The sequence below is a fragment of the Diabrotica undecimpunctata genome, chromosome 10 (assembly GCF_040954645.1).
Source record: "Diabrotica undecimpunctata isolate CICGRU chromosome 10, icDiaUnde3, whole genome shotgun sequence".
NCBI lineage: Eukaryota > Metazoa > Arthropoda > Insecta > Coleoptera > Chrysomelidae > Diabrotica > Diabrotica undecimpunctata.
In genome coordinates this window covers 52,101,003-52,344,795 of record NC_092812.1, presented here as the reverse complement: position 1 = coordinate 52,344,795, position 243,793 = coordinate 52,101,003, and the positions used below count along the sequence as shown (strand labels likewise).

The 243,793-nt window shown below is 32.0% G+C and overlaps 2 protein-coding genes and 1 long non-coding RNA gene across 8 annotated transcripts; 1 reads left to right on the top strand and 2 right to left on the bottom strand.

Moving 5' to 3' along the window:
* Window positions 1-18,607: 18,607 nt before the first annotated feature.
* bbg (PDZ domain-containing protein big bang) lies at window positions 18,608-126,089 on the top strand. Of its 2 annotated transcripts, XM_072545798.1 has the most exons (10): window positions 18,608-18,745; window positions 19,328-19,429; window positions 28,735-30,284; window positions 42,384-42,478; window positions 106,654-108,000; window positions 116,451-116,935; window positions 118,631-118,759; window positions 121,793-121,919; window positions 122,423-122,569; window positions 125,241-126,089. In XM_072545798.1, the coding sequence occupies exons 3-10, from the start codon at window positions 28,774-28,776 to the stop codon at window positions 125,390-125,392; spliced, it is 3,993 nt and encodes a 1,330-aa protein (XP_072401899.1). In that variant the 5' UTR covers window positions 18,608-18,745; window positions 19,328-19,429; window positions 28,735-28,773; the 3' UTR covers window positions 125,393-126,089. The 2 variants fall into 2 exon arrangements, with proteins under 2 accessions (XP_072401899.1, XP_072401900.1); XM_072545799.1 differs by lacking the exon at window positions 19,328-19,429 and having other exon boundaries at window positions 18,621-18,745.
* LOC140451876 (uncharacterized) lies at window positions 100,507-135,991 on the bottom strand. 2 transcript variants are annotated; one of them, XR_011952102.1, is made up of 4 exons: window positions 135,660-135,991; window positions 134,737-134,857; window positions 132,052-133,309; window positions 100,507-100,560 (listed from the first exon to the last, which is right to left on the bottom strand). It is a non-coding gene; the product is annotated as an uncharacterized lncRNA (long non-coding RNA). The 2 variants fall into 2 exon arrangements; XR_011952101.1 differs by lacking the exon at window positions 100,507-100,560 and having other exon boundaries at window positions 129,725-133,309.
* Window positions 135,992-139,110: 3,119 nt separating this feature from the next.
* On the bottom strand, window positions 139,111-176,612 carry LOC140451864 (mid1-interacting protein 1-like). Of its 4 annotated transcripts, none has more exons than XM_072545778.1 (2): window positions 176,371-176,612; window positions 139,111-142,434 (listed from the first exon to the last, which is right to left on the bottom strand). In XM_072545778.1, the coding sequence occupies exons 1-2, from the start codon at window positions 176,442-176,444 to the stop codon at window positions 141,816-141,818; spliced, it is 693 nt and encodes a 230-aa protein (XP_072401879.1). In that variant the 5' UTR covers window positions 176,445-176,612; the 3' UTR covers window positions 139,111-141,815. The 4 variants fall into 4 exon arrangements, with proteins under 4 accessions (XP_072401879.1, XP_072401880.1, XP_072401881.1 ...); XM_072545779.1 differs by lacking the exon at window positions 176,371-176,612 and adding an exon at window positions 164,509-164,642; XM_072545780.1 differs by lacking the exon at window positions 176,371-176,612 and adding an exon at window positions 153,994-154,126.
* Between the last annotated feature and the right edge of the window lie 67,181 nt (window positions 176,613-243,793).

Here is a 243,793-nt window from a genome sequence, read left to right as displayed (position 1 = left end):
ACGCTGTAAGGTCATATGTTTTCATTTTCTCATTAAGATATATCTCATTTGAGTGTTATTGTCCCTTTTTTGTCAGTAAATACTTGCGACTACAATTTAGAAACAATAGGATTTACAATTTTCTTCTATTTTTGTACTAATAATTGTATATTTCTCAAAATGAATGTAAAATCTATTATCGGCTAAAACCGTATTTTTGCTTGTCTTCAACAGTGCTTCAAATATTGGGATAATTTGTTATTAACTTTCTTTATACAACGGACTGTATAAGTTAAAAGCTTTCATTCTTAATCCAAAATAGTCGCAAATTCGTGAAGTATACTGAAAGTGCAAGATATAAACTTTAATGAATTAGGACCAGATACCAATGAGTTCACTTCACAAATTAGCACATAACCAATACTGCAAATACAGTAGCACCAGCAGAAACTCTTGACTGCTTTATACAGCCTGCTAAATCTACACTTTCAAAAAAGAAGAAAATTATCCCTTAATTTTATCTATATTCTATCATAAAAAAAAAGAAAAGAGATCCTATTGATATAGAGAAATGGATGCAGCAAAGAGTATTGAAAAATTAAGCTATTTTAAACACGTTTTAGAACGAGACAACTTTGAAAAACATCCACCTGAAGATGAAGTTTATAAATAATTAGTTCACTTTCAACAACAATACTAGTAAAATAAACAGGTTTTCTGTTTTTTCCCTGTTTTCCTGTTTATCGACACGATATGAATAAATATAAATAGTCACAAAAACGAATAGAAATATGGACTAGTTTTTTTTAACCTTTTTCTATGAATTTCTTTCAGATATTCGAAGTAATTTATCATGCAGCAGCCTATTTCTTTTAATTGCTGGAAACTTTTTGTTTTTATCTTGATTTTATGTAATTTTAGAAGGCTACAGGACGTGTCCCTACTTTTTCAAGGCAAGTAATGTCTTTTTTATGCAATTTTTATATATGTGCTTTTCTGTGGAACGTATCTACAGCATAAAACGAGACCTTACTGTACTCAAATTAACAAGAGTGTTATGATTTACAAGTGTGTTTGATGACATCAAAAATAAATGAGCACATTGCTCTGCAAGAAGAAAGATGATTCCAGACCGGTCTATGGATGCAAGAATAGAAATAACAGGCATTTATAACAATAGTCACTCAGATGTATCTAAAGAATATTGGTGAGAGGATCAAAGTAGAGTTGCTGGTTAAAACTAGTGATCCGTTGGGAGAAATATTAAAACCTCGTGAATGGTACAATTTGATATGGTGATAGAAAAGAAAGAGGGATTGGAGAAGGAGCAGAAGACTGTAACGAAAATATTAAATAGAATAGTTTGATTCAGAATAAAGTAAATTACAGTAGTAGAGTCGATGAAACGATGCAGGAGGTATGGTGGAGTACTAACAGAGAAGTTTTCAACCATACCTTCGTGAAAGGGTGGAAACTTTTAGTGGATGGAAATCTTACAGTACGACCCGTGCCGAAATAATTGCCACAAATAACTGGCTTTCTTTCAAAATGCAAAATTATTTGTAAGATTAGAGTAGGCAAGATTTTGTATCTATATTTATATTTATATATGCATACTTGTGACCTAGAGTCATAACGTCGAAAGAAAACGGATTCAATTATACAAAGGTATTTTTAGTTTAGAACAGCTAAAATTAAGTTATTGTAATAAAATTTTAATAAAATTTGCGAGTTGAATCAGTACTGTGAATGCCACTAGAATAAATTTAAAAAAAGATAGGAATGGGAGATCTTGTGTGGATGAAATTTTCATAATAAGACAAATTAATGAAAAGTCTTTGGAGTACAATAAACTTTGGTTATGTCCAGGCGGAATTTGTTCTTCTCGAACGATATTATTAGAAATGATAATTTCACAATGCGGACACTTCAAAATGTGGGTTAAATTATTTATTAAACAATTTGTGAAAATCACTGAAAAAATTCAATTTTTTTCTATTTTTCGTTGCAATATCCCGGCAGTTATGCAAAAAAAAATTGTAAAGACAAAACAGTTTTGTCATTGTACAAATGAGCGCCCGCCCAACCATACACGCTTTATTATCAATTGAAAAACAATGGTTTAATAGTTATTTATACACGAAGGGTGTTAATAAGATGATTACGCCCGAAGAGCAACATAATCCAGCCAGAGGGCCTCTGGCTCGAGGGATGGATATTGCTTGATGAGCATAATCATCCTGTAACACCAGTGGTGCATACAAGATTTTATTTTTCACTTCACGTAATACAAAAACTGAAATTGAGAGTTATTTGAATGTCCCTACAAAATAGAGGGATCAAACCTATTTTTTTAATTGAAGAGTAGTTTGGCTTTCTTATTAAGCTAGCCCTGTGGTATACACATACATCAATGCTTTAAAATTAACTGACTTATTAAAGAAAAATCCATGATATTTTTGGGATATAATTTTGGAGCATCTAAAGTACGCATAATAGTTTTGTAAATGAATATCTCGGCACCAACAAATACTATTGAGTGCTTTGTACTGTTATTAGCATAGGGGGTAGTTTCTAAGGGTTAAAAAAGTTGCGCAACCAAAGAAATATTGTTTTATAAGTAAGTAACAAACTTTTATTAATACATACATAAGTTTAGAATTTTAATGTGTTCAAAACTACGTTATTTTTAATGTTGCAATCGTCTTTAGGCATGATTTTTAGGGGTTGAAAAGTTTAAACTAAAGAAATATTGTTTAATAAGCGAAGAATGAATATTCGGTTATCTCAATGGGAAATTAAAACATGTTAAACACAGGTTTTTTAAGTATTTTTTTGCATAAAGGGATGCTTTCTAGGGGTTAAAAACTTGAAACCAATAAAACATCATTTTATAAGCGATGAATGAATTGTTATTAAGCTTAATTCATAAGTTAAGCATTTGATATCGTAAAAAATTATTTTTTAACGTTATTTACGTTATAAGCGGTGGGTTTTAAGGGCTAAACATTTGTAATAAAGTACAGAATATGATTGAATATGTTTATTTTACTTAATTCAATTAGATTTTAATGCATAAAACGTTTAAATACGTGTTGTCCTATTTTTTCTACTTAGGGGTAGTTTTAACCGTTTAAAAACAAAAAGCGCACTTCGCCCATATATAACTTTTGCAAACGAGGTTAAGACAAGCTATCCAAATTTTAAGCTAAATCCATGCAATCCGACAGAATTGGGAGGTAAGGTCCTATTATCTCCGTCGACTTACTGGACTATATTTCTCATGTCTTCATCGATGTTATTAGGTAACCTTGTTTTGGGTCTTCCTCTTCTTATCTAACCAATGGATCTATCAAGGAACGTTTTTCTAGCTGGGTCACTTTGTTCCATTCGCATTACATGCCTTATCTACTTTACACTAATATATTCTATATATTCTATAAGTTGTATCGTCGGATCCACACTCCATTGACATTCTCGCTCCACAGATTAGCCTTAGTACTTTTCTTTTGAAACATCCTAATATATTTACATTACTTTTTGTAGAGTCCAGGTCTCTCAACCAGAAGAAGATTGAGTCCAAAATAGCACCTGTTGGCCATGCAAATTCTACGGTTTATCTCTGCGAGGGGTCCCAGGTATACAAATTCGTTAGCTGCTTCGATAATATCCTTGTATATAACAAGTGGCTGTAGGATTTGTGATTGCGTGCTTATTTACATGTAGTTAGTTCTGTTGGTGTTTATTATTTAACCCATTTTTGTAGCCGATTCTGTTAGTGCTACATACCCCTCTTGTACAGAGTTTTCTTTTCTTCCAACAATATAGATATAATCAGCATAGGCAAAGATTTACACTGATTTGTTATATATTAAATCGGTGGTAGTGATTTGTGACATACGTATTACTTTTTCCAGATTCAGATTGAACAGTATACAGGAGAGAGGGTTGCCCTACATTCAACTTTTTCAAGAGTTAGTTTTGTTAAATTTACCAACTGAATTGGTACTTCTAGCTCTTTCATTGCTTTGAACATTTCTCTCCCATATACAGAGTCGTAGGCTACCTTGTAGTCTATAAATATGTGATGACATATTCCAGTGTTTTTTTTTTTTTTTAATTTGTGTCATGATTACAATCAGATTAATTGTAGATTTCCTACCTCTGAAACCAGCCTGGTATTTTCCAATTTTTTGTTCTGTATATGATGCCATAAGCGTAATTACTCTGTGGTTAGAGCATTCAAAGATATCTCCTGTTTTGTCTATGGTGCAAAGTATGGTGTAAATATTCCAATCACTGGAGAGGGATTTCTGTGTCCATATTTCTTTTATGAGCTGATGTACCATTATGGTAATCGTGGCCACCTTCTTTATATAGTTCAGCTGGGAGATTATCTATTGCGGGTGATTTGTTTCTAGCTAGTATTTCAACTGCGTCTTTAACTTTAAGAATCGTTAGTGGTTCCTCTAAGTGTGTTTTGTTGAATTTTTTTCGAACATTATTGACAAAAATGAATTTTTTTGGCGTATTATTGACAAAAGTCGTGCATATTTATAGGCATATACTTTACGTTTGAATATACATTTTTGTCTGATGATCAGTTAATATTCCAAAATTCGGAAAGTGAGCTACAAAGGGCCATCCACAATCTATATCTAGTGTGTAAGAATTTCAATAAGAAAATATCAACAAAAAAGACGAATGTTGGAGTTTTTTGAAAAAGTATCACACTTAATATGTGTAAACTTAATGACACATAACACCATCGCCCAAAATTGAATACGGCACCGCCATACAATTTTCCAATCTATCATAATTTTTTAAGACTGCATTCCTTCTTTAATAGTTTCTATTTCTATTACAAAAACAATAAAGCACACCACAATATTAATAAAATCATGCAAACAAACACAGCAATTCGAACATATCGATATTTTGCTATAAATATCACTACAAATATGTACCGCAGTGCATTTGTGACGACACGGGGGACTTTTGATTGAACCATTTCAAAGATATTTATAGTTCACCTCTAAAGTTTTTCAAATTTCCAGAATTTGATAAAGAATTTCATGACTTATTTTGTTTGATCTAATTATAAATTGATATTTGTCTTATTCTTATTATACATTAACTATAATGAAGCTGTCGTTAAGATGATGACGAAATCTACATTCTTCTAATCTATGCTAATCGGAATGTGGATCTAAAGTTTACATGCCTGTATTAGAGAAAAGAATAATTATATATGTCAATTTATTGAATGAAGTAGATCTTTAAGAGAATATAATATGTACTAAAAAATTTCTTCCCACTTTTTTAAATAGTTTCTATTTTTGGTACCTAATGAACCACCATAATAATTGTAATTAAAATGACTACTCCAGTAAATGACCGTTTTGAAGTGTGAGTTTCCTCGTTACGACGGATTTGTTTAAAAATTTGGATTTAGGTTCCTCTGACCCTTTACTTGGGGGGTGAAAGCCCTTTCTCAGAGGCGAAAAAAATTACGTTTAAAATAAATCCGGAAATGATAAATTGACTAATTTTAAGTTATTTGCGAATGAAAATGTTCATTTTTAAAATAAAAACCACGTTTTCAGACAGTTTTTTACAAATACCCCAAAAAATAAGTATTTTTGGAAAAAAATGTTCTTAAAAACATAAATAAGTATACATAAAAAGCTTTATTTTCGTTTTTTTTTAATTTCTAGCATCAAAACTAAGCGGAATACGCTCAAAATAAAGTTGGTCCCTTTTCTTTTGGTAAAATCATCGTGAAAATCACCTCCTAATTGGCACTACAAATAAAATTAATCGTTACTACTTTACGATTTACTTTATTTATGTATTGTTTAAATGATCTGTAAGTTTGACCGGGTCAAAGTGCTTATTTTTGAAAAAAGTTGGTTTTAAAGTAAAAGAAAGTCTTTTGAAATTTTGAAAAAATGCCTTTTTTTTAAATAACTTTCAAAAAAATTATTAGTGATACGCAAAATCTTGACTACTCAGACTAATCAGACTACTCTCCATAAACCCAGAAACCACTGTGTGACTATATTTCAAGTCGTTAAAAAGTGAATAAAGGTGCTTTTGGAAAAATTAATTGTGATATCCTAATTGTATTATCCATAAACAGGGTATAGTTACACAGGGCATAGGGACAAAAATAAATTGATTGAATCCAACTTACCTTAGTACAAAAGTGTACACAAAAAAAAGTTACAGACCTTTGAAGTTACAAAATAAAAATTGTTTTTTTGCATTATCTCCTAAACAACTTGACATTTTGTAATAAAAATGGACAAGTTACTTTCTTGTTCTGAAAGCATTTTTCATAAAAAAGAAATAACAAAATCGAAGCGCACAGAAAAATTTTAAGGGGACTGTGCAGCCCTAAATCCCCCTTAACTTTTGAGTACGTTCAAATCAAATGAATTTTGTGGCATCATTAGTTTAACACATTATTTTTAAAACTTCTTTGTCTCTTCTCACTTTTTCGAAAAACTAGTTTTTTCCTAGTTGGCCATAAAATTACAATTAGTTTCTACGGATACAATAATTACAAACAGTTCCATCAATAATAGTCAATAATTTGAAGCTATCATTTATTGTGTGAATAAGATTAATATTAAAAATTTTGATAAGTAATGACCTACACATTTCAGGAAATGGCAGATATGCATTTAACTTTGGGTAAGTTGGATCAGATTAAATTATGATTTCAATAAACTATCGGGAATATCGTAGGTGAATGTCAAGGAAATAGTGCAGCAGCCGCAAGGCGTTATGCAGTAAAATACCCCAATCGAAATACACCCGATAGACGATTATTTCTGACCATTGATCGTCGTTTACGGGAAACGGGTACATTCCAACCGCAAGTTGCTGGCAATAGTGTCGTCCAATAATGGATGCAACTGATGAAGACATTTTAGAAATCATTGAAGAAGTCCCTGGAACAAGTATAAGGGTAATAGCTGCTCAACTAAATGTTCCTCACGTAAGGGTTTGGAGGCGTTTGAAGGATCAGCTGCTTAAACCCTATCACTTAACAACGGTTCAAGAGTTATTGGTTGAAGATTGTCCTAAAAGGATTGGATTTTGCGATTGGTTGTTAATGGAAAACACTCGAAATATAATTTTATTAGAAATATTTTGTTTACCGACAAGGCTACCTTCAGTAGAAATGGAATAATAAACCATCATAACGAGCACATTTGGGCCGACGAAAATCCGCACGGCAAAAAAGCGACTCATCACCAGAGGACTTTCAAAGTTAATGTTTGGGCAGGAATTGTGAATAGCAATATAATAGGCCCAGTATTTTTTCCCAACAATTTAAATAGTGATAATTATTATCAGTTCTTGGCAAACGATTTACAAGTATTTGGAAGAAGTGAATATTGCAATAAGGCAAAATATGTGGTTTCTACAAGATGGCGCTCCACCGCATTACAGTAATGAAGTCCGGGAATACCTTTGCAGGCCACAAAATTCATTTGATTTGAACGTACTCAAAAGTTTGGGGGGATTTAGGGCTGCACACCCCCCTTAAAATTTTTCTGTGCCCTTGGATTTTGTTGTTCTTTTTTATGAAAAATGCTTTTAGAACAAGAAAGTAACGTGTCCATTTTTATTACAAAATGTCAAGTAGTTTAGGAGATAATGCAAAAAAACAATTTTTATTTTGTAACTTCAAAGGGCTGTAACTTTTTTTGTGAACACTTTTGTACTAAGGTAAGTTGGATTCAATCAATTTATTTTTGTCCCCGGAATGCGTGATTTAATTTATGACATACCTTTTTGAAACACCCTGTATATATATATATATATATATATATATATATATATATATATATATATATATATATTCCAATTAAATTATATTAGTCCGTGATGATAAATAATCAGTACATTAAAGGTATACAAAGAAACAGTATACAAAGGTATAGTAAAGAAACAGAAATAGATACACCCATTTTTACTGAATATAAGTACTTTATAAATAATGAATACTGTCGATTGCAATAGGCTAAGAATTGAGAATTTTTGAAATTCTCGTAACTAATTGGAGGCCCTCCGAGATATACTAAAACGAATAAAATGAATATAAGTATAAAACTGGTAACATTATTTATAATTGGCGGAGATTAAATGCCAAAAATACAATTTGGGTTTCAAGGTTGACAACTAAAGACAAAGAATTGCATACCGCTGCTATAGAACTTGGATGCACTTACGTTTTTACAGGAAGGTCGACATACTAACCTCAGCAACATTTCTGATTTGATATAGATTTCAAAAATTCATGGAAAAGTAAAAACAATTTAAAAATGGATCGAAGTGAAAGCGTTATTACAACGAAGAAAATTTGTTAAGAATAATTGAAGAATGAACTGAGAAACTTCTCAAGTAGACCTAATCAACAACATTGAATCTTCTACGTTGTAAAGCAAAAAAAGGCTGAAAAAATTTTTCACAGGTCTCTGAAGGTTCTAAAAGATATATGAGGGATTATAGCGGATGATAAATCCTTGAAGACGTAGAGCAGATTTTGCTTTGTTTTTTTAAACCATTATTAAATGTGAAAAAATTATTTTTGTGTATAAAACGTTTCTTATGCCTTTTAGAGAAAAATGGTTTAAATTAAAGTTGTAGATCTTAAAATGTTCTTTAATCTGCGAGTTTCTTAATTAGAATACATAACCAATTAAGCGAGATAATTGCAAAAATCCTTATTTTTGCAGTTATTTATGAATGTTAACAACTTTGTGTTTTGAATGTAATAAACCTACTTGAAATTGTGGTAATTGTTGAGTTATTTTTGAGTTATTGAATTGTGCTAAATCGCAGCTAGGTCGACATTGTTTGTAAGTTATTTAATTTGTTTATTCCAGAGAACGATTATTTAAACAACTGTACTTATCCAAACAGTGATTCCAGAGGTATTTAGCAAATCGCAATCGATTCTTTGAAGATTAGATTTTAAGATATATTACCAACATTTTATCAAAATTGTTATTAAAAAAATCGTTTGAAAAGGCCCGATTTCTTAGCTTATAAACATTTATAATAACTTTGATACTTTTTATGTCACAAAACGTTGATACTTTTTATGTAAGTAGGGTCAGTGAAAATATGGTGAAAAAACACAATCTAAAAAAACCCTTCTATGACCAATAAGAAACAAGATGGTAATTTTTTTTCTTAAAATCATATTTCTATTGTATATTAATATGTATTAAGAGCTGAAAATAGAACGATTTAAAAAAGAAAATCAAAATTTTATGATCCGCTTTATAAATGGCACATACCGAGATGGAGTAAAAAGGTACAACCCGTTAACATAATAGTACTCGTAAAATATCGTCTTTCCGAGCTCCGTTTTTTTTAGAATGGAACTTCAAATAGGAGAGCACTGAAAAAAATGTGCAATATCTCGGTACGCAGAAGCTTGATTGTTTTAAAATTGCGGTAGCTAGATAAAATAAGAAGAACTGCGCTATTTTCACCTCCAGGAAAAATCAATAAGTTAAATATTTCCGTATGAAAGTTGAATTTTACTATTATTTCGTCAGAAATATTTCAATTTTATTTAGTAGTGTACTTGTCTGTGCATTTTGTCAGTAGAATGTAAAAACTTCTTTGCTTCTTAAAAAGTCGTTTAATATTTTAATTTAAATAAACACATTTGGATTATTAATTTATAGTTATTATTACATATTTATATAAATAATATACATTAATTATTAAAATTTAAATAATTCTTACGAAATTTTAGTAAAATTATTGAATAACATTTTATGAAAGAAATTAATAAATTTATTTTTCCTGGATGTTAACCAGTTCTGATTATTTTGTCGAGCTATCCCAGTTAAAAAAATGAATGTTCTGTGTGCTATACATTTTTATATCTGATCTGTTAATAACATTCATTAATTACAAACCAATTCATGTTTTTTACTTTTTGCTTGTTAGCAAAATTCTGTATCCCTTCACCTCAACTTTATGAAATGGATGTACCATAAAAAAACAAAAAAAGAATATGTAAGAGCTGATTGTGAGTTCATCAAACATTTATTATTGTATGTAAAATAATAATCTATTAATAATATAAAAATGTAGTGAACAAACTTGATTTTTTTCGAACATCCAACCAAATGTGACTGAATAATAATAAAATTCATGTCCTCAGTTATAGTGCATGCCAATATTTGCTAAAAATGTTGATGGGCCTGACAGTCACGATATTCTACAAAAATCTTAAAAATTATACCATTAGGTTTAATTTGCGTTTAGGAGCGGTAGTGAGCAGTTAACTGTGGCTGGAAGGAAAGAACAGCCGGAAAAACTTTAAAATGTCTATTTGTGTTTTAGTGTGAACAGTTACAATATATATATATATATATATATATATATATATATATATATATATATATATATATATATATATATATATATATATATATATATATATATTGAATTTGAAATTTCCGCGGGAGCTATATGTGGTTTCAGTTGTTTTCCGGGTTTGACTCCGCGTTAAATATTTTTGGTTTTTAGAAAAACCATTGTTTTGACGACGTTTCGGCAAGGTCACACTTGCCATTGTCAAGTCAGATTCTGCTTCGTCTTGATGTTACAGGCGAACTGATTTCTCGGTCGCTGCACGCTGAGTTTAAATATCTTGTTGCGCTTCTTGTCATTGGTCCTGTGCGCAGAGTGGGCGTGGTCTTCTTCGCTATTTTAATTTTTACGTTTTTCTGCAGAATTGTTTTCCACGTATTTGGGAGTCTTTGGGCATCATCTCTGGTGTTTAAATTTTTCGGATGTTTTTCGATCTCTATGGCTTCTCTGATTACACGTTTGGCCTTATTTTCGATGTTGGCTAGCATTGTTGTTCCATTTAAGTCTATTTTATGTCCTGTGTTTATGACATGTTGTGCTAGGGATGAAGTTTTTTCTTTTCTTTCGATGGCGTTTCGATGTTCTTCGCGTCTAACCTGTATCCTTCGATTTGTTTGTCCGATGTACGATTTATCGCAGTCTTCACACGGGATCCTGTATACGCCTTGATTTTCTAATGCAACTTTTGTTTTTGCTGATGGTAATATGGTTGCTATTTTTCTGTCGGTGTTAAAAATAGTTTCTATTTTGTTTTTTCTTAGAGCTCTGCTGATTTTGTCTGTCGTACCCTTTATATAGGGCAGGATAGTTTTACCGACTGGTTTTTCTTCTTTTTCTGGATCTTTGCTGTTGTTTCGGGATTTATGTGCTTTTTCAATCATGAACATGGAGAAACCATTTTTTCTTAGACTTGTTTTGACTTTGTGCATTTCTTCATTCTTATGGTCCTCATCTGCCAGTTTCTCAGATCTTGTTATTAAGGTTTTTATTACCGAATTTAATTGTGCAGGATGATGGTGTGAGTCTGCGTGTAAGTATCTGTCAGTATGGGTTGGTTTTCGGTATACTGTATGTCCTATGCTTCCATCTTCTTTCTTAATAACTAACACATCTAGGAATGGAAGTTGTTGGTTATTCTCCCGTTCCATGGTAAACTGTATTTTTGGATGGATATTGTTAATGTGTTGTAGAAATTTATTAAGTTTCTCTTCTCCGTGCGTCCAGATAATAAATGTGTCGTCAACATACCTAAGCCACAGTTTGGGTTTATGCTCTGCTGTTTCTATTGCTTTTGATTCCATATCTTGCATAAAAAGGTTGGCTATTACGGGGGACAGTGGTGAACCCATCGGTGCTCCTTCGACTTGTTTGTACCTCTGGTCCTTGTAGATGAAGTAGGTGTTGTTTAAGCAATGCCTCGTTAAGTTTAGTGTATCCTGTGGTATTGGATATTTTCTATGTATAATTTCTAATGTTTCTTCTACTGGGACATTGGTGAATAATGAGATTACATCAAAGCTCACTAATAAGTGTTCAGGTTCCAGAATAACGTCCTTGATACGGTCGATAAAGTGGCTTGCGTTCTTGACGTAAGAATCCGCTTCCTCCGCATATGGTTGTAGCTGGTCAGCCAGAAATTTTGCCAGTGATTGTAACGGTGATCCAATAGAGCTGACTATAGGTCGTAATGGTAGCTCTGCCTTATGTACTTTAGGTAAACCGTACAGTTTTGGACATCTTGACGACTTTTCTCGTGGAATAAGCTGGAACTGTTGTTCTTTCTTGATGTTTGACGCTTGTATTTTGGCTTTCGTTGTTTTCTCCAGATACGTTGTTGGGTCTGTTGCGATTTTTTGATATGCACTATCGTTTAGAATGTTTTTTATTTTTGTGTCGTAGTCTTCAATGTTCATTATGACAGTAGCGTTACCCTTGTCAGCTGGAAGAACGATAATGTCTTTGTTTTGTTGTATATTCTTCAAGGCTTTCTTTTCTTCGTAAGTTAGATTCTTTTTCGGAGGCTTGGCTGTTCTTAATATTTGTGATACGTCTTGTCTAATAATCTCGGCTGTTTCTGATGGTAATTTAGTGATAGTCGTTTCCACTTCGCTAATGATGTTTTCGATGGGAATACGTGTCGGTGCAATAGCAAAATTAAACCCTTTGGAAAGGACACTATTTGTAGCTTCATCCAAAGTAAGATTTGAGAAATTGTAGACTAAATTACTGGATTCTGTTGTTGGTAGTTCCTTATTCTTTGGTCGTTGTTGTAGTATCAATTTCTCAAACTTTTTGATTTGTTTTTTCTTGGTGAGATCAGCATCTGTCTCCGATCGAAAGTTTGTGAGTTTGTCGAAGATTATGTGGAACATCTTCGACAAACTCACAAACTTTCGATCGGAGACAGATGCTGATCTCACCAAGAAAAAACAAATCAAAAAGTTTGAGAAATTGATACTACAACAACGACCAAAGAATAAGGAACTACCAACAACAGAATCCAGTAATTTAGTCTACAATTTCTCAAATCTTACTTTGGATGAAGCTACAAATAGTGTCCTTTCCAAAGGGTTTAATTTTGCTATTGCACCGACACGTATTCCCATCGAAAACATCATTAGCGAAGTGGAAACGACTATCACTAAATTACCATCAGAAACAGCCGAGATTATTAGACAAGACGTATCACAAATATTAAGAACAGCCAAGCCTCCGAAAAAGAATCTAACTTACGAAGAAAAGAAAGCCTTGAAGAATATACAACAAAACAAAGACATTATCGTTCTTCCAGCTGACAAGGGTAACGCTACTGTCATAATGAACATTGAAGACTACGACACAAAAATAAAAAACATTCTAAACGATAGTGCATATCAAAAAATCGCAACAGACCCAACAACGTATCTGGAGAAAACAACGAAAGCCAAAATACAAGCGTCAAACATCAAGAAAGAACAACAGTTCCAGCTTATTCCACGAGAAAAGTCGTCAAGATGTCCAAAACTGTACGGTTTACCTAAAGTACATAAGGCAGAGCTACCATTACGACCTATAGTCAGCTCTATTGGATCACCGTTACAATCACTGGCAAAATTTCTGGCTGACCAGCTACAACCATATGCGGAGGAAGCGGATTCTTACGTCAAGAACGCAAGCCACTTTATCGACCGTATCAAGGACGTTATTCTGGAACCTGAACACTTATTAGTGAGCTTTGATGTAATCTCATTATTCACCAATGTCCCAGTAGAAGAAACATTAGAAATTATACATAGAAAATATCCAATACCACAGGATACACTAAACTTAACGAGGCATTGCTTAAACAACACCTACTTCATCTACAAGGACCAGAGGTACAAACAAGTCGAAGGAGCACCGATGGGTTCACCACTGTCCCCCGTAATAGCCAACCTTTTTATGCAAGATATGGAATCAAAAGCAATAGAAACAGCAGAGCATAAACCCAAACTGTGGCTTAGGTATGTTGACGACACATTTATTATCTGGACGCACGGAGAAGAGAAACTTAATAAATTTCTACAACACATTAACAATATCCATCCAAAAATACAGTTTACCATGGAACGGGAGAATAACCAACAACTTCCATTCCTAGATGTGTTAGTTATTAAGAAAGAAGATGGAAGCATAGGACATACAGTATACCGAAAACCAACCCATACTGACAGATACTTACACGCAGACTCACACCATCATCCTGCACAATTAAATTCGGTAATAAAAACCTTAATAACAAGATCTGAGAAACTGGCAGATGAGGACCATAAGAATGAAGAAATGCACAAAGTCAAAACAAGTCTAAGAAAAAATGGTTTCTCCATGTTCATGATTGAAAAAGCACATAAATCCCGAAACAACAGCAAAGATCCAGAAAAAGAAGAAAAACCAGTCGGTAAAACTATCCTGCCCTATATAAAGGGTACGACAGACAAAATCAGCAGAGTTCTAAGAAAAAACAAAATAGAAACTATTTTTAACACCGACAGAAAAATAGCAACCATATTACCATCAGCAAAAACAAAAGTTGCATTAGAAAATCAAGGCGTATACAGGATCCCGTGTGAAGACTGCGATAAATCGTACATCGGACAAACAAATCGAAGGATACAGGTTAGACGCGAAGAACATCGAAACGCCATCGAAAGAAAAGAAAAAACTTCATCCCTAGCACAACATGTCATAAACACAGGACATAAAATAGACTTAAATGGAACAACAATGCTAGCCAACATCGAAAATAAGGCCAAACGTGTAATCAGAGAAGCCATAGAGATCGAAAAACATCCGAAAAATTTAAACACCAGAGATGATGCCCAAAGACTCCCAAATACGTGGAAAACAATTCTGCAGAAAAACGTAAAAATTAAAATAGCGAAGAAGACCACGCCCACTCTGCGCACAGGACCAATGACAAGAAGCGCAACAAGATATTTAAACTCAGCGTGCAGCGACCGAGAAATCAGTTCGCCTGTAACATCAAGACGAAGCAGAATCTGACTTAACAATGGCAAGTGTGACCTTGCCGAAACGTCGTCAAAACAATGGTTTTTCTAAAAACCAAAAATATTTAACGCGGAGTCAAACCCGGAAAACAACTGAAACCATATATATATATATATATATATATATATATATATATATATATATATATATATATATATATATATATATATATATATATATATATATATATATATATATATATATATATATATATATATATATATATATATATATATATATATATATATATATATATATATATATATATATATATATATATATATATATATATATATATATATATATATATATATATATATATATATATATATATATATGCATTCATTTTAATAAAAATAAGAATTACAAATAGAAATTAGAATTAGGAGACGTAACTGATGATGTATTGATCATAAATTAAGAAAACATGATAAATTATTGTGAGACAGGCAGTATTACAAGGCTCTGCAGGAAAAAAAGACATGGTAGACCAAAATACACAAGGAAAAGAATATACGTTAACATGGAACGAAGAAAACGGAAGAACAAGATACAGAAGAGGATGATCTGGTACCAAAATAAGACGGGACTCAACAGGTGTGAGATTAGAAATCTCGCCATAGAATTGAAAACGGTAAGGTGAGCAACGCTCCACTATGAGCTATATACGACATATTGTGCTCATAAAGTTAGTTTATGACCTAGTATTGCAATATTCACAGTTCACTTCTAATTCGCTCTTCTTTGTTACAACTAGATTTAGCAATTGTTGTTAGCCTTCTAGCCTATGTGAAATATCACAGTATCGTCATCGCTACTTAAGTTCTTTATTTTTACACCGTTTATTCAAGATACTCCAAGAACTTCGTAATTGATTATTAAAATATGTACCTGGAATGTGAAGAATCAGGCTTGAAAACTTCATAATACCATTCAAGAAATGACCAAACTTGGAATAGGTATAATGGGCATAAGCGACACGAGGAGGCCCAATAGTAATGCTTGTATTGTTGACAACCATATGGTATACCATTAAGGTTAGAAGGCTAGAATAATCGTGTCTCCTTAATTACACATGTTATACTTGTTTCTAAAAGATTAATAATAATCCAACTAAATACTACTCCGATTAAATTAAATGTTTTACAAGTGTATGCCCCAACCAACGATAAACCAGAAGATGTTGTGCAATTCTATGAGTTGTTGATAAATTCATTTAAACGAGTTAAAAAAGAAGATATACATAACTATTATTATAGGTCACTTGAATGCGAATATTGACAAAGTGAAAAGCGGCGAATCCATTGGTGATTTTCGTCTCGGAAAGACAAATGGAAGGGGAGAAAGATTAAAACTGTTTGTAGAGGAAAAATAATTTTCAATAATAAATACATTCTCCAAACTACCACCAAATTGCTTATATGCATGGATCTCTCCACAAGATCAACTAGAAAACGTAATACGGAATCAAATTGATTACATAATGGCGAACAAGAGATTCTGTAATGGATAATTCCGTAAAGTTGAAAGGGAGTTGTTTAAAATATGATATAGACAAGAACATCTAACTGCACTTGCACCGACTGCTTTAGAACTAATTCCGCTACAACTGTCAGTACCGATTCCTACACATTTCTTCGGATCCAAGTGCAGTTCTTTCAACATGTTTAATACTATTTTTCCCAAGGCTTCTCCTATTAGGCGTTGTTCCTTCCTTCTTTCTTGATTTTCACTAATTATTTTTATGTTCTCAAAGGCGTCAATAAAATTAACAAAGTCTTCACGTATGTTGATGTGTGTATGTATCTCAAATTTAGAGAAAGTCTTTTCTTCAAATATGACAAAGTAATAATTTGCACTTTGAACCTGATTCATTATTTGTTCAATTATTTCTTCACCACAACATGTTATCAATTGATTTTGACTGGTGCTACTAATGTATGTTGATCGGGAAAATACTGTGGATAGGTATTGTTTAAGAGTCTCATTTTCTGATGAGATTTTCAACCTTAATAATTCCCTGAAATTACCCTCATTGCTATCTCCCGTATCTTCGTCCAGAAGCAGAAAGCCATCATCACAGATGGAAGGATAGAAGGGGGAAGCAGACGCTCAGTCTGTCAGTTTCGCCAACACAGCGCGGTTGTGTTATACACGCATAACTTAGGTTACCTCACACTTAAATCTCGTTCAGCACAAGCTCTACTACCCTCAAAACTAAAAATATTTTTCTCGCGGCAAGCAGGATATGTGTTTAAGACTAAACATTTGAACCAAAAATATTGAAAACATATGAATTTTTTTAAATTCTCGAGGAGGGGGGGCAGAGCCCCCATGGCCGCCTCTCTGGATCCGCCCTTGCTCATTACCTAAAATGTCAACGTGTGAAGGAATCCAGATTAATGTTATATTTCTTCCAGAAGAAGTGAGACCGTTTGTTGCTTTATGTTTGGCATGAACTAATAGATGTTCGGAATATATATTTTTAATCGAGTCGATAAAGGACATCAAATGGTTAGATAAGCTTTTTAATGCTTGAAAGATGGCATACAGCTCTTCTGTATGGATGTAGGTGGACGATGGAAGACAAAACTTCTAAATAATAAAATTTGCTGTTGATACAGAATATCCGACTCCTCTTTCAGTTTTAGATGCATATGTCTAGAGAATCTCGTCATATGAGTGTCTTCCTGTTCTAGGAAAGATTGCCTCAGAATTTGGCTGCTGGTTTTATTTTTGTGATAATTATTAAGCAAAAGGTTAATTTTTGGAATGTTATTAATCCAAGGAGGAGTTGATGACAGTATATGAGTATCTGTTACTAAAAAATCATCAGATCGTGAAAGGGGAAGTCAAATTTGAGGTAACGTCTGGTATTTATTGTTAGGCTTACAATTATAGGATTTGTAAAAAGGATTTTTTTCGATTCGAAGACACCCTAGCAAAGTATGTCAGAAGAAGTTGTTGCATGATAAGCGAAAGAGGAAGTTCACCTGTCTCATAGCGTCTGTCTCCAAGAAATATTCGTAATGCTGTATTCTGAAAAATGTCAAGAGTCCTTAAATAAGATTTTGACGCTGATCAGCAATAAATTAAAACTTTTAATCGCTTTAAAGAGGTATATTTTTTTAATCATCGTTAAGATTTCGGAAGTGTATGAATAAATCAGGATTTTTGATTATAAAATAATGTCCGAAAATGCGTGCAAAATAAAAGAGTCCTATTATGGTCCACATCATGAAACGAAAAAATACCAATTAATGATAGTAACTATAAAGACTAAATAAAGGGTAAACGTAATATACGTAGATCCAAGCTTAAAAATTTATTCAGATGTAAAGGTTGCAATCCTAGTATCATCATCATTTTAATGATCATCATGCTTCGCGACGGTCTTGATTCGTGAAAAAGAAGATACATTTGTTGGAATTTTAACCTTTCAGCCTAGAAGGTGGTATAGAGTATGAAAGTTTCATATACATAGTTTAAAAAATATTTTTATTGTAAACCTCTTAATCGATCCAGTGTTAAGTCGTTAAATATATTCGCGGTTTACCACAAATATTTTTTTCTGCGTACTGAACCCCAGTAAGGGTGTGCACATAATTTAGATAATTCAGATTTTTTTCAAAGATTACCCACTTTGATGGCTAAAACGACTGGGCTACTGACTATCCGCGAGGACAGGCGAGAGCGTACGAGGTCATATACTTCAAGTGGGTCTGCGAGAGGTGAAAACTGAAAACAGTTGTTTACTATCTCTGTTAGAGTGCCTCATGTTTAAAATCATTGGATGCCTTGAAAAATGTGCCCGGGAATTTTAAAGGTAAGACTGGTTTCATTTCTTTGACCTGTTTTTTTTTGGTTGCGGTGATTAATTGGTAACGAGGGCTTTAATTTTATTTTACAGAGACATGTACCGTTATCGTTTATCGTGTCCTCTTATTTATGCGATGCTGATGGACTACATCAACTTTAAAAAAGTTTAAATTTTTAGATTTTTCTTCCTTCTTAGTGGCATTTTTGTGCTCGATACTTATTAAAACACTTATATTCTTAAACATATACTGCTACAAGAAAAATCTCTAAAAGTCAAGCTATAACTAACATTCCAATTAATTCATATTAATAAACGTATCAAAATATAATCAAGAAATGTTTATTTGTTTCACTACTATTTTGTTCAATATAATTACCATTGTTTTCAAGAAATTCCATCTAACAGATTGTTAATGAAACGATATGTTAGAGAATCTCGTTTGTAGGTTACAATCACCTCATCATTATAGATTGGAATGTCAGTTAATTTTTAATAAAAAAATTAATAGAAATTTTTAGTAAACTGGTAACAAATATTTTTGTAATTTGCGTATAAATAATATGTAGTTCATCTGTCTTTACTGTACAGGTAGCTGTGTATAGTGTGGAGTAGAATGAGTTGAAATGAGGACACGATATTTCAATTAATGCAGGTGCATATGTACATGGAGGCCCACACAAAACAATCACGGTAAATAATTTTAAACCTTTTATAATAAATACCTTAATTTTTGACTAATAACATATCTGACCATAAATAACGGTAATTTTAACTATGTTAACTTATGTTAATGTTAGATTTATACTGTTAATTTTAAGGATTGGCAAAAATGTTTGCTGCATACTAGCAATTTTCTGTGACGCCTTTTTAATTTAAAATAATTTGTTTCATATTTTTCTTTTTATCCGTGATATTTATTTACTTTTCAGATTAAAGATTTAATCATATTTGTTTTGTACTAAGGTAAATAATTTCCCTTTCTTAATTTTTCATTATTTCATTTTCATCTTTATATTCTTGAATGCTGAATTTTCTTAGTCAAATTGAAGTTACTTTAGTTACCTCGATACCTAGCTTTCCATGGGTATTTCTACATATTTACCTTAACTTGTACATATATATTCTTATGTATTTCTTATTTATTTGTTCATATTATTGGTCACTACGCTATTTTTCTATTGAACAGTTTGAATCCAACCGTTAGCAGTCAAGATTAATACATTTCCTATTATTTTTCATTAAGTGATCTGATAGATGTCCGTATTTCTGTTGAAAAAAATTAATTGTTCTACATAAATTTTTTCTTGTCCTTTTTAAATAAATTCTTAATAATCTTTCACCCCCCTAAATATTCATTATTTTATTTTATATTTATGGCATTTACTATGTGTCTTGAGTGGATAGGCTCATCTAATTTCAATTTTTTTTTCTTTAAATGCCATTTCCCAATTAATTTATCATAATACTGTATCCACCGCTACTCTGAACAGTTCTATTAAACTGTATTTAACCCAGTCTCTTACATTTTTCAACCATGATACTCTTCTTTTCCCACACTCCTTCATACTCTAATCTTGTTGAGCCTAATTTTGGTCACTATTGGGTTGTGATTCAATAATATATAATTTCGAACCTGTATTTTTGTCTAACTATACATAGTCCATTAGGTTTCTTATAATTCTCTCTTCTTGATCTACTTTTTCTTCCTCAACCTTCGCGTTAAAATCTCCCATTATAATTCTAACAACCTGCGTTTTAATGGATATTGTCTATGTCTAAAAAGTTTCAATAAAGCTCTCTCGTTTGTCTTAGTTGGAGCATAAACTTGTATAATATTTATTTTGGGTTTGTTCTGGTTTAATCGTATGAGCATAAATAATTATGTTTGAGTATGGAGTGACATTTACTACCGCTTTATCAATTTTTTTTGTTTAGTATTGTCTCGACACCATATCCGTATAAAACGTCTTGACTTCTTGAATAATATATTGTTTTATTGTTAATTTTTACTTTCCTGAATCGGGAAATAATATATCTATAATCAGTCTGTCCATTTCTCTAACTGCAATATCCACCTCTCCAGCTTGATGTAGACTTAACATTCCAATTCGTTACTTTGCAAGGTTTTCGCATGTTGACGACCAGGGAGGCCTTGCTGTCTGGTGATTTTCCTTCTCTGCCGGATCTTGTTTTCCGAGTTTCATGATCAGTAGAGTGTTTCTTCGAACTTTCTTTGATCGTTTGCTATTCAAGTATTACAGTTTACTTGTATATTTTTTTACACACTTTTTTTTACATTGTACTTTTTATATTAACACGTCCATGGACCAAAATTGAGCTTTTTATATATTACTTTCATCAATTGTTAGGAACACATTCTTATTGAACAGATGAAATAGCAAGATCCTTTGTTTTCTTCTTTACTTTTGTGACAGATAACCCCCGAAGAAGTACCCTTGTGAACTAAAATATTTGACGGTAGTACTTCTTTTTTCAATATATAGGTATATATATATATATATATATATATATATATATATATATATATATATATATATATATATATATATATGCTTCCGAAGAAACTGAAGCTCTTTTCACTTGAAGATCCTGTTTTGGTGCGGGGGATCAGCCCACTCTGGGTTTGGTTTTATAGTTTGTGGTGTGACTTCGCTGTTTCCACTACTTTTATCCATTCTTCTTTCTCTTTGATTGCCCTTTCTATATTTCTAATTTCCATACCTTAAGTCTTCTTCCACTTGTTGTCTCTATCTCAGTTTAGGTCTGCCTCTGGTTCTTTTACTGGGTGGTGTCCATTCCGTTATAACTCTTAACGGATTGCCTTTCTCTATTCTCATTATGTGTCCATACCATAATTCTTTGTACTTTTACTGCTCTAACTATGTTCTCTTGACCCATCCATTTTTGTATTTCATGATTCATCCATTGTCTTGCATTTTTTTCCCTCTTTAGTCCCAGTATTTTTCTGATAATCTTCCTCTTAAAAACCATCAGTTGCTCTTCTTCTCTTGCTGTTAATGTAAATGTTTCTGCAACATATACTAGGATTGGTCTTATGGTCGTTTTGAAGATTTTCATTTTGTATTTCGGCTTATCTTCTTATCTCTAAACATTTTTTATTTCTATAAAACGCTGTATTTCCTGCTTGAATTCTTCTTTTTATATCTACACTTTCATTTCTTCTGTTGACTAGTGCTCCCAAATATTTGAATGTTTCAACCTCGTCGAAACTGTGTGCATCTATTTTCAGTTCTGTCATTTGTGTCTTCTTTTTCTTGCTTACTTTCATGTATTTTGTTTTATTTTCATTTATTTTCAGTCCTCTTAGTTTGGCTTCGTTGTCTATTTCTTGGAAGGTTTTCTTTAATGCCTTTTTATCTGTTGCTAGTATGGTTATATCGTCCGCATATCCTTTTATTTATACTGCATTCTTGTTTATAGTTCCTACGTTTGACAGCTTTTTTATTATTTTGTCTAGTGATAGAATAAATAGTACCGTTGAGAGCGCATCTCCTTGTCTTACTCCATTTTTAATTTTTATTATTTCTGTTCTTTCTCGTCCGGTGTCTATTATTGCTTGGGAATCTTGCGTTGTCATTTCTATCATTCTTATAATTTCATTTGGTGTATTACTCTCTTGTAAGTCTTGGATAATTTTTCTTCTGTTTACTTTGTCAAACGCTTGTTTAAAGTCTAGGAAAAGTATATGTGTTTCTCCGTCGTACTCGTATGTTTTCTCTATCACTTGTTTTAGCGTATGTATAGTGTCTATCGTGAATCTTCCTTTTCTAAAACCGTACTGGTAATCCCCTATGATTTGTTCTGTATATATTATTAGTCTGTCTCTCATTATACCAGGCATTACTTTATATGTTACATTTAGTAAATTAATTGCTCGGTAGTTTTTGCATATTCTATGGTCTCTTTGTGTTGGGATTGTCACTATAATTCCCTTCTTCCATTCTTCGGGCGTTATTTCTTTGCTCCATATATTCTGTATTAGTTCATAAATCTGTCTATATAGTGCCTCCCCATGGTATTTTATAAGTTCTGCACATATTTTGTCTTTTCCCGCTGTTTTCTCGTTTTAAGTTTGCATATTTTCTCGGTATATATATATATATATATATATATATATATATATATATATATATATATATATATATATACATATACATATACATATACATATATATTAGTGTTTTCTGTTTAGGACCAGTCGTCTCCACGTTTCTATCCACAATACTTGTAGAACATCAATTTTCGGACCGGGTTTTTTATGATATGCGTCACCTATCTCAATCTGTTGATATAAATTGTTTTTATGATATTGGATTCTCTTCTTACATTATATTGTCCTTAGGACTTTTTTTTTCACTAGATTCTTATCTTTTCAGTGAGTGTCCATGTCTCTGAGCCATACGTTAAGACTGGTTTTATCAGATTTTAATACATTTTAGTTGTATTTTTTGAGATAATTCTTGATTTTAGTAGTTTTGGTAAACCAAAGCTTGTTTGTTTGTTTTTCCATTATAAATACCTTCATTATGACTAAATCTTTCTGAAAATGGAAATAATTAAAGTTTGTGATGTTGTAAATAAGTGTAACACAACAAATTTAGTTGAATAAAAAATTTTAATATAGAAAAAAATATTTTTTCAAAATGAAAAAAAATTGAAAATTACAAGTTGTGGTCTTTAAATGGGCTACCAGTTAAAATGTCATAAAAATCAAACTACTACTAAACATCAAACTTACAACAAATGAACGTCAGAGCGTAAGGAATAGAGTTAGAAAGAATCCAAAATATCACCTATTTGGGAGCAAATGTTAACGATAACTGGGATATAAGCAAAGAAATGAGAATACGCAATGAAAAAGCCAAAGCCCCCTTCTATATACTAAAGAAAATTCTCATTATTAGAGATATTACATTAAACCTTAAAATCAGATTAATACACTGCTACATATTCTCCACATTGCTGTATGGCATAAAGAGCTGGTCTCTTACAGCAACACTAATGAAAAAACTTTGGTCTTTGAGATGTGGATTTACTGACGAATATTGCGGATAAGTTGGGTTGATCGAATAACAAATGAAATAGTTTTGAAATGAAATGAATTTCGGCCATGTAATGAGACATCCAGATAGGTATAACCTTCTACACCTCATAATACAGGGCAACATCGATGGAAGAAGAGGTCCAGGCGGAAGAAGAAGTCCAGGCGGAAGAAAAATATCCTGGCTCCGAAATATCTGAGAGTGGTATTAAGAGACATTCGCTAATATGTTTCGAGTTGCAGTTAACAAAGGTATTATTTCCAATAAGATCGCCAACGTTCGAAATCGGACAGGGTACTAAAAGAAGAAGAATAGTACACATGCGGTTTTAATTACTTAGTTTGGAGTATGTATGATCAAATATTTTCATATTTGTGTTCGGTGTGTTTATTCTTAAATTTAACCGATTACCTAGATAGCATATGATTAGAATTTCAGAAATGTTGTCGCCTATAAAATGCTCTCTCGCCGATTTTAAGCAATGGCAAGTCCGAATTAAAATCTAATGTCAATGACATATGTATAACGGAGGAGAAATGCGAAAGATTCTTAGCTTGCCAGAAATAGATAATATATTTATTTATATAATAGGTAAAAGCTGGGATAGGAGGTTGTTTTCTGAGTATAAACTGAAAATACATTCGTGAAGACACATTCGTATGTTGGTTTTGTAGGTTTTGTTGTGATAACTAAAAATAATTTGTTCCTACGTAGATGTCAATTTGTTTGTTTATAGGAAGCATAAAAATAAATAAACAAAAAGGTAACTATATTATGTTACTAAGGTGGCACACAAAAATTTTTCGTTTATTTTTTTAAGTTCTTTAACTTTTTTCTGCATTTTTAATGATTGTTTGCTTTTCACTTTAGTCCAGGGGCCAGGACTGTTTCCTGGCCGATCAAACTCCACGAAGTTTTAGTGTATTCTTATCTATTTTGACCTGTTGAATTCGAATTTTAAAACTTGCGGAAGTGACAGGAAGTAATGGAAATAAGTTATAAAAAATTTAATTAAGTGTTCCTATTTGTGGCCGCGGAACATATGAACACATTTTTTTTATACATATGATTCAACTATCGTGACAATTTCTGCTATGATATATTCGTTTTAACAATCACAACGTTAAGCTGATTTTAAAAAACGTGAGCGCATTGAAGACAATTTGAAAAATCGAGCATCTAAGTTCATATTTTATACTCTATGAAATATTGTAGCATTGAATCAAAGCACAGATTTAACAGATATCGCCCACGTGGCGATTTTTATCAGGGGTGTTGATGTCCATTTCAACATAACAGAAGAATTGGCGGCACTGTATCGGCTATCGGCTTAAGGACACTACCTGCTCTCGAGATTTCTTAGAAGCTGTTACTTCGACATTGAATCGTTTTTCGTTACAACTCGACAATCTATCGGGCTTAACAACAGATGGTGCTCCAGCAATGGTTGGAAAAGATGAAGGTTTAGTAACATTAATTGAATATGAGGCCTGCAAAGTTGGTAATACTTTGATGCTAAATTTTCATTGTATTATCAGGAGAATACGCTTCTTTAATATCCGACTTGAACTTGGAATTTGAAAACCGATTTCAAGATTTTAAAAAGCTTTTTGCTGCATTTGCAACACCATCCTCCGTAGACGGTAATTTATTGCCAGAAATTTTACAAATAAAACATTGTGAAACGTGTTGTGATACCTAGTTAAAGTAGAAATTTAATCAGATTGGTTTGGAAGAGTTTTATAAACCATATTTGGCCAAGGAGAAATATTTAATAAAGGTTTGTCGATGATTTCGTTCTTTGGAAACACCTACAGGTATGAACAGCTTTTTAGAAAGAAGCATGTTAAATCTCAAATGAAAACACGAATCATTGATGCGTATTTGAAAAACGTTTGCGGGTAGCCACAAAATCAATCGATATCAACACTGATGCACTGAGTTCTGAGAAATAAAATCAAACGTTTCACTAAAATTTAGTGTATTTTGTTTATTCTTTATTATTATTTTTGTATGTAACTCTATTCTAATAAACATGTTTTATTTTCATTTTTCTTATAAATTCTTTAAAAATCAGTTATTTCTTGTTTGCTTTTAACAATAAAGAAAATTGTTATGCGACCCGCTAGCAAATCTTATCTCTAAAATTTCCCCCGCCTGCTGAAAACGTTGGTCACCCATTAAATAATTATAATTCATAAACTAACAAATATAAATCATTTTTACAAAATGCAGTTTGTTCCTTTAAAAAAACCGTCAAAATGATGTTTGATAAACCTTGATCCGATGATTAGAACCGGATATATTGAAAAATTAGTGCAAAAACATTGCAAAATTACGGCATTTAGGCGATTCTTCACTTGTAACTCGGTTGCATGTTGAGTAAAATAATTTTATAATAGCTCAAATTAAAGGAAAAACTAAGTTTAAAACTAATCCTTAATTATAATCGATATATTACTTATGACAAAGTTATAACAATGATAAATGGATACTTTTTATTAAAAAGGCATATAATCTCTTTAAGGTATTTTAGATAATAAAACTTTAGATTATAGCAAAGCAAATTACACATAGTACATTTGAAAATGATTGATAGCACACATTTTATAGCAAAGGTGGTGAGTTTTCTAGCAAATGGTATACAGGATTTGTGAATGCAGAAAAAACGTGATAATTAATACCTTCTTACCTGAATTTTCACTCGACTTAATATGACCACCCCGAGAAACCTCAAATATAATCAATACACCACAAAATGTAAATGAGCAAACCCTAAGGGATTAAGCAATAACTGAACGCTTCACTGACGGACAACATAAAATACTTTAATATAAATAAACTAAATTGTCTATATTACCTACCCACATTAATTTTTATAAAAATACTAAATAGTGGTTTAGAACATTTCCTTGCAATTTAATAATAAATATATTTCGGGTACTAGCGTTATATAAACTTATAATTAGTTATATAAATATATAATTACATACATAAATACATAAGTTGTCTTCTTCCCATAAGGATAAATAATTAATTATCATCAGTTTCCTCTATTAACATATCGAGTTTCCAGAATGTTTCTTTCTCTGCTATAACACATCTTATAGCTTTTTTCCAATTGTCAGATGAAATTTTTGATATGGAGTCAGATAATAGTTGACGAACATCTTGAAGTTTAAATGTATTATTTGTCGCGACATATCCCTTCATTTGAGCCCAGATAATTTCCTTGGGATTAAGTTCACAATGATAAGGTGGTAACCGCAACACTTTAACCTCATATTCTTTTACTATTTCATCTATACTATACTACTTAAATGTTGGTCACTATTGTTTGCATAGCTGCCATAACTCTTTTTTGAGTAAACCTTCTGCTGGCACTACTATTTCTTTGGTTATTAGCCAATCCAAGAGTACTTGCTTTCTCCATTTAGTGTTAGCTAACGGTTCCTTTAATCTGAAGTGGTAACTGGCATTGTCCATGATTGTTACAGAATTGGTCGGTAATAAATGTATCATTTGACCAAAAGATCAGCAGTAATTTTTTCATGGTAGTCGTTCGTAGAATTTGAAATAAAATCTAGCAAGCCTTTATCAATAAATCATTTATTTCCTCCAATATGAGTGATAATTAAACGGCAACCTTTACCATTTGGAAATTTTAAGCTCGTAGACAAACTTTCTATAAATGCCTGACGAGTATTTGTAACCAGTTTATCTTGTCAATTTTTTTACAAATTGCCCTTCATTTATCTATGTTTCATCTAAAGAAAAAATATTTTTGCCTTCTCTCCTTAATTTTAGAATTTTGCTCATTAATTTCTCCCTTAAATATTGCCTCATCCAACAAATAATTTCCTCTTTCTCTAAAAGCGCAGATTTTCTATTGTTATTCTTATAAACAAATCTTAATTCACTTAAAGTTGTCCACAATTTATCTCTTTTCTTGTTTGGCAAAGATTCGTCTTCATTAATGCCTACTAAAAGTTTATCCAAAGTAGAAATCTTTTTTTGTAAATAAAATGAATGCATTTTTTTTAGAATCGATTGTTTCACAGTATCGTCTATATGAATGGGTTTTCTTCTTATTAACGTTTTAGGTGCTTCTGTAATATTACAGCTCTTTCGTTGCTTTAAAAGTATATAAATAGTTGCTTTTCCAACTCCTGTCATATCTGAACACTTGAAAAATATACTCCTAACAGTACTTGTAAAATGTTTATATACAAGAGCATCATGTACATTTAACACTAAAGTTTTCATTGGCACGGTTAAATGCCCCTTTAATTTCACAGGAGTAATTTTACATTCCTTTTCTATCGTCGTTTGTATCCATCTTTGATCCTATTATTATCAGGTTTTTCTTCTTACTGTATTTCTCTATGTGTTCGAGTCTTTCCTGTGGTTCTGGTTCCAAGAGAACCAGAACTTGAAAACTTCTCTTTTCAAGTTCTGGTTCTCGTGACATTTCCGTTAATTGCTTATTGTTTTTGGCTTGTAAAAGTGGTCCTCGATAAGTTTTTTAATCATTCTAGTTAAAACTGCATTTTTATCTTTGTTTTTATCTTCTTCATTTTTCTGTGGTGTTCCCTTTGTTTGTTTGCTTCTTACAACTCAGTAATTTTGTTCTTCTCTCTTCTGTTTATTCTCTATTCGATTTAAAATTTATTAACTAAATTTTTTAGTTAAGAAATTTAAAAAAATGTATTTAAAAAAGTATAGATACAATCTGTATTTACATACATTATTTTAATCTCCATGCATAAATATAATCTAAATCGACTATTAAAGAATCGCAATAACCAATGAATTGTAAGTCAAATTTTAAAGTTTTTAAGAAACTCATTCGTGAGTCTACAAGTTTTGTCCTAATATCAATAAAATCAGCTTATTTTGTTTCTTTTTCAGATTTATGACACAGGAGGCCGATAAAAGTATTCAGTAACCATGTCACAGGCAACAGTGGATAATTTTGTTACAGTTGTATCGGTTGGACCGACAGACAAGCCAGAGAGCAATGAAAACATAAATTTCGATTCAGCTGGATCGGGATATGTAACAGTGTTAACCATTGGCGACGACGAAAATCAAAAGGATATCAAAGATGTGACTGAAGAAGTGATAGTGTACCGTTTACCTGGAGAAAGACTTGGATTTGGACTTAAATTCGAAGGAGGCACAAAAGCGACTGAATTTGTTAAGAGACTTTTTATTCAATCTTGTGCTGCTGATAGTCCTGCATCAAGAGTAAAAAGTTCCTGGGGTAAATTAACAGAAGGAGATGAAATTCTTGAAATCGACTCCGTTTCGGTTAATACTATGACCAGAATAGATTGCGTTAGATGTTTAAAGGACTCAAATGTAGCCATAAAACTTTTAGTTCGACACACATATGGTCAGGAAAATAAAAAACAAGAAACTTCACCCTTAATTATTAGTGCCGAAGAAAAAAGAGTTCCCCCTCCTCCACCACCTGTCCCTCCTCGGAAGATATCAAGGAAACTACTGAAGAACCTTAATAATAACGTTCCAAAAGAACAAGTGGACAGCTCCTTAGGAAATAACAACCTTGCAAATGTTAGACCTACTGAAACTAGTAAACAAAAGAAATTACAATCACCGCGAGGCAGTGTTCGCTCGTACAATTCCCCAGATCTATTGCGAAGAGATCGGAGATTTTCTGACGGTAGTCTTGGACCTCCAGATGCAGAAGTTTATGTCGATCTTTTTCTTCAAGAATCTACGCAAAGTTTAAGCGAATCTGATGATACTGGAAGTACTATTTCAACAGTGATTGACAGATTTGGATCATTTCCTGCAACCACCACCTCTAGCTTCTCTGGAAGTCTACCGTCAACTCCAACTTCAATACAAAGACAGCTAGATATCTCGAATATAAATATTTATGAGGATGATGATGTTATTCATGGAAAAAGTCTTAATAAACCAACACCGCTTCCAAGGGAAGAAAACAACAACATTATTATGGAAGAAGTTAATCCCTTGTGTTTTCAAGATGCGCCTCTGAGCTATGGAAATGAAAGTACAAAAGTAATTGTACCTGACGAAATCGACTTAATCAGAGAAGAACCAATCGTGTTACAGGAAAATAGACAAGTTTCCAAGAAGCCTCCTGTGCCTCCTCGATCAAGAGACACTCATCTCACAACATCGTCCGAAAAAATTGAAAAGTGCATAGAAAATCTTCCACGGCTAGTAGATTTTGTACCAAAAACGGCTAACGGTGTTAAGGAAGTTGAGAATTCCACAGAAATTATGAAAATGTTCCTCGAGAATGAACGTTACAAACCTGATTTTGAATTTTTCGATAAAGAACCTGATAAAGATAATTATATCAATGGCGTTGACTTGTACAGCTCCAAGTGGAGTTTATCGTCTCAGCTGGCAACCATTGGCGAAGTAGAAGAAGAAGGAAGCTCTGACTGCAATTTTAACAGGTATGAAAATATTATTAATAAATTAAATTTGATATTTTATTATTCATATTGATCATCTATACTTTTACAGCATTTCTCTTACTTTTTTACTGTTGGTTCTATAGTTACAATTATTGTGATGGATCCGACCGTTACTTGATGGAAATTCATTTTATATAACAATAAAACACTGAAAACTTCGTTTTCAAAACTTCCACAAAATTTATTATAACATTTTATCACTACAGCTGTTTCGGCAGAGTACCTTTCTCAAGTCAACTTTCTACACATTCTTGTAGTGACATATTTTCTAATCAAAAAGGGTACCTTTCGGAATGTGATTGTTATAATAAATATGATCATTTGTTTATTCCCGTTCTTATGCATTTGTTTTATGACCCTCGTATACAGTCACATTAGAATTTCCTATAAACTTATTTATGGCATCTAATTGACTGTGTTTTACATTTTTAGGTAAAGAATGTAGTCCAGAGAAATAAGATATTACCATTGACCCAACCAGATATCTGACAAGTTTTTGAGTTTTATGGACCTCTATAACCAAAACGTCTATGTTTCCTGCCAGGGGGGGGGGGGGGCTTTTAAAAATTTAAGGCGAAAAATTCAAAATTTTAAGAACTTTCGTCTACCAGTAAAAAATAAAGCATTTTGAACGGATTTAAAGGTATTAATATAGATTATTATTAGATAAAACACGTTTAAAGCTTTAAAATGGTGATTTTTGAATGTTAAATTACTAATTTGTTGCTTAGAAAACTGTAAAAAACCGAAATTTTTTTCAGTTTCAATAAAGGTTCATGCCAATTGTCAAAATAAACATACAACCTTGATATTGTGTGGAAAGTGGGTTCTTATAGTGTTAAAAATGTTAATATTTCAGATTAATTTATCAATTAGCTTAAAAGTTATTCAATTTGTTTATTCCAAACAACTTTTTTTTGTAATGATATAAGTCAGAAAAAAAAGTGAGAAAAATCTATTTCCAAAATTTTTTATGCTTTTATTATAATTAGAATAACTTTTTCGCTATTGGCCGGGGAAAAATTATTTTTTTATATTCAAAAAATTGGCATTTTTATACAAAGTAAAAATAAAAAAAGTTGTTCTACGACAATTAGGGATGCTTTACTTTTTTCTGGTAGAAAGTTCTTAAAATTGTACATTTTTAGCCTTAATTCTTAATAATTTAAAAAGTCCACCGAACCCGCCGCAGGAACATAGAGGTTTTGATTATCGAAGTCCATAAAACACAAAAAAGTTGTTAGATACTTGGCCGGGTCAGTGTCCCCAACAGGGTATTTTTTTTACCTTATTTCTCTGTACTAATGATCACATGCAGTATTTGACATTTTTTAAGTATTCAAATAAAATAAAATGATCCCCAAACTGGATCAGTGTAAATGCGGCAAGCAATCTACACTCACAAAAGAGCGTAGGCGCAAAATGTCGGACCAATGCTTTTTAAATGCATTAATTTTTTTCGAATCCTGAGTAAAATAATAAGTATTTTTGAAAAATTTCAACGCAAAATGAAAAAATACATTATTATTGAGGGCCGAAAGTCCCTGAAAACTTCTATATTGTTTATTTTAATAAGTTACAGGGGTGAAAAAGAAGAGAAAATTTAGTGTGATTTTTAATTGCAAATATCTCATTCAGAAAAACTTTTTGTTTATTCTAAGGGACTTTCGGTCATCGGTAATAATGTAATCTTTCATTCTGCGTTTAAATTTTTCAAAAATATTTGTTGGTTTTCTCAGGATTCGAAAAAAATGAATGCATTTAAAAAGCATTGGTCCGACATTTTGCGCCTACGCTCTTTTGTGAGTGTAGATTGCTTGCCGCATTTACACTGATCCAGTTTGGGGGATCAATTTATTTTATTTGAATACTTACTTAAAAAATGTCAAAATCAATGATACAGGATATCTTATTTGTGTTGGAATTTTATTAATATTAAAGCTACTCTTCCCTTTGCCAATGACATGATGTTTCCATGGTACCATATCTAATACTATTGATCGTAAATTTTATCTTATTTTCATCGTCGCAAGTATTATAACGATTAGATTACATATTTTGTATAAAAATAAATGACACTATACAGTTTCGGCGCAACCAATTTTCTCTTTTTTGACATAATTAGTATTTGCGTTTTAGGTTCTGATGCACTTAATAATTTTAGTAAATTTTAGATATTGTAGTTATATCATCTATATATTATATTATCTATATCTCAGAAAAATATGATAAGCTTCGGTAATTAGAGGTCACATTAATAATGACCTATACGAAATATAAGTAAATAAGTTATTTCTACAAATTCGTATTTTTGTAAATACATATAAAAAAAATAAACCTTATTATAAGAAATTATTCATTTATTATTAATGACTATAACGGCATAATATTTATCGGGATAAAACAAACTAATAATTCTTTGCTTGTGGCATGTCTAAATTCAATATTATGTTATATGGAATGAAGCCACAATTGATTGTAATAAAAATTACATTTTATATTTTATTGTTTGACGTTTATATTTGTTCTATTTGTCCTCACGGACCAGAAGCACAAGTAATTCATAACCGCTCACAAAAAGGCATTTAAAGATGACAACAATACCATATGTAAATGGCTTATCGGAAAAATTAAAAAAGGATAGGAAATAAGTACAACACCACAACAACATTTAAAACAACCAATACACTCAGATCTATTCTGCCAAAAATCCAAACACAACAATACACAAGAGAGATCAAAGAACTGCATTTATAAAATACTCTGTAAATACAACAATTTTTACATGGAAGAAATCTCAAGACCACTAAGTGTCAGGATAAAGTATAATGAAGCATACATCAAAAACAGAGACTTCGACAAATCATAGATATGCAAACATGTCTGGTACAATGAGCACAGAGTACTATGGAAAGAGGCATCAATAATCATGAAAAAAGAAGCAGCTTTCATCCTACTTAATGAAGAAAAATGTTGAGCAAGAAAGATACATCAAAAACAGCGACTTTGTAAAATCACAGATATGCAAAAATGCCTGGGACAATGAGTACAGGCTTCCTTAGGGTCGCTGTCTACTTGATCTGGTAAAAGTTTGTCTTAGAGATCTCTTCGAACGCCTTCTATTTCTGACGGTTTTAGGGTGCTGCTTCTTTGTGAGTGTTTCTCGTTTAGAACTTTATGTTGAAGCTTAATGTTTAATATCAGAAGTTGGTGGTCAATTCCACTGTCTGCAACAGGGTACGTTTTGAAACTGATGACTGATGATTTCCATCTTGACCTAATTAAAATAAAATCATTTGATTTCTTATTCGTATATATAGGGCATATGTATAATATTCGAGGGTGGTATTTAAAGACGGCATTGGTTAGATTGTACTGCATACACAAATCACGAAGATGGTCTATCTTTCGTTTCTTTCTCCCTGAACAAAATTTCCAATAACCTTTTAGAACTTTCCTCAGACTTTCCTACGTTGGCATTAAAATACCCCAGGATGATGACTAGATCTCGCTTTGATATATTGACTGTGATCTTCTAGATGTCCATAAAATGCGTAGGCCTCTTCATCTTGAGCAACTGAGGTCAGAGTGTATACCTGAATAGTATGGAAAACTGCCGTAGATTATTGAATGTTTAAAGATATTATTCTATCATCAACTGAGTTGTATTCAATTACAGATTCACTTAATTTTGGAGGGACAATATTTATAACATCATTTATATCTGGGTTATCTGTACTTGAAAAGTCTTCAGTTGTTTTAAAATAACTAAAACTGAGTAGATTAGCCAGTTTGTGATTGAGCATCTCTTTTTCAATTATTTGTAGTTTTCCAGGATTCTATATCAATCTCTTAATGTTCCACGTTTCTATTGTTTGATTTTGCCGCAGGCTTTGGATTGGTTTCAGTCGTAGATTTTTTGGTGCCTGACCGTTGACAAGCCGATAACATATTCCACACCATCCCAACCGGAACTGGGGAACTTAAAAACCCTATTAAAATTGGATCAGCAGGTCTTCCTCTCATATTTTTATTGTCTTCTTCTTGTTCTTCATAAATCGACTACACTTTGAACATTCGTGCTATCACTATGAGTCACTTATATAAACTAAATGTGATTTAAGACGATAATCGCAACACCTTATCCGTGGCCCAGTATTGTTTGTCTACTAAAAATGTCTTGATGGGCCACTATACAACAAGCAAGTGAGCCCGTATGTTCCTTATCGTATTTTCTTCCATTAATTATCTGTTAATTTTGTATTAGGGATAGGACTATGAATTTGTCTGATTGAAGAATCTAGTGCAACTGGATGGATGACTAATGTCTATGCCATTAAAAAATAATAATAATGCAGTTTACTATTTTTGTTTGGAATAAGCCACAATTTTACTTTAAAATATATTTATTTGACATTTCGATTTCCATTTGGGAAATTTTTTAAGGAAATAATATATTTGCCCTTTTTATTTTTCATGTATACTACTTAATTGGTTGACTTTCTTGTTTAGCTTGTCAATGTACCTAGAATAAAAATGTTACCAAAAATCATTGCCAGAAAGATATCTGTCGTAAAGCTTCACTAAGAGAAACGTGTAAGAAATTATAATTTTCGTTTAAATTGGACTTTTTGAAACCCAATTTGAGTTTAGATACACCTTCACCAACGCTTCCATAAGTTGTTTTAAGTTATGATACGCATTTTCCAGACATGTAGAAAAAAGATATGGACACGTAACCTGCATTTTTGTTTTTATTTTATGTTTATATAGTACTTCTTTTTCAATATAGTCTGTTTTGGCTATAATCATTATTGATACTATTATTCGCACCTCACGCCCTAATAAATTTGTTTCTTCATAACGATCTCTTTTATGTATATAATAATTATTATATATTTTTTACTTAATATTATGGAAACATGTCATCTTATCATAATCCTCTATTTTTATTCCAGTTACGCTCCTTCTGAAGCATTGGCTAACAAGGATTTACATTGGTATACATATACTCGTATTTGTATATCAATTATGAATGAAGAATTTTATCATAACCTTATTAAATGTTAAATTCTTAATATTAATATTAATATTTTCAATTATTGATAACTATGCTCTTGACAATCCATCCAAACAAGATTAATGATCTACATTAATTAAGTTCATTGATTAATTGTAAATTGGATTATTAATTTTATTATTAATTCAGACAAACAAATATATATTTAATGTTCAGCGTGCAGGAGTTTCCACCGAAAAATAATTTAATATTAAAAAGTTCTTACAACATAATAACCGTATATTGCTTCTATGCGATTTTCACGCATCCAAAATTTTAAGTTTCCGCACACATTTTTTTTCAAATTGAAGCAGTAGCAGTATTCAGTGCTTCTTACCATGTTTCCAAAACTGCTGCGTCAGTGTAATCGTAATATATTTGGGACAACCCGTTAAGATATGTGATATATTAATATGGCAGTTACATAAGTCACAAATGGGGCGATTTGATTTGGAGATTAGGTAGCTGTGAGTTAGTCTGCTATACGTAAACGGGTTAGATTAACAAAGAGCTGACGATTTAAATTTATCTCGTACCAAGATTCGGTTGAGGGAGAGTTTTACGATGTGTAGAGTTGATTGTGAAAGATTGCATTCGTTTTCCCATTCATTTGTCACTTTTTCTTTAAGGAACAATTTGTACTCGGAAACAGACACTAAGTTCACTAACACTGAAGAGGCACTGTGTATTGCTTCCCTGGCATGAAAATCTGCTTTTTCGTTTCCTTGAAGTCCAATTTGTGATGTAACTTATATAAAGCGTACTTGTTGTCTCGCGTTGTTTAGTAAATTTAATTGTGCTTTTATTAAAATACCTATAGGATTACCTGTTATAACTGTTCTATCGTATCTAATGCACTGAGAAAGTCGGTAATTATGACAGAATTTAGTATTTTTTGGGTACGTATACGAATGAGTGCTTGTAGCATTGACTATAGTTCTCCAAAGTAAATACTGCAACTGGAAGCTAATTTAAACTGTAGTAAAATGTTTGGAGCTATAATTGCTGATGACACACCATCAATAGTTTTGGATGAATCTTTATAGATATATCAATGATCTGGGAAAGAAGCAAACATGTTGTAAAAGGATTGAATAATTATTGCATGGGGGGTCTTAAGATTATTGTATTTAGAAAGAGTGACTGTATATGCCTGATCAAAAAATTTTGGAAATTGAATAGTATGGAGAGAGATATAAATATCTTCTATGATGTGCTGTATTTTGTATGATTTTTAGATGAGCAAGAAGAGTCTTCTTTGCAGATGAGTATACAAGTGATCCATAATCGAGTTTTGATCGTACTAGTGATTTGTAAACTTTTAAAATCTGACCAGACACTTACGATTGCACAGTGTTCGCATTAAATTGAAACCAGATTGACAAGATTGCCTAATTTGCGTAAAATGGTATTTCCAAGATCTTATCAAAGATTATTCTTAAAAAAAGTGTTCCACATAAGTGAAGTTGTTTTCATATAACTAAAGATCTGGATTTGTAGAGTGCCGCTTTTTTTGAAAATAAAATACATTTGATTTTGATTGTAGAAAATTGCAATCCCACAGCTTTCGACCAGTTTTCAAGGTGATTTAATGCACAGTTTTTCTGTATAGAAAGAATATTTTTCCTATTATAATAATATATAATCAAATCAGCGTATAATCTCACCTTAATAAGTTTTGGAAAGTTTTCTAAGATTTTGTTTATCGCTAATAAGAATAGTGTTTTTGTGATATCGAAAAAGACAGCAAGACATTTCTGTCCGATTGCAAATGATTCGTGCATTTCGGACTCCAGGTCTTTTAAATTATCTATGGTGGATCTGTTCCTGCGAAAGCAGGATTGATTATTAATTTATTATTTTTCAAAAAGCATCTTAGTCTATAATTCACTATTTTTTTAAGATTTTGCACACGGTACTGGTAAGAGAAATTTTCCTATAGAAATCAAGATCAGTTCGTGATTAATTTTGGCGTTAGTAATGGCATTATTATCGCTTACGTAAATTTTGTGGGAAACTCATTATTTGCCCAAATTCTGTTGCATAAGTTAAGAAGATATTTTTTTCCATTAACTGGTAGATTTTGTTTGGAAGAAACTAACAGGAACATCGTCTGGTCTTGACGCCGATTTTTTGCTGGTACTTAAAGAGTGATTAAGCTTTTCCATGGTAAATTTATATGTAGAGGATTATCTTCAATGTAATTAAAATCTATTAATTGATTTTCCGAAATCATCTTAGTATTGATAAACTCTTTAACAAAGTTGTTATTGCTGGAGTTCATTTCAAAATTTTTACCCAAATATTTTGGTGGCTCAGGCATGGTAACCCGTATTTTAACCTGATGATGGAACAGTTGTTCCGAAAACGTTCGTGCTTGTAATGTTGCCCTTTTAAGGGTTTTTATAAAATAAAATATACCCACATACAAAGACTAACCTCTTTTGTTATACGTGGTATACAGCCAGCTACAGGAATTATTTTCCTTGTGGATTTCAAAATGTTTTGCTAGTAATTTTGCTGTTGGTATTAGATGTTACTATCTGTTTATTTTTGCATAGAAATGGAAACCTTTTATGTATATTGCTTCTAGATATTTTTTCTACATTTTCCCATACGGTGCTTATAGGCATATTGGTATTAATAGGAGACATAAATTCTTGCCAAGATTTTTATCTGTTCTTTTTAGTTATATATCTAGTAGCTTGAGGCCGTAATTTCTTATATTCTATGGTATTTTCAGGTGTTTTGTGACGTTTTAATTTGTTAAAGGATTTTTTATATTCTTTTATATAAAATATGTCAGTACGCTCTGCGTTCCACCATGTTAATGAATTTCATCTATATGATGATTTCCGGTGACTTCTTTTAAGGTATGGCAATTCTGTTGGATATACTTTTTGAATAAGTACCAATCGGCTTTCTGTAGATTCCATTTTGTAATTGGAGTTGTCTTAACATCTTCATAATTATTATTGAAATACACTTTAATAGGATAATGATCACTTCCATATAAAAACGGGATTACATCCCATGAAAACTTTGGTGACAGTACAGGATCACATAATGACAAGTCGAGAGCTGATGAGGTACCTACCTGTCTGAATATTATATCGTGTTGATTCTCCATCATTCAGCAAGTTTAGGTTTTTTAAGGTGATTATGTTTTCTAAAATTTTACCTTTTGGAATTTATTCCGAGAGATCTCCATTTTGGGTTTGTGACTATTGAAATCACCAACAATTATTCTGGAAGTGGGAATCTGAGGTTCAAGGCTTTTACATTGTCTGGGAATCTGAGGTTAAAGGCTTTTTTGTCTTCCATTTTGAACCTAAACCCAATATGGGCAATATGTTTGAAAACTCTCCACAGACTTACCCTGAAAATTTCGAATGTATTTCTGACTTTTAATTTTTTTAACACTGTCTCTACAGAAACATGTTCTTTCTTTTCACGCATTTTATATATAATGACTAGAATCTGAAACTTACGACCCTCAGGAAGATCTTTAGTTTTAGGGTATCGTCTAGGTTCTAGTAAACTCTTTTCAATCACACGTACTACTATGAAAAACTTATTTGGGTACCACTAATTTGTAATCGGGTTGGGCGTATCGCTAAAGTAAAGTATAAGTTTCTCTGAATAGTCAAATATCTACGCTTATGTTAATTTCTCAGAGCTCACTTATTAGAATCACATTTAATTATAGATAATAACTAATCTGGTTGTAACAAATATTTTGCAGGTAAATATACAACAAAAATATGTTTCAAAAATCTTCATAATCTTGTTAATTAAAATGGAACTGTCTTTAATGCTGAGCAAAAAAGGTAAAACTGATAGGCAAACAAACATTTCCGCGTAAAATGTGCAGTGCATATGAATTATATCAATAGGATTTACTGTAAATAACTTGGATAATACTGCAAAAAGATTATAAAAACAGTTTTTTTAATTCAATTTAGAAATTACTTGTGAATATGAATATTTTCATTGCTAGGGCAATTTAGTTTCGCCCTTCTACTGCTGTGCAGTAGAATGGATCATTTGCTGTCGAGTGTCTAGCGATAATTCAAAATTCAAAACAGCCGTAAATTCGTGAAATATACTTTATATCAGAAATTACTAAAATATTATGCTGATTCAATATATATATATATATATATATATATATATATATATATATATATATATATATATATATATATATATATATATTTATTCCATATTACATGTATAAATTTCTAACTTTAAAGTTCCCTTCACTTTTTAATAGTATTGCACAAAGCGATAAGATAAAGGCACTGCAAAAATAAAAGTCCAACAATAATAACATTGTATTGTTTGTGGGTGAATGACTTGAACATTTAATGAATGTTTTAATATTTATATACAATAATATTTTTTATAACAGCTCCAACTTCGTTACGGTTTTTAATAATTAAATAACTATATATCTTGAGAAATAATTATTGATCAAGAATGAAAAACAAATTATTTATAAATAAAAAAAAACGTAACTGAAATCTGTGAAGATGAATGAATGAGGAGTATTATGTAAATTAGTGTTAAATAGAAGAGGCAGTTGAAAAGAAGATTTAAAATTATACCGGGAATTCTATAAATTTTAACAAAGTTAGCTTGAATGAAATTTAGAATGTGGTTCTGGTTAGGCCACCTAACTGTAGGAATAGCTAGAGCAGCTTTTTTCCTTGAAATTATGAATTTAATTTAATTTAACATGACTTTGGGACTTAATTCTCCTAAAAAGGTGGTGTTCCGAACAGAAAGCGACCAACGTAAGTTAATGTTTCTCTTTTCGAAATATGTGTCTGTTCGGTTACTCAGCCGCCGATTTGGCGAAATAAATTTTGTCTTCCTTACTGGCTGAGCACCCGAAAGGTCTGGCCATCGAGGCCATGCTTGTCGCACATGACCTCGATACTTAGCCTCCGCGTTTAAGGTCTTTTGACATGCCTTATGGGCATATGCCTAAATGGCTGTATAAAGGCCTGACGGGCCTTTTAACGGGGCGTACTTAGGTATTCCCAACGCTTCTCTGATTATGAAATTTTGGGCTGTTTGGATCTTTTTCCTATTGGTTTTGTAGGTATGTCCCCATCTTGCAGAGGTATATTCTAATGTTGGCAGGATTATACTATTGCAGGATCTTAATTTTAAACCTCAGATTACTTTTTCGACCTATTAGCGAAGAGAATTGATTTCTTAGTGCTTTGGATTTGTAGAGCGTTTGTTTCACATGTTCCGTGAACGATAGCTTTTTATCAAGAGTTATGCCCAAGTATTTAGCTTGGCTGGTCCATTCAATTGGTTTATTGAGTACCGTTAGTTCTCTGTTTGGTCTGCCTTTCCTTTACTGGTACATGGCGGCCTGTGTTTTTTCCGGGTTTATTGCACCAAGCTTGTATACAATTTAGAGCTCTTTGTAGATGATTTGTGGCTACATTCGGATCTTCACTGCAGGCTGCTATTGCAGTGTCGTCTGCGTATAAACTTATATATAATCTGCTATAATAACTATCTGGGATCAGTTGGTGTGTCAGGTGTGTAGATTGTGTACAGGTAAAGCGACAGTACCAATTCCTGTGGCACTCCTGGCTCTATGATCCGACTCCGGACAGGGTTGATCCTAATCGAACTTTAAACCTCCTGTTGGCTAGGTACGATGTAATGAGACATTTGACTGTATCCATATTCGTTCATTTTATACAGCAAGCCTTCATGCCATACTCTTTCAAAAGCCTTAATAACATCAAGAAAGACTGCTGATGTATACATTTTTTCATTGAACCCTTTCGTTATATATTCGGTTAATCGCAGTACCTGGAGTTCGCATGAATATTCAGTTCTGAATCCGAATTGTGCTTTAGATATAGTTCCTATTGCTTTAGATTCCTCTTTGAGCCTGGTTAGTATTACTCTTTCTGCAATTTTGTTTATTGACGACAATAAGCGTATTGGCCTGTAGTTTTGTGGAAAGTTCCCGTTTTTCGCTGGTTTTCCAATTATAAGCACATGAGCTTTCTGCCATCTATCACGGAAATATCTTAGTCTTAGCATATTATTAATAATGTAATAATTAATAATATTATAATGTTTGTAATATAGACTATTACTTTCGCTGGCAGGTTCTTAAGTGCTGTATTTGTGGTCTGGTCCTGGTGTTTTCTTTTCATTGGTCATTTTTATCAGCTATTTGATCTCTTCGGGGAGGTTTGTGTAATACCTATTCTGCCCCTTTTTCTTCTTAGATTCACCCCCTTCTTTCTACCTCTTCTGTGAAATCTAAGTCTTCTTTGGGATGGTAGTTGTTTCTGCATCCCATTTCCAGCGTGTCCTTTAGCACTTCGTTTTTCCTTCTTCTGCATGTACAATTCCATGTAGGAGTTGAATTGGCATTTTGTCTTTCCGATCTATTTTTTAAAGCTTCCAGAACGCTGATTTATTTGGATTTAGCTCTTGGTCCCGGATTTAATTTCTATGCTTTTCTAAGTATTTCTTAACTTTCCTATTTGATTCGTTAGCAATTATTTTGTCTTCTTGATTTCTTGTTCTGTTGGCTCTTCTTCTTTTGATGTTTTTCATTTTAATTAGATCTTTCAGTTTGTTACTGAAAGATCTCTGAATCTCCCTTTTAGTGTTGTGACTTCTTCTTCTTTGGAGCTGGCATCTGGCTGGAGAGAAATATTAATACAGTTTTGTATGGAAGAAGATCTATCTTTTCTGTTGATGTTAACTTTATTATAGATTACTCCGAATTATTTCTGTTTGCTATGGTTTTCTATATATTTAAGTTCCTTATTTAAGTGACTGCTACGTAGCACTCCATCGATAAAAAAACTGGGATAATATGTAATTTTTGACGGTAAAAATGATTTGTTCAATATATTATTTATTCGAAAAATGCAAAATTGATGAAGATCTGTCTGTTCCATTTGTAATTACCTGTAGTATTTAATAGCATGTTAAATCTATGTTCAGTACATATTATGTTACAGGTCTTCTCCTAAAACAACGCCGGTAGTAATAGTAGAAAATACTGAGAAGAGAGAGGACAAAAATATACCTCACAGTCCAGAAACTACAGAAAAAGGTAAGTTCACGCAAAATTAATATTGACAATTAGGATATAAAAGATGCAGTTGTTAGTTCCTTATCACTACGGATTATATATCATAAAATAATGGGATTAACTACCAGTCACGGGAATGTTATCACAGAGTTTAATCGCAATTTTATGATTTTTTAAATTTGAATCTTATTAAAACAAGTTACCGTTATATAAAATATAAGTTTAAACTATTATAGTTATACTATATCATTAATTTATGGAATAAGATAATGATATAAATAAAAAATTGAAATCTGTACCATAAACTTGGATGAACTCCACCCATCTCGTATTCTTACTTTATAAAATATAGCAACAATATTTTTTGCAGTAATATATCATCATCATCATCATCATTCTCAGCGTATTCTACCGATTATGGTGCAGCCTCCCTTACAAGTCGTTTTTATTTCTACCCACGATTGTCTAATATTCGCTTTTCTGTGCAATGTGGTTCGGCTTGTTTCCTTATGTCATAGTCCCATCTTAAATGTTTACGTCTTCTTGGTCTCTTCACGCCTCTTGGATACCACAGTGTAATTATAGTGGACCATCTATTGTCAGTTATTCCCGATAAATGTCGGGCTCACTGCCATTTTAAAGATTGAATCATGTAGATTACATCAGTGACCTAGGTTTTCTGTCTGATTCATTCTATTCTTTTTCAATTTCTCTTTGTTATGCCTAACATGCATCGCTCCACTGACCTTTGAGTTTCGCTATTTTCTCTTTCTTTATTTTTATAGTATACACTGATCGAATGCTTTTTTCTTCAGGTGGAGTGGCATCCTGAATTTGAATATAAATGCATTTTTAACAAAAGATGCCCAAGTCAGATTAATTCTTCTGATGATTTCTGGCGGTAAGGAGCTAGATTTATTAATCAATCGCCCCTTACTCTTCTACTGTCTCAACTACAGTGTTGTTTCTTATTATATCTTGGACATCCACTAGATCGTTGTACATAGTTTTTGTTTTTGTCAAGTTCATTTTTGGGCTAACTTCATTGCTAACTGCATTTAGGTCGCTTATAAGTTCTTGTAGTTCTGCAGGATTATTAGCAATCAGAATGATGTCTGTATATATACATTTATTATTATTTATTATATTAGTATTTTCTAGAGTTTCAGTGAAGAGCTTTGGTGACATTGCGTCTCCTTGCCGGACGCCTCTAGTAGTGGGAAATTCTGGAATGTTTTCATAAATTTTTACCTTAGCTTTTGCTTGTTTATCTTGGTTGGTCAAAGCTTCTATTACTGCCTTGGGATATATAGAATTGAAAGCCTTCTCTAGGATCTAAAAACTAAATCTTTGGAGGTTAATTCTAGCGGTATTTTATATTCTTTAGCTCTAATCATTAGTTCTCGAAGCGTATGGATATCATTCAGAGTACTGTATCCACTTCTGAAGCCAACTTGCACTCTTGGCTGTGCATGCATTTGTTAATTTGTTGTTGATGATCTTTGTGAATATCTTGTATATAATTGGTAGTAGATTTATAGGTCTGTAGTTTTTGATATCCTCTTTGCTACCTTTTTTATGAATAATAATTATGTTTGCTGTATTTCAGTGGTCTGGTATGCATCTTGATCTTAGGCAGTTCGTAAATATGCCCGCTAAGATTTTCCAGTTTTTTTTGTCAGCATATTTAAGCAGTTCCACTGTTATGCCATCTATTTCAGCTGCTTTACCGTTTTTTATTTTTGTAATTGTCGATTCTACTTCGTCCGGAAGGACTTCTGGTACATCTTCTTGGTTACTGATCGCTTTTTCAAGTATTTCAGGGGCTTTGTATAGGTCGTAAAATTTAGTCACGAGTTGTATTATTTGATTTCTTCCTACAGTTCTGGTGTTTTCGTTTGTTAGAGCAATGGTTTGCTTCTTCCCAATAATTAATGCTTTTCTTGTTTTCTTATAGTTATTTCTATTTTTGATTATTCTACTAGTGTTTCATTGCATTTTCTTATGTCTTCCTTAATACTTTTCCCTATTATCTTACAAAATTCTGTGTATTTTATTCTCTGTGTGGTGTTACTTAATTTCATTTTCTATTTTTCTTTTAGCGTTATTTTGGTTTTATTAGACAGTTTTTATGTTCATTTTGCTGTTGCGGGCCTCCAATTTCTTTGGCACTATCAAGGATGATTTCATCAAATAAACTGAATGCAATTATAACACTAGCAAAGGAATAACAAAGTTTTAGGTCGGGAAGATCATGCACTTACGCTATATTTATAATGGGGCAAGTGCTAGAGAAATCATTAGGATGCAACAAACCAGCAAATCTATGTTTCGTAGACCTTAAAATGGGTCAAATTAAAGGTCGTTATACATTTATTATATACAAGAGAGATGCCTTTAGGAATAATCAAAACGATCGAAAATACTTCTGTTACATGAATCTACGATTCGAAAGCATTATTGCTCATCCTCAATTGATAGCCTTTTGTTTATTAACTTGTTTGATAGATTGATTCAAATATGTTCTTTTCTATTTTGTGTACAAAGATCACCCTGTTTGACAACCTATGTTTATAATCTTCAAATTTCTAGACCTACATAGTACATGGTCCATAAAATATTAAATCATGAAATTACATAAATCTCACTAGTTACGTATCTAATTTATAATTATAGCTTTTTCCACTTTGTAAGCACCTACTTGAAAACAATGCATGCATACCAAATTATAATTACTCTACTTTCCTACAATTTTTGTACAGGTTTCACATGGCACAAAAATTTTTGAAAAAATTACAATTTAACGAAGGTTTAAGCAGTAAAAATTAAGTTTTCGGGTTTTCTCAATTCTCATATTGTATGATATAGAAAAATTCTTTTACTTTAAATTGATTTTATTTGCTAAATCGACTAAATGTATATCAAAAAACATTAGTTTTTCATTAAAACTTATGTTTTGTATTATCAATTAATTAATCAATTTTTTAATCGACGTCCTATATTTCACGGTAATTATGTATCTTCATTCATGTTTACTTAATTTTTTAATGTCGTCAACCCCAAAATTTGAATAATTAAATCTTTGCATTGAAGACTTGTTTGGTTAATACTTTGCATTGAATACAGAACTTATAATTCGATAATATTAGGTTTTATTTAACATGTCTCGCCTAATATTTTAAATGTTTAGCTTATGATGAGTGGAAGTAAACATTTGGCGCATTAATATCTCCAGGATGCGTAGGTTTCTTTTCATCCAAGTTCATAAAATTAGCACGTAATCCTTCACCAGCAGCTGGCTTGGAGGTAAAGATTGCCCAGCGTTGTACTAACCTGAGCCTTTTATTCTGTTTTATAAGATAGATGGTGACACCTCTTGGTCTCTGGAAGGTACGCAAGTACATGTTTGGATTTAGGGAATTTTTCAGCCTTAACAAATTTAGACTCCGTTTTTTGTTGAAGAAAGTAATTTGTTTAAAGAACTTTTCCTCAGCACATATCAACTGAAAGAGCCTATAAGTTTTATTAACTGGTCCTTTTTAACTCAGGACAATATTTTGTCAGAGTATTTATTGTATTATATTATTATATTATATTTATATATATATATATATATATATATATATATATATATATATATATATATTGTCTCGAATATTCGTTTTTCTGCGCCATGTTGTACCGGCGCTTGTTGTCTTGTCATAGTGCCATCTTAAGTTTGGACGTCTTCTTGATCTCTTGTTACTTCTTGGATACAACAGTGTTATTCTAGTGGATCTATTGTTAGTTCTTTTCACAATGTTAATGTTAGCAATCTTTTGGAAACTGATAACCTGGACACTTGTTCTTGAATTAGCTTTTTTAGTTTTTGGACCATTTTTAGAATCTCCCGTTTCTTTATTTTTATTTTATTTAGTCCATACTGGTTTTAAGAGTATGCGTGAAATAAGGAATCCTACCTACAAAGCTCTCAATATATGAATAACGCATAATACAAAAGAAGATTAGGCTTGATACATCCAGTAAACTGTTCGTGAGAGCTATTTTTAAACACGCAACTGGTACGCAGGTTAGAACACTGTAAGTACAATATGTATTTATCTTGAATATTAATATTCTATTGGTACACTTTCAGTAGTCTACCTGGCATAAGCCTTATCATCAAGTAAACGGGAACAGTATGTTGGGGAGATGAGTGATTGTCAAACCTGTTCGTCACCTGCCTTTTCTTCACAGCAGTTAGCAACGCCTATTTTTCTTTTTCTCATGCACCTGATTTTTTAATGTCCCTTCAAATTGGACTAGTTTTGAAGAACACTTCTTCTCTTCTTCTTCTTGTTCTTGGTACAGGCAAGATATTACCTGTCTTTGGCACTTGGTAATGCTCACTATATTCTTTACTGTAACTCCATCAAGAAGTTCTGTGCTCTTATTGAAAGCCAATAACTTTCTTATACGAAGTTTAAGGATTTTTCCTGGTTCAACACTTGTACCTTCTTATTAATGATTATTTTTTGTTAGTATTATCTGTTTAATCTATTTTAGATTAATTATCTGGTATTTCTTGTGGTAAAATTTTTCTGTACTAAAACTATGTTTACCTTTGATCATGTTGCTGGCGTATATTTTGATTTTTCTGTTCGTTTCTGTTTGCTAATGTAATTTTACATTTTTTTTAATTCTTAGTTACTTTCGTCCCTTAAAAGGACCTTTTGGGCTTTTTCTTGTAAAATACTTTTATAAATTCGTATGCATCTTTGAAAGAGTTTAGTAACACTTAAAATGTACGTAATAACTCTGTAAAATAATTATGAATCATAGTTTAATCAAGGAAAAATAGTGGTAGGCCAAGTTAGTAATATTTTACTGCAAAGATAAGCTTCTTCTTGTTTCTATTTCTCTCTTATCGTAGATTGGATACCATTAAGGTTATTCAAACTTTGTTTACAGCTGTTCTAAACAGTTCGTTTGTGGTGCAAAGTAATCAACCTCTTATATTTCTCATCCAAGATATTCTTCTGCGGGCTGGATTACTTCGTCCTTTAATAATCTTTCTCTAGTTTATATTTTGTAGGAATGTGTATTTTTGTCCCCGCATTAGATGGTCCAAGTATTCTAATTTTCTCTTTGTCGTAATAAGCAAATTAGAAGAGCTCAAAGAGATAACGGCAATCACTCCACCAGGAATGGGAAGCCTTATGATAACACTCTTACTTTTATTGATTGTTAACTCCATTATTTCTTAACATACTTAAAACACTTAAAACTATTTCGCCTATTCCCCATCTATGGTTTTCGTATTTATTGTTTCTATTCCACCTTTATAAATATGTCTTCTCCTTCTACTATTTTTAAATTTACTGCTTCTTATAGTGTGCCATTTTTGTCAGTATGTTTAGTTTTTTGATACTTTTATTTTCCTTTCAGCACCAAGCATATTTCTTCTCTCTACCTACTCAGACATTGCTGTGAAATCAATGATAAACTTTATGTTGGTATATCATATTGAGCATTTTCCTAACACTTTTTTCAGCAGAAAAATCTAATTTATCTAGATTTTACGAAGACTTCCTTGGTACTCACCGAACTGACTTTCTACTTTTTTTCTGTTTTTTTTTCTTATTTTTGCTGATACTTTAAATAAATATACATATATCTATATGGAAAGATTTACCACAATGTTTTCCTTCAGTTTTAAATCGAATTCGGCAATCGGTAATATGGCATTGGAATAAAACTGTGTATAATTAAAACGCGGTGTTGATTGCACAAAGTGACTTCTAGAATGAATCAAATCAACAAAAGAATCGCTTTTGTCCTCTCCACTATTTCTTTTCAATATGACAGATGGATCAGTTTGAGTAACTTTAACCTAACATTCCTCTACTAAAAATATTACTATTTTACTGATTGTGGTAAACTTGTTCAAATGTAAACCAGATGGAATATAGCGCGTATGAACAACAGCTACAAATGTGAATAAAATGGGAAATCTCCACAAACAATTATTTAAATATTGTCAGAGTGAATGAATATAAACAATTGCCTCAAATTCACTAGTTTTCATCTAATTCAATGTCGGTCAAGGCTGTACTCATAGATGTATTGTTCGGAATGGAATGTTTCCCTTGAATACTATACCATTGTTTAGAATAAATGCTGTGCATCTAAGTAAATTGCCCTTTCTTGTCGTCACTTAAAATAAACTAAACATTGGTATACCATTGACATTATTTTTAAATCTGCGTTTCGTAAATACACTTACACGCATAGAAATCGACACACTTCACAATTTTGAATTTTATTGTTATTTTTTTAGAAATTATACGTCAAATCAAAGTACAATTTGATAAATATACTTAATAATTTACTTTGCTTTAAGATGACTATAAGGTTACTGAAGTTGATTCAATCTTAAGGTAAACATTATTTAATGAAATGAATAGAAATGTGAGATATTTCAACGAAGGGCAACATGGACCTCATGTCCAGGAATAGAGGTGAAGATCACAAGGGCAGTAAAGGCGGCGATAACGATAATCGGTTCGGCAGAACCGCCAGAAGTGACTCCTTATCGATTTTGGATATGATGCAATTAACTCGATGGATGCAGCGGTCAACAGCCTCGAACGTCGAGCGAAATGAGCGGTAACATTTTAAACCTAGTTCTGTAATACAATCAATCTGGTGGAGGCAGATCAGAAAAAAAAAACAGCCTGGTCCTCTAGGTTGGTGCGAAGGGTTTGCGAATGCATACCGATGTAACCTAAAATGAATAAAAGAAGACAATAAAACAATAATTTTGAATATATAGCGGTTAAGCACAAAATATGCTGAAGCATTTGTTGAACTACAACGGATGAGATGGATGTAGTAGTTATCTATATAAAATGATGAAAAGAGTTAGTTAAAAATGGTGTCCATATTTACAGTAAAATTGTATGGATTTTCAAAAATTTCGACTCCGTACTGGGCTACGTCCTAGTCATCTCCTCGATGAGTGGGTAGTTTGGTCATGACCACATCGAGAAATCTGCTACGGGATTTTATTTTTTTGGGGTAGCTTTCGGCTCCGAACAGATGGTGGCGTTCATCAATTGTCTACCAAGTCCATTCCATGAACTTGTGTGTTTTTTGCGGCAGGTGGGGCTAGCAAAATCGGTGGATCTATAGAGTTTGTTTATTCAAGTTGGCTTCATACCACTTGATTAGTCAAAATGTTTCCGTTAGGATGACATCAAATTTTATTGCATGGATTGATCTCGACCAAAATAAAGAAAAAGGCTGCAGATCATTCTATAAGAAAATTAACATCAACAGAAAAGAATTCAAGGCAACTGCAAACCAATGCAAACGTCTGAATGGTGACTCATTAATAACAAGGAAATATGTATTGAATCGATGGGTGAAATACTATAAGCGGATACTTAATATAGAAAAAAAAAGAAACCTGAAAGACGAAAGAGATGAGGTACTCGGAAAAGACGAGAGGGAAAAGGAACCACCAACGATTCTTGAAGTTAAAGAGGCAGTTCAAAACTAGCCACAAACAAATCACCCTAAATAGATAATCTCCAAGCTAAACTTTATAAAGAAGGTGGCCACGATATCATAACTACAGCAGCTCAAAAAAGCGATATAGACACAGAAATTACTCCCCAGTGATTTCAATATTAGAATACTTTGCACCATATGCAAAAAAGGAGATGTTTGAATGATCTAACCACACAGGAATTACGCTTCTCTACTATAGTATACCACCCCATAGCACCATATGCAGGACGAATAATAGGTAAATACCAGGCTGGTTTCAAAAGTGGTAAATGTGTTATTTATTTTCTTTGTGACTCTATGAAATAGAACAACAGTTACAAAAAGGTTCGACACTGTTCGTACAAATTTTCTACAATTGAAGCAACAACAAAAGGATTGCGAACGATACTCTGATAGAAGTTGTGAACATTGAATCTGGAATAGCTGCAAGTTTAGTAGAAGAGGAAAGAACTGGATATTCTGCCTTGAAATTACTATTAAACATACAAATCGATGAAAAACCAGCTTGCAGCATCGCCAAAAATAGCGCAATGGCGACGATTTTACAGTTATGCAAATTGATCGTTTGAATGTATGATGGCCCACAAGAGGTCATTGGAGGCACTCAACAGAACTTTGAAATATATTGGTGACAACCAATACATTTTTGGTAGAGCAATGATTCTATTTTCAGATTATTTTCGTCAGACTCTTCCAAATTATTTCCCAATCAATTGCTGCGAACGAACGAACGAACTAAATAAATACCTAACATCATCCACTTTGTTGGGGCACGTAAAAACGCTCCAATTGACAACTTACATACGAGTGTTCTTGCAACAAGATCAAAGCAAAGATTGTGTTTTCGAAGCAGTTGTCAATTAATCCTACAGAGTTTTTAAATTCATTGGAATTGCCTGTACTTCCTTCTCACAACATACAATTAAAAGTAGGATTGGTTGTCATTATGATACGTAAGATTAATCAACCTCGACTGTGCAACGGAACGATACTGACTATGAAAACGCTAATGAATAATGTCATTGAGGCAACGATTATTAAAGGTGAGGATGTTTTGATCCCGCGTATACCAACGGTTCCAACAGACTTACTTTTTGATTTTAAGCGTCTATAATTTCACTTGCGTTTTGCTTTTGTAATGATGATAAACAAATCGCAAGGCAATCGTTGGAAGTTTTCGCGGAATTAACTTAGACTTTTCATGTCTCGCGCATAGACAATTATTCGCGCGGCGTAAAACCGCCATCGTTGTATATTTACGTACCGTAAAACCAAACAAAAATACTGTTTATCAGAAAGCATTAAATTTATTTGACATTTTTCTTACATAATATATTTAACTGTAAGGTGGTACGAAGTTCGCCGGGTTTAGTCATCATCATCATTGGTGCTACAGCCCTATCAAAAAGCCTCGACCTTCCCAAGTCTATTACGCTAGTCAGTTCTATCCATTGCCAACTGTTGCCAGTTTGCTGCGCCTATTGGTCTACCATCTTCATCTACACCATCCCTCCATCTGAGTTTTGGCCTACCCCTACTTCTACTTTCCAAAGGTTTGACATAAGGATTCTTCTAGGAGGGTTGTTCTACAGTGATCTTGCCAGATGTCCTGCCCATCTTAGTCTTCCAATTTTTATAAAGGATACTACGTCTTTACCACCAAATATATGTTTATTTATAACGCCGGGTTTAGTATATAACTATATAACATAAGGTGTAACAAAGATGCAAAATCTTGAAAATATTTGACCCAAATGAACTTTAGTTTGAGTGTATTCAAATTGTTCAAATGGTATTTTCAAATGGTATATAATAATAATATTTCAAATTGGTAAATTCAAGTAAATGTGAAAAGTAAACAAATTTTCTTTTACATAGTTTTGTTTATATTCTATTACACATATATGAATACAATTATATGGCTCGTGAGGTCTCATGTAATAATTGCACTGACGTAATTGATAAGATAATTTATCAAAAATTAACAAAAGTGCACAGTTGTTCAAAATGCAAGATAGTATTATCTAACGGACGGAAAATGTGTTATAAATAATCGAATGTATTTACCTGTATACTTATGATTTTTATCAGATCCTTTGGTTTTGTATAAAAACTTTAAAGGAACTCGTTACAAGGGCGTGCGGTAATTTTTTCTAATTGTGGTACAAGTTTTAAAAATTAAAAAAAATCTTAATGACTTTTTCATATGCGTGAATAATATTACGAATACCATTCCAACATTGTTAACAGGAAATTGCAAAAGCTTGTTTGAGATCCAATGAACCACTGCAAATCCATTGGAAGAATGTAGCAGGCTTCAGTTGCCAATGCCAAAAGACAATAATAAGAACATACTGAACTGGGTTTATTAGTCTAATTTATTAACTTTATTTATGATAAAATATATTCTAACACTTAGTTTATTAAAGTCTTTATTTAATTTATATATACAATATTCTTACACTTATCACAACTACTTTAATTTATATTATTTATTTACAATATTTATTTCCGCGTTACAATTCGAAACTCGACCCGATTATATTTTCCAGACTGTCTCCACAATGAAAGTTCCGCTATATATATCAAACAGCCGTTAGTTCTGGAATCCCTTCGAATCCTTATGAATGTTGACCTTTGAATTCTCTCGAATGAAAGGGAACGCCAGACCGGTTTCTAGCGGGTCGGAGAAAATACTAGAACAAAAGTGAGAATAAAAAAATGTTTGCAGGTTTTTAATACGACTCATATTTATCGTAACAATACCAACAGTAGCGGATGAATAGGAAGTCGTAGACACCATCTACAATACATTTGCAACATACAATATACAAACAAATAATCTACGTTAACATACAGACATATAATACAAAAAAGGCACAAAACAGGCAGAATTTGATATTCCTAGATTTTTCTCAACCATAAACATACTATTGCCTACAACTACAATATCCAGGACAAGTAAGTTAACCATCAATTTTGACATTAGTCAGTTAAAAATGTAATTTTCATTCAACATACACACAATCAATTGTGCCTGAATCCCATATAAACATAATATTTACATTAAGGTAATATAGAAATAATTACCTGAAATATTATAAGAGCTGTGGATCCAAATTTAGTAGTACAATATAAAATATCTTTAAAATTAAACACAAACTTCAATAGTGCATTGAAAACGACAAGTATACTGAATTGAGTGAATTTAAGTAGTGACAACTACAATGACGGACTCAACGTTTGAGTTGCATACTTTCTTAACACAAAAATTTCAGGTTTTTTTTTTCAAAATCACATCATAGAATTAAAGTAACCCCTTTCGACGGTACATATAACGATTCATAACTAGTGTAAACGCTAATATTGTAGCCAGTTTTTTACTATTTTATTGCCAGTTTCTTTTGGGTCCTGGTGTATTTCTTATATATCTATTCTGTTACATTTCCATATTAAACATCAATTTTGTTATTTTGAAATTCAAATACAAGCACATATTTCACCTAAACAAACTCAACTTTACCAATATAGAAAATCTGGCGTAAAAAGTTTTAATAATTGATTCGATGATTGATTGTTTTACCTTTATAATACCGCCTGGTTACGCCCTTTCCTATTTACATCAGTTTCATCATAGTTCAGCAAGTCCCGGCGTATTATATCAATAATTGATATTAAAATAATCATAATGTTATACAAAAGTATATTTGACATGATAGTTATTTACGTTGAAGTTGAATTTGCAAGTGCCACTTGAGAAAATGTGATTTTGAAAAGTATATATGACTTCTATAAACAACATTTTGGTCTAGCAATGAAAGATTTCTAAACAAATCTTATTTTTAAATAAAATTTAAAACCCACAGTATGGTGGAGATATTATGTAAATGATGAGGTCTCATGGATCAGAGTTGTTGGATACATTCCTGATTAATATAAACGATAAAGAAGAGATAATAAATAACATTTACCATCGAAAAGGATTATAATAAGAGATTACCTTTCCTCGATATTTTAATCTCAAAGAAGGATACTGGATATGAGACTCGGTGTATAGAAAACTAACACACACCAACAGATATCTGAATTACAAATTAAATCACAATATCAATGCTGAAAAGGGAATCATTAAATCGTCAAATAAACTTATTTTAAAGTAAAATTGTGACTTATTCACAACAAAAATAGTAAATTTCTTTACAAATGTTTTTACATGAAGATTTATGATCGTGTAGGTCATGTCTAAAATGTCTCAAACTTGTTTCCTTTTAATAAAAACTATTAACTGTTAGACTACCTAATAATTAATTTGGAACTGCGACTAATTAATACAATATTCGCCGGAAATATTAATTATGTAAGAATTGCCAAATTGATGGTATTCCAGTCTTGATTTTATCGTAATTGCCCGTGTTGGTAATAAAATGATACATATACAAATGAATCACTCAATGGATACAGTTATTTAACACAGATTACGTTTAGATTTTGTTCGACTAATACCAAATTCTCTTCACTAGGTGATTGAAACAAAGGCCATCAATAAAATAAGGTTAAAACCTTTTCGTCTTTAAAGGTTTTTAAAAAAATATGGACATAATATTGTTGTAAAAGCTATTAAATTTATTTTAATTTAGCGGAAATATTTCTACAAAATTTACTGTTTGTTAAAATTCGAGATATTGTTAGAAACTGTTTAAAAATTTATTTTGCGAACAATTTCAAATATAAATGGGAAACAATTGGTTATTTTGAACTAAATTAAAATCGGTAGATCTCTTTGTCAAACTCTTTGTATTTTCAAGATGAGGATGTAGGTAAATAACTGCTCAAGAGTTTAAGGGAGTGGTTCGTGTAAATCTAATAATTTCTGAAGTTTATTCCAACCAATGCAGTTAATGCAGACTTGCTTGCTTGGGAGTAATAGCAAATTAGGAAGAGTAATTTTTTTAACTTTAATTATGTGCAGCGACAGATCGATAAGTTTTATTATCATCAAAGAAAAGGAGTGGCGTTAACAATTTTGAGTTACATTGTTAATGAGATGAGTTTATCTCTATAAATAACAGTATATATCTTCGTCTTTTTCGGCTTTTTTCCATTATGAGTTCGTCCTCCCGATCACATTCTCTGAGGTCTCTATCATAACATTTCCTATGTATATTTTCCATCTTATAGCGGGCCTTCCTCTCCTTCCGCCTTGCATTTATTAGTGATCAGTGTAGTACTGTCTGGGGGCTCGGGAGACTGAGAATTCGGAAGACCTGAAGAAGACATCAAAGAGGATGTCGAAAGCTCGGCGCAGTGATATTCGATGCGGTTCAACCCGGAAGCCTGTTGAGTTTAATAATAATTCTTGTAATAGTATTAATCTTAGCTTTAGGTTTAATTCTACTATCCGCGGAAATCTTTCGGAACATATATATGAGCAATATTTTTACTTTCCGACCACTTTTGTAGGAGGAAGGCGTGGATTTTTACCAAAGTTTAGTATATCCCTGTATCTTAAAAAGTAGCTTCTAGCTATTTTTTCAGCCCTATAGGTACTCCTGGACCTGAGATATGCCCCTCGAAAGAGTCAAAATAGCCCTTTTCACCCTATCTTTGAAGAGCTATATCTCTGAAGCCAGTGGACCGATTTTAACTCACAAGGTCTCACTTTTTTGTTATAATGTCATCTTTTTGATGAAATAATTTACAAAACCGCAAACGATAAGTTTTATTTCAAAGGTAAAGAACAAAAAGAAAACTTAAAAAATTTTATGATTTTTAATTAATTGTCAAAATTTAGCCGAACGAAAAAAGTATTGTAGAAAGAGGTAAAATAAAGGATTTTTAAATACATTTCAAACAAAAATGGGTAAATTAAAATCCACTTAGTAGGTTCGAAGATACAGCTGTTTAAAAATAGTCAGTTTTTCAAAAAAGGCATTTTTTATCGTTTGTAAACTAATAGTAATTTTTCCTGACAATCTCAAATTGCATACAAATTTAGTTGAAGTAAGTTGAAGTAAGTTGAAGTATGTATATGCATGCAAGGGCTGAGATATGTCCCAAGTGTACGTAAACTGCATAATATTTCACATTACCAAACGAAAAGACTGGATTAGATTTATACACTAACGAACGAGGAAGTAACTTGAAAAAGGAGAATGAAAAAAAAATCGGTTGCCTGTAAAGTCGGTTTTACGGGCGAAGATTTTACGTGACAACGTCTTTTTCTCGGTAGAATATTTATTGATATGAATATTATTAAATTGCACAATAGGAACAAGGAATTGAATGAAAATAAGAATTGCACAAATTTTAACTATAGAAATATATTTTGTTTACTAAAACATTGTACATGTAAACTTAAACTTAACTAATTTCTATTTGAGTGATTTTGTTGAGGATAGAACGATGATAGGAGAAATATGAAATGAAAGGAAGTGTTTCTGCTGTAATGTGTCTTGCGAAAGTCAAGTCGATGGTTGTTCCTTTTAACGTAGTTGACTGAGTCGCAAGGCATTCGCCGGTCCGGCGGGCCTCTCTCTCGTTCGGTGACTCATCGTAACAGACGTGAGCGGGCGTTACACTTTTTCATGAGTGACTCCGAGCCACAACCTAATTTAAGACGTTGTCACGTCAAAAAAAGTTGGTTACAGAAAATGTTTCAAAGAACAGAGACATGTTGTAGGGGCTAGCATAATCCTGTTATTTTTTTTTAAATATACAAATATTATTTATTCGATGTTCAAGTGAAATTTGTATTTACATTTTTTAATACTTAAATTTTAGTGTTAGTTTCACTGACAGTAAATACTTTATCGGTGTATGATAAAATAAATGTTTATGTTTTTTTATCCAGTATTGATATTTAAAAATAGTTTGAAAAGATCCTGCATCATTGATTAAACGTAATCCGCGAAGCCATATTGTTATCCACTATTGCATTTAATAAGGTCAGAAGGCATTAACGCGATAAAGAAAACGACTATCAGATTATTGATATATTTTTAGTGAAATAGACCCTATACATAATCCAGTGTCACAGTATACGCGTATAAGGCAGTTCTTCATTATATCCCAACAAAAAACTATGCAACAAAAAGTATGTTATAAATGAATTTTCATGTTATTCGCTGGACAAAAAAATATGTACTGAATATTTATTACATATTAACATGTATTATCATACAAATATTCAAAATAACTTTTTTTTATTACACATTTTAAAAAGGAAAATTGAATATTTTGAAAAATTATTGGTTTCTGACGAAATTGATTTGTAGTTTCAATGATTCTATTTACCAGTTGTTCGTTTATAATTTTTACAAACGTATGTTATGACGCTTCGTCACACTTTTTCATAACACTTCAGAAGCAAAAGTCTGATAGGTAAGATTTGGATCTCGGTATGGCCAAAAAATACGCGCATCAGTTTCCCGTTCCATTCAACGTTCAAATATAGTTTAAAAAGATATTCCCAAACTTCATTATTGTAATGTTCCGGAACGTTACCCTGTAGAAACTACATATTTTGCCTGATGCCTCTTCCAAATACTCTGGTAATATGTTTTGTGAGAACTGGAAGAAGAGTTTCGAGAATCAAATCATTTATCATTTTCATCACATATTCATAATCATCACTTTTAAAAAAGAGGGCATTATCGGTTAATGAGAAAGTAGCTACAAGCAATATTAAAAATTTCTTAAAATTGGACCATTTTGAAAAAACAACTAATATTATAGTTGTAAGCCAATCAACGATATATAAAATACGAAGTTAATTAAAAAGTGGAGTTGTTAAACCTCCATACAACAATGCAGGAGGAAAAAAAAAGTTAAATTCACTAAACAAATTAAAACGAATAAGAACAAAAGTTCACGAATTTATAGTTTCTTCTTCTCAGTTAATTTTTAATTAAGGAAATAAATTAAAAAATAAAAACCCCAAAACCAACACATAACTACTGAGGTAGTGGAATGCGAATAAGGTTTAAAATCAGCGCAACTTTACAGTTAATATGTTTCGCGTACGTGAGGGATCAGAATAAATTACAGGATTGTATTCACTCGAAATGAGTGTAATTGAAACAGACATCGACCGTATCAATATTCAAAATTCATTCGGTGTTACATGTATTTACGACGTGTAAAAAATCGCAAGGCATGATTTGAAATTCACAAAATTATTTACAGCTATTAGTCCAGTGCATAGATAAAAAAGGTATACCTATAAATCAAATTGATATAATCAATTGACTTACTTAAAAATAAAAATCAAAGCTGCCTTAAAATGGAAAAATGAAGAAAACTAAACAAAATACAAATATGTTTCATTGGCAAACCTTACTATCTTAGCAGAAAATGCAAATATTTGATTTTGTGTCTATGTATTATTAAAATGGATAAACTGAATTATAGGACAAGAACCGTAATAATTTATAATCCTTTCGCAATCGAGATGGGGTAATAAATCAAAATTTTAAGGAAATTTACGGCACAGGCAGCTCAAACAAAATATGTATTTTATTAAAGACGACCGATAAAAATGTAATAAACCATTTCTTGTTGCTTTTGCAGTTTGGCATTTATAGTAAATACCAAATAATTTTAGAAAATTTTTTTTAGAAAGATACCTGTTCAAGCTATTATCCCATTCAAATAGATGTGTCTGTCTAAGAACGGTTGCATAAATTATCTACAATAATTTGGTATTTACATATAATAGATCGAATTACTATCTATTCATTTAAAGGATCATTGGTGGAAACAATACTAATCTTCTAATTTCCTATCCATTGTACCTATACATTTTCGAAGAAAGAAAGGTGGATTTATTTTTACTGGTACCTGAAATAATAATTTGAAATTACCCACTGATCCAATGATAAACCTAATTGTAACTAAAACGTATATAAATATATTTTATTTCCAAAGTTTTATTTGTGCCCATGGAAGCAGAGTGAAAGAGTGTGTAGGAATTCAGAAAGCATTTAAAGTGCATTTTGACAATGGTAGTCTTTTACTTCAAGATCATGAAAAATTTTGCAGTTGATAGAAGCTACTTATAATTCTGGTGAGTAAAATGAACAACTGGGAGACTGTTGACAGACCCTAATTATATTCGACTGTGATCGAATTTGGAATACCAAAAGGATCGGTAGAATTAATTAAAATAATAAAGAGGAAAGATGAATGTAAAATGCGGGTACAAGGGGATCTTTCAGAACAAGTTACAACTTACAGAGGACTGCGCCAGGGAGATACGCTCTCATGCATGCTGTTCAACCTAGTGTTAGAAAAAGTTATGAAAGATTCTGCAATAAACATAACGGGTATGATATATTATATCCGTAGTATACAAATAATGGCATATGTTGATGACATCGTGATCATTGAAAGAACCCGAAATGAAGCAGTTGAAGCTTTCACACGGTACACATTAAAAACGTCGCAGAAAACATCGGACTTCTGATTAACACCCAGAAAACTAAATATATGCCGACTATATCAAGAATGCAACAAAATAACTTGTTCACTGGTTGACTGCAAAAACAACACATCCAAAAAAATAAGAAAAAGAATATGCGTGGAAAACTGCTGTTATTTTGGCCTAGGCCCTCATCTACGGGCAAGAAATAATTAAATAAGAGCAACAAAGTGCAAAGTTTATAAAACAATAATACGCCCAGTGCTCACTTATGGATTGGAAAAATGGGCAATGACGAGCAGAGATAAAGAGTTACTACGAATCTTTGAAAGAAAAGTATTAAGGACCATATATGACGAAGTTAATGAACAGGGTCTGTGGAGAAGGTGATATAATTTCTGAAGATATTATACGAGATTTGGTGAGTTTTACAAATTAACAAGGCCGGTTGGAGGTAGAAAATCGCAATTAAATTAGAAGGACCATAGTTTACAAAGACGAACCAAGTTTTCACAAATAGCCAGTTGGATGAGTTATTCGAAACATGATTGAAATGTAAGTAATTGTCAAAAATACCATAATTAAGGTTCTCACCTTACCGTTGATGAAGAGTTAGTGCCATTTCGTGGTAGATTTCGTTGTAGAATCTGCGAAAAGTAAACCAGCAAAATATCGGATTAAGATCTGGTGTCTTGCAGATGTTGATACCGCTTATTGTAAAAATTTATAAGTCGCCGTCTTGGAAGTATAATGACACAATTGGAAAAATTTGAAAAATGACTTTATTGTATCGGATTAATCAAAACTGCATTTTCTATATATTTGTAAATCGTCATAATTGTAATTACGAAATCCTCTGTCTTGGCGAAATTCGTAAGTACAATTATGACGATTTGCAAATATGTAGAAAATGCATTTTTTATCCCTCCAATACAATGAAGTCATTTTTTAAAATTTTACAGTTGTGTCAACCGACTTTCGGAACAGCGAAGTGTATTTGGGTAAACAAGAAAATACTCCTGAATGTGACTAAGGAAGAAGGTTAGGTTTAGAGGTAAACAAGAAAATAGAGTAGTAGAGTAGAGTAAATTTTTATTTGCATACATTTTTAAACATAATTGAGCAAATAACGTCACATTATTCATTACAGATTAAAAAAAAAATATATATATATATATATATATATATATATATATATATATATATATATATATATATATATTGACATTACACATTTAAAATATATTAACATTACAAATTAAATATGCTGATCAAGGAGAAGGATAGGCCAGGTACTCCGCCACAGTGTAGGGCTCAATGTCAACTAGGTGTTGAAAAACCTTTCTTTTAAAAGCTCTATAGTGCGTTTCCTGTTGAATGTCAGATGGTAGACTATTATAAAATTTAACACACGCATACAAAGGACTTCTCTCTGTTATAGACAATCTGTGAAGTGGCAAATTCAAATTAAGGCTTCTTGTATTATATTCATGATTGGGAAGCAGGTGACAATACAAAGAAAAATTTTTAAAAAGGAACATAATACATTCAAATATATAGATGGCTGAGAAAGTGAGTATATTGAGTGATTTGAATCGGCCTCTACAGGATTCTCCTGCCTTCAATCCTAAGATCACACGGACTGCCTTTTTTTGGACTATAAAGACAGTTGAGCTATCTACTGCAGCACCCCAGAAGATTACCCCATATCGCATAATAGAATAAAAGTTTGCATAATATACTGATAATAAAATCCCCTGGTCTAGATAGCTCTTTAACACCCTTAATGAGTAGCAGGCTCTATTCAGTTTTTTTGTCGTATTTTGTATTTGTTCCCCCCAATTCAGATTCTGGTCAATATGAATACCAAGAAATTTAACTGATCTAGCAGGTTCTGTGTTTTGTGATAGGAAATTAATTGTATCTGGAAACTGCTCTCGTGACTGGCTGGTTCTAAAGTAGACAAAAACTGTCTTATCAGTATTAAGCAACAACCGATTTCCACTGAACCACTGTTAAGCCTTGCTTAGAATTTGCTCTGCCACTGTGAGGAGTGTTTCTAAAGTTTTTTCCCAGAAAAGCACATTTGAGTCATCAGCGAAATTTACAAGGTTTGAGGAACTACTAACCACCGCATTTGGAAGGTCGTTTATGTAGACCAAAAAGAGGAAAGGCCCCAGGACACTCCCCTGTGGTATGCCTAATTTTAAATTGATAGGATCAGAGTAAACCTTACATCCCCTTTTCTCCAGGCATACCTTTTGCGACCTATCTGTGAGAAATGATTTTATCCAGTTTAATGCCGGTCCCTGTATTCCATAAAGATGTAATTTTTGTAATAAAAGAACATGATCTAGGCTATCGAAAGCCTTAGATAGGTCCAAAAAAGCACCTAGTGTTTTCATCTTTGCCTCCAGTTTTTCTAAAATTTTTGATATAAAATCATAGGTAGCTGTCTCAATAAATCTCCCTGCGAGAAAACCATGCTGTGAACTACTAAATAAGTTGTTTGTAGTGAAAAAGTTTTGTAATCTGAAATATATTGCTTTTTCGAATATTTTTGAGAATGATGGAAGAAGGCTTATTGGTCTATAGTTCTCCATCTTAGTAATATCACCTTTTTTATGTAGTGGCTTTACAATTGCCAGTTTTAAACTTTGAGGAAATTTACCTTGCCTGAAAGAAGCATTAACTATAAAAGAAAGAGGAAGAGAAATCTCTGATGAAACATATTTAATTAAGTTGGTTGATATTTCATCATAACCAGAGCTATGCTTGTTTTTTAAGTTATTTATTATGTGACTTATTTCTTTCTCTGAAACAGGAGTTAAAAACATGCAATGATTAGTTTGGATCGATAATTATAATGTTGTATTCAATATGGGCTCCGAATATTTTTAACATTAACAAAGTTTAATGTAAGTTATAAATTGTGAATCTTAGTGATATATTGAAATAAACTGTAAGTGTACAAACTCCTTACATAATATCCAGTTAAATTAGTATTAAAGTCAGCAAATTGCAATTATTTGTTATTGTTGTCAATAAACAAATCCAGTTTTACCAGCAAAAAACCGCTTTTAGTAAAGACCGATATACCTGTTTTAGCAGTTGTACAGAGTCGGACTTACTTTTCACAAACGTTTATCGAAATGAATTCAAACATGGAATCACACAACAATTCTACAATACAAGACCATCAAAATCGAATAAACACGTCACAGTCATACTCTTCGGCAGCGTCGAGAGTGCAATTTCCATTAAAGTCCCAAGCAATTATATTTACTGCCTTAGAAAACACCAAACTTCAAGACTACCTTCTCCCACTTGGAAATATAATTCAACCGAAAAATATAATCTTCTCTTCTAGATTATCTAATAATCGCATATGTATGTATTTATCCAATAAACAAATAGTGGACGATTTTATGAATAATCACGGTCAAATAGAAATACAAGGTGAAATTGTCAGAGCAAGAAGGTTAGTTACACCAGCGGAACGACTTGTACTCTCCGGCGTATGTCCTTCAATACCGCACGACTTGCTAATCAGTGAGTTACAAAAAATCGGCATAGTTCCTGTCTCTCCCATGACCTTCCTTAAAATAAGTTCTTCTATGCCTGAGTACAATCACATCCTTAGTTTCCGAAGACAAATCTATATCAGTCCTCACAATCTAATACTACCAGAGTCATTTACTCTTGTTTTTAACAACACGACATATAGAATATTCATTTCTCAAGACAGTTTAGTTTGCTTTAGATGCAAGAAGCCAGGACACATCGCTTCACAGTGCTCCGAACCACTAGCTCAAATAAATCCCAACCAAAACAACGAAGCATCGATATCCAGCGCAAAAAATATATCCTTGCAAGCATCCAATGACACGAACCCTTCTCAGTGTGAACAAATGTCTATTTCCAATATCCCGGAGATACCGAACAAAGTAGACTCATCAAATAAGGACAGTCACATAATTAATCAACCAAAAAGAAACTTTGATGAAATTATTTCACCTGAAGCAGATCCATCTTCAAAAGAACGTAACATTTTTCCACCACCTAAAGTCCAAGCAAAATCTAAAAAAGCTAAAATTAGTTCAGCAAGCACTTCTGAATGCTCATTTTCTCTCTTACTTGACCCTGCTAAAAACTTCATAGAAAATCACCCTCTATCTTTCCCTCTAAACGTTGATCAACTTAACATGCTCCTAATGAATATCATGGGGTCAGCAGATCCTATAACCACAATTAAAAAATATACCACAGACCTATCAGCTTTGTCCCATATGCTCAGTCAAGTTTATCCTCATTTAAAAGAAAGATCCATAAAACGTAAATTCAGGTACATAATGAAAAAAATCCATAATTATATTAACAGTGAGGCATCGGAAGTTGAAAGTGACACATCTCAGTTAAGCCAACATTAATTAAAAACATCCCTTGTTGTCTAGTCCTTTCTGACTCTCTCAGCGCAGTCAAAGCTATGCAAAATGTATACCCTAAACACCCCATTGAGAAAATTATCAGGGCCAAATTAATGAAAGCTCAAGAAAATTTCAGAAGAGTCCACTTCCTATGAATACCATCTCATATAGGCATAGAAGGGAATGAAGAAGCAGATACTAGTGCGCGTAACGCTATCACCAGTGACACATCAGAAACACAGTGTCGGAGTATCGTAGGCGATCTAAAAGTTTATTTCAAAAATAAGGTGTTAAGTGCGTGGAATCGGGAGTGAAATGACTCTAGTTCGAAACTCAGAACCATCAAAAGTGATATTTTTTCATGGAAGTCCACAGCCAGAAGTAGAAGATGCCTAACTATTATTCCACATCTACGACTTGGACACTGTAGGTATACTCATGCCTGTCTCTTCACAAATAATGAACCTCCAAAATGCGAAACATGCAATACAGTAGACAGTATAAAGCACTTCTTGATATACTGTCCTAAATACATAAATCAAAGACAGTCTTAAAATTTGCCAAATAACCTAAAAGCACTCCTCAACAAAAGTTTAGTTCCGAACAATTTATTAGGTTACTTACAATGTATAAATATGTTACACAAAATTTAACTTAATTAATTGTTACAAATGTTTTATTGTTCACAAATTGTAATTAATTGTTACAATGATTGATTATTACAAATGTTAAATTTAATATTATTACAAATGTTACAGGAATGTCGCTAATAACCTTTGGGTGGATGCGACTTTATTTCTTTAAATAAAAAAATAAAAAAAATGATTAGTTTGTTCGATATTAATTTGAAAATTTTTTACATGCTTTATTTTCTTTACAGCTTCTGGTGCTGCATTTGCCATAAATTGATTTATTTCGTTAGAAAGCACCTGAGGGTCACCCTCTAAATAGAAATTACCTTGATTTTTGGAATTACCCTTAATCTCTTTTACCAATTGCCAAGCCATTTTAGTTTTATTTTCGCTATTTTCAATTCGTTCTTTATAACAATTTTTTCGAGATTGAGTGAGTAAAGAATTGTATTTGCGTTTATATCTTTATAATCAACATTATTGGTAGACAGTGTAAACAAAACATCAAGCCTAGATTTACAATGTTTTATATCATCATTTTTAAAGTACTTTTGTGATTTTTTTTTATTTGCTGAATTTATCTCTTTGAGTGGAAAACATTGTATAAAAATTTTCTGAACTATACTCATAAAAGCATCCCACTGATTATCTACATCTAATGTCTCAAAAACAGATACCCAGTCTACATTACCTAACATGAATTTAAAAAAATGTTTATTCTCCTTGCTAAATATTCGTTTTTTTATTATATTTGACTCAAATTCATTTAATTCAAATTTTACCTTTTCAGCAGTATGATCAGATGTATGAGGATTGAATACAAGAGAATCAAATATGTCAAGATTTGTAAAAATATTATCTATACAGGATTTTTTGTTACCTTGTATGCGTGTATAGTCTTTGATGGAAGGTTTAATATCAAAGGAACTCAAAAACATTTTTAATGTGTCTGGCCACCTTGCACCCTCAAGCAACATATCTAAGTTAAAATCACCAGCCAGAAAAATGATGGAGTCCTTGTCAACAAAATCACAAAGTATTTGGTCCAATTTGTTTATTAAAACTTGTGGGTCTTCTGTTCGGTAGATGGATAGGATTACAATCTTCTTCTTATTAATTCGCACCTCTGCAGCGGAACACTCAAACACCGTTCTTTCTGATAAACTAGAAATATCTTCCCGGGCTTTTGCAATAAATGTGTCTTTAATGTATACCGCACTGCCACCATGCTCATGTGAACTGCTTCTACAATATGAAGAGATCAGTTTAAAATTCCGCACATTGTAGTCCCGCAGTTGTTCTTCTGTTTTCCAGTGCTCAGTTAAACAAAGAGCAAAGCATTCATCATGATCTTCTAGGATAAAATTAATGGCATCAATACTTGTTTTAATTGATTGCGTATTTAAGTGAATTACTGATAATTTCTTTTGGTGTGTGCCGTAGACTGTCTTTTGACACTGGGGTGCCTCTGTACATTCTGAAAATGGTTAAAAATTACACCATTCGGCCATAAGTCTTGCTGCATTAAATGAGATATTTTTGGTTCTGGAACAGTAATTTTAAATGAACTTTTGTACTTATCTGTCCTGGTTTTCATTTTTTCACAGATAACGTTTTCATCCAGTTTTCTTTCTTTTAGATAGTTAAGTATTTCCTGAGCTTCCGTTTTTGGATCGAAACCTGAGAGGAAAATCGCCATATGTTTTGTGGCCACACGCAGGATACTTCCAGCATTCTCATTGGTTCCCTGGAGTGGATCTGGTCGTTCAATAAGTGTTGGACGAGTTGTTTTGTAAAAACCTCTTTTTTTTTGGGTTTCCCATTTATCATTTTCATCTTCAATCAGCGGACGGTTGATATTTTTAACAGGCGTCACGGGTGCAATTGAACTGCTTGATATTCTTGGTTTAGGTGGCAGCTCAGACAAATCAACAGAACAAAGTGGCTGTTCTGTGACTACGTCAACTGAGTTTGTAGTCTCTTTCAAATCATTTTGTTCTTTTAAAATTAATGGATTGTTATTGTTATTTTTAGTTTTTGCAGCATTTTTTACCTCCATGGAATTTTTTGTTAACTTTTTCTCTATGCTTTCTATTTTTTCCAATAGCAGCTTATTATTTTCCTCTAGGATTTGATTTTTATTTCTTAACTCACAAATTAGTTCATTTAGCAGATGAATGATCGTATTTTCCATGCCATCCCCACTATTTAAGGTTATGTTAGAATCACAACAAATCACACGCGTTTCATCTAAAATTTGAAGTTTTCCGGCCCAATCCCGTGCTGTGCATGATTTATGGAAGGCTTTTCCACACTTTACACATATTATTGTGCTTATTCTCTTAGTTCTGCAACAAGTAAACTTGGTTTTTTCACTCTCACTGTCACGATCATCCTTATCGGACGCCATCTTTTTCACTTCTCCTATATTCCTGAACGTGACCAAGGAAGAAGGTTAGGTTTAAATTTGGTTTCCATTCTGGGCCCTGTTCACAGAATTACCAAGAATAACTTCTTCACTTCTTTGGAATTAGCAGAAAATCTCATCGACATTAAACTAACAGTATACGCTGATTTTAAACCTTATTCGCACTCCACTACCTCAGTAGTTATGTGTTGATTTTGGAGTTTTTAGTTTTTAATTTATTTCCTTAATTAAAGAAAGCATTGAGAAAAAGAAACTATAAATATAGAGTTAAAATGTGGAATTCTCTGAGCAAAATATTGATGGGGGATAAAATACATGCTACATATACACGGTCTCCCACCGAAAATGTGAACACCCCTAGAACATATGTTTTGACCAAAGTCCAAAAACCGGTTGATTTTTAGATCGAAAGTGACCATTGTTTATGTAAAAATAATTAATAAAATTTGCTTTTCTATTATGTTTTGCTCGCTTGAACTTCAATTCTCTTAGAACTTCCCATAGTGTTGTCTGTCCGGTTTTAGGGAGATACGGATCGTCATTGATTTCATCCAAAACTTTGGCAGGTGTTGACATCTCTTTTTTAAAATAAAATTCGTGAATTTTTCTTTTTATTCCTTTGATTTGTTCAATGAATTTAACCTTTTTTTACCTTTTGCATTGTCGTTTGGAGGAACAACTCCACTTTTTAATTCACTTCGAATTTTTTTGTTGATTTGCTTACACCTGTCATATTACTTTTCCTTTTAACAGTACCGTCAACAGAAATCGAAGGATGCTCCATTCTTAAGAAATTATTTTGCACTGCACTTACAAACTAATAACTACGGTGAGCAAATCAAAATCCGATTCTCAAATAACACTTTATGGAATTTTAATATTTATATTTAGATGGACCTCCAACTGACTTAGGTAGGAGCCCTCATGAATAATCTTATTAACTTTAAGTAGAGAAAGCGTGTTTTGACAACACTATTAGTCTCCGTGTCAAATTGTAAGCGCCTTGTTTATTTTCGTTTATTACAAAAAACAAATTGAGTCTTAAACGAACCGAGATTAATGAATACAAAACAAAAACACACACTCTCATTGTCACTTTCTTACGAGCGAGAGATGTTATTAATATATCTACTCGGCAGTTTTATGTATAGAAAATGGACATAAAAGGTACATGATGAGTTATATATACATTAGCTCTCTCAATTTTGGAATACCTTCGAGGTACCTCGATTACACGATTAACATATTTCATGACGTAACGGAATTGACACTATGATATATTAAATGAATCATTTTTTATACACTGGCCATCACAAAAACTGAATCTGAAAATATTTCATTTCCTAGGGATTATTTCAAGCCGGAATTACTACAGCCCAAAAGATAAAAGTACCAAATATATTTATATAGCAAGACGAGATTATATATAGTTTTGGACATAATGTTTTCAGACTACCCCTTCTATTGTGAATTGAACATATTTGGGAAATATGCAAAACTTACTGCGATAACTGTATTGGACGTAACGATTACAGTGACGCGGCAGTTTTGGAAACATGGCAAGAGGCAGTGAATACTGCTACTCCTGCTTTACTTCTTCTTCTTCTGTTACCGACTCCACTAATAAAGGTTGGCTATAACCATTGCAAATTCGTCTCTCTTCTTCTCCTTTTCGTAAATGAGTCTTGGGTGTGTTTAACCCGGTCCAGTTGCAAATGTGTTTCAGGCAGGATATTTGTAGTCTACCAGGTCCCTTTTTTCCTTCGATTTTGCCCTTCATAATCAGCTGCAACAACTCGTACTATCATTTCTAAGTATGTGCCCCAAATATGCTGTCTTTTTCCTCTTACTGTTCGTCAAATATTCATTAACATTATTTCTGACACCTTCAAACAACTCTCGTATAATATACAGTTGCCATTTTCTTTTTATTTCATTTTCGTTTACAATAATTTTGTAACTCGTTTTATTAAATATGTTGCTTATTTCTTTTACTTTTTTGTGCACATAAAAGTCGTGTCTAGATCCGCTTCACATTTTCTGAATGTTCTTGTCATAATCTATAGTCATTGCACTGTTTAGGGTTCTTGGTTTTTGGTAGCGGAGCAAAGGTCGATAGTAGCCATTCTGTAGGTATCTCACCAGATTTGTATATGTTGTTAAAGTTACTTCGCTTAAATTGTCTTCATCTGTAAGTTTCATCAGCTCGATGTTTACATCGAGCTGGTGAAACTTACTTTATCTGGCTCAGGGGCTCTTCCAGATTTTGAGTTGTTTCTAGCATATTGGACTTCAGATTTTAATATTATTGGAGCTTACTATCTATTAATTTGTGTTGATTTCGTTCTTGTATCCATGAAAAGATCTTTAATACATATAGTCCATACTTGTTTTATTTTCTGGGTTTTTGTTTCTATATTTTCTATTTTGTTCCATGATTTCCAGTATTTCTTGAGTTATCCAAGGTTTTCAGCATTCTTCTTTCCTTTGTAAAGTTTCGTTCTGTATCTTTATAACTATAACAGAATCTTTGATTTTGCACCACATAATGTTCACATTCTGTGTTTTTCATTTCTAATGTTAATTTTTTCATTTCCTGATTTATACGGTTTGATTTATTTTTTTATAAAAAGTGTGCGGAAATGTGAAAAGTTAATAGAAGAATGTTGGATGCGTGAAAATCGCATTAAGGCAATTAGTCCAGTCATCATTTACAATCCAAATGAAGATACCGACGACGGTGATTATAATTAGAAGTACAGAAGTAAGTAATAAACCTTTAGATATAGGCAAAAATGAAGTTTATTATTTTTACTGGGAATAAAAATCAAAAATAGTTTTCTAACATATTATAGACAGACACTTTTATATCATTTTCTTGGATTACATAGGGTAACAATGAGAATGAGCGTTAAAATATATAGTAAGAGAAATGAATAAGCAATATATTAAAAAACAGCTATTTTTTTAGTTAAATTATAATATGTTATTGCTAATATGCTGGACAGTGTATTCATCATGTATTGTATCAGACCTTTTCTTTGAAGATAGCTTTTAACCGTGACAAAACGATTTGCAATTCTACCTACGACAATACGTCATTTTATTTTATAAGAAAAAATAAATATCATCACTAAATTAAACAACTTATGTGGTTTATTAATTGATGAAATTTGTCAATTAAATTAAATTAAAATCTCATAAAATATATTTATTTATGGTTTCTAGAGAAGTCCCAAAACATCATTTTGATTGTTGGAGGTATTTGATACAAAATATTTGTCACCAGTCCTCATATTATGAAGACATTTTTTTAAACTGGTGGGTCAAAAGGTCCTTTTTACAACCATCTTCCAGAAAAATGAGTATTAATATGATTATAAATTAATCTAGTGGTGCAACTAGATACCATTCCGTGGTATACAAAACTACATTCTTTGACAAATTTTGAGGGTAATATTTCTATCAAGGGGGGGGGGCTGTCAATAATGATAATCGATTTTTAAAAGTCTTATTAAAAAATGTATTCGAATTACGTGATCTTTAAATTATACCACCTCCAACATTCATAAACTACCAATTTTAACTATGACCTGCCATGAATTTCGGATACAATGTTGAATAATACCTTATGTCTACTCACAATTTCATTTTGTTCTTATTTGTTATTGTGTCCCTTGTCCAAACCATTGTCCGGTAAATCTTGATGCAACTGGATAAAGTATGGATGCATATTGATCGACCTATTGTAATAACCTGGTGCCGAGAAATTTCACGTGCCCTAACATGTGAAGTACGGGCAACTTACAGCATCACATTAAATTTCTTTTCTTCGGTAATAAAATGTTTTATTCTTTCATGTTTGGTTTAAACTACTGAATAAGAACGGATAAAACGATCCACTAACCTTTCCAATGTTTCTTTCTCGGCTTGTCTACGTGCAGTATTTCTTTCTGGACTAATGATTTGTGCTAACGAATATTACCAATTTTCAAATCATTTATTATTTCTCAACAAGAAACTTAATTTCTTAACACAGTATTTAATAACTGCACAAGTTAATAGTTAATACACTATATCAAAGCAATTTATTACCCGACAAGTTAATAGTTATTATTTACAATTCCCTTTTTGTCATTTGATTATGTTCACTTGTTATAATCGAAAATTTTAAATCATTTCTTTAATTATTAAATTGGAAATAACTTTGAAATGATTGATTGTATGTATAGGTAATTCCTTATAAAAAATAAGTCTTTACTGTACTTTGTTTTTTACTATACAGGCACTTCCATTTAAAACCATTGAGAAATGTGTTTTCTTTTTATTCGAACCGCACTAATTTTTTAACAAAAAAAAAAACCTTTTCACAAATATGGACCAATTAGACAAGGCGAAAAGCTCGGGTTCACTCGAAAAAATATTCCCATGACATATTTTTGCATAATCACTTTCACGAGACACCCCAATCCAGGATTTTCCGATTTTTCCGGAAGGTGAAAGTTGCCCAGTTCTTATCATTTTCTCGAGCTACCCCAGTTTAAAAAAAATAAATATTTTGCGAGCCATAGAAGGCAAGATATTAAAGTTCCATTCTAAAAAAACAGACTTCGAAAAATGGTATTTTACGGGTACGATTACTTTAACGGGTTAAAACTGTATATGCCATCTATAAATTGGACCATAAAATCTAGATGTTCACTTATAATCTGTTCAATTTTCAGCTCTTAAGGTTAATAAACAAGTTCCTATTGGTCATAAGAAGTTCTTTTTCTTTAAAGATTGTGTTTTTTCACCATCTTTCAGTGAGCCTACTTACAAGTGTGTGACATAAAACATGTCAAAGTTATTATAAATATTTACAAGCAAAAAGTCAACTCTTTTACAAACGGTTTTTTTAATAACAATTTTGATAAAATTTTGCAATTTTTTTATTAAATCTTCAAATTGAAGCCTCAAAGAATCGATTGCGATCTGCTAAACACCTATAGTGTCACTATTTGGGCAAGTAGAGTTGTTTAAAAAATCACTCTGCGGGATAAAAAATTAAATACCTTACTAACTATTTGGTGGACTAGATGAGATTTAGCACACTTTGTCATAATTTCGAGTAGTTGTGTTACATGAAATTATTCAAAAAACAAAGTTATTAATATTTATAAATTATTGCAAAAATGAGGGTTTTTGCAATTATCTCGGTCAATTTTTTATGTATTTTAATTTAGAAACTCGAAAACTGAAGAACTTTTTAAGATCTACAATTTTTATTTGAACCATTTTTCTCTAAAATGTGCAAGAAACGTTATATAGGCAAAAAATGATTTTTTCACTTTTTATGATTGTTTTAAAAAAAAACAAAGCAATATTAGCTGTACCTCTACAAGGGTTTGTCATCAGATCATATGCCCATATGCTTTTTAGAATCTTCACAAACCTTGCATAAGATTTTTACGTGAAATAGATGATTCACTCAACTGGAAAAGCGACATATTGACCTACTGATAAAAATAAAACACCCGACTTTTTCATTTCAAGGAAAGTTGCTACAAATTTTATAAAAATAGAAGAAGCTGAGGGACCCAGTTCTGATCACTCTCTAATACTACTATTAATCAGTGACCATATTATACTAAGAGAAAATAACCCTACCCTATCCAAGAACAGAATGGACTGGGATAGCTTTAGGCAGGAGTTAAGTGACAGAATTGAGCTAAATGTACCAATCAAAATTAATGAACAACTTTATGAAGTTGCAGAGAAACTAACCATAAATATGCAACAAGCAGCATGGAATAATAATAGTCGATCGGATAGCCAAGCGGGCTGGGCGGCTGGCTTCTCCTTCGCTTCAATGCGAGAGATGTCAGTTCAAAGCCCCGGCTCGGTGAACAGAAAACAAAAAGGCTAACGCAGTAGTTTAAAATTCTAAAATGAATCTGCGGCTTAGTCTAGAATATGCTGGTATCTGATCGGCCTATGGTGGAGCAGTACGGCAAGAGATAAGGGCTTGCGGCTAGGTGATACTCCTCCATAGATCCCTACCGGAAGGGCGTGGAACGCCTAAATACCGGGTATATATATATATATATATATATATATATATATATATATATATATATATATATATATATATATATATATAGCATGGAATAATATCAAACAAATTATAAGAAAAACCGAAGATCAGAATTATTCCAAAGAAATTCAAGAATTGGTGCAAAGAAAAAGGAAAACCAGGAAAAAATGGCAAAAAAGCAGAACTGCAGAAAATAAAAATGTATTAAATATCCTAACTCAACAGTAAAAAAGGGAAATATATTTAATCAAAATGAATCAATAAATCAATATCTAAACGATCTGACCGATGACCAAACCAATGACTACTCTTTATATACAAAAAGAATAAATAGACCAACGCAACAGATTCCGCCGATTAGAAAAGAAAATGAAACACGGGCATACTTAGAGAATGTATTCCAAAATGAAATAAAAAATAATGATCAAGCAGAAAACGATGATGATGAGACTACTGAAATGTTAACAATACTAATCAAGGAATAATAAAGTCTACTACCCCTAAAGAAGTAATGAAATTAATCAAAAACAATATCAATCCCAAATAGGCTCCGGAATTTGACTTAATAATAGGAGAAATACTACAACAACTACCGAGAAAGGTCATCGTTAAACTCACAAACGTTATAAATGCTTGCCTTCAAAGAGTCCAAAACCGAATACTAAGAAACATAGTCAACGCTCCGTGGTATATCCACAACAAAGACCTACATCGGAAACTTCGTATAGCAACAATTAAAGAAGAAATAAACAAGATTGCCAAGGGTCACGACAACCGATTCCACAACTATACAAACAGGGAAGTGTTAGAACTGTTAGATAATCAAGATCTGGTCCGCAGGCTAAAACGTTCCAAGCCTTTTAAACTTGTGTGATAGTGATAAATATGTAAATGTCAGTTTAAATTCGGGCAGTGAACCTAGCCACAACGGTGAAATGTGCAACAATAATTATTTGATTTTAAGGTGAACCATTGGGAATACCTAGGACAGTAAAGTAGCAAATTAGGTTAAATATAAAATGCTGGTTAGTCTTAGAATTAGGTGCATTGTTAATTTAATAAAAAAAAATCGATGATTTTTTCACAAAAAGGCTAGGGTATATCTAATTCTATTAAGTTTGGAATATAATCCCCCACTCGTCTGCTTTCAGTACTATTTTTATCCATCTTTTTAGCACGTCTTTTTATCCATCTTTTTAGCACGTTTAGGATTATCGCAAAGATTTAGAAATGTCATTTAAATGCTCAAAAGGGCTGTACAAAAACGTTTAAAATTAAAATTTGTGAGCCTAACTACTTTTTCTTTTGTAATAAGAACAACAGCCATAACAAAGAAGCTAAAGCCCGATCATATAAAAAAGAAAAAAAAAGTTAATTCAAAAAAAAATTAATGAAAAAGACACAACACAGATGACACGAAGAAAGAAATAGTGGAAATAATTAACTGTATGGAATCAATCTTAAAAACAATTAACTAGAAAGGATCTCTCGTATTTAGCACTATAAAATATTTCTAAAAATAATTGTCGCATGGTAAAATTAACAGTCAATTACCACGATCTTAATTAATATTCGAACCAAGCTTTGAAACTACGCACATACTAATCATTATGGAATATTTTACAGACTTTAATAAATAGGTACGTGCCGAGGCATTCGACTATTGTGAGTAGTATGATTAATAGGTAATACAAGATGGGCCTTAATATATTAAAACCGGTCCAGAAAGGATTCTACCAAAAGGTTAATCTTTAAAAACAAGCTATTTTTTAGACAATAAATAGTCGTCGCTCACGCGCCCGTTTTTATGTTCTTATAATAACGGAGAAGAGTAGCCAGACGAAAGATTCAGGCAATGAACACACATGGTGTTTAAAATCTCAAAACAGATAATTTTTTAATGCAAGACATATTTTATCTATAAAATCAATAAAATTGTTTTAATTTAAAAAATCACACTAATTGTCATGTGCATAAGAATAAAATTCTAACCACGATAAATTAAGTAAATATATATTACACAAAGCATTGGATGAAGTAAATAAACTTAAAAAAAATTACTAAAAACAGGGTGTAGAGATATTACATATAATACGTACTATATAGAATTATAACAAACGAAAAGTTAAGAACTACTTAAACCCATTCAGGAACTGCTACTATTACCTAAAACTACTACTAGTATGCTGTAATCTGTCAGATAGCATTAGTTTTCTTTTAGACTCAGGAAAGTACTACTTGAAAAGGTCTTTCAGGGTCTCTTCACGATTCTGAGTGTATTTAGCTGACTCCCTTTGAAGTAAGGCTAGAGATACCTGAGGATCCTTGGAGAGAATTTTATGAAACATTTATATTTCTGCGATTTGTTTAATCTCCTCATAATATCTTTCCAATGATTCCCTTTTTATCCTTCTCAGTTCCTTATTACATTCAGTCAAAGCTTTATGCATGGAATGACAGCATTTAACTTAGGATGAGATGAATAGAGCTGTAAGTCTTCTTCAAGGTCGCATGCGGTAAAATAATGTTTCTGAGCACATAGGAGTCTTCCAAAGTGTTATAAGTTGATTATGGAGGCGTTTTTGTGACACTAGAAGTCGAACTGGGCGTCATCCAGGACATGAGCGCGCTACAACTGCAGCTAATACCGATTTTTAGGGTTAACCGCTAGAAGACAACCAACAAATACAGCAACTGAATTGGTTAGCGACTTGCAGCGGGCACACCAGGTAACCATATGCCATGATACTGTAAGAAATCGTCTCCATGAAGCCAATCTCCACAGTCGAAGGCCATTGAAATGTCTACCTATATCCAGAGGCAATCACGCTGCAAGATTAGAGTGGTGTCAAGAATATCAAAACTGGGATGCAAATAATTCGGCTAGAGTTTTATTCTCTGACAAATCTAGATTTAGATTTCATTCAGATTCTCATCGAGTAAGAGTGTAAAGACGATCTAAAAATGTAGAACGCTTCAGACATGCCTATAAAGTTTACAATATAGAGGTGGTACAGTAATGGAATGGGGTAGAATAATAATTGGTGGCAGAATGGACCTCATTTTTCCAGACCACTTTCTTACAGCTCAGCAGTCTCTCGACACCATTCTTCAACCTATCGTTCGTCAGTTTTGAAGAAGGAAAAGTTACAGCTTCTTTCAATGACGTCTATGACTTTGATCTTAGCTCGTAGATCTTCGTTTCTAATCCTGTCTCGCAGAGTGGCCCCTATCATTGATCGCTCCATTCTTCTCTGCGCTACTCTTGGTTTTTGTGCGTTTTTCTTTGTGAGCGATAATGTTTCTGCACAATAGGTCATCACCGGTAGCACGCATTGGCCGAAAACTTTTTTCTTCATATTAGTTGGGATGTCACTCTTAAAAACGTCCCGTATGCTGCCCATCCTTGTATTATTCTTCTGGATACTTCGGTTGTTTGATTGTCCTTACTTATCTTAATTTCGTGACCCAGATAATATATATATATATATATATATATATATATATATATATATATATATATATTTGTCTACCAGTTCTATTTCTTCATATTTTGTATTACAAGGTGTTCACTTGGTACTAAGTTCGTCATATATTTTGTTTTTGTGATATTCATTTTTAAACCTATTTTATGACAGGCTGTACTAAGTTCTTCCAACATTTTCTTTATTTGTCCCAAATGGTCTGCAATCAGGACTATATCGTCTGCGTAGCTTAGGTGGTGTAGCATCTCTCATTCCACATTTATTCCTTTGTCACCTCATTCATGATATGATGATATATGGCCTCAAAAATTACTGAAATATGTAGTCTAAAGACGAAATAAGAAAGATAGGTAGATTGCTATACACCTGCAATAAAAGCATTATATATTCTAATTTGAATTTCTGATTATATACTATTACCGAAAAAAGGCAAGATTATAATCCAAAGTCTTAATAACTGTACGGGGTCTATATTATGCACGACTAAGGCACATAATTAAAATTATGTGATTTCCCGTGACTTCGATCTAGTTAAATGCACATTTTTTAATCGTACATCCAAGCCAATCGAAATATACTCTTTTAATTCCCACTGTAATAATATTCACATCAGAGAACTTATTCCAAACTGGATCGTCTCTAGCTAAGTGTATTTGAATCCCTGAATATGGATTTTTTGCATATAAACAATTATAATAACTTTTAACGTTTACCTACAGGAAAATTATTTTTTCAAAGAAAACTTGTATTTTTTCACAAATTTGACAAAAAAAAGTTGTCCTAGGATAATTTGCGATAAAGTTAGACCCATTTTTTAATAACCCACAGCAGCTTTGTTTATAACAATGAAGAGATCTAATAAGCGCCATTTGAAAGAACATATTCTAAAGTTTTAATGTGCCAAATCCGAAAAAGATTGCCTTTCAACAGAATCGTCCACAAAAGCTTCAAAATGTGATTCTCAAATTCGGCCGGCATTGAAACTCGCTCGAGCGATGGAGGGAGAAGGAGCTATTAACTGTATCTCTGGTTCTTGTTTATGGATTTCAAAGTTTCTTTTTTTAATTTGTATGGAACAAATTCCAAAACTCCATGTTGTATGAAGGGCCCAAGTTTATTTCAAAAAAACCTATTAACATTAATTTATAAAACACCGAAATGTCTGTCTTATTTTGCAACTTTTTAAGAAACAAATCAGAATAGAAACATAAAAAAACGCAATTTTTGAGGTTTTTATAAGACTTTTAAGTTTCTTACTCTCAAATTTGTTTCAATTGTTTTAACTTTTTGCTGATAGACGGAAAAAAGCTAAAATTGACCGTTTTTTGACCTTGATTTATTAATAACTATTTAAGTCCAGAAAATCGACTGCAGGGAACATATAGGTTCTTCTTAGAGAGGTCCATACTACTCAATACAATTGTCGTTTGTCTGGCGGGGTCAGTGTCACAGAAAAATCTTACACTATTAGTTTTATAACGTTAACTGAAGTTAAAGTTCTGAACCGCCTGAGCGTAGGTAGTAGCTTCACTACTAACAAACACAATGTAAATATTTAATCAATATGTTCCTTTTTTGTGTATTAAAAAGTGGAACAATGAATTTAGATAAGTGTTTTTTTCTTCCTTCTCGTGAACAGGAAAGTTGCAAGGTTAGAGATAAAAGTTAAATAAAACTTTAACAACTCTTGGCAAGACATAAAATATACATATATCTTAATGGTGCTAAAAATGATCGTAAAATATTGATAATTATCTAAGTTATAAAAATGTACTTATATCAATAAGCAGTTTAGAAATAAGTGGACGAATATTAAAATAAAATTAAAGAAATTTAAACATAAGTTGCTCTTTATTTGGTTTCCATTTAAAGTAAGGTTTCTTGGTGTACTACTTGTTAGACTGGTGTGGAAAATAGAAAACAACTTTACTTTGAATATAATAATCCACCTAGGATCCAGCAGCTAAATACCACGCGAAACAAGTTTTTTTTATATATAAATAGGAAGAAATTATAGGCCGGTTATTGAAATTCAATAATTTATATGAAATCATTTTATGTTAATCTACGTTATGAAAACAGATACTATAAAAAAGCTAGCGATTATGCAAAAGAAGAGAATGGAAAATGATGCTTAGACTATCAATGTCAGCCCTTTTTGTTAATGTATTGTAGTTCCTATAAAACTTGAAACATTTCGCGAATTGTTTTTCTGAGCCCTTTGTTTGAAGTCTTCACTATTTCATGCCTTGTATGCATAAAATGGTTGTTTATAGTTAGAGTTAAAAAATTAAACTGAAATTTTATTAAATTTATTTCACACTTCTCATAAACAGTTGATTTAATAAATTCTACTACAACTTTGTTGAAAACAAATGAGTCACCTTTGAATGCATAGGAACGTCACTAACCAGACGTACTTCCGAATAATTTAGTTTAATTTAACACAAACCATAAATAACTCATCATAAGACTTATAAGGCACTTATGGCAAACAATATAGGATGCATCTGAATCCATCCAAAATACATCAAGTCACATGGGGATTATTTTCTTCCACTTCTTCTTTTTAGAAGTATTAGAGTTCCTTTTTACAAACTCCCATTTACTCGGGTTTAATTTCAAGTTGACCTTCCTCAGTCTTTCTAGTAGCTTTACTAGGTTTTGGTTATGCTGTTGTAAATTGTTGCCAAATACTATCAAGTCGTCAAGATATATGAACATGTTTTCGAAGTTTAAGCCTGACATTGCCATTATCATTGCTCTTAAGAAACATCCCGGGCTTGTCTTCACTCCCATGGGAAGTCAGGTCATTTGATATTGAAAATGCTGTGTATGGTCTTGACCCTGAATCTAGGTCTATTTGGTGATATCCTTGATACAAATCTTAATGCGAAAACTATTTCGCTCCAGATAAAGCGTCTAGGATTTCTTACAGGTAGATCTCTTTCTACAGGTAGCATACCATTTATCGGTATAGCTATTAATCCTGCTGTAAGAACTCCTTCGCAAACTTCCTGTGGTATTACGACGTACTGTATCGTTTCGCATCTTGCCGGTAGAATTGAAAAGTTTTCCCCCATCGTTTCCACGCCTCGTACCGTCGTACCATCGTTCCATCGCTTGTAACTTCGTGTTTAAGATGTACTTCAAGTAAGCTTTTTTCTTTTTCTTACATTTTTCCTTCACCTTTAGTATGATTTTTTTGTAGTCTATATTATAATGTAAGCTTCCTAAATAAACATTATTATTATTATTATACAAGCATCGATCGTTAACTACGATCCGGCCAGAAAGTGCCATGAAAGGATCCAAAATTCCAATAGTCTACTAATTGTGATTTTAATATCAGCATCATTAAATCGTTTTCAAAATACTAGTATTTTTAACGTGCAATTTAAGTGAAAATCGAAAACGTAAAAGATAACGTATTTTTGAAGTATAAATAATGCAATTATTGTGACACTCAAAATACCGTTCAAACCCGATTAAATTACCGGTAAACCGTAAATATTTTTTTTTTATTTTCAACATTTTTATTTTTACATAAAAAAAACTCATTAATAATAATTCTTACTATTTATTACACGTTTATTAAATTACTAACTAATCGCAAATGAGACAAATCAATATTTATATAATTAAGCATCTCGTTGCGTTTACTGAGAGCTTTTCCCTAATGATTTGCTTCCGCTTATTATTCATTTTCAGTCTACAATAATTTGCATCTCTCGTCCACTAAATGTTTAACCGCCTGGTCTATAACACTTATTATAATGATATGTACCTTTTTCTAAATATGTTAATAAATGTACATAGTAGATATGCTACATTCCAAATAGTTTTCAATAAACTTAAACGTATAGAATTTTATAAAAGGGGAACAGTAATTTTATACTAAAATATAGTATTAAAAAATTACACACTTTGACACGCATATATATTTTTTTATTTCTTATTATATTACATTTTAAAATGAATGATAGCACAAATTGTATAGCAAAGGTCTAAATACAGGGTTGGTCAATGCAGAAAACATATGATACATTCTTACATTGATACATTCTTATCTGAATTTTCAATCGATTTAATATGACCTCACATACAATACATCATAAAATGCAAATGAGCAAACCTTAATGATTAAGCAATAACTGAACATTTCCTTAAAATTTAATAATACATAAATATATTTCGGGTACTAGCGTCATATAAACTTATAATTAATAATATAAATATATAATTACATACCTAAATACAAAAGTTGTCTTCTTCTGATCATCATCATCATCAGTTTCTTCATTTCCCACAGAAATAATAATTGGTTCTATTACTTCCTCTATTAACATATCAAGTTTCCAGAATGTTTCTTCCTCTGCTATGACACGTCTTATAGCTTTTTGCCAATGATCAGGTGAAATGTTTGATTTGGAGTCAGATAATAGTTGACGAACATCTTGAAGTTTAAATATTGTATTATTTCTTGCGACATATCCCTTCATTTGAGCCCAGATTAGTTCTATGGGGTTAGGTTCACCGTGATAAAGTGGTAATCGCAACATTTTAACTCCATGTTCTTTTGCTATTTCATCTACACCATACTTCTTAATTGGCGGATATTGTTTGAATCGCTGTTAAAACTCTTTATTAAGTAAACCTTCTGCTGACACTACTATTTCTTTGGTTATTAGCCAATCCAAAAGATCCTGCTTTCTCCATTTAGTGTTAGGTAACGGTTCCTTTAATCTTGAATGGTAACTGTTATTATCCATGAATATTAAAGAATTGGTCGGTAATAAATCTATCATTTGATTTAAATATTCCTCAAAAAATATCAGCAGTCATTTCTTCATGGTAGTCGTTCGTAGAATTTGAAATAAAATCTAGCAATCCTCCATCAACAAATCTTTTATCTCCTCCAATTTAAGTGATAATTAAATGGCGACCTTTACCATTGGGAAATTTTCCCGTAGCCCGTAGACACACATTCTATAAATGCCTGACGAGCATTTGTAACCATCTTGCCAAACTTTTTTTACAAAATGCCCTTTATTTATCCATCTTTTATTAAAAAAAATATTTTTGCCTTCTCTCCTCAATTTTCGAATTCCCCTTAAATATTGCCTCCTCCAACAAATAATTTCTTCTTTCTCTATGAGCGCAGATTTTCTATTGTTATTCTCATAAACTAATCCTAATTCACGAATAGTTTTCCACAATTTGTCTCTTTTAATTCTGGGCAAAGATTCGTCTTCATTAATATCTATTAAAAGTTTATCCAAAATAAGAATATTTATTTGTAAATAAAATAAATGAACTTTTCTTCGAATCGATTGTTTCACAGTATCGTCTATATGAATGGGTTTTCTCCCTGTTGACGTTTTAGGGGCTTCTGTAATACTTCCACTCTTTCGTTGATTTAAAAGTTTATAAATAGTTGCTTCTCCAACTCCCATCATATCTGAACACTTAGAAAATATACTCCGAACAGTACTGCAAAACACGTTCTGCCGCTTAGAAATTTTCTTTTCTAAGTAGAAGGCCCTCTCCTTTTTGGAAATTGCAAATATTTTGTAGCTGTAGCGATTACGTACTTATATCATCTGTTGATTAAAATGACTACAAACTTTAAGACAAGAATTAAAAATTTTAGGTAAAACCCAAAATTTTTAGAACAATGCTGAATATTTTAGTTTAGAAAATCTCCTTAACTATTTTTTGATGTTATATTGGGTTTTATCTCACGTGCAATAAAATTTGTGCTATCAATCATTTTCAAATGTTCTATAGCGTATTTCTTCAATGATTTGTTTTGTTTTATTCAGAATTGATTTATTGGAAAAATAACATCATATGTTCAACGGTGAAGAGGATTTAATAGGGGGTAGGGCACAGGAGGACAGAAATAACGCAAAGATTAGGGAGGGGTGGTAATAGTAAAATAAGAATAAAGTAGGGTATATAAAGGAGTAGTTAGTAGTGGAGTTTTAAGTATAATTCTAAAGCTTCAATTTACTTGTAATTACAGAAATCAGGGAATGCAAATCTGTAGTCGACAAAGAAGGTTGTAAGTTGGGAGCTGCAAAATCTGACTCATTTTGAGCAATATCCAGCGAATTCCATAAAAGTCTAACTGCACTAGTGAAATAGAGACTAAAAAGATATTATTGAAGAGTTATTGCTATTAATTATATCAAACAGACCGAAATAAAATATGGCAGACATGAGTGAAGATAATAGATCGGAAGATGGTAAAAGGAAAAACAGAACTAGAAAAAATATTTGGAACACCAGATTAGATAAAAATAAAAACACATGAAATAAATAAACAGAATGAAATGATGGAATTAATGAGGCAACTAGTAGATTACAACAAAAAGAAAAATAAGGAGCTTGAGCATATAAAAAATATGATGGGAAATATAATAGAGGAAATTGAGGACAGAAAGAAACTACATTTAATGGGCCACATAAATACAAACAAGGAGAAGGCTATTTTAAAAATGGCAATATGGAATTTAATTCGCTGCAAAAAGAAGTAGAACTGTTTTATAGATATGTTATAGATAGTAATATCCTATGTAACGATTTGAAGAGTTTATTAAAATTTTCGTTACTATTTTTATTACTGATTTTTTAATTGCGTATTATGCTATTCTGACGCTTATTTGGTATTCACTTGACACTCCTGCTCATTATTTATTCTTAACGAGTACGAAAAAATATTGTTTTGAAAACCATACTCATACTAATTAATAATAACCTATATTATCTTTACATATTTACTTTTTTTATTGCTGTTAGGCAAGAAGTGATACTTTTCACGTTAGTGTTTGTAATTGTTTATAACAATGGTTTAATGAAAATTCGTGACTTTAATAAAATTCCGGTGTTTATTGTTTATTACTGTCTGCTTGCTGTTTTCTGATTAACATCGACGGACTAGTTGGTGTTACATTGGGAAACCGTTTAGTTGTTACGAAAAACAAGACATTATAGCAATATATATATATATATATATATATATATATATATATATATATATATATATATATATATATATATATATATATATATATAGATATATAAATATAGCTAAACAGGCCCTAGAGGCCAATGGCTTGGAATTTTTCTACTGTTTTCCTCCACTTTCTTCTGTCCATAGCCGCATGTCTTCCAATTTGTTATCCCGTTTGTTTGTAAGTCTTCCTTGCACGCTTCTAGCCACTTTTTTGTGGTCGTCCTCTTCCCTTCTTTCCTTCTCCTCTCAGCAGTGAAGCCTTTGTCCATCTTCCGTCTGCCATTCTCGCAAGATGGCCTAACGATCTAAGTATCTTTGCCCCGACGATTTGGCTAATTTCTCGTTTTCCGTACAGTTCTCCGATCTCTGTATTTGTTCGGGTCCTTCAAACTTGTGTATAGTCTTTTACTCCCCCGAATATCTTTCTTAAAACACTCACTTTCTAAATGTTTAGCATATTTTCTTAATTTTTGTTCATAACCCATGACTGTGTCCAGACCCGTACAGGACTGTGGGTTGGATCACTGTTCGGTACAGTCTCAATTTTGCCTCTCTTGAGATGTGTTTTGCTCTTAGTAGTTTGTGTAGAGCTCCGACCGTCTTTCTTTCTTTCGAAATCCGCTTCTCAGTTTCTTTGCTTTCTTGCCTTTTATTTGTTAGGGTTACTCCTAGACAGTCACCTTTTTAGCGATAATCTTTACTCTCGTTGTTTGTGGTAGTCTTCAGTTGTGTGTCGTCATACGTGGTCTGCCCCACTTCCATATACTTTGTTTTTTGCTCATTAATAATCAGTCCATACCGATACGTCCCGACACGACAGGTCACCGCGACTATAAATAGAGCGGTAGCAGAGTAATCGTCGGATTCACTCCCCGCCTCTCGACGCGTTAGTGTTCTGAGCTGTTGGACGTGAATCCCTGTCCTGGCATTTGGTTTTCACCTCTGGCTGCGTTAAGTAGTTGAGTTACTGTGACCAAATGCCCATCTTGGTAGTTAGTATTCGCCTCTGGTTGCGTTGAGTAACTGAGTTACCGTTGCTAACTACCCATCTTCCTGTCTTTTGTTTTCTTTTTCTTTTTGTTCTCCTGAAGAAGCTACATACAATTGTAGCGAAACGTCGAGATGAACCCACTTTTGGGTCACTCACAAATGACACGGTCCAAACCCGGAAGACGAATAAACTATAAGGATTTTCTCTTTTGCAAACCGGGTCTTTTTTAATGAATTTTTTTCTTCAGCTGGTCTAAAACGTTACAATAATATTCAAAATGTATTGTTCTACCAGTTTGTAAGTAATCTATCATTTCACATCCCAAAGAACTGATGCTAACAATTTCTTGGCCGATTTCCGAACACGAACTCGTTTCGGAGCGGGTTTACTGAAGGTTTTTTCTTTTCTTTATATTTTTCCTTCACTTTTGTACAAAACCATGGAGTTCTTCGCCTTGGAAACGATTAATTTTTATTTACATTTCTTTCACCAACTTCTTTAGCCGAGGCTAAGATATTCGACTTAATTTTTACGCAGCTATCTTCGACTTCATCACTTTTTGTTACATATATGTTTCTGCTTCTTTCTGTTATTTTTTTTCTAGAGTCACCCTGTAAGCTTTCGAATTTCATCTTTGTGGTGTATTTTGATGTTTTATCATATATATATATATATATATATATATATATATATATATATATATATATATATGCTGTCACTATTTTTCCGGGTTTGACTCCGCGTTGTAAAATGCTGGTTTTCTTGAAAACCATTGTTTTGGCGACGTTTCGGCAAGATCTCACTTGCCATTCTCAAGCCTGGTGGATCTACTTCTCGTCGTTACTCGATTAGTACTGTACTGTTATCAGTACTAATCGAGTAACGACGAGAAGTAGATCCACCAGGCTTGAGAATGGCAAGTGAGACCTTGCCGAAACGTCGCCAAAACAATGGTTTTCAAGAAAACCAGCATTTTACAACGCGGAGTCAAACCCGGAAAAATAGTGACAGCACATATAGCTCCCGCGGAAACCTCAAAACATATATATATATATATATATATATATATATATATATATATATATATGTGTGTGTGTGTGTGTGTGTGTGTATTCATATTTTGCATTGCAAATTGAACATGTGGCAGATATATAGAAGAAATGAGATTATATAACGTGTCTGCGATAGCCAAAACAGTAAGATTAAGATAGTTGCGACATTTAAAAATGATGAATAAGGAACCTGTACCAAATGTATTGACAAAAACGTAAAAATAGACTGGGGGTCAAAGTAGATTGTGCTGACAAAGAAAAAGGTGATTAATTAAATGTAGAGAGAAAAACTTTGAAGAACAGGATGTTTAAAATTGGATATAATATTTTTATTTGTAGTTAATATTCTCATTTGTTTTGAAACTAAAACATACTTTATTCGTTATGATGAAGTACTTTCTTATTTTTTTTTCTTCATGCGTTTCAAATGTGATACTTAATTTTGTCTACATCTCTACTATTTGAAAATCTATACAGCTCTATACAACTATGACATCATTCAATAACTATTTCATGGCATGCAATGAACTATATACCTATGAACCTATGTATTATTCTTAGCTATCAGCAAATATACCCTAGTTTAATATTTCAAATAGTTTCCTCATTTTAGATATTATGACCATACCATAAAAATATAATTATCGAAATAAAGATTATCGAATGAAGAAATTATTTTTTTTAAATATTTTTCATCTTTAAAACCGGTTTTATCTTTCAATAAGCTTGTATTGAACAATCATCATTCGGCTGTTTGGGTGTGGCTTGGAAAAAAATTAATAAACACTTTATGCAATTACTTAATGCACCACGTTAATCTGACATTTAAAAATCATAAGTTGGAGATGCAATAAAGATAGTTAACAGTTACATCCATGTGAGCATCAATGAAGAACGCAACTTGTTTTCCGCTTTTGAAACTGTTAGATAACTTTACTATAACATAATTTCATTTGTAAGTTTTGGTAGACTAAATTTTATTCACAGTTTTTTTTCAACTAAATTTGAAATAAGTAGTTTTAATTACTGAAAATAAATTTTAGGGGTACAATGCTTTCTTTGCACTTTGTTTTCATAGCCCGCACTCCCGTTGTAAAAAAAAGAGTAGATTTTCCATATATAACCCATTTTGAAGATTTGCTTATGCTCTGGTAATTTGGAAACTAGTGTTCAGTCATGTTTTCTCGTGACTTTTATTAAAACAGTTCAAATTTCATTAAACAAATGATTTCAGTATCATATTTTAATCACGTAACGAATATACATAATGAATTTACCTAGATATAATAATATTAATTCGGTGTTGTAATATTTTTCCCATGCACCATTTAACGACGATCATGATATCAAATTGCGGGTAGGTCATATTTATATAATTCTCATATTACTGTCGACAGTTTTTAAATGAAGAATTTAACACCATTAAATTTTTGGGAAACTCGTTCTTAGATCTTTGTTAGATTTTGTAGCTGCCTTTTTTCTGAGTTATTTGTTGTGTTCGTTTATGATTCAATATAGTTGGCATCGAAAGCGAATGCCGAACTGATCCTTGCACATGATTTATATTAATGTTCGCCAAACAAGAGAATGGACAGGGTTCATTTTACCACATGGGACAGTCTCGTAACAATCAGTTATGGGTGTAATATTTCCATTTTTGCTAGACTTTTATTAAAACTGGAAATTTAACTAGTTGCTATAACAAAAACAAAATTGACTTACGATGCAATGCATTTCTAAAAAATTGAATGGTACTGGAGCACAAAATTTCTTTAATCAGACCTTAAAATATATCAGTCCTTAATATATAATCATCATTATATCGACCAAATAATAGAGATCGTTTAAGTAAATATCGAATAAAACTAGTTCAAAATTATATATTGGCACAATAACAAAATCTATTTGTGAAAAAATCATCAATTTCACGTAAAAATCTTACACAGGTTTTAGAAGGTTCTAATAGGTATATGAGGGATAGCTGATCCTACAGGTTCAGCAGATGATGAGTACAGTTGTTTCAATAATCGCTCAAATTCATTAAGTGCCATAATTTCAAGTAGTTCTATTACTATGCTATTATGTCATTATTCAAGACACATAGTTATTAACATTTATAAATTACTGCAAAAATAGGGGTTTTTTGCATTATCTGGGTCAATAGTTTATGTACGTACTTTAATTTAAAAGCTCGCAAATTAAAGAACTATTTAAGATCTATAACAAAAATTAATTTTTTCACTTTTTATGATTGTTTAAAAAAACAAACCAAAATCAGCTGTAAAATCGTAATCGTTTTCAAGGATTTGTCATCATCTATCCCTCATATATTTTAAAAACCTTCAAAGACCTGTATAAGATTTTCTCAGCTATTGTTTTTTGTTTCTTTACTAGCCTACAACGGATAGCATAAATTTTAGAGTATAGTTTTAGAAAAACACAGTTTCATTCCTAAAAACTAAAAATATTTCCTCATTTTATAAAAATAAGTTTTATTAATTCATTTGCCAGTACCCACATTTTATTGAAAAAATTAAACCTCGCAAAAAATATCCATAGATATCGATAAACACAGAGTGATATAGAATATCCGATGTTACAAATTAATCTCAGGTATAAAAATCAAAACGAATGGATCTGTATTGTTTTCAAAGAATTGGAAATAATGCACCTGGAAAATTTAAATATATAAAATTGGAAAATAATTTGATAAATGAGTCAAAATAATACTTAAATTTAGATTTAAATGAGCAAGCTCTTTCGATATAAAGGAATCTAGCTCAAGATCGTCACGAACCAAGAAACTAAGGGAAGATCCTATATCCAATACATCCTGGGTTAGGAGGATAGAATTTATCCATGCATTATTATGAATAAATTACCACACATAAAACAAATATTTGCATTTTGTTTCTTTGAAACGTATTTAAATATAAGTCAGGAATTTTAGTTAAAATACCAAAGCACAGGTATGAGATAAAATGAAAAAATAGTAACGAATTAAAATGAATTGTTTAAATATATTTTTAAGGTTGAGATTATTATTTTACACCTTACTTGAAAAATCAATTTAGTTGTCTACACAGTTATTAGATTTAAGTGTAATTTCTATAAATAATATTTATATATCACAATTTATCTAATAATTTGTTAATAATGTCTACGTGTTGTAATAAAGGTAAATACATTAGTGGTTCCAACTCATCCAAATCCCCATTTTTAGCTTGCTGTGAATTTATCGCAGTTTCTGCTAAAAGATAAAAGGATCTAAGTACAAGATTATGAAATTATTTTTCATATAATTTACATAGGAGAGTATATTATACGTAATCTTAATATTTCTAAATAAAAAAATGTATTTATGTAATGTACATAAGTACATTTTGTAAATGTAATAGAAAAATCGTTGATGTCGTACAATGAAAGAAAAGAAATATGTTATTAAATAGTTTATTATTCATGTTAATAATAAATAACTATAGATTATAACAACCAATTAAACAAACAGAAAAACATATATTTCTTTTATCAATAAAAATTTTATTTAAACAAAACAAAATGCTACAAAAATTGTTAAAACTGTTGTCTATTTAAGTCTAAACACACTGATTCTTCTCTATAATAAACAAAACAACATATATTCTGCAACATTTTCCAAGTTTTTCCAGGTTGTTAATTGGGGATGAATAAATGAAACTCTTTATAAAGTCCCATACAAAACATTAAATGCTAAATTTTAATTAAATCTCTAGTTAGAGATGGGCTTTAACTATTCTAGCTCATTATCATGTCATCAAAAATTCAAATATATTGAATCGTTTCTCTGGTTGTGTGTTAGTAAACCATAATTAGTAATACTCATTTTACTTTACCTCATCATTAAATTCATTTTTGAATAGATTAAATACTGATAGCATATACAACCGCAAGAATTCAAAATACTTGAGCAAGTGAAATGGTCTTGCAATTCTGGTGCTTTTGTTTTATTTGATCGTTGAACAAACTAACTGTATACGTTTTCAAGATATTAATTATATCGCGAGGGTCCATTATTAGTTCATCTTGGTTATTATGGATACCAGTGATTTGTTTTTTGTTGCAGATTCCAGCAATTTCCTTGTGAAGATTAAAATTGTCGCCAGTTTGTATAAGTTTTTAGCTTCGATGCAATATATAGTTATCCAGTTTTTTCTCGCCGCTATAATTTCTTTACCAATTTTGCCGTGTATATTTCGGTACCCCACTTGGTCCTACCTGATCTTACACTGCCTGAGTTGTTCTATCATCTCTTATATTTCTTCTGTCATCCACTCATTCTTTGTAGTTGTTTTATTTTGGAGAAGAAAAGTGTTGATCACATTGATATCAAATGATTCTTCTACGTGGTCCATGCCTTTTCAACATCATCTACAGTAGCCATATCAGAGAACCTATTGTTTACTTCTTCTGCATATGCTTCTCTTGTATAGTCGTTTTTGAGTTTTCTAATGTTTAATGATGCCTTCTGGTTTTTTCTGTTGGCTGTAGCGAGTTTCAGTTAATTATTTGCAACCAAGCGATTGTGGTCGGATCCTATATCTGCTTCAGTCAGGTGGAGCCACCTTGATAATACCATTTCTGGATAAAACAGCTCTAGTTATTGAATATAGAATATATATATATATATATATATATATATATATATATATATATATATCATCATCATCATCAATTAGCCTATATTTGTCCACTGCTGAACGTAGGCCCCCCGTAAAATTTTCCACCTATTTCTATCTTGTGCTTCTTGCATCTAGTTTGTGGTGATGCCCTTGATATCATCCGTCCATCTAGTCGGTCGATATATATATATATATATATATATATATATATATATATATATATATATATATATACATATATATATATATATATATATATACATATATATATATATATATATATATATATACATATATATATATATATATATATATATATATATATATATATATATATATATATAACCAAAAAACACAATTTATTAGGGTTGCAGTCAGAAAGTTTGGCCGGGATGTTACAGAAACACTCTTTTGACTTTTGGTCTAGCTTTCGGAATTGTTTTATTCCTTCTTCAAGACACTGTAATTAGATTAAATATTTACAGATTCTTCTAATTACAGTGTCTTGAAAAGAATAAAACAATTCCGAAAGCTAGACCAAAAGTCAAAAGAGTATTTCTGTAACATCCCGGCCAAACCTTCTGACTGCAACCCTATTAAACTTTGTTTGTTTATATCGACAGTCAATAATATCCAGTATTTCTTGTATATATATATATATATATATATATATATATATATATATACAATAGTTAGTTTTGAAAATTATTAAAAATTATTTTAACTAACAAATTTTTGTTCATTGTTTATTCATAATGTTGTTTCATATAACAGCATTTAAGCGATTACTTTTTTTAGTGTATGCAACTCGATTTAAGAAAAAAAAATATTGTCCCCGCCTTAACAATTCCTCCTGTATACTAGATAAACGTTCTATATCCTTTTAACCAAAGATTTGCTGCTGCCATTGAACAAGTTAAAATGCAGTTACAATGTGATCGACAATCCATACCATAGCAAGCCTGATGCCCTTGACTCAACGTCCACTGACCTGATGCTTGTGCTGTGTGTTTGCCATTTCCCCACCTCCAATCAACAATTCAGTTAGTCTCTTTTACTTGTGCAAACTTCGATCAGAAATCAACGACAAATTGCCAAAAAACTTACGAAAGTGACAAAGGAAGTTTATTTTAGTGTTAAAATTGTATGAATTTATTAATTAATGTCGGTTATGCGCTGGAGATTAACAATATACCGTGAAACGTCTATCATTGGTGCCGATATCAACAATAGCCGATCTCAAAGACAGAGATTTTTCTAGTGTCAGTGCATTTTGGAGTATTCTGCAATTCTGCTACGGTACATAATGGATCATTTTGTTTAAATATGAAGTGGGTTTAGTTTTTTGTGACGTTTGCTGGATATTTTATCACAGTTTTACGGTAAGATGTTATAATTATTACATCTTAAAACATTTATTGATATTGTATAACTTATAACAATGTTTCCACAGTAACATTTTTACCTTAAAAGTATGTTAAGAATTGAAAAAAACATTTATTAATGTGGCTTCTACCTTCCTTTGTTTTATCCCCATTGTGGCAAATTCTTTCGGCAAAGCGGGGGCAGATGTACCTCTCCGAGAAAGCTACGCGTTATATAAATAACTCTTATATTCTGAAAATGATTCTACAATATAGTTTGGAATATTCTTTTGTTATAAAAATATAAAAACGATTTAAAAATAAAAATATTATATTTAGAACATTTGTACTCATGTATAAAAATATTTTTTATTTTTGTAAGTCTATATCTAAGTCATATTTGTAATGAAGTCCTTTGTCTTCTTCATTTTGATCCCATTGAAATTTATTTAATATTTTATCAAAACTCTTGATTCGTTATATATGAGATAAAAATTTGCCACTTATTCCTTTTTTATTTATATTTTAAATAGTAATAATGTCTTTACAGTATGTAAGTACCTTTAATTAATTTAATTAGGGATAAACTAAATTTACTTATTTTTTGTTACCTATTTTACCTATTTGTGTAGAATGTACGCCAAATCCTTTTGTTTGCAATACGTAGGAAGGCTTCAGAAGACTCTTTATCCTTTGTTTTTGCTTCTTTGTGATTCGTGTCGTTGTCGGTGTTTAAGAAAGTCCAGTGGTTGAGTCGACCATGCTTGTTATAGATATTTAAAAAACTTTTTCGTTAAGCTGTTTTTGATCTTAAGCTATTTAAGTTTAAATTAGAGTTATGCTAGTACAGGAAGAATTTATTAAAACGTATAACCCTTAAAGCTATAAAACTAACATTACTTTTTTTTTTAATTTCTATGAAATTTAAACTTATAAATGATTGTTTTCTAGGTATAGCAGCACTTGTACCTAGCTAGTTGTATCTTCGCTTATTAATAAATAGATATATTCATTGAGGTGGCTTTTGGCCTATTCCACTACGACCTTTTCAGATCTATTGTGGTTGTCTAGCCCTAGATTACATTCTCTAGACTGACTCTTTTTAAAAGGTCTAATCGACTTAATAAACTTAATCGACACTGAACCTTCCATGAATTGTGAAGTTTGATTAGGTTTCCATATTTGAATTCTCACTACATGTTTTTCTCCGAAACATCTAAGAATTGGTATTTCTGTCGAATCCTTCAAGTTGTCCAGTTTTCCTGCTAGCTTTCATTAACTGAATTATAGAGCATATACGATCTCTAATATTATCTTCCTTGTAAAGACTGCTTAGCAGTGGCTGCTGGAGACAATTTTGTTCAGGGATTATAAAAAAAATATAAGTACTTCCCAAAACCCTAATTCTTAAAATGAAACTTAATCCTTCTTTTGTCAATGGTGAGCCTTTACATTACCTTTTTGTTAAAGTCAGAAATTTGTTCAACTTTTCTGGTATTATTTCTGGACACGAGTAAAATATTCAGTTCCAATTTCTGGACATATTTTTCAATCATTGGAAATGCATTGGAGAAGGTATCAATGTCTTCTAAAGCTAGTTATCTTTTATACTGTTCATAATTTTCTCTTTGAAACAACTTAGCACCAGATGATTTATAAAGGCGATCCTTATTTTGAGATATACTATTGTCACAAATTTCTCTCGAAGACAAATTTATTCTCCTTATTTCGTCTACGTCCTTCAGGCCCCTCAATTCTTGCATATTTTCCGTAACAGAGGGCAGTCTGTTTCTGATGTCAACAACTATTTTTCCAAACTATCAGTAGTACATTGCAATTTGACATAGTTCGTTTCAATTTTCTGCAGTTGGTTAAATATTGTGTCAACATTTGGCATTATTTTGTAAACTAGTACTACAATGTAGAATCATTAAACCATTTGACGAAACGGGCTGCTTCAATTGTGATCCTTTTAGTATATATTTTAGGATTTCCCGACTCGACACGATTTCATTGTGTTTGCGATGGTTTTTCAATTTGCTTGTTCAGCAGTTGCTTTAATGGTGTTATTCTGTCCCGAGAATTAGAAAAAAATGCGGATATGCTGCCTATTTTAACACAAAATATACGAACACTAGGAGTGCTTGACATCGCATTTTGCAATAATTTTTGAAATTGGTGCACGTAACAATATATTGTGTAAATTTTCCGGATTTTATCGTTAATTCCCTGCAACTATCCACGGATTACAGCAGAACCGTCGAACAACTCGAGAGTTGTAGAAGCAATACAATTGTATTGTATAACAGTTTGTACAATCAAAGAAACAAATAAAAATTAAGGCTATGGAAATTAACTATTGGAGACGATCTGGTCGGCATCGTTGTAGACGCTGTATCATTTCGACTTATAGAGTGGGGAACGAAGATATTCTGAGAGAAATGCCAAATAGATGGCAAAAAATATACAAACATGGACTCCGCCCACTAGAAGAAAATGGGGTAGACCAAGACGGTCCTGGAGAAGATGTCGAAGATGCAATGACCGCTAGAGATTTAAAAACTGAAGATCGCTTAGACAGAAAACACTGGAAATTAGGATGTTTGAAACGGTGCTGTAGAAATCTCGAAATTTTAATTTCCACTTGTATACTGTCATCAGTCATCTGTATATATTCACTATCAGTCATAATTTAATCATATACCACAAAATCTCAACAACTTAATGTATTTTGAATTGAAAATAACCTTTTAACTAGTAAGTCTTTAGTAATAAATTTAAAAATGCAAATTTGGAAACATTCTCGTTTTATTTTTAACCAAAAATGTGTGAACAGTTATTTAAATGAAGATTTACGGATTTGCTAAACAAAAAGATTTAAATAAATTAAAACTTGAGATTAGTGATTTTTATAATAATGATATACCTCCTAACAAAATACATTAAAAAATATCATTGCTAACAATAGAATAATATAAACGACTCACAGAAATATGTGGAATGTCTATTATATGCAGATGACGAGGTATTATTGCTAAATCTAAAGGAAGTTGCAGATTTTAGGAAATGTTAAGTAGAATTAGAATATTTAAAATTTTAATATATTCAAGTGATCGCCAAACGTTTAGTAATAAAAACTCAAGCATCCTAGGAATAAAATGTAGATGCGAGAAAGACTTCCACGCGTAAAAATGAAGTTATAACGCATTGATAACCTTGGCATTAAGACTAATAAAAATCAGAGATTGTTATTTTTCCCACCTTATGTAATAAGTGTTGGTTGGTGGACATGTGTCTAAATTATTATAGTAATGTTATACGAGGTTTAATCCAAAACATATTGCATAAAAATGTTAAACTCACTGTGGACAAATAAGATACGAATCCATGTATATACAAAGCAATCATTTACCATATCTGGTGTATAATGTTGAAATATGTCAAAGAGAGAAAAAGAGAAAATGGAGCCTCTCGAAATGAAATACCTTAGATGATGATATTGCTAAAAACATTTAATTAAATAGTAATTTAACTTTTTAAACGTGGATTTCGACCAAATGAATAATTAAGATATGGTGTTATCTACAGTAGATGTTGCTCGAATTATTGCATTGCTACAACACGGAAGAAGTCAAATTTATGTATCTGAAACTTTAGGTATTCCGAGAACTACAGTACGGAGAGCTTTCCATTGCTTTATAGAGACTGGTACATACTCACGTCCACCTGATTCCGGTCGTAGAAGAGTTACCTCGAGAAGAAATGATCGTTTTATTGTGATGGAACTTTTAAGAAATCGCCATCGCACTGCAATTGCTGCAAGAAACCGTCTGCAAGAGGTTCGAAATGTGAATGTAAGTGAGAGAACGGTTAGAAGACGCCTCAATAAAAGAGGACTAATGACAAGAAGGCCGGTTATTGTTCCCTAATTACAATCCAGCCACTGTATTAATCAATTAATTTTTGCTCGACAACATTAACACTGGAATATACATGATCGGAGCCGAATTCTCTTTACTGATGAAACGCGGTTCTGTTTTAAGTCTGGCGATGGCCGAGAGAGGGTTTGGCGGTGATGGTGTCATCTTTTGGGCTGGAATCTCATTTGAAGCTCGAACTGAACTTATTTTCATCAATGACCCCCTGAATTCTCACCGGTATACAGAGAATGTTTTGGCAGAAGCAGTAGTTGACAAATTACTTACAGTTCTTTGTCCTGAACCTTGTTTTTCTGCCTCTGGGACAGTGTCCATGATTTGCATCCATAAGTGATTTTTAAACTGTAGTTTGCTTTGTATACATTGATTTTCGTTATCGTTGAGATTTCTCTTTTACTTATAAAGTTACTGTTCATTGAGTAATATAGTTTTATCGTGTTTGCAATTCTCTCGTTTGTTTTGGCTTCCTAATCTTATTTTCTGTCTATCAAGATTCCTAGGAGTTTGCATTATTCTCAATTATTATGTCTATTTTTCGTCTTCTTCGGCCAATATTATCACTTTTGATTTTGTTTTATTTAGCTTCATTATATGCTTTCTTAGTTTTTCGTAGTATGTTTTTAGACTTTCCTGTAGTTCTTATATATTTTTATAAACAAACCACGTCTACGTGTTTTGGGAAATATTTTTAACAAAATCAACCAATATTCACCGTTAAACATTTTGCAGTTTTGGTAAACACCGATGACAAAGAGTTCTGCAAAATGGTTAACACATTGTGTAAACTTTTAAGTAATAGTTATAAATACAGGTACCTAGTAACGGTGACTTTTAGCTATTTAAGGTGATTCTATATTATACTTGTTTCTGTGTAAACATTCCTTTGTTTGATACACATTCAAACTTGTATTCTTGACAGTGTAGTGTTAATGACGCCAATTAGCTAAATAAATAGTTACATTTTTAATTAGTGAAAAGTTAATTCAACCGACAGTATTTTTTACAAAAGCAAATAAAGCTTTAGAAAACTCATTTACTAAAAATGATATTTTTCTAATTATAGAAATTTTTCTGTTATATTTCTTCTACAGGAACTTCTTTAATAATTGGTGAAGGTCTAAAACTGATAGGAAGGGCAAATTGACGAAGTTCGTTTTACCTTTTTGGCAACTTCTTTTAATATAAGTTATTAAACCGCTTCGAAAAAGGTAAATGAAAAAAAAAGTTTTCATGAGTTAATTCGTTTATCTTTTTTAATTCTTCTTGTTAGGTACATTTATCGATTCTTTCAAAACTGTAGGATCTTTCAATTGAATTGTTAATTTGTCTACATGTTTGCATGATGTCTATGAAATTATCTGTTTTATATAAGACATATTTATTTCATATTATGTATTCCAAAGAATGTGCCATTTGCAAAAAGCCCTTATTTTTGCAGTTATTTATCAATGTTAATAACAAATATCAGTTTTTTTTTTAATAATGACATGTATCATAACTACTTCAAATTATTGCAATTAATGAGTTAATTGAAGTGTGCTAAATCCCAGCTAGATCGACCAAATAGTTAGTAAGTTATTCAATTTGTATCCCAGAGGGCGACTATTTAAATAACTATACTTGCCCAAACCTAGTAAATGGTAGAGATGTAATATCCTTCATAAAAATAGGTAGGCTTAGATGGGCTGGACATGTGTCAAGAGCAAATGAAAATTACCCACCCAGACGAACTCTATTATCGGTCCCAGTGGGAAATAGGAGTAGAGGCAGACCACGACTGAGATGGAGGGACGGTGTGGACGAGGACGCAAGAAAAATCGGCGCGGCAAATTGGCAACGGTTGGCGATGAACAGAAACGACTGGCGAAATAGACTGGGGAAGGTCAAGGCTCAACTAGAGCTGTAGCACCACTGATGATGATGACTTGCCCAAACAGTGACTCTAGATCGATTTAGAAGATCGCAATCGATTCATTGAGGCTTCAGTTTTAAGATATATTACAAAAATTTCAACATTTTATCAAAATAATATCAAAAAACCTTTTTGAAAAGGGCTGACTTTTTAACTTATAAACATTTATAATAACTTTAATATTTTTAATGTCACGCGATTGTAAGTAGGCTTACTGAAAAGATGGTGAAAAAACCCAATATTAAAAAATGAACCTTCTATGACCAATGAGAACTAAGATAGTAATTTTTTTCTTAAAATCACATTTTTGTTGTATATTAATACTAAGAGCAGAACAGCTGAAGAATTGAACAGATTATGAACGAAGAGATAACATGTAAAAAGGTGTAACAGGTTAAGGTGATGGTACTCGTAAAATACCGCTTGTTCGAGCTTCGTTTTTTTAGATTGCAACTTGAAATTGGAGCGCGCTGAAAAACTTTGCAATATCTCGGTTTCTATGGCACGCAGAAGCTTGATTTTTTTTAATTAAGGTCGCTAAATGAAATAATAAGAACTGTGCTATTTTTACCTCCGTAAAAAATTAAAAAATCCCGGAAAAATCAATTATGTAGATTGTTCCATAAAACAGTTGAATTTTACTATTATTTTGTAAGACATATTTAAATGTTATTGATTAATGTATATTATTTATAGAAATATATAATAATAATTATGAATTCTTCTCGTAAAGTACAAAAAGATTCGTTTCAAAATTTATTTTAAAACCATTTATTTAGAGTGTACAAATTTCTTAAAAAACAAGTCGTTTCATATTTTAATTTAAATAAACACATTTGGAGTATTAATTTATATTTAATATTATATATGTATATAAATATTATATATTAATTATGAAAATTTAAATATTTCTTAGGAAATAATAGTAAAATTCGATAATCTTTTTATGGAAAAAAATACTTTATTTGTTTTTTCCAGGATTGTCATATTTTCCGGGGGGTGAAAGTAGACCAGATCTTTCGACCAGACCTCGAGCTACCCCAGTTAAAAAAAAAAGAATATTCTGCGTGCCATAGAAGGCAAGATATTACAAAATTTTCCAGTGAACTTCAATTTGAAGTTCCCTTTCTAAAAAAGCTGAGCTCGGAAATGTCTCGCCTCCACTTTAATGTGGCGGTATTTTACGAGTATGATCACTTTAACGGGTTATAACTTTTTATATCTTCTCTCTATATGCCATCTATAAATTGCATCATAAAATCTAGAACTCCACTTATAATTTGTTTTATTTTCATTAGTTAATAAACAATGGAAATACGATTTTAAGAAAAACATTCTTATCTCTATCTTAGTTCCTATTGGTCGTAGGTTCTTTTTTAAATATTATGATTTTTTCACCATCTTTTTAGTGCGCCTACTTAGAAGCGCATATCATAACAAATATCAAAGTTATTATAAATGTTTATAAGCTTAAAAGTCAGACCTTTTTCAAACGGTTTTTTAATAAGAATAAGATAAAACCTTTAAATTTTTGTAATATATCATAAAGCATAAGCATCAAAGAATCCATTGATAAATGCACTACACTACAACTTTTATTTGAACAATTTTTCTCTAAATTGTATGGGAAACATTTTATAGGAAAACTTTTTTCACTATTTATGATTGTTTAAAAAAAAACAAAGCAAAACCAGCTGTATGTTATAAAGAATTTGTTATCAGCTATCCCTCATATACCTTTTAGAACCTTCAAAAACCTGTGAGACTGTGTAGATTTTTACGTGAAATCGATTTTTTTCACAGATAGATGAGGTATAATGGCAACAGTACACTGAATAGTGTATTGGCAAGTTCATGCTGGATATTGTAACATGTCTTCTTCTTCTTCTTTTTATGTAGACATGACTGTCTGTTTTTCTATGTGCCTCCAGTAAATTGTCGTTTCATCGTTTTCGTGGTGTTCCTACTGATCGTCTTCCTATTGGGGAACCGTCTCTTGCCGTCTTTACTACTCTATTTGTAGTCATTCGGCTTATATCATCGTTCCATTCTACTCTTCTATTTCTTACCCAGTTCTTGATGTTCTCCACCTTGCATTTATGTCGTATATCTGTACATCTAGCTCTGTCCCATAGTGTCTTACTATAAATTTTTTAAAGTGTTCTCATCTCTGCTGTTTCTAACATCCTTTTTGTCCTCTCTGTGTCAGGTCTTGTTTCTGACGCGTAAGTCATTATTGGTCTGATGACTGTTTTGTACATTCTGCCTTTCGTTTCTTTCCCGATATTTTTATTTCTCCATATTGTTTCATTTAGGCAGCCTTCGGCTCTGTTTGCTTTATTCACTTGATCTTCCACTTCGGTTTCGAGCTTTCCGTAGCTAGATAATGTGATGCCTAGATATTTAAACTCCTTCACTTGTTCTATTATCTGACCTTCCAGCTCCAATTTACATCTTACATCTAAATTTGCTGTTGTAACCATGCATTTTGTCTTTTTTGAGGAAATTAACATGTTAAATTTTCTGGCGGTTATATTAAATTGTTGCAGCAGGCATTGTAAATGATCATCACTTTGAGAGAGTAGTATTGCCTCGTCTGCATAGTAGATTATTTTAAGTTGTTTTTCTTCCATTTGGTATCCTTCTTTAGTTCTTACTTTTTTTATTATTTCGTCCATAATCAGGTTGAACAGTAGAGTACTCAGGGAATTTCCCTGTCTTATCCCATTGCCAGCTTCACTAATGTCGGTTGGTTCTTCTTCTACTTTTACTTTTATTGTGTTGTTTTGGTAGATATTTTCGATCGTTTTGATTATTCCTAGAGGTATCTCTCTTGCATACAGTATGTGGATACATTGTAGCGGATACGTTGTAATATACGTTGTGGATACGTCGTAACATGTAAAAACATATATTTTCTGGTATTTAAGTCAAGTTGGAGATTCCATATTGTCTAAAATAATGAAGAATTTGAAAAGTTCGTTTCTTAATTACCAATTCGAAATTCCATCATACTTGAGAGCATTGCGCATACTTAATTCGTATAGTTCTTAGCTTGTATATATATCTTCAAAGCTACAAAACTCTATTTTCGTCTGATATCATCTCACCCTAACCATTATGGACCATTTCAGTTTATTTTGTACCCTGTAATAAAAAAACGGTGTAAAATATTTTTAAATATAAATTAGTTTCTTTCATTAGAGTAACACTATGAATAAAAAGCAAGTGCAGTAACCTTACACGTCAGATGATAACTATTTCTTATTAACAATAAACTAACAAAAGAAACAAGACTAATGACCATCCATTTCGTTTAACTGTAAATCAGACAGTCAAAAGGATTCTGTTTATCAATTATGAAGGTGAGAATTACGGATTTTTTAATACAGCATAAATAAAGTATTATATCTTCTTTGCTTTTAATTTGGAACAACGAAATTATTCTATATCGAATATAATGATTCTTAAGTAATCTTGTGGTTGTGAATATGAGGGTAAGAACAGTTTACTACCAAAAAGGTTTAGGAATGCAAACGTGTGTATCATCTTTTCTCGGATTAAAGTTAAGATAAAGGTTTATTGTAATTTGTCATTTTATTGATTACTGCAAGTATTTATTTAGCAGAGGGATACTGTTAAAGCATATACTGAAATTTATCATTTATATTGAATAGTTCCTCAGAAATTAATGATTTTTTTTGGATCAATATTTAGTTTGTTGTAATTATTAGGAAAAAAAAATTAGTCCAGCAATAACACCAAAATAATATTAAAGAATGTTTAGATGTAAGTAATGTATTTTGTATGGTCAATACACTGTACAATACAAGATGCCGTGTCCGTATTCAGACGTTGGCCGTCCTCATGTTTACAATTTCCTGAAACCGTTGTTTATAGGCTGCTGCGCGAAATAATTCTTCTACTGTGGCACTATCCAATATTACGCAGTCATGAAATCTCTTTCCTTCCTCTTTTCCTTGTATTATAAGGCAAAGTAAATGGTATTTGGGTCCTCTACTTATATGACCGAAGTATTCTATTTTTCTACTCTTTATGATGTTTATGAGCAGACGTTCTGAATTCCGGTTTTAAGTTTCCATGTCTCAGAACTATATAATAGAATAGACTACACATAACATTTCAGGACCTTTTTCAGAATATGCATCGACAGAATTCTGTTACATAAAACTGGTTTCCAGGTCATAAGAGCTGTACGTGATACTTCGATCCTGGTTATTATCTCTTCATCAGAGTCACCATTTACATTTAAGTAGCTGTCAAGGTATTTAAAATGATTTACACGTTCTATCTCCTCTCCATTAAGAAAAAGCAGACCTTCATTTATATTAATCTTTCTAACTGCCATCCACTTTGTCTTTGAAATGTTGTTGCTTCACTGACTTGATTTACTAATCTCTGGGAATCTTCTAATTTTCTGCAAGAACGGCTGCATCGTCAGCGTATCTGATATTGTTGATTACTTCTCCGCCTTACTCCCTCTTATCTGTCATTCAAAGCATCGCTCAACATTTCTTTAAAAAGACTGAGTGGCAAAATACAACTGTCGTACTCCACGTTTGATGGGTAGTTGTTCAGTAATATTTTTATAATAAGTATTTTAACAGTCTTATATCGTAGTGGTCAAGTGCTGTTGCCCGCAGGTACTCGAAAAGTGTATCATGTTATGCTCAGTCGAATGCCTTCTCAAGTAAATGAAACAAACATAAACGCTCTTTCGGAACCCACAACTTTACTGAGAGAACGCGCATAGAAAATAGTGCCTCTTTAGTTAGACCTTTTCTAAATCCAAATTGCTTATTACACATCTGCGTCTATATAACGGGCCACGCAATATAAAGGTAATTGTTAAATATCCTAGGGAATTAGTAAGGCACTTTCTACCAACTTTTTTTAGATCCGATCTTCTTATTTTTAATCACAAATTCTCCAGATATCTTATTTGCATAAACTACGTAATCACTCTGTACAGGGTGATTGATGAGTCTGATAAAGCTCAGTAGATTCTCTATAATGATAGATAAAAAACAAAAAATTTGTAGGCAACTTTTAGTTTCGTATTAAAGAATTAGTTAAAATGTTGCAGGATGTTCGATAACATAGTGACAGACCAAACTTATGTTTTTTTAATGTACCCTGTATTTTATTATATATTCGAAATCTTCGCCTTCCTATCACAACAATATAAAGTTTCAATATGTTATACGGGATATTTACAAAGTTATAACTAATTTTCTTTCTATGAAAATCGTAAGTTCTACTCCCCGTGTGATTAAAAAGAAGCACAATAACAATGATCTATTGCTGCCATATTTTTTATTGATTGTCAAAATTTTCAAAAATTACTGATATTGCTAATTTTCCTAATATCGTTTGATAAGTTTGGTTTGCCACTATGTTATCGAGTACCTTGTAACATTCTAACTAGTTCTGAACTATGAATCTCAAAGTTGCCTACAAATTTGTTTTTAACTTCTACTGCTATCTATTATTATTATTATAGCTAATCTACTGAGCTTTATCATACTAATAGATTGTATAATTTCACCCTGTATATAGATTTTATAATTTCTTTGTCTTAAATATCTTTACGTTAAAATAATGTAAAATCAGAACACAATGTATATTAATGATATACAACAAAATGACAAACCGAGGTCAGTCAGTTTTCAAAATATCGTCACCCTGCGCCTATACACCGGAATTTTTTGCAATTAATTAAATGTAAACTATGCAAAGTCGTCTTAATGTATCTGTATTTTAATCTCTTAATCCTAATAAGGGGTTATTCTTGAATTTTTTGACGTAACTAATATATTAAGGTTGATGGCGAATGCAAAAGGTAGGTATGGTTTGTTATTAATGACTCTTGTTTAAAAACAACACCTTGGAATTATTTTATAGACTGAAATAGAACACATAAAACGTGTAGTATATTTTTTATTATACTATACGTAACAAGTCAAGTGAGATGTTCCAAACCTAACTGATTTAATCTATCATTATATTACAGTTTTCCAGTTTTCTTCTTGGAGAACCTGATTCTTGTAGGGCGTTTCCGATTATTACAGCCCGCATAAGTTTCTAAGTGGCCCTGAACAGATACTTTTGATCTGTTCAGAATGATATTTTACCCGTCAACTTTCGTATGTTTTTCTCTATCTATCCACTCCTTAGCTTTATTTTATTCGTCATCAATTATCACCTTTGACTCGACAATCCTTTGTAGATCCTGGCCTGCTTCAAGATTTTTATATAGATCACGATATCCTGACATGCAGTTCTGCAGCTCACGTTGTAATTTAAAGGCTCGTTCAGAATTGGGGTCATTAATAAGAAAATGATTTTATAATTTACTACAAAGTTGAAGACCTTCTCGAATTAATTTGGCAGTGAAGGGGGTTGGTTTTTCTTCCACATCATTATCATCTTCTAGACCCACAACGGCATCTAAAGTTAGATCTAAAGTTTGATCAATTATATCATGGTCAGTTAGTGCATCATTCACAAGCAATTCATCTATATCATCGTGGCTGAAGGTATTAAAACCATCTCCGTCAATTTCATGTGCGAAATTAATTACTTCATCTGATAGTGTCGATGTTTGAATAGTTGCATTGCTTGTTACACATACTGGCCAAACCTTTTTCCAACAGGCATTTAAAGTTCTTGGTCTTCTTTAAGCGTAAGCAGATGCAACATGAATCAAACAATAAAAAATAGAAAATTGCTTTCACACGTCTTTTACAAGTAAGGGCTCATTTTCTCGTTTATAAGAATCGTTTCTCGATAGATTTGTAAGTTGCCTTTATGTAACATTTTTTAAACGTTGCAATTATGCCTTGACTTAATGGTTGAATAAGGCTTGATGTATTGGGCGGAAAAAATACTATTTGAATATTTGGATGTTCTAAGTGTGGATGACCTGCTGCATTGTCAATAATTAATAAAACTTTAAAATCCAGAGATTTTTCCTTTATATAGGCTTCTACTTCTGGCACGAAGCAGTTATTATTGAACCATTCTGTAAAAATACCTATTGTCGCCCAGGCTTTTTTGTTGGCCATCCAATGCACTGGCAGTTGTTTTAAATATTTGCCTTTTAAAGCACGCGGTCTAAGAGATTTATTTATTAAGAGCGGTTTCAACATCCGATCTTCTGATGTATTGCTACAAAGTAATAATGTTACTCGATCTTTACTTGCTTTATGTCCACTTGCAGTGTTTTCATCCTTTGCGATGTAAGTACGGTTAGGCATTTTTTCCAATACAGTCCCGTTTCATTAATACTTGATCGGCACAATAGTCCCCATCTTCAATAATTTTCGATAGCTCATTTGGAAATATTTTTGCTGCTGCTTCATCTGCTGTAGCACTCTCTCCTGTAATCTTGATATTATGAAGTGCATTTCTTTTTATAAACCCGGTTAGTTATCCTTTGCTATCTGAAAATTCATTATCAGCTTGGGAAGTGGAAGTGGGAGTTGGTGGCTCTGACTGTTTCATTAACTCATAAACCTGAAGAGCATTTTCCTGGATTAAATAACCACTTACAGGAATTCTTCTTTGAATTAGTTCCTCAATCCAAATTGCGATGGCTCTTTCTGTTGTTTCGATTAATACATCCCTTGAGTGAGATGAAAATTTGGCGCTTAATTTTTTACCAGAAATTATAGATTTTCTTCTTAATTGCTCTTACAGTTGATTCGCCCAAATTAAAATGTTTTCCAATTACCGTAGATCCTTCTCCTTTGCCTAAGTGATCTAAAATTGCAATTTTCGTTTTCAACGAAATTGATTGTCTGATGTTTTTTTCTCTATTGGGCCAAATAATATCAAAAAAAATAAATAAAAAAAATTAGATTGCGATATTGAGATGGCAAAAACCTCTTCTAATGAAAAATAAAACTTTAAGACACTCACTTAAAACGTTTCAATCCGAAAATCTTACTGCTTAATATATATACTGCAAAATTTTAAACAACTTATTATAAAACGAAGCACCGCTAAGAGAAAAATTACCCACTTTAAAACAATAACAGGTTATACCTTTCAATGCGAAATTCGCAATGAGTTAATAGGGGCATTATGTAACAAGGGAATCCCCGAAATGCAAAGGCTCCCTTTACTGACATCTGGATGTAAATAGTTATTATTTAATTATAATAGTTAATAATAGAAATTTTTGGATGAAATACCAACCGCACAACTTTAAAATCGCATAAAAATAATCCGCATAAAAAGAAACCTTACTGTATATATATACATATATATATATATATATATATATATATATATATATATATATATATATATATATATATATATATATATATATATATATATATATATGATGATATCCTGGACTAAAAGTATATTCTAAAACCCTCGAAAAGAACCTCTTTTCACCTACCGTTGAGATATCGCTATAAATAATAATTCCAAAGGTGCAACTGATATCGATTAGATATTATTACAAATAATCCATCAATGATAAAAAGAACGGATTAAATTATCTTGTCATCTATATTTGCAAAAATAAATAATAATGTGAAAAACATAAACAATGTGTCATCAATAGACGTAATGGTATACGTTGGTAAAAACTATATAAAATAATTGGTTCTGTCTAAAATTAGTATAAATAAATGGAATCAAAGTAAATAACTAAAAACAACTGATATAGTTGATGGATTTGAATGATAATGATGAAAGAAAATGATTTATTAACAAAACAGTGAAAATTATGGTTTTCTACGCATTTACAAAATGTATTGATCAATCACGATAGCTGTTCAATCACGATAGGTATTTAATGTAAACGCACCTTTCACAAGGGAAATATTTTAACATAATGCTAATATTTGTGGGAGAATTGTTTGTAGATTTACGATGAACAAAATATCTACCGAGCTTAGTTTGTTACGGCTAGTTTTCAGCTAATTTAAAAAGATAAAAAGCTGAAAAGGCGCGGTTCTTATTATTTGTATGTCATATCACCATGTTTATATTATTTGCTTTATTTATAAAATATTATATATAGCTGAAATACATGAAAAACTATGCACTATCTGTATTTTATCTTATCAATGGAATCGGCGAAATATATCAATTCATAACGAAGTGTTTCACATGCTGTACAGTAAAATTGTGTTGGGAATTCAGTAAGACGTTAACCGCTTGTATTTATTGCATATTTATCTATTAATTTTGTTTCAGAAATATATGGAACTATGGAAACTCTTCCAAGTGACTCCAGACAGCCACCAGATGGACACGAGTTTCCTGAACATGAAGAAAGTCAGTTTAAGAAGGTCTCTATTAACGTCAATCTAATAAATGATAAGTTTTTATCAGCTGGGAGGGAAGATTCTCCCAAAGTGAACAACCGATACTTCATTCAATCTACTTCAAGTACTGATCTTCGACCAAAAATGTACGAATCTACTGAAGACCTTAAGTATGGTGATTTTCTTCCCGAGCCCACACCACTGTATACAAGATCTCAGAGTTTAACAGACGTTTCCTCTCTATCGAAAAAGAATACAAAATGGAACCAAATGTACGAGCAGAGGAGGAAAGGCCTTTCCAAACTAAAAGGTCTTGTAATACCAGAAGCAGCAGAAAGTGATCTATCTCCAAGTGTGAATTTACCAGAAATTAAAAGTCAGACTCCAACAATGTATATTCCAGTGCCAAAACTAGACAACTTTAGTAGTTCCGAAACAATTTCTACCAGCGATGCGGATCTTCTGCGTACTTCAATTGTAATTCCATCCTGGTCTCCAAGTACACCTAGTAACCTTCCTAAATATTCACCAGCGTTTAAGAGAAAAAGTCTGCAAGTGTATCCTACAAGTAAAAGTGAAAGTGACTACTCGAATACCCTTGATTTTCCTATGAAATATTGTGATAAAGTTAGCCCCAAGGGAAATAAAGTAAGCGACGATGATTTAAATCCTCCTAAGTCACTGGAGAGTATTTCCTCTCCAACTCGTTCCGACTGCAGTTTCGATTATATAAGCTCTTCTAAAAAATATAGTAAGAATAACGGTGACAGTTTTCAAAAACAAAGCGGAAGAATGGAAGATGAAAGTGACAACGATTCAGCAGTAAGCTCCAGCCAATCTAGTTACAATTCAAGATATTCTCCTCCATCATCTCCAACTAGGTCTTGTGAGCTGAACCACTATTCTAAAAAATTGGAAGAAGATGACCGAAGTGCTCAGAATAGATTGTTAAAACCTTCTAGTGTCGAAGCCATCAACAGAAAAAACATTCTTGCATCTGCCAAGTGCAGAAGTGGAAAAGACTTAAAAATTGGTTCTCCCGTGATACGAAGAAAACAGGAGGAGGTCCAACAAGAAAGTGAAATTCATCGTCTCAACACTGATGAAAAAGAATTTACCTTGCCAGGACCTGTAGTGCTGCAAAAACCACCAATTGCCGGTACTACTATTGATAGTATTCGTGCACCAAAAGATATATCTCAAGAATTTGTAAAAATTAGTGAACAGAAAACAACGAACGACTCTGTGAGACTACAGAAAGAACAATTAGATAAACGTGAGTATAAATAAATATTTTTTATATTAATTTTAAATTTTAAATTTCAAAATTTTAGTTTTTAATTTGACTACTTGATTATAAAACAGTTTTTAGGGTACAGGTTTGTTGTTGAATTGTATGTATTTGTCAATTATTTTCACACTTTCATTGGTTTGTAATTACGACTGTAACTACTTACATATAGTTAGTTACATAATTTTTACTATATTTCTTCTGTTATATTTTATAACTAACAATATCCTTTAAAATCGTTTTTTTTTTTAATTTTTATTTGCCTTCTTTAATATCAAAGGTAGCCATACTATCTTGAAAGCATTTTTTTATTGTTTTTATGTATATATTTATTATATATATATATATATATATATATATATATATATATATATATATATATATATATATATATATATTACTTTATTGACTGGGTGATTGATAGTTCATTAGTTTTACTGGTATTACTATTAACTTCTTTTTTCTGTGAAAATTATCATACATATTGATGTGTTATTTAATTAATTAATGGAGGTTGCAATGACTTCTGCAAATTCATCTCTATTTTGAGCTTTTCTTATTAAGATTTAGAGGTTTTGGATTTTGGAGGTAGTCTTGTCCATTATCTGTATCACTATACAGTATCTCGATAAAATAATAACTGTGCTATTTTCACTTCCCTAAAAAAATTTATTAGTTAAATTCTTCCATAAAAATTGTTGAATTTCACTATTTTTTCGTGAGAAATATTTAAATTTTATTGATTAATTTATATTATGTATATATATATATATATATATATATATATATATATATAATAATTATTATTAATTCTTCTTAAAACGTGCAAAAAGATTCGTTTTAAAAATTTTAAAACCATTTATTCAAAGAGAGTAAAAACTCAATTTCAATTTTAATTTAAATAAACACATTGAAGTATTAATTTATAATTAATATTATGTATGTATATAAATAATGTACATTATTTATTAAAATTTAAATATCTATTACGAAATAATAGTAAAATTCAATAACTTTTGGAAAAAATTTATTTATTTATTTTTCCGCGATTTTGCGATTTTTCCGGGAGGTGAAAGTAGAGAAATTCCACGAGCTACCCTAGTATATAAAAAAAGGAATGTTCTGCGTGCCATAGAAGGAGAGATTGCAATTTTCCAGCGCGCTTCAATTTGACGTTCCATTATAAAAAAAAACGGATCACGGAAAGTTCTTTCCACCACATTAACGTAGCGGTATTACCGATATGCATCATTACAAGAAAGCCAAAACTATTTGAAAACTAAGAGAAGCAGTAGCAGGGAAAGGGTATCATAGATGCTTTCGACCAGGCGATAAATGATTTTTGGTGCTTCATGTATAAGAATGACTTACAAGTTATGGGTATGAGACATTTTTGTTTAAAGCATTTATTAAGATATTTATTTCTAGAATAATTTCCTTTGTCTACTGCACATTTTACCAATATAAGTCTTGTAAAAATTAAAATAATAATATAATTAAAATCTCTATATCTATTTAAAAAAATAATTTTATCGGAGTGCATCTTGTTATCTTAATCCATTATAAATCAGACAATATTGATCCTATTGAATATAATACCAAAAAATAATGAACATTCTATATCATTTTAATATTGTAGATAATTTTTATTGTGTTGTATCTGTTAGAAAGACTGACCACTAATATAAATGAAATTATAAAATTATTAGTGACGATAGCTTCAGCTGCAACACCTCATATAGGTATACTACAATCACCCTTGAACACTTCCAGCGGCATTTAACAGTGTCATTTACTGTTGTGAGAATTCAGCCCTGACACTCGGACACGTTTTACAACTTAAGAACTTTCTTGTGAGATTTCAGATCAGATCGCATTTGAACTTTGGTGAATGATGATGGTCTCATTTCCAGCCAACGGACCAAATATTTGCGATTAGTTTTGGAGTTAAATAAAGTGCTTGAGATCGCATCTTACAGTGAATGTTGATGGTTCTCGTTTTTCGGCCAAAGATCGCCTTTAACCTTGTGTGTGAACGTCTTGTTTGCGGCTAAAGGGTCAACCATTCGCGTTACTGAAGTTTTATAAAGCACTTAAGTGATAAAAAGCTTCTTGGCAAAGACCGGTTCTAGTAAATTGATACAATAATAAATTCATTTTTATAAAAATTAACGGATTTCCATTCAATCCGAGTGGCCATTTTGGGATACATTATTACCAGCACCTAATTCAACATAGATTGCTTACATTATACTCGCTTTACTAGCAATGACAAGGCTGAAATCACGGATCCAAGATTGAATTCGACCAGCCAAAAGGAAGAGACCAAGATACATCTACCTCTCAAATCAATGAGAAAATAGCAGCGATCTCTCCCCAACTATATATCGACTACAATACAATAACTCAGTAGTCTGCATATAGTCATTCTTTGTAGAAGATGACCATCTCTCTAGTTCCATCCCTCCTTGTGGAGTATTAGGTATTTATGCACAGTACTGTGCAAACTTGTCAATTTTTGTTTGCATATGATTTCGGTATTCAGTTAGCAGATACATGTCATCCGCAAATTCAAGATTTTCTAATTGTTTGAATCAGTTATATCTGATGTCTGTTCGATCGTCAGTTACTTTTCTCATTATCAAATCTATCATAATAAGAAATAGGGTAGGGGATAGTACACAACCCTGTTTAACTCGACTTTCTCGACGACTATTTCTTCTGTTACTTCACCTGGGTGTTCAAGTTTGGCTTTGTATCCTTTATAAAATAGTTTAATAAAGTTTATGGTTTTTAGTAGTATCCCATAGAGTCTAAAAATTTTCCACATCTGTACAATATCTATACGGTCGAAGGCCTTTTTAAAGGCGATAAAACTCACATCTATATCCTTATTCCATTTTTTTATTCCAAGATAATTCTAAGTGTACAAATATGGCCAATGAAGGAGCGTTTGCATGCTTGATTATTTCTTAGTTTCTTATCTAGTTCCGGCTTCAATTTTTCCAATATAATTTTGGTTAACACTTATCAATCCCTCCTTATACTCCTTTGGTAATTCTTCGCCAGTCCATATCTTGTTCAAAAGTTTATATGGCGTTTCTATTGATTGCTCAGTATCTATTTTTTTAGGTCAATGGGTATATTGTCAATTACTGCGGTTTTGCCATTTTTTAGTGTGTTTCCAATAAAACTGGTATACACATTTGGAAATGGATGTCGTAAAAAAAATATGGAAGGTGAACACAATGACTCAAAAGGCTGCAGTAAAAGAAAAAAAGACATCGTACATATAATGTACAGTACCGTAGGTCACGTACCCAAAAATTTATTAATTGAAATTTTATGGGAATTTATTAATAGGAGGAAATATTAATATATTATTAATATATATATATATATATATATATATATATATATATATATATATATATATATATATATATATATTTGTATTTTTTTATTGAATATATTAAAACATCTCGACATCGTATCTCTATTATTTGTTGCTAGTGCTATATAGCACTTCCCGCGTGTGCTTCTAATCATATTTGAGTTCAACAAAAATTTGCTAAGTTCTTGAAAAAGACGCATTAATAAAAAACGTTAGACTAAGACCTACTTTTTGTCACAAAACTGCTTCGCATTCGCTAAAATCGTTTAACAAAGACTTTTGGAATTTATTCAGTGAAAGCTAATTGTAGGTGTATTGTGCAGTCAACGTTTAAAATACAATTGTTACACTACATGCATATTAAAGAGAAAATTCTTAAGATAAACTGAATGAATATACATTTAAACTACATCATTATTCATAATTATTAACAAATTAGCGAATTGTCCTAATAGGTGTGTCCTATAAATAAAATAAAAAAAATAGTCTACTTAAATTTTAAAATTTGTCATTCTTCATGCTTCTTATATAAACGCTTCTAAAACTGTTTTGTCAACGGTACTACTATTTCAAACCTATCAGATCAAATCGAATATTTTATCATTGATTAAACATTGGCAATAACTCAAGAATTATAATGCAAGTCAAATCCAAGATTTAACAATTTTAAAAACAAATTTAAAACAAAAATTAAATATTAAACAACAATTAAAAATTTTCGATGCAATTTGAATTTCTGTATTGCAAGCATAGAAGAATTGAATATCACATTCTTTCTTCTTCTCTCGCCTTCTCCTTATGCCCTATAAAGGCCGTAAATAGATATTATTTTATACATTCCTTCCATTTTTTCCCATTGCTTCCATTTGATAAATGGTCCATTTCTTCTATAGATTTCTCTGGATTCCATTCGCCCATCCAGTGCTCCTCAGTAGTGAAATCAGCCAATCTTGTAGCAGTTTTAGTAGGTGGATGTCTGGATTTCAGTCTTAACTCTCTTTGGTCTAGCTCTTAATAATAAGCTTTTAATAATAATAGACAATGGAAATTTGATTTTAAGAAAAGTCATAAAAGGCCCTTTTTTAAGATTGTATTTTTCACCATCTTTTTAGTGAGCCTACTTAAAAACGCATGACATAAAAGATATCAAAGTTATTATAAATGTTTATAGGCTTAATAAAAGAATCTCAAAGAATCGATTGCGACCTTTCTTCTCAGTACCTCTAGAGTCACTGGGCAAGTACAGTTGTTTAAATAATCGCTCTCTGGGATAAATAAATTGAATAACTTACAAACAAACTATTTGGTCGATCTAGCAGAGATTTAGCAAGAGTCAACTGTTTATGCATTTTAATTTGTGATATTGTCACAACCATTGGAGTTCCGCTTGAGGAATTTGCGAGAATGTCGGGAGATTAAGAGAAATGGAGGACATGATACCTACAACAGTTTTACGACTAAGAAAAAGATGAAGAAATGAATTTGTTGATCCTACTGTAATTAATTTATTACGAGTAATGTTAATTTGGTAAAATAAAGTATTAGAAGCATTAGTAACTGCGCCTAATCTGATATGAAATTGTAGTAAAGTTAACGAATGCTGGAGAAAATCACAACACAAATAGACTTCTTATATAACACAATATAAATATTTTTCTTTTAAAATCACGTAATGTCATAGGAATGTCGGCTGTATATGCCGATTAATTTTAGATAAGTGCATTTCGCAGGCGAGTTTCTGAAAACAGAAACTGCAAACTTTAAATTGTTATTTCTTTGGTGTCTAAATTTACGTAAACATTTTACGTGCAGCAAAATATCACGGTGCCAGATATGTGGGTCACTGTACAAAAATAAATTCTGTGCATTTTGCACCTAGAAGGCGAAAAGAATTCATTTTATGGAATAAGTAATGTACTAGGAGATGTACAATAAGTTAACTTCCAGGAAAAAATTACTAGGATAAGTACGATTCAACGGATGCAGGACGAAACAAAATATATAGAATAAAAGTTTTTTAAAAATAGAAAGGAAGTGTAAAAACTTCTTTGTTTCTAGTAGGGTATATTGAAATGTAAAAAATGGTTTTTATGTCAGTTGGTGCACCAATACTTGTTATTGTTTGGGATCGTGTTCTCTAAGATCGATTTTTAGTATTGATGCTATGAGAAGGGATTTTTAATAAGAAAGCTTTTTTCTAATTATAAGATTTTATAACAGTATACAGGGTGTGGCGGGACAACTTTTGATTAACTGCTATAGCGGATACTCTCTTTTTCTCTCTTGTCGTTTCCCCATTACTTACGTGATTTCTTCCAATATTCCTAACAATTTTTCTCCATTCTCCATCTTCAGCTGATCTGAGGGTTTCGCAGAATGAGTTTACAGCTGAATTCTTAATTTGGTCGGACCATCTAGTTGGTGATCATCCTCTTGATCTTCTCCCCGGAAAGTTTCCAAAAAAAATTAATCTCTCCAAACTATCGTCACCTCTGCGAACCACGTGATCGAAAAATTGCAGAATACGTTGCAGACATATTGTGGACAGCCTTTTTTTAATCTCGAGTTGGTTTAGAATGGAAACGTTTTTTATATGAGAAGCCCAAGGTATGCGTAGCATTCTTCTTCAGAACCACATCTCGAACGCATCAATTTTTTGGCTCTCGCGTCCGCGAAGAGTCCAAGTCTCTGCCCCGTATAGAAATATTGAGAATACAATACATACATTGGAGATATCTCCAATAATAACGATATCTCCAAAATGCAACTGTTTGCCCGTTAACTCCATATATCCAACTCATTGATATTTCATACAAAGTGTTTTAAACTTGCACCGCCAACATGCACAATTTAAATTATGTATAAGTTGCTTACTTTAAAAAGAACACTAATATATTTTATTACATTTTTTTAAGCCAATTCGTTTTGTATTGCTATTTCCTACACCTAAATCGAACCACTTTTGAGATATTTCATTATCTAAGTCAAAACATAACATCACTTAATTATTTCAATATTAATCAAGGGTAGACCATGGCTGTCAAAAATTAGATAGTTAGAACGTTAATTGTTTATATGTATTGTTTTGACAGTTTTCTCAGTTTGACACATCATTTGTATTTCGTACTAAATAATGGCAACTGTACGATTTACTAATGATGATTTTTAAACCTAATTATTATTTACGGTGAGTTTAATAGAATTGTTGAATATATCCCGATGTAATAGAATTGTTGAATGGACTTGAACGTACCATGTTTTTCCAGAAAGATATCCAAATTTACCAAATGTAACTGGTGATATTGTAAGAAAATTGCTTAAAAACTGCCGTCAGTTTGGTCAATTTAAGACAAAAATTAATAAAAACATACCACTAGTGGGTTATTTTATGCCTCTTCAAATGCCTCCTGTAGAGATTGTGAGCGAGATCTTACTTTGTCGATGAGAACAACTCATCGCGTTTAAAAAAACACAAATGAAAACCATTTTCAAAGTTTAGCAAAAATGGATTATTTAATTGACAAAATTCCCATTTTTCGTCTAACGAAAATCCACATGTTACTAGAAAACGTTATTTCCAAGATAGTTGGAGTTTAAATGTTTTTTGTGCAATAAAAAAGGGTAAAATTTTAGCATTTAAATTTGATAAGATGAAAAGCTGGTGAAAAATCACACTTTAAAAAAAAACAGAACTTTCTATGATCAATAGGAAACCAGATAGGATTTTTTTTTCTAAAAATCATATTTCCATTATTTATTAATATTAAGAGCTGAAACTTAAACAAATTGTAAGAGAAAATCTAAATTTTATAATCCAACTGATAGATGCATACACAGTAAAGAATTAAAAAGTTATAAACCGTTAAAATGATGGCATTCGTAAAATACCGTCACTAAAAAGTGGAAGGGAGAACTGTTCACTGCAGTATCTCAGCTTGTTTCGTGTTATTGGTCATAGTCATACAAGGTTCTGTTTTTTTTGGAAAGTGTCCTTTTTAACCAGCTTTTTAGCGAGCCTACTTACAACCGTGTGACATAAAAAAATATCAAAGTTATTATAAACGTTTAGAAACTATTAAGTCAGCCCTTTTTTAAACTGTTTTTTAATAATAAAATTTAATAATATATTAAAGTTTATGTAATAAACCTTATAAATGAAGCTTCAAAGAATCGATTGCGATTTATAAGATACCCCTAGAGTGTTTGTTTGGGCAAGCACAGTTTAAATAATCGCTATCCGGGAAAAACAAATTGAATAACTTATAAACTATTTGGTCGATATGTTTCAAATTGGGATACTTTAATATTAACTGTCACAATTTTAAGTAGTTATATTACATGTGGTTGTTTAAAAAACAACGTTATTTATACTTATATCACCGCGCAATGATAATCGCTGATGGCTGTTGAGTTTAATATTAATTCCTGTAATAGTATTAATCTTAGCTCTAGGTTTAATATATGTATATATATATATATATATATATATATATATATATATATATATATGTATATATGTATATGTATTCTTCAATTAGATTATGCATTAGTTTCTTGGAGTAAATTTTTCGCGACTTATGAAATCCGAGCTTTAAAATCCAACAATTCCGGTATTAAGTTTCAATTAAAATTTCTCTATAGTAAATTCGCTATGATTATGTTATATAAAGCTATCGCCATTGGACTGTAAATTTTATTGTATATATCGGTTTTGTAACAACCAGAATGATATAAGGTCTATGCAGGATAAATAATTGCTGAACATCTATTACTATTATACCATTTTTACTCATAACACAAAACCACAAAACGCCTATTGTTAAATCATATTCTAATAAGAGGTTCTGAAACTGTTTTCTTGTGGCGTGTCTCAGTTAAATATTATGTTTATACGTGATTAAGCCACATGTAGTTTAATGCCATATAGTCAGGATATTTAATATTACCTAATAATTTAATAATTAAGGACATTTCGAACAACCTCAAACAAAAAAAAACATTTAATGTAAATCGAGTATTGTACAAACTTATTCTTTTATAGGAAATAACGAAACGCCAACTAAAGTAGCATCAACAAATATATTCCTAGCGCTGAATTCTTCAAGTCTTAATCACGTACAAATGAAATTACCAGAAGAAACGAAAAACAGCAAATCCAAAGACTACCTTAGTACTAACTCGAATTCTAGGAAACCAGCACCTATTAATGTAAAAGCACTAAAGAAAAACTTTGAAAATATGAATTCTTCTTCTCCTGTATCACCACAAAAAGTTCCTTTTTTTAAATCTGCAGAAGCTAGAAGCAATAGCAAAGTAAATGACATTATAGAAGGCAAGGCGACGTTGCCTGTTAGAAACGGTATAGGCAAAAGTGTTGAAAAATTAGAAATCTGCTCGTCCCCAAAGTCTCAAGAAAAGAAATCTTCAGAAATTGAAACAAAGACGATCACGCTCAAAACCGATCCATATGGAACTAGTCTAGGTATTACTTTGTCCGGCGGAGTTGACGAAAATAAAGATTTAACGGTAAGTTTAGCTTTTTAATCTACTAGATGTTAACTTTTATATGTTCACTTTAAGTAGGTAATAGACTATCATTTTAACGTTTTAAAAATTTGAACTTGACTTTGACACACCTGAAATATTAATAGGCCACTTTTACAAGAATTATGATAGTGAGTTATTCGGTTTCCTTAGGGATAGTCGCACTTTATTCTCCAGTCCATTGAATTTGTTCCTAATTACCGTTTAAAAGGACTTATCCTAAGATACAAAAAATACAGCCGTAAAATAAAGAAAGAGAGTATAATTCAGTTCCAATTTCTTGCCCTATAAAATATCGGAAGGCTAGCAAGTTTCTACCAGTAAGTTTTGTTGACCAAATTAGTGTGGGACTTCCAGCTTAGCTTTTTTTCCAGTATTTTTCAATTATTAATATTTTGAAGTGTACTCCACATCTTGATTTCCCATTTACAGTTTTTTTGTTTTGCAAACATAAGTTCACAAAAAGTGGTATCGTGATTAAGAGCATACTTTTCACGCAGTTGGGAAGTTGATTTGCTCCTTAATTTTATACCTGAAGCACGCAGGTGGTTTCGACTGGAAGCCATTAATTTAAAATCATCCATATACAGCAGATCATTAAGCTTTGCCACAACAGTATTGTTATTTTTAATGCTAAATCCTGAGTCAGTGGAGTTCAGTACCTGAGATAGTGGACAGATCGCTAGACAGAAACGAATTGGGCTCAACGAGTCCCCCTCTGTAAAAGGCCCCGGTTAATTGGGATATTTTCAGTTTCGATGTTGTTTTCCCTAGGTATTTGAAAGTTAATTTCAGACTTTCACTTCGTCATTATATGCTTTATTATATTCATATATTTATTATATTTATTATATTATCATCCAATCTGTTATGTATATATTTTCAATATGTCTATGCCATTCATGCGCCACTGAATCAAAGGCTTTCTTGTAGTCAATATAGACAGTAAAAAGGTTCTTTTTTTGGTGTATGTCTGGTTAGAAATGACCAAGTCGATAATAAGTTGTTCTTTGCAACCCATAGAACCCTTAGCGCATTCTTTCTGTTGAGGCTCTATGATATCGTTTAGAGCACAGTGTTGGTAGATACGCCGAACTACACAGGATGTGACCCATTTGTACCAAAGTTGGAAGGCAAGTAATTGGGCGGTACTTGGCTAAAGCTTGTGTGTTATTTAGATAAGGTGGTTCTGGGAGTAAGAAGTGACGGTATTTCCTGCGGGTTTGAAATAGCACGATTAATTAATGCTGATACGCACTCATGCGTGAATACTTCAAAACTTATTTAGTCAGAAGTTTTGAACTCTATCTGGTTCAGGAGATTTTGAGTTATGAAGCTCTTTGATAATGTTCGAGACTTCTTCGGTGGTGAAAGGTTCGTAAGGAATATTGCTGTAGTGTTGACCGTTGTGTTTTAAATCCATCCAGGATTGGTGTTAATAGTAGCTGGCGTTGAAAGTTGATTTCCCCAAAATTCATGAATTTCTTCTTGGCTTGGGTACGATTTATTTTTATTTTCTGCAAAAGAATTGAGAAAATGGATGGGATATATTATAATTGTATTGTTGTTATATTCAAAATTATAATTATTTGAAATAAAAAATGAGAAAAAAAATTATTCAAAATCTAGTTTCGATTAGATTTATAAAGTAGTATATTTAAAAACTTCAATTTTTAGGTACACCGCATAAAGTATTCTAGTATAGCATATGCTGATGGACAGCTTAAAAAAGGAGACAAGATCATTTCCATTAATGGACAGTCCACTAGAGATTTAACTCACCTAAAAGCTGTTGAACTACTTAAGGTAAATTTTATATACTATTTTTTCTGAAATGCACACTTGAACACTAGTCATCACTTCTTCTCGGATATTGATGGCTCCAAATGATTATACAACTTTTCTAGGATAGGTACTGTATTTGGAATCAGAGATTTATATTTACAAGATTGCATGAAGTGTGTTTGATTTTTTTAGTTTCCTTGTTTTTTAGATCTATGTTGCTGCGAAACCTTTTCATATCTACATAGGGATTATGATTTTTGATTTTATTGATATATTTTTGATTTTCTTCGATTATGTGGTTTTTGGAGAAGAGCCTATTTCACAAAAATAGAAAAGTTAATCGGCATAATTTTATTACTATGCATCAAGCAATCATTACTTTAACAGTCATAGTCAAACTAGGTGATATTGTTGGAGACGATGTGATTGGCCCACATTTTTTTGACGGCTGTGTGAATAGTGCAATATATCTGGATATTCTATATAATCATTTGCCATTACTACTGCAAAATGTTCCACTTAATATTCGACAAAGAATGTGGTTTTTACACGAAGATACTTAAGTTCATCACACTGCTCTTATTCACAATCATCTAAATAATAACTTTCCTGTGAGCTGGATAGGCAGAGGTGGACCAACTGTTTGGCCACTGCGATCACCGGAATTGTCAAAAATTGATTTTTTTTTATTTGGGGCTATATAATAAACCTTGGGTACCAGAAGCCTTCAACAGCGCCAGATGATATGAAAAATAGAATAAGACAAGCTTTTAATAATATTTACATACAAAAGAAAAGAAGAAAGCCTTTTTACAATACAGAACACAACAAACACAACAGACATACAACCGCTATAAACGAATCAGAAATGAAACGAATACTTTAGTTAGACAAATAAAAAGGGAACACTGGCAGACCTTCTCAAAACAGATAGACACGACTTCTACGGAACACAAAAAGAAATAGATGATGGAGAAATAGGAGAATGATCAGAGGACAAAGAAAAGAGATGAACAAACTAATAAAAACGAAACAGATTCAGAAGGAAACATGGGCAGACTACTTTCGATCCCTATTTACTAAAAACGACAATAATGAACCACCAACACCACAGGTGACGGCAAACGAAGAAATAAATATTGAGGAGGAAGAGGTAAAGGGAACATTAAGGAAATTAAAAAACAGAAAATCACCAGGAGAGGACAGAATACAGAACACTACACTACAATTAACAACCAAAATGATAACAAATAAACTAAATGAAATTATAACACTAGCAGAAGAACAACACGGTTCTAGGACAAGAAGATCCTGCACCGACGCTATATTTATAATAAGGCAATTGCAAGAGGAATCATTAGATTACAACAAACCGGCGTATCTATGTTTCGTAGACCTTAAGAAGACAGTTGACCAGGTCAAATTAAAAGGACGTACTGTACGCGAGATACCTTTAGGAATAATCAAAACTTTAAAAAATATCTACCAAAACAACACAATAAAAGTAAAAGTAGAAGAAGAACTAACTGACTCTATTGAAGCTGGCAATGGGATAAGACAGGGTGATTCCTTGAGTCTTCTATTGTTCACCCTGATTATGGATAAAATAATAAAAAAAGTAAAAACTAAAAAAGGAAACCAAATGGTTTACAACGTATGCTGCACCAATTTAATATAACCGCCAGAAAATTTAACACGTAAATTTAACCAAAAAAGACCAAATGCATGGTGGTAACAGCAAATTTATTAAGATGTAAATTGGAGGTGGAAGGCACATTATCTAGCTACGGAAAGCTCAAAACAGGAATAGAAAATTAAGTAAATAGAGCAAACAGAGACGCAGGTTGTCTGAATGAAACAATAGGGAGAAATAAAAATATCGGGAAAGAAATAAAAGGCAGAATTTACAAAAAAGTCATCAGACCAATAATGGCATACAGAGAAAACAAAAAGGATGTTAGAAACAGCAAAGATTGACTGGATTGATATTAAAACACTATGGAACAGAGCTAGAAGTACAGATATACGACGTAGATGCAAGGTGGAGAACATCAAGGAATAGGTAAGAAATAGACGAATAGAATGGAACTATCATATAAGCAGAATGACAACAAATAGAGTAATAAAGATGACAAGAAACGGTTCCCCAATAGGAAGAAGATCAGTAGGAAGACCACGAAAATAATGGAATGACAACTTGCTGGAGGTACATTGAAAACCAGACGAGTCATGTCTACATAAAAAGAAGGAGAGGAAATGTGGCTCGGTCATTTGAATATTGGTTACACACTTGCATAAACGTTGGAGGTGTACATTTTTAATATTTACTTTACACTTATATCCCTAATGTCACATTTATTGTTACATGCATTGCATATTGTTATGATTTATATTTTTTATTAGTTATTGAATACAAATAATTTTGTTGGATTATTACACAAGACAAGTTATTTCTTAGCTAGACAAAAAGACCAACGTTGAAACGCCACAATACAATATTGGAGACTTTATAAAGGTAAATGATCAAGAGGAAGACCACAGATGAGATGGGTGGACGACATTAAACAAATAGTCGGAACAAATTGGAAGTATGTTGCTCAGGATAGAAATCGAATGGAAGGAATTGGAAGAGGCCTATGTCCAAAAATGGACGATAGAAGGCTAAGAAGAAAAACTTATTTCTTAAAAGAAAACTAAAAATATTTAGGAAAATAATAAGTTAAGGTATAGGGAATGGTTCATAAAAATGAGAAAGTATCATAAATATATAAATATATTCTTTTGAAAAAATAAACTACGTGATTGTACGTTTAAAATTATACCCTCTAACTCTAGAGAGCACTGAATACTGTTTTCAAACATATCTACCTAGAGCACAAAAGACACAATTACCTATTCATAGAAAAAAATCTCCTGGCTAAGAAATTTGAGAGAGTGGTTCGGTTGCAGCTCATTAGAATTATTAAATATTATAGTAATAAATGAAATTTTTTATTTTCACAAGCGTGTGAGTTTTGTTCACAATATTTGACGTATTTTTTTTTTCTTTTTTAGGAACCCGTTACTGAATTTTATATTGTTATTGAGGAAGGAGAAAATCTAGTGCCATCCCCTGTTAGTAGTAGTAGTTTGTTACAAAGAAGATCGTCTTCAATGTCTTCTGTGATCTCAAGGACTAAATGTAAGTATATAATAATATAAATATTATCCCTAATATATAATTTCAATATATATATAACGAAAAATCGGAGAAATAACTAAAATTAAAACAACATTCTTACCAAAATACAGAAGAACTAGAAACGGTGCGAATTCCAGGATGGGAATTATGTATTATAAACTGGGCCGTAAATAAATTTATATCAAAATAGAACTACAATTTATACAGAATATCAGACAAATTCAATCAAATATTGCAATATAACATTTTAAATAGCCAAGATCGGTTGAAAAGATCACCCGATTGTTTACTACCAAATGTCCTCAAAAGTGTTAACTTTAACACAAATATGGCAATTTAAGTATGATATTTTAACTCTTAAAAAAGCTACACATCCGGAGCTTAGAAATTAATAGATAGATATTTAATAATAAGAGTATTTTATCAATGTTCATCAATGAAAGTTGAATATATGCACGTAGATCGCTACTTAATATTTTGTTTTTAATTATATACTTTTTTAGCACCTTCATTAGAAGTATTAGAAGAAAAAGAGGCAAACAATGTAATAAGTTTAACAAAGGATGGAGCCGGATTAGGATTTAGTATTGAAGGTGGAAGAGATTCGCCACAAGGAAATGTGCCATTATTGGTTAAGAAGATATTTACAGGTAAGCATTAAGTAATGTATGTAAAATAGTACTCATGATTTTTTGTTTCCTTCTTTTTCGTCGTTCATATATCCATAAATTATCGTTTTCTTTTGTCCTAGTTATCCTTCTATTGATGATCAACTTATTGAAATCTCTCTCTTTCACTCTCCTTTTTACCATGATTTCTTCATCGCACATTCTGTACAGTTCTACTACTCTTCTTTTTTTAACCTATTCGTTAATAATTGTGATGATTTTAACATTGCAAATAGTGAAGTAGTTTCTTTTTAGTATAAGTTAGTTTATAACTGAGGTATTTCTTAAGATATTGTTTTTATTTCTTAATATTGAGTCATGCTTAGGGGTCCATTCAATTTCCGAGGAAGTCTCAAGTTCTGTGAACCTGAACTCTATTCCCTATTCGTAGAACTAACCTAACCTAAAAAAATTAACAGTAATCTTTTCAACGAAATTTTAAAGTAAATGCTAGTCCTTGACGACTGATATAAAATATATCCTTATTTCCCACAATAATAAATGTATTAAGAAAACTGTTAAAGGTAAAATGAAAAGAACGAATTTAAAACGGAGATGACCACTCGGAGATGAAGGCTTTCCAAGAAATAGATCTATAACTGGAGCAATGGTTTTAATTAGACAACTTAGAAAAACCATCGAATAAAACAAAACGCTATTCGGCTATTTCATACACACGACAAAAGACATTATGTGTATTTTAACAGAAAAGCAAATACCTATATCAATTTCTAAAGTAAAATACCGCTTAAAAACCAACAACACTACAAATTAAAGAATAAATAACGAGACTATTAGAAGTATACCAAAACAAGGGAAATTTGACAAGGAGACAATCTCACCAATTGAGGCTATGTAGATAAACTAATAATAATGATTAAAATAGAAAATGATTTGTAAAGCGGTCAATCGGTTTTATTATATTGCTAAACAATAAGGGAAGTGTATACAGAATGACATACTTTTGTTCTTGTAGCATAACTTTTGATTGGTACTTCACAGCATATCCATAACTTACAGTCATCTTTGGACCTTAAATTATCGAAACTGATATATTTTTAGCAAAAAAACTATAAAAAAAAACAAAAAATATTTAACTGTGATCAATCATAAACCATTTTGTCCATATGCTTCGAACAAAATGACATATTTTATTGTAATAGACAAAATAACATACATATAATAGCTACAAAATTATTGGCATAATTCGCAAATGAAATAATTAGTTCTTCTTGGAACATCAAAAGGGTGAGCCCAAAGCTAGCATTATAAGTACCGCAGCCATTCTTCTCCAGGCTTAGATCTTAAATAAAGGTAGTTACAGTCTTCATAGTAATGAGAAATATTAGGAAAATCGTCCTCACGTTTTCTTTAAATAACGAGGGAGCTTTGAGCTCATTTTTAGATTTTATTTCCAACATATTAGGAGTACAATTCAACACCAACGACCTCTGTCAAATTTTTGGTTTACGTTTCTCTTGGCCACTAATAAAACATCCTTTTGAAACCGGCTTAATAGGAGCAGCAAAAGCAGAAGACGATGGACGTTCAATGGTAGCAGCAGCAGTTAAAACGATTTCTAAACTGGATTTTATTGTTGGAACCTGGGATAAATTTTCAGCTTGTGGGTTGGTAAGTGCTGTCATTTCGGCTGCATTATTTTCTTCGGATATCGTATCGTAGAACCGTCGCTGAACGAGAAGTAACGCAGAAGCCACAGCGCCTTGAAAGGTATTTGTCTTCTATACGAAATATATCAGGGTTCAGCGGTTAAATATATATTAATACACAAACATAAAACGCTTTGATAGCGCAGTGGTAAGAGCGTCAGCTTACTGAGCGTATAAATTCAGTGGTCGCTAGTTTACTTGAATTTGACAGTTCTAAATATCTGAGAAATGTATGGAAATAGCAGACGGAAGAGATTTACTATCCTTAATAAAACTAATCTAAAATTGGCAGGACTTCCTTCAAGTGCGAATGAAAAATATCCAGACGAACCCTATTATTGCTACTTGTGGGAAAGAGGAGCAGGGACAGGCCAGAAACTAACAAATATCAAGACGACTAGCTACATGTTGACAGAAAATATGTAAGACATGTCCTGACTGAGTCTTATTCCCTTGCTATCCTATAGAATTTAATCCTTGGAAAAATTTTATTAGAATCAAATATCGTACTACACGTAATATACTATACTTACGAATCAAGTAAGAAATTTGACATTAAATATAAAAATAATTGAATTATGTACTAAAGAAAGAGATAATATATATGACTAAATATATATAAACTGAAATAATAATAGATTGACATCATAAAAAATATGAGATAAATCAGGGGACGCTGAAATTGTTACAGTAGTGAATCATGCAGTGAAAAAAGTTTGGAGGTTCCAGAAGAGGTGATTAGACAATATTTACAGTTTAAAGAACTTGACGAAAACTTTATATTCTACATAAAACAGTGGATTACATGTTTTAAGTACAGAGTGAAACATATCACTCCAATCCCTTTTTGTTTGTCTTTCAGTTTCTTGCTCTAATTGGTTTGTAAGTTAAATTTGACGATTCAGAATTTGAATAAATAATTTAAAAAGAAAGTTTTTATTAGAATTCCGATTAATCAATTACTGTAATTGTTTTTCTTTTAGGAGGAGCAGCTGAAAAATCAGGTAACCTAAACGTGGGTGATGAAATTATACAAATCAATGATATCAAGTTTACATTACTAACAAGAATCGAAGCTTGGAACATTATGAAGAAGATTCCAGATGGCAAAGTTGATATACATATTTTCAGATAAATATTATTTATTAAAAACTGCTAGTGTTTTGATAGTGTTCCAAGGAAATGCATGAATAAATTAACTTTTTCTTTTTACAGGATCAATTAATAAATCAAATTAAATTGTGAAGTGATTATATCTTATAGGTATATTCACATATGTTAATGGAAAGTTCCTTTATTTACTTTGTTTAATCTTTAGATATGCCTATGTACTTATCTTAACTTATAATGCCTGTTAAGCCTCTAAATATATCGGTTGTGAACTATAAAACATCAAATAACTAGTCAATTTCAGTAGATCAGCATAAATACGATCTCTCAGAACTTTCTTTAGTTCACCTTTTCTTTGAATGAATAAAGTTGACATGTTTTCTAGATCCCGCTTTTGTGTAGCTACCTGTTTTAACATTTAACTTTAGTCGCGCTATATGAAGACATACAAAACACATTTGACAGACTATCGGTTAGATGTTTAACCTCGAAAGAACTTTGCATTTTCTTAAATATTGTCTGTAACAAACACACACTAAGTCTTGCCAAATTATATAAACGTATAAACTGTATATACTTACTAAAATTTTTACTCATATCTTACCCATTATTATCGTTATAATTTTATATATATTTTATATGAATGCTTTGTGTAATTAATTATTTATATGTATTTATAATGTACATATATTCATTTAATAAATATTTTTATTATAAACAACTGTATAGAGTTATTAAGTCTGTCTTTATAGCCCAGAATATTCATTTTTAGATGAATTGTCTCCTGAATTCTTTTGACTGTGTAATCAAAATATAATCGAATAAATGAAATATTGAATTGAATGAATAATCAAGAATACAAGACTTTTTTTCTGTCGGGGAAAAAGTATATCAACAATGACGACCCATATACAGCAAGCCATTTTTCTTCTAGAAAAAAGGCCTAGAATTTTCTTTCGCTAAAACGAAAGCAATCATCTTCAAACAAGCACATTATACCTCCAAAACTCTACCTAAAAAATTCACCAAAATGGATAAAGGACTATCTTGGCAAGACCACATTCACTCATTCCGACAGTCAGCTCACAATGGCCTAACTTAATCATCTCTCATAAACACATAAATAACGGGGTGCCGACTTTCAAACTCTTATGACTGTGTACAAAACCTTAATTCGTTCTAAATTAGATTATGGTGCTGTTGCCTACAACTCAGCCAAAGGTTCACTGCTGAAAGTTCTAGATCCAGTACATAATTCAGCAATTAGAATTGCACTGGAAGCACACTACACAAGCTCAGTTCAAAGTATGTATGTTGAATCAGGCGAACCATCCCTTCAACTCAGGAGAAAATACCTTAGCCTCATATATGACTCAAGAGTATCCGCTAACCCAGAGGTATCTGTTTATAAAAACACATTTACAGATCCATCGATGCTTAATTGCGGAAAAAGATTGGATTCTTCGTTTTATCATCTAGTGAAAGCAGTGTTGCAAAGCTTAGACACAATAATTCCACCCACATACAATGTTTCAAAAGTCAGCCAATACATTTTACCTGGACCATTGCTATCCCCTATTGTAATACAAACCTTTCTGTATTCAAGAAATATGACACACCACGCAAAATTTTCAAACAGAAAGCACTAGAGATATTAATTGGTTTTAATTACATCCTTATTTTCACCGACGCATCCAGATCTGCAAACGGAGTAGGAGCGGTTTTTACAACAAATAACTATAACAGTTCCTGTCAGCTTCCTCTCCAAACCTCCATATTCTCCGCTGAACTCTTTTCTATCCTCCTTATCCTATCTAAATCAATATATAAATATATATATATTGTTATGATATGTAAAATCGAGAAAAATATTGGTTTGATTAAAATATTTCAAAGTTCAAAAACATTGAAATAATTCAGATAAGTAGGATAATAAACAACAAACATTTCGAAGAAGGAAAGTTATTAAATTCCTGGATTGCCTGTACTAAACAAAATGTAAGCTATACATAAATTATTTCTTTGTTATACTTGAGTGACCCGCATAAGTTTAAGTGAAAGCCAAAGACAATTGAACGGGGTTTTTTTCAAAATACATTAATGCAGTGATTAAAGACAATAGAAGGGATTATAGAAAGAGGTTTTTGTTAGTTTTTAAGAATTATAGAAAATATTATTTGTAAATAAGTTTTAGGAAATTTTATAATTATAGGTAAAAATTTGTTTGTTATCGAAATGAAAAAATGGGGGAATTGTGACGAGTTTTGATTGGCGGAGATTGAAAAAGGTGGGATAAGTATGTAGGAAAAAGTTTAGCGAGATTGAGGAGAGAGAAAGGAAGATCAGTTGGTTTTCCAAGTCTGTAAGACGAACAGTGATTGTTCTTTGATGGTTCCCAAGAAGTAGCAAGCAGTAGTGTTGAATGTTAGTGAGTTTTTGTGGAGTTAGTGTATCTGACAGAAGCTGAAGCAGCAAAATATTGTAAGTCATATTTTCCTACTTATATTCCAAGAGTCACTGTTCAGGCCAACGAGAGATTCAGTTTATCGTAAAGAGAAGATATTCCAAGAGTCATTTTTTACTCGGGCCAACGAGAGATTCAGTTTATCGAGAGGAGAAAGGCTATCATAATTTGAATGATTGTTGCTTTTGCAGGAGATCATTAAGGACGATATACTTGCAACAATCTGTTGTAAGATTGCTGAGTACATAGGGAGCGGTTGAGAGGAGATAATACAGTCTACAAGGAACAAGGATTTGGACCACTCATCATCAGAGAGAGATATTTTTGTTTTCTGCAGTTTTTTTTTCTTTTATTGATAACACAATTTTTACACCTAATTTAGAAAGGATATAAATATTTGATTAGGAGAGTTAGAATAGTTTGGGATTTTGAGTTTTCAATTAATATTGTTTGTACCATTAATTTTGATTGTTCACGTACGGAGAACAAAATTTTGAGAATCCTTATATGAGATTTGTTTATTGAAAACGTTTGAGTGTGAATTATTTCATTATTTTTATTTCAATATATAGTGTTAGATCATATGTGTTTTTTTATTATTCCGGTATTCTCTGGACCTTACCTTTCACATGTAATAGCATAGATATTGAAGCACGAATTTAACCCTGAGATAAAAGAATTAAAAATTGTGATAAAGTCATAATCATATCATTTAAATAATTTTAATTAATCAAAAAAATTAATTAGCTAATTATTGCTTGGCGCACCAAGACTTTAAATATCACAATAATATATATATATATATATATATATATATATATATATATATATATATATATATATATATATATATATATATATATATATATATATATATAACACTTACAGCCCCCCATGAGAGCCCACTGACATTGAAAAGCCAGAAAATATTCAGCAGTTCTTGATTTTATTTGAACATAGTTCCTCAGATACTAGCAAGTGTTCATTTACACAGCAATTTTTTTTCATCTTTATAGAGGGGAGTCTTTAATCTTAAAAAGATATCTCAGTCCAGGACGCCACCTGACTGACCTTAGTGCAGAATATGTTCTTTGAATTCATATGTTCCAGAAGCCACGCAGGCTCTGCCTGTCCTAGACCCTTAATCGCCTCAGGTGGTATCTGATCCAATATGGTGAACCTACGCATCTTAAATGTGTCCAATGTCTCGATAAGTTCTTCCATGGTAAAGGGTACGGCCCGCTCAGCACCCTCGTCCCTTCATACTTCATGCCATCTGCCACCCAGAAAAAGCTCTAGTGTCACCAGCACGTCGTTGTTCTTTTCTATTGCTGCAGCCTCGGCAAGATCATGTGCTAATCTTGTCGTTCCCACGTTGGTTTGGAGCACCCTCAGCTCCCGGGTCTTGTTTGCTGTGTTTGCAATTTCTTAGCCTCTGACTTCTTTCGCACTGTTTCCACTCCCGCACTCTTTTTGGTACTAGTTCTCAGTGATTTCTACTTTCAATCAGTCGGTTTAACTTTAAAGCATCTTCTTGAATTCGCCACATGCATGGTCACATCGCAGTTGAAACATTTGGTTGTTTCTTACTTGCACTCCAGCAATATGTGACCCCCTTTGCCACATCGGAAGCAACATCCTCTTCTGTTCTACCACTTACAGTGTCATTGTTTGTGTCGAAAGGCGGTACATCTCAGGCATCTCGGTTTTTCTACCCTCAATTCTATTGCTTGGCAGAATTCATCCACATCCATCTCGGCACTCAGCATCCCTCTTACTTTGCCTTGTGACTCGGTTTAAATGTTATACTGGGATTTTTCAAATCGTGCTGTATTATGTTTTGGTACTCTGATGAAGTCATTTTGCCTAATTGAGTACTGGTAATAATCAGAGTTTAAATGAAAAGAGGTTATATTGGCTTTTATATGTAGTATACATTTAAAAATATATATAGAAGGTACTGTTAAAATGTATTTTTTATAATATTGTCAACATGAATGCCTATATGGTAAATTAAAAATTAACCGAATTATCCTTTTCTGAGAGACAAACACTCTTGCAGCATTCACAGCACTACCACAAAGATTTATATTGTAGGCCAAGTGAAAATAAACAATTGCCTATTAAACATTCAATAACTGTTCGTTTTTAAGGAAACTTTTTAATTGCAATATTGCGTAATAACTACTATTTATTCTTTTGCAAACATCATTAATTTGAGATTTCCAGCTCATGTTACTATCAAGATACAAACCTAAAAGTTTGCTGGAAGTTGTAGAATGAACCAGGCCATCATTTACTTTTATAAAAAACTGGTAACTTGAATTTGATCTATAGTAGAATTGCATGCTTGTGGTTTTTTTAGCATTAACAATCAAAGCATTTTTTTTACACCACTCTGTAAAATCTTCTGATATAACATTCAGTTGAACAGTTAATTCCTCGGCACTTGAAGCAGATGTAGCAATAGTTGTGTCATCTGCATACATAAATATGTTATTTGAACTGACATATCTGGGCATATCATTAATATAGCATAGGAATATTAATGGCCCCAATATTGAACCCTGAGGAACCCCAATATCAATATCACCATAATCTGATCGTGAGTCACTAAGTTTAACGAGGAGATCTTCCTAGATTGTAAATAAGATGACAGCCATAATGAGAACTGACCCCTAAAACCAAGATTTTTTAACTTCTCTATAGCAACACTTAAGTTTATGGTATCAAATGCTTTTGAGAGATCAAAGAAAAGTGCCCCCACAAAATCTACCCGATCCAGTGCGATGTGAATGAAACTAAGCAATTCAGTGGTAGCACTCTCTGTTGATCTTCCAGGTAGAAATCCGTGTTGGTTGGAACATAATATATTGTATTTACTAAGGAAACTATACATTCTTTTGTATACACATTTCTTATAAATTTTGCCCAAAATAATAGGGACTGTAACTGGCCTGTAATTATCTAAAACTGAATTATCTTCACTCTTGAATATTGGAGTTACAACTCCTACCTTCAAGCTATGTGGAAAAACACCATGTTCTACTGATAAATTTATTAAGTTTGCAAAGGATTGCGCTATATATTCACTAATACACTTTATTAATTTAGTTGATATGCAATCAATACCTACTGAGGTAACATTTTTCAAGGAGCCAATAACCTCTCTAACATCATACTCATCTACAGGAAAAAAATAAAAGGATTTATCTACATGTTGTGTGGTATAATGATCAAAATTAGTATTTTTAAAAATATTTATGATTTTATTTTTAGGACAAGTAGTAAAATGCTCTACAAAAGCGTTTGCCCTCTCATATTTATTAGTAATAATTTTATCAGCAAGTTGGATTTTATCACAATTATTATGTTTGACAGTCTTACCTATTTTTTTTTATTAACCATACGCCATATAAACTTCTGTTTTTGCTGTATAGTATTCTTACATTCTAAACTATTTTGAAAGAAACTCTTTTTTGTTTCATCGATTAGTTTGACATATTGCTTCTTTTTTTTTCTTTTTATATTTTAAATGAATGTCTATATTTTTAAAATTATTTGATAGCCAAAAAAGATTTCTCAAATCATTTCCCTCGTGTATTATATCATTTGTTACCCAACTATTTTTAGACTTATTGCAAATTCTTTTTGTAGTCATTGGACAAGATATGTCAATATAGTACGTAAGTACCTTCAAAAATGCTTCAAATGCCAAATTAGCATTATCGAGATATTCGTAAACCTGTCCAAAATTTTCAGTGAAAAGTCTGTTTTGTAAATTTAATAAATTGGATTGAGAAAGATTTCTGAATGTTACGTTTTGACTTATTTTAAATAGTACTTTTTTTGGTTTAGCATCTAATAACAAAAACTCCAAACCAAAATGATCTCCCAAAATAAAGTCTTTGGTAGTTTCTTCATATTGATGTGACCAGTTTGTAAGAAAATAATCTAATTTAGTTTCAGAAGTTTTTCCATTTTTGTCTGTAAATATTCGTGTAGATTCTTTATTTTGACACTTTAAATTAAAACTTTGTATAAAATCAGTAAGTAAAACTTTTTCCTTCGAATCTTTAAGATAATCTTATTAAAATCGCCGCATAAAATAGTGGTTTTAAAATGTTTAAAACAATAATTTAGACACGAGCAAAGTTTGTTTACAAATATCTCAATATCGCCAGAAGGGGCTCTGTAAATATTAATAAGACAACACATACTATCTCTTTGGGTGGGATTTCCTCTACCAAGATTCTTCTCTTCACAATGCCCCCTTTTGCCATCGCTCTCGACGCGCATGTATTCTCAGAGAGCTTTTTCACTTACAACGCCATTTCCCTTCCACCGCCCACCTCTGGTGATATTCCATGGTGTCTGGCCTGTCTGATCCTTTTTATAACAATGTCCTTTCTTCCTGTCAGTTTGTTTTTCACTTCTGCCATTAGATCCACAAATGATTTGTCTTTGGTTTTGCTAATGATTACCACTACATTTTGTGCTTTGGGCTTGGTGTTAATGTTGGCCCACTCTCTTGTTGCTTTTTTACTGAGGAGCGTGATCGTCACACCCCTCCCCCTCTTGCAGCCCACTCCAGGATTCTCCTCGATGTCTCACCTCCCAGTGCTGCCGGCGTATGGATTCCCACGTTTTCTCTTCCTAGCTCTTCAGTCTTCTGTACTAATTTCCTGTATGTTTTCAGGAACTTCATCGGCTCAGGTTCTTCCTTCGTTAGAGAGAAGTTTTAATCCATACTTCTCTTTGTGGATCCACGTTCCATCTTTATGGACAGATATCGTGACTATTATAGTTCCTAGGCTGCCCTCCTAGCCCACCTCTGCTGGAGCACCTGGTATGTGTCCTGTTATTTCCGAGATGTCCCCCTCTTTCACTACGGTCCTCGTGAAGACCTCTCCAGCCAGTTTTCATTTAGGAACTCTATTGTTTCCTTCTCGTCCTCGCATGTTATCATCTTGTCCGCGATAGCGTCCACCCTTCTTTCTTGGCTTCTGGGTTCTCTAAGTCCACTTGAATCCCCATTATTGCAGTCTTCTTAGCTTTTAAGGGTTCTACATTGATCTTCACACATCTGGATGTCGTGCACCCAGACTTCCTTGGAACCTCTTTTTCCTTCTTATTTTCCTCCAATTCCTTGATATAATCGAGCATCCGATTTCTCAGGATACTGACCTCCCTCTTTATGAATAGACACCTCCTATTTGGCACATCCCTCATGAGTTTCTCGAGTTCCCCTATGCTGTCCTGGAGATGCTCCAACTTTGATCTAGCTTTCGTTGTTGGGTGGCTGTTTCTCTTCCTCCGAACTAGTCGGTTCTGTCCTCTTACTTGATTTTCTTTTTCTTGATCTTCGCATTTTTCCATTCATTGTCAGAGCTGCTCACTTGCCCTCTTCCTTAAGTTCGTTTTCTTTCCTTGCACATAAGTAATCTGCTGATACTTCATTGAGGAGCACCTCGAGATCTAAAAAAGAGGTATGCAAACATTGTATATTACAGTGTAAAATACTTATACAATAAAAAACAACGTATACATTAAACAATAATTATGTGGTGATTTTTATTATTATTTTGCACAAAATCCGGCACTAAATGTTTACTTATATACCTTTTTATGAATCGAATATGTCTGAAGTTTATGATAATTTGTACAATATTTGGTAAAATGTGATAATAAACCTGTTAAATCAGGAAACTTCGGTTTATATAGTTTAACAACATAACTAAGTTGGAGACAAAATGATTTATATAACGAAAGGCAATATTTTTGCACTAAAAAAGTACAGACAGGAGAACCAATATAGTGTCCTTAATACATCCATTTTTTAAGGAAGACAGCAAAGTGGTGTTAACTACACTTGGAACTAGTTGAAGTAATACTTAAATTATATCAAAGGCTTCTAAATTATATCAGACCAAATATATAAGATATAAATTATATCAAAGGCTTCTAAATTATATCAGACCAAATAAAAGAATATTTTTATTGTTGTTATGTTTATTAACAACATTATAATAAGGTCAGTTGTATAATGCAGAGTCTTCTTGTGTAAAAAAGCTCATTGTTTGTTGAATTTGAAGGCAAAAGTAACAGTAAGTTGCACAAGTGTGCTCTTTATTTGATAATGTGGCAAATGCCTTATCTTTTTGTTTTTCACTTCTTTTTTTTTTCACTCTTTTCTTGGACAAAAAAAAACTCTGTTATGGATTTTGTTACAAAATTTTCTGTGTGCTTTAGAAGCATGTCCCTCATTTCACCCAACTTTAAATACAATCAATAAAAGATGGTGATATTAAAAAAAAGCAGAAATACTCCCTATTTGTACCAGATCTACAGTAATGGGAAGGCAATGATAAAAAGTTTTCAATGCAAAGTTCTATATTTTCAAGAGTAAGTTGGAGAGTTATAACATGCTATACAACTATCACTCTGGTGTTGTTATGGTGGTATTTTTTAGATCACAAACATTTTCAATCTTATGTAAGGCTTTTTATTAATTGTATTACTTTGGACAAATTGTTGAAATTAATTTGGCGGTTTCCAATATCTTTAAAAAATTGTAAATCTATCTTCATGACCAATCCTTAAAATACATTTCGCTCTCCATCCTTGATACTATTTCTCTACTGTATTTTCTCCTTGAGTACCAATATTTGGAACATGCCTCTTGTGTATGGTATGGTTTTTCTAGAGTTTAACTGTTTTTTTCATTGAGATCTACTACAATATTTTTTTGTATACTTTTTACACACTTTTCAATATATTTTTTATATTTAAATATTTTTTTTATAAAAATATTATTTTTGTGATATGTGTAAGTGTCCCATGGACTAAATAAGTAATTTGACAAATTTTTTGTTTTGCAGTAATTTGAGTGAATATTTGCATACCTTTCAGATTTTTTAAAGATTCACCTGGCTATCAAAAGATGAAGATGAATTCTCTTAAACATATTCAAACTGGCATAAGGAAAATGGTGATTGTGGGCTTAAAGATTATTTCCATAGTTATCTAAAACAGAAAAGGTTTAAAATTTACAAACAACTTCCATATTGCTTATTTATATCATGTCATTTCATGAGGCTCTTTAGCTCTACCTAGCATAAAATTAACCATTATGTTTTAACCATGTTTACTATGTCTTGATATGATTCTAAAGTGAATAATACTTCGGTAATTACTTATTTTAGTAAGGGTAGTCGAATTTGTCTGAAATTGAATTGTGGTTTAATTTTTATTCACTTTACAATCTATACATTTTCGAAAATGTCAGCATGCTCTGACCTGTTATAATTTTTGATCATGGACTAAAATTTAAAATTTTATCTCAAGCTGTAGGCAAAAGTAAAACAGCAAAAATATACTTATTCAAATTTATAACCAACACTTATTTGAGTTGTAGTTGAAATATACTTTCCATTTATTGGTGTACAGGCAGTAACAGGATTTGTAGCTCAGATTGAAATTTCCAATTAGTGATTTTTATATAAAAACACAATTTAATATAAAATATGGAATAAGATAGGAAAGTACAGTTTAACAAATATTTACATTGTTGTTAAACTGTTTGTTCGGGCTGTTAGGCCGTTGTCTTCTGAGATTAGTTCTCATCTTCTGGAGATGTTACTGCTTCGCTTGTAAGCTGAAAAGCAGTAACATCTCCAGAAGATGCCAACCCCTAGTGTTGGGAAAACGTCGTGAACTAATCTCAGAAGACAACAGCCCGAACAAACAGTTTAACAAGTTAGACGATGGCCGTGAAAGTCTAACGCATTTTATCATTTACATTGTTGTTTGAATTTTTCTTATTTACCTGTTTTATTTTATGGTTCACTATCAAAATCGTCAAGTTCGTTGCTGTGGGTGTCTGATATTGTACACATCAGTGGTATAAACTATTTAGTTTTAAAATATTCCTGAACCTTTCCTACCAATGTTTAAATCTTTCATATTTGTCTTAGCATAATTGATCAGGGAAATATTATGTTCATATCTATAACTGTGAAAAAAGCATCCAGAGAGAATCAAGAAAACCCCTAAATACTTATTGTATAGTTTTTTGTTATATCCACAAAAATCTTGTAGTTACACCAACAAAAAACGTTTGTTTTGGTTTTGGCTTTGGCCAATATTTTGACATTTCGCAATGATATCAAAGAATATGAATATAAACGCATGCGCCTATATTCCTTGGTATGGTATTGTCTGACATTGGACATGGAATAAATGTCAGGAGATTCTTGACATTTATTCCGTTATTATGAGATTCCCATGGAGTTCTAGATTCTAACTCGATGGAGATTCCTGACAGGAATCTCAAGAATTAATACTAAAAGCATAGACGTTAATAATAAAATATAAATAATTATAATTTTTGATAGTAAATTTAATTATTATATAAACTAAATATATTTAAAAATAATTATTGTATTTATATAAATTATTTTAAAACGAGAATTATAAAAATTTAAACAGATGATTCAATGTTGTTATTAATCGGATGACATTTATGACTTTTATTAAATTTTGACAATCGTTACCAATTGAACCTTTTAGTGACAGACATTCGTTTAATTTTTTACTTCTCATTTTATGTCTATATTTTGTTAAATATTTTTCATGCGGTTTTTAATTTAAACCTGCTTAGAGTAAATATATATGATGATTAGAAACGAATTGCTCGAGAGTAGTGAATCGATGCCAAGAACCGCTATTTTATGACGCTACCCGTGACGACGCCATCTTGTGGGGCTAGTTCCGTGACGCTCGCCTCAGCATTTTACTGTAGAGAAAAAAAGTAATACAAAGCCAGTATAGAAGCTTCGCTTTAATAATATTAAACACTTTAAATGCTCTATTGAGATATCTTCATTCTTAAAAGAACATATTTATGCATGAATACATTAACAAATTAAGTAAATAAATATTAAAATTATAATACTGTTTTTATAAAATATATAGGTATGTAAATAATTAATTTTATTAATTTTTTAAATCCTTAAGATCAAATATCCTTAAATCATGAATACTTATTAAGTGACATAGAAAATGGACCAATTGGTATGTACAACTAATGTTGTCCAAACTGATTTTGTACCTATCATTTAATTACTTCTTTGTATTAAGACCTTTGATATTGAACGTGAAATACTAGTAAATTACCACGTATAGTTTAAACATAAATAATATAGAAAAACGATAAAAAGACTTGTAAATTCAGACGACAGCTTGTCTATCACCTTATCGTGAAACCTCTGTACTAAACCTTGTCCTTTCGTTAAACTCTACAAAGAAATCCTATAAACTTAATAAAAGTTAGCAAATTGAGTTTAAGCATTTCTCCTGGGTCGATGGTGCCAGTGTATACCGCCTAATTTCACATTCTTATAAACCAACAACATCAATGAAAAAACTGGAATCATTCGAGCTGTGGGTGTACAGAAGAATTCTGAAAATATCATGGACAGAACACGTCACAAACAAAGAGGTTCTGGGAAGGATGAACAAAGAAATGGAAATTTTAAATACAATAAAAACAAGAAAATTAGAATATCTCGGACATATTACACGTGGAGAGAAATACACCTTGCTCCAACTGATTATGCAGGGAAAGTGAAGCATAGGGAGGCGTAGAATGTCATGGCTGCGCAACCCGAGAGTGTGGTACGGATGTACATCAAATGAACTTTTAAGAGCAGCTATGAAAGTCCGAATAGCTATGATGATTGTCGACCTCCGCCGCGGAGATGGCACTTGAAGAAGAAGATAAACCAACACGTACCTAATATCCGAACTCCAGTTTGGTTTACCACCAAATTTTAATCCTAAAAAGTTTAGACACATTAAACAATATATTTTTTGTGTTAACCTACAGATATTTTTCTTATTATCCCACATTTATATTAAACAAATTCGGAGTCGGATCTCCTTGTTTTAGCCCTTTAGTTGTCTGGAAGTAGTCTGTCAGTTGGTTTTTTGGACTCGTACTTGCGCTAGAACTAACTTTACAGATTTCATTGGTACACCAAATTCTTGCATACTTAAAGTGCTCACAGGCTTTAGCTTATATTTGTTTTACATTGAATAACTGGTCAATAGTAAACCGTCCTGATATTGTTCTATGATTTGCTCTGTGAAGGAGTAAGGATATGCCTCTGTAGTTTTTGCAGCTGAGTTTGTCTCACTTCTTGTGGATTGCTTATAATTGCTTTTTTCCAGCCTCCTGGCATTCCTTCTGTGTTCCACAAATCTATCAGTGTCTGTCCTCCAATTTGGAGAATGGAATCCATTATTTCTTGTATTGTGGGTGGGTAGTAGTGAGTAAAGTCAAAGAGTAGTGCCGTAAGCCATCTTTTTTAAATTCAAGCTACAATTTGATGAGCAAGGTGTGCGGTATTGTAGGACATACGTTGGAGAGAACAAATCGTTTCGCTATTGTAGCTAACCTTCTTGCTCTGATAATTTCTAATAATTTTGTATTTCTATTTGACAATAATTATTCATACAATCACGTTTATTTGATGACTACATACATATGAGATTATTAGATAATCTAGAAGAAAATATTATAATTCTCGGTTAAATTTTATTCCGCAGTGGAAGAAGGTAGTCTTGAAGTTTGGTGTTTTCTAAGATACTAAAAATATTTGCCTGTTCTTTGGAGAGAAATTGCAATTTCGACGCTGCTGAAGAATATGTTTGTGAGTTTATTTGACTTTGATGTTTTTGAGTTGTAGAACTTTTGTTCGACTCCATTTTGATAAATATTATGTGAATAGTAAATATCTGCTAAAAGTATATTATGGGCATTTACTAAGTGATTATTTTGCTGATAAAACTGGATTGGTTTATTGACAACAATAACAAATGATTGCAATCTAGTTGACTTTACATTAGTTTAACTTGATATTATGTAGAGTTTGTACACTTACAGCTTATATCGGAAATTCACAATTTATAACTTATATTAAACTCGTTAATATTTAAAAATATTCGGAACCCACGTTGAATATAACATTACAGTTTTTGATGCAGAATCGAACTCTCCCTTCACGACTGTCATTCTGGTGCAAAATAAAATAAATATTACCTTTATGTAGGATGACACTGTAGTTTGAAAATGTATATTAACTATACATTATTATTATTTACTCTTCAGGTTATTTGTTCTCAGGTTTGTTCACCATAAAGAGAACTAGTTTATAATTTAATATGATTGTACTAGGATATGGATGATCGGGTAAGTAATGTATCCGAGACAACAATTATAAACCTCAATAATATTTATTATAAATTAAAACAATACAGAGGTAAAATAAACAATAATACTAAATATTTAAAAATAAATAGATTCATAAATTTATGAGCAAAAATAGATAAATCTAGTATATAAATATTATCACTTTTCCAAATTATACACAGAGTAACTGCACTTTCTGCCTTTTTCGCCAGTATATTTGACACAAATTATTTGAATGAATATTTATCAATAAAGAATAACTTAAATAAATATTTAATAATGACAATACAGCAAAAAATATCAAAATTTCATAAAGTTAAAGCAACAATAACTTCTTAATTTATGAATCTTAACATAGGATACTTTTTGTTGTAAGTGTAGATATTAGACAAGAAATTGTAAAATTTCTGTAAATTATAATATAACTAATACTGTAAATCTGAACCTTATACGAAAATTAAAATTTATATTTCGAGAAATTAAACAAGACTATTTTTATAAGCTATTTTAACAATTATTTTTATAGAAGAGTAGAAGAACAACAATTAAAATTAATTTATTTCATTATATTTAGTCGGGTTTAATTGTAACTGTATTGTTTAACATTTGTGGTACATGTTTGACAAAGGTTACAAAATGTTACACAAACATTACTTTATACACTTCAAGAGTGAAACCATTTACCGAAAAAAGCTTAGTTACTGGATTTAACAAAGACATAGGATGTTCTATACGACGCCTATAATCCTATGTTTTGGTGAAATTAAGATCTTAAAACCCTAAAGAAAATTTGAAATGCCCACCTGATGGACAATTCTTGAAATTTCATAATTAGATCACTTCACAAATGAAGAAGTAGTATATCAAAGTATATTACACTGGGCAAATGCTTCTACTCCAAAATTATTGTTTCGTAATCTGCGTATTTAAATGTTATAAATTTAAAAATGTTCAGAAACAAAGAAACTATTATTTTTAAGAAAAATTAAACCGACAGAAATTTTAATGTAGAATTGAGTACACTATTTCATAATAGAAATTAATCTAAACCTATTGAAATAAACTGATACACAGTATCATTTTGTGAAAATGTATGTTCTAGTGTTTGCTCTGTCTCTTTTTAAACAATCTAGATTGTTACTATACTTGTTTATTGCTACTTCAAAAGATATCATCTTTAATACAATGTAACATTTTATAAGTTTGCAATACCAAGGCTTTAAATGTCTTTCTAACGCATTACGTGTTACAAGACAATAATTAATAGGGGGAATATGTGCAAAATGACATACATGTACAAAAGGACATAGACGGGTTATTGTGAATTTGGCGGACTTCACACGAAACTAACAGTTACACCACGCGGCCATAACGGTACTCTATAAACTTTCAATTTTTGAACACATCCATTTCATTCGTCTTGGTGTCATCGCCAATGATAGATATTCACACGAAACGATTTTCTTTCATACTGACAAAGTTTTTGTTCAAATGGTAAGTTTTTTGCTACTAAATCTATTTATGTAGCATTTGTTTCATTGCTCAAATATTTATCTTTAACTTAAATAACTTATTTATAGAAAAAAATCCTTGGAGTCAAATTTAAAAGGCCTTGCTTTTAGGAAAACTACCTTTCCATCTGATTAGCAATCTGATTGGAGGCAATTAATTGATCATATAAAATTCCTTGAAAATCGTTTATTCGGACTGATACGAGCATCTGTAGAAAAATTAGCCTTTAAGATGGCTAAGAAAAATGATTTCGCTGGTAAATTTAACATCTAAAAGCAAAAGGGATAATGAATTTCAAAGACGTAACAGAAATATATTTTTGCGCAAACCAGAAGCCACATCAGTAGCCCGTGCTCAAGCTTTTAATCGGCCGCAACTCCAAAGTTTTATCAGTTGTACGGAAGCTTGTTAGAATCTGTTGGCTATAGACTGTAACTGTATAAGTTGCTGTAACTGCTGCTGCTACCAATGAACGTCCATCGTCTTTTGATCTTGTTTTTCCTATTGAGCTGCTTTCTCCGGTGGCAAAAGGATGTTTTATTGGTGGCCAAGGAAAACGTAAATCGAAAATTCGACAGAGCTTGTTGGTGTTGACTTGTACTCCTAACATGTTGAAAATAAAATCTAAAAATCAGCCCATAACTCCCCCAACAAAGAGAAAATGCAAAGCCACCAAAAAATTATTTTAACGAAAACGATGAAGAACAAGATTTTTACTGCTTGCATTTATTGTAATGACCTCAAAATCTAATCCCGATGAAGACTGCTTGCGGTGCTTACAATGTTCGCTTTGGGTTCACCGTTCTTGAGCTGATGTTCCAATAAGAACTAAGCTTTTTATTTGCGCATTATTCCAATAATTTTGTAGCTATATATGTATGTTATTTTGTCTATTAGCAATATGTCATTTTGTGCACATTTCCCCCACGCATAATTTAATTAACTTCGCATAAAAAGAATTTTAATTAATAATCGTAAACAAACTAATAAATAATAAAGATTTAAAAAAAGTATATGACAAATACCTAAAAACTATTTTCACTTATATTTGGTCATTCATTTTCATACAATCACGACTTTAACATCGTGTGAGTAGTATTTTTAGTAATTTGTGTCAAATATGGACTGGCCGCCCACAAACTGCTGAGTCGCCCTGTATCCAAAAATTAACTATAATTAATATAAAACATCAGTCCATTGACCTAAAAAATAGATTTGTTAAACGGGGCCACCAATGTCGTACTGGTAACGCCAGGTCAGGTACTGAGCAGCTTCTGTCATGTGACGTAGCGTACTGGTGAGTCCATGTAAGTGTCTTTTAAAATCTTGAGCGATTCTTTCAGCTTTTCCTTCCTCTTGGGATGTCTCATCAATTCCAGAGTCGATTTCATTGCTGCCAGACTCAGAATCAGTATCGCTTAGAGTAGATGACGAATTTGTGGAAGTCACACTCACTGAAGAGGGTCTGCGGATGTGGCCCTTGATAATTGGAGTAGTTACTGATGTTACAACGGCAGTAGTAGGTGGTGGAGGATTCTTTGGAGGCTCTTGAGCTCCTCCCCATAAGAGCGAGTCCTTTACCCCGTTCAACATATTGTAGATCTCAAACAAGTCAGTAGAACTTAGAATTTGGTGTACAGAGTGGGATGATTTGGTCTTTGAATTTTGACAAGCTGGGTCTTGCTCATCTCCGACTTTTAAGTCCATCAAACGACAAGGCACTAAAATGGTTTCATCCATTTTGTTGACGGTCTTAACAAATTTCTCCATCACGTTAAGGATGCTTTGGTTAGAGAATTCTGTGTCGTCGTGTCTAGCTATGCGACGAAGGCAGTTCCTGTAATAAAAGAAAAGTTCATTAAAAAATGTTTACTTTGTTCAAATAATATAAGCAGTAAAATAAAATTTAAATCGATGTGACTAAATGTACAAGCGCATAAGAAGTTGATACTGTAGCTATTATTAAAATCAAAATTCATCTAGAGTAACTTGAAACGCTTTGCAATTTTCATGAATATTAATAGGAAGAAATGAACGTTCAGAATTATCTAAAATATAATCACATTTTTAAAAGAGCCACTAGATCTAATTTGTAAGATTAAAATAGTACAGAAAATACAAGTTTCCTCCATCTTATCTGGTTAATTTACTCTAAAATTCGGGTGTTGGTCTACGACCAACGAAAGCACCAGACCAGAATTTAGAACAGAGACATCCAAATAAAGGATCTGATAGTATTTTTGTTTGGTAGTCCTAATCAGATATACTTTCAAAGCTCACAAACCTTTCCCTGCCTTATCCTTATTACACGCCTTAACCTCTCATTTACGCTTTATCTTGATCGGTTGTGTTTGGTCATCTTCATATTTCTCTGTTCATCTGGGTAATACTGTGTACTGACAACTCCCACTTCTACCTATAATTATTATTAACGCGAAAGCTTGGGAAGTTTGAGAAAACCTTGATATTGTATTAACTTTTTGTAGTAGCGAGCAATCCAATAATAATAAATATAATAATTTAAAAATTGATTGGTGAGGACGTTTACGACATTATTTCATAAATTTCAGTTGTTGCTACATAGTTTTTATAGCAGCAGCAAATTCATTCCACCAAATATTTTTATTTAAAAATTATCGGAAATAAATATGTATTCATATTTTACTATTCACAAATACATAAACATGGCTTTAATAACATAGAAATAGAGAGATAAATAGCAGATGTAAGAAAATCACTGTTATGTTCTTCATTGTAGTGAGAATACACGAATAACCCACTTCTAAATCAAAATAATTTTTTATATCCACGTTGAATTGTAACCTGTTACATGTAGACCCATGCTAGAAAATTAAAAATCTGCACCTATTAAAGCCGATGTCCTAATTCAGGTATTTCAATACCAACATGGATTTAAAGTCGGGCAAAGAGCGGCAAATTTATTTACAACTTAGAAATGCATATATATCCAATTGCATACATGTTGGAGGAGGCACTATGTGGCTCACATGTATGCCCTCCCCACGTAGTCCACGTCCAAGTGTTAAATACTTGCATTTTAAAAGAGACACTCCAACGCAAACTCGTGAAGATTTGGAATGGATATATTAGGGTAACGTGCAGTATCATATGGAACAGTCAAAAGGTAGTGCCGTTAGTTTAAATGTAGTAGATCGTCGTCTATAGACGAATATGAAGGTGAAGAGCCCACCACCTCCCATATACAAAAAAATGTTAAAAAGATCCATGACCTAATACTACAACATCGGCGTGTGACTATTAGACAAATAAGTGAAGATCCTGCTCTCTTATAATATGTGGTATATAATATACACTGCTGAAGTGAATATGAAAAAATTGTCTGCAATATGATTCACACAAGGAAACTTGAAAAGAAATTTACACATCAATATTTAACACCGCCGCAAAATTCAAGATGCAACCTTCAGTAGGGAAGGACATGCTAACAATATGTACATATTATGCCCATGTAATTCCAAATTTACATAATACTATAACAGAAAAACATAGATCGAGTTGCACAAAGCTCTCCTCTTGGATCAGAATCACGCACACAATCACAGGTATGAAATTACAACAACTGCAATCGCTGATGCATTATTCGAAGTTGAGCATCCATAATATTTTCCAGATTTATCCCTAAATGATTACCGACTGTCAATCAGTACTTAACAAAGGTCGAACGACCTTTCTTTCCAGAAGCATTAGAAATGGTATTATCTAGATGTAAAATATGCTAATCCCATGAGACTACATGGGAAAATAAGCGTGAGAGATTTACTAATTGTTTATTATAAGTAGGTCAGGGGTGGAACTAAGGTATTAGCCCTCGGATATTACAGATGAAATAAAAATATCATACAATACGCTTTATATGATAAACTTGAGGTGACTATATCAATAAACAGGTGTCACGTTCTGTTTGCAGAACTTAATTATTTGATTAAAAGGAAACGACGCATTTTTAATAAATTGATCTAAATTGCACATGGATATAAGATGATGTTAAATGTTTTATCTTCATATCTAGTATGTAACAACCGCTTGTGTTAATTTTTTCACATCAGTAACCGAGTTTTTAGGGGATTTTCCTTGTTCATTTCTTAGACAGACATCACTGATCTTATCTGAAGGTTACAAGAACCTGTCTTATGTTAATCTCTGTTACAACAACGTGTGTTTCATAAAATATAAGATTGTTTGTACATCTGAAATAAATACTCATAATATGTAAAATATTGTACATTTGAAGACAATGTGTCAGACATTTTGAAAAGGCAGATGTAACAAAATATACAAAATCTATTGTATATTTTGCGTATAATAGTTAAATGAACACGACACCATGTAAATATAATTACAGCCTAATTTCCCTATGAAAACTTATAAATGGAATTAATATTGTAAATAAAATCTGACCAATCTTTATAAAAAACATCAATTCCAAAAATATATGTTGCATTGAAACAAAACCGGAAACTGGGATTTCAAATATAGTTTTAACACTCCAGTTCTATTGGAACATATTATATTTATCAAACTAAATTCAGTAGAAAACTCTTACAGCTGAGTACACACTTGAGCATTCGAGCATTTGTTCGCCCTATTTTGCTCAGATGAGTACGAGGCGAGCCGAACGGATCCTCACCGTTCAGCCCGAGCCGAGAGTTGTTGGCTCTGGCAACTGGAACCCAAAACATAAATTTTATTTCAGCAATTTGCATGAGAGCAAATCTCGGCTCTAATGAAAATAACAAAAGAGGATTGTGGCAAGAAAGTGGAAAGAAAAAAAGGTTTATGACGGAGGTAGTGAGCAAAAATAAAAAACAACTAACACAGCTGGCCTACATAATCCTTCAGACCGTCTACTACAGCTTGACACACTTCAGGAATTATTCCTCCAATAGCTTGTTTCGAAAATTTTAAATAGGTAGTGCAAACTGGATTATGAATAACCACTAGCTAGAAATCTGAGCGTCAGAGCTAGTCGTTTTTCTATACATATTGTTTTTCTGAAAACAGTAAAGTTTCTGAAGTTTTCTTCAGTGTGTACACGGCTTAATGGATTTGCAATGTCGTAGTCCAAAAAATCTAGTTCAAGATAGTCGAGATAAAATAAAAAACAAAATTAATTTAACACATAAGACGATTTTTTTTCTGTACTTTACTCGCCAAAATACAGTATTTTTATACGTGAGTGTAATAAATGTTCTATTTAATTTCATAATGGTCTGGTTGTTGGTTTTAAAAACTGTCTTATGTTAATGCCATCTTAATTACCAATGTTATTTTTAAGATATGTCACAGTATTTGCTCAAAAATAAGTAAATAGAATATAGTAAAAATATAATACGTCCTTGTTGGACACATTTATACATAATATTGCACAACAAGATTTCCAAATAATATGGTTTAAAATTTAAAAAAGGTGAGTAAGTACGTGATAGCAATAACATACTTCATATAAAAAGAGTTTCTAAATAATAGATACCATATACCTCTCGCACGATAAGGTTATGCGTGTTTATTAAGTCTTAAATTGTTGTGCGAACGAATTCGATTCAATTCGATAATAAACAATGTTGCTAATTGAAATGAATGACCAACTTTAAAAGCTGACAAAATACCTCGACAAAACATCAATAGTGATTAACAGTTAAGGAAAAATCGAAATAGATTGACTAGGCTTACATTTAGAAAATTAAGATATTATTAAAAAAGCCTGATCTACATTCTCATTTTTTAAGTCAAAGAAACTCCATTCTAATCTAGTGTGAATTCTTATTTCATGGCATTGATATCGACATACAAAAAAGATTTGATATAACTGACATTGTTAGATGATATAAATTATTTGAAGAGAAAATAAAATGATCAAGTCGAGTAGTACAGGACTGTGGTTCTTAAAGGTGCTAAACGGAGTATTAGAGATAGCAAATGACAAATCCTTGAAGTCGTACAGCTGATTTTGCTTTGCTTTTAACAATCATTTGGCGAACTCCAATAACTCATTAATTGCCATAATTTCAAGAAGTTATATTACATGTCATTATGCAAAGACGAAGTTAATATTTATAAATTATTGCAAAAATAAGGGTTTTTTGTAATTATCTTGATAAATTGTTTATGCATTTTAATTTAGCAACTCGCAAATTAAAGGAATTTTTACACTCTTTACGATTGTTAAAAAAAAGCAAAATCGGCTGTACGTCTTCAGTATTTGTCATCAACTATCCCTCATATACTTTTTAGAACCAAGGACGAAATATTATAAAGTTTTGTTGACAGGGAACAAAATTCACTAAGAAGAAAACTAATAATGTAACAAACTAATAATAAACATAACGAGATTTATGTGTATATAAATCTAAATCTATAAAAATGTATATACCTACTTTTATAAATATAACAATGTTTACGATAGGAAAAGAGTGGAAAAGAATTGCAATACCAGCATAATGCAATAAAAACAAATAATCTAGTTTTAAGTTTAAAGAATTTTAACAAATATTCAAAATAATAACATTAAAGTTAAATAGATATTATCACGTTCATTGGCCAAATGCTTGACATGACTAATTTTATATGTAATCGCTTAATACGAAGGTCGATGATATTTTTGAAAAATATGCAACAAAATTGGTAAATGCTACTAATTCAAACTAATAAAAATTTATAAACACGTCTCAAGAATTACTTAAAATTTTATTTAAAATAAATTATTATAATTGTTAAAATCACAGAAAAATACTTTAATTTTAAAATTTCTGAAAGTTTTAAAAACATGCAATATTATTAAATAATTCAATTTTCGGGTAATACTATAAAGTGAAATATCTTTTGCTTTAATTTAGAAAAAGCTTCTTCAAAATTCATCAATACTATGCAGTTTAAAATCATATCTGTATATTTAACTGATTAAAATTTTGTATAAGAAAATAAAAGAATTATTAATATTTTGACTTTAAAGCGAAATATGAAAGAAAAACGTATTTTGACATCTTGTTTCAATCCCCCTCTTATATATATTTGTCTTTTTATAATTTTATTATTTAATTATACGAAAATTATTATTACCGAACAGACTAAAGTTTTTTGTCTAATTTGGTAAAAATTATAAATACTCAGTTCGTATTATAAAACTTCCGATACAGTGGAAAATTCCTACGAAGCCAACGAACTGTCGTCAATTTCCGGAACAATTAATTCAAGGAAAGTGTAAGGCAATTAGGGGTAGAAAAACTTGCTAAAAATAAAGCTGAACCATATTTATCACCAAGAGTAAAATTCAAGATTTTATACACACATAATTGCAGTGGAAATAAAGAAAAGTAGGCGATGTAACAAAAATTGCAACGATCAAGAAGTGGATATATTAGAAATTAATTAAAATAGTGATATATCACATTCAAAATTAAATAACGCAATTAAACGAATACATAGACCTGGAGAATAATAAGAGACCAGAAACAGCTGAAAATTTATGTCCTGCGAGTGGTCTAAAAGATCTGCTGGGATAGCCAAATAAAAACATTTAAAAAACTAAGTCAATATTTGAGCGAACGTTTTTTAATCAACAGTTTCATCAGTTTAAAACAACTATGCAAACGTCCACAACCATTAATTTAGGGAAAATGTTTATTATCATCTTAAATATACAATTTAGGTTTAAAAATGATGTTTATCTATAATTGTTTCTTGTCGTATATCCCAAGTTAATTTTCTTTGTAGATTTTCACTAAATGACAGTTATGCATAACGTATACTGCGACAAATATTTGGTGTCCTGAATTTTATTATTGGCATTTATCTCCTTGAATAATTGTCATTTCGTCAATGTTTCCTTTTCTTATTTGGTATTCTTGTAGCTTTACGATTACTTATTACGAAACTTCGTATAAACCTTCAATTTCTATTTAACTTTTTGTTTGATCGAAAAGGACGCATGAAGAAGTTCTAATCTACGTTTTATAATTATCGATTTTTTTTAAATTGAACTGTCTTTAGTATATTATACCTATTATCCCTATTATCTATGAATATTTCAAGGTTCTTTCAGGAATACTTAAATACATTATTAGCTTTTATCATAATTGGAACAAAAAGAAACAAATGTCACATATTATATATGTAAATCTATCAAAGGTTCAAAGTTTCAAACTTTGTTATGCAATAAATATTTTTTTTAAATATGCATTATGTACACGTTTGTAGTATGTTTATACAATTGAGTCAATAAATAATAAAATACGTCATGTAGGTACCGCGCAACCGGTAAAAATAAATATTTTTGTCAACAGTAACATTAATTGGAATTTTAGTAATCTGGAAAGACAAACCAGGTACGGATATTAAGGTCAATATAGCTGTTGAAAATAATCTAAGAATTAATTCTTTATGGTGGACAGCGTTTAATGGCGCAAAGGAACAATAGACAAATATATAAATAAAACACTCTGTATCTCATAAACGAGTAATATTTTTTGATGTAATTTGGGTTAAATCGTCATATTTTGAAATTAAAATATTTACAAATATTAATTATTATTTTCCGCGTATCTGAAAACACACACCATACGCACTAACAACTAAAACGTCAATTTAATGGTTTTAAAATGATATTTTCCAAAACCCAGTGCTAAAAAATGGTTAATGATTGACGGTACATATTTGAAAGGATAATTTAAATACCTGGAAAATGTTCATTTATTATCTCATTAGCTTAACAAGTCACGAGAAAGGCAAACAAAAAGAAGTAGGTCCTATTAATCTTTTTAATTCTACATCTTTTACGACTACATCTGAAAAAGAGTCTAATGTTATTTCACAATCAGATTACCTGCTTAATTGTGTCTTTCTTTCTCTTTCTATTATTCCTTTTAGAAATAGACTGCATATACGAAATCGATTCATTATTCAAAATATTCAAGGATAATACCTACACCTGTCTCTGTTTTCCTTCGCTCAATTTTTTCCATTTATCGCTGTAGTTTCCACAGCATTATTGTCTGTGACCCAGAGTTCTGATGTCTTCCTTAGTCGTAGACTTTCCTTAAGGCTACAAATTCCATATTTAAATCGTTGATTTCTCTTTTTTTCTTTCTCTTTTCTTAGTAGTTTTATAGTGTGTAAATGTTGTCTATCCATGATTTCCGTGTTGTAAAGTCTGTACCGATTTATCCTTTGTCGATTGATCTATTTTTCAGTACATTTCCGTTAAGTCTTTCCTGTTATTTGTATTTCTTGTTTTTGATGATTGCTTCTTTGCCTTTGTGCGTTCTTCCTTTGTATGAATTGGGGTCTTTGTTCATGTAGGAATTTCTTATAGCAGGCCTCCCCTGAATATTTCGTAGTTTGTCTCAACTGCTACACTTTTGTCTGTCTTTCCAATATTTTTATTAATAATTAAAATAAGCAATAAATCTTGTATTAAAAGAACAAAAATAGCAAATAAATTTAAAGAAAGCGTTTGATGATAACATTAAAACCAAAGTATTAAAAATAATCCTTACTTACTCAGTATCCATGGATTCTGAATATTTCTTGATATTCCCTTTATAAAAATATTTAATCTATACTTGAAAGAAGGGTTTTTTTTTTCTATTAAAATAACTTCTTTTTTGCTAAATTGAAAGCAGAAAATCGTACTCGAAAATCTTGTAAGTATATACCAGAGAACCACTAACGATTGAACCTCACTACTCAAGCTGATGCTGCATAATAGTTTAATGTTTAAAAATTACATTAAATTTTTTTTATCATTTGTCACTCGCCTGTTAGCTGATTATTAATCTGATGTCCGCTTATCAACTTATTTTATCAAATTAAAAATCCGCTTAGCTACGATGATAATTTAACAGGTCACTTTTATAATACTATACTAAGATCGTGTGATATTGCATGCTCTGACCTCATGATCAAAAGTGAAATTAATTGTATTGATTTTGTCCTACTTTGATAATACGGTGGCTGTTTTATTTCCATAAACCATTTTTCTCTCCCGTCTTTTTTCGGTTGGTTCGGACCTTTGAACCTTAAAAACACATATCCATCTTAACAGGTTCCATTGTATTATGATTTTGCTACATTTCTCTACTTTCGTTGTCTTTCTAAATAAATTAAATAGTTTCAGATTGTCTTCATTCAATTTAAATTTATATCTTTATTGGTCACTGTTGCTTGGGAACTGTATAGTCTAAAGCCGGAATCAGACAGCTCGTGGAATAGCGCTCTTTCCTGGTTTACGTCGGCAAAGAGCAACAGAAAATCGATATTAACGATCAGAAAAGAGACAACGGTTGACATCCTACGTTACTGTGAAATTAGTAAATATTTGCTTTCTACGTCCGTAGGATTTGAATGCAGTGCATCAGCTTCCGATTCTTTTAAACTAGGTCGATTTACCGACAAACAATGGGACGCGCCGGCCATAAATAGACAGTTTTGCCCTATCACAGGGATCGTAAACCACAAATATTGAGAAGAAATACGGTATTCCACGTTGTGTTGGTTCCCGTCTTTATATTTGGTCTTTTTCTATTACATATTTTTTATTTTTCTTCGCCAATGAAGAATGCCACTTCACGTTCTATGAGATCGCTCCTTGACAAGGCATCTAAAGCTGGCTTTACATTTACGAGTACTTGGTTTTAAGTTACTCCACTCGGAAGTATAAACGCCTTCCACAAGGAAACTAAGTTCCTGTAGCTGGCTGTGTACCATGTATCACAAAAAATTTTGTTAAAATCCTTTATAAAAGGTATATAAATTCTCAATCTCTTTAATTTATATACCTTTTATAAAGGATTTTAACAAACAATTTTTTATACACCTTCTCGGAACCTTTTGCCAGTTAGATACGAGGATCGAAGTTGAACACAAACCAAGTAGCAATACGAGAGCACGTGTAAATTACAAATAGAAAATGACGGAACTCAGATTTTCTGGAGAACAGATGCAGCAGTTTATTGATCTTTACCGATCATTCGAATGTTTGTGGAATGTTAAACTCACGGAGTATCGAGATATTAAAAGGAATAATGCATATGAAGCTATTGCAGATATAATGAATATTTCCACAGATCAAGTGAAGAAAAAGATTAACAATATTCCATACGCATAAAATTTTTAAAATCCTCATCATGCGTTAGTAATTTTGTGAGCAAAGTTTCTTCAATGCCAAATATGTGACGCTCTTTGTTGTTTCACCCAAATGCTTCCCCTTTTTCTTAATTTTTTATCTTTATTTTTCTCCTTTAAAATGCTTAATATCACTAAGGCGACAGCAGCTCGTTTCGTTCGCAGTTCTACTTGTAACTCAAATCTGAGCTTCTCGGATCTGAGTACTCGTAAATGTAAAGAAGGCTTAAGTGAGTCATCAATATTCAGCTCAGTGGGATGCTATTGTTCCGAGGTGTGAAATTCCATAAACAAAGGATCTACCTGTTTTATGAAATGATTTATGTTCTGAATATATTTTCCAAGAGGCCTTAGAAGATATAGAAATCCCTAGGTATAAAGGTGAATGGAAAACCTATTCATAACATCCGATATGCTGACGACACGGTCATCCTTGCCCATGATGAGAGAAAGTTACAGTTCCTAATCAATAAAATCAATAATAATCAAATTAATCAAATCTACGGTCTTAAAATAAATATAAAGAAAACTCAATTCATGGTCATCAACAAACGTGATATAGACAATGTCAGAGTACGGATAGTAAATCAGAACATAGAAAGAGTACAGAGATTTAAGTAAATGGGATGCAGTTTCAAACGGTTTTTTTAATAACAAGAACTTAAAATTGAAGCTTCAAAGAATCGATTGCGATCAACTAAATACGTCTACAGTCACTGTTTGGGCAAGTATAGTTGTAAATAATGCCTGACTTCTAATTTTGACGGACACAACCAGTTTACATAGGTCATATAATGTATTATGTAAAAATAAATCCTTCAAAACTAAAAATTGGACAATAAAACAATTATTTCTAGGAAAAAAATACCTGGACTATGCAAAATACCAAAACCAATCAAGTTGATTTTTTGATTAGGTATCTTTAATAATTCTTTGATGCTTCGACCTTCTGTAAAAAACCTGCGAATGAGGAAATTTATATTCTATTTTGTAGTGTGTGTATAGGGTGAGTCATTACTAAAAAAATTAAAAATATTTAATAATTATTGATTTCTTTGTTGACGATAGTGTTATCTAAAAACAAAAAACAAAACTACTGACTTCTTTAATTGAATTAGGAATAATATCAAATAAAGCATACATTATTAGTAATTGGTGATTGCTTTTAAACAAAAAGATTATTACATTAATTATATAGAATTCAGTGATATAGTAATTAAACATACATGACAAAAAAATGTTTGTACATAACAATTTCACCTGTTAAACAAATTACAACTATATGTTACAATTGTTACTACACCGCAAATTGCTACAATCTACGTTCAAGCAATTATCAATAAAAATAGCTCTGTTTGGACAAAGGAAATCAATCTAACCGATGTAAAAAATCAATGACACGCATAAAATAACCATCCTGTGACGTAAATATTTACTACAATCACAATAAAAATCTAGTTCTACAAATCACTTTGAATGAAGTCCGAACAGTTTGGGACGAATAATGTTATTTCCCAAAAAAATAACTCACAAAAAATGTTTTACCAATAATTTGTTTTTATTGCGTAAAAGAATAAAAGTCTATGAATTCCAAAAGGTAAATAGAAACAAGTCTTATCTATTCATCTTAGCCAGAAGTTAAGATTCATAGCACCCGCAAATTGTAAGCTAAGAAGGACATATCTCTCGAAAATCGTCTTTATAGATCGTTTAGGAAATCGGTAGGTTATTTTCAATCTTTTTATCAGCCTCAGATATCAAACTCGGTACTTTCTAAGCTCACTAGCTACCTTGCTACAAAATGTAAGTCTGTTTCACAAAATTTAGTGGATATTTCCACATTTTAAACTATGTACTATTTAATATTAATCTATACTTTTGAAGCGGCGTCTATTAAAAATCGTCTTTGGGCTATACAGATACATTGCATGTACTTTTTTCTTTTAACTCTTTAACTGTGAATTTTGTATTAAATTTAGGACTATTTAAGTATATGATGGAACGTTTCATATTATATCATTACAGAAAAATAAAAAAAAAAACTGATAACCGAACATAAATCGGAAAAATAAGATTTGATTAACAGATGATAAAACAAAACGAATATAAACAATGAAAACTAAAAATAGATTAATTTAAAAATCTATTATAATTTCTTTAGATATTTACAATAATTTTAATATTGTTATTAAATTCCCAAATATTTAAAAACCAAACTATGAATTTAAAAACTCACCTAGTAGACATGAGTGTTTCCAAAGCTAATATACCTAGTTGTGAACGAAATATAAATACACCAACTTATACTATAGTTAAAACTATATAAAACTTTAATAACAATACCTAGCGACGTTTAGCAGCAACTAAAACGGCAAGAGACAAGAAAGAACGGAAACGGAGATATATGTGATTATCCCCTCCATATCGGATTCTATGACGTAGTATAGACGAGTTTTGATAAAAAAATTAAAACGGTCAACTTACAAACACAACTTAAAATCAATAAAACATCTAATACAAATATAATAAGTATGACGGAAGAAGAAATATTTAGGTTTGATTTGCCTCGAAATTGTATAATTGTCATTTCTGTTGCACGAAATGCTCCGGTAAGAAAATTTTAACTGAAGTGGACAAAACTTTATTTTTATACATTGCATATTTTGCTAGAAGCCTATCCCCAGTCTATCTGTGAAAAAAATCATCGAATTCACGTAAAAATCTTATACGGGTTTTTGAAGGTTCTAAAAGATATATGAGGGATAGCTGCTAACAATTCCTTGAAAACGTACAGCTGACTTTACTTTGTTAATTTTTTAAACAATCATAAAAGTGAAAAAACCAATGTTTGCCTATAAAACTTTTTTTTATATATTTTAAAGAAAAATAGTTCAAATTAAATTGTAGGTCTGAAAAAGTTCTTGCTTTGTGAGTTTCTAAATTAAAATACATGAACAATTAACTGAGATAATAGCAAAAACCTTTATTTTTGTAGTAATTTATACATTGTAATAACTTTGTTTTTGCACAATGACATGTAATATAACTACTTGAAGTTATGGCAATTAATGAGTTATTTAATTGTGCTAAATCTCAGCTAAACCGACCAAATAGTTTGTAAGTTATTAAATTTGTTTATTCGGGAGCGCGATTATTTAAATAACACTTGCCCAAACAGTGACTCTAGATATCTATACTAGTGAATACCATTAAATAGACGCACTTTTAACGACTCTTTTAGTATACCAACCGACTAATCACAGGGTGCTAAGTCGGGACTGTAAGGCGAATGTTTTAAGACTTCCTGACCACGCAGATATTGAAGGTATGAGTCACATAATCGATCCAACGGAAGAATTACAACACTAGTGAACTTTCCGGAACATTTTTTTTTGAACTGTAATTGTTACCATCTCCTCTGTTTCCCTTGTTGTGTATAGAGCTTATGTGAGCAATTAAGTGTTTGAGTTCGATTTATAAACATTGTTATATATGGTATAAATTACAAATTAAGTAAAATGAAATTCTTTCTAAAAAAATATATTTAATACTTAATAAACAAATTACTGGGAAACTCCAATTATTAAAAAACGTAATAAAAATATGATTAAAGCCAAAATATTTCTTGAATTTTTTTAGATAATTATTAAGAGGAATTTTTATGACCAAATTAATTCACAAAAAACTTAAATTGTTTACCCAAATTATCACTTTTACATAATTTAATAAGGAAACGCGCAATTACTTCCAATATCTCGTCATTCTATCAACAAAAACATAAAAGTGAGAATTACAGATGAAATTCCAGTCACAACTTACGTCATCTCTCCAGAGCTACATGACATTGACCTAAACTTTAAAGTCACTGTTTGTTTACTAATGTTAATTGTTTGATTTCAGAATGTAGCTAAAGTGAAAGTTGAGTCAGAAACCTGCAAAATTTTATTGTTGTCCGTGAATGTATAAGAAAAAACAACCGCTTTCAGGTAATATTTAGGGCTTGTGCGTTTACTTTCGTGAAATGAGCTATCAACAACATGAGCAACCAAATATCTTTAATTTAAAGTTTTAGAAATGGAGGTGGCCCATAGCTTTTAATAAAGCATATCAATAGACAAAAAAAAACAGTTTGAATAAGGAGCAACAATTTCTTTTTCAAGAAATTATAGATATAGGTACACTCTAAAGCTTTACACTTTATTCCCGACGTCTATCATATAATTGTTTACATGCGTAAAAAACAAACCATTCAAAGAATCAATTAATGACGAAAATTTATGGAACACAGTATACGGACGTAAATATCAAACACTATTTATTTATAAGCTATGTTTTGCTGAACTTAATTTAAAAGATAAAAAAATACCAAGGCCTTTAAACATAAAGAATGATCCACCTAGTAATAGTACAGCAAACTTTCTAAAGAAAAAAGTACTAAAAAGGCAAAATAAATGGACAATTCATTGCGCAAACATATAAAAAAGATATTATAAAAAGATTTTCTTCTTAAAGTGCTTTCTCCTCAATGGAGATTGACTACTACAATAAATTGCAAACTCCTTAGTGTCTTCAGCTGTTTATTTATGTAATCAAATCAACCAAGTAAATGTCATAAAGCAAATAAAGCGAAGAATATGGTGATTGCTCGGCCACACACTCCGTGGTCACTAAGATGACATTGCCAGGACAGTATTGGACGAAGAGAAAAAAATGGGAAAATCCTGGCTAAAGCTGAGACAGTTCGTGGAAGCCCTATGTAGGAATCTCGGGAATATTAAGTATATACATATATATATATATATATATATATATATATATATATATATATATATATATATATATATATATATATATATATATATATATATATATATTGTTCAGATTAGTTGGTGGCTGGTTGAATTGAGTTGAGTCGATAATTTAAACGATTATTCTTTACTGTTCATTTAACCACCCCGCCTGTGTTAAAAGAATATTCCTATTAAAGAACTCTTAAAAACTGCAGTATCATATGCCTTATTGAACAAGAAAGTTATTTTTAATTGGAATAAATATTAAGGTATTATGTATTCCGAGAAAAATCATTATTGCAGATAATTGAGATACTATTACCACCTGCTGCTGTAAATAGAAATCGTCAATAAAAGTCATTAGATGATTATGTTCTCCAGTTAACATTAAAACACAATATCAGATAAAATGAATAGAAACGCGAGGTTTATATGTATCCACTGTTGACAATTTAGATTAAAAGATCGGGGAGCAATGTTGATATTCAAATTATTCATTTTAATTTAAGGATATTAAAAAATTAGTTCCTAAAATAATTTGCAGATAAAAGGCATTATAGTGATTTAAAAATTCTACATATTTACATACAAATATTGTCCTTTCTTTAAACAATAGGTATGTGCAGTTTTTATTTTTAAAACAGGTGCCCGGATTAGATATGTTGACAATTATTTATATCAGCATCTTAAATTTTTCAAAGTTCCACTTTGTGTATGAGATAACGTGTTTTTATCTAGTTATCACCAACTGAATAAATCATTTTTTGGGTTTTGCAACACTTGCCAAAACTCTTGCATTTATTAGTCAATTACAATTTTATAGGTGACCATTCCATGATATTCTAAGTATAATTCTGTATAACCATATTTTGTAAGGCGTATATTCATTTGCTTCCATGGTTCAGCAAGCTTATTAGTACACTCACTTCAATGTGGGTAGTGGGTAAACTGCAACTTTGAATTGGAATTCACGAGTGGACAGAAGATTATGGATAATTAGTACGTCAAGAAATGGAGACTTAAGGCTCAGTGTCGCTCATTCATAAATCACAACAGGAAGTTGTTTAAAGTATAGAAACCCGGAATACTCTCTTCTTCTTGGCGTTGGATTGGGATTCCGGTTCTTCCCTTACCCAATTTTTCTACGCATTTCTTTTTTGGCCATTGTCTTTTATTCTTCAATAGTTGTCCCTCTATTTCTTCCCATTTGTTTGTTCGAAATTGTCTTGTTTTCAATATCTTGTCTTTCTCTAAGTATTCTTCTGCCAGTTCGTCCCAAATATTTCTATATAGTTTCTAATATTTTCATTTTCACCGTTTTTAGTTGATAGTTCTAGTATTTTATTGGTCTTATTTCTTTTCTTCTACTGACAAGTCCAGAATTGTTATTTATTTTATATCCTTCGTTCAAACTACGTCCAAATTTTTCTCAGCTTTCTCTTGTTGTCATTTTGAACAGGAATATACTTAATAAGGAGGATTGGTGTAATCTATACTTTGGGAATGGTTCGCTTGTAGTTCTATTAAACTGTTCCGATACCTGATATTTTGCTTAAACACTTGTTTTAAACTGGAGGAGTTGTTCAGTGAGCAACTCCTCAGCGCTCTAAATTTATAGCTTTATTTTGGCGGATATCTACGTTGAATATAGTAAATAAATAGCGGCACTTTTTATTGTATTTACTTGACGCTCATAATCACAAATGATAAAGAAAGTCAACACAACACATCATATAATATGTAATATGGTGATAACAGAATGTAGAATTCCATTTTATGTGACTTTTTGCCCTCACCTTTTTATATAACCCCATGCGGACTTGGATTTAATTAAATCGATAATTTAAAAACAATACAGTGTCAAAAATTCCACCTCGTATGTTTACAATGTGTGTATGTAAATTTATAAAACAATAGACATACCAATAAACGATCACTGTATGGTAAACTAAGTCTATTATTCAAATTAAACTAACACTTTAATCAAATTACAATAAAGTTCTTTATACGTTCATATATAAAGGACAGTATTTGAAATTAATATTATGCCACCTTAAATAAATGAGTTTAATTTATTCTTTTCAAAAATATGCACCAAAAATGCATTCTAAAACTGGTATTTGGCAAGTTTTTTTATTTTTGTTTTATTTCATTCAACGTTCATATATTTATTTTTGTTCTTAGAATCGCTCTAGAACTCAAAGAGGTTTTTTGTTCGTCACGAAAAATGGTAATATGATTAACAATTTAATTGTTTATTATATATTATTTATGGAATAGAAGTATGTATTAAGAAAAACAAAAATGAGAATTTGACACATGACAAAAAGTCTATTGACCTACAGGTCCAAAATTGAATACCTACTTCGTAAAAAACAAAGACAAAATTATGGCAACACAGACGGAATTTTTAAGAGGTTGTAGTGTCGTAAGACGGGACAGAATAAATAATGCAAAGACTAAGAAGCATATGGATATGAACTCCAATATAACCGATTATATAGATTAAAAGACGAGCCTGATAAGGACATATCGGAAAAGTGGACTCAAGAGGCTGTATAAACGAAGATACAGAATGCAGTTTGATAAGAAGGAGAAAAAAAGGAAGACTCCGAAGATTGTATAAATATCAAGTAGACGAGGCAATAGAAAGAAGAAACCTGCAAGATGGAAATAAGATGGAAATTGGCCAACGGTCGAGAGAAGAAACACAGTGAAAAATGTGGAAATCCTTCCTACTAGTACTATAAATACTTGGGAGTTACATTGACGGAAGAAGGAAACAAAGAAAAATATATACTGCAAAAATAGGTAGAAGAGCCACCGAAGCCAGCTAAACTCCTTATTGTATAGTACATATGAGAAAAACAAAAAAATCTATTATTTTTATTGGTAGAAGAAAGAGGTCTCAAAAAGAAAAAGACAGAAAGAAAGATCAAAGGAGTCTTAAGAAAAAGGATTTAATTTAAAACCGCGAACAGAAAATCTATTAAAGTAGAAATATGACTAAAATGGGTTTTGAATTGCGACATGGTAATGACACTGTAAAAAATTGGTTTATAAATCATCTATAAAACGAATCTAGATTTTAAACGATGAAACAACAATATCCCAGGAAAAGGAAACATTTTCTGCTAAGTTAAAAAGAATCTACTCATAAATACCACAGGCTTGTTTCAATGAAAAATGTTTGTTTGCACAGTTTGAGTTTTGTTTGATAAATTCATCAATGAAAGTGTAAGACAGATTTTTACAACACTCGGTGATTGCTATTTGAATGCATTCGAAACAAGTGCTGCGCATATTGGCCGCCGCTATAAATAAATATTTTGAGCGAAACACTTGGAAGAGTTGATAAATTTTAATGAACATAAAGAAAATTTGGGAAAGTAGCCATTCTACTTTAGCAAAAATGCTATTAGCATTTTAAGACGAACCAAAGGTCATCCACCGAATTGCTCACATTGTCACAACTTTGTAACGTGTACCGTTCTGGAGAAAAGTGAAATTAGACACGTTCTACATTCTCACTATCGAATTTGAGAGCTGAAAGTATTTTATTCATAGTCCAATTTAACTTCGGCTATCATAGACAAAGCGATTCACAGGTGTCGAATAGTTATTTCGCAATGTCTAAACCGATCGTCAAATCATTTCCGAATAACTTAAACGGCTATATATATATATATATATATATATATATATATATATATATATATATATATATATGTATATATATATATATATATATATATATATATACGTATATATATATATATATATATATATATATATATATATATATATATATATATATATATATATACGCCAGTAGTCCTTTTTTGGATATATTTCGTAATTACTTTGTAGTAATTAATTTTTCCTGGTGAAAAAGAAGAACATTATATACGGATTCAACCAATTTTGAATTGAAAGGAGGAGCGTTAAAAAATCCAGTACTACAAAAGGCAAAAAACTATATAAAATGGTAAAATAAACAGTAGAATCATCTATAAGATTCAGCCTTTATAATTGAAAATAGTATCATGTAGAAACAATTTAAAAAATATTGCAGTAGTACAAAGAAGATGATATGACCTTGAAAAATTAATTTATAGAAATTAATATTGCATCATATCATTTGAGTATTAAAATTGATGTTATACTCTAAAACAAAGTAAAAAACAGGACCGATAAAGTGGGCACTCAGTTTATCGCAATAACATCATCTGGTTTGATAACAACTTTAAAAAAGCAATTAAAAAATTGGCGACAGTTCACGACTTTTAAGACAATTCAATTGATCATAGGAAAGGTCAGTGTTTGCGATTAAAAGAAATTCTTATCAAAAAGGATCTAGCAGAATATAAATATCTAGAGTTACTTAAAAAACTGTTTATATTCAGCATAGCACCCAATTACAACAATTTTTTCGAACACCGGAAGACGCAAAATTTAATATCGATAGTTGGAGAAAGTTTTTAACGGTCTGATGGTTGTAATCAAGAGTTTTAAAACAGAGATTCACAATATAAAGTATATTATGAATCGCAGTTATATTTCTTTAGGTTATAATTGAAATATATGAAAGTAAACCACTCGTTCTGATTTTAGTGAGAATGCATTTTCTATCTGTTCATGTGTAGTAACTTAACATGTTCTTGTTGTGTTTTAGGCTGTCATTCTTTTCTATTGTTTACATTTTCTTATATTTTTATTTATCCATCCTAATGGCCTCCCAATATGTCTTTTGTTATCGTTTTCCATCATTAAAAAGTAATGTTAATAAAAATCAAGTTCTCAATCAAGCCACAAATGTATTTGTAGAAGACTAGACAGGACCTATAACCTTTATATATTGTCCTATATTGTCCACCAAAACATTCAATTAAACAACCACAATTTAAAACCTTTTTGATACACCTTGACCTAGGATTATTTGTAGCGGAGACCACAATAATTCAAAACATCTAATGTGGGGCTCTAGACTTAATAATACCGTTAACTGCAAAAAGCAATGCTAATATATAACCTAAACATAGTATCAAGCCAACATACTGGCCTGCAGACCCTGCGAAAATTCCAGATGTTCTCGATTTTGCTGTAGTGAAACGAATAAACTAAAAATATTTTAGAACGAAGTTTAATAAAAAATCCTTATGTTTAAAGCTACCAAACTCATGAGTGAAAACCCTTTAAATGTCATTAAATTGTTATTTAATTACTACATGATTGCTGCTAATTTTATAGGATGTTTAAAATTCAAGCACTTAGTAGGAACAGAACAAACACTAGGAACAAAAACAGGAAAATGGTCGAAAAGTCCACTAGAAAAAGCCGAAACATTTGCGACTCACCTTAAAAAAAGTTTTTACGCCAAATGACAGGAAATATGCACTACAAACTACAGAAGAAATTATTTCAGTACTCGTTACACAATTATTTAACTCTAATGGGATTAGGCCATTTCCTATCACACTGGAAATTAGCACAGATAACAAGAATACTAAAACTAGGACAAGAACCAGAAAATGCACAGTCCTACCGTCCTATTAGTATTAGTCTAGAAAACAAAAAACTAATACACCAACTTCGGTTCATAAAACAATGTGTTTGCGGCTAAGCCGCATACAGTTCGAACGTAAGACGAAAAATTCCAAGTTAAATTGATCAATACTAAATGTGTGTAGATATGTGTCAAATATAGTCAATATTGAAGTTTAAAAATGGGTACATCAGTGGATGCTCTCTGCATGTCATAATATTTTAATTGTCAATCCTATTACTTAATGTCTATTATCTACCTAAACATTTAGGTTGAGATTGTATAGACAGATTGTAATAAAAGTGGGGATAATAAAAAAACATTTCAGAATATTCCAAGAATAATTATAAAATGGTTTAGTAACAAAATGTCGACCTTTAATATAAAAACTGATTACAAATAAAGATTTTACTATTGAATCGGACCATGTAATTATTATCTTTTCAATAGAAAACACCTACCTAAAAATGAGCAAAAATAATAAACCTGAACTTTGTATTAAACACATTAAAAAGTAATGTTAATAAAAATCAAGCTCTCACGTTGTCATCTGTTTATCTACATTATTGCAACCGATTAAAAACAATCACATAACACCTTTTTGGAGTAAAAACAACATCAAAAAGAATTATTACCTCCCAAAGATTAAATAAGAAAATTAATAAATTAGTACAAAGAACTGGGTACAGACCATAAATTATTATGATTGCTATTCAAACTTGGAAATGTTACCAGTAAAATAGTTTTTGATTGGGATGTCACTAAGAGACAAGAAAGATCGGGATCACCATACTATTGTATTGATAGCAAATGGAGAGTTTAATAAATTGTTTTAAAAAGAGAATTGAGAAGAGAAAAAAGAGAATGCCAGAAAACTACAGAGGTATAAACTTGTTAAATACTACGCTAAAACTTACAATTAAAATTTTACAACTGCTAATAAATCAGAGCATAAGTTTAGCAGATGAACAACAGGATTTTCGTAGTGGAAGATCGTGTTCAGATGCAATATTCGTTATAAAGCAAATTACTCAGAAATCACTAGAGCATAATAGACCAGCATTTCTGTGTCTAATTGACCTAAGGAAAGCGTTTGACAGAGTAAGACTCAAAGATGTAATCCATCTTCTGTATTATAGAGAAGCTCCCAAACATCTACCAAAACAACAAAATGGAAGTCAGAATAGATGGACAACTTACAGAATTTATAGAAATAGGCAGCGGAATAAGACAAGGGGATTCATTGAGCCCCATGCTCTTCCAATTTGATCATGGATGAAATCATCAAAAGCGTTAACAAAGGAAGAGGATACAGAATGGGAAACAAAGAAATCAAAACACTCTGTTAGGCAGACAATGCAATATTGATAGCCCAAGATGAAGATAGTCTGCAAGGACTAGTCCACAGATTTAACATAAGAGCAAAAGAATTTAATTTGACAATCTCATCTCAGAAAACTAAAACAATAGTAGTCAGCAAAGAACCAACCGGATGTAAAATAGAAATTGATGGCGTCAGTATTGAACAAGTAACGGAAATAAAATACCTGGAAAAAGAAGTGAGAAATCAAGTACAAAAAGCAAATAGACTGACAGGATGCCTTAATAACACTATACGGCGAAACAGACATACTTGAGATGAAATCAAGAATTTATAAAGCCAATGTAAGACCAATAATGACATATGCCTCAAAAACAAGACCCGACCAAGCCACAACGCAAAGACTACTGGAAACGGCAGAGATGAGAGTACTGAGAAGAATTACAGGAAATACGCTGAGAGATTGAAAAAGAAGTGTAGACATTAGAAGAAAATGTAACGTACAGTGTATAAATGAATGGACACAAAATAGAAAAAAAAGAATGGAATAACCACATAAACAGATGGAAAGAAAGATGGAGTGACAACCTTCAATAGAGGTATTAATCCGTCAATGAACAAGCAGACTTGCTTATAAAGAGGAAGAAGAAAGATGCTTATAAAAAGGAAAATAGAATTATGTATATTTTTCGAAAATTAAGAACTATTTGGTATACGCAATTTAGGATAGAAAAGTTAATAGAAAATACTTTACAAAATATTTATGACACATGAATTATGACGTAATGTGAGAAATATTGAATCTGATATGATACTATAAATCAAACGACGAAAACAAAAGAGTTTTCTCTATAGAAAAAAAAAACGGTGAATCGAAGTTGTACGCCAGAAACGAAAAAAAAAAAAACAGTTACATAAAACCTTTACTATAAAATTAGAGTAAGCAATTAGAAAAGTCAGAAAAAACTTTTAAATAAAAATAGCAATGATCGCCTGATCAAACAAATAAATTTAAAAAGATGGAGGTAAATCTTATTTTAAAATAAATAACGTAAATTATATGCATTACTGATATCTGTATACACTGTAACATACCCTCTTTCATCAATGTCCAAGCTACCACGGTTGCCCATGAGATTGGATTAAGCTTGTTTTCACACAGAAAGTTTGGTACAACGCAACGATCAAAATTGTTTTAAAAAAGTGAAGAAGAAGCACTTTATTTATACTCAGCAGTCACTGTATTAAGTAAGAAGAAAACAATATCAACATAAATCGTCACGTTGTTACCAATTAAAAATCTTAAAATACTGTCAAGATACCCCTTCCATTATTACTATTAACTAATGTTTTGCTTATATCGTGTTGATTTTTAAAATATTGCACAATGTCTCCTGATTGTGATTTAGAAAACACATGTACTGAGATTCTATTATTTCTAGACATAGATACCAAATCTCTTCATTCTGATTTGTGCGAATCATCATACGATTTTACGGTGTGGCCTGATAGAAGGCCACAGAAGGTAAGAGTCTAGATCGATCAAATTACCGTTTTGTAATTTAATTTTTTTACGAATACACCGTTCAAGATGAGTAACTGTCATTAATTTTTTACGTATCAGTGTTGTGATATTTACCTGTAATTTAATAAGTCAAAAAATATAGTTTCTATATTTCATTACTGGCTTAATGTTTATTTTTTATTTTTAAGGGAATGCATATTCCAAGAGCAGACAAACGTAGTAGAGGAAGACCACCTATACGTTGGGCTGACGACGGAGTTTAAGGGAGATCTAAGTCCAGCAGTGGACGTGATAATGAAGGCTGGATGATGATGATGATGATGATGATGATGGTATTCCAATAATAATGGAAGTGAGACTATTATAAATAGGATTTAATAAAATAAAGAAAATCAGCCAAACTTATTACCGAAGTTCGAAAGATGATGATAAAACAAGTTAACTTCATAAAAAGGGGAGTAAACCTACAGTGGTACTACTCTGGTCATGTAGCAAGGAGATATTAAGACATGTTGAATACTTGAGATGGTAATAAAACAGTATCTGGGCCGAACACTATCTCCTATGGAAGCAGTGATATCTTCAACACAAATTCAAGACTTAAAAAGGCAACAAAAGTACTATACAGAAAATTTCAAAGTGAAAACAAATAGGCAAGTTTCCCTTCTATCTAATTTTGTCTCTAAGACTACTGGGAATACCACGTGGTTAATAAATAATAAATAGATGAGAAAACACCAGAGACAAACAACCAACTTTCCAGAGCATTTTACGAAGATACTTCCATTTCGTACAATATCGATTGAAAAAAACTGAAAGCATAAAAATATAAAACTTAATTGAAATTACAATATTTACTTACAATAGCCTTGAACCATTATGCAAGACAAGTTGACATACCAGACAAACCAATAAGGGTTTGCGAATGGTAGTAGATAAGGCAAAATCTTGAAATACTATGAAATTAGTAAAAAAGAAATGTAAGATAAACGAGAGCACATGGTCGAAGAGATCATATGTCCAAAAACAGAACTTTTGCAAAAAGCTGTCATATAAATCTAACTCGTGCTATCTGGACAACTGATCTGGACTCTGAATTCACAACTTTAGCCAAGTATCTCTTTGGGAGTACACCATTAATTAGCAAATTCTTTTTTGAAAGGTAATGAATTATTACGTTTATGTGATGTCAAATGTGTTGTTTAGAGTTTTTTATCAAACGAGACAAAATCTACAAAATTGGTAGGAAAAATATAGTGTATACATATCAAAAGGCTTTTAAAATATATATTTATATGAAATAGATATAACATAACTGAAATAAAAATGATAAATTACAATCGTTGTTTCTAACGTCAATGAATAAAAAATATATTTAATTAAATACGTATGGCTATTATCAAACCAAAACTTTTTTGATATAATTAAAAATATTTTTAAAAATACCAAGTCTTGAGCAACAATGGCCAGATCACTATTATTTTATTTATATCCAAATGGCGGAAAGGATTGGCCAATACCTGTTTTTGCTTGCTTTAGATTGCCGGGTAACAAAGTGGTGTGATGTTGAGCTTCATTAATATTTATTGCATCATCTGATTAGTCAACAGAACTTATTAGGTTAAAGATCTTATGTTTATAATGTTAAATATTTAATTATGTGTGTTTATGTTTCGAGACCGAGATATTTTGTTAAAATTTAAAAATAAAATGCAAGCGGAAGATATTTAGCACAGGTTTTTCCCTAAACATGATAAATATTTATAATAACGTATCAGCCACAATTCTATCAATGAAACCTATATAAATACGTGTTTTATCAGAGTCTTTCATTTTCAATACACAAAAAAACAGAACATTAGCAAATAATACGACGACAAGACAAGAAATTATAATAACGAAAAATATGCATAAAAAGATCCTGCTTCGGACTGTGACAAATCCAGGTATCTGAATTTTTTAGTAATTATAGTCCTATATAAAGAAAACCTATACGTTTTCTGCAGATATTTCGACGTATTTATTTACAATTTAGTGTAAAAAATGCCATTTTTCAATTTTTTGGTTATCATTAAAAAGCATAATATTTGAGGTAAAATTACAAAACTTTATTTTGTAAAACATAAAGCGTTAGAATTAATTGTTTAGAACAATTGTAAAAAACCAATCTAGATATTTGTTACTTCGCCCTATGTTGGGTATTTTGGTTCTTGACAAACCGTCAAAATTTCAGATCGATCCATCAACTAGCTAAAAGAATGGAAAAAGGCGAAAAAAAAGCGTTCCCATACGGTTTAATGGTTACATAAACAAGTTCACAAGTGAATTTTTAATGCAATTAAAAGTATAGTTATAAGTTTTTCCGTTCGTAAGATTGTTATGACTGAAATGTTCTGGAAATTCATACAAGAATTATTAAATATGTATAGGGTTTCTATAATCAATATCAGTGTTGGCTGCAAACGAATGAAAAAATTTAAGGCTACGGAAATCAATATTTTTAATTATTTACGATTAGGCTGGTGTTTTGAAGAAAAATTGTCCCTAACGTCTACTTTATTATCATTATAGCAACAAAATATGTGGACAATCGAATGATAATGCGCCATCAATTCATTTTTCTTCCAGGTTATCTAACTAAACTATTCAGATATTATCTTTTTCGACACTTCTTATACCCACCAGGAACGTCGTAGACAAGGTTTTCTTTATTTTTGTGCTATCAATCTTTTGACAATTATTTCATCTGTTGATGTGTTTGTTCTTTTTCTTTCCCATCATACCTGTAATCTGATCTTTCCATCTTTTCATAGGTATTTCCTCTCTTCTTCAGAAATATTCGATCAACTGCTTTGTTATTTTTCTTTGTTTGCCCTTTTTCAATATCTTCACTTTTCCCGCTATTTTTTAACTGCTTCATTATCGAATTTCCTATGTTATTCATCCATATTTCACTCGCATAATAATATATTACTGTTGATAAGAATATTTCATTATATACTGTTTATAAATACTACCGAACTGAGGCCGTCCTTTTGTTCTACGCATCTCTTCTTGTTCTATGGTAAATGGTGATGATCTCTTCTTGTTTATTTGTACTACTCCAGCGATTCTGATATATGTGATATATACTGTTTTTATTAGGCTTTGGGGATTTATAAACTTTCCATTATTTCTCTATCATGGAATGAAATGCATTTTTAATATCTATAAACCTGAATGTACGTTTTCTTCCGTTCCATGTTGCCAAGTATATTGTTCAATATGTAAATGTTATCTGTTGTTCCTATTTTTGTCCTTGTAGCTTGTTATTTTTTTAATTTACTTCTAATTATGTTTCTATTATCACAACAGTATATATTTTAAATATTACTTATAATAATATAATATGTAAGTATATTATAATAAATAAAATTAAATATAATAAAATATATTGTTTCAGCATTTCAATTTGTTTAAGTTTTTCTGTTTGGTAGGACCCGAATGAAGATCCTGATCATTGTCATTAGCAAATATTAACATTCCAAACAACAATTTAATCATAAATTTGAAGTATGCTAATTTGTGTAGTCGACATTTCGAAATACTCCAAGGCTTGGGGTTCCCTTGACAAAAATTAAGTCCTGGGGCAATAACGACGTAAATTTAGAAGCCTCTAGAATTTACCGTACATTAATAAAATCATGTCTGTGCAAGGTTAGTATTATTTAGGTGAAATTAATTAATCTTCGGTATATTCTACGCGGTCAGATTGCCAAGCGAGCCACGCGGACGAAACGCATTCACTGCAATGTGAATGATCTAGTAGATCGACGGTTCAAATCCTGGCCAAAAAACAAAACAGCTAAAGTAGAGAATATCTTAATGGTTCTGCTACTTGGACTAGAGTTTGGGATCGAACTATGGATGGACAGTACGGCAAGAGATGTTATCTGTGTTACTTACTAACTAGATCCCCACCGGACGAGCGTGTAGGCTTAAAAAACCAGAATATACAAATATATTCACACGTGCTGTGAAAGTACTACTGGGACCACTTATTAAACGGACTGTTTATTATTAATAAAACATTATTTGTTTTATTCATGGTACCCTCTGCATCGCAAAACTGTTTCTAATTATTGCAGTATGAACTAACTCACAAAAGCAGAATATAAAACTATATGTCACTGATTATAATAGAAACAGTTAAAACAATAATTAATAAACTCTGCTATTAAATTTTAACCGGATACGATTCTAGAGAAAGCTAAAACCTCTTTCGACGGAACATAACACCAATCGAATTAAAAAACCGAGCCTCTATCTTAATTTTCAAGCAGAAGTAAAAAATTACCAAAAAAATATGTCATAAATGTTCATAACGTGAGCCTTATCAAGGAAAGATTTTCATATAATGTCTTTGGAGAAATCCAAAGAAAGCAAGTAATAATCTAAACAAAAGGGAAAATGCTTTATACAAAAACGTAACACGAAACGAATATGGAAAATGACTAACAAACTTATTTAAAAAGCAGGCAAGAGTTGTGTAAGTAACTGAAGAAGATAGCAAAAGTATTGATCAGAGAAAATCTACCAAAAAGACACTCATAAAAGAAGAACATAATATGGTAACTTCATAAAGGGCCACATAAATGAAAGTAAAAATATAAAAAGTACTTATATAGAGTGTGCGATAAGTTTTGATTAAAAGTAATGGTGGGTGAATGAAATATAATGTTCTGAATGTATAGTACATTTGAAAATGATTGATAGCACAAATTTTATTGCACGTGAGATAAAACCCAATATACCATCATAAAACAGTGACGGAGATTTCCTAAAATAAAATATTCAGTATTGTTCTGGAAATGTTTGGGTTTTACCTAAAACTTTTAAAAATAAGAATTTATTTCAATTATCTTAAATTTTGTGGTCATTTTAATCAACAAATTATATAAGTACGTAATCTCTACAGCTACAAAATATTTCCAAAAAAGAGTGGCTCAATTTATCAGCCCTTAACTTTGTTAGAAAGGGTTAAAATTTTCAGGCAGCAGAATTATTAGTTCTATAATAAAAAGCGATATTAATAAGTGAACTTGTATATTAAAAATGTTAGAAACGTCTAATTTTATTCCTGTGAAATTAAAGTGTCATTTAACATTGCCAATGAAAACTGTAATGTTAAAAATGTACATGAACATTTTACAAGTAATGTTCGGAGTATAGTTACTAAGTGTTCAGATATGACCGTAATTGGAGAATTATTTATAGACTTTTAAAGCAACGAAAGAGTGGAAGTATTACAGAAGCACCTAAAACGTTAACAGGGAGAAATCCCATTCATATAGACGTTACTGTGAAACAATCGATTCGAAGAAAAGTTAATTCATTTTATTTACAAAAAAGATTTCTACTTTGGATAAACTTTTAGAGACATTAATGAAGACGAATCTTTGCCAAACATTAAAATAGATAAATAGTGGAAAACTTTGAGTGAATTAGGATTCGTTTATAAGAATAACAATAGAAAATCTTCGCTCATAGAGAAGGCAGAAATAATTTGTTGAAGGAGGCAATATTTAATGGAAATTCGAAAATTGAGTAGAGAAGCCAAAAATATTTTTTATTTAAAGGAAACATGGATAAATGAAGCACATTTTTTAAAAAAAATTTGATAAGATAAACTGGTTACAAATGCTAGTCAGGCACTTATAGAAGGATTGTCTACGGGCTTAACATTTCCAAATGGTAAAGGTCGCCGTTTAATTATCACTCGTATTGGAGAAGATGTAAGATTTGTTGATGACGGATTGCTAGATTTTATTTCAAATTCTACGAACGACTACCATGAAGAAATGACTGCTGATGTTTTTGAGGAATATTTTAGTCAAATGATATATCTATTACCCACCAATTCTGTAATAGTCATGGACAATGCCATGTCCATTCAAAATTACAAGGAACTGTTACTTGGATTGGCTAATAACCAAAGACATATGTAGTAGTGTCAGCAGATAGTTTACTCAAAAAAGAGTTATTGTAGCTATGCCAAAAAATATTCATCAAAATTTAAGAAGTATAGTGTAGATGAAATAGCAAAAGAACATGGAGTTCAAGTGTTGCGGTTCCCACCTTATCACTGTGAACTTAACCCCTGACAATTGGCAAAAAGCTATAAGACGTGTCATAGCAGAGGAAAAAACATTCTGGAAACTCGATATGAATAGAGGAAACAATAGAGCTAATTATTATTTCTGTGGGAAATGAAGAAACTGATGATGATGCCTCCTTATCGGAAGAAGATAACTTATGTATTTAGGTATATAATTATATACCTACATTACTAATTATAAGTTTATATAACGCTAATACCTGAAATATATTTATTATTAAATTGTAAGGAAATGTCCTAAACCAATATTTAGTATTTTTATAAAAATTAATGTAATGTTGACATTAAATTAATTTTATGTTCTTCGTTAGTGAGGCGTTCAGTTATTGCTTAATCCCTTAGGGTTTGCTCATTTGAATTTTATGATTTATTGCATTTAAAGGTGGTGATCATATTAAAGTCGAGTGAAAATTCATATAAGAAGGTATCAATTATTACATTTTTTCGCATTGCCAACCCTGTGTTTAGACCTTTGTTATAACATTTGTGCTATCAATCATTTTCAAATGTACTATAGCACTTCCAGTTATACCAGAAGTAACGTCAACTTTGTTATTTTAAATAGAACCTATAGAATTCTACAATGAAATTTTAGATTTTTTGCCTATATCACAAATGAAGTATTTTCGTCAGAAAATGTAATAAAATACAGGGTAAAGTAAGCAACTTTAAGCAACTAAGCACATTATACACAAATTTTATCTAAAATTTCATTAGAATTCTAAAATAAAAAAAATATTAGGTTCTATTTATGTATAACAAAGTTGATGTTTACTTCCGATATAACCGGAAGTGCCACATTCAGGACAACATTATATTTTAACTCAGCGTCATTAAAGCTCGTAATTTCAGATTTTTAACATAACTGTATCCGCTATTACTTTTAATCAAAACTTGTCGCGCCACACCCTGTATAGATATTATAATGGGGGGAAAGATGTCCTGGAAATAGGTATAACCGAATAGGTAAAAAACAGAGATGCAGAGAGTAAATAAAAAATAAAAAATAATTGTGACCTTAAGTGTTTTTGTTTTAGTTACCCGTTCAAATACCTTCCTCAAAACGTCAAGAACTTTTGGAGCTCCAAATTCTATGGACTTTATACATAAATAACATACAGGTTCAGCAATAAAAATTTTATCTAACGAAAAAAGATCATAATATGAAGGCCGTGAAAGTAGTGGGTAGTGCAAATAGTCATCCAATCTAGTAACGTTCGGGTCTACCTTGACTATTTTGTTTTGTACAAGTGTATTTCTCCAAAAACCGAAACTGATTATGATTTTTTAAACATCTGTTAATGGTCTCGTGGCTCAAGGTTTCAGATTATTTGTCATATTTCGCATGCATACTAAGAGAAAATTAAAACTAAAATAATCTCAAAATTCTATGGTACTTTCCTGTTTACGAGAATAAAAAACTTGAATATAAGTTCGACAGAAAAAAAATGTAAAGATATTAAAATATTGGTGTTAAATAAACTATCCAATTATAGTGAAAAGTTTTAAAATTATTTTATTATTTTTACTAAAAAAATTGATAACTGCGAACTGTTTACTAGGCAATTAAATACGCCTTTAACATAATTTATAAGGAACGTGTTTCCTTAGATAATTTATTATTTTGTCACAAAAAAAGGACATAAAATTTAATATACCTAATGAATTTCGCAGGACACAATGAAATGAATAAACATTTTACAGTACGTTAAGTATTAAATGAGTATAAAGCAATTGTACAAATTAAATGAATACAAAGAATAGTGGATTGAGTGCAGTTAGGGTAGTGTAGATGAACAGTAAAATTTTATGGTCTACTATACAATCCAAATGTCCTATAAAACTTACAAACGGAGCAACAGGTTGACATAAAAAATGGCAATAAAAGATATACAAGCTTTTAAAACAGCATAATTAACAAGAATGTCAACAGTTGCAGCTAGTTAAAATCAGGAATACGGAAGAAGTATAGTACGTAATAAAATATTTAGGTAACAAACCTAACAAAATATAAAAATTTATTTAAACAACAGTAGTTATGGAGATCTATTGAACAGTACAAAACAACTAAATTTTAATTTTCCAGATCTATACATAAACATTTCTATATATAAACAACTCTAATGAGAGTTTATTAGGAACTAATAGAAATAGATAAGTAACTAATAAAGGAAATTAACAATTTATGTAATGAGATTAGTTTAATTAAAATATGACTTTCAAAATGAACAAGATTATGAAAAACTGAATCATACTTTTGGTGATATTCGCTTTCCTGTGTCTTTATATAGATAATTTGGACTTGATAGTCACTTTGAATAGCACCTCCACGGTCTTTTTAAGTTCCAAAGCTTATTCCTCCATGTAACGCTTCATTTCTTCCAATGCACAAAATCCAAAAGACAAAATCCTCCTCAAATAGATTATTTTAAGAACCTAGGAACTGAAATAATTGGCTTAATTATGAAAATGGGGCAAATTCCCGATGAATGGAGAAGCAGTACCTTAGTACAAAAACAAAGGGGATGTTCAACTATGGGCCCATTACAGAACTATAAAACTACTTAGTCAAACCATGAAAATATATGAGAGAGTAATTGATAGATGGATGCGTGAAGAAACCGAAATATCCCATAATCAGTTTGGCTTTATGCAAAACAGATCAACATCAGATGCAATTAATATATTATAAGGCTTGGAAGTCGGAGGTTGGACATCAATATGGCGATTCTAATTTTATTTACCGCTGTTCTAAACAGTTATACACAAAACAATTATAACGCAGGAGATGGAACAATAAAAGAATCAAGAATGACTTATATGGTATTCATTGATGAAGAGACTATGTATGATGGACTAACAACTACTATAAGTGACAGGTGTAGGAGAGATAAATTTCATGTGAAAGTAGGATTCAATCCGAGCTCAGTGCTTATTTATACTCTAATTTTGGATCAAATAACAGTGAAATTTGAAAGTAATGGTAAGTCTATGGTGTTTTAAAGACAAAAATGACAAGAAAGTATAAAATTACGAATGAATATATTTGGAGAACTCTGAGAGAGTTCAAGAGAGCATAGGTTGAAGTATTAATCACCTAATACGAAGAATCGTTGAGCTGTTAAGTTGGTTAATGGCATACATTTCAGTACGAAGTCTTTCCTTCGGTTCGTCGTTACCCATGAAGAATAGAAGAAGTACGGATAGATCAATCTAATCAAGTAATCCTTGATCTACGATCCTTGGGATTGGATAAAATTACGAATGAAAATGTTTAGAGAACTCTGAGAGAAATAAGAGAGCATAGGTCGAAGTAATAATCACTTAATACGAAGAATCGCTAAATAGTTAAGTTATTGGAAGAAGTTAGAGAGGAAGACCAAAAAAGAAATGGTGGGAGACCCTAAGGCAAGATATGTTTGTGATATATGTAAATCGGTATGACCAGATAGAAATTTAAGCAGAAATGTTAATTGGGAGAAGCTGACACTTCATAGGCATAAAGGCAAGGGGAATGATAGTAAGTTAATGTGAGATAGTGAGATATGGATACCTTCACTGCTGAAGGAAGAATATGTATTTGGTTAGTATTGAAAGTGGGCTATCTTACTCGAACATCACCTTAACACATGTTTCTCTTTCTGAATGACTAACAATGTTTTTTAATTCGAATGGAATGTATTTTTCTAAATTATAATATAAGTCTAGGTTTGTTCTATAATATAATTTTTTTTGCATTTATCCTGTGGTTGTACTGCCCAATCAATAGTCGATAATATATTTCCTGTCGTCAAAATTTTTTTATTTAACTCTTGTCTAATAGCCTGATAGAATTCGTCATCGTAAATTTTTTATTTTTGCCAATGAACAGACTAGTTCTTGAAACTTTTACAGCAATCTTATCAGCAAGATAATAGCAAAAATGACGAATAGACATTTAAACACAAACAAGACAGATAATGGAAATAATGCAGAAAGCAACTAGACATGTCGAGTGATGACTTAATAATAGAGAATTGAACATCGTTGCTGGTACAAATTCAATGATAACCTGTAGATAATAGGTAATTTAAATGGAAAAGAAACAACTAAAAATTCTCAGAAGATAATAATACTATGTTGACATTTCTGGGAAATAATATCAATTTATTTTCAGAAAGAGATATATGTACATATATATTAAATAATTACTTATCATGCAGTGTTGAGTGGACAAATTATAAATAAGGAAATAAACTAGACGTTATATAAAAAACAAATGAATAACCTGAGATGCTACAAAAACAGTTTAAAAAAATGATAAAAAAGGGACGTAAAAAAACACGGGTTGAACTACAGCAATGAAAAAATAATGTAATACTAGAACTCATTTTATTAACAGAAGTAAATTAATGGATCCAATATCAAATAAAACCAGCAGACTTGACGGATCATATAAAATAGATAATAGATACAGAAATGCCACAGGATGGGAATTATAACCAACGTTGCGATTACCACAATACAGTGGTAAATGACTGATACTAACACTTTATTTTTGGGGAAATGAGGCACCAAGCTTTTTAAAATGCTCCTTGGTTAAGGAACAGTTTCGCCCTGCAGGTTAATATGTAACTGTTCTAAACACATAAAGCTCACCCATTACCAATGTAGAAGCAAGGAATGACAATGAATATACACTATGTATTAATTATCTGCATAAAAATTTGTGAATAAAACAGATTTTGTTTGTTTATGCTATATAATATTTACAAATATACAGAAATGTTACAGGTAACGTCAAAATGAAAGATTATGGAATCGAAAACGATTCAGATAGTTGTCATCAGACTAAATATAGACCAAACAATAAAAAATAATTCAATAACAAACAGGGAATCATTAAAAAATTAGGCTAAAAGGTTGTTCCTTACATATCATACGATTCTGTTAAGGCCCAATCGGAGAGCTGCTATTGGTGCAAACCCACACGTGATTTTATCGACCTATAAGCCGGTAATTTTAGAGAAATTAGTGAAATAATTCCTATTTTTTAATTGTAATTAATTAAATATTATATTATCTTGGTTACATCAGAGGTAGTTAGTCATTTGGATTTTTAAATAAAAATGATACAGTAGTGACTAGATTTCACCTGAAGGTAAAGTCTATGAAGGCTTTTGGTTGGAGGTTAGGGTCCCGATGTTCTAAATTCTGATGTCAGTTAAAGAATTTATGACTTTCACTAATGCAGTAAATAATTCAAAAGAAGTAACTAATATAAACAAAAACATACCTGCTATTTTCTAAGTTGGTGGATATACTTTCTAGGTAACCGTTCATGGCTAGATTCTGATTTTCACTCAACATTGGGTCCTTTAAATTATTTAAACTGCGCGAACAAATATAACAAAAACTCGTACGTTGGTCAGTGAAAACAACCTTGCAGCGAGATATTAAAGAAACACCCAATCCCTGAGTGTGACTTACAAATTCTGAATGTTCTGTTCTCTTTTAATTTTATATGTCGATGACGATACCTAGTCGTCTGACGCACAACGACGAATCAGGAGCCTTGATTTTGTGTCATGTGCGCTCTCTTTTCCAACTCATGCGCCTCGATGCTTAGACAGGTGCGATGGACGCGCTTCCAAACACTAAGCACCGTTGTCATATCTCATAAATTTCTAGATATCTCACAAGGTTACCGAAAATCGATCGGTAACAACATTGCACTTTCATTCTATTACGCTCCAAGCAAGAAACGACACAAGGGTAGTGCCTATAATAGGATAAATATTTATTCTCTAATAATAAAATGACATGTGTAATATATATATATATATATATATATATATATATATATATATATATATATATATATATATATATATATATATATATATATATATATATATATATATATTCTTGCAGATTTCCCCAATATTTAAGAGTTTACTATTTAACTAATCTGCAAAGATTAAATTTCCTTTATATATATATATATATATATATATATATATATATATATTTATATATTTATATATATATATATATATATATATATATATATATATATATATATATAGTATAAGTAAAATGTAATGGCATGTCTCGCAAAACAGGAAAACAAAAAACAAAATAGTTATATCGATGAAAGGCAACCGTATATACGTATTTCTGACTATTGGTCGTCTTCAGTACGGTGCAGTCAAGTTAGAAAAGGAGCATGTTAACTTGGAAAAGGATCACTATAGGAGCAATGCGACCAATTTGTGGCATTAGAGTTAGAAGACCCTGATGGTTTCCAGGACAACCACTAACAATAACCACGGAGGAAGCTTCATCAGAGTCTTGGCGAAGATTCTTCCTCCCAATTCCTCTGCGGCCTTTGATTTTACCTTTCATGATAAACTAAAGGATTATGTACCAGTCTTTTCGAAAAACATGCCCTAGGTATGAAATCTTTCTGATTATAATCATACATTTTGTCTTAGAAACATTAATTTTTATATCCATTCCTGTAGTGTTTACGCAATGCAAAAACTCTTAAATGCCCTAGCGACTATTGCATAAAGTAAAGTCTCGTCAGCATATCTAAGATTATTAATCAGTTCACTACTGATTTTCACTCTTTATCTTACAATGCCTGTTTAAAAATTATATCCGAATAGATATTAAATATCAGAAAAGATACAATGCATCCCGATGCGTCCGATTGCCTCTTTGAATGTAACATTCGTTGGGTAATCTCCCATCGACTCGTATAACTGCTTCCAACATAAGTTTGCTATGATACGTAGATCTCTACCATCAATGCCTTTGGTTCCTAATATGTTCAAACGTGTTCCGGGTGTACCCTTTTCGTAATCGACGAAAGTCACATAAATATCTTTATGTTGGTAGCGGCATTTTTAGAGAAGTACATTTTAGCCAAAAAGTAACTAACGGATACCTAACGCATTTCTAAATCCAAACTGGGTTTCATCTAGGTCGTCCCTTCCGACGAATTAAATTTTTTTTAATGTGTGGTTCATCAGACTAATAATTAATCTGTATTGGTAGCATCTTTATATACAACAAAGGTAGAAAGTATCAGCATAGCGTACACCAAAAAAAAAGTAAAATAATATGAATATAAGATGGAAAGCAACTGTAAATACGTATTTCGGACTATTTGGTCGTCATCAGTATGGTGCAGCCAAATCAGGATAGGACAATTTTATGAACCTTAGGATAGGAGAATGTTATGAACCTTAGGATAGGAGAATGTTATGAACCTTAGGATAGGAGAATCACTACACGAGGATTTGAAACGTTCTAAACGTTTGGCATTCCTTTTCTCTGGTGGCTGTAGCTTACTGCGTGGATGTGTTAATTGTTGCTCTGGAAACCTATAAAATTATTGCCACAAATTTGTTGTATTGCTTCTATAGTGATCCTATTCCAAGTTAACATTTACCTTTCCTAATTTGGCTGCATCGTAGTGATGATGACCAAATAGTCAGAAATATGTATTTACGGTACAAAAATAAAACTTTACAAAAAAATAATACGCCCAGTCCTAACATATGGGTTAGGACTGGGCGTATTATTGTTAACCTGGACCCTAACAAAAAGTAATGAAAACATGTTTGGACAGAAAAGTAATAAGGCGAATCTATGGAGCAGTGAATGACAATGGAGTGTGGAGGATACGATACAACTTCGAACTTTATAGAATATACCAGGAACCAGATATCGTAAAACATATTAATATAGGACGTCTGAGGTGGATAGGCCGTGTAATGCGGATAAAACAAAATGACCCAGCTAGAAAAATGCTCCTTGATAGACCCATTGGTCAGAGAAGAATAGGAAGACCAAGAACAAGGTTCCTTGATAACATCAATGAAGACATGAGAAATACATATGGGAATACGTGCTTGGCGGAGGAAGGCGATGGGATAAGGATGACTGGAGAGATAGGGACTGGACGACTGGACTTTTATTATTTTTTTCTCTTGTGAGCTATGACAATACTTTCTACTTTTATTTTAACATGAACTCGCATTAACCTTTTCTTGAAAAAATAGCTTAAAGTCTATTAAAATCAATAAATTAAAAATCATAGACGTAAGTGTTGATAATTAATCTGAGAAAAATAATTATTTTTTATAAAAACTATTAATAAACTAGCACAACTAAAAAACTTGTCATATGTTAGTTAGTTGATTGAACAACGACATAAGTATCGCAAGTTAATAACAAAGTTTGTAAAAAAAATTATAACTTAGAACAAACTGAAAAATTTCTCGTAACAAAATTGCATACTTAATTTTACTTGTGTCAATTATTACTATCGCACTATATAACTATTTACTATCTTAAAAATATATAAAAACATAAAAACACGCTTGTATATTTATAGTTAGACCAAAACGCCAAGGTAAATTGTATTTTTTATTACATAATGATAACCTAGTACGATAAATTTAAGCTAAATAACATATTAATAAATATAAAATACTGCTCTGTTTTTACATTTTGTGCAACTCCAAAGTACAAGAAATATCAAAGTAAAAGATAGAGACACAGGATTAGGAACACATGAAAGATATAAACAAAAAATCAGATGCTCAGAATACAAGAACAAAGATAATATCAATAAAAAGCTAAAAAAGAAACGAAAATATATTTAATGTATAGGCAGATTAAAATAAACCTACAACAGGTGTTAAAAAACCACAAATGATAATAATTTGGCGAACATTTAACTGAACACCACTCAAAATTAAGAATATAATTGGCGGCGATTAAGATTATGTTAACTCCCTGTAATTAGTAACAGTAAGCTATCTGACCGGCAAAGAACCGATAAATTCAAAAATAAAAATAGACATGTTTAAAATAATTATAACATATCTTACCCAAATAAAAAAGTCTTTTGACGAACATACGTGGTGTTATATATTTTAAGCGGCAGACAAAACAAGATTACATTGGAAAATTTAGCAATACCTAAGTATATTGACGAGAAAAAAACTTGCCAAAATAACGGTTTTGGAAATTGCATTCAACAAAGATTGAATTTAGACCCGGGTGGTGGAAAGGTATTCTTCGGATTTTTCCATTATTGCCGTTTGTCGAGTTTGCCGTTTTCGTCATTCACAGCACTCTATTCTCCCAGTCACCGTCTCTAAGGTCTTTATCTATCATAGCATTTTATATGCACGTTTTCCATCTTATAGCAGATCTTCCTCTCCATCTTCTTCTCGGCGGGTCCCAATTCAATATTGTTTTCGCTCACCTATGCTCTGGCATTCTTCGTACGTGCCCAGACCACTGCAGAGCTTTGTTTTCTAACTTTTTTGTAATTGAGCATTCTACTTCCATTCTGTTCCATATTTCCTCTGTTCTTATTCTATCCTCTCTGGTGATTTGTAGACAACTCATAAAGCTTTTATCAAATTTAAACCGCTACTATGTAACCATAGAAAGTGCCGCAGCGGAAACTATAGGAAAAGAAAGGAATAGCAAAAAGAAAAATCAGTGGTTTGACCAGGAGTGCGAACAAAGCTTGCATCAGAAAGCAATCAAGAGGCTAGAGTTACTAACACGCCATACAGATGAGAACAGGAAAGACTATAACAGAGTAAGGACTCAAACCAGAAGACATTTGAGAAGAAAAAAGAAACAGTACCTAGAAGCGCGAATACAGCAACTGGAGGGGGAACATAGAACCGGTCAGTCTAGACAGTTTTATAAGGACCTAAAAACAATGAAGGCAACACGATCAACAGCCCAAGATTTATAAAAAACGATGCAGGACAATTGCTCACAGACGACGAGGAGATAAGCCGCCAATGGAGAAAGTATTTTGAGCAACTCTTAAATACAGAAAAACCCACAACGACAGGGCAACAAAGACAGTACCAGTTAGCCGAACCTGAAATACCAGAGCCCACACTAGCTAAAGTAAAGTCCGCAATTTCGTCCCTAAAAAACCATAAAGCCCCAGGCCCAGACGGCATACAGGCGGAACTACTAAAAAAGAGGGAGAAAAGCTCCACCTTGAGATATATCATCTTAAAAGAGAAGTCTGGGAAAGAAAAGAAATACCGAAACACTGGCATGAAACCCATATAGTACCTATCCACAAGAGGGGAGACAAACAAATATGTCGGAACTATAGAGGAATATCGTTAATCAATACAAAGTACAAAATTATATCCATAATACTGTCTAGAAGGCTAACTCCATACGCAGAGGAAATAACAGGCGACTATCAAAGTGGATTCAGACCGGGAACCAGCGGGAAACGACAAAACTACTGGTACTGGAAACAAAGATACTGCGGACTATCTATGGGCCTTGCAAAGAAGAGACAACAGGAGAATGGAGAAGACACAATGATGAACTCCAGACAGTATATGGAAATGAAAACATAGTACGCTACATTAAAGCAAACCGAATAAGATGGGCGGGCCACGTACTAAGATCGAGTGATGAAAGGCTCCTGAACGCCACATTCTGGGAAAGGCCCGATGGCAGAAGGTCAGTTGGTCGCCCAAGAAAGAGATGGAAGGACGCAGTAGCCAGTGATCTAAGCAAAATGGGAATACAGCAATGAGAAATAGCTGCTCAGGACCGACAACAATGGAGGGAAATAGTAAACGCAGCCAAGACTCACATAGAGTTGTAGAGCCAAATGATGATGATGACTATGTAACCGCAATCTTTCCTTCGATCTTCGCTACAGGATGGCTAAATGCTATGTATGGTCCATATTGTTATACGGCATGGAAACATGGACGAAAGAGTACCTTTCATTAATAAGTTGGAGGCCTTCGAAATGTGGACGTTGCGAAGAATGTTCCGCATACCATGGACAGATAGGGTGAGAAGCGAGGAAGTCTTAAGAAAGGCAAATACTGAGAGAGAACTACTCAATTTGATCAAGGTACGAAAAATTGGATACCTCGGTCATATTCTGAGAGAAAAAAAATACGCAATTCCTCAACTAATCATCCAGGGAAAGATTGAAGACAATAGAGGAGTAGGTCGCAAACAAATGTCGTGGCTACGGAACATAAAGGACTGGACAGGCATAAATAACACTGGCGATCTTTTGCATGCCGCAAATGACAGTCGTCTGGCCTTAAGATAATTCGCCAACGCACTATAGGTGCACGGCACTATAAGAAGAAGAAGATAAAGTCCAATTCAACTGTTCTTATTTTATTTAGTATTGTTATTGTCATTGGCCATACTTCCGCCCCGTATAAGGCACTAGGTTCTGAAAGATCCTTTTTGTTTTCTTTGGTTAGAATGTTGTTCCATATTCCATGGAGTGTTTTCGTGGCTTGTTTTCCCCGTGCTATTTTTATTTCTATATCTTTCATATAAGTAATTACTCGACTTATCATTGACCCTAAATACTTAAAAGTCTTACAATTCTTAATAGTCTGTTCTTCTTAACCTAAGTTCAAATCTGCAACCTCGGGTCCAATAAATAAGTATTCGGTCTTATACATCATATCCTCATAGGTCATATTCTTCCTTTAATTTCATTACACAGCACAGTATGCGTGCTTGACAGAATTTCGTCCAAACTTGTGAGAACAGAATGGACACGGGACAAAAGAGCTGGCACATAGGAGGACTCAGAAACGAGTGACTCTTCCGACTGTACAAAGAGGCCACTACGATCACGGACTCTGTCTCTGTCCCAGGTAGGTCTTAATAACTTTAATCAGGGTTCTACTTCAGCGCATTAACGTAATTTTGGCAGAACTTACTGTAGCTATGCTTAATATATATAAGAGTTTTGGGTATACTTGGGTAAAATAAAAGGTCTATTGGTTGTTAGCGGTGAGCCTATATATAGCAGATCTGAACCCCCGAGGACATGTACTACTGGTGTATACCAAATATGTGAATAAAATATTTTTAATCATTAAAAACTAATAAATTTGCTGATACATATATGGATAGATTGACAGTTTTTAGGAAATAATATACCAAAATTCAACAAATTTCTATTTTATGTAACCCAAACAAATGTTATACTTTATATTATTTTGTTATATATTATATATTTTATTATATTCTATAACATTATACCTATATCTAACTATAAAAAAAATTAACCAATTTAGATCTAATTGCATTAAACAGCTGCATATGTATTAAAACGAAATTAACTTAAACAAAGAATTACCTTAAGAGTATTCTCTACATCTAATTTGTCAATACATCTCTGCTTTTGTTTGTAGATCCTTTTCGTTATCGCAGAAATTGGTATGACATGGCTTTGCACACAGTGTTTGTGTACTGCGTTGTAGATATACAATGTCTATTGCGGAAACAGGGGATTTGCATTTAAAGAATTTCAAGAATTTGTAAACTGAATTTGGAAGGTTGATTTGCTGGCAACACGGTTTGGCTACTAAGTATTTTTGTTGCGTGAAATTACAAGGATGCGACGATGCTGCGTTTGTATCAATATGTTTTGAGGAACGCATAATTTCTTGGAAAATCTTTAAAAGGTTATAAAATCATTTTTTAAGGAAGCTTATAAAGAAATTCTCTTCAACGTCGATTTAATTTCTAGACTTTATTCCTGGAATATAACATCTTCGTCTTTACTAGTTTGTTGACTTCGACATACTTCGTTTGTTGACGGCAGCTAGGAAAGAGGATGCAGAGGATCTGTTAAACAATTCCCTTTCTAAGCCAATGGCGTTCTTCTTCCGTCTATCTTGACATGTATTACTAAATGAATGCGTATCCGTTAAAAGTTTCAACTATATAAAAGAATAGAGAACATATAACATCTTACTAATCTAATTTTCAATCTCAAAGTGAAAGTGAAATTGTTTCCACATAAGATTTTTTCATCTTAAAAAATGCAGCTCTGGCCTTTTCTATACGTACTCGTATTTTAATTTCTTTGTTCGTGTCCCAGTTATCATTTAGATTACAACCAAGGTAAGTGATACTGTTAGTTTTCTTGAGTTGTTCTACATAAGCACTTCTTGTTGTATTAGCGCTTTACTGACCACTTTTGTCTTTGTGGTGTTTAGCTTAAGTCCATATTCATCCACGTTGAGGTAATCCTTTTAATCAAATGTTGAAGTTCTTCGTAACTGTTTGCAATTAACACCGTGTCATCCGCGTTCCTCAAATTATCAATATTGAAACCGTTAATTTTGGTACCGCATTAAACACTATCCACTGCTGTATTGAAAACGAACTTCAATATGTATTCTCAATCGAAGGCCGTCGCAAATCAATAAAACACACAAACTGGATGGCCGATATCTCTATATCTCTGTACAATAGCCTGAATACTAAATAGTGCTTCTCTGGTTCCAAGGTTATTTCGGAATCCAAAGTGTGTGTCACTAAGTTGTTCTTCTAATATAATGGAATATAACCTGTGGATTACATTTCAAAAACAAAACAGCAGTTTTGAAATCACAAAGTTCTTTCACTGATATCTCCCCGATTCAGTGGGCTCGTAATATTTGACTTTTAGGTATCCACAAACTAATACAAAAATTGACTTAATGCAAATTTGATGCGATCCAAACAACGATCTCTATTGTAACAAAACATTGTGTTTATAATCGATGATTAGATATATCGTGAATACAATCCTACCTCCAAACATTTTTAAAGAACAATAACTTGTTTATATACAAAACCAACATGTTAAAAACACACACTAGTAGCATGGTCCAAAAATAAATCTAAAAAGATATACCAAAATCCCGAATAACACATGACGGAAGTTATACTGATACCCTATTTTCTTTTCTTATCTATACGGAAAAAAGACCTATCAAGATTGTTCCGATATCTTTAAAACAGGTGATTGTTTAAAAAGGGAAATTATTTTATATTAAAATAACCTTGACATTAGTTTATAAACGAAAATAAACTCTGAGATAAAAGTGGTAAAAAGTATGCTAAAAAGTCTTGCCTATAAATATTAATGCTTAAAACATTTTCAAATACATTGTTAAAAAGAGTAGAATATAGTTTACACGTATGATATTTTTGGAATATTTCACCGACATTTTTGTAAGACTTACTACTTTAAATGTAATACCGAGAGTATTTAATTAGCTGTCAACCTCATTGTTATGTATTTTATCGCGAATTTGTATTTTTTATAACTTCCATTGTCCATGGCCATTGACCGCCATTGTCGGTCCCAATCCTCGATGATAAAGGAAGATGGTAAGTGAATAGGTTTTAGTGGTAACAGCCATTTCTAGAGCCTATTACCGCTAAATACCAAGCAATGTCCCAGTCAACATACAGTATTGTGCGAATTAATGTCAAGTGATATTTATTTATAAGAAAACAATAAAAGTTTATAAATAATTTTTTTTTACCTTCTTGAACAGGTTTTGACATCCTCGTATAATCAACAAGCTTTTTTTTTTATATTTGTTGGTGTCGAAACCATACCTGGATTACAGCTTGAATCAGATTTGTTTGTTTTATGCAATTTATTTTACGAAGTCTAGTTTCTATAATGGTCCACATATATTCAATTTTATAAAGATGCAGTGCGCTTTCTGGCCCATTATAACATGATATGGTTTTTGTTTTTGAAATAGTTCACTTACTTTAACAAAACTGTATCACTTCCACCAAAATGTCTCCCATCCGTAGGCCGGACTGGCCCACGTCTTTGTTAGCTTTAATCCAGAAAAACATTTATAAACTTTTACGCAGCTACATTTTCATCAAAGATGATGCAGCTACCTTTTCTCTAATTTTTTTTTACTTACTCCCGATTTCCCGGTTTGATTGATTCATTTGTGCAAAGATCAATTGAATATGGTTTTTGCAAATTACAACTCATATCAGGTATCAGATAATCAAAAGTCAGCGCACATGTATGTATGCTGTATAGTATCAACATGTGCTGAAGTATTTCATCTCATAATAGAACTAAAATATACAGGTGCAGCTTTTTGGGCTCACTAACTTCATTACACACATAGACGTGGGTCCCAGAATCTGTTGCGCCCCAGAAGTCTATAACGAAACCAGTAGGTACAACAAACAGTGACCTTACTTTTTAGGTTTTGTAGTAAAATAGTAAGCGCCAACTACTATATAACAAAAACTGTGGACTCAACAAATGGCACCCAATTCCTAACAATTGTTTTTCTCGTAAGCTGCTTGTTGCTTTCAAGTCTATGATAAAAAACTATCTAAAAGTCATTGGATCGCGTGACTTGTATTTGCAAGATCACTACCTGGTTTGAAAGTGTTACAGCGAATTGTGCACTTTAATTTGATCTTTCTGTTACACATTTTGTATGCCTTACTTTTTTATAAATATTAATCCGTGAAATAAATGAAAGCAAGCAGAATAATCCGCTGATCCCAGCAGAGGCGGATTACCATATTTTCTGCTCTATTTTTAATGGCGCTAATTTTTAAATGGTTCAGACCCACCAAATTAGGGTTAAAACATAGATACGTAAATTATTTTTATTTATCGCGGCTCACCGCGAAAACTGTAGCCTGCTCCAGTAGATGGAGAGGATGAAGGAGAAGGAGAAACAGATGAAATACTTGTTAATGAGCCGAATATCCAAAATTACTTCTAAAAACCTCACACAAACGACTTTGTTTTTTCTGATTATTCATCAATTTTATTGCAAAGTTTTTAACCGATTTAGATATTTAATTCAAACAATTAATGAGCATGAAAATGCTCATTGAGATTCCGTAAGAACGTATATATCTTATAACGAGAAAACAATGATTAAATGTATGTAATTTAAAAAAACAATCGCTAAAACAGAAAAAGAAGTATTTCAATTAAAGTACGTCTATTATCTACTAGCATCTACTATTATTATTACGATGGGCTATTCACGTGATGCACCGGTCTGCAATTTGATATTGATGAGCGTGTTTTTGAAAATTTCTTCAGGATATAAGTTAAAATAAAAGTGGGGATAAAACGTATCCCTGTCTAACTTCTCTATAGATCTTTATTTCTTTTGACTATTGCTCATTAATTTGAACTATGGTACTTTGGTTCCAACATAATGTTTGGATTATCTTTATGATTTGACTGTTAATGTGCTTATTAATAAGTGTTAATATTAGTTTTTTCATGTCTCACTCTATCGAAAGCAGTTTCGTAGTAAACAAAGCACAAGTGTAGGTTAACGTTTACATCACGACATCGTTGAATCAGTATGTTGATGGCAAATAGTCCTTCTCCAGTACCCATTCCATTTCGGAACCCGAACTGCGTCTCACTACAAAAACTTCTCTTCGAATTTTTTTTATTAATCCTTTATGCTATAATTTTTGCTATAATCCTTTATGCTACTTCAACTAATTAATACCATTGTAGTTGTTGTAGTTTGCAATATCCTCTTTTCCAGTTTTGGAAGTATGATTTCTTCCGACCATGCGCCACGTTTCAAGCATGTTAGAAATTTTTTGGAAATAATTCTAGTTATTTATTTATCAATTTTTATAGAAATATTGTCAAAATTATTGAACTTGCAGAATAAACCGAATTCACATTAAAAATTTGTTTAAGTCCTTTAAATCTTGTTGGGATTAATGATTCTTAATCAGACTAAGGTATAATTATCTCAGTATTATTTAAAAATACTTTACAGAACGGGGTTTACATTCGCACATATATTAACTTCAAGTTTTAATAATACTAATAGTAATAGTAATATCTACATTAGCACGTGACATAAAAATGGTCAATTGATATGGATGTTTTAAACTTGGAAATTGTTTCTACGGTAAAAAGTAGAGCAATTGTTAATTACAAAGTTTATTATCATTTACGATTATCATACAATGCATGTTGTTATGATACCCGGTTACAGTTTGAATTCATTCTTTAACCTCTAAATTTTTATTTATTTACACAATCGCGTATTTTGTGATTATAATTATTATACAATGAATGGAAAATTTAACACATTGCAGAGTTGACTATTGGCACTGATTAGACACGTTCGTCGCCATTTTCGATAATAATTTCCCTTTTAGTCAAAATCTTTAATCATTAACATTATGTCACAATTTTTTAATTTTAAATATTTTTTAACATGTAATATAAAGGATTTCATATCAGCTGTAAGAGACCATCTGTAAATGTATTCTTTTTGGATAATCTTTTGAAAATTCAAAAATACCAATTTGTTTTTATACTCTTTTTTTTTAATTCTTTTCCATTTTGTCTTTTCAACTTTGCCTCTTGAATGAAAACAAGCTTGACTCTTCTTTTAGTCCCATTCACATACTAAAAACTTTTTCCTGTTAAACTTCTACCATACTACGATGTTATTTCTATGTTACTAAAGCATTCTTCACCCTCATATATAAACAAAAGATGGTTTTAGTTCGGGATGTTTTAACTGGGGGCCAAATCGTTGGTATTAAATCTACCAGAGGTGGTGAAGGTTACTGAAGCCTTGACTGCGTGAAAACTTGGAGAAATGTGCGCAGTTCAGCAGAACGTACTACAAATCCTACTTCTAAGTACTCGTCGTGAGTCGTGACCCCTGAGCAATGCATGGCTTCATGGAGGAACGTTATATGAAAGAGGGTGAATGGTTAGTTTCCGACACCAAAAAATAGGAACGTTTTATCCAAGGGAGATAACTGACAGAAAATCCTAAGATGTTGAAACAATGGGCCAACCACTCGTCGTTAGTAAAAACTCTTAAATAGTTGAAAACTTCAATCAAGAAAGTCGGAATAAGAACGGATCAAAGATACGAAAATGGCAAAGAAAACGGACAATGAATACGGTTGCCCGGAATATACATTGGTACAAACAGACCAGAGGTATTTAAAGAGCTGTCAAGAATAAAAGTTGATGTTGCAATGACTTGCTGAAATATAAAATAATAGGCAGAGGAAATGAGATAATTGGCGACTATATAGACTTGAATAGTGGGGCGAATAAGAACGAAAGATCAAAGAGAGAAGGGTCCATTCCGATACAAAAACTACATAAAAAGAACATTAAGAGTTAGAATTTTATGAAAAGCTGACACAAGTTCTAACAAACATGAATAACAGAAATGAAATGCTCATTTTAGGAGATCTTAATGCACAAACGGAAAAAGCTAACAACAGTAAAGCCAGTGGAAAATATGGAGAAGATACTAAAAATGATGGTGGTCAAAGTTTCATAAATTAAAAATTATGAACGGTTTCTTCCCACACAAATCTATTCATAAATATATGTGGTATCAACATAGAAAATCAGAGACACTAGGGTGCATAGAAGACGATATGTAATACATATTACATATCGACAACAACATAACAAAGATAGCCAATTTCCAGAAAAAGAAAAGCTCCCAATACACAAATACAATTTGCAAAGTCTGAGACAACAGTCAGTACTATTTCTTTATACATGGAGACTAATAATTGCAAAAATAAATAGCATTGAAGACGAAAATGCACAGATTTTATACAAGGGATTAAAGAAAGCCATCACAGTGCAGCAAAATAATCACTAGGGGAAGAGGAAAACAAAGGGAGAAAACACCTTTAATGGTGGGCAGAAGATTTAGCATCTCTTAGAAAAGACAAAAAGAAAACCTATCAGACATGATTAGTTTCACAAGAAAAAGATAGAATAATATATGCCCGGTTAAAAAGAGACGTGACAATAAACGGATATTTCTTATTTTCTTTTGGTTAGTGATTTTACGTTCCACGTGCCGATTCGAAGAATAACCCTGTGTCTATGAGTAAAATATTTAAAGTCCATCAGTAGGGTACTAACTTTGCTAAAGATTCTTTCCTCCTTTATCCGGGCTTGGGACCGACAACAGTACTGTTAAACTACTCGGTAAAATAATTTAGCGTTGAAACATTATAAAACAGGAGAATGTAATGTAAATATAATAATTCTAGCTGAATAGATGTGTCAAAGGCAAAAATCAATATTGTAAACTCAACTATGTGGTTTTAAAAACAGCTTGGTTTTTAAGATCTTTATCTTAACTCTCGAACCCACTAGATAAATTTAGATAAAAGGGAGTACCTTCTTGAGACTTTCTTTTATCAGATGAGTAAAATTCAAATATTTTTTGTAATCACTTTCTTGGCGAATGCACCAGTGACGATGACACTATGGATTACAAGAAACGAAAAACAAAATTATTTTTACACATTTTTTTTGTAAACTGTCTTCAAATTATAAATACATGGATACAGATATTATAAAAATAATTGGCGTACAATATGCTGAATATTGTTATCTTTGAACCCTGTATGTTAAAGTGAAGAATACTAAATTTGCAGGCATTGAATTTTAAATTCGGCTTTTACATTATTAGGCCTTATTTCAATTTTAAAAACAATTTAACAAATAAATTTACTAATCAATTTAATTCTCATTAATATGCTAAAAGATGCAATATGAATTTAAATAAACATATGTTATTAAAGAAGATAGCAGTTTGTCATAATAATAGTTGAATTATTTTTATTCATACTTTCTGGTCGTAGAGAAAATAAATCTGTTACTTGGCCAGGATGAAAACAACTAAGTACTCGTGGTATATTCCACTCGTATCGAATTTTCATTTTAACCTTGTTAGGGATACATTCCGCTCATTGATTACAAAAAAGAATTTGATTATATAGATGATAAATGCAAAGTACTCGAATTGAATATAGATATTCTATTGTTTCAATACAGCAAGTGGTAAATAAAGTTAAAGTACAAGGGCGATTGTTACGGCAGTTCTTAACAAATAGAAGGAGGAGATGCATTAGCACATTTTTTATTTCCTATAGTTTGTATATATATATATATATATATATATATATATATATATATATATATATATATATAAATATATATATTTTTATTATTAAACTCACCGGTCTTCCTGGTTGAACCGCGTCGATATCCATTTTGCCGAGCTTTCGACATCCTCTCTGATGTCTTCTTCAGGGCTTCCGAGGTCTCAGTCTCCCGAGACCCCAGACACTACTACACTCACTAGTTCACTACAATTGTACTAACCGCGGAAATCTTTCCGAACATATATATATATATATATATATATATATATATATATATATATATATATATATATATATATATATATATATATATATATATATATATATATATATATAAGCTTTCGAATTTATTTTCAATTTTTTTCAAGAGACATCTGTGGACAATAAATAAATATAAAGATTATGTAGTTATAATTATTAGTAGTTAACGTACTAGTTTTATTGAATTTTTTTTTTATATTTTAGATTGTTTGTTATGTGAAAGTTTAAATCTAGCGTTTTTTAAGCATATTTCAAATGCGTCAAATTTGTTGCCAAAACTCAAAACTAAAATTTCATGCTATAGGTTTTGAAGGTTAGGCTCTAGTAATCGAAACTTTATAGTGGCTGGTTAATAAAAGGAATATAATATATTGATCTCATGAGAGTCATAAAAAATGGCAAAAATCGCGCCACATTTATTTATTTAACACCTTTATAAAATCTAAGTTTACTTGCTGCAAAATACAAAAATTGCATGCGAAAGCTGAACTCTACCTTTAAAACGCATCTTGATTTTTGTCGGTAAGACACTTGTATCAAAAGATATCGAATTTTTACGCACATTGTCGAACATTGATTTCGCGCACGTAACTGATATTCAAAATCGACGGTCGCTTCTAGAGATGTTTCTGAGAGAACATTTCATTCTACACAAAAAGTGCAAATAAATATTTTTGCTTAAAATTATCTTAGCTACATTTTTTATTTAAAACATTTTTTTCTACGGCGTACAGATTCTTGGTAAATCGATTTTTTTGCGTTTTACCTCCTTATGTGGGAGGTTTTAGGGGGAAGGCCGGTGGTAAAAATGGTAAACTTTTTTGCATATTTTTCAGGGTCTCAAAATTAATATTTTCGGAAAAATTCAGCGTGTTCGTATGATTATTAGAGGTTGAGTGGCATTTTCGTCTCTGACGACTAGAGTACTGTAGGTCTTCAAGGATTTGTCATCAGCTATCCCTCATATACCTTTTAGAACCTTCAAATACCTCTACAAGATTTTTGTAGCTTCTTTTCTTTACTGGCTTAATTCGCTAATGCAAACGGAAGAACCAGCTGCAAAAATTCTGGCACTGTTGTGATAACCAGTGGTACTATAGGGCTACATGAACCATGCTGGAATAAGATGGATGTCAACAAAGCTAGATAGATATGCGTGGAAAGGACAAGGAGAGGATTATGTCAAAAAATGGATAAATAGGAACGACAGTAGAGATTTAGATAAACAGATAATAATGAAGGAAATATTATCCTTGTAGTTCCCTTTTCACTTTTATTTTAAGTGGTAAAATGCTTTACTTTTTGTAAAGATCAATTTTTTTCTTGCGCATTTTCTAAGAGTTTTTAATCACGGAATTTATTTCTTTTGTTTATTTCAATACTCTATATTTGTTTAATATGGATCTTTAAATTATATGTACGCTCTATCAAATTGGTATTACATATGCAGTAACGAAGTACAGTTAGCAAAAAATTTCTTCATTTAAAAGTAAAAGTATCTCTGACTTTGTAATTAATATCTCGCTAGCAAAATAGAAACAAGGTAAATTGCAAGTTGGAGTTAAAAGATTTGAACTTTCCTTGAGTTGAACAAATGATAGTTTCATTAATACACACTGCAACTTTACTTGCTGAGGTTTTCTCTAATTTCTAATATTTAATCGCAAACAGATATAGCTTATACAAAAATTTAAATTACGTAAAAGATCATAAAAAAATGAAAAAGTAAGGATATTATGTGGATTAGTAAAACCAAATTAGATTCATTATCTATAACTGAAATTGTAAACAAATTATATATAGAAAGCTTATAAAACATAAACGTGTTCTGTAATGTTGTTGACAACCAGCAAATTAGAGAGCTATCGAAAAAATCGCAATTAGAGCAGGCCTTGAAATAAGCCGTACTGCTTTTGTATGTTTAGTAACTTGCATACAATAATTCCTAACAAAACACACAATTTCCTGCTGTCTTTAAAATATAAATTTAAAGACAATAAAACAATCTAAAACAAGTTTAAGACTTTTTTGTTGCATTTTTAACCTATGTAGGAAAGCAATTTGTCAGTAAGGCATTAAAATTCATAAACCAAGTCATTTAAACTAAAACCTCATTGGACTGTAAAATGTGTTAGACTTATATAAAAGACTTATATGTGTTGTATTTTGCAAGGTAAAATTGAAGGAAAAAGGGCCCCAGGACGAAGAAGAATATCCTGGCTTGATAACCTGAGAGCATGGTATAGAAAGACCTATTCCTAGACAGCTATTCCGTATAGCAACCAACAAAGTCATGATAGCCAGAATGAACGCCAACGTTCGGAACGGACAGGCACCCCAAGAAGACGTTGTATTTTAAGTATTCTCAAAAGTTCTAAAGCATATGGAAATCATCGAATTGAACTAAAATAAGTAAGAAACTAACTACCTACTTTAGAATTGAGTGTTTAGTATTTTTGTGGACTATTATCTTGTAAAATGAATTTACTTAAATGAATTCTAATTTAAAATGTTTTTCAGGTAGTATACAGAACAGGCTGTTCAACTAGAGACATTTTTAATCTTGAAAGTATAGTATAAATCCAACAGGCCCAGGAAGTAAGAAATGTGTGTAACATTTTTTTTTTGGAGGTAACAGTGCATAAATCGCTCGTAAGATCAATTTTGACTTAAGGGCTCAGGTAAGGGATCTTTTTGAGTACGATGAGGTGGAAACAATTAGAAGAATGTATATAAACAAATGTTTTCTTGTCCAAGATATTGTTCTATTATGTTAGATTTGGAGACAGGTATTGCTAGAGCCAGCCTATATATAATGAATTTACAGAATATATATATATATATATATATATATATATATATATATATATATATATATATATATATATATATATATATTATTTAATTTAACGTGCTTGTGACAGCTTCGGCATTAGCAGGAGGTACCGTGGATACAATACTTTATTAGTATAAGGACCTTGTAAAATGCGTTAAGCTCATTTTTGTTTCTGCTGTAGATTTTCATTATCCATGTACATCGAAACATGTGACCTGCATTTCTATCTAATTGTGGGAAATTCCAGTATTTTCCGATTAGCAATGGAATGTTTGGGAAAGTATGTATACCAAGTATTAGCTTAGTGCATTGCCTATTTATTTCTAAAAAAAAAAAAGAATGGTTGCTGGTTGAGTTTTAAGTCTGAGATAAGCATATTTTCGTTATAACATATTTTAGTAAAGTATAATTCACGAATTTGCGACTATTTTGGATCAGGAATTAAAGCTCAGCAATTTGATCAAAAAAGGGGGTTTGAAAAGTTTTCTAGGAGTTTTGAAAATTGGTAATATTATATATTTCGATGTGATTTTTCCGAATTTCAACTTTTCCACTTCGTATTTCCGACGCCCGCACCGACATATTGGTAAAAAATGGCGCCTAATAACAGTTTTTTTTACAATTTCTTCTCTCCAATGCATTTTAGGAGAAAAATATTTAATATTTTATAAAAAAAGTTAAACTGGAGAAAATTTCCTACAGTAAAGCTAAGAATTTCATGGTATAACAAATCTAGGAAAATGCGGATACAGTAATACTTGTCGGTGAAGATATAGATCTTCTTATTCTTTTGACAGCTTTATCTACATCTTATTAATAATCTTTGTGATCTAATGGTCGATAACGGATACATTTGTTTAAAATTTTAAAATTAGTGGAACTGCTCGTTGGAGCCTTTGATTGATGAGAACAATCAATTCATATATATTTAATTTCTTTATGATTCAACGTTTAATAATGACCTAGAAAAAACTCCAGTTCTAATCATTAAAGCCAATATATTTCCATTTCTGGTATACAAAAGATTTACATTTAATTATTTAAGAATTTTTTAGATGGAAAAATATATAACTTTATTGGAAATTTCAGTAGCTGTACGGAACACGTAATATGTAAAATTCCATTAAACAATAACCAAACCAAAACAAACCATCAGGAAGTCATTAAATTTAGTTGAATTTATTCCATTCACACTAAATACAATAATGTTGAAAAAGTTGTTTTTAACAGTTTAAGTACATTTCATCATAATTGTTACTATTTATTTTAAACACGTTCAAACACAATAGTATTTAAAATGTTGCAAATTCTCTCTCTACTGCCTTCCCTCCTTATGGAGTATTACATTTTTTAGCCAAAAGTGAAAGATAGGTGATTGGCTGGATCAGCGCCTCTTTTGTTTGTTTCCTTCTTCAAGTCTTTTCCATTCCTCTCTATTTGTCGCTCTTCATCTCAGGCCAATTATTTTATGATCTCTTGTTCCAGTTCTTCTTCGGCTATTATTCTGTCTTCCTCTTCTTCTTCTTCCATCTGGTTGGTATTCGAGTGCCTGTCTGGTTATATTATTTTATTAATGCATTGCTAATTGCATATTTTGCTCTTTCTACTGTTGTATCGGCCAATGCTTTAAAAAGTGATGTGGTTAAGGTGACCCTTAGGATAAATTTGTTGACAACTTCAATTGTTTCGTTCTTATTTAGGAATTAAACACCTCTACTGCTGATCTGACCGCTTCCGGCAAATGGAAGTATTTTGGTTTTACCAATATTAACAGTTAGCTGGTTTTAGTCACTGTATTTTTCTAGATAACCAATTTTTACAGAGTTTAACTTTCGAGTCAAAAAGAATGACCAAATCATCAGCGTAAAGTAGCATTATTATTTGATTTTTGCTATAAATGGAGATACATTTTGACCGTTGACTGATAAAAATTTACTCTATATCCGCAATAAATAAACTAAATAATGGTGGACTCTAAGGTTCTTCCTGTAAATCTTGTACAGCCGTTTGTAGTTTTGATGTATATTCTAGCGTTATCATATTATATGTTTCCATAGCTTTTATCACAGCAGATGATATGGAATGGAGTCAAATGCCAGTTTATAATCTACAAATCTACAAATCTACAAAGCGTATACTTTGCGTTTTTCAGTTGAAGTTGCAGTTGTAAAGCAGAAGTGAGGGTGAATACATTATAAATGCAACCCTTTGATCCCCTAAACCCCGATTGACACTCGGAAAGAACATTATTGTCTTCAACCCAATCTCTGAGTCTTCTTCTTCTTAGGGTGCCTGTTCGTTCCTAACGTTGGCGATCATTCTGGCTATGATGACTTTGTTGGTTGCTATAAGGTCTTTCTATACCATGCTCTCAGATTTGCAAGTCAGGATATTATTCTTCGTCCTGGGGCCCTGTTTTCTGCAATTTTACCTTGCAAAATGCATTGGAGTAGCTCGTATCTGCCTTGATTTCTCATTATATGTCCCAAGTATTGCAGCTTACGGCCCTTCATGATGTTAACCAAATCCGCGGTTGTGTTCATTCTCCGCAGTACTTCTTCATTGCTGAAGAAGCTTTGTCTGTCGACGGTATCTTCAGGATCCTTCTGTATAACCATAGCTCAAAAGCCTGAAGTTTTGATAGAATTTCCGCCTTCAATGTCCACGTTTCTACACCGTACAGACGCACTGAGTACACGTAACATTTAAGGAGCCTTATTTTTATTTCTAGGGTGAGGTTATGGCTCTTGCATACAGAGCTCATAGTCAAGAATGCACTTCTGATGCGACATTTAATCTCTTGGGTATTGTCCCACGACTCATTGATTATCGTTCCCAACTAGTTGTACTGTGAGAAACGTTCAATTATCATTTGGTTCCCATACAGATTTGCTCCAGTTATGTTTTCCTTGCTGATGGTCATTAGCTTTATTTTGCTGGTGTTTATATCCGGTCCATATGTTCTACTTGTTTCCGTTATTTTGTTCATTAAGTTTTGTTGCCCTTCTATTGTATTGGAAAACACTATTGTATCATCTGCATACCGCAGGTTATTGAGCTTGACTCTATTTATTGAGATGCCTTTTGCCATTAATTGAGATGAATTATGCACCCCTGTCTCACTCCCCTTAAGATTTTGACCGGATCTGTATATTCTCCATCTATTCGGAGTACCGCTGATTGATTCACATACAGGTTAACTATTATTTTTAAGTCTCCTCCGTCAATCCCTGTCATCTTCAGCACTTTCATCATTTGTTCATGCCTGACTCTATCGAAAGCCTTCTTGTAGTCAATCAGGCATGCAAAAACATTGCAGCTGACATTTCTACATTTCTGAAACAATACCTACACGCTAAATAAAGCTTCCCTTGTACCAACGGCGTTCATAAATTAAAACTGATTGGGCGTAATTTGTTCCTCGCATTTCCGGTAGATTCTTTTGTGGATGACTTATAAAAACAGCTTTAGCAGATGGCTCATTAGGCTTATGGTCCTATAGTCTTCACAAACTTTTGCTCCTGGTTTTTTGGGCAATGGTACGAACTCCGATTTGAGCCAGTCTACTGGTATTTTTCCTGCCTTGTATATTTCATTAAATATTTCAGATATTATTTTTATTTGTTCTGCATCTAATAGCTTCAGCAGTTCCGCAGGAATTTCACCAAGTCCCGGTGCCTTTGCATCCTTTATTTGTCTGACGCCTGCCGTTATTTCTTCTGGTAGGATTTTGGGACCTGAATTTTCTTCTTGTATTGTTCTAAGGTCATGGAAAAGTTTCTCCAAGTATTCTTCCCATACTTTCTTTTTATCTGCTTTGGTTATGGCAAGATTGCCTTCATCATCTTTTTTCGTTGTTGCGTTTTCGGAACTTTCCAGCTATTTCCTTCACCTTTCGATGAACATTATCATATCGACTCTGATACCCCTCTGTTTCTTGACATCATTCTGTTTTTTGTTTCTCTTTGGCTTCCCTTATTTTTCTTCTGACAATGGCATGTATTCTCTTATATTCTTGGAGATTTTCTTTGTTTCTTGATTTTCTTTGCTCTGAGTCTATTTAACAAAATATTAGTAAATTTTTTCTCAACACAGTTAAGTAGGGCAATACCTCTATATAGTTTGCTGGATCATCTCTGTTGCCCTTTTTAAATATCATGATAAAAATGACTTCATTCCAGTTATGCAGGGCAGGGTCGTTTTCAATATTCTGTTAAACATGCCCGTTAAATAGAGTATCCAATTGTTTGGAAGATTTAAAAAAAAATCATAAGAAATATGATCGATTCCAGGCGATTTACAATCGGGACGGTTATTTAAAACTCTATATATTTCGTCACTGGTTATAATAGCGTCAAAAATGGGATACTTTGCATTAAAAAAAGCAGGCATTATGATATGTTTTCCTTTTAATTACTTGCCTATAGTTTTTTTTTGATGTTTTGAATTTGATGTTTGAAATTTATTTTATAGGGGTCGCAGAAGTTATTTGTTTTAGCAATTTTAAGACTTTTTTCATATTATTTTTAGCTGAGGTATATTCATAATCAAACCATGTGAGTCTTTGCCTGATACACAACAGAAAATATTTTTCTTTACAAATTCTAATTGCGAAGCAGTTTCTTTAATTGCTGATAATAAATTATTGTATAATTCTTGTGCATCTAGATTTATTGAAAGAGTCGTTTTATTTTCGAACATTGCATAGCAATTTTATAGAAGAAGGTAAGATCAGTATTCCATTGATAAATAGTTTTTTTGCATCGAAGCTGCTTTTTTTAAACTTAGACTTTTTCAAAAAAAGTCGGAAACACAAGTTACCAGTATACTACAGTGGTCAGAAAGACTGTTATGGTTCATTACACATAAATCTTGAATAATAGGTATATAACTATTCTGGATATATGCTAAGTCAATTACACTATTTCAAGCTTTGCTAATGTGTGTACATTGTGACGGTGAATCAGACTCAGTCCTACCACTTAAAATCTACACATTAAACAGAAAGAATTGGTGTTCATAAAGTCAATAATATGGCGCCCCTTTGTATTTAAAACCATGTCATTACTTGAACGATACTCTGAGAAATTTGTGCCCACCAGCATCTCTGGTGGAACTTCTCCGATATCTGATACTCTATATTTAAAGTCTGCAACGATTAGAAGCGGAACATCGCTTAATATTTACAATATCTAAGGAGGGTTTAAAATATACTGTACAAATAATAATAGACTATTCAGAACACAGTTGTATATATTTTTATAGAATATGTAGATACCACCTATTGCTGTTCCCATGGACTTCTCCTTCAAAGCAAGAATACTTATTACAGGATGACAAAACAATTGACAAATTATTACACTCATTAAGTAGCCATGTTTCAGTAAAACATAAAATCAAAAAATCATTATAATCTTTAACAAATTCCTCCAGATTGGTAAATACTTGACAATTCCAAAATAGAATTTTGAGTGTAGAGATGAGATTGCTCCATGTAGTTTGAAGTCTTGAGTCCCATTTCACGTCTGTGTGATTCCTGTTTCTCTCTACCACGTTTGGTTTTCCTCTTGTAGTAATTCTAGGTATATTATTTATATATATATATATATATATATATATATATATATATATATGTATATATATATATATATAATATATATATATATATATATAATCTAATATAATCTAATTGATACATTTTCATTTTTCATTTTTCTCCCCATTATCTTCACGAGTTTGAAGCTCTGTTCTCAATTCAACCAGATATTTTGACTGACAAGGTGTCAAATTTCGAATGATGGTGTATTGTGTTCTCACGTCGTTTTCTTGAGCGGTTCGTTCTTACATTTTTAGCATATCATTTACGTAATTTCTTTTATCTTTTCTGGCATACTTTTTAACTGTTATATTTCTTCTTTGATTTTCTTTCTATTAGTTGTAATGTGTCTCGAGTTATCTACTTTCTGTTTCCTATTTTTTTCATTCCAATCGTTTCGTTTGCAGTTTTTGTCATAATGTCCTCATAAGTTCCTCCATAATTCGTCCAATATTTCTGCAATTTGAAGCGCTCCTGTATAGTTTATTCCCGTTTTTGTCTCTGGCTAATTTCATGTTTATTTTGGCTTTTTCAAATTCTACTGGGTTCTTAAGTATTAATAATAGGGGAGTTATTTTTATTTCTCTTTTTATCATTTTGGTTTTCTTATCTATTCATTTAGGAAGTACGAACGTTAATCTAATTAATTCGAGATTGTTTCCAGTATAGAGTAGGGACTTAATTTAGGTCTAATATTATAATACAGTTTGGAAGTAGGTTCAACCGGTGGTCTCCAATAAAGGCCATACACCGCTTATAGCGTTACTCCATACGTCGAGTACAGCGTTAGACGGTAACTCTATTTTTGTGATGTTTGTCAATAAGTTTAGTTTTCACTCGTCCTTTTGATAAAACTAATGTTTAACGAAACCTGTTAACATAACGAATAAATACAACGGATATGAAGTTCTTTTCCTTTCTATCCTACGTATTGTCATTTTTTTTATAATTAACAGCAACAATAATTACCGGTTGCCAAGAAATATATGTCTTAAAATAAGCGAGTTTCTAATATTTAATAGCTGAAAGAAACTCTTGCTCGTCTTGCTCATATTTATTATGATTATTTTGCTAATAAAATTTCGAATGGGAAACATTCGACCCATTTTTTGGATACTTTTTGGTATCTAGTAAGTATATCTACATTTTCAATAGCACTTAAACTTGCGTGGACTAATTAAGTAATCATAAATGATATATTTAGCCGCAATCATCCAATTAATTTATTTTAGTAAGGTCAACTAATTTTATTACTTTACTGAATTATTGTTAATTTAGTCTAATTTTATTTATATCATGTCATGCTTTATTTACTAACACCAAGTAAATCATACCAACTGCATATCTACAAATGTTAATAATATTTACAATTTAACAATAATTATAATTCAATCTTTTTGCCACACCAATGACTTTTCTAATATTCAGTGTTAATAAAAATATTAGATATTTTAAAATCAACATCAATCACAATAAACCAAAAAATAATATCCACAAGAAAAAAGTTAATTCCCTGTAGTGTATAACATATATCACATTTTTTTTATTAAAAAATCCTTTATAAAAGTTATATCTATTTAACTCTCAACTGGTGTCGTGGTTTATTCTGCCTTATTTTTTAAGGTTTTCTGACAGCAGAACATAATTTCTTACAAAAGAAATATAAGAAATAAAATCACGATTTTTTCGTTTCATATAAAGAACAAGGAACTAAAATATATAAACTCTCTAATTAAAATATATTATTATCAATAAAACTGCAAACTATTTTTTACAAGTAACATTTTTCTAAATGCAATTCTTGCAAACATATGCCCTGCAGTCGTCGCAAGTGAGTCGGGAACATTTGCTGCACGACATTTTTGTTTTTTTGTCATCCTTTCGATCACAGATACCACATCTTTTTCGTTTTTGGTTCTGATTATTTAAATTCTCCCCTCTCTGCTTCAGGTAAAGCTTTCTTTAGTATTCTACTGACATCCATGCGAAGCTTCCTAGGTAATCGAAAATTGTATAGTCTTATATTGAAATATGGTTCTGCAAGTTATCTTGCAAGAATTTTTGTAAAAGGCTTTTCCCTCTATGGCTTGGTTGCCTTTATAACATCCATGTAAAATGTGTGTATTCACACCTGCAATATTCAATATTGTAAAAAATAGTCATTGGCCATCGCCTAGTTCGGCGGTTAGTAAAATATGTGGTACATTTTTGATCTAGTGCATCCACACCGCCTTTTGTTTGATTATAGATACAAATGACTTCGGGTTTACCAGATTCTATGTCCTCACATTCGATATGGTGCATTGATGATATTAACACAACTGCTTTCTCTTTTTTTTTGAACGTAGGAAATTATAGTGTAGTCATTTACAAAACCATAAATGGAAGATTCTTCAACTCTGCTTCTACTTGGAAGGAACTGTATAGGTATTTCCTTTTTGTTTCGCTTGAAAGTGCCAACATAGGTCAGTCCTCGTTTTTTTAATGCATCCATGACTTCTATGGATTGTCTGCTGTGACATTGGATGACACAGTCTCAACACCGCTTGTGTTGGTTTCATGAAATATCTTTCCTCATTTGTTAGAGAAAAACCATCACTATCCCTACCACAGTAAATATAGGCATTATAGAAATAGTGGGTACTTGCGTCTGTTAGAGCCATAATTTTCAGTCCATATTTCCGAGGTTTATTAGGTATGTATATGCGGAACCTACATCTATCGCGCAATCCTATCAGTATTTTGTCGATACAACACAATTCTTCCATAGAATAACAGTCTTGGCATTTTTTTACAAAACGCTCAAATAACCAAGACACTGCTGCAGTTCGACCATTAGTTTTACGTTCTTCTCGATCATCTGCATTATCAAACCTAAAGCAAAAGCAATAAAATATTTACAATAACTATTCAGTCAACAAACCTTAGACATGCGAGCAACATATATACTCTTTTCAAAAACATAATGGATCTGAATATGTCTCGTCCCGTTCCATCTGTTGCAAATATTTCTTGCAAGTCTTCATCATTTGACTTGAAACCTGCAGAATAATACAAGATAGCGAGAAACGCTCTAAATTTTTCCTTTGTTATTTTTCTCAGTTATGTTCTATCAGAATTGCTAAATTTATCTTGAAATAATAATATCTTTTCATTTATCCGTTGAATTATTTCGTTTTCTATATCCTCTGTGAAAAAAAGGCTGCATATTTTTAAGGGATCAGAGACATCACATTTTACAGGTCCTTTCAACCCCGGAAGAACTTTTATCAGATTGTGTTTTTTTGTTCTAATATTCAAATCTGCATTGGCCGGAACAGCAGACCACTTGTATCGCTTTTTACTAAAATAAAACTTTAGATTTGTTGTTTCTGGTCTCTCTTCTTCTTCACCTATAGCCTGACTTTCTTGTGTTTCAGCATTGTCCCCCTGATCTTCCATTTCAGAATCAGAGTTATGGCCACTCTCTGGAGAAAAATCTTTGTCGTTGTAGTGCTCATAATCACTAAACTCGCTTTCTAATTCATCATACTACCGCCTTACACTTTCATCAAAATTAGGCTAAAAAATAAAACACTATTAGCGTCATGGTACCACACAGACCCCAAATAAACTTTTACAAGAGAGTTTTACAAGAGAAACAGGTAGTAAACAGACTAGAGAAGGCAATAAATAGAATACTAGAGTATCCAGTCAAGCCGGAAATAGAAGACGATTGGCCGACCATACTAACAGCCATGTCGAATGCAGTGGAAAATTCTACTCACTGCAGTAGTACAGTGATTAGTGATTAGTGTAATAGTATCTGAGGGCTCGGGAGACTTAGACTCCCCGGAAGCCCTGAAAAAGACATCAGAGAGGATATTGAAAGATCGGCGCAGTAATAATCTAGACGCGGTTCAACCCGGAAACCTAGTGGGTGTAATATTAATTTTTGTAATAGTAATAATCTTAGCTTTAGGTCTAATCTATATTAAAGGGTTCAATTGATGATTAGATTTTCATAAAGTCAATTTTGTCAAAAACAGTTTTCCATCAAGAGATTTCTATTGAATATCACAAAGGAATAAAGTTCAGTACAAACTTTTCTGTGCTTTGTTTGTAAATAAGACATAATACTAATTATAATATGTTGTCTTTAGATATAGGCAGTAATAGAATAATTAATTGTAAATTTGGCAACATGATATGAATAGTAACAATTACTACAGGTTAGAAAGAGATAATTAAAATATATAAGTTAAAAAAGATGATGACGACTACCTATTATACAGAATTTAAAAAAAATGAATAAATTACTAATATAGTGCTAATTAGTGGACAGGATAAACTAATAGACAGGTAATCTTTTATTAAAAATTATTTTGGTATTTCCTACCACAAGAAACCCATTAGGATATCTAATACTTTAGCTTATCATATTTTTAAATATGTGTTAATAGAAATATAATTTTTTTTATTAGTAAAACACCCCTCAAGAGGTTTCTTAACACTGCAATCTAATCAGAAGTATCAATGAGCAGTTCTGTTTCATCCTACATTAATACTAACAAATACTTAAACCTATTATAGTGATATTCAACAATGTTTCTACAGGGTCTTGCTTACTTACAGTACAGTAATTATTTACACAAACACTCGTGTATACTAAGCCACACTATACTCTACTTTTGAACTATTCGCTACACTTACTCGAAGAGTTTCAACCTCTTTAGTTTCCTTACTAACTCTGTTTTCTCCAGGAGTTGGAGAGCCTCGATATTCATTGTTGATGCAATCTTTGCTCATGATTTTTTGGTCCATTTACTTTTTAGTTATTCAAGAGTCTCCATCTTCAGGTCTTAGTGAATGTAATTGTTTTTAATGTATCAAGGCGCATCTACATTGCTTCTTAATACTTTGTTCTGAGAGCAATGTATCTTTAAAATATTATTCTTGCTGGCATATCTCCATACCTGAGCATCGTATAACTATACCGGACTGAGTATTTCTGTGTAAATTAATGTTACATTATTTCTGGAGAGCTTTGAGTTTCTTCTAAGCAACCAGTACAATTTTTTGTATTTTAGGACAAGTTCTTCTCGTTTTTTCGTTATATAGCGAGGTACCTCGCAGTATCTGCAATAGGGATCTGGGTCATTTATTTCAGTTGGCACATATTGCTTTCTCTTATAAGTAAAATTCGTATGCGCTGATTTAGTCTCATTAAATTTTATCTTCCATCTTTTCGTCCAATCATCGATTGTGTTCATCGAAGATTGTAGATGTCTTGCAGCTTCTTCGCGATTATTTCCCACGGATAGTATAGCTTTGTCATCCGCAAAAGATCCTAATCGCTTGTGTACCATAAGTAGAGAACTGGGCCTAGTACACGACCCTGCGGTACTCCTGCCTTAATTTCCATTAACTCCGAGTATTACAGTTTCGCAACTGTATATAAACATTGACAAAATATTAACAGACTTTTGTTAGTTTTGATTATCCCCATATAGTTAGCCAAGATTTTGCGTAAAAAAATACAGACGTTATAGAACAATGAATGATTGCTATACAATGTTGCAGTACAGCGGGCTATTCATTCGTACATTGTATCTTTGTAACAAAGGGCCACAGAAAAATAAGTGGCTTTTGTTAAAAGTGGAGATGGCTTGGGTAATTATCGCCCACACGAAGCGTCAATTTGGAAAAAAACACTTCATTAAAACTACTGTCTTTCAACCAGACGAATTCCATCTGCCAAATGATACAGACGTGTGTTTGAGTTAAGGGTAGGGCGTCCTACCTTACTATACGTTGCTCCGGTCTTGTTACCATATCTTGTTGCTGCACCATCAAGTACCGTTTACTTGTTAGATAAATTTGCTGCAAATTCATATTTGTTTGTTTAGAACTCTATCTCATCTTGTGCCGCGATTGAACATTGTCAGTTAAGGACAGTTTACATTTGTGTTTTACTGTATTGTATATTTTGATATGTTAACACTGATTATAATTCATGTGTCTTTCTTTTTTAATAATTGTATTAATTATTTGTATGCACCTCATTATTAGTTGACAAACTATTGTTATATAGAGGTCATCTTATGTGCAGAACGCAACACCGAGTAGGAATAGTGAACAGTATCACAACGAACAAGAAGATCCCTGAATAGACTTGATTTTTCTCTAGTGCCTTTTCAATGATGTTAATAATTCTATGTACCTGATTTATCGTAATCTATTTTCTTCGATGGTGATCATTAGTGTCGTCATTAGAATCTTCTCATATTTTAATTTTGAAAGTAGTACAGGTAATAATGAACCAGCCCTGTAGGATAAGACCTAATTCGGCGGCTTTCCTGGTTTTTCAGTCATTGTGATGATTAGTGATGACTTTCTTCGGTAATTATCTTAATGTTTCGCCTGATTATAAGATCGAACTCTGGAGCTTTTTTTGAGATCGATAATCTCTTTTACTTCCTTGGCAATTTCTTTAGTATCATTAGGTTTAATTGCCAAGAAATCAGATTCCAATCTATTCATGTTGACTAACTCATTCTCTTTGTTTGGTTGGAATTTGTTTTCGAGATGCTGTGTAAACCTATTGGTTTCTTGAGAGTTTGTTCGGGTCCAACTTCCATCAGTGTTTTCGTTTAGATCTAGTTATGTATTATAGGGCTTTTGAGCTTTTTAGTGGCCCTCCAGAAAGAGTATTTGCTACTTTTTTCAGATGTTATTCGCTAAGGCTAAGGTATGTCCCAATCTATTCATTATTCATACGTTGTGTGTCTTGAGATGTGATGAATTATTTCAACTTGTCTTAACCTTGGGAGATCTTTTTTGCAACTCCTTGTGCTTGTCATGTGGAATGCCTTGTATCCAGAACTCCCACATTACAAACACTTTGCTGATGAGAGAGCCTCTATAGCACATCAGAACGCTATTGGGGTGTGGGGGAGTGGATGGTCTGGAGCATTGGAGCGGGGTGGAGTGATTCCTGTTTACATGAGGGATTCCTGTTTAATCATCCTCGCTCCAATGAATTGTATCACCCTAATGCCATACTTAAGGGCTGTGAAAGTCTCTCAGGCTGGGATAAACTATTGCTTGCTTGCTTGCTCTTCTCATCCCCGCCTCTCAGACACACGCACCTCTATTTAGATTAGCAGTATAAAGCGTACACATAAGCTCCTCTTCGAAAAAAAAAACAACATTTGATGAAAAAGAAATATATAATCGCTTGTATAAAAATAATTGCGATTGTTAAATAATATATGTTAGTATATGTGTAGAATTTTATAATTCACAACAAAAAATTTTATAGCAGTGAATCTAGAGGATATAATGAATAAAAGCAACATTGTAAAACACTTCATATTAATATGTCTTGACACATTTAAAATTTAATCATCCCAAATTACTGTTTGATAATTCATTCAATTAGTTTCTAAGTAAAATCAATCACATCATAATTTTATAGGACGGTTGATTTTATCAGTTCACTATCAATTTTATGTGAGAATTGTATAGATAGTCCTAGTAATATCCAACTTAATGTATTCATTGTGAAATTATAAACACCTATTTCTAACTAAAAATGCCATATCTATTATAATTATTGTTTTTAGACTCTGATAACAATATAATTCCTTGTATGAGAGCATTCCCTCTACCCACTTCTCTACAAAGAAATTGTATTACAGCGAATGCTGTCAACGAATTATATAATAAAGATCACGATCATGCCATGTTTTCACATTTGATTGATATGAATGGAGTAGACAATTTCTGTTTTTATTTACTTGTAAAGTATTCTAACTCGGTAGTAAACAAAAACATTTATAGAACAACACTAAGATGATTGTTGCTTTCAAAATAATTGCTTTTGTTTGGTACTATTTGCTCTAGTATAATTTATTAAAGTATCGTTTAGTTTCGCCTTAGTTTCTTATGTATTTGTAAATATATTAGTCTGGGAACCCAGGCACATTTTAACCCTCTAATATTAACAAGCTAATTTTTCGAAAGTAGTTTCATTTTGACAATACGCCTAACTTGCCCTTACAATAATTTGCGTTTGTGGTAGCTAACAGGGGTAGCAGGGATCAAATAAGTTGATGTGACGACTCTCAAAAATTTATTACGAACGGTTTTTTTGTTAATTCTCAAAATAATTATCCAAATTAGTTAAAAAAATATGTGTCCTACAAAATGCAAGGTTTTATTAGAGTCCCCATTTCCAACATGTATCAATAACGAGGTCATGAAAAATACTTACTAACCACCTGATTTTTTTCTGTTTTTTAGCTAATATTTTATATAATTTAAAACCCGCATTGTCCTACAAATTGCGCGGTACGTTATCCTGGTCCTCCAAATAAATACATAATTGAAATTCATGAAATTAGAAATAAATTTATTTTCTGCATTTTGCTATTGGAGCTGAATCACTCTGGTACAAGTACTCATACGACAGCGTTGCTTGCTGTGTGTTAGTAACAAATATAGACGCCTAGTACTTTTCATCACAATTTTTTTTGTACGCACGTTAGAGTAGATTGGTAACATAAATAAAAATGAACTACCTGTTAACACATAATTAAGAAAAAAATACTAAAAAAGTAAACTTATTGAAAAAAGAAATACGAAAATAAAGAACAAAGTGACACAATTATGTAAGAGTGATACGCGCTATAAATCGTTTATCAATTTTCCAAACTCTTTATTTTTTTATATACAATCTAGTGCTATACCTACAACATTTTATTTGGATTAAATACTTTTCAGTACTTACAAGTGGGATTTTTACCCTTAAAATGTTAAATTATCTATTCTATTGATTATATAGTATAATAATATTTTTGTTAATTAATATATTTCGGCAAGTAATGAAAGCTCTCCCTCAGAAACAAAAGCAAACAATCCACTATCAATATGAAAGTTAAAGTGCTTATAGAATGCGCAATCCCAGTTCCAATATATGGAGTAAAAACTTGGTTACTTACACCAAAAAACTTTTCATCCGATATCCAAAATATAATTGGAAAAAACTTTATTGCAGACACCCACAATAGAGGCGTGGAAAGAGTTGAAGGTGACATATTTCAATATTTGGACGGAAAATGGGTTCCTGAAATTTAACTTTTATGCTTCTTGAATAGAAATCATTAGCTTATAGAGAGTGATACGATGATTTTCTCTGTTTATAACGCCTTTTCTTACTTAACGTATCTCATAAAAGAATTGACCAGTTCAGTCGCTGGATATCTCCTTGTTGGAAAACATTTTTATATGTACTTCTTGTGCGGTATAATATTTTTTGTATGTACACCAAGAATATTGTTGCCTTGTAGCTCTTAGTCAAGGTTACATTTTTTTCCGTTCGTTCCAGATATAAAAAATAATAATAAATCACTATTCTTGAAAAACAAAGGAAATTGTAAATTGTTTAAAACATTTTTAAAATAACAATAACAATCCAAAATAACCGAAAAATTGGTTCATTAAATTTGTTTATTGTTATTATGACGAATCAACTAAATGATAAAATAATAGAACAATAATTAATATTAATTATCCTGTGTAAAGATGAAAAAAACACAGTAAAAATCACGTCCTGCCCGTTAAGTAAAAACAGTATAATATATAGGATATATACAGGGTGAATTTTTAGCGAGACGTTGGTCAATAATTCCATTATGGTACGGAATAATAGTTATTTAGAAAAAATGTAGGTAATGATATTCGGCAGACTTGGAAAATACGCAGAATTCTACAGGATTATTAATAACTACGTGGTAAAGCAAACATAAATTTTTTTAATTAAGACACTCTGTATATTTTTTCATATTTACATTCCTCTCATAATCCATGTTCTTACAATATGAGGTTTAATACTACTCTACCGGATATTTACCGAGTTTTGACCATTTATTTTTCAAAATCGCTATGAAATAAACACACTGTATATATAGAATGAATAAATAAATAAGTATTAATTTTACATAATAAAGTAAACAATATGTTCTAGTTCTCAAATTAAGTTTAAAAGAAACCATCGACAAATATTCGTATACAAAATAAACTACATACAAAAGAAAATTACGATTTTCTCATATTTTTTAAATGTACTTTACTATCTTTACTTACATTAGTTTACGAGATATTTTTAATTTTCTTCGAATTTCGGGAATTCCTTCAAAACTATTTCAAAATTCCTTCGGGATCTAATATAAAACATAAATCAAAACAATAAATAATTATTTATGTATTTCTTCTTTATATACAGCGATATAATTTTCATAGCAATATCGAAATAAAAATGGTCAAAAATGGTCAATGTTTGAAGAAAACTGTTTATTTCAAGCACCAGTAAGAGGTGTTACTACCTGACTTGACAATGGCAAGTACGACATTGCCGAAACGTCGTCAAAACATTGTTTTTTCCTGAAAACCAAAATTATTCAACGCGAAGTTAAACCTGGAAAACCACAGGAAGCATAAATATTGTTTTGTATTAAAAATTACATTAATTTGTTTTTGATAACTATCATATTTCATTGTAAATAAGAATAAGTGAAATGAACGTTTACTACCGATATAGAAAAAGATTATATTCTCGTTTACAGAAACTTCAAATAACCCAAGCAATTGTTTTCCAATACTGTTTATTTTTTCTTTATTTTTCTAACCAGTACTCTATTACTGGCGAAAAGTGTGTTTAATTGTAATGATATTGCAACTTTAACAAGCTACAAAAAATAGTAATCTGGAATAGGTTTTCTAATGGTTTTTTTTATATACAATAAGTTGTTGAAAGTAGTAATTTAGATATATAAAACTTTATATCAACCTATAAAAAGCTTTAATTAACAATCAATCAAATCAAACCAATGCTGATAACCAAAGTATCCAAGTGTTTATTTTAAATCATAGAAATAATTTAAACGTCCAACATTAAATGGCTTTTTAATGAACTAAAAATAATAAAAATAATAATAAAAATATAAAATCTGCCTATTAGGAAATGTATATAAAAGCAATAAAAACACACACCCAACTGCAAAGGTATAAAAATTTTAGATCATTTTGGACTAAATTTAAACAATACGAAATACGCAATTAAAACAAAGCCAACCTTAAAAAACAATGGGTGACGGAGATAATTTTAGGTTGAGTGAAAGAAAGACGTCAACATAAAAACAAACATAATCAGATGTACAAAAAAGTGGGTAAACAAATCAAATACAAAATTAAGCAAGCGAAAGAAGAATGATCACTTACGCAGAAAAAAGTATTTTTGTTCTTATTAAATAATAGCAAAGAATATTTAACAAAATTTATAATACAAGAATATTTTATGTTGGCAATATAATTGTCAAAAATAAATTAAAATACATACTAGAAGTTGGCGTTCATGACATTGAGGGTTTTTTGTAATTTTCCATTGGTTGCTTTTTAAATTTATTTATAATTGATCAAAATTCATTTTTGTTGTTTAAATAATTTTTTCAAGATTACCTTTCTAAAAGAATTTAAAAAAGAAAGGGAAACATTTATTAGACCAAGGATTTGGTCTAATTAATGTCAAAATTATAAAACACAATAAAATACAGGAAGAATGGAGAACGAGCGAACTAATTCTACTATTCAAAAAAGGAGATAAAAAACAGCCAGAGAACTACAGAGGTATAAACTTGTTAAATATTACGCTAAAACTTACAACAAAAATTTTACAAGTGCTAATAAATCAGAGGATAAGTTTAGCAGATGAACAACAGTGTTTTCGTAGTGGAAGATCGTGTGCAGATACAATATTCGTTATCAAGCAAATTACTGAGAAATCACTAGGGTATAATAGACCAGAATTTCTGGGTCTGATTGACCTAAAGACAGCGTTTGACAGAGTAAGACTCAAAGATGTAATCCATCTTTTGTGTAATAAAAAAGTTCCCCTAAATATTATAAAAACTATCGGAAACATCGACCAAAACAACAAAATGGAAGTCAGAATAGATGGACAACTTACAAAACCTATAGAAATAGGCAGCGGAATTAGACAAGCGGATTCATTGAGCCCCATGTTCCTTAATTTGATCACGGATGAGATCATAAAAGCGTTAACAAAGGAAGAAGATACAGAATGGGAGACAAAGAAATAAAAATACTCTGTTACGCAGACTACTCAATATTGATAGCCCAAGATGAAGATAGCCTGCAAAGACTGGTCCACAGATTTATCATAAGAGCAAAAGAATTTAATATGACAATCTCATCTCAGAAAACTAAAACAATAAGTAGTCAGCAAAGAACCAACCAGATGTAAAATAGAAATTAATGGCATCAGTATTGAACAAGTAATGGAAATAAAATACCTGGGAATTACACTGTCTAGCTCTGGAGACCTGGACAAAGAAGTAAGAGATCAAGTACAAAAAGCAAATAGACTGGCAGGATGTCTCAATAACACTAAGTATATGGCGAAACAGACACATTAACACTTAGATGAAGTCAACAATTTATAAAGCCAGTATAAAACTAATAATGACATATGTCTCAGAAACAAGACCCGACACAGCCACAACGCAAAGGCTACTGGAAACGGCAGAGATGAAAATACTGAGAAGAATTACATGAAATACACTGAGAGATCGAAAGACAAGTGAAGACATTAGAAGAAAATGTCACGTAGAGTGTATAAATGAATAGACACAAAACAGAAATAAAAGAATGGAATAATCACATAAAGGTATGACCAATGACCGAGCAGAATTGCTCCATTCCATTCCATTCTTTATGTGATCATACCTTTAAGAAGGATTTTTTATAATAATGTATTTTTAAGTATATGTTACAGCAAAATTTTGTTTACAAACCTAATTTTATTAGGTGAGTTACTACTTTTTTGCAATTATTCGTTCCAGATATTTTGTACTTTCATTTTAGCTCTTGAAAATAGTTGTAAACACAGTTCAAAACTTAACTAGCAGCCCCTTTTTATTGACTTAAACCCATCCAAACATATTTATATTTTTTCGAAACGAATCAATAAGTACTTCTTTTTTCTTTAGATATATAATATATATATATATATATATTGCCTTTTTTAAAAGCAAATTAAAACAACATAAAAAAATCACATTAACGCAAACGAAAATGTTATTTAAAGAAAATGCGTCACAAACCTCCTTTTAAATATTAATTTCCGTTAGTTACCTTCTGAAATTGTTACAATGTTATGGATATTCATTAAGTATTGTTTTACTTCGACAAATAAATGCTTTTATATAGTATGAATAGACCATGTTTGGAATTCTTACATTTTGCAGACTGTATGTATATTAATGGAACTGAGCTAGGAAAAAGACATGATACAAATAAGCTTTCAGGAGTATATCAAATGCGGAAAGTAAATAATTATATTAAGTCACACAGGTAGGTTATCTTTAGGACTGTAAATTAATTCACTGGTATATTAAATATTTGTTTAATTAATTTTTTAATGCATCTTTTTAAAGGTGACTATAAAAGTATAAAAAATATTTTTCACAGATTCATATAGATTGTACCTCACACAAATTTCTAATCACTTAAAGAAAATGTGACAGTTAAATACCTATGAAAATACTTATGCAATTGTAGGAGGATTACAGGAAGTGGTTATCGCTGAGAATATTCATATAATGGGTCATACCATTTACAGTGCCATGAAATTGTTATTGATTATTCAAGAATTGATTATGTTCATGATCCCACGTTGTTTTTTAGTTGTACAAATATTTTAATATATCTATTATAGCTATCTAAATTTACTATTACAATTTTTTTAGAATTATCTGTTTGAGATTATAGATCTGTATGAGATTATAACTCTCTATAGATATATGACTTCTTCTTCCTCAGCTTTTCCCTTTTCAGGGTCGCCGTTCCTTTCTCGTTTTCTCACGAAAACTTGGAAGACATTGGTATGAAGACTTCTTTAAGCGTCATCTAAACTTGACTCTGAACTGAGAACTCCAGAAGCGGTAATTAAAGCAAGCAGCTGCGTTTCTGAGGACATAAAAAACTGGTTTTTTAACATCGAAAATTATTTAAACCAACAAGAAAAAATATTTTGATATATTGCAACATCCAAAAAGATTGGGGACGAAACTTGTTTCCTCTTTTGTCCCTAAGAGGATAAAGTTGTCACTTTTCGCGCTGCTAAAAATGTATACTAGTTGTATCAAGGAACAGCAAAGGCCAAAATTACTATGATGTTCATATTCTCAGTTGCCGGCTTTGTAACTCCACTGATGATCATTTACTCTTATAAGAGGCTTCCTGCTGCTGTTGCTAAAAGTGTTTCTGAACCTACAAGGGCTGTATGAACTGTAAATTATTCGTAGGGTATATTTCAAATATACTTCATATTCATCTTTGCAAAAACGGAATACAGTTTTCCGTCATTTTTTTGTGGATGTCACACACAGCCATGAACTAAGTACCCTTTGTACGAGGCTTCAAATAATACTCGTTGCATTGTATCTAAATGCTACCAGAATCCTTTAGCCAGTAGATATTGTAAACCTCTGAAGAATGCCAGGAAACGTGCAGTTTTGAAGTGACGAAGAAATAATCCTTTCATTGGATTGACCAAAATTCATTTTGCACCAATATTAGAAGATTCCTTGATGTCACTAAAGGGTTCTTCAATTTGTAATTGTTTTAAAGCTTACGGATCACTGGAATGTTGAATCCATTTACTTTTCAAAATGAATTGGAAAGAAGACAACAGAACCAGATATAGCAGATGGAAATCGAAAGGAAAGTTGCAAACTGACATATGATGACTTTGTTTCCATTGTTGGGCAAGAAAAATGAATCCAACTTTGACAGTACAGAGAAAACTGGGGGTTGAAAGTGAAGATTTAAAGTTCCTTGTAAAAATATTTTTAAGATTTACAAAAGGGGAAACTGCTGAAGCATGCATTTCCAATGCAGATGTTTCCAATATTACTGTGCTGTTTGATGGCGAAGAGTATGAGTAACATCAAAATTAAGAGAGGCGTTTTGAAAGTTGTAAGCTGCCTGTACCGTATTTAACCGAAAAGAGTATTAAATATATCGAAATACCGACCGTCGCAGAAACGGAAAGATCCTTTAGTTGTCTTTTTCGCCTTAAAATTGCTATGACAGATCTTCAATGAAGCAGTATCGGTTAACTGACCTAGCAACTTTGTGCATTGAGCATGATTTGGTAAAATTATGAGATTTTTCAAAAAATATAGACAACTTTGCAAATCAGAAATCTCGAAAGGTACCTCTATTATAAATATTTTCAGTATTATAAATATAATCAAAATTTATTAAATTTTGTATTTGAAATGTTAACTATTATTTATTATTAATAAATTTATTTTAAAATTATTATTAATAATTTTATTTATATACAAATTAAACAATTTTTTTTGCTCTTAATTTTTGCCGGCGGCCCGCTCATCCCCCTCGGCGGCCCTGGTTCTACTAATATTATATTTCTATGTAGTAAATTCTTTTTGCAATTAAGCATGATGATGTGCATTTATATCAAATTATAAAAGGATTTTTTTCTGGAATATATGGAATATATATATATATATATATATATATATATATATATATATATATATATATATATTGTTGTGAATTTATTAATTGTTAAGTCTTTAATTTATAATGTCTTGTTCTTATCTTAATTCATTAAAAAGCACAATGACTGATATTTATTTATTTTCACTAAACATACATAATTTATTAAAAAGCGAACGTAACATTTTATCGCGAGCGCGTCGTCCGAATTAACTGTCCCTTCCAAATAAAGTTCCGTTATTATATACCAGTGCCGTTATCTCGAAAAATCCAAAACCTTCGATGGCGAAACGGTAAAGGCAAACTGGATTTCCCTCGCACTGGTTCTGGAAGGTCGCTCAGGTAAATCGAGGCCTCTCGTAATCTCTACAACATATTAGAATAAAAACATGTTTTAAAGGTTAAAAACTATGACTCATATTTTTACGTAACATTGCCCCCCTCTCAAAAGATGGTTCCTCCTGGAACCTTGTTGGGACTAGAACTGGAACGGTATGCTGGTATCGGCAACTGGACCCTCTTTTACAACTTCCAGTTGTATAAAAATGACAAGGGACGGTTTTCTCTCCGCACCAGTAACTATGCGGATTGCAACAGACTAACACCTGGACTTCGGTGTCTTTAAAGATCTCCTCCACCATATTTCGGATAACTCTCCAATCTAATTGGCGGCACTCCAACTTTGGCATGGCTAACTTTTGCACGTCGGACTCTAGTACGTGCCCTCTCAATTGAAGTAAGGCTTCCCATACATCTCGGTAGGTAGGTTGGTCACGGGCAGTGTCTTTTGTTACCAGGTAGAAAAGGTAACGTGATGCATCTTGGAGTTTCAAGGTTTTACCGGGAGCTGGCACTTGGCATTGAAGTTCTGCAACTCGACCAAACTTCCTTCGAAAGACGGATGCCAACCCTGGTGCGTCTTTGATACTGGCCGGGATGGTAAGGGCCAGCGAGTAGTCATCGGGGAGCGCGAGTAGATCTTGCTTTTCTTCAGTGGTAACACCATGTCTCGCTTTACCGGTACCTCCATAGGCACCCATGAATTCCTCAAACGTGAGGTCAGACACATCTTGGACTTGGTTTACTTCCACTTCTTCATCTACGTCGTGGTCACCTTCGAAAGATGCCAACCGGTTATGGTGTACTACCATCGGTTTTCCCCTCGGAATCTTGCTTATTCGGTAGATGACATCGTTGATCTTCTCCATGATGAGGTATGGACCTTCCCAAAACTGCTGCAATTTGGGAGAACAACCTTTTCGCTTCTTGGGATTATACAGCCATACTTTGTCGTTCTTCTTAAAGCAACCCTTTTCGGCTTGTGTATCGTACCGTTTCTTCATTCGGTCGCTAGCGATCTGAAGGTGGGAACGGACCAACTCATGTACATCGTCCATTCTTCTTCGTAATTCGATCACATAATCTTCACCTGCTACATCTTCTCCAGGTCTACATCCAAACTCGAGATCACAAGGTAGTCGCATTTCGCGTCCGAATAGGACTTTGGCTGGTGTCTGGCCTGTTGATTCGTTAACAGCAGATCTGTAGGCCATTGTGAAGAACGGAAGGTATTGGTCCCAGTCTCGCTGATGATCGGACACCATCTTTGTCAAATACTTGCCAACTGTCCTATTCATTCGTTCTACCATACCATCCGATTGCGGATGATACGCGGTAGTTCTTGTTTTCTTCATGCCTAGTCTATCACATATTCCTTGGAATAGATCACTTTCGAAGTTCCTGCCTTGGTCACTATGGATCTCCAAAGGCACTCCAAATCGGCTGATATATTCTTGGATCAACTTATCTGCAACGGTGGCGGCCTTCTGGTCTGGAAGTGCATAAATCTCGACCCACTTAGTGAAGTAATCCATTACTACCAACATGTACTTGCCCCCATTTTCACTTTCTGGAAATGGCCCTGCAATGTCCAAAGCTATTCTTTCAAACGGGCTTCCAACATTATATTGTCTCATAGGAGCTCTCCTTTTCCGGTGAGGCCCGTTACTCGTAGCACAAATAGTACATTCCTTACACCAGTCTTTTACGTCGTCGGAACTGTTCATCCAATAAAACCGTTCCCGAATTCGCTGAAGGGTTTTCCTTACACCAAAATGCCCTCCCGATGGACTGTCGTGTAACTGACGAAGTACTTCGGCTATTCTGCTCTTTGGGATCACCAACTGTCTTCTTTTCTCTGAACCGTCATCATTTTCCAGGACTCGTTTGAGCAAGCCATCTTCGATGATAAATGAGTCCCACTGGGCCCAATACGTCTTAACTACTGAGCATAGGTTTGATATTTCCTGCCAAGGTGGTCGACGGTGTTCCTCTTTCCATTTTCGGATTTTCTGTATAACTGGATCTCTCTCTTGTTCTTCCCTTATCTTAGTAGGCGTCCAGTCGTCGTTGACAATCGTCGTTCTTAGCACTGCTGCTTCCTTGGATTCCGTTTTGTTGCAGTGGGAACACTCTGCGGGGCATGGCCTTCTGGAAAGAGAATCAGCGTTTCTGTGGCTAACTCCGGCTCGGTGCTCAATCTTAAAATCGTATTCTTGGAGTCGTTCGATCCACCTGGCTATCTGACCCTCTGGATTCTTAAACTGCATCAACCACTTAAGGGCGGCATGGTCGGTTCGGATTAAAAACTTCCTTCCATAGAGGTATTGATAGAAGTGCTCTACTGATTTCACTACTGCCAGAAGTTCTCTTCTCGTGACGCAATAATTCCGCTCAGGTTTTGAAAGAACTTTACTAAAATATCCGAGGACTCGTTCCTGTCCTCCTTGAATCTGAGACAGCACTCCTCCAATTCCCACATTACTTGCATCTGTATCTAAGATGAACTCTCCTTCTGGCAGTGGATACCCTAAAATTGGTGCTGTTATTAAATGCTTTTTCAAGGTCTCAAAGGCATTTTGGCAGTCTATATCCCAGCGGTATTCTCTTGCTTCCTCTGTAAGTCGCGTTAATGGCTTAGCGATATCTGCAAACTTCTTAATAAACCTCCGGTAGTAAGTACATAGTCCAAGAAAACTTCTCACTTGATGTTTGTCAGTTGGTTTTGGCCATTCCTTAATGGAATCGATTTTTCCCTTATCCACGGCCACTCCTTCTTTACTGACTATATGACCCAGATAATTGACTTTACCTTGAAATAGCTGGCACTTCTTGGGGTTTAGCATCAATTGGGCAGCTTTAAGTCGATTAAAAACGTTTTCTAAATTCCTCAAATGATCTTCGAATGTCTCCCCCAAGACGATTATGTCATCTAAATAAACCAGGCATGTTTTCCAAGATAACCCTCTCAACACATTTTCCATAAGCCTCTCAAATGTCGCAGGAGCATTACAAAGTCCAAATGGCATAACGTTGAATTGCCACAATCCAGATCCTGTGGTGAAGGCTGTCTTTTCTTTATCGACTGGGTCCATTTCTACCTGCCAGTATCCAGACTTTAAATCTAAAGTAGAAAACAATTTACTTCCAGCCAATGTGTCCAATGTGTCATCGATCCGAGGCAGAGGATAACTATCTTTCTTGGTAACGTTGTTCAGCAAACGGTAATCCACACAGAACCTCGTCGTTCCGTCTTTCTTCTTAACCAGGACCACCGGAGAGACCCATGGACTCGTAGAAGGTTCTATCACCCCGTCTTTCTTCATTTCCTGAACAATCGTTTCAGCTTCCTCTCTCTTCGCCTGTGGTAATCGTCGAGCTGTTTGACGAATTGGCTTAGCATTACCAGTATCAATTTTATGCTTAACAACGGTAGTTCTTCCCGTCTTTCCTCCTTTCGGTACGAACATATCACGATACTGCCGAAGAAATTCCCTTAATTTCCTTTTCTCCATCTGATTTAGAGACTGTCCTGCAACTGCAACCATTTGGTCGAATTTGTCGTTGGAATTATCAGATGTTGTCGCCTGACGAATTATGGATGTCACAGGTACACAAGTTCCTACTTTTGTCTCTTTCTTTATGGTCACTGGGTAGTCGTTGACATTGATAAGTCTCACAGGAATTTCTTTAGCCGAAGTCACCAATTCCTTTCCAATTATGATTCCACGGCCAACCTCATCGTCGTGGTTCCAAGGCTCCATCATAACAGGTCTCCCTTCGTTTACAATTCCCTGTAGTCGCGCTACTATGATCGTTTCGCTTCTCGCAGGCACGACTGTATCTTCTGTAATGGCTGCTTGCACAGTGTTGTCATTATGTGGATGGAGAAATACCTCCTCGTTGCCAACTTTGATTACCTTATTCTTAAAATCCAATTGGAATCCATGCATATTCATTACGTCCATTCCTAATATAACATCCTCTTCAATGTCAGCAACTATAACAGTATGGACAAACTTTTCTGCCCCAATTCCCAATTGTACCTGGATTTCTCCATGAATGTTGGCATTTTCACCTGTAGCGGTCCGAAGTCGTAACCTCGTTGGTAACAGTTTCTTTCGGCTGTTTATAACTGTCGGGCGTATAATGGTTCTGGTCGCTCCGGTATCCACCAACAACGTATGCTTTTTACCATTTATGTCTCCATCTACATATACACTATCTTCACGACATTTCAAAGAAGCTATTAGTATGAGAGGGTCTTTGGAAAAGTTTCGGGTCGAAGCTGCCTCCCTAGGGTTGACTCGTTCTGGTTTTCCTGATGGTGAGTTTCTTGATTTTATGGTCTTCTTTTTCTTGCATGTCATGCTTTTCATCAAATTAAAGAGCTGGTCAAGTTTATCTTCATCTCCTTCCTCTTTTACAGTCCTAACTTTACTGTACCCGCCAGAGGCCTGCGTAGCTGACTCGTATTCGAGGGCGGCGGATAAGACATCAACCAGCGTCTTGTGACGAGCTAATCGTAGTGTTCTCTGCATTTCATGATCACGAAGACCATCAATAAACGTTTGAACGGCCAATTTTTCCATCATGTCTTCGGGAGCTGTTGGATAAGCATATCGTACTAATCTGGCAATATCTACCTCATATTCTTGAAGAGCCTCATCTTTCTTCTGTCTACGATTTTTAAGCTGTGACTGATATACATGCTCCAAATGTTCGTGGCCATATCGCATATTTAACCTCTTCTTCAGTTGTTCGAAATCATCGGTCTCCTCTACGGCTATGGTCTGAAGCACATCTAAGGCATCTCCTCGAAGGGCGATAGTCAGGTTTACAGCCTTTTCTTTTTCAGACCATCCATTTGCTCTTGCGGCTGATTCGAACTGTTTCATGTAGTTGTTCCATGATGATTTTCCGTCGAAAGTTGGGACTTTAACATGAATAGAACCTCCACTTCCTTCAAATTTCGGCCGTGTCTCCAACTTAAATTTCGTCTCGTCTTCTTTTATCTCCACTGTAATCGGATTGTTACCTCTCTCTGCTGTCCCTGTTTCCTCCATCTTCTTTTCCATCTCTTTCCATATCTTTTCTTCGAAGGCTAACATATCGGCAGCAACTTGGTTTTTTAATGAAGATATTCTATCGTCCAGGGCAGACATCTCAGAAGTGACTTTAGAGATTTCCGAAGAGATGTTAGCAGAGACTTTGCTTTCCAGCGAAGAAATCTCGTTAGAAACTTTGTCTTCCAACGAAGCGATGTCGCCGGAAACTTTGGCTACATCACCAGAAACCTTGGCTACATCAGAAGAAACTTTCGAAATATCGTCAGAAACTTTGTTCTCTAATGATGCGATGTCACCAGAAACTTTGGCTACATCAGAAGAAACTTTCGAAATCGACGAGAGGACAGCATCTTCAAATATATAAGTCTCTGGATCTAGTCCTTCTTCTAGCAAAGCGTTCTTTAGTCGTTGGACTAACTCAGCCTTTTTTCCGGTAGAAGCTAATTCTCTGTCTTCGAGATGTCTTCTTAAATTAGTCACTGTCAGCTCATAAATCGTAGCCATTTTCACAATTTATTTTATATTCACTTGTATTATTATTATAAGTCTAATTTATGTTCGATCTCACTCTGACACCATTTGTTGTGAATTTATTAATTGTTAAGTCTTTAATTTATAATGTCTTGTTCTTATCTTAATTCATTAAAAAGCACAATGACTGATATTTATTTATTTTCACTAAACATACATAATTTATTAAAAAGCGAACGTAACATTTTATCGCGAGCGCGTCGTCCGAATTAACTGTCCCTTCCAAATAAAGTTCCGTTATTATATACCAGTGCCGTTATCTCGAAAAATCCAAAACCTTCGATGGCGAAACGGTAAAGGCAAACTGGATTTCCCTCGCACTGGTTCTGGAAGGTCGCTCAGGTAAATCGAGGCCTCTCGTAATCTCTACAACATATTAGAATAAAAACATGTTTTAAAGGTTAAAAACTATGACTCATATTTTTACGTAACAATATATATATATATATATATATATATATATATATATATATATATATATATATATATATATATATTGAATGAATTAAAACAAATTTAATACTAAACAATTTAGTTAATTTGCGTTTTGATAATGTTTTTAAAGTGGAAATCGAAACGTCAAACATAACGTATTTTTAAATAAAATTGGGAACAGAAAATCTATCCCTGTGCAAAACTTATTGCCAAATGGTCTAAATCTACTATTGAATTTTGCTAATTGGATCGTAAATAATAATAAAACAAAAATAAAATAGAAATTTCACTAAAATATTCTACTTGTTAACTAAGAAACTTTCACACGCGCAAAATAGTGTATAATTGGAAGAACAGCTACAGTTGGTATATTGAAATGATAATTTAAATCGAAGGTCACACTTATAACATGAATTCAAAATTAATATTTTAAGCGATATAATTGGAGACAGCTTCTTGGGTCTTGATGCACTGTCTTCAAATTTAAATGGTAACTTTTATATAGAGTCTACAAACCACACTTTTAGACGAGATGGAGGAATTGCCAGTTAATCAAAGAAGAAATAGTATGAAGTACTTGTGCAGTACGAAGCACTACTTCAATTCAAAGTTTTAATAGTGCGCAACTATATTAACAATTTGCTACTTTTTGAAATGATAGTGAATTTCTGTAGCCGTTTCAAAATCCATTTCCGAATTTGCGACTGTTTTGGCTAGATACTCAACAGCCAATGGTCCACTCTACAGCATAAGACGTACGAAAGTAAATTGCGCTAGTAATGAAAATATGAAACAAGTAATTTCTAAATTTAATTATAAAAATCCTTTTATAATCTTTTTCAGAGTATAAGTAAGATGTTATTTACAGTAAACCGTTCTTCATCTTCTTCTTTTTATGTAGACATAACTGTCTGTTTTCCAATGTGCCTCCAGTTGTCGTTCCATCGTTTTATTGGTCTCCCTACTGATCGTTTTCCTGTTGGGTAATCGTCTGTTGCCGTCTTTACTACTCTATTTGTTCCTTTCTACTCTTCTATTTGTTACCCAGTCCTTGATGTTCCCCACCTTGCATCTACGTCGTATATCTACTTCTAGGTCTGTCCCATAGAATCTTACCATCAATTGTTTTCATCTCTGCTGTTTCTAAAATCCTTTTATCCTCTCTGTGCCAAGTCGTGTTTCTGCCGCGTATGTCATTATTGGTCGGTTTTGTAAATTCTGCCTTTTATTTCTTTCCCCATATTTTTTTTCTCCATATTGTTTTATTCAGGCAACCTGCGACTTCGTTTGCTCTATTCACTTGATCTTACACTTCTGTTTCGAGCTTTACGTAGCTAGATAATAAGATGCCTAGATATTTAAACTCCATCACTTTATTATCTGACTCTCCAGCTCCAATTTCATCATGCATTTTGTCTTTTTAGAGGAAATTAACATGTTCAATTTTCTGGCGGTTATATTAAATTGGTGCAGCATACGTTGTAAATCATCTTCACTTTGAGAGAATAGTATTACGTCGTCTGCATAGCAGATTATTCTAAGTTAATTTTTCTCCATTTGGTATGATTTTTTAGTTCTTACTTTTTTTTATTATTTCATCCATAATCAGGTTAAATAATAGAGGACTCAGGAAATTTCCCTGTCCCTGCCAGCTTCAATAGGGTCAGGTCTTCTTCTACTTCTACTTTTATTGTGTTGTTTTGGTAGATATTTTCGATCGTTTTGATTATTCCTACAAGTATCTCTCTTACGTATAACAAGTGAATAACGTCCTTTAATGTGACCCGATCAAATGCCTTCTTAAGGTCCACGAAACATAAATATGCTGGTTTGTTTTATTCTAATGCTTTATCTTGCACGTTGTTGTTTTTATGCTAGTGTTATAATTTCATTTAGTTTATTTGTTATAACTTTGGTTTGTGTTAATTAAATTAATTCCGCTGTAATTTTCCCGGTCCGATTTGTCTCCCTTTTTGAAGAGGGGTATTAGGATGCTTGATCTCCATTTTTGAGGAATTATGTTCTATTCTATTATTTTTATATATTTATATACAGTAAATCCTTTTGATATGATTCATGTGCACCGCACATTTAAGCGGAATTGTTTCTTTAGCCTTACCTCTTTTGCTCAACATTAAAGATAGTTCCAGTGGTAACAAATCTGAAAGAATAAGACGTCCCAATGTCTTATTTATGTAAGCTGATTTTGATTCATCTCGCTAATGTACTAATCGAAATAAGTCATTAGTGATATAACATGTGCAGACAGATTAGAATACAGGATTGGAAAGGGTTAGATTAGATATGGTAAGATTGGATATGTTTAGAATAATAGGTAAAACTAATTTGAAAAAAGTTCACTGTAGGAGTAATTGAAAATTAACTTAACTGCACGCTACTGATAAAGTCTATTAACTTGCGTTAGCCCCCTCACGCGTACATAACTCTCTTTCAGTGTTTGCCGTTTGCGGATTACAAAGATGCCTTCTTCTTAAAATAGTTGTAAGCAAAATAAGCAAAAAAAATTGTAAAATTATCATCTGACACCTCGAACTGTCTTCTCCAAAAACGAAGAGGATATTAAATTGACCACAGGTTTTCCCACTGGGCATTTTTATCTGAGAAAATAAAACACTTCAATAAGATACGAAAGTGAGACAATGAGAGCTGTCGTTGTTGAAAAAATAAAAAAGAAATGACAAATATATACTATGCGACTAGATATTAATATTTTCATATGATTTAATTTATTCTTAGAAGGGTTACTCTTAGACCCTCGGAGATAATTTATGATCCACTGACAGCTGAGCAACTTCGCCAGAAGTATTGACATTTTAAAAATGGGGACAGGCATAATAAACAAGGATATGGATTCCTAGAAAACTCAAGAAAAAGAGAAGAAATTAAGAAATTTCGACCTTAATCACTTATTAGCTAGTACTGCTCTGGCTACCAGCAGATCAACACTTAAAAAATTCAAGGCGGTCGACTCTTCGTTTAGTACTAACTAATGTTCAAAGTCCGCTTAGGAGACCCCGTATTTACGTTTTATTATTCATGTACTTTGGTCTCGTTTCATTCAAAATAAAACTGATGAGACAGTTTATTGATTTATCTCAATCTGTAGATAAAATATCAATTGTTTGGGTATTTTATACATTGACCTGCATCGAATTCAGTGAGATCATTTTGTTTGTGTATAGTGATGTTATGTCACACAATATACGGAAATGTTTTTGAACGGATAAAATAAATAGAAATGTAAAAACGTTAGGTACTTTTAAATAATTTACAATAATATGCTAGTGTTTTGAATAAAAAATTGCAAGATTCATGTGTCTTGACTATATTAGACTACAAGGCCATAGGACATTTTAAAGGTTCATTTGACCTAGCATGAATCACATTTAAATCAATACTGCAATATAATATATTAACAACTTAAGAAACTATGTCGTCAATTTTTATCGGTACTGGTGGCTACATAGGTAACGTAAACTCACGGCATTTATAATTTAGGTAGGTAGTACCTAAATAATAAATAATGACCTAAATAATGACCTGTGACCTAATGAGGTACAAAAATATTGGTACCTAATGCCGTAATAATTAATAATAAGTTTTGTGGTGGTGGAAAGGGTCGATAATACATTAATAATAACATAAGAATAGTGTTAAGAAGTTTACGAATTTATTTTCAGGTGCAGGCGGAGACATTTACTCTTCATCGCGCGATTTGTGCAGTAGATGACACAACACCGATCAAACTGAGGGAACAAGAAATGCGCATAAACCATCTTACTAAGAACGGAAAAATGCGCATCTGGATGGATAAACCTCTGCACGGGCGACATCCGAATGAAGTCAGTCAAGACTATGTCGACAATATAGCGTCGACATAGCGTATAACTATTGGCTGACATCAGGAAAGATGTTCCCTGAAACAAAAGGTTCATTACTCGCCATTCAGGATAAGGTTATACCAACCAAAAATTACCTGAAATATATAGTCAAAGACCCTCAGGTCCAAAACGACAAATGCCGATATGAATGTCAAGCCCAAGAAACTATCCAACATCTTACCGGGGCTGCCAGGCATTTGCTGCAACTGAATATAAGGAACGGCATGACTCAGTAGGGAAGATCCTCCATCAAGAGATAACTTTTAAACAGGGACTTCTTCAAACAAACCATCTCCCATATTATCAATACGTTCCTGAGAGTATGCTTGAGAATGACAACTACAAGCTATACTGGGATCGCACTGTGCTCACAGACCAAACTGTAGCACATAATAGACCAGATCTCGTGCTAGTTAATAAACTAACAAGACAAACAACACTAATCGATGTGGCGATACCTAACAACAATAATCTGCGTGTTAAGTATAACGAAAAGATCGCCAAGTACAGAGATCTGGAAATACAAATAAGGAGACAATGGAGAATGGAAAGTACCCAGACGATACCTATTATTCTTTCTACCACTGGAGTCATCCCGAAGAACCTCCTAGAAAACATAAAAAAGCTGGGTCTAAATGAACATCTATATAAGATCATGCAGAAAGCTGTGCTACTTTCGACGTCAAGACTCCATAACATGGAAAGAGTCCCACCAGAGCTCAATCCTTTTGATACCGTAGGTATCTGGGATGAGCGAATGTTCCTCTTATATGGAGTGTGAGCCGTATGGCTAAATCTGGATGTTAAGAAAATGATACATTGATTTAAAAATCCATTTAAGTCTAATATTTTGTTTTTATAGTATTCTTACGAGTAATCAAGAACCCGTTCAACTTCGAAAAGCTGTAAAACCCAGAAAAATTAATGAAATTATTCGTAGTGAAAATTATTCTTTGAAGAATCCTCTATAATATTGCTTTGATGTCATTTTCTCGTAAAATGATTTTAAAAAAAATTTATAAGGCCCAAAAGAAAATTTCTTCAAAAATTTTTAGTTATATTTTTGTTAACAACTTTTTTATTTTCCATTTTACACTAAAAAGTAATAGGAATAAAGTTGAATGTAGCCAACAGTACCGATAAAAATTGACGGAATAGTTTCTAAAGTTGTTACTACATATTGTAGTATTGATTTATATGTGATTCATGCTAAGCCAAATGATACGTTAAAAATGTCCCATGGGCTTGTAGCCTATATACCTTTATCTTTCTTTTGAAATTTTTTTGACAGACAAGATCAAAAATTAGACAAGCATTAGAACAATCAAGTCAGGTTTAAAATTTAATATTTTTTAAGATCGGTAATGTAACTCTAATTTCTACGATACAAAGTAGCTGATAAAACAATTTGTTCTATCCAGCTGTTTGGAAATATTTAGTTAAATCAATCCCGCGAAAAGTAACGACCAGTTTATAGAAAATCAAACCTAGTGCCTTAAACCTAGTAACCACTTAGGGTTAAAAAAAAGGGCTTTCCGTAAATACAAATAAAACGACACTTGTTCCATTCATATATAAGAGTAAATTAACAATTCAACCTCCGACCATGAATGAAACAATACTATTCTCTTGAAGTTATCCTAGATAAGAAAGTTACATGGAATTATTACTGGAGTATACCGTCATAAAAACATTTTGAAATTTAAAGATTAATTCTAATTCAATTATAATTAGTTATTAATTTGTATATATGGCTTTTTCCGCAATGCAGAGTACGTTGTTAATGGAAAAATTTAAATCTCGACTATTCACTTATCAACAATGAAAAAAATTTTTTTTTATGAAATAACCTTTCATTATTATTTTTTTTTAACTTTAATGTACCATATAGGGTTTAATTTAAAAGTAATGCTCTCAAATTGGACGAAAAACCTCTTACATAAATATCATCAAAAATTTAGATAATAATTATAATAAACTGTCTAGTCTTCAAATATTTGTATCTTATTGACTTAAGGAAACAATTAAAATCCTTCAAAGATATTAAAATTTCCAGACATCTACTTTATTAAAAAATCATAACACTATCGCATGACATAAATTTTAATATTATTTTTATGCTGATAAATTTTTGCGAAGTAAATAAATTCAAGCATTTTTAATTTATAACCTTAAAAATCAAACTATTATTTGGTTAAACTAAATGAAAAATCTTATCATAATTTTAAAGGAAGCGGTACTGTCACCTCTACTGTACACAATATACACAGCAGACATACCTAGAACACCAGGTACATTACTAAGTCTATATGCCGACGACACAGCGATAGCGGCCAAACATAGAAACATAGACATTGCGGTAAACAAACTACAAACAGCGTTAGATGACATAGAAGAACGGAGTTTAAAATGGAAAATAGCTTTAAACTCCGAAAAGACGCAGGCTGTACTTTTCAAAAAGAGGCACCAGCAATCAGAAGAACGAGTGACTGTGCAACACAACCCCATCGAGTGGAAAAGCGAAGCGAAATACCTCGGAGTAATTATGGACAAAGGCTTAACGTTCAGTAAACACGTAGACGCCACAATACAAAAAGCCAACATGACCAAAGCGTCAATAAGAGGCCTAGCAGGAAGAAAAAGCAAACTAAGAATGAAAACGAAGATAAGATTAATAAATAGTATAGTTCTTCCTGTACTAACATATGCATCTCTCGCATGGTGACACATATGTTATGTTATATATATATATATATATATATATATATATATATATATATATATATATATATATATTCCAAAAAGAAAATACAAGCGGCACACAACAGCAGGTTAAGAGAAGCAGCCAACGCAACGTACCGAGATACGTTGCAGAAAGATTCCTCTATAGAGAATTGCAGCAAATCAGAGTGACAGATTATGAAAGACAAAGCAAGAACAAAGTTCGCAGAGATACAGAACCATCCAAGTCACATAATGCGAGAGATGATGAGCTATGACGCTTTCCATAGATGGAGCCACAAAAGACTGAAACAACAAATAATCAAATAATATCAAACATATACTACAGAGAAAATAATAAAAACACCAGAGAGAAAACAATACACCAAAGATAAATCATACAAAAAACAACATAACAGCACACTAAGAAGACTGTTCGTAGCTCGAAAAAACTCGTGGACAACCGCAACGAAAAGCGTGGGTCCAGTTGCTTTAAGTGGTTTCAGGCAACCTACAAAAAAAAAACCAAAAAACATAAAAAACGGCCTGGGCCACCAAAACAATTTAAAAAATACTAACAAAAACCCCAAAAACCCGAGCACGTAGGGCCCAACCCCTTGAGCACCCAGTCTCCGAACTGAGCCTACCTCAGAGCGGAGACTTGAGACCCAAGTAAGTAATTTTTAGTTCGGGGATAAGCCACATTATGATAACAGGATCATAGCGGCAATGCGCTGTCCTGATTTTCATTCGGTTAGGAAACCATGTTGGAGTTCTATTACCCAGGATTCCCACATGAACAGCATTTGGCTGATAGTTGTGCCCCTATCGCGCATCAGAGTGCTATAGGGGGGAAAGGATTGGTCTGGAGCATTGGAGCGTGGTGGAGTGACTTCTGTTTTTACTCGAGTTAATACACCTCACCCCAATGAATTGTTACACCCGAACGTAATTCTTAGGGGTGAACATGTCTCACAGCTGGGTTTAATTAAATTGCTGACTTGCTCATAATTTAAAATCTTTTCTTATGGTTGCTATGAACCTTCAAGTTGACTCTTTAATAGTTCACCAGATGCGACGAAGCTTTATGGAAACTGGTGGCTACACACTGAAAGCCGAAAAAGGTCGGATATTAAAAGAGTCTAATAATATATGTACTAAGATTATGAATAAGCAAGTAGTCGTAGCACTGAAACTAATTTGAGTCCTCCACTATTAGTGAAACGCAACAAATGTTTGAATCTACAAACTTCTTAAATATCTCGCAAATTTAATTGTTCTTTCTACAAACAAATTGGGGTGCACAAGCATTCTGTTTGTAATAGAATAATAGAAATTTATAATTAATTAATAATGCGATACTTGCAATGCAATGGAAGGTTAACGTGGTATCTAGGAGACATGGATATAGATGATAGACTACAAGCCTATGGGACATTTTTAAGGGGTCATTTGACCCAGCATGAATAACATATAAATGAATACTACATTAGCTAATATCAACTTCAGAAACTATGCCGTCAATTTTTATCGGTACAGGTGGCTACACAGGTCAGGTAAACTTATCATGGAAGGCAGAGGAGGTATTTTGGTCAAAAATTTTTGTGCGGCATTTATTACTTATAAATGCTAAATGCTATAAATGTAATGTTATAAAAATAATGACCTGCGACCTAATGCCGTACAAAAATATTGGTACCAGTAGCGGAGACAATCTTTGATTTTCGGAAAATTTTGAACCCATTTTCGGCAATTTGATACAATACGGTATTCATAAACGTAGTTTCGGATCGTTATTAAGATTACTTATTTTGCAGTGCCGTACATATCGGCTGTTTGGGCGAGTACAGTTGTTTAATAATCGTTCTCCGGGATAAACAAATGGAATAACTTACAAACTATTTGGTGGATGTAGCTAAGATTTAGCAAACTTCCATAACTCAATAATTACCATAATGTAAGTAGTTATATTACATATGATTATGCAAAAAACAAAGTTATTAACATTTATTAATTACTGCAAAAATAAGGGTTTTTTGCAAATCTTCAAGGATTTGTTGCCTAGGTCAGATGTAAATATTTTCAATAGTTTTAAACACTACTAATTACACCAGCCTATCCAAAATTATTCACTTACGTAATTACCATTACAGATTACATAAATAAATAATAAAAAAGAAATTTTTATAGAACTTTGAATTTTCAATTGAAATATATTCCGCTGGACTTTGAAATCAAATATTTACCACACTACTTTTTATTTGTTTATTTTAACAATAACTAAGACTTTACAATCCGAAATTAAAAATAATAGTTTGAAACTTAACAAAGCTTGAATGATCAATTCAAGGCTGGTTAATAGGAAATACCATCATTTCGATACCTTGTTTGAGATAAGATTTGTAAGTAATTAAATGGGCGCTTCTAATTGACGACTAAACGGAAAGTGATTACTAGATTAATTTTGTTTAAATTTGTAATACTCATATAATTTTCCTTTATTTGAGAATAGCTAAAAAAACTGACTAGGATAATCCTATAGGAGATAACTCAACTTAAAAATTATTTTAATAAGATATCATCATTGATGCAAAAATTATTGGACAAAAATGAAGACATGATAAAGATAAAAGGAGATTTAGATATGATAAAAGGAGATACAGAAAGGAAACAGAAAATTAAAAATCGGAATAAAACATTTACAAGACACAATGGAGCAAGTGGAGAAAATAAGTAAAAAGAAAAGTTTGATTATATCGGGATTAAACATAGATACAAACGATTATAACAAACTAAAAGAAAGCATGGAAGCATTTATATCGCAAGAACTAAGGAACGCAACAAAAATAGGATAAACAGTCTACATCGTAGAAACAGAAACCTTCACGGATTAAATGGAGATATTAAATAAGAAAATTAATTACTATTTTAATGGGAATAAGCCACAATTGAAGGTAAAAATAAGTTTATTGACGTTTCAATCTCCATTTCGGAAATCGTTCTTAAAATAAAAACATTAATACACGAAGTGGAGATTGAAACGTCAATAAACTTATTTTTACCTCCAATTGTGGCTTATTCCCATTAAAATAGTAATTACTTTAAAATGCCACAAGAAAATAGCTTCAGAACAATATTAAGAAAATTAAATTGAATCACCATAAAGATCGCATCTACATAAATAATGATCTGATATCGAAAGAAAAGGAAATACAGAAAAAAATCGCTAAAATAGCAAATGAAGAAAGAAGTAAAAGAAAGCAGACAAAAATTGCTAACAAAAAGTTAATTGTGAACGGAAAGGAATCGGTATGGGATGAAGAAAAACAGCAATTAAAAGAAAATACCAGATTAAAAGATTAAAATTGCCAAAAAACTAGTAGAAGAAAAACAGCTGAGGATGTATGATACCGAAATGCTAAGGAAAAGGGATATGACTATGGAAAACGGAAAATAGGCACAAAAGAAAAGCAACAATGCAAGGAATAATAAAAATTTGGACATGGAATGTAAGAAGTAATTACGAGCAGGGAGCTTTAAGAAAGCATTTAGATCAAATAATGGAAAAATATACAATAGTTATCCCTGCCCTAAAATAATAAAAATAGGAAAGAGTGGGGCATCAAGAGATATAGACATATTTTAGAGTGCCCGATTTATGATGCCCGAGAAAGTAAACAAAGCAGTTGTACATTTTCAATCAATAGCAGAGAGAATATGTTACTTAAGAGCAAGAGGAAAGCATAGAAAGCTAAGTATCATTAATGTGCATGCGCCCGCTGAACATAAAGATTTAGAAACTAAAATTGAGTTCTACGAAAAGCTAAGCTCCCTAATAAGGAATATACAGAAATACGATATAAAAATATTCATGAAGACATGAATGCGAAATGTCGAAAAAGAGAAAATATATAAAACAATAACAAGGAGACGAAGTTTGCATAAGTAATCAAATGAAAATGGGAAAAAGTTAATCGAATTTGCTACAAAGAACTAAATGAAAATAGCTAGCACAAGTTTTGATAATAAAGACATTCATTAGGTAACATGAACTTCCCCCGATGGAAAAGTAAAAAATCGGATATATCATAGACAGCAAACATGATAAGGCAATAGTCAATTGTAGGAGTTGCAGAGAGGCAGATCCCAACAGTGACCAAACATTAGCAATAGCAAAATTAAAATAAGAATTACCAATAATTTCAAAACCTATTAGAGATAGATTAAATTAACAACTAGAGCGCCTCCAAGAGAAAGAGGAAGTAAACAAAATAGAGGAAGAAATAAATAAAAGGCTAGAGAATACAATCAAGCAGGAAATAAAAGAAGAAAGGCAGACCATACAGACAGCCATGTCGAAATCAGCGGAAAAGTGTATAGGAATAGTGCATATAAAGATACGTCAAGACTGGTTAGTTGAAGAATGTAGGAATGCTTTGGCAAGAAGAAACAAGTCAAAAGCACCAATAGACAGAGAAGATGCCCAAAATACGGTAGAAAATAATGTGGCTAGGAGAAGAGAAGCTAAAAAAATTTACAGAAATAAGAAAAGATAACAGCTAGAAAAGCAAATGAAAGACATAAAAGAAGCCTACATGAACAAGGAGGTTAAGAGAGATTTTTATCAAGAAGTTAATAAATGCCATTAATAAATGAGAAACTAAAAAAGAGTAATACAAAGTATTGCAGAAACAAAGAAGGTTTATTTCTAGGAAAAAACCACAGAAAAATTAAACAGATGGGCGACGGGACCAACGAGAGGAACTAAAGGAAAGTCAGAATTGGCTAGAAGATGAAGAAGGGACGTGTGAGGAACCTAATTTGAATGGATTTAAGGAAATATTAAAAGGCAAACAATGATAAAAATGGCATTAGAAAGTGGTATGTCAGCTGAGATTTTTAAGGATGGAGGGAAAGGCTGAAAGAATGAATATTCCGCTTGACATTAATAATTTGGCAAAAGACACAAATGGCGAAACAATGGAATAGCGCTTTTATTTGTCCGATCTACAAAAATTCCACAAAACAGAGTGCGAAAACTATGGAGGTATAGTATACTATAGCACAATTAAAAGAAGTCTATAATATACTTGCAAAAATTATTAGGAAAATATTAATTAAATATGAAACCAAAGTCATCGTAGAATACCCGGGAGGGTTTAGACCAGCAAGAACAACTACTGATCAAATAAGTAAGTTAAAATGAATTCAAAATAAAACTACAAACAAAACTTATGATTACAAATGCTATTTATCGATTTTAAACGGGCATATGACTCCATAACTCGAAGGATGTTATATGGATGTTATGTTATATGTTATGTGAGGCCATAAAAATATTAGAAATACTAGAGAAGCTTATAAGTTTAGTGAGAGTGAGGCCTAGGAACACGAGAAATAGGATAACAATAGAAGAAAGCTTTTCAATGAAGTTCAAAATGAACAGTGGTTTAAAACAAGGGGAAAACAAGGGGACAACGAATTTATTAAACTTAGTATTAGAACAAATCGTAAGAAGATTCAATATGAGAACGAATAGAACTATTTTTAATAGCAAGGAACAATGAATAGCGGATGAAGTGTGGATAATAGCGAGAACAAAAAAACATCTAAAAAAAAATTGAAGAAGGAGCGAAAAAATAGGACTAACAATAAACCAAACAAAAACGCATAATAAGGAAAGAGTAGACAGATAATAATAGCAAATTTATCAAAATGAAAGGAGCAAAGGCTCTCTACAGTTTGAAAAAGTATCATATTTTGAATACAGAGGAGTAACCATAACGAGCATAGGGAAAGGAGGAAAACAGATAAACAAAATATTAATGAAGTTGAGATGGATGCCAGCGGGAGATCAAGTCCCATGGTGATGGATGCCAGCAAAACGAGGATTATGAACCAATAGGAAGAAATAAAAGTAGAGATCTAAAAAAAAAAGGTGTTCACAAAAATTATCGGAGGAATATAGACGGCAGAAAATATTTGGAGGAGTTCAAAAAGTTGACTCGAGATTTAAAGCTCACAGGCATATAGAGTAAACAGGTATAAAGACTATTGAAAGTAATAAATAAAAAATCTGGAAAAGTACTAAAATTTGAAGCACAAAAGGCAAAACGAAGTTCTCAGAAATATTATCTACATAATGTGTGGCAAATACTGAACCAGATATTTTAATGACATATTTATTATAGATTCAAAACACTTTCTAATTTATATATTTCATATTCTCGTAACTATTTATTATCTTACGTCAATAATATTCTTGTTAAAGTCGATAGTTACAAATACGTAATAAAACGCAAAAATTGGTACAAAAGTTTTTTTAAAACGCAACTCTTTATATAGGCAACCATATATGCAGTTGGTATAGTCCCAGCACAAGAATCATAGTCGTAAATATTGCCAGATTCTGAAACTGTTTTCTTGTGGCATGTCAAGTTAAATATTATGTTTATATAATATGAAGCCACAATTGATTGTAATGAAAATTACGTTTTTAACTAATAAATGTTTCACTTTTCGATTTCCACTCCGGAAATACTTTTCAAAAAAGATTTTATTAAATTTTTATATTTTAAAAATTGTATGTCTCAAAATGACAAAACGATTTTTCTAGCATGAATCCTGGTAAACTTATCTTGGTGTGGCGTTGTGACTCTTCTTATTTATTGTCTAGACTGTCTCATATGGTTGTTGGATTCTCGAAAACTTTGGACGACTAGTAATATTGTAGTATGAGATACTATTAACGTCGAGCTTATATACATAATATATATATATATATATATATATATATATATATATATATATATATATATATATATATTATATATTTGAGAAAGCAAATATTTTTTTTTGTGTGTAGGTATATTATCAACACAAAATTATCCTAGATGAATATTAAATATTATTATATTCGTTTTTATTGTACCCATTTATTGTAGTAGGTAGGTATCCAGTCTCGAATCCATGCATCCAGTGGTTATGTTTCTCCAGTATTATCCAGATCCGCAAGCAGTGGTTTTTTATTTATTTGTTTATTTATTTTTATTTCAGAGAAAGGATAATAAATACCAGCACGTGTAAGTGTCAATCTACTAGATGGTCTCCAATTAACAAATAGAAAGTACCTATTTACTTTATTTTAAGTGGTGGGAACATAGGATCCTACTTAATAAAGACATGTGATCTGTCAGTTTGCCACTAATTATACAAGGATACCTATTCACAGTTGAGACAGTTATAATTGTAACTGTAATAAGTAAATAATACTGAAGTTTCTCACTTGAGAAAGGCACTCTGCCGAAACTGCTGTAGTGAGAAGATATTATAATATGTGTTGTGCAAGTTTTGAAAAGAAACGTTTTCAGTGTTTTATTGTAATATAAGAATTATCTGTAGGCTACTCTAAAAAATGTTGGAATGCTTTTTTCATGTTACTGAAACTTTGAATCTTGGAGATTGTGCTTTTTCAAAAACGAAGGAAGAAGCTTTATTAAAAAAAGTAAATAATGTAATTATTGTATAAAGGTGTAAACTATACATAATGCCTTACAATCCATACATAATAAAAACCAATGATATGCTAATACTTGTCTCTTGATGCTTTTCAAATTATTTTTAAATTTGTAAAATTGGTTGCCTACTACACACGTTGTAAATTATTAAAGACGCGAAATTTGTAGAATTCAAAAAATGTATCAATGTGATCATATTATTGAAATTGGGATATCATATAATCGTAGTTTAGGTTAACGGAATATAGGAAGTTTAGGTTTAACGGAATAAAGGAGCAATTTAGTTCAGTCAAAAAGAAAATCTAGATATTATGAATATATAGTTCAAATTACCAACTCGCAGAATGTACAGATCGAAATCTCCCAAACATATTAAAAAAATTGTTTCAGCAGTCAGATACATGATATTATCATGATCAACGCCAGATACCGAAACAGTATAAAGAACGCAAAACATATCCCGGTTCAGACATCCCTACGCTCACACTGGCAGCCAAATTTAAAAAGAAAATAAAGTTAATGAAAAAAAGAAGAAAGAAGAAAAACCGGAAGTAACTTCAATACAGTAATAAAAAAGTTATAAATGTAGTAATTTTCCCTCTTATTTTTTTCCGCCGAAAAATAGCACCCTCTAGCCAGTTTCAATTATTCTTAACAAGATCATAGGGAGTCCGACCTCTAAGTTATTTAATTGAACTCTTTGGAAAATGCAAAAGATAACTACAGCAAACTATGGACTGAATTAGAAATTATAATTCTAAAAGTTGAAGGCAAATTCAAAAGTTCAAAACCACTATGAAAGAAACCATGGGACCAACAAAATATTAGGAAAAACGAATTTTACACAAAAATTATGTAAACTAACATTAGATTCTGTGGTTTTTTCAATCAGTGTTCTGATGGTTTGCAGGAGATCAGTAGTACCAAACCCGTTTCTAAATCTCTTCTAAATGGACAATTGTCCATTATTTTAAATGTTATATTTTATATGTGTGTTTTTATTGTTGAGTGTCGTAGCTTTAGAAAAATAATCTCAACGACTAGTAAGTTGTAATGACAATTTGAGATATGTTGTAAATATTTACACTTTCTTCTAATTACAGTGTCTTGAAGAAGGAATAAAAGAATTCCGAAAGCTCGACCAAAAGTCAAAAGAGTGTTTCTATAACATCCCGGCCAAACCTACTGACTGCAGCCCTAATAAACTGTGTTGTTTGTTTATATCGACAGTCAATAATATCCAGTATTTCTTATATATATATATATATATATATATATATATATATATATATATATATATATATATATATATCTTTTATAAATGATTTTTTAATAAAACGATTGTGATTCATGGTATAAAGCTAACTACAGGAATTTCATTTTCCTTGTGGAACTATACAAAGGGCGTTAAAAGTAAATTTAACTGTTACAGTTACTAACTGACCACTGTTTTGAAATATTGAAAAGTATGAAAAGATTTCTTATTAATATTTTTCTTTATCTATGTTTTGATGTCGGCGTTTATGATTGTTCTGAACCACTCTGTATATCGTGAGTACTTGATATGCTGTATACACACTACAATGACAGTTGTCTCTCATATCTTGCGCTAGGTACACGAGGCCTATCATCCATAATATTGCACCTGGCTTAGGGAGAGCAAACTAACAGCCGGCGGTCATCAATACCTTTACGACGTTGTCAGGTTTAATAAATATTAGCTAAAAAGCAGGGCCATTTAAATATTAAAACTTCAAATTTATAAACACTGAAAAGTACATAATCGAAGTCAATGATTAATTTTGAAGACGGATTTATTTACTGTAGGTGCTGTTCCAATTTCTCCATGCCTTGCGATATTTTGTCCATCATTTCATTTCTTCAAAACTTTTGATTATTTTGGATTCTAGTTTTTTATTGTACTTTCCCAGCTCTTCCTGGGCATGCCTTCCCTTCTTTTATCTTCTACCACTTTCCTCAGTAACTTATTGTTATCCAACCTTACGATATTTCCAAACCGTTTAAGTTGCGTTATTTCTATTTTGATTAGTGCATTTTCTTGTTCTGTTATTCTTCTAATTTTTATCTGTCCCACATTGTTTTCCCTATAATATGACTTAGTAATTTCATCACTATTACTGTTAATTTACTTTCATAAATTTTCTCTAGCTTCTATGATTCCCTAGCATGTGTAGGAATAGATAGTGCTGTCATGTAAATGATCACTTTAGCCTTCAGATCTGTCTTTTGCCTAAATGGTTTTATTTTTTGCATGATATAAATTGTTACAAAGGTCGACCTGATTTTTGGTGTTTTTAGTTTGACAGGTGTTCTTAGCTAATACGGGTACGCTGATTCTAAATAATAATTATGTTTAAGTCTCTCACGTCAAATTTTTTTACAAAATTAAAAAAACCTTGTGAGATATTATATACTAGCGCAAACAAATACCTTATTTATATTTCGTAAATTGCATTAAAATTATTTCTTTAAAATACTTGATAGATCGATAGAAAATATTTTAATACATTATGTTAATTTCATTTGAATGGCAACACCTGCCGATGCCGTCAACTTGACGGCATCATAATGTCATCAAGAAAGTGTAAGAACAGTCCTGATATATTTTGTTACGTGTGTGGCGATTTAACAATAGGAAAGCATCAACGAAACATAACAGACTTTATAAAGAAAGCTTATCACGCTTACACTTCGATGTAAAGCTTGGTGATCAGGACAAACCTTGGGATCCACACAAAGTGTGCTTTCAGTGTGTCGAACTACTGAGAAAATGGACAAAAGGTACACGTAACTCTTTACCCTTCGTCATTCCTATGATATGGAGGGAACCAAAAAACCATGGAGACGACATTTTTGCTCCTGCGATATTATGGGTTTCAATTCAAAAAATAAACACAAAATTCAATATGATGATTTATCTTCTGCTAAACGACCTATATCACGTAGACCAGGAATCCCTATTCCTCCACCTTTTCTCCACACCATCCAACAGCAATCATCAGATGAAAGTTCAAACGAAAAAACCGATGGCGACGAATTTAATCCTAAGATAGACCAACCTCAAAAGTTTATATAAGCTGAACTAAATGACTTAGTGAGAGACTTACGCCTATCGAAATATGCTGCACAAATCTTAGGATCACGACTGAAAGATAAAAATCTATTGGCTCCAGGTACCACATTTTCGTGGTATAGGCATCGTGAAAAAGAGTTCGTGGAATATTTTTCTCAAGGGGGCTCACTGGTGTATTGTCATAATATTCCTGAAGTAGTCATGCACCTGGGAGCTGACAATTACATTTCAACACCATGGCGGTTATTTATTGATCCTTCTAAGAGAAGTCTGAAGCGTATCTTGTTGTACAATGGTAATACCTATGCCTCAGTGCCTGTTGCTCACTCCGTGCATCTCAAAGAAACATATGACAATCTTGAGCTGTTGCTAAATAAAATAAAGTATAGCGAATATTGTTGGCAACTCTGTGGAGATCTCAAAATAATATCCATGCTTTTGGGTCAGCAGTCTGGATTCACAAAGTATCCATGTTTTTTTTTGCGAGTGGGACAGTCGAGTATGAAATTTACATTACGTTAAGAAAGAGTGGCCACTCAGAGAAAGACTTGTGCCGGGACAAAAAAATGTGCAACGTGATACACTATTTGACCCAAAATTAGTTCTTTTACCTCCTCTTCAAATAAAGTTAGGATTAATGAAGCAGTTTGTCAAGCTTTAGATAAATAAGTTGACTGCTTTAAATATCTGTGCGACAAATTTCCTGCACTTTCTGAAGCTAAACTTACAGAAGGAATTTTTGTAGGTCCTCAAATTCGAACTTTAAAATCGGACAGATTGTTCCACAATACAATGACCTAGGATGAATCTGAAGCATAAAGTTCTTTCATAGAAGTCATAGACGGTTTCCCTGAAAACAACAATTCTTCAAACTGTAAAGAAATTGTAGCCAACATGGTCGAAAATTATAAATAACTGGGATTCAATATGAGCGTCAAACTTCATTTTTTGGATACCCACGTTGACTATTTTCCCGAAAAGCTTGGAGCTGTCAGGGAGGAGCAGGGAGAGAGGTTCCATCAAAATATAAAGGAGATGGAGAGACGTTACCAAGGAAAATGGGATATAAGAATGATGGCTGATTACTGCTGGACCTTGAAGAGAGACTCAATTACAAAAATCCATAAACACAAAACCACAAAACGCAGTTTTGTGGTTTTGTGGTAAAAGAGAACGGTTTTATTAAAAAAAAAAAAACAAAAATTGTCTAACGTAGTTTATACTGAATTATTTTTTAGGAACAACTCAATTTTCCAGTCTAATTTTGTATTAAATAAAGTTTCAATAAATATTTTCTCAGTATTTTTTGAAAAATTTCAAATACACTTTTCTTGAAAACCTGACGTGCTGGAAAAAAACTAAGTACATATTCGTGATCAGCACATCCCATTTACTATAGGACACCTATTAAATTTAAAACACTTTTTTATGAAAAAAAAAAATGTAGGCCTGAGTTATTTGTTTTCATTGTGCTGTGATCTATGTCTAAATTAATTTTAACATTATCCCTGTTCGAAACAAGGACATAATGTCTTTATTTCGATCAGGGATCTGTATGTTCCTTAAAGCGATATCCTCAAGGCCGCTATTAGACTAGGCAACTGGTGGTGCCACAAAGTTGCTCCACTAGTGACTCAGTACGTCACGTGGCATTTAAGTAAATGTGACCTATTAGACTACGGCAACTGGTTGCGCCACCAGAAATTGTGACATCGCGTCACAACATTTTTAAAATTTAGGATTTTCAATACATAATCTAAGGGTTATTAGACCTTGCTATATGGCTAGTTTCAATTACTATTAAAATATTTTCACTGATAATAGTCTGATAAGAGTGAAAACGTTTTGACATTTTTAATCCTTTTCAATTATTTAAATTTATAATAAATATATGATATTATAGATCAAAAGTTTACTTCATTGTAAGTTTTTTTAGATAAAATCTACTTTCTCACTTCAGTATCTGAAAGATTTAAGCCTATAAGGACATTTGGTAGACTGAACTTTGGACATTACTAGAAAACATTTTGTTTTGGCATAATATCATTAATACCTTCGTTATAAAATTCTGTCAAAATATTATATTATATTTACTTGTTGTAAAATTCATTATAAAATTGCATTTTAAATATCTATTTTAATCAACACTAATTATTTTAGCCTAGCACAATGAGCACTGCTGGAAAACATAGAACTGGCGACAGTGTATAACAATTTGTGACCATCTAGATTAAGATTTTACTTTGGGGAGCGAGAATTACGGTGCTTGTTTTAGTAGTAACACGTTTCTTTCAATACAAACAAAAACTGAATTGAACTGCTGCTTTTTGGTTTCAGATGATAATGGTAATAACAAGGGTGATACAGTAATTAAGGACGAGTTTTCATTTTCTCCCTATACACAACCCAAAACCTAAAAAAATGGACATGAGGACCATAAAAGCGATCAGAATATTCAATATTTTTAGATCTTTTTTAGGTCACATAATATAAATTATAAGTAAGCATATTTTACTGAAAATAAAAGTTAATTAAGTTAAAAATACACCTTTGGATAAAAAATTCATCAGTCAAAAGATTTAATTGACTTCATGGTCCAAAAGATATTAAAATAAAAAAGAAAGAAGTCAAAAGCATATAAAAATAAAATGTTGTTTTTACCTTTACTTATTACTATTTTATACTAGCTGTTTTAAGCATTTCATATTATGTTATGTGTATATGTTTATATTAATCTATTGTAAACCCTTGGCTTATGATTGTCTATACTAGATTCTTCCACATTTTCCGGTCCTTCACTTGTTCTCTCCAGTCCTTTGTTCCCATTTCTTCTATGTCGGTCTAAACGGCATCCAAACCACTTCCTTCGTGGTCTCTTTCTATTTTTCTTCATGTCCCAGAGTGAAAGAGAGAATATCCAATTTAAAAAAGGAGAGAAAAATCGACATTAATAAACAAAAGATCCCGACATTGCAAATTAATACAGACAGCAAATAGAAGATCAAATAAGGACAGAAAACTTAGAAGAAGAAGATATTAACCAACCATGGCCAAATATATTAGACAATGTGTTACAGAAATCGGTTGAAATATTGGGCAAAACCAAGTCAGATAAAAGAAATTATTGGTTTGATCATGAGTGCGAAATGGCCATAAATAGAAAGAACGCAGCATATCAAAAAACCATCAAAGCAGGTTGTACACGGAGAAAAAAAAAGAAGAGTATAGACGTCTTAAAAGAGAGGAAAAACGTATCCGTCGACGTAAGAAGAGGGAATACAAACAGAACACTCTCAATGAGATACAAAGTTTATTCGATAAATGAAACGACGAAATACTACAAATCCTTAAATAATAGCCGTCGAGAATTTAAACAACGATTAAAAATTTGTAAAGACACTAACGGAGAAAATCTACATGATAAAAACTCAGTTCTTAACAGATAGGCACAACATTTCAGCGAAAATCTAAATATAAAGATATTGAAGGAGGTTACAACAAAGACAATCAACAACATCTATAACGTTAACTACACAATGAAGACCCAACAAAAGAAGAAGTGTCAAATGCCATCCTAAATCCCAAAGACAATAAAGCCACACTAATCGATGAAATCTGTTCGGAAATGTATAAAGAAAAGGTGGTGATCAACTTTTTGCAGCAAATCCATAAACTAATAGTACTTATATGGCAGAATTAATTGGTATCAGAAGAGTGGCTAAAGAGAATAATATGTCCGTTGCATAAAAGGGGTGATCAACTGGAGTGTAAGAACTATAGAGCCAGTACTCTTAGCATAATCTGTGTATAAAATCTTCGGCAATTTATCGTTTGAAAGACTAAAACATTTTACAAAGGATATTGTTGGTCAATATCAATGCGGATTTACTGCTGGAAAGTCAACTACACATCAAATTCAAGCACATAGACAGATTCTAGAAAAGTCACTAGAATATAACATAGATACACACCATATCTTCGTCGACTTTAAAGCAGCCTATGACAGTGTGAAAAGAACTGCATTATTTAATACAATGATAAACTTTGGGACTAAGTTAGTTGAGTTGACCCAACTAACAATACAAAACGTAAGCTCGTGCATTGAAGGAGAAAACTCTACATTTTTTGACATTAATAATGGTCTAAGACACGGGGACGCGCTGGCGTGTCTCCTCTTTAATATTGCCTTGGAAAAGGCAATCAGACAATTAAATATTAGAATGAATGCAACTATTTTTAATAGATCGACGCAAATTCTCGCATTCGCTGACGATATAATTATAGTGGGCAGAAGTATGAGAGACATGGAGCAGTGTTTTACAAGGCTTGTGAACGCGGCAAGTGAATTAGGACTTGTGATAAACAAGGAAAAACCAAATATATATTGGTTTCTAGAAACCCCCGAAATATCTAACAGAGAATTTATATTAACAACCATTCCTTTGAACAAGTCAAAGAATTCACATATCTTGGATTGCTAGTAAACGCAACAATCACGACAAGCGACGAAATAAAAAGACGTATAGCAATATCAAACAGAACTGTTCACGGTCTCCAGAAACATTTAAAAAATAAAAATATAAAACTTGCAGTAAAGCTCAATATATACAAGACCTTAATAATACCGGTTTTGATATATGGGATTGAAACGTGGACCTTATCTCAAAATGATGAAAGACTTCTTGGTATTTTTGAGAGAAAAATTCTTAGAAAGATTTTTGGGGCCGTAAATAAAATTGGGCTATGGCGTCAAAGATACAACTTTGAACTAAGTATATCAGATATACACCGATCCAGATATTATGAAATTCGTTAAAGTGCAGAGATGGGTTGGACACATTGCTAGGATGTCAGATCACGAATACACAAAGAGATTAACATTTTCAAAACCAGAGGGCACAAGAAGTAGAGGACGACTACGAAGGAGATGAATTGATGATGTGGAAGAAAACCTACAGATTTTAAGAGTCAGAATGGAGGAAAGTTGCCAGGAATCGACA

Bases quoted from the DNA above. Each gene is read 5' to 3' on its own strand.
- LOC140451864 (XM_072545778.1), bottom strand. From the start codon at position 176,444: ATGTTGAGTGAAAATCAGAATCTAGCCATGAACGGTTACCTAGAAAGT. The intron at 142,435-176,370 runs GTATGTTTTTGT...CTTTTATTACAG, and splicing joins ACCAACTTAGAAAATAGCAG to GAACTGCCTTCGTCGCATAG.
- bbg (XM_072545798.1), top strand. From the start codon at position 28,774: ATGTCACAGGCAACAGTGGATAATTTTGTTACAGTTGTATCGGTTGGA. The intron at 30,285-42,383 runs GTATGAAAATAT...ATTATGTTACAG, and splicing joins TCTGACTGCAATTTTAACAG to GTCTTCTCCTAAAACAACGC. The intron at 116,936-118,630 runs GTAAGTTTAGCT...TTCAATTTTTAG, and splicing joins ACGAAAATAAAGATTTAACG to GTACACCGCATAAAGTATTC.